Here is a 288,358-nt window from a genome sequence, read left to right as displayed (position 1 = left end):
TGTCAAATCAGTCCACGTAAGAAACTAGTATTCATATCAATAGTTCTGCCCGGGGATGAATTTGTTACTACTGATGCTAATTGATGATTGATGATGGCTGTGTGCTCCCAAACATACATTTTGGCCACCTCAGCATTTCTACAGTAAAACGTTGTAGCTAAAAAAAAAAAATGGAACACTGCTGTTTACTTGGCCGACTTGGTGCAAAATCTCTCCTCCTCAGCCCCGGAATAAAAAAACAAAAACTAATAGACGTGGATAAGGTCGCCCTGTATTTTCTCTTGCACAGGTGGTGCAGGCAGTTGCGAATTGCACCTGTCTCACTCTTGCAGTTATAGACGAACTTCATCATCAACATCATTGAAGGAAAATAATACTTTGGGGAGTGTTTAGGTTGACAAATAAACATTGGAACATGATTGAAAGCTCTAAAAGGTTGACTTTTCATGTTATGCCTGTATGTTATTAAATGTTATGCATTTAAAGGTCTTTTGTTGTCACCCCCCCCAAAAAAAAAACAAAAAAAAAAACCATACATTTAAAACGGTTAAAACATTTAACCCTGTTTTGACGCCCACGGAATAGTTTGGCTCTGTTATTGTGTCAGGTAGCGTAAACAACAACGATGCTGAGCGGCGGGCCTCGTGGTCACGTGATCTACTAGCCCAACCGACGTTACAGCGCGCTGCATTGCAAGCCGACGTAATCCCCACAAACGCCTGCAGAGTTGTAGTTTCCAATAAAAGGTCCCTTACAGCGCTCGAGCGCGTGTTTAGCAAATAGCCTTGAGGAATTCGTATTACTTTTGGAAAATTTAGTTTTGCAAGATCGTGATCCCTTCATTGATCTCAAACGGAAATGATAACTTCTAAGGAGTGATCCTGGTTCAATGGGAAGGTTTTGAAGTGTTCTCTTTGAAGTGACCATTGTTGTAATCAGGTCGGGGCTGTTATTATTTCTTCTTGCTGACCTTCTTAGTTATCCACAGCTTCGCAGCAGGAATAGAGCACGTCTAATCTGAGTGTCATGAAAGAAATGTCAAGGTAAGTTACATTAGTAAGTGTTTATCCCAGCAGTGAGCAAATTTATTGCGTTTAAGAGCAATAAAGAATAGGCTAAAAGCTAGCATTAGCATAGCTAACTGTCATAACAAGGCCTGTAGCCACCGATTGTTGGCTAGGCCGTTACGTGCTTGTTTGCCTTACTATTGTTCAAGTGTGGCCACACGGTGAAGCGATTTTACTTGAAACTGTGCTCGGACTAAATGTCAACCACGAGAGTCAATTTGAATGTAATTAACAAATCATTTCCACCGTAACAGGAAGCTAACGTTTACGGTGAAGCTAAATTAGCCCGCTCGCGTCTCCAACCTGTTAGCAAGCTCTACGCTAATGCTCGCTCGCTTCTTAAAAGCGAATGCAACATTGTAACGTTGGCGTTTTATACATCTATGGAACGCGTGATGTTGGCATGTATTGTTAAGGAAAGTACACAATCGGTTCTTGGCGTTAATAGTTGCGTCGCCGTAAATTGTTCTGCAACTTGGCGAAACTGCCAATGACCAACATGTTTTTAAAGAACGGGTAACCTGCGCGCATATCATGCTTTGCTAGTTCATGGGAGTGCTAGTAAATGTATTGATTCTGCTCACTTCTAAGTGTCATGTAGGCTTCATAAAAAGTTTTGTGATTATAGGTTCATAGCAATTCTAAATGACACATTTGTATCGGCAGGACTTGTATCAAATTTTCAAGTACGTCGGCACGTATGAAAAGTACATCTTGGAATTAAATGAGACATTCTTAACATTCGCTGTCAGTGTTTATTATTAATAGTGAAAATTAATATTCTTTGTTTCCTGATACTTTGAAGTAATATGCATGGAGGGCAGCAGCCTCAAAAACACTACGGCATTACATCTGCAATTAGCCTTGCACCCCCAAGAGACATAGACCACCAGTATACAAAGAAGCTATGCGATGCTATGAAACCATTTGGAGTTTTTGAAGATGAAGAGGAATTAAATCATAGGTAAGTGTGTTTGTGATTTATTTCCATTTCGTTTTTATTAGTGGTTGTGTTATAACTACAGCTTGTTTTTGTGGTGGTTTAATTAATTTAAGTACAGTGGGTGGGGATAATTGGATCTAAAATATTTTATACAATGTTGCTCTGTCTTAATTCTTTTTCTTCTTTTTTTCCAGACTTGCTGTTCTGGGAAAATTGAATAACTTTGTAAAAGAATGGATTGCAGAAATCAGTGAATTAAAGGTAGGTTAGATGACTAAAGAAGTGACGTGACCAGGCATAATAGATCCGTTAGTTTGTGCAATGTGTGTGGTTTTGCAACTATTTTTTTTATGACTTGCCAACGTTTTGCGGATGTTATTCGTTGTGTGATGGGGTTCTATAGCTTGATCCGACAGCACGGGCGCTTTCAGCCGATCAAAATGCCAGCACATGATCTTTCACAAGAAAAGTGGCAAAATAAATGAAAGAAACATATGATAAATTAACAGAATTATGGCATGACCAGTAGTTTTTGTTTGCTGTGTTCTCTCTTTGTTATCCACCAACAGAGAAATAAGATTACGGAGGCCAGGGCAAGCAGAATTTTTCCATGACCATGCACTATGTTTGGGGTTCAATAAAAGAATACTTGTATACTATAATAGGTGACATAACTCATTCACTCCCAAGTTTTTTTGCGGGAGCAACCCCCTTCACTCCCAGCCATTTTACTGGATATTGAATATTCTTGCAAGGCCCACAGAACATTATATTCCATTGCTATATAATCATGACACCCACCCAAAAAACATTAGACTGTCTTTTATCAGCAGAAAAAGAGTCAAAAAAGTTTTTGCTGTTTTAGCAATCGGCATTTGAAAGTATCTAAGTTTTGTCAAAATTTGCATTTCAGTTGAAACATAAAACGCAGAAAAATCTCACTTCGATTTGACTGAAATGACTTTTTTTCTGTGACATCTCATACATACAAATATTGTTTTCCTTCTACTAAATAGCATAAACAATACTACAATAGGGGTTTTTGATAGCAAAATTATTTATTTGTACGTAACACAAAACTTTTGCTCTGACTTGCAGCCACAGCCCCCTCCACATCTGAATTTTCCTCCTCCACCGAATGAGCCTGTAATTTATGGGAAAATGCGCAATTACCACAACATGTTGTTATAGTTGCTACGGTGTGGCTTTTTCCCATCACACACATTACATTTTCAACTTTGTTGTAAATGATTGGTCTTTGATTGTTCGAGCTAGCACTTAACCTCCTCGTTCGGGATCATCCGAGGACGTCTCTCAGCTGCTGTTGGTGGTATTGCTAGATTGTTCTGGTTTTCAACAATCAAACTAGTACAACAGATCAGGATCCGTCTCCCCTCTGTCATCCTCTTCGTCGGCATCAGGGTCTTTATTGCAAATTTTTTAAAACACATTTTTACACGAGCTTGGTAGTGAATGAGTGAAAATCATTTTTCTGATAAGAATATAATCTTTTTGTTGCCTCATTCGGGACCAGCTGCATGTATGTGTGGGAGGGTCAATGCACGTGTGGGATGGTCAATCACCAGCTGTAATTTCCGATGCACTTAAGTCTAGTTCATTGGCTTCGTTTGGTTTAATGGTAGGCTTAAGAAACGCCAAGAAACTCTTTGAAATTAAATCCTGTGGTTTTTCCAACAGAACCTTCCACCCTCAGCTATAAGCAGTGTCGGAGGGAAGATATTTACATTTGGTTCATACCGTCTTGGAGTGCATACAAAAGGTATGTCAAGTCACGCACATTTTAATGCGCACAGTCGTCACTTTTTTCTCTGTCTGTTTTGGAGAGTAAACATGTATGTGGTCATCATTAGCTCTTTATGAATAGACAAATGCACTACTGGTTGCTTATTTTAAGCAACACCGACAAAAGAAAATGCGTTAAAAAGCCATTGGCATTTGTAATAACCAAGTGAATAATGATTCAGCCTATATAATTGAGGATGTCAAAGATTTTTCTTAATTAAAAAAAACACTGATCACCCTACCATTTGAAATAAGTTGCAGATCAAATAATACTGCAGTTTACTGATTCATTTAAGTACTACTGGTTAACAACATTATCTTATTGTAAGGTTCAAATAAAAACTATTTTTCATCATTTACATTGCCCATCCCTTTTTAATTCACTTGTCATAATTTCTTTAAACATTTGTTGTTCTAACAATTGCTGTGTTTTATATTTTGTTTAAGAAATTGGTGTGTTTCAATGTGGGAAAATGTTTAAAATAGCCAAATATTTAACATAATTGTGTAGTTTTACTTTAAATAACATAGTCGGGCCAGGAAATTTGGTTTATCATACCATCAGAATGTGATATTGGCCCATGGCTATTACATCATATTAACACATAAATCATAACTGGCACTAATCAAAGAATGGTGCTCTTTGCAGGAGCTGATATTGATGCCTTGTGTGTGGCTCCTCGTCATGTAGAAAGGAGTGACTTTTTTCAGTCATTCTTTGAGAAATGCAAACAACATGAAGAGATCAAGGACCTGAGGGTAAGTTCTGTATCTGTAGTTCTGTATTTTCTCATCGTGTTAGAAATGTAATGTCAGTGGGCCCAAATTCCACTACTTCATAACATCATTTAGGCTAACCCTCTTGTTTGTTCGTTATATATTTCGCTGCATCATTTATCCATTCATCCATCGAGTTGCCTAGCCACTTATTGTCACAGGGGTCTATGCCAGTTGTCCTCAGGCAGTAGGCAGCCTACACCCTAAACTGGCTGCCAGCCAGTCAAAGGAGGGTTACCGGACAGGACTCGCATGGGCATGGGGAGAGCATTTAGACTCCATGCAGGAGGGCAGTAGCCTAACCACAAGACCCCTGATCATTTTTCAATATAGGACCATAATTTAGAAAGGAGGAAACTACAACCTTTGATAAACAATATGTTGTGACTGGTGTAAATTTTTCAAATTCACAGGGAAAAAACATGTCCCTGAAGTTTATATTTTAACAAAACTGTAAGAGCAGCCTCCTTTGCTGCATATAGGATATGCCTAAAGTTAATTTTAAAGTGTATCTTTAATGTTTTGTTTGTAATCTTGGCTTTCTTGTCATATTTTTGAAGGCTGTCGAGGATGCGTTTGTTCCTGTTATAAAATTCAAATTTGATGGAATAGAGGTAAGTTATTCAAAGACTAGCAAAAACCATATTAGGACAAAACTGTGTTGCTTATGGAATATTGAATGGTTTTGTGCAATGCGTGAATACCTTTTCATGTTTTTACTCTTCTCCTTTTCTTACAAGATTGACCTGCTTTTCGCCAGACTGGCGTTACAATCCATTCCCGACAACCTAGACCTCAGAGGGGATTCCATTCTAAGAAATCTAGACATCCGTTGCATTCGAAGTCTTAATGGTAAACCGTATGAATATGCATCGATGACATTTGCCTTACATACATACATACATACATACATACATACAAAGTTAACATATCACTGTATTTCTTTGCTCCTCCGTAAATCTCTCTTTATTCCTCTTTCTCTCCGTTTTCTCTCTGAATGTGATTACAGGCTGTCGAGTGACTGATGAAATTTTGTACTTAGTGCCAAACAAAGAAAACTTCAGGCTGACGTTGAGAGCCATCAAACTTTGGGCAAAGCGTAAGTATTGATTGTCTGGTTGATTGTGTCATACTTAGTTGTATGCCATTTTTTTGCCCTATGTACTCCATTGGATGCCGTATAAACATGTTAGCATAGAGTTTCTGTTTATTGTAGAGCTGACCACTTGACTGTGGTATTGTTCATAATTTTAATTTACAATTGGTACAACAGGTCGCGGGATCTATTCCAACATGTTGGGCTTTCTGGGTGGAGTGTCTTGGGCCATGCTTGTGGCAAGGACTTGCCAACTATACCCTAATGCTGTTGCTGCCACACTCGTCCACAAATTCTTCCTGGTATTCTCCAAATGGTGAGATTATTGTTGTTTACCTTTGAATACAGTTGTTTCATAAAACACAACTGAACCAAAAGTACCAGTCCTTTTCTCTCTCTCTCTCTCTCGCTCTCTCTCTGTCTCTATGTCTCTGTGTCTCTCTGTCTCTGTGTCTGTCTGTCTCTGTCCGATCTCTGTCTGTGTAGCAAACTTTACTTTCTTTGTTTGATGGCAGCATTTTACAGCTACTTATGCAGTTACTTTACTGATTTTACATATACAGCTTAATAAGTATAATGTTTCAATATGAATATACAGTATATGTTTGTTTTGTCGTTGTTGTTTTACAGGGAGTGGCCAAACCCTGTGCTTTTGAAACAACCTGAGGACAGTAATTTGAATCTACCTGTATGGGATCCTAGAGTGAGTATAATCATTGACTGGTGTTGCCACTTGTTATATTGCATTACAATGAAATATGATCTGTGTTTTAAGATTTAAACCTGGAGTATGTAATTTTGTTGGTTATTTAAAATCAAAGAAAAAACACCCAAAGCCACGACTAGAGGAGATAATTATCTGCTTCCCTGACATCTTGCTGTAGTTGTCATTTTTTTGTTTTATGTTAGCATTTGACACAAAATCATGTACATTGAAAAATATCAACAAAATTGGACTGATAAGAAAAGGAAGCATCAAATACATTTAAATTGGTCTGATTACTGGAGAAATGAGAAAATGTAATATGTTGGTTAATTATATGTGTTTTACTAAATAGTGGGTAGGTCAAATGATCGACTGAAGTTGGCTCCACTGTCATGTTCCTATTTAAATCAGATCTGCTTTCTGCCAAAAAAGATACAATTGCGCACTCTGGCCTGGAGATGGTAATATTGCGGCAGTTTTGCACTGGTGCAGGTGATGGTTTACATTTAAACTCAGGTTTTCAACTTGCTCCCAATTTCACTAATTTAGAATCGTTTTGGTTTCATAATTTGCAGTACCCAAAATAAATCAAACTTATATTTACTTTCTTTTTAAATTCATTGTATTGATAGTTTAGTAAGGATGGCTATTCCATTACCCTTCAACATGTGGATTCATTAGCGTACTGTTCTGCGCACATTAGTAAAATGAGGAACTAGATTAGCGAACTGTATACAGTATTTCTTTCTCATTCCCTGGCTACAGAAGGGTACTCTACTAATGACAACAAATATGGGTAATTCTGCAAATTATGGTCAGACATTTGTGTAAATGAAAATTTGAACTGTACTGTCTTGGGCTGTGAAATGACAGCTGTTTTGTTTTTGTCACCAGACAAACATAAAACAAATTGCATATACTATTGTGCTTGATTATAACCCCAACCAACCACCTTTCCTACCCTCCCCAATTCACTTGTTAATTACCTAATTTATTTTTTTAGGTGAACCCATCTGACAGATATCACCTGATGCCCATCATCACCCCAGCCTATCCCCAGCAAAACTCCACGTACAATGTCTCCACATCAACACGCACCATTATGAGCGAGGAGTTTAAATATGGTACGGCCAGTGGAAATTAATCCATAACAAGATGTTATTTTTATTTTGTTTTAATAGATTAGTTGTTTCATCTTGGTTTGGCATTTGTTTTCGATATGACCAGGTCTCAGCGTCACAGATGAGATCCTTCAGGGAAAAGCTGAATGGCCAAAGCTCTTTGAGCCCCCTAATTTTTTCCAGAAATACAAGTAAGTGTTGATTGAGGCCTAGGTTTCTCAATAAAATCACATTGCAGTTGCATTCAAGTAATTCTTCAATTTTCATTGTGGGGAAAATATCAAAATCTGTTTTGCTCTTTGTAATGTGTAAGCCGTTTAAACATAGCAATGAGGCATTTTTCAATTTTTTTGTTTAAACCCTACGTCTTGTAATTTTTTCTGCAGGCATTACATCGTGCTGACAGCCAGTGCATCCACAGAAGAAAATCATTTAGAATGGTGAGTGCCTTTTGAGCATGTCCATAAGTGTTACTATGACATAAAAACTCTAGTGTGCGATTTTACAAATTGAACATGGACATTCTAAGGCTTTGTTCACAATGCAACCTGAAATGGCCCGATTTATTTTTATTTTTTTTCCTCCCCGAGGGGTGCTATGGGACCTATATCTAATCTTTTAATGGCAGTGGGAACAATACGGATCTTTTTTTTTGTGTGTGTTTTGTTTTGTTTCCGTCCAATGTGACCCAGGCCGTGCAGGTATGTTCAGTGCTCTTGTTTGCCTGGGTCCCTGCGTCTTATATGTGTAATTTTTGCCAGGGATGCATACTTTCAAATCAACGTGTGTCCACCGGACGTAACTTTTTTTTTATCGGGGAGTGCTAAAAAAATTGTTTCTCATAAAAATAGGATTAAAATAAAAACATCGATACACTTCCTGTCCGCTTCTGTGTTATTTGTTGTTGTTGTTGTTGTTGTTTTTTAATTGGGGCATCTACATCGTAGACGTGCTGTGCAATGACGTCACCTCGCAGCCCAATCTGGAAAGTCATGTATGGCGGCACAGCGCACAAAAACAAACAATAGAGGAAAATTCAACTGCCCCGTCCTAATTAAAAGCAGTTCTGTTACAGTTCTGCTTTCCTACTAAATCGATCAACAACAGCAGGACCTATTCAGCAAAATAAAATAGAACACAACAAAATAAAACACAAAACAGTAAAAATCCAAATTATTATACACACACATTATTCACATTCGATATAAATAAATATGATCCAATTATGACTGATAATGCTCTTGGTATGCTCAGAGATGAACTGACAAGTTTCATGATTTGCACTTACAATTTAGTTTTTATTTAGTGTTTATTTTTATGTCTTGTTTGTCATAAATGTTCTGAGATTTTTTTTTTTCATATGGACAACGGGTTTCACTTATTTTGTATTATTTGTCTTGATATTTTACTTTTTTGTTTTATTTTATTCTTCTCTCTCCCCTGCAGGATTGGACTTGTTGAGTCAAAGATTCGAGTTTTGGTGGGAAATCTGGAGAGGAATGAGTATATTACTTTAGCACATGTCAATCCCCAGTCATTCCCTGGGTCCAAAGAGAACCGCAATGAGTGAGTTTGTTTTTTTTTTTCTTTTTTTTTTTCTTTATACCTCAGTTTCCCCAGCTCTCTTTCCCAAGTAGCAACAACCTTACAAAGTTATTTCAAGTCACTCACCTTCGTCACTGACACATCTTCAATTTGCCTATTATTCATTCTATTAGTTCCCTATGCGGTCAAATGAAAGAAGCCTCCAAATATGATCCTAGATCCTCAAAGTGCGGAGGAAAGAAGACACAAACTTCATATTCTTTAATTTGTTATTAAAAGGCCCTAATAGAATAAACCTCAGGTAAATTGAATATGTGTCAAAGGGGAGGTTCTGGGGTTTTGTGTGAATTCACATCAGTTACATAATGATCAGTTACACAATTTTGATATCAATAAAAACAACCACTTGCCTCACTAAAATGTAAAGAGTCGGTCAAATGAAGTCTTAATTGTCAACAAATGTCTTGCAGGAATGACTTTGTGTCCATGTGGTTCATTGGGATCATTTTCAAGAAAGTGGAGAATGCGGAGAGCGTAAACATTGATCTTACATATGATATCCAGTCATTCACAGACACTGGTTGGTAGTCTCAATGTATTTATTTGCTTCATCCCCTTGCACTTTTCTTTGATATCCATCACTGTTCACCGTAAATGTGCATGGCAATGACGAAACCTAAAATCACAATGGATGTTGTTATTCAAATCTCACTATAAATAAAAAAAAAAAATGCACTCCCGCGAAAGGTACTCGCCCCACTGATTTTGTCTATGTGCCTTTTTATTCCATTTAAACTCTGCCAGTTATGTCATGCAAGTTTTCTCACTGATGACTCAGACTGCCAGGGACCGAGCCGAAAGTCAAGCAACGTCACACTTGAATGTTTCTAATCATCAAACTAATTTTACCGTCTCATAATGACACCCCATGTAAATAGGACCCCCTGATCCTTTTTTTTTTTTTTTTTTATGAACAAATATGTTGGTAATTAGGTCTGTGTCTAGACAATAAAATTCAACTGTTTTCCCTAAACGCTTTCACATGTTGACTCATCATAACAAAGGGCTTAATTATTAGAAGATTGTCCCCACCCTCGACGTCATTCTGAAAAACTAAACGACTCCTGTTTTTATCACTTGGGTTTTGTGTAATATTAAAATTGGCTTGATGTCCTGAAACATTAAAGTGTGATTTAAAAAAAAAAAAAAAAATCGAACCGAGCCGAAGGGGCAAATATCTTTTCACTACTTTATATGAAACCTAGCCTTATCTGTACGCTTCCGAAAGGATTAGTTTTAAAACATTTTCACTTTCCCAAATAGTTTGAAAACATCAATTAGCCTTCACATGACCTAAATGCTGTCCCTGTTATCGCCAGTGTACAGACAAGCTAACAACATGAACACGCTAAAAGATGGGATGAAGATTGAAGCGACTCATGTGAAAAAGAAGCAGCTTCATCAATACCTTCCTGCTGAGTTAGTGCAGAAGAAGAAGAGAGTGAGCCATTTTTTTAGAGAGAGTCTATTTTTCACTTTTGCTTGCTGACTTATTGCCTCTTTCAGAGCATCGCGGAATTGAATCGCAGCTCAAATGGAGGAAGCTCGAAGAGGATCTCTTTGGACAGCAGTCACCTGGACAGCTCAAGAGACACAGATTCGGGGACTCCTTTCAGCTCCCCCACCAGCAAACCCTCAAAGCCTACCTCTGACGTTGATGACGGGTAAAAACCCTCTTTGGAGTTTATGTAAAATCTCGTTAATTTCTTGACTTCAACATAACTTGTCACTGAAACGTCACTGGTGTACTTTTTTCCTCAGTAGTGTCAGCCCTCCTAAGCAGCTTTTTCTTGAGGTTTCCCCTGCTGCAAGCTCAGCATCGACAGCTAAAGAGCAGGCCTTGTCCGTCCCTGTCTTTGGTTCTAGTGAGTCTTAAGAGTTCTCTTTAAATATACTTTACTTGCGGGTAAAAAAAAAAAAAAAAAGATCAGAGTCCCCGTGTCTAAATAAACCTGTGTGGCTGTGTTCCTCATGCAGAGCCAGCAGACAAAGCAAAGGCCCCCGTTCCTCCAGTAAGTAGCTCTGTCTCCACAGCACCTAGTGGCAGTCCGATCCCCAATGCTGCAAGCAGCCCGAAAGACGACTCGGAAATCCTGGAGGACTCTGTCAATGGAGCTGTCAAGAGACCGCACTCGCCTGTACAAGAAGATATGGCCAAGAGGCACATGGAGGTAAGACGACCTGTGAATGTGTGCTTCCTCAAGATATTTGATGTAAGGAGCTGACCCCTTTTTTTAAATGTTATTTCTTACTTCTGAAGGGAGTTGCACCCAGCGATGATTCTACCTTCAAGGAACCATTTCCACCATCGTCAGACACTCCTCGAGAAAAGGCGAATACGGTAGGGCTTTACTCATGTTTTGCCTTTTATTATTTTCACCGAGCAGACTTACATGTGGTTTTGCCATTTCCCCATTAGACTCCTCTCGCTGAACCAAAGGCTAAGCCCATTCCAACCATAGATACTCCAAGAGCACAGGTGATGCCTGCTTTCTGATGAGTTTAGTTTATAAACAGCAGAGGATTATAGGGTTTAATGTTGTTGTCCCTCCCATCAGAGGCTTCCCAGCATGGAATTGCCTGACGCATCTTCACCACTGCCAGCCAGCAACAGCTGTCGTGTCGTAAAAAATTCCATCAAACTTGCCCTCAACCGCCACAAGTAAGTTTTAGTCTGCTATCCAGGCCCGGCTGTAAAAATACGCGGTGGGTGGGTGGGTAATGTTTGGTTATCCCGCTCCCTTCCTGCTTCACTTATGTCTGCTCTGTTTGTATGATTTGCAGCATCACACCTCCCAAGGCCCCAGTATTTGAGCCCGCCTTGACCCCTGAGGTGCCTCCTGCCAGCCAAGAACGGGGCATGTTCATTCCTGTCATTGGTTCCAGTGAGTTTTTCTTTCATCACTGCTAAACATGAAGATGCAAATATTCATTAATGCCACTTTTGTAATGCCTCACTTTATGTCACCGACATGAGCCCCCTTAGCAGGTATTAGGCCATTAACTGCTTTATTTCAAGGTACCGGGTACTCATGAAGGATGTTGATACCAGCCAGTGATATTTATGGCAAGAAACGGCTTTTATTAAGTTTTCCTTTGTAGTTTGGTAGTTGGTGGTGCACTGTGGCTTTTTGACACAGGTGATACATCAGGTGTGTCGGGAAAATGAAGGGATTTGTTGATGGTTATTTATTGTTTTTTTTGTTTTTGTTTTTTTTACTTTACTTTTACTAACTTATCAAGCATAAATATTTATACTGATATTGAACATCCCAAATTATATATTTTGTTGCCAGTTAAAACATGGGAAGTATTGAAAGATTAATTTACACAGTAGCATAATTCTGTCGCTGTAGGAATAATAGTCAGTCCTTAACTGAGGTAGTTTATACTAAATTTGGCGAGCCCCGGGTAAATCTGGTACTATGCAAATCAACAAGCTTGCTTTTGTGTGTGTGTTTTCCCCCGTAGAACATGTCTCTTCCAAACACTCGAGCCACTCGGTCGGCAGCTCCATCCCCACGCTTGTGAGCCGGGGAGCAGACCCTCTGAACGGCGCGGCCACCAAGCGAGCCCTTTCGCCCTCCCTGGAGGAGCAGGCCAAGAGGCTGAAAGAAACGGAGAAGGCCAGAATCCACATAGCGTGAACTCGCCAGTAGTGTCTGGATTCATGAATGCACACAGGTGGGGGCTTTGTAGACAAGTCAGGTCCGACACACAGGTTGGCTTGACATGTTTAGAGGGGCCAGTTTTGGCTGTCACGTTGAAGGACAGAAGCCTCACCTCCAGATCTCCGGCGGTTACAGAAAAACCAGAAAATAGGCGATTTGGTCAAACGTGAGGTTGTCAGCGCTCAGCAGCCAGAGTGCTTTTTACACAACCAGTCAACTGAGATCTCACATAGCAGCAGTCCTCCCCCCGCCCCTTTTCTTTCTTTTTTTTTTTTTTTTAATGAATGTCTCCCATTTTTCTTCTTACATTTTTGAATTTTGTTTTAAAACAAAAATGCCCAGATTTGTTTATCGACCTTTGCCACACAGCTAATGTTTGGGATGAGAGAAATCAACAGAACAGAAACGTGTACAGTAAATGTTAATGTACATAAAGTCTTTGTCTTTGGGAAAAAAAAAAAGCTAAACTCACTGTCAAGTCTTCTGATGCTTCTATCATAGTTTTATCTAAAGTTGTAAAAAAAAGAAAAAGTTTGAAAAAAAATTTTTTTTTGTGGCTTAAAATTGATTTTGCCCATAATAATATTGATTTTTTTTTTTTTTTTTTTGAGCACAAACACTGTAGTTTAGATAAAGCAGCAATGATGAATTTAGGGTTTGCTTGGATTTGACAAATGCCAACCATAGTTCTTTGGACCACAAGAACCACTGAAAAGGATTCCAGGTTTGTATCTGTCTTTTATGTGTGCGATTGTTGTTTTCCAATAACAGGCCCAGCAGCGCATTTAAAAGTGCTTGTTACAGATGGGAAAATCAAGCCTTTTTTTAAGCAAGGATATTTTTTTTCTAGCTCTGTGAGTAGCCACGTTGTCATTTGCCACAAACTGAACAAAAATCATGAGGGTTTTCTTTCTTTTTTTTTTTTTAACAGTTTGCGTCAACCTGAGTTGATGGTTCACTAAACAAAGCAAAGAGACCGTGTTGCCGCCAAAGCTGCACTGCACTCAGTCAGCATCCCGGCCGGCCATTTGGGCTTTCTCGGAGGGTTACGCGCTCAAGCGCTTCAGAGCGCCCCAATCTCGAGCTACCCTTTGACTTCCCGCCAGAGAAGCAAAGGTTTGTGGTGCTAAGGTGAAAACTGGTTCAAAGCTTTGCAATTTGTTCTGCTAGTTTGAGCGTATGCATGCATGAGGTTGTGTGCGCGCGCATTGCGTACATGCATGCATATATGGTTGTTTTGGAGAAGGACAAAATTCCCTTTGTTTTGGGTAATAACCCTCTGCGCCTCCTGTGGAGGTTTTAAAAGGCATCAGGAGACTCCCCCCAACCCCCTCCATCTGTTTTACAGCCCATCTCACCATCACAATCTGATGTGTGGATTACAGCACATAAAGTGATCACGTGCTGTTGCATTTGGAACCAACAAGGAGCCTTCTTCCACAAAGCAGGTATTGCTTTGATAGGCTCTTTTTCCAACATCAGATTACCTTTCCTCAAAATGTACAGAGAAGTTAACTTTTTTTTCCCCCCAACAAAATATCACGTGCTTCATTAATGGGGGGTTTCTTATAAATTAATTTATATTTGCATATTTGTACCATTTGATCTTTTTTTTTTAATAGCATTCATACTAGGTAGGTATTTTTTGAGCAAAAAAATTACACCAATCTGTTTCAGACAATTGTTTTTGCTGTTGAGAAACATTTAACAAAAAAGGTCATTTAGATGTATGTTTCTAAAATGTATTGAAAGGGTATTTTTGTATGTGTTATGTCATTTAAATGAATCTGTACAACCATTAAACCCCTAAAATCGATACAAGCGTCTCTGTGTGTTTTTTCTTTGTATAACCGTGTTAAACGTTTTGAACATCGTTTTGAAACACAGTTTATTCATATGCAGGTTAATTTCCATCAATTTTATCTATATTTCTTTCCACTAGGAGGCGGTAATGCACACAAAAAAAAGGTTCTAGAATTGATCAAACAAGTAGGCAACTGTAGTGCGGTACTTAATTAGGTCTGATTTCTTACTGTAGTCACACGCTGGCGACATTTTTTTTTTTTAAGAGATTTTTGTTCGAGATTGGCACAGAGGCAGGCCTACAATGAAACTTTAATTGCCCCTCGGGGGAATATGGGCACCACCGTAAAAAAAAAAAAAAAAAAAACGTATTGGGTTGTCTACATTATTAGCCACAATAGGTACTTTTGAGTTTTAAAAATCATAAATGCGTTGTGTCTTCATACGAGTGTTTCTTCATTGCTTTTGGTTTGCTAACCATTAGTCATGTTTGTAAAGAGACCGTCATTGAAAGTTTGCGTTTTGGCTACCGAAATGTTCATTAACGGACATTGTCTCGTTTCAACAAAAAAAATGAGGGGGAAACAATAAGAACGGAATAAATAACAATGCAAAGCTCTTTGTACAGTAATGTTATGCACATTCATGATCGATTTTTCTTTGCGAATGGAAGCGGCATTCTGAACACGAACTTTCTTGTCGTAAAATTTGTGGAGTGACTCGCAAGCACCTGATTGGCCCTTTCTAGCAGGGGATTTCCGTCTGGGCACTTCCTTCACTGGCTCCACTATTCTAGTCCTCTGTCACTCAAACTGAGCAAGTCAGAAGTCTGTGACAAACGTCAACGGTGTGTTTGCATGTTCAGCATGGATGGTGAGTAGCTACCCCCATTTTGTTTATTGTGCAGAAACGACAGTATCAGAGTAATTTACGATGTGTTGAATGAATGCCATTAGTAACTTGTATGTTGATGGTGAATATGATTGGCTCCAGACATTTTTAGATTTTTAAGCCTATTGAACAGTGATCTTCTTTTTTGTAATATCGGGACATTGGCTCGATAATGTTATTTTTGTTTTTCCAATTGTATCGAACAGTGATCTTCTTTTTTTTTGTCCTTTTGGGAAATTGCAAAACAATCTTATTTTCAAAGAGCCAAATATTCGGTAGACCTAAATTCTACAGTACCTTATGACGTGACATTTTGTGATTCTTTTTCATCCAGTTCTTTTGCCCTCCGTGCTTGAAGACGATCCACACCTGAGTAAGTACAATTCAAGAACTAAAAAATTGCAAAAAAGCAAATTCCATCACCAAATGCAGAGAAGTGTACTTTCACTTCCCCATTTTGTGTTGAGGGAAAGAATCAAATCCTTAGTTTTGTTTCAGTGCTGCGTTTGTGATTTTGTGGGACTTGGTGTTCATCTTGAGATTACTACATTATCGCTCGTATCTGCAACATATTTCCATTTGGTACACCTTGCAATTAGGACAAAAATGCGACAGGGCTTGTTTTATACTGACGCAAGTGAGCGAGCGAGTGAGTCTACTTGGGGCACTTGTCACATTGAAGTTCTGTCCACATCAAATGAAACTTCCTGGTCCACTTCTCGTTCCTCACACATGCACAATGGGGGAAGAGTTGTTCGTTAACAAGTTTCAAAAACATTGTATTGTCTAAAAATATTGCACAAAGCAGATTACTGTTTAAATACTGCTGCCCTGCTGCAGTCCCAGAATCCCCTCAGATATGGTAAAGGAGAGCCACATCAAATGTTACTTGGATTAAGCATGCATGCCTGGAGGGTGGGTGCCAGGATGACGTGCTAAAAAAGAGACTTGTGTGGCACCCAAAACTGTTCACATGTGAGTTGAATTCAATAAACGGTCTGTTTAGTATGCATGCCGTGCCACAAAGTATTAATTGTTTTGTGCAATGAGTGTTTTTAGACATCACGCTCTCAGTGAATGAACAGTGAATAAAGGTTACTGTAATTTCAGAAAAGCTACTACTTTGTATTTTTACATCACCAAATGCTCATTTATGGCACTGCTTGAGAAACATGGCTCTAATCATGGCAGATGCGGAAAATTTAGCAAATAAAACAAGTGGAAGCAGAGCCTAAAGACTTAATGCTGAAAAGAGGAACAGTTTGTTTTTTAAGTCAAGCACAAGCCAGAAAATAGTAATCTGCAAATATGTCATTCATCAGTCAGTTATTTGTGACTCCAACACGACAACTTTTTTGTACCTCTTCAACACCATGGAGAACATTACAGACAGTGTGAAAATGCGACAAAGCGCTAACTACAGTTACAAAAAGACAAAAAAGAACAGTTCATGGCACAGAACTTTGTTAGTTATCGTTTCCTATCCCTCAACTTATGAAATACACGCAACAAAAACATTAGAAAAGAAAGAAAGCAACAAGCTATTTTAAGAAGTTTCATGTTACAACAAGCTAACAAACCTGTGATCCTGAAACGCAACCTCTGAAACCTTTTATTATATATCGGCTAATTGGTGGACAAACTTGAATGTTACTTGAAGCACTTTGCTATTGTCATTGGAAAGAGTCTGATTGCATAATAATAAACCCATAATATATAAATATTGTTTTGCAATTTATATCATCGCCACACCATCAGTATATAAAAATTGTTCCACGTTGCACAGTTCTAGTACAATGCATGGACCAGTATTTTCTATACACTTTAGACTTGCTTTATTTTTGTCTTCAAACACATTTATATTACAGTATGTTTAGAAATTGTATTTGATCAAGTTGGCAACATTGCAGGTCTGCAGACCTCCCGTTCATTCTTTTTCTGAAGCGCAAATCCAAACACAAAGTGTTTTTCGTTTCCCTTTTCTTTTTGGGGGGGTTAAAACATAAACAAAAACCATTATCTATGAAAATAGAGCAATGAAATTGTGTTGTTTTTAATATTGTGATTTGAAGAATTCAATGTCAATCCAAAATGCAAAAATGCTGGTATTTTTCAAAATTTCTCAAAAAAAGGGTGAATCTCTCGCACACGAACATTTCCACTAATTTATTACAATTGAGTCTGCAACTAGGATGTTCTGCAACATTTCCAAGAGGGGACATGTTTTCGACACAAAATTAGAAGCTGCTATCGGACCAACTAAGATTTGATTTCCATTTTTAAATGACTACAAATCAATTTGAAGTTGTTGTTTGTCTTTTATTTTGGACCCAAACTATATTGCAATTTTATTGTTCTGTATTTTGTCAGAACTAAACAAAAACACACAAATCTGCCTCTTATTACATGCATAAATAATATTTGGCACTAAAAATTTGCACTACATAATATTTGCACTATATTATTAGCACCATTGTTTCTGTTGTTGTTGTATTGCTCTTTATTGCTATTCTTATTACTATTTATTTATTGCTTGAACATGGAATGTAGTCTGCTCTCTCGGGAAGTGTACTGAATAAGAATTTCATTGTGTGGTATAATAATACTATACATATGACTATAAACCTCTTGGATCTTGAATAAGTGGTATCAGTTTCTTGATATCAGAAACTTCCATAGTTGATTCCTCAAACTAGTTTAATTCTGGAAAAAAAAATGGAATTGAAGATCCTCATTGTTTTTAATCAGACAGCCCCTATTTATCTGCACTTCTAGATAAATCTATCAAATTTTATATTAAAATCTGGAGAAGGCAGCTTATCTTTTGCAAATCTTTAATCACCAGTCATAGATCACATTTTAAACATTACAAAACACGATCCAACTAATTAATTGCTACTTACTACTTGATAAGTCCTTTATTAAGATACCTGTGGTTTGGACATTCCCTCAATAGTGGGCGAGCCAGCGATCCGCATCTTTGAGCAACCCAGAGCGAGAGGAATGCGCTTCAGGTACAAGTGCGAGGGTCGCTCGGCTGGCAGCATCCCCGGGGAAAATAGCACGGATAACAACAGGACCTACCCCAGTCTGCAGGTGACGACTGTGTTTTTGTCCCCTCAAACGCATCATTCTTCAGCTCGCTTCCTGACTTTCCATGCCTGTCATAAACTTTTCCAACCACTTCTCTCTCCACAGATTCTGAATTACTGCGGCAAGGGTAAAGTGTGTGTTTATTTGGTGACAAAGAATGAGCCTTACAGGCCACATCCTCATGATCTGGTCGGCAAGGACTGCAAAGACGGCTACTACGAGGCAGAGTTTGGGCCGGATCGCAAAGTCATTGCGTAAGTTCCATGTGACCTCTGCTAACATGTTAGCTGGGATATTATCTCCTTTGTCTCTCTCGTAGCATGTCAAATATTACAAATAAACAAACATGCATGCTCACAAACACACACACACACACACAAAACTGAAGCATGGCATCATGGGATTTCCCCGAGTGACATCACTGATAGCGCCTATACGTGTGGTAGAAAGGGAAAACTGAGGTTGCGTGTGCACTCAAGTATGTGTGATGAGTCAGAATATTTTGGTGTGTCTCATTTGCAAGTCCCATGGACCTCGAAGTATAGTAAACATTTACATAAAGCACTAGGCAACCTAAAACTAAGATGTCATTTTGATGTACTATAAATAGAAACGGGCCTTATCATGTCAGTTAGATGTGTGCCAAAAAATTGATGCACAAAAGACGCAAGATTCTCATTTACTGCGATTCAAAATCGATATCAAATTTCCCCGAATCGGTTGTGTAGTTACAAAACATAAAAGAAGTCCGTTTCCCATCGGCTTCAGGGTAACTACGCCAAACGCACCCTGTCAAGGAAGAGGCAATGCTACAAAGGCCAACTTGAAGCAAACACACTAATTAATACATGACCGTCAATGCTATGTCCATCGAATGCCATCCCCTCAAGTCTGTACCAACATTAACACACCAACACAAAAAAAAACCCATATTTGATTACATGTTTATTGTCACAGTACAGCACAAGCCCCAAGTGTTGCTAACTACATGGTGCATTCACAACAGTCAGACATTTAATTTCTGATAGAAGAAAAGTCCAGCTATGCTTTAATTGTTAATAACTGCAAATATCTAAACACTGTGGGCTTCCTATCAATCTATAAATGCGGACATAAATCAAGAAAACGTTGGAGGTGAAATTACCTTGATTTATCACTTAATTCCAAGGAATGGTACGTTAAGTTACTTTTGTTTACAATAGCCAATTGAATAATAAGGTTTTGGTCTACTGGTTGGTATGACAATTGGCAATGGTGGTCCACACAGTTTTATTGAGGAAAAAGGCACTTTTTCTTTTAAATTAAAACTGAAAAAAATGTTAAATAAAAAACAAAACAATACCGTTTAATGGCTCCATTTTTTATTCGCAAAGCAGACTGATGAGACCTGAGTCCTCGCAAATTACTTTGAATAGAAAGTAATTTTGAATCAAAGAGCAATTATGAATTGACTCCTACACCCAAAAATCTGAATTGAATGAAATTGTGAGGCAGTAAAAGATTTCCGCCCCTAATGTTAGCAGGATTACATAGAATGGAGGGTGATGAATGGCCCCAGGAAGACCCAAATCAAATTTTATAGATATTTATTTGAGTCACAGTATCAATAAATATAACATAAAAAATAATAACAAATAAACCGATATAATGTAAGTTCCAATGCAACCAACAGACTCACGATTCCACATCTAATTTTGGTTCCATGAACCAGAAAACAGGCTGCTAATTATTTGGCGTTTTTTGATGGAGTTGTGTCACAATATGTCTCTCATGCCATGTGTTATGATTTGTTTAGTTTACAGAATCTGGGTATCCGTTGTGTGAAGAAGCGGGAGGTCAAAGATGCCATTTTACAAAGGATTAAGAGAGGGATCAACCCCTTCAATGGTGAGTCCTTTGACATTTCATTTACATTGCCAACATTTTAACCTCAACGCTATGAAGCAGAAATTTAAACTATATGAAATACTTACATGACAAATACTGTTTGACTAACATTCACACAGCTGTCAGTACATTATGACAATAATTGAGACAGTGGTGGTTTTATCTCAACACAAATCAGCATGACAATGTTTTGAATGAGCATTGCAAACTGAAAATGACACTTCTCTCAGAAATTGAGCATGAATGCTTAGAAATTAGTCACAGTACAGAAACGCCAGTGTTATTCAATAACCGTCTAACATTAGGCTCTTTGCTAGTCTTCTATTCCTATATTTTAAATTCATATTCAACCTCAGTCAGAAATCATGTGCTGGTGTGAGCCACTGGGATTGGGGGGTGACTCAGAAAAGGGTACAACAATAGCACTATATTAACAGGATATGACGACAATATGTTACGTATGCGCTGAATTTTATCGATTTGTAAATACTCAAAAATTTCCGCAAGTGAATGAGGGTGTGAGCCGTACACCGGTAGCGTTTAAACTCAGTCTTATCATCAACTGCATGGAACAAGAGCTAAAGAAAATGTATGGAAAACTGCAAAGTTCACTCCTCTTCTAAATGTGTTTTATTTGTTGTTACTCAGCCAAAATACAAGGAAAAGAAGCTAAATGGGGAGTATGACCATGGTTAATGCATCACGGCGTCTCTTAATGCTTAATCAGACACAGTACCAAAATGCCCAGAAGGAATGTGATTGGATACTAAATATCTGATGAAATGGCATCTTGCATTTTATTTCAATCGGATCCAAGTAGCATAGTGTGACTGCTCTTCTCATGCAACTATTAAAATGCTCACTAACAAATTACTAATTACAATCTATTTGAGGCGTCTGGTGATTTATTTTTCTTTTGGCGCTCTTGTAATGAAATGTAATTATGTTATTAATGTATTATCTTTGCCAGAACTGAGCTGCCTTTGCTCATTATCCAGTTATCTGCTGCTGCGCTGATGCTATGTTTGAAATATTTCAAAAGAACCTGACCCATTTACTGTCACGTCAAGCCAAAAGTCTGATTTCAGATGTCTGGTGAAATGCCATTTCCCCTCTCTTTCCATTTTGCGCCTGTGCAGACAGAGAGCAGAGCTGCGGTGCAAACAAGCGATAGAGCGGGCGACTTCCCCATTCTTGGTCACAGTTGCTCAAATGAATACATGGAAAATGCCACGTGAGATTTGGGAATGTAGGATTCATTAAAAGGGGAAGGTATTCACAAAGAGGGTGGTTCTCTAGCTCTCACAGTCAAAGTTAAAAGCATGCTTGGGTGTTTTCTTCATGCCGATGTAAAACTATCAGGAGATGGTCTAATTATTAGACCATCTCCCGATAGTTTTAATTCTTAGACTCCTGCTTTTTTTTTTTTTTTTTTACCTCTGAGCTTAAATGCTATTGGGGATCCATAGGACCTCTGGTCATTGCTTTTTAATGTTTTGTCCCTCACTATGTAAAATACTCTTGAGTATTGATGTCCCTCATCTGCTCACTTCTGCTCGGAAACTTGACTTCTTCCTGTATCAGAGGTCATCACTTCCTCTCTCTTTTCATCACACTCCTGCACTCCTTATACATGCACAAACTAAACTGACGGATGCAAAATTTAGAACTTTGTTCGGATTTAGAGGTATGGCAAAAAAAAAAAAAAGATTCACAAAAAAAAAAAAACAACCCCCAAATTGATTTTAAAAATTTAAAAAATGAATAAAATAGCCCTACTTCCCATCTGTTTCCGTGTAACTACGATGGACGGGCAACAACAGCACATCACACGCCATTGGCATTCTACAAAGACTTTTTTTTAAATTGAAAAATCAACGTACTTCAATGTAAAACATAATTGAAAACATCAATTAAAATTGTTTTTCCCACAAGTGGCTGCTACTCCGTTTCGATTTCCATCCCATCACGTCTCTGCCAGAATTGCCAAACCAACATCGATAAAGTCATATTCAATCACTGATGAAGAATGTAAATAAACTGCGAGTCAGTTACGCTGTCATTGTATGACACGGCACACGTCTCAAGCAGTACTGCTAGCAGCTCGCTCAATGGTGCATTCAAAGGCAGTCGGATATTTCAAACTCAGACTGAAAAAAGGTCAGTTTATGCCTTTACAATTAGTCATTGCATGTATCTAAACAATATGCGCTTTCTGTCAATCTACAAAAGATAACAGTAACTTAAGTATATAATACCCAATGAAATAACTCGGCTTTCGTCATCCATTCTTGTAGTTGGTTTGCCAATGAATCGAAATAAAGAATATGTGAAAGAAAGGCACTTTTATTCAAAATTCAATACATGTAAAAAAAAAAAAAAATAGCTCTTTAATATCTCCATTTGTCACTGTCTTGCGAAGCATGCTGCAGTAGAGTGACAATTTATTGATTGAAGCAGAAATCATTGTCGATCAAATCGTTTTGAATAGAACATTATTTGGAATCAAATATCTATTCTGAATGGAATTGTAGACCCAAAAAAATCTGAATTTAATTGAATCGCGAGGCATTCAAAAATTGGAATTTAAATGTCTGGATTCATGAAAGAAGTGAAAATACGCCCCGACGTTTAACGGGGTAAAGACTAGTTGAGTTGTTTTTGTCAATTGGACATTGCGGCATTGCTCAAATTTCTTTGCAGTATAGTTCAACACTCAGATTGACTAAACTGTAAATTAATTACATGTGCTACACACACACACACACACAATAAAATAGGGAAAAATACAATCCATCCATTATCTATATCCACTATGGTCGCTGGCTTGCTGATGCCCATCCCAGCTGTGTAGGCAGGGAAAATACCCAACAAGCTATTTGCAATATTTATGCTTCACGTTCTAGATGAATGAGTTTCCATCTCGTGCAAAGCGGCACCCCAGTCAAAGATTCACTAACACACTTTCTTGCCCCGCTACTTTACTTTCACACACGTCACGAGCCCATTTCGGACACTTGTGCCGGGAGTCTCAGCTCTCGGTTATACACACACGCACACACACACACACACACACACACACACACACTACTTTCCACTCTGCTGTGACGTTGCTCCGCGTCACTTGTGGCGACAAATTGTAGGCGGGGATCAAAAGCGTGTTTGAAAATGTTTATTCAGGCCTTTCTCAGTCTTGCTTGCTTTCAAATGTGCAGTAAATTCTCAGGGCTCCTTTCTGTATTGTGTTAATTTGTTCTATTGACCACACCCCCACAATGCGTTCACTGCCAGACCTATAATGTTCAAAATATGCATTGTGATTGCTCTTTGATAGTAACAATAATCTTGCTGTATACGTGCGTGTGTTTTTGCATGTGTGTGACCACAGTGCCGCAGGAGCAGCTGCTGCAGACAGAAGAGTATGACCTGAACGTGGTCCGATTGTGTATACAGGTTTTCCTGCAGGATGACAAGAGCCACTACACTCGAGTACTCAAACCTGTAGTCAGCAACCCCATCTATGACAACAGTGAGTGACTTTTTATGTAGGTATTTTCAATCTCTGGTTTGAAAGTTGTAACAATCATTCTAAGAGAAATTATGGAAAAATAAATATTTAATACTAAAGTCAGAACAGCCGTCGCATAAATCTGTTTTACCCCTACTGACAATCTTTTAAGTGCAATTTTAGGTATGAGTCTAACCAGAGGTTAATATTAAATTGTTAATGACAAATTTAATCATTCTTAATGGTATACCTTTTAAAATAATCAAACCACTGTCAGCAATTAAATCGTTGTCACCAAACCACAAAAAAATCCAACTCTAAAATTATTTAAAAATAAAACTATTTTGATAAATGAGCTTGCCACACGGATCTTCTTGTGTAATTTTTATATTTCTAATATCGTTTAATTTAATGCTTCTTAAGAGTCAATTAACGGGCACATGAAGGAACATATTGCTAAATTGTGTTAGTGACTTTTCTGCAAAAATACTGTATATCTTTCTTTTGTTTCATACGGATACAAATTGAAATTCGTGATGCAATTTTTCTGCGTATAAATAAAACAGATAATTTTACAAGATCAAACTTGTGGAGTTGCTGAATAAAATACACCTAGGCCCTTATTGATATTACAATGAATATGGTTCCAAAGTTTAATAAAAACTGGCTGTAAAAGTATTTCATCATTGAAAAAACAGTTGAGAACCACTGCTATAAAATATGTATGTCCCAAAGCCTATCGAGAATCTTAGAAAGACAAATATACATTATTTGCAGCCCAGGTGTTTGAGATTCAACCCCTATGATAATCTTTGCTGTGAAAAGTAAGGTATATCCCGGCACTATTTATTGTTCACTTGTCTCTACACCTGCAAGAATTATTACAGTTTTGTGTCTCTCAAAACCGTTACAGGGGCTTTAGTCACTTGTGACCTAATTCACTGTTTATCATACACACATGCACACACACATCAAGTGAAAGGGGAAGTTGTATACTGTATCCACACTAACCCTCAAACTAGTGTTACCATGAGTACTTCCTCTTCTGAAAAACAGACATGTGACTCAACTTTATGAGGCTTCAACATAATGTTTACTGCTCAGTCAATATGATTTTGTTTTTAGCTAACTTGATGGCACGCAAAATGTGGTAACACCTGATATGCCACCTGTGATTTGACCTATTTGCTCATCTCCATATTTAAAAACAAAAGGGGCACCTAACACTGCAGAGCTGAGGATCTGTCGGGTCAACAGTAACAGCGGCTCTGTTAAGGGAGGAGATGAGATCTTCCTGCTTTGTGATAAAGTACAAAAAGGTACAGTACCATGAAAAAGTTTTTGCTACCTTATATTCATCTCGAAAAAGAAATAAAAATCAGACAACTATAAACTAAGTAAACATAAGATGCAATTCTTAAATGGACCTTTTATTTATCGAGGAAAAAAAATTAAAGCTTCATGACCCAATGTGAAAACACTGACAAAAAAGTCATTTTGCAAAATACATCTGATTGCCGAGAGTCTCGTCACATGTGTTGTAAATACAACACAGCATTTCAGGAAAAGAACATCTTACCAACAGTCAAACGCGGTTGTGGTATTGCGATGGTCTGGGGCTGCTTTGCTTCTTCGGAACCTAGATGGCTTGATAAAACCATGAATCTTGCTTTTTACCAGTCAGCCCTTTTAGAGCACATTTCGGTTCGTCTGAAACACATCGGCAACTCAACTTTAAAAAAACTACATGCATCTCTTATTGTGTAGCCAAGTGGAACTACAGACTTGAATCTATTTGAAGTACTACGATATTACCTTTGAAAGGCCATTCATGCTTGAATTCCCTCCAATGATAAGCAAATAATCTGGCAGTTGTCCAAAAAAATCTCCACAAAGATGTGAAAAACTTATAGTAAAAGCTTCATTTCGGTTGTTTCTACAGAGAATAGCCCATCCAGTTATAGGATTTAGGAGCAATCGCTTTTCACACGAAAATAAATGAAAACCCCCATTTGAAAAACTGTATCTTGTGTTTCCTTGTGTTGTCACTGACTAATATTCAAATGTGTTTGATAATGGGAAACATTTAACCTATTAATTTCTAGCGCTGATAAAATCCTAGATGGTTGGCCCGATAGTCATCATGGCAGTGAATGAGTTTTGATGCGACATACGTTTTACTATTACTTGAGTGTTTACGTGCAGAATAAGACTACTTGTACAATAAATTTGTTTTGTCACGACTCTCATTATTTCCTCTGAATACATAAGCGACTTTGTAAAAGAGGACTTTTTACTTGAGTCATGTTATTTTAAAGTAATAGTATTCTTGCTCCAGCACGATTTTCCTCAGCTGTCTCTAACTCTGTTGAGTCCTCGCCATTCATCCTTTTGCGTACTCATTCCCTTTTCCCTCTCCATCATCCGCTTTTCCTTTAGATGACATAGAAGTCATTTTCTCCACCGATGGCTGGGAGGCCAAAGGCTCATTCTCCCAAGCCGACGTTCATCGCCAAGTGGCCATCGTCTTTAAGACGCCACCTTTCTACAACACCTCTATTACAGAGTCCGTCACCGTACACATGCAGCTTCGTCGACCGTCCGATGTGGAAGTCAGCGAGCCCCTGGACTTTCGATATCTTCCAGATGACAAAGGTTAGGATGCGTGTAACCAGGTGCCTCGCAATTAAGCCTCAAAACCTTTGAAATGCAATATTTCAGTTCATATCTGTTTGTTTTTTTCTAGATCCTTATGGCTATAATAAGAAAAAACGCAGTAGAGAGAACATAATGAAGATGTCAGGATTGTCAGGTAAGATTTGCCACGAAAATGAAGCTGGTTAAACAATGGCAAATTTATGTTCTAATCCGGACTAAATTTATAAACACATGAATGTTACAAAATGTTTCTGCATTTTTCTAGCTGTCCCGTTTCCTGGCCTGGCTATGAACAGGCAAAGGGCAGTGCCACTGAATACCACAAATCGCATGCAAGGTATAGTATTAATCACAAAAACATGTCAGGAGTTTCAAACCTGTAATCACATAACAAATCACTTTCGGTAGTGGAGTTTGAGTGCCTGAGTGAGTAATCCTAGCAGGTATTGCTAATTGCACCAGTAAAGGTCTTCCAAGGAAGAATGGTCATAAAAAGGCCAACCATACACTGATTTCCATACAGAAATTTGGTGGTTGACCTAATGACCTATGCTAACCAAACAACATAACTTTTGATTGCCGGCTGGTACAACCCAGCACAAATATAATAAATCTTTTTTCTTTTATCACTAAAAGAGGTATCAGTAGACACTGTTTACAAAATCAAGCCTTGATCATGTTTTGCTCCCAATGTAAACAACAAAGTGTTGTTCTGAAATCATGTTTTTTTTTTGCCAATTCAGGGTGCTAAAAAGACAACAAAATCAAGTGAGGACTCACGTCTGACACTTCTTTTTTTAATTTCAATTGACATTCCTCTTTTCTGTTTTTTTTTTTTTCTCATGTAGTGCAATGTCATGCGGTCGACCAAGACTACCTTGGCAGTTGACTGGCTGACTGCGGTTGATGTATTGAACATAGTTGAATTAGGATTACTAGACAGTGTCAGTTTATCATATTTGAAAATAGTTCCAATGTTAACCAAACCTCTTGGTAGCAGCACATACTGTTTCACTACTAGCACCCATTCTCTATTATATCACCATTCCTAGTTTGTTTCCAACCGTTGCACGTTCTACCATATTTTTCCTGCTTTGAAGTACTGTATTTACCAGTTCCACCAATTACTTCCTGTTCCGAGCACTTGCCTGATCAAAACAGTTACCCGCTTTAGATTTATTATTCTGATAAAAGGCCAAACTGGCACATGGCAATCAGTGACATTGCCACAATTTACAGTTGCTTGATAGTGGTAAAGTGGTTCCTGCTTGATTGGACAATGATCATTTATTCAATGGACACCACTTGACACCAAAATGGCTTGGGAGCCTAAACTCAAGTCGCTTTTGTGGTAAGCCAGTACAAAGAGTAGATATCACTGTACCTTGATCAAAAGGTGCCTTTGGGACATTATTTTCTTTCTTAAGTTAGATTTACCATTCAACTCTCACATGCGCTTCCATTTTCACGTCTTTTTTTTTTTTTAACTCCTGAACATGCCCTTCCGCCCACAACAGGATCTTCTTAGATAATACCAAACACAATGACAGCTTATCCGTGTCCACTTCAGGATGTGATTGACTTTTGTATTCCAAGTCCCAACTCACGCGCAGGACATTTGATGTTTAAAAACGGATCTAATCAACATAAAGAAAGCAAAAATGAAAAATCAGATTGTGATAAAAAAAAAAAAAACGCTTTAACACGCACTGTGATCGTAATGAATCTATTGATCCGACACCCCTACTTCTGTGCTTTCCAGACTTCAACATGTACCAGAGGCAGCCTCCAGCGCCAATGCAGCAGCAACCTGTGTTCAACCAACCCTACCATGCAAATGTTCCAGTCAGCCATCCCTGGACGAACCCCAACCCAGTACTCCCAATGGATACAGTCCCTGTCAATCCTTCCACTGTCATGACCCATCCACCCCAGCCTAAGAGCAATCGGCCACAACATCAAAGCCATGCTTCTGGTTTCCCCTGTGAAAGCAATGTCCTCCCTGAGCTCTCCGTGAGGGACCTGCAGTGTTTGGACGCAGTTCCTCAGGTTCCTGTGATAGGCCAACCTGAGTCCCACACGCTCTTCCAATCGCAGCACCAGGGGGCGGGCCCAGCTTTCAATAGCCGGGTCCACAACCACCTCAGTAGTCAGAACCAGGGTTTCCAAAATATGTGGAACAATTTTCCTGCTTCCAATCAATTCCAAAACACATTTGACAACCCTGTTCCTGCTTCAGAAGAGAGTGTTCAGGGAAACAGGGCTTTTCCACTCTTGGAGGGGATGGAAAGGAATGAATTTCTGAAGGACCAAAGAAGAGGAGACCCTCAGACTGGGTTCCAACTGAAACAAGTCAAAGAAGAGGCTAACATGTCTGTGACGCCATTTCCTGGGGAACCCCGAGCAAGCACATACACCAACGTTCTTCCTCAGTCTATAAGCAACGGCACCAACATGAATCTTTTAAGGCAAGATGGTGGACAAAAACCACACCATGCTCACCCAAATTTTAAAGACCCTTACTCATCTAACCACATGACTTCTGAGACTCACTTTTCAACTTTGGCTGATTGGATTAGGTCTGAGACAAGTCATTCCTCACAGCAGTGATGACAAAACAGGACCTAACCAGAAGGTGCTCAGATCCAAAGAATTCACCATCTCATTTAGTGTTGAATTCCTGAAAAGTAAAACCTATGCTATTATTCTTGGGATGCGAATCGGTTACTTGCGTTGGCATGGAATGCATAATGGATTACATCAGTGGGTGAGCACAATAATTGACACGGGAGTTCCACACCTGCAATTAAAGTAAGGAATGATGCATTGGTAGGTGGTAACGTGAATCTTCACATGATACATAACTTCATTCTTTTCACCAGATAAACATTAGTCGTATTTTCTTTTAAGTCATTTCAGACAGAAAATACCGCAGTTCCTACACACTTCTGTTATTTAGAGCTGTAGTCCAATTTCTTACAGGTTAACCAAATCAGCACATGCGTTTGTGAAGGAGATTATGAAAGTTTGAGGAGGATAGAAGTGTGGTATAAGTGGGTCAGTGGAACTTTGTTAGAGGCATCGTGGGTTCCGTTTCCACTCCGTGACCGTGTGAATGTGCGTTTAAGTGGTCTTCTGTTTCTGTCTGTGTCCTGTGATTGACTGACCAGCAGTCCAGGGTGTAGTTTACCTGTGAACTTTGGCCCTCGCTCTCCAAAATTCATAACCGGGTAAGCAGTATCACGAATGGATACTGCAGGTACCCCCCCCATGACGTTTAATCCTTTGCCGCTTTGAATCAAGTGCAAATGTATCATAATTTCAATGGAGGTTTCATTCTTGGGAAAATGGTGGGGGATTTTCAAGTTACTGTAGCCTCTTCAATTGCTTTGTAAATATATTTTTGTCCAATATAAACAGTTTTTTACTTTTTTTTTGGTTGTTGTCATTTTAGCCATGCTTCAGTGCTTGCTGAAGAGGCTCATGAATTGACAAGGTACTAAATTTCCAATGAGGAAGTTGGAGGGAGCACACAGAGTTGTGACTTTCCTCAGTAATGACTATGTCACACCGGTGATCACATATGTATGTTATTTTCAAAGAGCCAAACAGATGTTTGACTGATAGAAATGTAAATATGTTGTTTTTTCATTCATCTCAGGCTTCTTCAATTTATTTTGGATAGAGACATGGCTGGTTAAGGACAAACCTAGCTCATTATCTTTTATACTTGTTTGACTTTAAGAAGAATTGTTGAGTATGATTTTTTTCTATGTTTTTTTTTGGAGGGTTTTGCTGCAGGATCAGATTTAATAAACATTGTCATTCAAGATCTGTTGTTGCTTGCTGCATTTAGATATACAAATAATAGGAATTCCAGATTATCAGATTAATTGCCATGAATTAATTACAGTCAAAGTGTTACTTTTTAATCATGTTAATCTAATTTTTAATCTTTAACTTTATGATTTCTGTATGAGGATTGGATTAGTTTTGAACTAACCCTTAGTTACTTTGTACTTGGTTGGGGGTTGGAAAACAAAAGTGAATCACACTCTAATGGGTTTAGCATGGCTCACTGGTAAAGTGGTCCTCTCCCAGCCGAGAATCGAAGGGTTTGATCCCATAGTGACCATGCCAAAGTGTTCTTGAGCAAAACTCTTCCATTGACCATTTGAAGTGGAGACAGATTGGCTGTCAATGTGTATGGCATAATCTGATAGTCTCTGATGTGGGTGGGAGGAAGAAGAAATGAGTTTTCTTAAAATAGAGGAGCATGTGAGAGTTGTCTGAATTAAAAAAATAGGCGCTTTAATGGCACCTTCAATGCACATGGTATGCACAGTATTCTTTCTAAGAAGGTGTTTGCTTCCAAAAGAAGCGGCTCAAATTCAGCCTACCGCATAAATGCAAAGCGCCCAGCTACAATTGCAACTATAGCTAACAGTTTGAGCAAAGACTTTAATGAACCATGCCTAAAAATTTAAAACAAGAATGAAGGTTTTTCACTGAAACTTTTAGGTAAGATGAAAACAACATTAATTGGATCAATTAATTACATATATTAATCCCTCAATTTTTCTAATCTCTTGACAGCACAAAAAATACCATTATCATTATTGTTGTATTACAAATTAAAAGCATACAAGCATGGAAGAAGTATAAACCAGCCACAAATGCCAGATTTTTGTCATTTTAAAAAATTGAGACCAAGTGAATTAAAATATACCATTCAATTGAATTATAAACTGTAGATCTCAATTGAAAAACAAAACTTTCAAGACTTAAAATAAATAAAAAATGAATCAATAACGTAATGTGAGTGCAGAATTGTGAACACACTCCTACAGATGACGGTTGTGTGGTTATAGAATAAATCACATTCAAACACAGATGAAATATTAGTCATCACTTACCTGCCACAATTAAAATTTCTCTTGATTAATTAACTAATTCTAGCCTCTTTTCTGACATTTTATTACAATTTGTACTTACATCTTACAGAACACGCCATGGTCCACAGAAAGCTCCATAGCATCAGAGGGTTTTCACTCTTTTAAAAGGTATCATCAGTCTGGTGAAGAGTACACAAAAATTTCCAAGGCGTTAAATAAAACTTGGAACACAGTGAAGATAGTCCTCAAATGAAGAGACTATAGCACAATGGTGACATGACCAAGAACTGGATATTCCTCCAAAACTGATTTAAAGAACGCAAGCAAACTGCTCAGGATGAGCACCCAGCACATGGAAAATGGGTATGAGGTGTCTGGAAGAGCATCTGCTGATAAAACTGCGCCAGGCATATCATGTGAGTAAGTGACTCGCTGGAGGAAAAAAATTGATGATAAAATCATTATTTTTAATCAGTTATAAAGACAACTTGATAAGATAAGCAGTATGGGTAGTTTATTACTCCTTGTTGGTCAAATCTTTAATCCAATGTGTTGGGTGTAAATAAGATAATATTGGCTCGATTGGTTTTTGACGGGGGTAGCAAGTTCACCCGACTCAGGATATTTATTTAAAGATATAAAGAGAGGTTCCACAGATTTAAAAAAATAAAATAAAATCACGCATTGACACATGTTTTGTTTAACTCTTGTTCAGTAGTTTGATCATTTTTGGGTTATTTTTTTCCACGTTAGTCTTGCAGTATTTAGGCCAAGGAATGTCACACTCCTGGTAGTGTGAAAACTATGAACCTCATTGACCATGTTTCTGTAATTCTCAAGATAGTACACACGTTTATATTGCACAAATGCAGCAACTCATTAACTCACACCTTTGACAATGACCGATGCAATTATATTTGGAGCCCAGGTTTTTCCATGGTGCAATATTTAAAAGCTTTGGTATTGTGTATACAGCAGAGCAGAAGGGTTAATAATGAATAAAGGTTTTTAAAAAAATCCAAATAATCAGTGGTCGCAATAATCACAGCACATAAACAAGCAATCCCTACATCAGTTAGAAGTGCTAACTCATGCTAACCGCCATGCTAGAAACTATATTGTCTAACGAAAATAAAATACAAGTTTTGCAGGTTTGTTTCTTTGCTGTGGCTATGTCATTGAGAAATACAGACACTGTTTACCTTAGCATGTATGAATATTGTTTACAATGTATCTGCTGCTAATAGACAAGTGGAAATGTGATTTAACATGATAATGTGCTGTTTTGTATTTGTTTGCTCTAATTGGATTACCACACCGATAACCATTCATTTGATTATCCAACAGTAACTTGTGAGGAGGAGTTTATTTTGTGTCATTCCACTGGCCTACTTTTTACATTATACAACACATTTGTGATTTCCTTTTTTCCATGTTTCAATGTTTATAGTTGTACCAGCAAAGAGAGATGCTAAAAGTGAGCCTCCAAAAAATACAACGCATGCTTGCACATGTGCGAAAACACATGTCCGTGTTCATGAAAATTGATATGTAACATTAAAATTTGCTTCTGAGTCTTGCTCATTGTTGTTAACAACATGATGGAAAACACAAGCTGGACCAGTTGAGCCACCCATTTCCAGTCAAGCCCTGCCTTAACTGGCACTGGTTTTGGGTCCTCACCTTTTTTTTCCTGAAGCCTGTCAGCCTCACCGCCTGTCACGCTCACAAGCCCACAATCAATGACAATCTGACAATGCAATGCACTGTACTACAAAGATGTTATCTAATCTAATTGAACGGCGGTTATTACAGGGCAGTTCTGTGATTGCTCCTTCTTAAGAAGGCAATGACAGCTGTGTTTGCACAGATCGAGTGAAATATTTATTTTGTGTACTTTTATAAACGTGTGCCATTGGATTTTAGTGTGGATTTTGTAGAATACGTTTTACTCTAAAATTTACTTTTCAAAAAAAAAAAAAAAAAAGGTCTACTTGGTCCAAGTCTCAACAGAGAACATTTTACACTTAGAGGGTTGGTAAAACATTTTGAATGTTATATTTTATATTCAGACATTTTTAGATAAGAATGCTTAATGCATTGACATAGTTCTTTTCTGTCTGATCTTGAAATACCTGACTGCATTTGAATGCACCACGTAGTTAGCGGCTAGTGCCAACGCCTGACTGGAGATATGTCTCCTCAAATCACAGGAGTTTTTAAGTCCTTAATCGGTGATTACCACTAAATATTGTTTTTAATGGCAGTATGTTGATATTTGTAGACAATTGATGTGACGGCAAGATGGAGTCTGGTGGAGGATAAAAAAAAAATAGCTGGTGGCAACCACTGCTGCAAGAGCTAACTTAAAATAAATAAATAAATAAATGGCAAACCTCTGATGCCGTGTATGATTTTTTTTTCTCCAAATATTATTATGCGTATTTATGTACAACAAAGCCATGAAACTCTAAATATTTGCATTGTTTTTAATGATGTGTAACATGGGAACCTTTTATGCAACACCTTATCCCCAGCTCAACTAGTCAGTACAAAAGCTTTAATGACATTCGGTTATGATTTAATTATTCGTAATTTGAGGGATGGAAGGATGCCCAGTCCGCATAGTATCATCTTTTCCGTCACTACACTGACCTAGATAATATAAAATCTCAGCGATAGAATGTTTTACAAACTTTCTACAGAACATTTTAATTATAGCAATTATAGCAACAGTCATACACTTGCTTATCATACAGAGCAGGGAAAATCCCAAATTTTCGTCCGCAGCGGGAACCATGATTCTCCAGTTCCAAAGCAAGTATTTTTGCCTAAAATCTTTTACTGCCATTGGATTATTTCTATTTTCTATTTTTAATGTGTGGACATTAATGTTTTGACTTTGTTTATTATCATATTGGCCACCTTTTCACATAATCTATCAGGTTGTAGATATGTTAGATGCTTAAGTGTTTAAATGTATTAAAGCCACATTTAGTACACATCTGTTGTTTGGTACATTTTTGTTTAAGATTAATGCACAATGATTACTGGTGCAAATCAGACTGATAAAAAAAAACTAAAGAAATGTTAACTGGCTTCTGAAAACTTACCATTGAAAGATTACTATATTAAAAAAAAAAAAAAAAGACAATAGAACTGGTCTTTACAAATATGGTGTCAACGTCTTAATGCTAGTTTGTATGGAACAGCAATAATGTCCCTCGGTCACTTTGACCCGGGGTGTATTTAGTGTATTTTGTTTGAACTATTTTTATGATCATTTCTCATGAACACCAATAATGTCTGTGGCTCAATATGACCCAGATGTGTGTTTAACTATCCAACATTGTCCATTTTTTCTTGTGGAAACCCAATCACATAGTAACAAAGGCAATAATTAATTTATAGCTGTGGGTAATGTTTATTTCTCTGTATTAGTAATAACATTCTGGGTCAATTTGTTTGTTAATTGTTGTTTCTTTCGCAAACTGTTTGGAGTCAGGGACCACTTTTAGAAAGCAAATTTTCCAAGGACCTCCCATGCAAACGTTTGCAGAAACAAAAAAATATAAGCATTATAGTCTAACCTTTTTATTCATTGACAGATTCAATTTGACAACAAGCATACATGTTATTTTTCAGCTATACTGAAGTTTAGAAAATAAAAATTGCAAATTGCATGACTTCTTATAACAAACTGGGTCAATTTCCCCCAAAGTAGTTGCTGCCAATTATTTAGCCAAAAACAGCATGATAAAAAAATGCTGTTAGCAAGCAATTGTAAACACAAAATTCATTTTGACCAATTTCAAAATGATTACTTTTAAAAAAATTTATTAAACGGGATGATTTGATTGTTTTATTGACAAGTCATGAATACTTTCACAATTTAACATAAAATAAAATTAACACAATATATATATATATATATATATATATATATATATATATATATATATATATATATATATATATATATATATATATATATATATATATATATATATACATATAGTAACCCAAATTATTTAACGGACCCCTGGGGTCTGCTGACGCCACTTTGAGAATGACTACTCTAAAAGTTTTCGAAAACTGAGCAAGCCATACGATGCACTGGTTCTGCTAAAATGACTTTGATCTGAATAAATCACGAAAATGCAAAAGGTCACTGGCTCGTAGTATGAACCCCAAATACCAAGTCCGCAATCAACCCAAGCATCTTCCCACACATTGTGACATCACAAGCCAATACTTTCAATTGCCAGGATAACGACAGCATAATTTCACAAATGGCAGCCAAATTATCACACACCTACGCTAGTAATACCACATAGACATTTTATGCAGGCCGCCCTACGGCGCACACGCCTGCTCCACAGCATTGACATCACTCTGCTTGTTTGGTCAAACCACAATACGCGCCGTTGTGCTCTAAGCTTGTGTTTAGGAGAATCTATCCGCACACTGACACAGCAGCCGCCTCCTCACACACCTCAATTGGGTGTCAGTGTCATTGTCATTTTACTTTACTATTCACCACATTGGGGGATTTTTGCTGTGATGTCACAATATTTCATAGCTAATTGCAATATACATGTATCTTGCAGAGGTACAGAGGGTTTTTGTCATCGTTTTTCCTTTTACGCGGTAGAGCAATCATGCATATAAATTACACATATTAACAGTTATCAAACATCATATGTATTGTTGTTCAATTTGTCATTATATCATTATATAATCATTGCCAATGATAAACAGTACAATACTTTATTATCTAGCACTGTCACTGGCTTACCCAAATGATATACTTCCCAGTCACAATAAGTTCAGTGCTCTGAGAATTAAATGACCTGCATGAATGAGAACATTCACAGCCACTTCACACTTTGTCATAATTGCACATACAGTATATTACTGTTGCATAATTAGACTAATTTATTACTTATCAATTACGAATACATCACATTTAAATCCTCTGTGTTTTCCCATTTCTTGTTGAGTAAGGCCTCTGTGTCACTTTGTATTAGCTCTTAACAGACATCCACAGAGCCCATGCCGCAACAGTTGCATATGATGAGGTCCTTGAGTTCAGGGTGCAGGCCCAATCAATTGCACTGAAGAAGAGCTACTGTGCATGTCGAATTTCTACGCAAGATTTAAAGAGGAGAACATCAGGATTCTTATATCCCAGCGCAGCGCATGTCACTAAAGCAGCAGTGATGAATGACAATTTAGCTCAATAATTAAATGTAGCACATCCTAAATTTAGGGCTACATCCTAAATTCGTTGCCAGCCAATCACGGTGCACACAGAGATTAAGACCGCTCACATTAAGTAATTTTGAGCGTCCAATAAACCTACCATGCATGTTTTTGGAAATGTAGGAGGATCTTTGTGTACGGCAATGAGTCTTAGGTTTTTGAGTAGCCAATTCATATACAGTGTGTGTTGTGTGTGTTTGGGTTTGAATTTGTCTTGGCTTTTGAATATATTTCTACACAATAGCTCTCCCTGCTGGGAGTAATGTTACGATGCATTTCAAATTCAGGGAAATTCAGTTTTAAGCGTTACTGTTTACATTTTGTACTAATATTAAATTCTGTAACAAAGAAGAAACCCGAGAATTGAAAATAGACACTTATATTGTACCTGACAGTCATGGGCCGTTAAATTTCGCATCCTCCCTCGAACTAACTCACAAAATAACTCAGACAAGTGTAACGTAACAATTTAGACTAAAATTACGGACTATTGTTCTACAACTACTAAAAAATAATACAATCAAACAAAGTTATTTTAAAACAAGTACTCTTAATGTGCCCTCTCAACCCTGGCAGACACGGTCCAAAAGACGAGATTTAGAAATTTACGAGGAGCCCGGAATGCATCGTGAGGCGTTTCAAAACATTCAGTCCAAAACGGTTCTCATTATTTTAACACTGTCGGTCTATTTTGTGCGATGGATTCGCAACCGCCACTAAAACCTTGGGAACGACGGATTCCCGGGACAATTGCTACACCTATAAATTACAGGTAAAGTCATGGGTCAGTTTTCTGATTTTAATATTTGGTTTGTTAGCAACATTTGGTAGAATAATCGTAGTACATAGGTCGCGTGTATGCTAACTATGCTAAAATTCAAGTTCGATGGACTGTAAGTAAAAACTGTGAAAGCTTGGGTGTGGTAAAGAACTATGACGTATCTCACTCTATGCTTAACTTGTAACCATTGTTACCACCTGAAGAAGTTACAAAGTAACATTGTGGTCCTGTTTTGCTAACTCAGTAGCATGGACTCATGTCGTGGCCTTCCAATGTTTTCGTCGTATGAAAATACTGCATTACTCAATACTGTTGTGTCGTTGACCTTATCGATATTTAACAGCAATATTCGACAATACGATGCAAGTGTTTTTCAAAGTCGAATGTGTAGCTGTTCAGCTGTTTTTGTCTGTTTAATGCGTTTAATGCGTTTAATGCAGTGTTCTCAATTATTTTTTGAAAAGCCCCCACAAGAAAGCGAAAACATTTCGCTTCCCAACACTGTGACTATAAATAAGAACTATATTTGAAAAACAATCAATATATAAGCACTTTATACATAAAATTATATCTTTTTATTACAAACAAAATAAGGCAATATAAATCACCTTTTAACAAACTTGTGTTTACATATTGTAATGCCCCGGAAGCGAGTAAAGATGCACTCAGTCGTCTGCGTGGCTCTAACACTTTATTTCAACAGAACAATGTCATAACGAATGCCTAGAACGAGCTGCTGTTGGCCACAACTCACGCCGACTCTAACTAACTCGTCAACCCGCGAGTTCTTCCTTCCGTCCTCGTCCCTTGTCCCTCCTACCTCACGTGACCTCCCCAGCAACGGCAACAATACATGGACATTACACTGCCCTCCCCGTTATGGAACCCCTCGCCCCGAGGGGTGAACAAAAAAATCGTCTAATCGCCGGGGTTGACGCCTCTGTCTCTGAGGCCGGCTGAGGCCAGGCCTGAGTCCATCCGCGAGTAGCTGAACAGGAGCGCTGGTAGGATGCTGGGGCCACGAGTCCACCCCATGATTCACGCTGTCACTCACCGCCGACTGCGTCTCGAACACAGGGACTCCGCTGCCCTGATAAGGAGCTAACCTGTCCCGGTGTAGAGCAACCCTTCTACCTCTAGGGGGAACCGCGACTCGATAAACCACCTCCCCCACCCGCTCAAGCACCCTACATGGCCCATCCCAGTGATAGTCCAACTTGGGACAGCGTCCCTTTTTCCGTTTAGGCGTATATACCCAAACTAGGTCACCCGGCTGGAAATCCCGCCCCTTGCTCCGCACATCATAGTTCCTCTTTTGACGCACACCAGCCTTCTCCAGCTGGTCTCTGGCGAACGCATGTGCTGTCTCTAGTCGATCCTGGAGCTTCCTGGCGTACTCCAGCCCCGGCCGGTCTGCTGCGCTGTCTGGTGGTTTCCCAAACGCCAACTCCGCCGGTGTCCGGATTTCCCGACCCAGCATCAACAGGGCAGGAGTGCAACATGTGGAACTCTGCACAGCCGACCGATAAGCCATCAGTACCAGCGGGAGGTGCTGGTCCCAGTCCCGCTGGTGATCGGCAGTCAGAATGGCTAGTTGTTGCTGTAAGGTGCGATTAAAACGTTCCACCAGACCATCGCTTTGCGGATGCAAAGGGGTAGTGCGGGTCTTTTGTATGCCCAAGCGCTCACACAAAGCTGCAAAAACTTTAGACTCGAAATTCCTGCCCTGATCGCTGTGGAGAATATCTGCGGCTCCAAACCGGCTGAACATGCCATCCAACAGAGCATCAGCCACTGTCTCTGCTTCTTGGTCCGGCAGTGCGTATGCCTCCGGCCACTTTGTAAAATAGTCCATTGCACAGAGCACATACCGGTTCCCTCTGTCCGTCACAGGGAAAGGACCAATGATGTCCACAGCCACCCTTTCCATGGGCGCTCCCACCCCCTGTTGCTGTAACGGGGCATGGGACTGGTCTTGGGGTCCTTTGTACGCCGCACATTCGTCACACCGCCTGCAGAAGTCCTCCACATCCCGTCGATGCTGGCCCCAGTAGAACCCTTGTCGCAGCCTTCGAAGAGTCTTTGTGCTGCCAAAATGCCCTGAGCCAGCGCCGCCATGGCAAGCTTCTAGCACTGCCGCTCTCAGTGTTCTGGGGACCACTATCTGCCATCTCTCCTCCCCCGTAGCCGGCTCTATCCACGCCCGCTGCAACACGCCATCTTGCAAGCGCAATACAGCAAACTTGCTCCATAATCCCTTGGTGCCCACAGAGAGGCCCAACACGGCTTCCCAGGGTGGCCTCTTGCCGTCCAGGAGCCACTGTCGCACTGGGTTAAGATCGCGGTCTTCTTCTTGCTTGGCTGCCCAGTCGGTGATGTTCGTGGCCTCCAAGGTGCAGCAAGAAGGCCCATCAGCAGTGTCCTCTCCCCGCAGCTCCAACTCTCTAGCATCCCGGCGGTCACAGTAGCTACAGCCATCAGCAGCACATGGTCGCCGCGAAAGGGCATCAGCATTAGCATGCTGAGCCCCGGCCCGATGCACCACTGTGAAATGGAATGCCTGTAGTTCCTCCAGCCAGCGCGCCACTTGGCCCTCTGGCTCCTTGAATGACATCAACCACTGCAGGGCTGCGTGGTCCGTCCTTATGGTGAAGGGCACTCCACACAGATAGTATTTGAAATGCCGAGCAGCCAGAACAACTGCTAGCAGCTCACGCCTTGTCACACAGTAGCGCCTTTCGCTTTTATTGAAGATGCGGCTGAAGTAGGCCACCACTCGCTCACCCTCCGGGCCCGCCTGCGACAACACTGCCCCCATACCAGTGTTGCTAGCGTCCGTGTCCAGCACAAAAGGCAAAGCCGGGTCAGGCGGGGCGAGGACAGGAGCATTCATGAGAGACTTCTTGAGGCGGGAGAATGCCTCCTGGCAAGCCGGCGTCCAAGTGAAGGTTTGATTGTTCTGGAGGAGATGGAACAGAGGTGCCCCAATGCAAGAAAACCCCTTCACAAACCGCCTGTAGTAGGAGGCCAGCCCCAGGAAGCTCTTCAACTGCTTCTGATCTCGTGGTACTGGCCAATCCTTAATGGCTCTGATCTTCTCCTCCAGTGTGCTGATGCCAGCCCAATTCACTCGATGACCCAAGAACTCCACCTCCCGACGCATGAAGTGGCACTTCTCGGGGTGCAGCTTCAATCCAGCAGCCGCTATCCTCCCTAGAACCAGTCTCAATGACTCCAGCACAGCCTGGAAGGATCTTCCATGGACAAGGACATCATCCAAATACACCAGGCACTCTTGCCTTGGAATGTCAGCCAGTACAGTGTCCATCAGCCGCTCAAAAGTCCCGGGGGCATTGCACAGCCCAAAACTCATGACTCTGAACTGCCAGTGTCCTCTGGCGGTACAAAAAGCCGTTTTAGGTCTTGACTCAGCAGTGAGGGGGACCTGCCAGTATCCACTGCGCAGGTCGAGTGATGAGAACCAAGCAGATCCGGTCACCAAGTCCAGCGTTTCATCAATCCGGGGAAGAGGGTAACAGTCCTTTCTAGTCACCTTATTCAAAGGCCTGTAGTCCACACAAAACCGTGGTCTGGAACTTTTCTTCCTGGGCACCATGACCACGGCGGATGCCCACGGACTGTCAGAAGGCTCGATGACTCCCGCCTCGAGCATGGCCCTGACCTCCTGGTCTGCGGCTTCCTGCTGGACCAGGGGCAGCCGTCTGGGGCGTACCTTGACGGGCCGTGCATCTCCCGTGTCAATGTGGTGCTCCACCAGGTGAGTGAGACCCACTTCATTCTCACTGAGAGCAAATATGCCCTCAAAGTCCAACAGCAATTGCCACAGCTGTTCTTGCTGTCCACCATCCAGGCCGCCGCAATTCCTCTCCCAGATGGACCGAATTGCCTCCATTCGGTCTCCACCTAGCCAGCTGGGGTTCGGCACCGCTCCCACTCGTGGTGAGCCATTTATTGCTGGGCAAGCGAACTCTACTTGCTCTACCGTTGACTGTCGTGGGGTCGAGCGTGGTTGTTCAAACTGGGAACCAGCCTCTTCAGGGCGAGCGGACTCTACCCGCTCTTCTGTTGACTGCTGTGGGTCAGCCGTGTTTGTGGCGACCCACTCATCGCCTTCCTGGAAGGCTGTGATCAGCTTCACCTGCTGACCACTCGGAAGGATGAGTACCCCAGCCCCCATGTCCAACACACAGCTAGCAGCCTTCAAAAAGTCTCTCCCTAGTATGCAGGGGTCACTTACATCGGCCACCCATGCGGAGTGAGTAGTTGATAAATTCCCCAAGGCAAATACAAATGTCCCCCTGCCCCTCATCTGGGCTGTTTCCCCAGTCACTGTCTTCAGTTTTGTGACCGTTGATCTCAAGACGGTCCCTGCTGGAACGACGTCAGGTCTCACAATTGTAGCAGAAGACCCAGTGTCCACCAGGGCTGTGCAGGAAATGTCCCCGATCCGGATCAAGACATGACTGGGATCCCCCACATCAGTCCAGCCCACCATTACAGGTGGCCCACTCGGGATGTGCATGTCCCCGCGCACAGCTCCGCTGCCTGCAGGCTGCATCCCCCGGAAAATAGCTGGAGGGATCCGTGTTCCCCGGGCTACACGGACCCTTCCCCATTTCCCTGCTGGTCCAACATCTTTGGGCAGCGCCGACGCAGATGCCCTGGCATTCCGCACGCCCAGCAGACAACAGGACGTGCTCGTCGCTCACTCTTTTCCTCGCGATGATCTGAGCGAGTCCGAATAGCACACACCAGCTCCTCGACCCAAGCAGGCCTTCGCTCTTCCTCCTCCGACACTGACGCTGTCGCAACGGGGAAGGTTGAAGCCTGTGGTGTCCCCTTGGCCGCAATCTCCCACTCTCTGGCGAGGGCAAGCGCCTCTACGAGGTCTGATGGGTGTGCAAGCTGCACGTGTACGCGCAGATCATTTGGTCTGAGGGCCTGAATAAACTGGTCGCGTATCAGCTCATTTTGGACCTCTTTTGCCATTCCTGCATATGCACGCCGACCCAGGCCCTCAATCTCTTGGGCGAGGCAGCGAAGTGGCTCACCCGGCTGCCGATCACGCTGCTTAAACTCACAGCGCAGGGAGTCTTTCAGGTTGAACTCTCCAAAACGCCTCTGCAGCGCCCCCACCAGCGCCTCGTAATCGAGTCTCTCCTCCGGCGACAGCAGCAGCAGACAGGACGTAGCGTCCTCCGTTAGTGACAGCGCCAAGTGCACGGCTTTCGCCCTCTCCGACCAGGAAGCCGCCACCGCTGCCAACTCAAACTGAGCTTTATAAGCCTCCCAACTCTCCTTCCCTGAAAACTTGAGCGTCTTCATAGCGGCCAACGCGAGTCCCTGGGCGCCGCCATTACTGTTTACATCGTGCCGGGAAGCCGCCATCACGTCACAGCTTTTGGCGGACTCACAGACGTCTTTGCTCGCGCAGCCCGCTCCATGACATCCGCGTCCGAAGCAACTTGCCTCCGGCATGTCAATCGCACACTCCTCCGCCTCCTTCTTTACTCCCCGCCGAGAGCCGACGCCACCGAACATCCTTACACGCAACGATACGGGTGGCGAAATATCCCACTTCTGACACCAATGTAATGCCCCGGAAGCGAGTAAAGATGCACTCAGTCGTCTGCGTGGCTCTAACACTTTATTTCAACAGAACAATGTCATAACGAATGCCTAGAACGAGCTGCTGTTGGCCACAACTCACGCCGACTCTAACTAACTCGTCAACCCGCGAGTTCTTCCTTCCGTCCTCGTCCCTTGTCCCTCCTACCTCACGTGACCTCCCCAGCAACGGCAACAATACATGGACATTACACTATGTTTTACAAATGTTTACACGTTAGTCTGAAAAAATATCACTTGAAATGCGTCAAAATTTAAACGAGCAACATTTCGGACCAACTACCGTTTTATGCAGATTTTTTTTTATCAATAAATAATAAAAATGTAAATTGATCTGGAACATTAACAGAGGAGCAACATTATCTTAAAATGTTTAACCTGAATAAACATGTTTAAATCATGTGTTTCTCATGTACAGTAATTTTAATAAATAACTTTAGCCTTTTAAAAAGAATTAATATACAGTATATATGTTGACAGCAACTTTATAAAAAATAACTTTGTCAATGTTGCAAAGCCTGATCCTCCTATGCAGAGGAGTCCAACACATTGCATTGAATTGCATGCACATGTACCTGTTTGGGGAGGCGGGGGATATTTTCAAAACTGGAAGAAAATATTTTATCAAGAGAAGATTAAAAAAGTTAACACAGAAACGCAGTTAAGTGCAAAGGGAAAAAAAAATCCCAGTAGCTTGGCTCAATGACAAACAAAGACAACCGTACATAAAGGGGTTTCTCTTGCTTATTTGCCCTAAGACTTGTCCTGTTTCATCATTGTAAAATGATGAAAACCTAAACAACTAGCTACTGATTACCAAAGTATAAATCTTGGCTTTGATTTGACATATTAAGAGAATATGTAAAATAAAGGCAGATACTTGTTTTTACATGTTGGACATAAAGGTAAAAAGTATTAAGAGAAATAAGTATTCAGGTACCTGAAAACTCTACTACAAGAATACAAGAATGTATGTTTCGTTACATCCCTCCACCAAATGTTTTTAACTCACTTCTTATCACCAAACAGGTCTACGGACTTTGGAGCTCCTGCAGGCCCGTCTATTGGCCCTCCCGTCATGACCAGAGTTGCACCTCCGCTGCCCCCGCGTCCCGTGCAGCAGTCCTACCGTCCACCTTACAGCTCCTTCACCTCCTCTTACAGCCCCTATGGGAGCTCCATCTACGGGGGTTACAGCCCTTACAGCCCCTACAGTGGTGGCTACGGCCTCGGAGGCTACAGTCGCTTCTCACACACGGAGGAGGCCGTCCCCAGTCGCTTCGTGCAACAGGCGGAGGAAAGCAGCCGCGGTGCTTTCCAGTCCATCGAAAGCATCGTCCAAGCCTTTTCCTCAGTTAGCATGATGCTAGACGCTACCTTTTCGGCCGTCTATAACAGCTTTCGTGCCGTGCTGGACGTAGCCAACCACTTGACGCGGTTACGTGCGCATCTCACCAGGGTTTTCTCGGCATTTGCCTTGGTGCGCACTTTGAGATACCTCTACCGACGTTTACAACGACTGCTGGGTCGGGGGTCCGCCGCTGAGGTTGAGGATTTGTGGGCAGACAGTGCAAGTGATACCCTGGCAGCCGCCAGAGGCTCCGCAGCAGGAATGGACGACCAGACTGTTAAGTCGTGGCCAATCTTTCTGTTTTTTGCCGTGGTGCTGGGTGGACCTTACCTTATTTGGAAACTTCTAAGCTCTGCCACTGGCTCTGAAGATAGAGGTGAGATTTTATAGTAGAGATAGTTGATTTTGAAACTATCGTTTTGGAAAAATAGTCAGTGCCTCGAAGCATTTTAAATAGACACACTTGTTACATAGTAGTTACAATCTTCAAATTGATTCACTTAATTTGGGTTTGTATTCCATAACTCCAATACATTCGATCTAACATGTCCGTGTAACCTGTCTGGCCAAGGTTACTGACAAGTAGACAGCTTGTCTGTGATTCTTAACCTTTTCACGGTGGTTGTATAATGGTCTTTTTGTGCTATTGGAAAATAAAAACAAACATGGAAAAAAGCAATTTATTATAAATAAACATTTGTTCACAAAATTGCTATGAGAGGGTGACCATTTTGAATTGCATCACAAATCCAAATTACATTACAGTTGCTCAGGGTCACTCCTGTTTTCTATGTTTGGTCATGTGACATTCTCAGGATGACCCCTGTGATGGCCACTGTGATGTCGTTTTCAGCCGTCAGCAAACGGCAAAATGGCCGCCCCAAGATGGTTAAAAACAGGTGGATTTTGCTGCTGACATAATAATTACATAAAACACAAGCTCAACATTAATCAGAATTCTGTTTTTTTAGACTAGTGGGTCTGCATAGAACAAATTATTGTTAAGAAAGATTTTGACTTGACCTCCCCTTTAAAGAAAAGGTTGCCTATTACATTGTGTGCACTTATGCATTCTCACGAGGCAATTTTTGCAATGCTTGGGTACACTTGATCAAAGTTCAATTAGTTTTACCCCAGCAATATTGCTGAAGTGCGTAGTTGCAGGGCCAAGCCTGAACAGCTTGGAGAATCCAATGTGTTTAAAACCCTATTTGAACATTAATTTGATATTCTCTATTGATTGAGGTATGCTTTTTGACCATAATGCACAATAAGGAAAAAAAAAGTAGCACGGCTAATGGTTAAAATTGTGTTTTTGGCAGCCACTAACTGGGCCAGCGGAGAGGATGACCACGTTGTGGCGAGAGCAGAGTACGACTTTTCAGCTTCATCCGAGGAGGAGATTTCGTTCCGGGCTGGCGACATGCTCAACCTTGCCCCGAAAGGTGATCAATCATATAAACTGGCAGGCTTAACTTTACTGTTTGAATGAGGCAAATCTGTTTCATGTAAAACAGCAGGATCTGTATCTTGATAGAAATAATCCATTTGCAAGTTTTTTTCCTCCGTACAGTTGTCAGTTACCCTTTAATATGATTGTCTTTTTGTTGTTGTTTTTTAAATCAAGGTCTTCCCTGTATTTATTGAACTCAAAGCAATAAATTAATCTTTATTTCACGTAACAAAGTCAGATTTATTTTACATGATTGTTTTGGTCTCATGTTAGGCTTACACTAAAATAAAGTTAAATGAACCCTGAATTAATTATATGAAATAGTAAAGACAATTTCAATTAGAGTTGTTCGACTTGGCATTTTTTTTTTACAAAAATCTGGCTAAAAACATTGTACTGATACAAAGTCTTAGACCCATAGTGGAAAAAATGTCGTGTTTTATAATTGCACATGATTAAAATTGTGTAACCTGTAGTAATTTCCACTTTTTCTAAAAAAAAATGTATGTTCAAATTACTTGATTTTTTTTTTTTTATCTCAGTCCAGCCTTGCCTGACGTTACTTCATTTTGTCAATCTTTTACATGTTCCTCACTGTAAAAAAAAATTGAATGTTAGTTTAACACAATCATTTCATTTTATATTTTTTTTTTACTGAATCCACCCTTGACTGTTGCTGGATTTTGACAAGTTCAGTCGTGTTCTTCACCGATTCTCTTGTCGTGTGCAGAGCAACAGCCCCGTGTGCGCGGCTGGCTACTGGCCACCCAGGACGGCCAGACGACGGGCCTCGTTCCGGCCAATTACGTCAAAGTCCTCGGCAAGCGGAGAGGCCGCAAGCAGGCAGAGATGGAGAAGCTAGATAAGGTGCAGCAAGGGAATGCTCAGGACACTGCCGCCCTCGCCACAAATGTCAATGCTTCCGCCGACGACTTGTTGGAGTCTGTGTACAAAGAAATGCCAACTTCTACCAGTGTGACACTTCTGAATTCCAGTTCCGATGCAATGGTTAACATCCCGGAAAAAAATGACCTCTGAATCTTGTGCTAGTTTCATCATTACAATATGCTAGACCGTTTTTAATGACCCACTTTCAGCCTTCAAATGTAAATTACAAGTAAAAGTAATTTAAAAGTGTTTAGAGGAATACGTTTTCATGAAATATCTCATTAAGGGTCAATACACATTGTTTTGTTTATTTTTTTAGAGCCAGTAAACAAATTCCTAATTTATCTTAAAATAATTTAAATCTAACCAAAATGTTGTTTAATCATGTTTGACATGTTTCATTAAAAAAAAGAGTTTATATTTTTGTGTCCATAATTAAAAGCAAATGATTTTGACTGCTGACCGAAATACAAAATGTAAATACGAGAAAACAATATTTTGTCAAATAAATCCATTGAAAAAAATCTGTATTGTATTTTTCTTTGTCTTTTAAACTGTTTTATTCTTTACTCACATCACTAAAACCCAGTGGCTTTAAAGAAGGCAAACGTAAGTTCGAGTACTTTTTTCTATTAGGGTAATGGACCGGTAAATCAACTTATCTTAACTTTACCATGGAATTGCCTTGGCGTCGTCTCTTAGCGACGGGACGCTAGGCTTCCACTTCGGGTTTACAGCTGCGGCGAATAAGTCAAATGAAGCGCGTTTAACATTTGGATGAAGCTTTTTTTTTTTTTTAAAAAACGACGGTACTCCAATCAACTCGTTTTCTCTCTGCAAATTCGGTAAATGTGTTTAATGTTTTACTCTTTACTAATTCCTAACTACGTGAAGCGATACCTGATGGAGCGTTCAAAAACAATTTGAGAGAAACTGATCGGTGATACTTTAAGTAGAATGCTGCTTTGTCAGGATTGACAAGAACATCAAACCTCTTATATATGTTTTGCTTTACAGATATTTGTATGCAGATCCTTAATTTGCAATAGTCGCGTGGAAAAACATTACAATGATCTCCGCGACTCAACTTCCAAATGTGACTCAACTTCCAATAGAGAAAATTACAAGAGTCCTTGAAGGCACCAAGTTGTATCCGTCAAAGTTAGCTAGCATTAGCAGTGCCGTTAGCCGCCGATAGGACGTCTCAGCATCAGCACCACCCGATTCTCAATGTCAAAAGACACGTCGACATACTTTTCTGAGTGAAGCTGCAAGCAAATATCTCTTTGACAGCAGATAAGTATGTAACTGATGCTGTTTGTGTCTGCATTTTTCTGTTCGGATTCATTTAGCGAATATTGTCAGCTTGTCACGGCATCATACAGTAGAGGCTCGGCCTGTGTTAGCATCATCTCGATGGTATCAATGAGACTAAATAGTTGTTCTAAGCATGTCTTGTCTAAAAGCCCTAGTCGTGAATGCGATTGGCGCAAAAAAAAAACAACAACAACAACAATGGAACAGCTAAAATGTGATGACTAACGATGCGCTTCCTCTTATTAACAATGATAATAATATTACAGTACATTAATAATAATGTAGAATTGATAATAATGTAGTATGGTGCTTTTGTCCTGGCCATGTTTGGATGCAGGTGCCAGAATAAATTGATAAAAGTAGAAAATATGTTTCAATGACTTTATTACAACAAAGTGATCAAATAATTCGGTTGAGATTGTGCAAAGTGCACTCTGGAATTGGCTGCACAACACAAAACACACACACGCCAACAACAACACTACAAATTGTTGAAATAAAACAAACCATAACACTAAATTACACTAAATCATTGCATAGCCAGTATTTAGATTAGTCAAAGTCACGGCATATTTTTGATTATTGCAATAGTGGGACGACATGTTTCTTTGTCAGAGATGAGCCGATGCTCCCTGGACAACAACAACTTTCCCTATGACAACAATGTCTTCGTTCTGGACATGGTGCTGAGCTCCCTCTGGGGACTGGCCCAGCCAATAGACTGGGATAGTGTGGCAAAGCTTGTTCCAAGCTTTACTCCCAAAGAAGTACGTAAATGAACGTCCCATTTGCCAATTTCTGCCTGTCACCCGCATCCAGTTTGTAATTTTGAGCTACTGACTGGATGTTATAGTGCGCACTTCGCTTTGAGGAGTTGAAAAGTTCAGGAGGTCTTACCCATCTGGACGATCAGTGTAACGCAGTCACAACAGGAGAGTCCTTGGATGACGTGTCAACCATACTGGACACTGGTCAAGCTCAAGGGACTGCAAGTGCCTGCAGCAGTAAAGGTAATGTAGTTTATTCAAAGTATCTATTTAAAAAAATGTCATGTTAAAAATAAATGTCAAGGATGGCTCTATAAATTCATAGTCATATTTCCATTGGACTTGTTAGTCTAAAGAACAGACATGCAAAAGGACGTATGCTAACACATACTAAAAATAATTTCTGGGGGATCCAGAGTAAACATCTTTGCATTTTGTTTCTTTGCAGGCTGCAAATCATCACACTCAGGAAGTGTTTGCACTTTAGAGAAAAAAGACAAAAGGCCCTTGACTGAGGATGCTGACAAACCTCAAAAGCTAAGAGAGTAAGTTTTCATCTTCATTGTTTCCACGGTGCTGACCAAACCACAAGGCACACGCTCGCTTTTGTCTGTCTTTGTGTGACATACAGTGCCAGTCAAAATTCTGAAAACACCCTGAAGTATAAAATACTGATGAAAATATTAAGATTGTTAAAATTAGGCACTTTTTGCACATCTAAATTGTTACTCAGCTTTATTAGGTGAATGATGCTCGATGAACTGGAATGAATAGCGTGATGGAGTTGCCAAGGTGTTTCCAAACTTTTGATTGATACCATACAGTATCAGCTCAATGATGCAAAATTGTCCCGACACAGTCCCAACATGGTCATCCACGTGTGTGACGAGACCAAGAACCTGAAGCAGGATTTCACGTGTCCCAGAGATCTTCTGGTCAAGGAGATGCGCTACTTTGCTGAATATTTGTCTGTGGACTCGCAGAGATGGGAAGAAGTGGACATCTCGGTTCACTGCGACGTTCAAATCTTCGACTGGCTCATGAACTACGTCCGGAGGAACTCATCCAAGGACAAACCTCGGCTCGGTAAAATCCTGAAAGGATCTCTGACCGTTAACACATTCCACTCGGGAGGTGTCACTGTGAGCTGGCTTGACTTATTGTTGTATGTGGTGGATCACTGTGCTGTGTGTGTCGTGGGTTGTTGGTTGGTTATATGGTGTTTGTTGCTTACAGAGCCCAGCAATGTGATCTCAATCCTGATCTCCTCCGAGTTCTTGAAGATGGACACGTTAGTAAGTGTGGTGATGTGCAACACTGCTTTATTGGTGTTGATTTAAGGGCACCTTGTTATGCTGATATCATTCTTAACTAGATAAGTCTCTCACCGAATGTTTGGAAGAAGTCTTCTTTCCGTGCCAGCACTTACTGGAAGTAAACAATGGCGTAGTTAGCATAGCAATGGTCTGCATGGATTAGCGCCTCTTCCCCTCGCCAATGTCATCGTTCTCTAGATCAAAAACAAATGTCCACTTTTTTTAGTTTCGGGCACTTTGATGCACTTTGTTATTTTTTTCTGTTTTAGACTAAGCTGTAACCTGTATAAACCTGTAAAACATAATTGTTGATTTTTATTACTTCTTTCTTTTGTTAATATTAAAAAGGGTACAGGTTTAGGTATACATAGGTACCATTTTTTATAGTCAGTGCGTTAGTTGGGGGTTGCGAAAAATGTTGTCTTTCCGAGAGGGGGCTTGGCAAAATATAAATGAGAAGAACTGCCTTAGACAAATTTTTAGGTTAAGTCAGTGCTTCTCAAATTTTTTTTGCAAAGCCCGTCCTAGGAAAGAATACAAAATTGTTCCCCCCTCCAGTCAATAAGAACATCATTTAGTATTTAGTATTTAGTAAACGTGTCGAATTGAATAATTATTGAATTAGAGATTTTGTCCCTAAAAATGACTAAATTGAAACTCAATGTTCTACATACATTTCCCACATTCTTGTGTCGTTTGCAACCGGCAGATGCCCTTTCATCTTCACCGAATGCACTAAAACTGAAAATTTGGTCATGATGCCATTACAGTAAGTGTACTATATCCTCCCACCAAGCCTACTCATTGTGTCCAATGTTGTATTTATTTTGTCTCAGCAAGATAGCAAAGTTAATTACATCCATCCCAAACAAGAAATATCACTGGAAAGCTCTGATGTCCTCCACTGAGCACACTAGGACTTAGTAGGGTTGCTCAAATGAGTCAATGGATCTAGATCAAATACCAAAGTCCACTGCGGTGGACATAAATGAATATGCTAGGTCTCTAGAGGTTATATAAGGAAGAATTTCCTGAGAACCCTCTTTCCTCTTTCTATGCACAGGTGGAGGAGTGTGTTCAGTACTGTCACAAACACATGAGCGCCATCGTGGCCACGCCCTGCAACATGAACTGCATCAACAGTAACTTGGTGTCACGTATCGCCGAGCACTTTAACCACAATGAGGCAGATGACATCAGGGACAAAAAAGATAAGTTTAAGAGGTAAGAAGTTCTGTCAATTTACATTTCTACACGCTGATACAAAAGTGCCACTCAACTAAGAATGCGACTTGTTTCCTCACTTTTACAAAGTAAACTGTTCCAGAAGAAGATCGAGCTCCTCTTTGACCCAAACTACCACAACAGAGATTCCCCAAGAAACGCTTCAACTCTTTACAGGTGAAGTGAGGATTTTTTTTTTCATTTTTTTCTATTCATTGTTGTATTAGCGCGTTCCATTTTTTTTTTTTTTTTGTAATTGGTTGTGGAGTTTAACTCTGGGCTATATATAAGGATACAAAGTTCGATTTATGTGTCATAAAAAATGACGCCAGTAACAATAAATAGTTGAATTATATAAAGGTAAAAAGTTAAAATAATTGGCAAATATTCAGCGTTATTTTTGACTGAAGTTTGACGGGCCATAATCAGGCGAGTGAATCGACCGGCCAATCAATTGGTCAAACCTTAATGCAAACTAATTAAAAGTATATTTTTACAAAGTACGGCATGTAATGACATTAAAAGCACTCACAATGGTCGGAAGCTTAAATGTTTAAAGAGCAGTGGGAGTGCTGGCCAGCGGAGGTTTGTGTCCAGGTTTGAGGTTGGGTAGCCTTTAGCATTAACAAGCAGCGCATCCTCTTTTGTTCTCCAATTGTGATTAAAAAAAAAAAAAAGAGCCAAAACAAAATAGATCTCATGCTGTGCAAGGACAATTTCAATGCAAGAAATCTGGGGGTGCTGAACTCTCGCAAGATCTCATCATACGAGATCCATAAAAAAATACTGTCATTTACACTCTATAATATTTGCTAATGTTGCGCATTCAGGTGCGGGCTGTGCTTGAAGATGCTGACTGAAGACACACAGAGGAAGATTTCTTGTGTGCCAGGCAAAATTAACATTGACTCTCATGGAGAGATCATCTATACACACTCAAGGTATAGCAAAACATCTTTTCCGCTCAGCATGTAGATTCTGGATGCTTTATTATCTGTGTGTGTGTTTGTGCAGACAGAAAAACTGGGATGCAAATGAGTACATCAGCAGCCTGTATGAGGAGCTGAAATCATGGGTTCTGGTCTACTGGAGAATCTGGGGAACCATCAACTGTCTCACCTGCGCCCGTTGCCAACAGGTTTGCATATAAAAGGAGAAACTGCATCACATTGGGAGGATTTCTTTTCTAGTGTTCTGTGTTGTGTGCAGGAATTTATATGCGCAGAGCTGACCCATTGCCGCTACCACCCAGAGAGTGTGATGTACCCCAGTCCAGGCGTGGACAAAAGCTGGAACGGGACGGGACTCTACCCCTGCTGCAACCAGACGGTACTGCGCTTTGACCCGACAGGGATGCCCAAGGTACACGATATGAACGCTTGCGATCACACCAATAGGACAATGTTTTTTGACCGATTTATAAATTCAGGGATGTAAAACGCGAGACCACATCGTCAACGTGCCAAGCGAGGAGGACTGCGATGAGGCCACTTCGGCTCAGACCAGAGTCCTTAATGACCTCCTGTTGCACAGGGACGCCGTGTGTGTGTCTGACCCGCCACTTGCTGATGCGTAAGCGTGTTCACTATCACTATGCCGGTCAAAGAGTAAAATTTTTATTAGTGCAGTCGGTCCAAAGAAGCTTTCTTATACCTGTAATTCCGTTTCTGAGATCATATTCACCACTAAATATCTTGCCTGTGCGATGTTTTTAGTGATGGTGTGTGTGTTTGTCAGTGGTGAAGAGTGCGCAACCAATGTGGAGAAGGGCTGTGATGTCCTCTTGGAGACAGCTCTGCTTAAGAACTCGAAAGGAGAATTGAGCACTGTAAGTCTTTCTCGCTCTGTCCTTTTTTCACTCCTCCTTTTCTTTTTTCCATTTCTGACTTTTGTTTTTTTCTTTTGACCAGTTTTCTCTTTTGAAAAACTGGACTCTGCAACTGGTAGGACTGCTCCTTTTCATGTCTATAAAAATCTGTTAAACAGTTAATAAAAGTTTATTAAAATATTTGTTCATGTATAAAGTTGGCAGGAAGGTGTGGTTGAACAATTCTTATGATCATAGAAAATTGCATTGCTTCATAACCACAAGTGTGTCTAATATTTTGACTCTTGTGTCAAGTAATACAAGCATGCCTGCGAACTATAATAACTTTAATGATTATATGCTAACTCTAAATCATGGTCAAGGTTTACCTTCAATACAAATAAGACATAAATCAAGAGAACACATGCTAAAATGTCTGTCAATCATGAAAACTTACAGTCAAAACGAAATTATCCTTCCAGAGGCAACAGTCTCTTTTATCGGAGGATGAGGAGTACACTACGGGGTCAGAGGTCACGGAGGATGAAGTGGGCGATGAAGAGGAGTTGTCCAAGAAGCAAGGTGATGTTGCTGCCTTGTGACAAACTGCATTATGAAACATACATGCCACCTTCATTGAGCATGAAAGCACCCTATATACAGTATATATGTATATATGTATATATATATATATATATATATATATATATATATATATATATATATATATATATATATATATATATATATATATATATATATATATATATATATATATATATATATATACTTTGGATATCAATAGACATTAATATTTTGTATTTTAGTAACAGTGTCTTTGGATTCACTATTCTTGCAATTTCTTTTCTTGACCAGCAGATGGGGTCAGATGTCTCTGTAGGTTTCTCATCATGTTCTTGTTTGTGTGTCTGCAGCTGCCAAGAAGGTCAAAAAGAACAACAGAGTCCTGAAAAAACAAATGTCCTCGCCAAACCTCCAGCGAAAAGTCAAAGTGAGTCACAGTTTGGATACACATGAACCATTAATGCTTTATCATATCATTTAAAACCAGGAGCTGACATGTGACATTTCAAACTCGTGTTGTTTTGCAAATTACGTTGTCTTGCTACAGTCACAGTGCAGAGACAACACTCCTTTCATGTGAGTTCACCTTATTGAATACATTGTTCGGTCAATAACCACTTGTACAGAAAATATCTGTTGAGACACACATATGCTACTTGTATTCCATGCTCATTTTTAATTTGTCGGCTATAGAGTGAGCGTTCAGAAAAGCAAGTGGGACAGTTCTCGCTCCATGCGGTACAACCAGGATGCTCAGAGAGAAGAAGGTAACTACATTTTTACCGAGGTACCCAGCGCTTGCGGTCAAGAACGTTTACAACAACCAGCTCGTTGATTTCCCAACAGACCAGCGCCGCATGGCCGAGATCATCGACTACCTCACTAAGATGCGCTTTGGAGACCAAGAGCAGAACAAATCCAAAGAGACAAAAGAGGTGTGTAGACTGCTGCCATCTATACAACATATAAATTGGATTTATTTGGGGTGATGTGTGTGTATTATTGCAGCCTGCGGGGGGAATCTACTCCAGGCTGGAGGCACAATTCAAGAGCGCCACTCAAAGTAGACACCCCTTTGACAAGACACCGAGGTGAGGCTGTGAGACAACAGGGTAGGCGGTACTCCGTATTTTTAACATTATTTTCAAGCATTCTTCTCATTTTCTTTTTTAGATTCGGTCGTGGGACAAGTAAATTTAATTAGAAAATGCATGATAATTTGATGGGCGGGATGGAAATAGTCCACCAATTATGGAATGCCCCATATATATATATATATATATATATATATATATATATATATATATCTATATCTATACAGTACACGAGTTATCTATTTTGTTTCTCCGTGTCCCCTTGCAGACCCAAAATACGCTACGCTCAGATCCGGACAAACATAGAGAAGTGACGGCTGAGACTGTACAGTAAGACCCAATGTGCTTGCTCCAGACATGTTTGCTCGCTCTGTGGCCGTTCACCACCCCCCATCCTTCATTCACGTCGAGCAGTGGAAATCGAGCGGCCTCTTCCACAAAACTCAGGTGACCGTGTAGGGATCAGCATGTTCCGCCGTTTGTTTGTGCAGCTGCGCTCAGTCCTGGAAAAACAAGGAGCTCCCTGGCTCAGCTCGGAGGAAGCGCCGCTCGGACTGCTCGTACTACTAGAGTGTTTCTAGAGGATTTATTTTTGGACCACAGACAAGTAGGTGCAAGGGAGGAGCTTCGAAGTGGAACGTACGGTAGTTAGTGCATGCAGTTACTGGTGCGGAGGAAACAGGGGTTGTTTAGCGTGTGATTGTTTTCTCTTGGCTAATCTCGACATTCACTATATTACACTGCTTTAACAGAAATAAAACCACAACTAAATAATACTTCGTTTGATTGTTTTTTTTTTCATCTACATGGAGCCCAACTGATTATGGTTCTTCAAACATTGGCTATAAATACCAAATGGCAAAAATACTTTCCCATTTACAACAGTTGTATACAAGTAACACTAGTCATTAGTTATTACACTGGCTTGTGAATCCATACCATAGCCTTGCATCCTTAAAAATACAACATTACATTTGTTATGAGGTCATACTACAGAGCTGTCATTCAAAACAAAGCAACTCTTATTTTTGACATTAGGTGAGCTAGCCAAGGAAGTTGTGCAAAAAATCAACCTGGATGTCACTACTTTACTGACAAACATACTCATAACCAAATCACGATGTATAAAATAGTTATTTATATAGTCTTTTTCAGCCGAATCGCGTGTTTGTATCACTATGTATAAATAGGAAACAAATGCTATTTTATGAATCGTGATTGGCCAATTAACCAGACTTTTTTGTGGCAAAAATCGGCATTGACTATAGAAAGAGAAAGACAGACGGCGAGAATCCCTTTGGACCCAAGAAAGCAATGACGCTTGTAAAACTCTAAACTTTTTAATCAGTTCAAAAAATTCACAACAAATGTAACACCTTTGAAGGGATATTTACCATTAGAGACTGGGTACTTAGGAATTTATACATTCGTGAGCCTAATTGTTTATTTGGACAGAACTCAACAGTATGAATGGAAAAATGCAAAAATACAAAATCAAATGTAAACCCGATTTATGATGTCATTTTGCTCTATAGGTAGTGTCTTGAAGCACTACTGCATGGTAAACAATCTAAATGAGTACAATGGAACACGTTGAAAGCCGTCAACCAAGAAGCCATAAATACCTCTGCCACTTCTTCAAAACGTCCCATTCATGGAGGCTCACAAATGAGCAACAATCCTCTTAGAGGAAAACAAAAACCTGATGTCGACTACTCGACAGTACCCACACACGCACGCACACACACACCAAAAGAACAATAGAACAAAAAGGAAAAAAAAAATGTTCCCACGGTATTAAAGATGCTATACAATTGGGATGATATGCACATTGTTGCGTTCCTTAGAAAAGCGTTCAACTTAATCGGGTGCCGCACAACCGGCGAAGAAAAGGTGCCGACATCTTTTAAGCCTTCAATCATTAGCCGTTCCATTCATTCTCCCACCAAGAGGTGTATGTGCCTGAAAAACACCTTCCAACTTGACAAGCCCTGCAGCCCATCAACAACTAAAACCTCACTCACTGTACATAAATATATATATATATAAAACCGTCACATAAATATATATATATATTTATATATCAACAAATATATCGGGGGTAAGGAGTGACATGAGGACATGGAAGAAATAACAAAAACAAGATGTTTGACTTGTTCATGCAGTTCAGCGGCGGGCCGGACTGAGAGGGGGGGGGGGGGGGGGGGGGGGGGGGGGGGGGAGAAAAAAAAAACCCTTGCTGTGGAAAGAGATTTTGCCTCCATACAAAACGCAGATCATGTAAAAAGGGCCACGTTCATTTACATGTTATTGGCATTGCTTCGCACGACCGGCATCCGCTCCGCGACGTGGGGGTGGGGTGGGGTGTGGGGGCGGAGTCTCCCATCATCACGCTGAAGTGCCGCGCTTGGCTTTTGTTGTCTTTGCTGCGGTTAGTTGAGTTAGTGGGACAGTTTGAGGAAGCCGGCCGCGCCGGCGGGGCTCAGTCGCACATCTCCTCTGGGATCTCGTGCGGGTTGAGGATGCCCGGGACCGACATTTGGATTTTGTGTTTCTCTTCCTGAGCCTGACGAAGCGACGCTTCCCTCTCCTCCAGGAACAGGTCCGTGGTGTCCTCGCCGGCAAATTCCTGCCGAGCGACACGCCGAACGGTTACGACAGCGGCTGGCAAATAATTACTTCCACGCGAAAGGGAGAATTCATTTTCACTTGTCGCATGTTTATGAATTTGATACTATCAGAACAATTCAAGCTGACGACGCAGTGTGGTGGTGGTGTGGGGGAGGGGGGGGGTACCCACATAAACTCATTTACTACCATTGACAGGTGTAAACGTCAAAGGCCAATTTTGACTCGGCCGCAGTGAATGCTACTTGTCATGCTGGCATATTTTGAAGAACTAAAAAAATAATTAGTTCCAGTCGATAATACTGCCATGATCAAGTAGCATTTATCAAAAGAACATTTAACTTATTCACTGCCATTGACAGTTATAATAAAAGGAAATCGCAATTAGATGTTTTTCCCACAATTGTAGAGGCGTACATAGTCCATAAAACAGTTACGTTTTTTCCATTAATCAAAGTAATGATTTTTCTGCCTGAAAGAGGATTGTCCCCTTCAACATAGACAAGTGGCCTAATGATGCGGCCAGGTGGCGCTAATGCAATATATTTGTATAAAATGCAGCCATGGGAAAAAAAAAAAAAAAGGGGAAGAGCATTTAAGAAGGGCAGGTTGGCTAATGTGCCACCATACACTTGCTGTGATTGACTGAAATCATACTTATTGACATTGCAAACAAATAAGAGAATGGTGCATCCTGATTGTCACTGCGCTGTGCAAATGAAGGGGTTGGCTTCCCCAGCCATCCAATACATGCAAAGGTTCCTCACCTTAATCTGGACAAGGAAGTCCCTAAGGTGCTCCTTGAAGGCGGGAATGTCCTGGTTGAGGCTGAACAGCCCGGTTACAAATACCTTCACCTGAGCACTACAGAAAACACGCAGTCCATGTTAGATGTGAGAAGCAGAATGGAAAGCGGGCCGCGGTTGCGTGTGGACTTACTCCTGCAGGTGAGGGAAGGCCGTTTTGAGGAGGTTGGCCACGTACTCCTGGATGAAGACCTGGTTGTTGGCAGGAGAGGCGGGGTTCAGTGCAGTGGTGATTTTGCCCTCCTCCACAAGGTTGAACATATAGGCCAAGATGGACGCGTGCATGGTCAGACCTGGAGGACACATTTTAAAATAAATAAATAAACAAACACAAAGGCAAACACAAAGGCAATCAGCAGATAACCTTCACAGATCAGAACAAAATAGGTATGACAATTACACATCACCGCATTATTGCCAATATCGCGATAAACTAAACAATTAGAATGGCCAATTAATGCTTTGACTCTGAAAATACGATCATTTGGGAGATTCAAAACAGGACCTCTCAAAATCCACTTTAAGATGCCAAAGATGAAAGGGATATATACACACACACACACACACACGCGCACACGCACACGCACACGCACACACACTAGTGGTGGGACTTTCAGTTAAGAAATACATTTGTGGCAAAATCAAAACAAATAAATAGATCATCATACTAAATTTTGAATTTACTAGGGAAAGGTAGAAACAAATCCCACAAAAGGTCAAATGAGATTGAGTCCACGAGAACGGGTCAAGACTTTCCTAAAATTTCTAATGTAAAACAATGCCTAATAAAATGTCCTTTTTATTGATCTGACTAGAACAATCTAGCGTGCACATATAAACATAAAGGGGAGAGTCAAACTCATTCATCTGCAGCTGAGCTTTCCTTTTTACTGAATAGTTTAACCAAACGCATAGAGCATTAGCTGCAGTGCATAGCCAATTTGTTTTTTCTTGCAGTGTTCACAGTGTTTGTCTTATCCACATATACCCCCCCTTTTTTTTTTTACTGTAAAACAAAAAAATAATCACCACACAGAAAAAAAGCTATCGTAGTTGTTTCATATTCCTCCGACAGGGCTGCAACTTTCATTTCAAACCTTATTTATTCCAATTTTTTGCCAATCGGATTTTTCTAAATGGTTCTCACTTGACAGCTGGCAGTGCATATATTAGCAATCTGGTGAAAAACTCAACACCATTTCACATTGATAAATAATCTATTAGGGTGAGAAAAGCAGAGATTTTTGTCACGCAAATGAGAGAAACGTTGCCCCCGAGTGGTAGGATGACAAAGTGCTTGATTTGACATGTACATAGCCGGCTTTTTAAATGGAAATATCGACGAGGATCAACTTAATTAATCATGGCAGCCAATATCGTGATTACGATTAAAATTCGATGAATTGTGCAGCTCTACTGCCTTTCAAAGCAAAAACAAGCAGCACATTTTCATGTGTACTCTGGCCCAAAAATAAACAATAAAACAAACAAACAAATCCCATGCAAGGACAAGAAATCTCATGGTGTTCTTATCTTGCAAGACCTCGGGATCCATAGTATTAACTTGAATTGAATTTTGAAAGTACTGACGGACACCCATTTGAATGATGGGAATGTCCAAAAATATTTTGTCAGTCAGTCCACTGCGAGGTTTTTGGCATACTTATAAATTAACTGTTTTGCATATTTGTCTACTATGTTGCAGCGTCTATCAGCATGAATTGTACTCAGTCTTCAGAAAATGTGACAAATACCCAACCTACAGCTACACATCAAAGTCAAGAATCATGCGTGGTTGCAAAAATCAAACAAGGAGATACAAGTTCTAAATTACTGACACTGCTACACTACCAGAGATTTCTATAGTTTATAACTACCATTTTCATTGCAAAAAAAAAAAAAAAAAAAACTCATATGGTACACAATCTCGCTGACCAACAGTTCAAAGTCATGATTAGAAATGAGTGTCAAGAGAATTTTTGTGTGCTATTTTTCTTTATAAAAATGTTTAACGTGAAGAAATATCTTGCTGGTAAAATAGGGAATTCTGGGATTTAGCTGAGCTGACAGGCTCAATGTTGACACCTAGTGGTCATGATTGAGGCGCAAAAATGTCAATCAAATGACTTTTTATACTGCAGCATTCATATTTAAATGCACAATACAATAACATAACAATAATTAGTGAAAAGATGATTCTCTTTTGTAATTTCTGTATGTAGACCGATCAAAATGCATTGCATATACCAAGCCACGATGATGATTTAAAGTATACCCGCACGTCATTCTGGAACTTTTGTGCGCTGCGAATGAATACAGCAACATTTATGGACGACGAGCAAGAAACTGTTGTTTATTTTATTTTATTAAATAACTTTAATTTTAAATAACTTTAACAACTTCAGGTGTCAACGGGTAAACGCCAACGTAAAGTCAAAGTATGGTCGAACTTATCCAAATACAACCACGGCAGGCAAAATAAACCCAAAATTATAAAGAAAAAGTCAAACGCTTTACTAATTGATGCACATCGGGTCAAGATGAACTTGATGTCCACAGGGATCGGCACCCTTATTATGCAGTACAGGTCACGTCAGGATAACGTGCCTACATCCTGACTTCTTATTTAAAGGGACTGCTCTGGTAAGCAGCACTGTTCCTATTATTTAGGTTTTCTCGAAAAACATTCAAAATGAACGCCACATAATAAAAAAAAAAACGAGCGGCAGTACCACGTAAGAAGAACTACATCTCATACAAATTGGATATCATGAAGCCGTCCAGTGGATATGAGTCATAAATGCTACTCATTTTCTGCTCTCCCTCCCGTGAAGCAGGTTAAACGGCGTTAACATCATGTGAACCTTAAATGACTGTATTGTCGTTCAATCGCAGCAAAACTAAAGAACATCAAACACAGTGATATTTGTAAACATAAAATGAGAAAAGCTGAACAGAAAAATCGATATTGACGACCACTGCTCAATAAACACACAGTCCACATAGACCGAATTTCGCCTTTTACTGTGTGTTGATGGGGTGATGGTCAAGTTTCGACGGATCATCGGGCGACGCGATAGCGTCGGGCGACGCCGCGCGGCAGCCAATCAGCTTCCGGAACGCTCAGCAAAAATCTATTAGCTGCCCACCACTGGTCATTCTTACCATTTGAAACATTGGCAAACCGCTTCAGTTCAGTTGCATACTCACCAGCAGTGTGTGACGTGTCTGTGACCACAGAGAAGATGTGTTGGAGGATATCGCAGAAATACGTCTGGTAAAAGCTCTGCGCTGCGGCTTCCTCCTGGGCCACATTTTGAAGTAATGTATAAAGAATCTGCAGACCTTATGAGCACAAAAAATAATAATAATAAAAAACATGAAGCATAAAACCTCACTAGTATCTGCATTTACAGTGAACTGCTGCGGTAGCACCTGTGGTATCATATGGCATTCTTGTTCCATGACATAACAACACAGGCTACTTACCAGTGTCAGCAACATTCCTCATGGTGTGTTTGAAGGCCCAGATGATGGAGTCCAGCACCAGTTTGAACTGGGCTGGAGGGATGGTGAGGAAGGCAGGGAAGCAGTGCGAGTTGACAGCTTGCAGCAGGTAGAAGAAGTGAGTTCGATGCTCGGGATACTCTTCGAAGTTCTGCGGGGACAAGGAGAAAACCATTCAAGAGTTCAGACAAGCTGATTGACTCGGTTCACAAAGATGTGATCTGGGCCTTCCCGCGCTCCTGAAATATCATAAATATGCTTTTAATTATGAGTCAACAATGTAAGACTGTCACAAAAAATATTTTTAGAATGAATTACTTTGGTTATCAAATAAATTCCCAATTACTGTTTATTTAGTAAGGTTTAATGCAAAAATTGAACTTAACAACCATCAGCATTGAAACACACAATGGCTTGATGTTATACTCTCCGCACTTTTTGAAACTGACTCTATAAACTATTTGTCATTGTTTTCCTCAGTAAAAGCAGATGATTGCAAAGGTCGCATTTTGATTAAATATAAAAATGAATAGGTTTGCTTTTATGATAGACTGCTTTCATGAAAGACTACAGACATCAGAGAATGATTGGAGGTGGAAATCAGAAGAAAGAGATGTTTAAGTTCATAGTTCTAAATGACTTGATTTTTTAAATGATTGTCAATTAACTGACTTGACTAACTGATTCATTTTCACAGCTCTATTTGAGTGCAAAATTTGATGTCCCTGATAAAGTAGAATTCGTGAGCTTAAGCATAGGTGTCGAACTCCAGTCCTCGAGGGCTGCTAAACATGCGGGATACCGGCTCTTGAGGACTGGAGTTTGACCCCTGAGCTTCAGTGTATCATGTGGCCCCTTCCACAATGCTTTTAAAAGTTGGCAAGAAGACTGATAAGAACATACATGAATGGCACATGTGGGGGGAACATGGGTAAACAGTATTAGTTCTTGATTTTTTACTTAGTACTTTTTATTTCATTTTTAGTCTTTTTAAATTTGTTTTTTTTTTTATGTTGACTTGTTAGTGTTAAATATTTCTTAGAGCAGGTTTGTTAGTTTTATAGTTTATCTTTTTTTCAGAATCGATACTTCTTATGTCAATATTATGAGTTTGTTTCAGAAAAAACAAAATCGGGGACGTTTGCAAAGTGAATAATGAAGAAAAACATAAAAACCCATAAAAACAAAATTGATACTAAGCCACATCACTTCTTTTGGATAGATATGGCCGGAAAATTACAAATATGAACCAAACACAAGTCCAGTCATACCTTGTTGATCATATTTAGAGTGCACTCGAAGACAGCGTCAAAGATTTGGGGTATCTCAGTGGTGATGTGTCCCCCCAGCTTGTTAACAATAGTCGCCATGGTGCTGAGAACCTCAGGCTCACGGGCAGCTGGAACGTTGCGTTGATAGTCGATGAGGACGGCGTCTAGCAGTGGGGGGACAAAATTCTCCCCGACCTGCAAAAGGACAGGACGATCAGCCCGGTGACCCGAAAACGAGAATAATGCAGGAAGAAAAATTGCAGCACAGTCAAATGAAAAGTTTAACCAAAAGTGCACGTTTTTATACAACAGTGATAAGATCTCATTGGTGTCCAAATGAATTTTCTGATAGTTTCTCACCATCTGTGGATCGTTGGATCGGCTGACCCAGCCCGAGATCAGTTTCAGGGTCTCCCGTTTCACAGTTCTCATGCTCCTGATCAGAGGCTGCTTGGTCACCATCTCACCTGAACACAAAAGACCAAATGTTAAACAGATCACGCCCAACAAATTTGGAAGGAAAATATTTTGGTGCTTGAGTATGCCTTTTGGCAGCTCCATTAAACTAGTGACCTCTAAAGTCTCTTTGTCATTACATATACGAAAACGACCTGACACTACTCCACACTACACCGGACTCTTCTCTTCTGCATCCCACACCCTCTGGTATCTGCACAAAGCTGGTACCCCCGAGCCGGAGACCACTCAGTCTCCAGGCCATGAATGGAGACCTCTCATTCAAGAGAATGGATCCTGGCGAGTAGTCGTTGCGTTGTCAGGAAAATTTGTACCATCAAATTAAATCAAGTCTGAATCTGTCAGCCAACAGATGATTTTGATTGCAGGGCAACCCTCAGCACACATTTTAGGACCACCTTGGGAGGACGCTTTGAAGAGTGGTTCCACTCTAACCACACAGTCGCAAAAAAGTATAGTACAACGTACACAGGGTGGCGTAAGGCTGTTTTGGTTAACCGGTGTAAAGGCGCCTTCAGACTCTTAAACCCCCATTATTTATAGATGTTGCTGTTGCTCATTTTTTTGATAAATATTTCTTTCCTTTTAAACTTATTATTGATTTGAAATTCCTTTTTATTTTATTACATAGCCAGTATATCTGGAAACAGTGGCGACAAGGGGGATCAACAATTAGAAAGAACCAGCAGGGGGCGTAATTACTTCAACCCAACAAGCTTGCTCTGACATGAGTCGCTATGAAAGATAAAATACATGTACTAAATTATTCTCCAAATAAAAAATTTAAGCGCAGTATCAGCTACGAGAACCTTTCCCTGGACACTTGTTCATATTCACAACTCTGTGGTTTTACTTGAATCATGTACTTGCCTGTCAAAGTACAAGGCTAAGGTGCTTTTGCATGCCAATTTTACACTTCTAACCGCCCTCCTATTTAAACCAAGCATTTTTTTTTAAAGAAATTGTTGTCTTAAGGTCCCTACAAACAGTTAAATCTGTTCACAATTTAGCTAATTGTGGATTAAATGTCATATACATATCAAAAATTGAGAACAGCATTTTTTTGCTTCTGTTGAGTCATTCTGTAAACGTTACTTTCTAAGACCTATGATGACTCGATCACCGTCAACTTTAGATAACCATGAGATATCTCCAAAGTCCAATCACATAAATGCCATAATGAACACACACCTCCCATACCATTTGTCTGAATGGCAGCAGATATGTTCTCGCTCAGGCACTTGTACACATTGAGCATGTCAAGGTAAATCCGTCCAAGTTGGATGACAAATGGGTGTCCAACGGCCTTACAGGCTCTGACATTGGTCTTTAGGATGCTGCCCAGTTGTTTCACAGTCTCTGGGTCCTTCAAAATGTCCACATTCTGAATGTAGATGGAGTGGAAAAAGAACAAAGAAATTTGATTCATCCATGTTAATTCAACACTTAACACTTAAGTTTTCAAAGTTTCAGAAAATAATTCATTGAGGCTATTCCATTTAGTATGACTAAGACTGAAACATCCTGAAGGAAACACCATGAATGTAAATACATATGAAATGTTTGTGCGCATTGGAATTCATTTGTATTTCACGCCTGCAGTACAATAAAATGTTACAGACTGTAAAACTCTTAACACGTCTACGAGTTACCTTGGTTGCCTGCTGAATGATACTGTCCCACACTTGATTGGGCAGCAACATGTATTTCTCGATAAGATGCTCCTGTACGGCCTGGTCTGTCTGAGCGCCAATCATATAACCTACCGCTTCATAGAACGTGTGCACCTTGAACACAGACAAAAAGATTGGGTGATAAGATGATCTGAAGTGTGACAAATGTCTTTCTGTTTTGTACCCTAGAAACAGAAACACATCTCTGAACTGACCTGCTGTGGCTGTAGGTCACAGATGATGGTGTTGATGTTGTTGAGGATCTCGTCAATGAAGGGCATCACCTCTCCCACCTGTACTTGGATGAAGTGGCGCCGGCACTTCTGCGCAATCTTGATGAACGTGTCACACGCCATGTCCTGAACTCCATCGTGGGTCTCTGATGACAAAGGACAATTGGCGGTGCTCAGATTATTAAGTGAAACCATAATACAGTGATAATCGAATCATCCGCTTTCAAAAATCTCACCGTGCATGAATTCAAAGAGCTTGTTGACAACTGTTTTGAGGAACTTCCAGTGGGCTCTTAGAAATCGAGGATACTGGCCGACGATATACATGATGTTGGAGGCTATAATGGCCTTGTTATCCTTTCCCCTCTTTTGTTCACACAGACCTAACAGATCCTGGGATAAACACAGGTCACATTGTCAACAATTTGACATTTTTCTTTAAGAACCTGCCTTATTCATCACTTTTACAACTTTTTAACATACCTTAATGACTGTGACCAAGAACCTCTTTTCATCCTCTTCATGCATCGCCCCACTGATGGATCCAATGGCCCAACACAATGTGTTGAGGTTTTTCCAAGACCACTCAGTACCGTTGACCTGGTTATGAAGCTTCTCTGTCATTATACGCTCTGTGTCTGCATAGTCCAAATGAGTCAGGTATACTGGAGAGGAAGTGGGGAAAACAGAACATTTATGATCAGTACTTTCCTGAAGCACATCCTTGTGTGGCTTGTTGAATAGGATACAATGAAATAGAACTGTTCAGAAAAAAAAATCCTGTTTAAAAAAAAAGGTAAGGGGAAAATCAACCGGAAAAAAAAAAAAACGGAAGAGTTTTTTTTCTCTTTTAATGGCAACAATATTTACATACACTATAACAACTGCACAAGACAAACTACTTTGTTTTGAAGTGAGCAATAAATTACAGCGAAGGAAAAAAAAAAAAACGCTTCAGAAAAGAGGGCAGAGTTTGGATTGACCCACCAAGTGTTTCTCTCATGTTCTTGTAGAGGTTTATAGAATCTGTGTCCTTCATAAACTCTCTGACCACCTCCCCTTGGTCATTCTCCACGACCAGTACTTCCTCTGGTTTGGCCATCCGGCTCACCATCAGCAGACGCACCTATTAGGTATGTCATCAGACATAAACCACTCAATATCAGGCCAGCCTTTACAATTGGTAAGAATCCAAGAATTACAAAGAGATATTCAAAGTAAAGATTTTTTGTTTGAACTTTACTAATGTGTTGGCAAACTCGAGAAGATTTGAGATGGTTTTCAACATCAGCAATACTTATTTTGAAATGAGTCATCCATCAACTCAACAAGCAAGCACATATGTTATTAATTATTAATGTCTAAATTTAAGAGATGATTTTCAATCCTAAATGTGTATGGGCACATGAACCGGTGGTTCTGGGGGTACACATATTGAGCAGGTTACTACATATAAGCACCTCAGAGTCCAGTTGGACAATACACTAATGTGGAATGTCCATGTAGACTACTTACTAAGCTGACCCAAGGTTGTACTTCCTACAATAGGCTCAGATTCTTTGGACTAAGTATGGGAGTTGTGACCACCTTTTACAATGCTGTGCTAGGTAGCATCATAAGAAATGGTATAGGAGCGTGGTTGTCAGTCCAGCTCAAAAACGAAAATAATAAATATGGTAAAAACAGCTATAAAAGTTATCTCCATCACTACAAAGGATATTTGAGAAAGCAGCGCTCAAGTCTGGAGAAAAGAATCCTAGCTGATGCTTATATTTTATACTCTGAATAAGAGATTGTACCCTCGGGCAAACGATTCAGAATGTGTCGTTGTAAATGCAACCGATTTAAATGTTCTTTTCTCCCACCTTCTATTGAACCAAAGTCACAAGGATAGAGCCCTAAAAAATATAATAATAATAATAAAAAAAAAAAAACACAAGATTCTGCACTCCTGTATTTTTTATTCTTCTTTTGTATAATTGGATTTTTTTTCTTAATCAAAACTGACTTTATGATTGTACCATACTGCTATGCTGATGTGTTTTTTTCTTTCTGTTTTATATGTATGTCTGTTTTAAATATTGCCATGGTTTAATGCACTTTGCACAAGACAAATTTCCTCCTAGGGACCATAAAGTTACTCCTATCTTAATTTGTTTGCCATCAATGACTGAAAGGGTGTAGGAATAGTGTGTATCCGAAAAACTTGAATCCAAATGAATCAATACGCGGTACCTTGGATAATACAGGCAAGTAGAGCTGCCTGCGTGGGGGAACGTCAAAGTGCTGGTTGCCAGACAGCAACGGAGATGTGGATGTGGAGAAGGGGCTCTCTCTATAAAGCTCGGCTGCTAGGTGGTTCCAATATTCCAGACAAATTTTAAAGATTTCAGTCTCTTCCACTTCTGACACCAGCAGCATGTAGTGGAGGGCCTGAAGCAGGACAATAAGATTGAATTCATGGAGCAGAAATCTCTTAGATATATTCTGATCCTAATTGGCTCCAACCAGACAACTTACCTCCATTAAAGTTTCTCTCAGGTTAAGCCGAGTTTCAATAAGCGTCCCATGCTCTTTCAGGAAAGTACAAAGGAAAAGACTGAGGTTCTGGATAAAGTTCTGCTCCTCATCCTTCCCATTGGCATAGGCCAGCCGGATATTAGTGTTGAGGGGAAGCATCTAAATAAATAGGACTTGAGTTAGAATTCTATTTTGAATTAAGCTCAAAGGACACACTTGCTTATGCTTATCAGGGTCTATCATGAAGGTCACCTGCTTGAGTTGACACATTGTCAGGGTGAAGAGTGTGACAAACTGCTCCTCGTACTGGCTGACGCTTACTCCAGCAATTTCCGTCAAACACTTCAGTGTCACATTGCGGAACATTGGGACGTTCAGGAACTAAAAGAAAATAAATAAAAAAAAGAGATACTTCGCTTTATTAAGACCCGTTTGATAATTTCAGCCTTTTGTTTTCCCTCTCTCTGCAGATGCCTACCTTATACACTAGTGTGCTGATTAATTTGGTTTCAAAAATATAGCCCAAAGGAATCCAGTTGAGGAAACGTAAAAGGGTTTCCAGAGTGGCATGAACCAAGGGGGCATTCTGGGAGTTTTCCTAAGATACAAAATGTTAAGATTAAAAAAAGTCAGTCTGCAAACAACAATAACATTGATGAGAAACTGGGCTTTACATACCATAACAAATTGGCAAAGCTGGAATATCTGTGAGAATTCATTGCACATACTGAAAGAAACACAAGGCCATATTATGGGCTTTACACACCAGATCACTCAGTGTTGTGTTTGTAAGTACAGTACTCTACTAACCTGTCTTTTAGATGTTTGGCTTTGACCTGGGTCATCTGGCCACTGGAGAAATCAAAGACCTCCTCACTAAGCAGTTTGAGAATAACCATATTGTTCTGACAGAGACTCTCACTGGTTCGACTTGCTCCTACAATGTCACTGATGAACGTTGGCCAGTGTTTGGGCCACTCCTGCTTCAAAATCTACACGCACACACACACACACACACGGATTCACACAAGATAATGATGATGAATATTTTCTACAGAAAATTGTGATTAAAATTTGACAAAAGGGTGGGTTTTTTTCATCTGTGACACATACTAAAAATAAGCAGTGCTTAAAATAACAATTCAAGAATGTGCCCTGAATTCCTGCTTGACTGAGACAAATGTATCTATTACAGCTGGATTTAAAAAATAAATAAATACAATATATAACTTTTTTTTTAATCTGTTTTCCATTTTATATCCCAATAAAGAGCTAGCCCTAATGGCTAAAAAAATGCATTTTTCTTTTCAGTAATTCTAAGCAATTATTTGCAATTAGGATTTTAATTAGTTCATTAGTAATAACAATAAAAAATTCTGTGCAAAATGTACAGACAATAATGTATACGAATTTAAAATGTTTTAACGTGAACATTCATGGCTTGAGCATAACTTGCCACATTTAAGTGAAAAGTAACTGTTGTAAACCACTCATTCAGCATTCTGGCACTTGTGCTCAATTTTACGATTTAGCTAATTTTCTATTTGTCGTTTTTAAAAAGAAAAAAAAAATAATTGGTTGGATTAATTGCAAAGCCCTAGTCTAATACTGATTCTTAAAAATATAAACTGGTCTGTAACAACATTAAATGTATGGTTGTAGTTACTAAACCTGGCCATGCCTAAGGTAATAATTAATTTCGCCAAAAGGTGGCGCATTTCTGTAATATGGTTCAAATCCATTCAGAGAGCATTTATTCTATGATTCAACAGAACATTCCCCCAGGTATGAAATACAAAGTGAAAATCATACAAAACACCGATTAACTCGCTTTTATCAATATCGAATGAATGGCTCGCTTAATTAAACAAGCGTATATTGAAGTGAGTTATTTTCCATTGAGGCCCTCAAGTTCAGCTCTAAGAAGTATGGCTGATATGTACTAACTTTTTTTTTAAATTATAGCTTGTTAAAGAAATTAGTAATAACCGATAAGAGTTCTAAAGTGCTTGATTCCATTTTGACATGCTGTATCATTTTAAGGCAGTTCTGTGCAGCGTGGTTAGCATGTCTGCCTCACGGTTCAGGGTGCCGAGTTCAAGCAAAGCAGCTTGCTCCAACCTTCCTGTGTGGAGTTTGCATGTTCTTCCCGAGCCAGCGTGGCTCTCTGGCTTCCTTCCATATTCCAAAAACATGCATGGCAGGTGTACTGAACACTCTAAATCATCCTTTGGTATGATTGGTTGCGTGAATGGTTGTGTGTCTCAGGGTGCCCTGCGATTGGCTGGCAACAAGTCCAGGGTGTCTTATTTTGTTTATTTTACTTCGGCACGTTTGGCCCTCAAGAGCTTCTGTAGTTTGCGCATTTCTCTCGATTTTTTCGCATTCACGCAAAACAAGAAGGCTTGTGCAATATGGCTACGTCTGAGTAAAGCGAGACGTTTGTTCTTAAAAAACAGAAGGTGTTTTGTAAGTGGTTTGGGAGTCATTCAGGTTTGCAGACGTGAGCAATTACCGCTGCAACGTTTGTTCACAACAAACTTATTTCGGCAACTAAATCAGAGGCACCTGAAGGAGTACGTAACATGTCAAAAGCTTTGCGAGGGGAAGAAGACCGAGTAATCCAACAAACTGCTACTAAAAGGCAACTCACCAAGGGGGAGACATTCACACTTGGAAGCACATTGGTTGTATACATAGATTGTATACATATATACAATGGAAAAGCGAGCGGGGTGGGGGGGTGGGGGGTTATAACATGCAGCGGGGCATGCCTCAAGCCAGGGGCAATGGACAGGCAGCACTTACTTGATGAAAATGTATTTAAAAAAAAAAAAAAATATATATATATATATATATATATATATATATATATATATATATATATACACTCTGTTAAATGCTACCTAAAATAAAAGTAAAACTTGTTTTGAATTTTTTTTAAAATATCAGGGGAAAAAGGAAAAAAAAAAACATTGAAAATCAAATTTTGGGGGACAAAAAGTTGCTATTTGTGTTGTCATGTCTTGTTAATGTTACCAAATTAATGTTATTTGACACTTATCTTTACAGCCTGTTGATTTCTAGTATTTGCTACAGTGCAACTGACAACTGATTGAATGTCAAAATAAAGAAACCCTATGTTCAAAAGTTCTAACCCTATGTTCAAAAGTTCGAACAACACTGGGAAAGAGAATTTCAAGCATCACAGCTTTGGAGTATGTTACAAGTCTTGCCCAACAAATAAAAGACGTTCATGGCGACCAGATTGTTAATCATTCACTAGTCAATACTGCCTAAAATGAGAGGCATCAATTTAGAGAACTTTTTTTTTTTTTTTTTTTTAACGTGAAGCAGTCAAAAAATTTTTATGCACCAAACTTTTGTGATGGTGCACTAAAGAAAAAGAAGGCAGGGTGCACCAATAAAGCAGCCTGTGATATCAAACGCTTCCATTCTCTGAGCGCTGCACCTACTACCAGCTTCAAAGACCTTGAAGAGTATCCATAGTATAGTCACAATCATTTCTTGACTATTTTGTGACTGGTTTCATGTTTACATGCAACAGCAACTTGATTATCGGCCTCCATGTATTCAATAAATTGCATAAAGGTCAAAAAAGATTTAAAAAAATTAACCCATTTAAGCATTTACATTGTAGTTATTTGCTTTTAAGACGGCCCTGCTACCCTGAACATTTCAAGCAATAATTAAAATTGTGTTAAACAATCATAGCAGTTCTAAACGTAGTTAAAAACTCGAACAAGATTTAACGTTAGCTAGCCCTCAACCTTAAGGGTTATTTAGGCATTTTAGTGGGTCATGAAATATCAAAACCAAGGCATCACTGTTCTGGATGGATTTTTAGAAGATAGGTTGACATTTTGCCAGTAGATGTGGACCAGAAAAAATAGGCAAACATTTTTTGGGCCATTATGAAAGACATCTCATTATCATTTCACACCATTTTGAGTGGAAATATTTTTTGAGACCTACCTGAACAAGAATCATGTTCAGCTTTCCAATGTACACCTTTTCTTTCTAAAGAAAAAAAAAAACAAAATAGCAAAAGCAAAACAAATGAGCAGTTGGTTTGTTTAAAAGGCAACAATAATAACTACATTTGGTATCTGGTACTAAAAAACATGGTTCGTAAATGGTTGTGGTAAGGAACAAAACCTCACATCACCACTGTGAACAATACAGTGCCTTGAGATATGAGTGATTGGATTTCTGAGCTTTGAGATTCCAGCCAACATTGAATTTTTTTAATAATTTGAAAGCACAAACCTGAGACAGGAGACTGTATGGTGACCATTAACTCAACCCACTTCAACAGGCTTCAGTTTACAAGTAATAATAAGTGACCAATTAATCAAAACCTATGTTTTAAGGTGTTTTCCCCCACTCCCAGTTGAGGCTTACTGTCAAAATAAAAATTAAACTAATCAAATTATACTTTGTGTAGTTTAACATCCGCGGATAAACCTTTCAATCCACTGGATTAACTTTCATTTTTAAGAAATCTAGGGACGCCAAATGCAGAAAGAAAAGTACTCAGAAACATACTGTTAATTTTATTTGCAAACGAGTAATTTTTGGTGGGGAGAAAAAAAGAAAAAAAAACTGACAAAAAAAAACAGATAATCTGACTGATTCACAGAGATATTGGAAAATGTCCTGGTAAGAGGCTAAACTTTGTAAAATTCTGAAATGTTTTTAGTTAATTAAAAAGTCTGTCTTCAAAATTGATTTATTATTATTTTTGATAATGATTAGTTGTTGATTAATCATTGCACTTCTAGAGATGAATGCTTTAAGTTACGTGCCTTGTCAGAGAATGAATTAAACTCAGATCTCAAGGCAAAGTTCAAGTTAGTCTGAATTCCACCTTAAAAAAATCATTACACGAGTGACATAAGAATCAGTGTTACATACCTCCACATTAGCGGCATCAGATGACGTCTTAATAATAAGACCAACAACATACTTTTTTATCCCTGGAAAATACAGACGTTACAACAATTGAGAGACACTGTTTGGCAACCTGTTGTGCTAACAATGATGTTAGCATGTAGTGCTGGGTTTTGTACAGCCACTTGTATTTGATGAGAAGGGTGCTCTTGTTTAATACAAGTAACATTTCCACAGACAATCAATGTTGTCTGTGTAAACAGAGCGTATTAAAAACTGTTTTCAGCTCTCTCATATTGCTTTTTTTTAAGCCTGCAGCAAAATCAAATCTATATCAACGTGGCTGGGTGAAGCGAATGGAGCTGAAAACAAGCCAGTAATCTTAAATTAGGTGGGGAAAAGACTGGGTTTGCTACTTGCACAAAAAGATTAAAAAAACAAAAACAAAAACACAAAGTGTGAAAATTAGGTTTCTGGATGAACTTTTTTTTTTTTTGAGAAGGTGTGGGGGGGGGGGGGGGGGGGGGGGGGGGTTAAAGTCTGATGTTATCAACAAATTAGGATATGTCTAGAGGCCCAAGAAAAAACTATAGCGTACACAGTACTACAGTGTCCAGAGATAGTGCTGGGCAATAATATCGATATATCGCGATACAAAGTGACGCAATACGTGTATTGCGATACGGCATTCAGCATCCAATATATTCTGTATCAGTTTTGAAACTTTATAATACGAAGATAACATTTCATTCGTTTCTGCCGTTGTAGTCACATCTTGGGCTTCTTTCTCCTGTTCATGTTGTTCGTAGTAAGCTCTTGTATGTGTTCCCGAGAAGCGCATTAAATATCCGACTCCTACTCCTCAACAACCAACGATATTAGCGAGCAGTAGAATATCATGGTGCGTTTAAAACAAATGGGAATTTTGATATTGAGTTTTGTTTTGTTTCTTTTATATGCTAAGAAATTTTCATAATGAGTAAAAAAAAAAAACCTGTAAAGAAGCGACCATATCTCAAGGTTTCACTGTATTTGATAAATTAAAAATTATATTTCTCCTTGGTTTTTGTTGTATTTTTTTTCCACCAACATGAGTGAACTCACAAAGATGTTTTGGTTGAAAAGCAAAAGGCAGAAAAAATGGTGGGTCATAAGAGTCACGTGTGGCAAAGTGCTACTGTGTTTCTTCGACATGATTGCCATCTGAAAGAGTATTCTCAACTGCTGGAGACATATTAACACAGTCAAGAACATGCTTGAAAAAAAAATGTGGACATGCTTTTTTTTTTTTTTTTTTTTTAAAAGAATGTTTATTGTGTGTTCATTGATGTTACCGGTGCGTGGCTTCTGAAAGAATAAATGGAATTAGTCTATTCTAATAATTTCTTTGTCTTTTTGTCACTGTTTATATGCCATCGATTTTATTTATTTATTTTTTTTTACAAACAGTGCCTAATCTATCGCGATATGTATCCGAGACATCGTATTGGAATACACCTTTGCTATATCACAATATATCGCAAGACCCAATAACCAGCACTAGTTCTACGACACTGCAACTGGCTAAGTCAAGTGGCAATGCACATTGCAATGTTACATATTCAAATCTGATAGATCAGTGAGATAGCACCACCCATGTAGTATTGACCAGCATGGTAAGAACTGCCGAGTGCGTAAAAGGAAATGTTAAAAGTAACTAAAACAAGATTTAAAGTTCTTAAAATGATTTCATTGCATCACAGATAAAGTGTAGCATAAAACGTACCTTCACATTGATTCCTGGGAAGAATTTTCCATCTTGTTTTGATAACAGTTTCCAAGATCTGAAGGGCATAGTACTGTAAAAAGCAACAAGAGGCAAATAAATGCACTGCAAACATTGGCAATTTTGTGCAAACTTTGAGAAAACATCACCATAATGCATAATCTAAGAACCAGTGCCATATTGGGGAAATTTGCATCATTTCAGCATCAGTAATGAATCCAGAAGAGTGAAAACAGCATGACAAGTCTATCAGCATTGTTATTTTTTGAGTGCTAGGTACTAATGGTTAATTTTGACATTTGAAATCAGATTAATCACACTGAACCGGCTTACTTTCTTTAGTGCTTTGCAGTGGAGAAAAAAAGACCTGGTAAACTAAGTGAAATCCAGTTGTACTTGAAGCATTTATGTTTGCACTATTTTTGCACTAGGGGAGTCATTGCTAACATTTAATTCATGGTATGCTTGATGTGCAGACTCCTTGTGAACGGCATAGAAACTACAACAAATGTAATATCTGCCTTCCACTTTTTCAATGGAACAAAAGTAAATTGCACAATTAACTCCTCAGCTGTTCCATGGCCAGGTGTATGTCATCCCACTCAAAAGATGCCTTAGAAGGCCGAGAGTTTATAAAGTGAGGCACTTCATTTGATATCTGGTGAAGTTTTCTCTCAACATGAAGTCCAAAGAGCTGTTACTTTCTGTGAATCAAGCCATCATTAGGTTGCTAACAGGGAGATAGCAAAAACATCAGCTGTGGCCAAATAAACCATTTCGTATCTTCTTAAAACGAGAGAAGGCACTGGGCAAGTTCAACACAAAAATAAGACCTGGGAGCCCACAGAAAACATATATTGTGAAAGACAGATGAATCCTTTCTCTCGTCAAGAAAAAAAAAAACCTTCAGAAAAGTTGGCCAAGTTGAAAACACTCTCCAGGAGGTGCTTATCTCTGTTCAAGTTAAAAAAAAAAATCAAGAGATAACTTTACCAAAATAAGTACAAAGGTTCCACTACAACATGTAAATGACCATTGATGAGCCTCAAAAACAGAAAGGCAAAATTAGAGTTCGCCAAGAAACATCTAAAAGAGACTGTACTGTTCTGGATTAATATTTTATGGACAGATGAGATGAAAATCAACGTGTACCAGGATGATGAAAAGAGAAAAGAAGGGAGAAGGTAAGGAATTGCTCAAGAGCCAAAGCATACAGGCTGATCAGTGAAACATGGTGTTTGTAGTCCAATGGCACTGGCATGTATGGCTGCAAGTGGAATATTACCTTTTATAGTGGAATAGGATCGTTTATTTTTATTAATGTCACTGCTGAGAAAAGCAGCAGAATGAATTATGAAGTGTTTCGGACAATATTATTTGCTGACGTTAAGCATTAATCACAATGCAGATAGACAATAACCCAAAGGAAGTGGAATGTGTGGCCAAGTCAAACACCTGACTTGAATCAGACTGAACATGTATTTCAGTTGCTGAAAGAAAAAAAAAAAAAAAAAGGAAAGACTGCTGCAGCAGAGCATCACTAGAGACAAAGTCCCAGCATCTGGCTTCAATACTTCAGGCTATCCTTGATTGAAAAGGATTTGCATCAAATATTGTATCGAAAAGTGACTCTTTGATCATTGATCTATAGTTTGCCCAATTACTTTTGTTGCCTTAAATAGTCAGAAGGCATATATAAAATGCGTGGACATTCCTTTTCCTTAAACATGATTTGGATGTAAAATTCAAGTAAAGCTAAGTCTGCATTTCAAGCACATCTTTAATGTTTAATTCAGAATGCATTGTGATTTTAGACCAAGCGGGAATGCTGAAAATTGTGTCCATAACCAAATTTCTATGGACCTGCTTTTAAGTGTGCAATAGATTGGAAATGTGCAGTGTTCAGTAAAGGGTCACTGTGACAAACAAATCAGCTCAAGTCCTACTATGTTAGTTAAGTACAAAAAATGCTTAATCTTAAGATTATTTGTCCTGGTGTCTTAATACATCAATAGTACAAGAAATTTGGCATGAAATTGAGTTGATACATTTTGTTTATTGTGAAGAGACTTACCCCCACATTCACTCGAGTGACTTGTGTCAGTTAAGCATTTCTATGAGGATAATATTGTACAATAATGTCTGAACACAACTTACTTTGGTGTTCATATTTTGGGAGAACTCTAGGATGGTGTCCACTCTCGTCCAGGCATCAGGGTGTTCTTTGAGGTGTGTCAACACTTCTTGTGCCATTCTTTGCTGCAATGGATTTTTTTCAAGACACTAAATAATGACTTACAAGATAGGGGAATAGAACTTCAGTCTGTCTTCTAAGACTAGAACATTGATATTAGCAAAATGCAATGCCATGGAAATGATCAAAAATGTCATTTGCGAGATAATTTACCTGTGGTCCCACCCCATGATATAAACAGTTCACCACATTATCCAGCAAGTTGATATCCAGTTTCTGGTTGAAGTCCAGCAGCTGCTGTGCTGCATGGTCTGCTAACATTGTCATAATTGCTGGCATAGAGCTCTGAAACAACGGCAGGAAAGACAGGAGGGGTCATGGAAGCACCGGACTCATTCAACGAGCAAAGTCATGTGAACCATGTGTTTTGAAACTATTCCAAACAGCTGACAATGAAATAACAATATCCCCTCAACCCACCAACTAACTGTCCTCAACGTGTCTGAAACCATTCAAAAGTAAAAAGACAAAAGTGTCAGGGTAAGAAAAGCTCCGGTCAAACGTTGGCCAGGACAAGGAGAAATTAAGCCAGGAATGTCCAATTTATAACAATACGGATTCAAACTGTTACTCTTGAACAAAGTTGGTATGAATTCGACATTATTGATAAGTAGTAAACCACGTGTCTGATACAAAAGTGGACGTCACTTTGTTTACATCTTGAGGGCCGAGCTAACTAGATATCCAAAGTCCAACTTAAAAGAAAAAAAAAACACAAGTGAGCAATTTACGATCGTGTTGACAATGTCGGGCAACAGTTGTAGCCATGTCAGCATTCATTCTGCACAACTTCACACGCAGCATTCGAAACATGAAATTGCCCTTAGGCCCTATTTTGTGAAGATGCGGAGTGGCTAACAGCTCCCATGTGGTCCAGCAATGGCGTGGTCCAACCCCTCCCACCACAAGGCACTCGGCGCCATCGATCGGCTCCGCGTAACGTGAAATGAGTCGGGGTGCTTTTCGGTTGCCGTTAGCTTCGAATTTACAGTTTTGTGCTTTTAAGATGGTTGGCTGCGTACGCGTGACACGTGACAAAGAGAATGCTAACAGTGGCGAGCAAGTGAGTGCCTAGCAACACCAACTTGACATCCGCTACCATCACGTACACGAGTGATGCTGGCGAGCAGGGAGAGGCGTGGATTTCAATCACACAACGTTGCTTTTCAAACAGAGTTCAAACACATCTCGGACACCACGCATGACTTGCACCTTCGCTACACAGCACACGCTAGGGACGCGCGTGGCTATTTGATTACACAAAGTATGTTATCAATGTCATTTAGGTGCCGTTTCGTGAACACAATGAAAAGCTACGCGAACACGACATAAAACAATACAATATCCGCTAGCTATCCCCTGCACATGTAGAAAACAGCCAGCTTTTACGAGCAACTTGGCGCTTTGCACTTCACTTCAGTTTACGTACCTACAGTCCGAGGCTCTGATTGAAAAGTGCGGCGTTAGCCCAAAGAACGTACAAGATAATAGTGAGCACTTAAAAATCACAGTTGATAAGAGAAGGTTTCCTTATTTCTGCAGCGTTGACTATCTCCAGCTCCAGCAGCGAGGGATGTCTGACTGGTAAGAACCACTGATTGGATCCCAAAACTACTATCAAGGCAAAGGCAGCAATCTGTCACTCCAAGACATTTTATGGAACAAAACAAACCTTGATTCACAAACCTAATAAATGCGTTACTCTTAATAAATTTCCAGCGGGGCGGTATGGAGGTTGTATGCCTGCGCCTCCTTTCCTCTCTCGAGCAACTAACTCGCAACCGGTTGAAACCGGTTCAGACTGGGAGATTCCATCTCGGTTTAGTTTTCAGCCGATGGCGCCGCGTAAAGTTTGGACTGGAGGTCCGCCCCTCGCGCAAGGTGATTGGTTGCAACGTTGGCGGACAAATCCCGGTTGCGCTCCCATTGCGCGGCGAACGCGTCAATCAATTTCAATTGGCTCAAGCGCCCACGCTACCACTCCGCCAGGAGAGAAAAAGAGGGCAGACTCCTATGTAGAATGGATTTCTTCATGAGTCCTCGTCGGAATAGCGAACGGCTAAAAGAGATCTTTAACATTTTCTCGAGCTTTAAAATAAGAACAGTCATCTACCGAGGTCTTTATTATTAACACAGACGCGACACGCAGTTAATTAAAAAAAGAGACACCCGTCTTACAAATCCTATCTGCCTAGACTCGCAATTTGAGTTATTTACAAATGTAGGAATGAAAACGATCGGCATGTGTCCACGACAGAACCGCTGCTGGTTTGGCCGACGGGATCCACTGCAAGTACCATTCATGTGCCTGTTGCTTGTAAGCTGGTAATTTTCCACCAGCCACGAGTGGGAGTGGTTACACGATCACGAACGCACGAGGTTACAAAAAACGACCTGGAGTATAATTTGCTTCCAGAAGGGGCGACGGTAGAAAATGACAGGTGGACCTTTGATACACAGATCGTAGGTAGCAGCATAAATAGATCATGAAGTGGAACATTGCAGGATTAGTCCGTCCCGAGCCATACTCGGGGCATTGCTGTCAACGAGGATGCAAACATGACAGCACCCCCCCCTCACCCCCCTCTCTTTGGTCACGTGGTCCAGCGCGCTACTTGATGGAAAAATACTGGATTTGGTGTTGAGTGGAGAGACAGTACACAACCTAGTACAAAGTCATTCACGGAGGATTTTTTTAAGGGCGTCTCGGACTTCACCCAGCAACAACGATTTAAGACTACGTGAACAACAATCGACAATGCTTACTTTTTTTAAACGGTTATTTTGAAGTTTGATACAATCTCGTTGTTATGTTAAGTCACGTTATTTCTTGTTCTCTTTTGGCAATATTCGCTTGCAAATTTGCTAAACATGCAATGCAGCATGAACATGCATTGTCAAGCGTAGCAGGTGCATTTGTAGGGTACATCATTGTAACATGTGGCCATTCACGGGCCAAATACAGCCTAATTTGATGTCAAGAGGGTTGGACGAATGAAATAATAGCCTAGCTAATACAATTAATCAGCAGGTGTTTTTCAATTTAGTATTTCATTTTGTTGACTTTTCTGGCATTGGAGGAATAAGGATTCCACCAGGCCCAAATCTTTTGTTGTAAAGCCGTTGACTATGATTTAATTGCACATTTTTAAAAGTCATTACCACAGCAATGTTTTATTTTCACAGAGCCTTGAGTAGAACTGCCTCTTTTGATATATATATATATATATATATATATATATATATATATATATATATATATATATATATATATATATATATATATATATATATATATATATATATATATATATATATATATATATATATAATGACAGTTGGCCTGAGCAGGATCTTGACAATTATGTATAGATAAATAATGAATTTGAGAACCTACATTACATATGCCATTTGTCCATAATGCTCTCAGCTTGATTTGTGTACACTTGGATTCAATACAATTTGTCAGAGAGAGAAATCTATTTGTAATAAGAAACTTTACTGACTTTTTTAAAATGAATTAAAACATGGGATGGGTGACTGTCCCATTCACAATTGCGCCACTAGTGTGGTTCTGATTTATTCACAGAATAAAAGTTAAAAAAAAAAAAAAAACCTTAAATGGCACTTTAAATGAATAGTCATTTGAAGTGCCATTTAGATACAATGTTCTCGTTCAGGATTTATACCGCAAATCAAGATGCGCTTTATAACTTAGTGCTATTGTTATTATGAGTTAAATGCTAGTTGTAATGTTTTTTAACGTTAATTTTCGGAGGTATTTTCACGTAAGGAAATAAAGTCCAGCTGGCTTTCGACTAAGTTTACAAATTGAACTCCCCTCAAAGCAAACGGGCAGGAATGTATTGTTACACATGTGCGAAGCTCGGGGGAGAGCGAGGAGAATCAGGCGAAGGCTGGTCACAGCTTGTTTAGTCTGGTTGAAGCGTGACACTTTATTTACATATAATATTACGACACTGCATGTGTTGAACACCACGTGGAAGTCGGTTAAACATGTTGTGAAACATTATGATTTTACATAAACCAAGTCAAGTAATTGCTATGTATTTAATTCAAGTCAGATTATCTTCAGTCATATGTTTTTGGCTTGACTTGTAGTTGTAGAAAAAAAGGGGGGTCGTGATCGTGACTGGTGACGCGATACTCCAGTCCATGCTTTCGAACAGGACAACTTGAAAAATATCAACAAAACGCAGCGCCATCTTCTGCTTTTTAGTGTTTCATGTTGTTGCTTTCAAATGTGAATCTTGACTGACCTCTGCTGGACAAAAAGAGTATGCCAGTTTTGAATCTGATACACCATTCTCACTACTATGCTGATTTAGATCCATGCTATTATCTCACAGTTTTCCTAATATGAAACCTACACGCTCGAGCTTTATATATTTTATTAGTTTTGAATGTGATACACCATTCACGCTACTATACTGATTTAGTTCCATGCTACTATCTCACAGTTTTCCTACATTAACTGACCATGACTTATAGTAAATTCCTGTCATATTTCTGATGTGAAATTGTGAGGGACTGACTGACAAAAACTAACTAGCATGATCGAGTACTGTTTAGAACTTCTGTCTTACAGTTGCTAATTTATCTGAGGAGTATGAACACAAATTCACATACCTTGATACTGCCACCAAATTGCTGAAATAGCATCCTACATAAGTGTAAGTCACAGGGGAGGTGCTGCAGGAGTTTTTTTAAAATGGAAGTATTTAATAATAATAATAATAATAATAATAATAATAATAATAATAATTACTATTATTATCATTAATACTAATTTCTCGTTTGTTTTCTCACTCTATTTCAAAAACTTATTCGGAATAATTCTTTTGTCCTTAGTTTTGGGTACAACAACACTACACCGTCCGTGATAAACAACACAATGTGTGACATTTGGAGAAATCCTCTTTGTGTCTCATTTTTGGGGGACAAGGGCCTGGGCATATGTCATTTACAAAAAAAACATATTAAGGAATTAAGTCGTCTGGTTATTAAAATAAATGCAAGTTATTTAGTTTGGCTCAAGACTTCTGGAATATGTCAGCATTTCTCATGTCCCTGAAATTTGACATTTGCTTGCTGCATTCTTTGTTATGCAACTTTCCACCGCAATCTTGCAATACTATTCAGTCCAAAATCCAGGATGAAAAATATAGGCAACCAAAATTAAACAGACAGGATTTCACAACATAAAAAACGAATGATTCGCACAATCCCTTTTACGTTTTTAAAGCGCCCCCCCCCCCCCACACACACACATCGGTTGTAAATAATTATCCTATATCCAGTTAATTATATTCAAATGAGAAAATTTCTCAAAGATGCATGTTATTTTTTACTTTAGTGTCTTTGAAAAGATTTTTTTCATATTGCTTCATTTGTTCGACTATGCCCCCCCCCCCCCCCCCCCACACACACACACACACACACACACACACACACATGGACAGATATTTTGCATTAGGCTAAGGAGAAAACATTGTTGTTACAAATGCTCAAACGCTCGGACATACTTCAACACGTTCAAACATATTTGCTAGTGTAACGTTATAAAACTCCTTGTATGCTACATGCTAAAAACATAGCATTTTGTCCCATCGGGCATTGATTTACGTATGCGCAAAATGCCACGGGGTATGTGCATGCGCAAGGACATAATAAAACCACAAAAATACTTTAACATTAACATAACATTATTTAAGTATTAAACACATTGGTACAATGTTGGTAAAATGCAAATAAAAAAATGATAGATATATATTTGTGCTTGCGCAAATCAATTCTCCACTGCATGGGCAAAGTGCTGTTTATAGCAGTCTACGTGGTCGTTTGAACGTATTTTCATGAACGTTCGAACGAGCTTGACACGTCAATAACATTTACTCCACATTGGCTGCTCCAACGCTCCTGTAAGTTCTCACGTCTGTTTTCTTAAACGTTGTTCAATAAAAGCTTGCAGCTTTGAAGGACGGAGAAAAAAGTTGCAGAGGTGGAAGGAAAAGCTTAAAAGGGGTGTCAGGCAGGCGGGGAGAGAGAAGGAGAGAAAGAAGGAGCAGGAAGGAGGGGGCAGTGAAAGCAGAGCTGTGATGCAGAGCGAATCACATGAGCATGGATCTGTTTACAAACTGAGAGCACAGACATGAAGTAAAGAAAGAGAGACGAGGACGGTGAGGATCGACAGGAGTGGGTGAGCAAATGGAATAACGGAATGCCGACGACATAAATTTGTTTTACCATACAAACTTCCTTTGTGTTGTGCCTCCGCAGCAAGAATGCAGGTGAAGAGATGAAGAGCTGCTTTCCACAAGAACACCGAGGTTGCTTGCTTGGCTGGCTGTGTTGCTGCCATCCATGTCCCTTCCCTTCGCATCTCCATAATTGGCCACGGCAGGTTTTCACAGCCAGAGAGGAAGAAAGCGACGTGAAAATCTAAAACAAGAGAGAAGACAGGAAAGCGGAGCAGAACGAAGGGAGGGAGAGAGCCTTGTGACAATGTTTTGAGTGGGAGACCAAGCACAACGCAGATATTGCTCACTAAAGCTGCAAAGACAGTGCTAGATGGGAACTGAATCTTTTTTTTTTTTTTTAAATCCAGATATTTTCATCGTTTTCCCACATGCCTCCGTCCTTCAAAATTTGTTGTCACTGTGACGCTGGACAAGGACATTTAAGGATTCTTGTTCCATCTCATGGGAATTAGGATGTTTGTGCTACATTTTTTGGTGAATCATCAGTGACAGAACAATTGGAGGACAAATAAGCAGCTTGTTACTCAAATGAGAACCTCTTGAGAAACTGGTTCCCTCCCGACGACAAGAATCCAACTCATTGTTACATCCCTTGTTTTGGGGAGATACATTACTGTGGCCCTAAGAAGTGGAAGCTATCAACTTAAAATTTATTCTTTGGGGAATTACAGTGGTTGACCTCTCCAAATAATTTTCAGACTTTTGACATCTGTACAATCTATAGAATTTGATGCAACCTTTCCAGTGGTGTAACGGTAAGTTTTTACATTTACAAGTTTTAAGCATTGCTCAATAGTCATTACTGTGTTACTTTTCTCACAATGCAGTTTATTTTACAAATTCTGGGACTACAAGATATCGAAGCATCCCATTGACTTAACTGTTCAAATTAAATGCAACAAATCCTTAAACTTTCAGGGATTGCATTGTTAGCATACATAAGAGATTAAATGCATGAAAATTTGAAGATTATTGTTTGAATGGGCTGGCTTTTGTCCCTTGCTATTTTTGAAAAGCTGCTCTTAAAATCTGTATAAATATCACTTAATGAATGAAAGGCAAAACCACAAAGACCAGATGAAAATATAGTCTGCGAGAGTTCTGAAAATAAATATGCAGTCATTTGACCCTTGAACCTTTCTTACCTCTCTCACCGTGTGTTGGAAATGATTAAAACGAAAGATGTTTTCTTTTGATAGTGACATAAAGTCAGATGAGAATTATGACCGTTTTCTTCAGATGAGTACCAGAGGCAGGGTGAACAAGGGTTTAAGTGGATGTCGCTGGCAATTGACAGGACATTATATGTGGCGTTTGCATGTGTGAATGGTCTTGCTCCCACATTTCAAAAACATGCATGGTATAGGCTAGTTTCAAAACTAAATTGTCCATTGGTTTGAATTTGAATGTGAGCGCTTGTTTGTCTTTATGGTCCCTGTCATTGGCTGATTACCAGTCCCTTTCCTTTGCCCAGTCAGCTGGCATAGACTCAAGCTCACCCATATCCCTGATGGATAGATGTACAGTATGTACAGTATGCATGTGCTTTTTGTATGCGTCCCAGTGATGGCCAAGAGGGGAAATATGATGATGACCATAGAACTGGAAATCAAACATATTGCACCATAGTGATGGAGTATCATCAAAAATAGTGCACATGCTTCTATTCAGTCCCTATAACTGCACAATAATAATAAAAGTTACTTGAATCCTTCTTCCCTTGCTGTGCAAGTTCATAAGATTATATTTATCAACACATGTAAGGTTGCATCATAGCAAATGTCTTGTCTCTGGACCAAAATATTTTTGAGCCTTCACTAAATAAATACCACAGAAGAATTTGTCCACACTATTACACATTGCATGCATATTATATACATTTTTAAGATGTTGTTGTCATTACTCTTTAATGCTATATATATATATATATATATATATATATATATATATATATATATATATATATATATATATATATATATATATATACATATATATATATATATATATATATATATATATATATCGCCAAATTGTCAGTTTTATATTTGTTTTTTATGGATACAATTTATCATTAGTGAAGCGATTTTGATGTATGGAATCGATCTTCTGGAGTTGCTTAATAAGATATGCCTTGCTAAACTATTACAAATATACTTTTTCTCCATCTGTTCAGGGTGTCGGTGTGACCTTGCATTGCAGAACTCTGACCCCTCTTGCAAGATGACGACTGAAGAGCTCTTCCAGTTGCCGCTCAATGTTTACATCATCATCCTGGGCATTGGTCTTTTTATTCTAATGCTCAGCCTCATTTTCTGCTGCTACCTGTTCAGGTGTGTGATAGTAGACAACAATTACAAAGAACTCACAACTGCGATTAGTCATTTTGAACCAACTGGTGAGAAACGTTTGAACTGCGTGATAGGTAGACTTAACCAACAAATACAAGTGCCAAATACAGAGCCATTCTGAATAAAAAGAACCGAGAAAAAAAAAGTTTTATTACATAACCTTTTCCACGTGGACTGTCAGTACTAGAAGACGAAAAGTTTATTTGCTCTCTGAACCCAAAAATATCTAACACCAAACATTCAATTCTAACATCTGTTCTAACAAAATTTTGGCAAATCTGAAAGATGTCACTTGGGGTGAGCTTGGATGGACAGGCCCTTACATGAATTGGCCTTTGTGTGAATTCCAAGACTTGAGGGATTATCGCTGTTGATTCATGAGGCACGACTAGACATGTTGGGATTATGACTGGTTAGCAAGTCCAGAGTGCATGCTGTGTAGTTTTCATGGGTATGGGTTACTAAATGATTACATAATAAATGTCACTGTGTTTCTACAGACTTAGGCGGCAAGGTGCAAGAGAACACTATGGCTATAATGAGGTAATACAGTAATGGAACAGTTGCACTAAATCACACTATATACGATTATAATTGTATAAAGAATGTGTTTTGATATTGCTGCTTGCCAACAGGTTGTTCTAAAAGGAGCAGGGAAGAAACTCAGCCTTCTTGGGGTAAGTTCAGTTTGGACAAAATTTAGCGCCATAATCTTCATTTCTTTTCTTTCCAGTGTATGCCTCCACCTTTCTAAACATTCCTCCACAGAATTCCTCCAACATTCCTCAATAGAAAAAAGTGTTCACTATGGTCATTTCCATCCGCTGACAAAGTCCCCCTATAACTGACCCTTCATGTCCTTTTCCTGGATACCAAATTTACCAATGACATTTTCATCACGACAGTTTCCTTCACTGACATGTTCCTTACAATTTGAACTAATCCAGAGTCTCTCCTCGCCAGAGATGCTCAAAATGACTTTGTCTAAACTCAGGGGTGTCTAAACTTGGTCCTCAAGGGCGAGTAACCTGCATCAGCTCCTCGATCACTTGAATTAGGTGTGTTGGGCAAAGAAACCTGGAAAACATGGAGGATATTATCTTTGAGGACCAGTTTTGGACACCCCCGGTCTAGCTCCTTCCAAATGTTTTCTTTCTCTTCTAGTTCACATTCTACCTGTGCGACATTAAATTTAACACCCTGAAATTCAGTTTCAACATAGTTGTGAAGTGGAAAAGATACATTTTCAGCACTATGCACAATGTGCAATGTTATTTGTGAGCATAACTTAAATTCGAGTTCTTAGGTTGTTGCAAGTTCATCAACACATTATGCTGCTTTGTCATGGCTAGCATTCTCTGGTGGTGCCATAAAGTAGGAAAACACAGTCTGAGGGCGAATCCTTTTGCTGCTCAGTGAGCTGAAGTCTTGAGAATTTCTGACATCTTGTGTGAGGTCAAGCTAGGTGACTATTCTAGCTCCATGAGTCTTAGACTTTGGAAGCATATTTTACGTCAGTTCTCCCCTGTAGCTTGACAATAATATAACCAATTGTGTGTAATGTATGCGTCACTACACATAGACTGCATAAACTTGTGATTGCGATAAAGGCCATTTGATATTGACACCAATTGTTATTCCATACAATATGTCAAATCCTTTCTCCTTTTCTACCTTGCAGCAAACATGTGCTGTGTGTTTAGAAGAGTTTCGCAGCCGGGATGAGCTTGGAGTGTGCCCATGTTCCCATGCTTTTCATAAGAAGTAAGTTCTGTTGTTGCCAAGCATCGGTATTTGACACAAACGCACAAATGAATGAGCACATCAGTTCCAAATTCAACTTCAAATGATTCCTTAAAGCACCTTTACAAACGACATGCTGAAAAATTTCACTGACCTGTTCATAGAAATAATATTTTGTTGTATAGTAGAGCAGAGAAAGGCTTGGCTATTTTGTCAGAGAGCTGGAGACAAAAATGAGCACATTCCTAACTGCGCTACTTCCTTGCATGTTTGAACAGGCATATGATTCATGTAACTACAATCATTTTGTCTGGTCATGTAGCACTGCATTGAAAATGTGACTTTTTGTTTTAGCTTAACATTTAAATTGTCATTTAGACCAGGGGTTACTAATGTTTTAGCCCCCACGGATCACATGAGTATATGTAGGCCTGTTATAAAAATAGCTCAGCAAGTGATGATGGTTGATTGTTGTTATTTCCTTGGGATGTTGTAAAACTGCTCATTTGAAACTGTGAACACCGGAAAAGTCTTATAGCACAGCTGTCAAACTCAGGGCCCTGGCCCACCACACAATTTTATGTGGAGTGCGTATGTTTGAACAAAATTTTACACACCTCCTATTTCTAAAATAATAAATCCATTCGTTGTGTTTACGGCAATTTAAATATTTTCGCCTCATATTACATACATTTTATGTAATGTGAGACGATCATACATTTATTTGGGGTCACAGTCATAACGGCCATAATTACAATGTAGCCACACCAAAAATTTGTTTGAAACCCCTGACTTCTAGAAAAAAACTTAAAAACATGTAATGTGTTTTAATATTTACAAGTTTCTTCTTTATCATGAAAAATCTTTAAGATGATCATCTGTCATTGAATTAATATTCATGAATCGCCGTTGTCAAGCAGAATCCTTATAGCTCGAAATTATAAACCGTTACTTTTATGATAAAGTAATTAAATGACTAACTTGGTGTTTAGCACATCTGCCTCACAGTTCATGGACCCAAGTTCAAATCTACCCCTTGCTCTGGCCTTCCTGATGGGACTTTGCATGTTCTCCCCGAGCCCGTGTGGCTTCTGTTTGAGCACTCGGCTTCCTCTCACACTCCAAAAACATGCATGGCAGGTGTATTGGACACACTAAATTGTCCGTAGGTGTGATTGGGTGCATGAATGGTTTTTCGTCTTTGTGTGCTCAGCAATTGGCTGGCAACCAGACGGTGTCCGCCGTCAACTACCCAATGTCAGCTGGGATAGGCACCAGCAAGCCTGTGAGCCTTGCGGGAAATGTTTTCATTAGTGCCCTTCCCATTAATCAGTATTTAAGAACTAGCTCTCATCATCAAAGGTAAGGTGATCAGTAATGGTAAAACCTGGTGGCATCTGGTCAATGAAGGGCGCTAGAGCACCATTGAAACATTCAGCTGAGTTCAGACAGAAGCTTGCTGACAGCGGTTGTACTGCCATTACAACATCTTTTTTTCGGATGGGGTTTCCGTTTTAGTTGTCTTTCAGCCAAAAACAATTAATACGTTTTCTCTCTACTTTCAGAAATGATCAGTGGCCGCAAATTTGGTGTATCCCTTCTGTCATGTCATTTGTAGTTAAAAGAGCAAGTGACAAATTTGAAACCCCCAGAGTTGGCTATAATTTAAATTAAATGAAAAGAAAAGATAAATACTTGATTTGTCATTTGTTTTTCTCAGGTGTCTACTGAAATGGTTAGAGATCCGTAGTGTATGCCCCATGTGCAACAAGCCAATATGCCGCCTCCAGCCTGGACCTTCACAAGCTGTCGAGCAGCCACAGCATCTTCTGGAAGTCCGAGAGGGACCGCAAATATGATGTGCATAGCATGGCAGATCTACACCTATTTCTTCTATCATACAGACTGTAATACAGACAGTTACATTTTTACTATACAACCCTATTAACAGAAGGACTTATTCATATGTGAATATGTTCTGTGATGAGCATTTATAAATATGAAGTAAAAGCATTATTTAGCACCGATTTCCTTCTATCTTTCAGAGAAACAGTGGGTTTTTTCTCAATTTTAGATTCCATGACGACTACAGTCCTCTAACTTACAGCCTGATATGTTTTTTGATTTTTTAAAGCTACACCACAGTCACATTCAAGTAAATGGCCACATTTCACGTGTTATTTGTCTCGTGAATTTGTGAAGCACCAAAGCCAAATAAAAAAATAAATGTACAATAACTAGCACTCCTAGGTATCTGTACTATGGTTAATGGAAAGAAAAACTGGCCTCTTTGACTTGCGTTTGGCTTGCGACCATTTCAGGATGTACCCTGCCCCTCGCCTAAAGCCAGCAGGGATAGTCTCCATCTTGCCCACAATCCAAATAAGGAAAAGTTGTGCAATAGAGGCGTGGATAGATGGATGGCCCATTATGATGAACCAAAGTTAATTTAGATTTAAAAAGTGTATTCACCTTCACATTTATTTCCTTATTTATAAAATTGATGACACTTAATTAGCCTTTCAAGTTTAATCTCCTTTTAATTAGTAGACATCTGAACAGATACGCAGTATTGAATTTTACGTGTGTATGTATGTATGTATGTATGTGTGTATGTATGTATGTATGTATGTATGTATGTATGTATGTATGTATGTATGTACTGTATGTATGTACTGTATGTATGTACTGATGGATTTTTTTTTAAATAAATCCAAGCAATGAAATCTGTGTTGCTCTCTTTTCGGTGTGGATATGGTGTTAATCTCTGCAATTAATTGATACTGTTGTCTCTAGGAGCTTGCTTTTGGGGTTTGTGGAGGAGGGCTTTACGGGGACATTTGTTCAAATCAACCCAGTGACATTGTTTTGCAGTCTGGGTGCACAAAGGTGACGCAAAACGGTGTTAAATCTAAAAAGTAAGCAGAGCTCCACTGAGTTCTCCGGTTGCACAGATCAATGTTAGAGCTGATCAAATGCACTTAATCGATGACTTGGTGAAGTTGAAAGGGCTTCGTGGGTTTTAGTTTCTTGTGGCTTGTTTCTGGCGTCATAAAGGATTAGAATCTTAAGAAATCCGTCGTCACCATAGGCTAAGGCACTGTAGTTTTAGCCATAACAAACAACAACACAAAAACCCTCTAAACGGCAAAAGCCACAACATTGATGAAACGCCGACAGACAGATGCACTTTATTGTGAAAACTGCTGACCGGAAGTACAACTATTTAATTTCTTCCTAAGTCGCCGAGAAGACCGCGAACACAAAATAGATAGAACACGTGTTGACATACTACGCGGCTTTTTTCTTGACTCCGTCACAGCATTAATATAACAAGTTAAGCGACCAAGACACATTACTCGCATGAAAATAATTTATTAACAACAGTTATCATCCACGCGTAATTTACTACGTTTGGGTGACTCTCAAGTAGCACGCTAAAGCTAACAAGTTACACTATCCTACTGCACAAAGTTGACCAAATAAAACCTAACATACTTTAAAGCTTACGCTTTACATATCGACATTTTTTGTTCTAACTTAAAAGCGCAAACCAGCGATCGTTCCTATTTTTATGCCGGCGTGGTTCGCGGATTTGGGGAATGTCAACGCTTCCATGTGGTATCATGAGACAAGGGTTATCAGGCAGCGATTCCGAAGACGAGGTAACTATTTCTTCTTAAGTAAGCGCTTACTGATTTGAGCTTTATTTTTCTTGAACAACCCCTGTCATTATTTAATTCACATGGTTGTACTTCGTAGATTCAACGTGAACATTGCTGCTATAAAGTTTCATAATGGGCATCCTGAGCAAAGTTATGCTCCCAAGTTTCTTATGTCCTTTTCAAGACAGATTAATGATATTTCAAGATTCTATCGATGATAAATGTTTATTATGCATTATTTAAGATAAATCCCGTCCGAAGTAAGATTGATGCTTATATATTACTTAACCCATTTCAACCCATCGGTCACAAAAGTGTCCATAAAGAAAATACAATTTATGAGGCTCTATAAATTATTTTTCAATCATTTTTCATAAAGTACTGAAATACTACAATGTATAGATGAAAGGTGTGCAATGTCACACGTTTAAAGAATATTGTCACCTGACCAGAGCTGTTTACTTTGTGGTTGCACTTCGAGAGAAAGATGACAGCCTCGAAGCTCCCCACCATTACGTCAACTATTTTACTTTTTATTTATTTATTTTTTAAAGTTCTTGATTATTTCAAAGGATTACCAATAGCATATGATTTGAATGTTTTCATGTCCAGGAAAAAAAAAAACGGGCTTAAATGGGTTAAGATAAATCCCATCTGCAGTAAGATGGATGCTTATTATGTATTATTTAGGATAAATGCCATCTGCAGTAAGATGTCTGTGGCGTTATTTTGTCAGAATACTCATTCGGTTAAAAAGAATGGTTAAACTAAGAAGTGCCATCCTCTTTGCATATATCCGGCAGCGGAGAAACTTCAAAGCCTTTGTTTGGTTGCAGCTGTGAGCGCAGGTGTAGAACGTCGGCTGGTTTTCTTCATGGACAAATTATTTTGGTAGGATTTTCTTTGTGACACTGGTGCCCATAGGAGCGTTTTACCTGCCGCGGCAGAAGATGCTGCAGGCAGCGTGCATGGCCCATCCTTGACGTTTGATGTCAAATGATGCCACCATTCGCACATATGGCACTAAGAATGTGGAATTGAGTTTTTGAGGCCAACGATTGGTGTGGGACTTTGTCACAGCTGATATTGCTTTCCCCTTACTTGGTGCAGATTTTTTGTTTGGTCACAAATTGCTCGTGGACCTGAAAAATAGCCGCCTGGTGGACGCTGGGACTTTTTCCTCGATTGCATATATCCATGATGCAGGGTAGTACAAGGGTCTCTCCAGCTTGCTTCTGGAGTCTCATACCGGATTCAAAGGGGTGGATGAACATAAAACGCTCCAAAATCAGGCTTGATAACGACAAGCCGAATTTTCTGATTGATTATGTAGCCTTTGATTTGATATAGTATGTTTTCATTTTGGCATCAACAGCCCAAGCTACCACTCAATCAGTTCTACCCTTACATCCGATGTGGCTTATGCTGCGGCTTCCTCATTGATGCCACCACCATCACAGAATGCTTGCACACATGTAAGTAGATCCAAAATTATAATTTATAGATTATATTTGCTGTCTTGGTCATCTTCTGATGAAAAACGCCAACAAAGTGATGTAGTACCCATTGCATAAAAGTAACATGGTAAGGATAAATATTTTGGTAACACCACTAATGTTTAATGAGGACAAAGGCTTCACAAAGGATTTTGCTCATCATGTAATACATTATCTGTACACGTGGAGAGTCTTACTAACCTGAACTCAACCTTGCATGCGCATGCATGATAATTTTCTGTGAGGTTAAATTTGTCTTAATACTTGAGCCATCATCAAGAGTCATTGCCATAGTATTGTTATCCTGCTGTTCTTTTTTTTTTCCAGCTGTATCACTGTATCAGATAGTTGAGCATTTCCAGACCCTTTCCATTAGTTTTGCTTGATACTATATCAAATTGCTGCCATAACTATTCACCTGTATTTGAAGTAAATTAATCCAAAATAAAGGTATCCCAATTAAAGTAATTGTTCTCTAACAATTAAGCAAATCTGTATTTACTACTTCACAATAATGAAAGTCTAACTTGGATTTTTGTTGTTGTTGTCTTTCCCTAGTTTGCAAAAGTTGCATTGTGAAGCATTTTTTCTCCACCAACAGGTGTCCGTCATGCACCATTATAGTGCACCAAACACAACCACTTTATAATATCAGGTATTTTTTTTTTGCATTCTAAGATTTGCCCTCATACATAAATATGCATTGAATATATATATATATATATATATATATATATATATATATATATATATATATATATATATATATATATATATATATATATATATATTTTTTTTTTTTTTTTAATATCGTCAGTGAATATTGTGTGTAATTTCTCTCTCGACAGGCCTGACAGGCAACTGCAGGATATTGTGTACAAAATGGTTCCTTTCCTGGAGGAATGTAAGTATAATATACAAGTATGATGCAAGTGTAATAACATGCCTTACATATTTTTTTTAGTTTTACATTAAGGATGCATGTACTTTCAATTTGTTTCAGTTTATTTACCAATGTGTTTTATTTTTTATGCTGCAGTTGAAAAAGAACAAATGTGTAACTTCTACAAAAAACGAGGGCTGGTGATACCTAGATCAGGTAAAGTTGTTTCATAAATGGCAGTATTACAGAATGTGAGACAACATTTTAGTAAAACCCCTATGAAAACTGTTAAGCATTTCAAACAGTTCACGTTGATTCTGTTTGTTGATGGAGTCGCCGTAATGTTGCCTGTTCTTTATTTTCCTTGTGGTAGTCTCCTCTACAGCAACTGTTGGGTTGAAAAAGCCAAAGAAGGAGACCACACCTCAATGTGTGCTCAACATTCCATCTGAGCTCGACACGTCTCTGTTGCTGGACTTTGTTGGGTGAGTTTCCTTGACTTGGGAGTATTGGAGGTGCTGTTGCTCTTTATCATGTACATACATAAAAAATCGTTTTTAACAAGTCCCCTTAAATCATAGGTCTCATACTCCAGTCTTCAATAACCACAATCCTGCATTTTTTTTTTCATTCTACTCTCTCAAACACACAGGCTTCAAATTGATTAAGATAATTTTCAAGATCTTGCAAAGCTTACTGCATTTGAATCTGTGCATGCTTGAGAGAGAAGAATCAAAAACATGCAGGATTGCGGCCCTCGGGGACTGGAGTCAACCTACTGTATGTCTCGGAGCAGATAATACTTGTTCGATCGGAAGTGCCAGCAGATGGTGCTGTTTGTCATCCTGGCAGCCACTGAACAAAACCTGTATTGATTGAAAACTTTCTTTCAGGGCTGAGGAAGGGATAAACAGCTATAAGGTAATCATTTCACATCTTCAGGGCCTGTTCAGAGACTTTGAATCAGCGTTTAAATGCAATTTGCAGATATGCAAACACAAACCAAAAGAGGGTCCTCGGCAATGACTGTCTTCACAAGTTATGAGCGGCATGAGATTTAAGCCCGTGTAATAATAAAGTATACTGTTGAAAAAGCCAGCCCCAATGGTCTCAACTGTGGAATGGCACAGCCTTGACACACTGCTTCCAAACGCGGGTTTATCTAGGTACAGCTGATTGAGCTTACAGTGCCACTAAACTTAATTTGAACTAATAATACACTGGGTTGTCTAACTTCATTAAAAAAAAAAAAAGCCCAGCTTGAAAAAATGTATCCTCCAACTGCTTGTGACTACTTTTTCTGGTGATGGTCATCTCTTGAGAGCAAGGAAAAATAACTGTTGCTATTGCTAGTCGTGTTCATCTACCCATAGGAGAGAACCAAAATGACTAACACAACTCTGAATTGGCGGACACTTCTAGGTCATTTCAGCCAGCTGTATGCGATTTAGGTACGCTGTCGTCATAGGAACCCATCAGTCGTTAACCGAGGACCCCCTGCATAACCCAATGAAACATTTTGATTTGTAGTCTTGTACCTCATTGCTGTCCAGCCACTAGAGAGGCCGTATGTGCGTGTGTCAGGGGAAGCCACCATTCGCCATGTGGAGCTGTTCATCAGGAAGAAGATGGAACTCAGCCCAACTTGCCAGGTGAGTTGGCCAAGCTTGCTAACAAGCTTAATCAGTCTGCAGAGTCACCTTGATCTTGGATGTTGCTTCAGACAAGGTCAGCGCAAAATCTACTTTACTGTCACATGGACCTTGACCAGAGCATTGTAATGCAGAGCTTTAGAGAATGGGACCATTTTTTTTCAGTCATGTGAACAATCACGTTAACAGAGGTTCTTGTTCACTGATTTGAGTTCCAGATCCAAGAATAGTTTCTTTTCTTCTGTGCATATGTATTTGTCCACAAGTGTCAAGGTTGATATATATTTATATATTTTTTTGTGTGTGCTAATACCGGTATGCCTGTAGAATGATAGCCCGAGGAATTTAAAGAGAGCCAAATGCTTGGACGATAACTATAAGTTATAGCCTGGGTACATATGACTGGGTTCTTTTACACTCATTGAGCATTGTGTGATCAGTTTTGCATTCAGATTCAGACAGTGTGTGTTTTGTCGTACTTGAACTAGGATTAGCAGCTTATCTTGATTTCTTGGCCTTAGCGCTTCCTGTTGCGACATATGTAAGGAAGGATGGAGGATTACTAACCCATGGTTAAAAGTCAATGTTACATATGATATTCCTACTAGAACCAATTTTTGTTACCTTGTAATTATCTATCTCCACTTTATCCTCCTATGTTAACATTTTTCCATTGGTTTTAGGAACTCACTCATGTCATCCATTTTAAAATGGATTTTTAAGTTAGGTAGCTCTCATTGGCACTAAGTATGAATGTACTTATTGCCAGCCCGGTAAAAATGGATCTTGTGCATCCAATGGTACTGAATGAGTTAATTTGTGACTTATAGGTAGACGTGGTTTGTGGAGATCATCTCCTGGATCACTATCAGTCACTGAAAGATGTACAGAATTCAATGGGAGCAGAGGCTTTGCAGGTAAGCGTCACCATTTTACCACTACAAACTCTTCTAAAGTGTTTTTTCTGTTATGTGTTTGCACATTTTTACATCCATTTTTGATAAATCACTGCTGGTTGCCTTGCCAAGAATAACAAAAATAAATACACCTTAATGTCACCTGTTTTTTTTTTTTTTTTAAACGAATTCTCTCATTTAGGTTTGTATACACTATGTTATAAGACAATGAGATGATTGAATTCATCTGATTTCAAAGTCATAATGGCCCAATGACGCAAGCTGTAATTGCAAAGTGGCTTGTGGCAAAAACCCTCACCTAAGCTAAAAAAGTGATCTTTTCACCTGGTCCTCACTAAGAGACGCATCACTATAACCAAGGGAAACAAGTTGACATTTAGTCTGCACAGAGAGGTCATTTACTGTATTTGTTTCAGAAGAAACACGGTTCCTTCTTATAATAAAAGACCCGTTATTTTATTGGGTTCACAGGATGGTCTGCTGGTGCTACACTTTGGTTTGGTCTGGTCCTGTCTTTCGTGAAAGGAAAGAATGGATCAATTGATAGAGTTGTACACAATACATCTTGCAAAATGAATGAATAACAAAACTGGAACAAATTACTGGTAGCAGTATTATGCTGTAATTTTATCAAGACTTACTCTTTTTGCTGGACACAACGAGTATACAGTATATTTTTTTATGCTTTGCAGTTCTCGAGCAATGACTTTTGTGCTGTATGTTGTAGCTGATTTTAACATTTGAAAATGTAAATGTCGTTGAAGGAAAACCGCTGCCAAAGATCACTAGATCTGAACTGTCTTAAGAAATAACCCCTTTGTTGCTGAGTCCCCCCCCCCCCCCCCCCCCTCAAAAAAACAAACAAAAACATAAAAAACTTTTTGTTCCAGGTGCACAATCAGCAGACCGGTGAATTATTTTTTTTTTTTTAAATACATCTCTGGGTACAATACATGATGACATTGACTAATGTGAAAAGTAATTTTTTTTATCAGGTTTGATCAAGTACTGTTTGCTCTGTATTTATGATCCCTTTGAATAAAAGAGTGTATTTTTCAATTGATGAAACTTGTATCTGTTTATTCAGGCCTCCATTTTCTGTTTTTCTCCACAGACTATAATGGGGGACATACAGTATTAAAGAAAAAATATTATTAAATTCATTTTGATGCTAAACAACCTAAGTTGTTTAGAAGTCAGCTGTGCTCCATTAAGAGGAAATTGGTCGGTAGTCGCATGAGAGAACAGACGGCACCTAGTCAATCTTTTTATTCTTTTGTGCAAATGAATCACATACACTAGTGAGCAGGTGTTGACTGAGGTGAAATAATGTCATTAAAAGTCATATTTTTTTAACACTTATTCACAACCACTACCACCAAGTATTTCCTGACATCAAGAGCGATGCTAACCAAAAATTACAGCGAAAGCTGCACACAAAATCTGGTGAGTTCTCTACAATTCATGAAAACGCTCTAATCTGAAATGTTTGAGTGACATACAAACAAAAGTATATTTTTGTTTACTAATAAGGGTTTATTTAGTAAGCCACCCCACTTGCAGCACAGAAATGACAAGAATCCTAGAGCATTACTGGTTTATTATTTAACATAAAATACCCAATATTAGTTTGACATTGCCTCATTTACATCTTGATGCAAGCTTCCATTTAAGAAATGTTTTAGAGTCCAAAAATGTTCTACATGTTTCAGACTTATGCACTATTGGAAGAAGGAAATCAGATAAGTTGTTTTGAGAATAACACGTTCCAAATTAAAGCTTCCATAACTCCATAAGCATTAAATGACATAAAGCATGATTTCTGGGGTGTTATTTTGTGCATGTACAGTATGTGATTAGAACATAGGAATTACTGTTTGTGTTATTTGTCTCCCTCCCTGCCCGCGTCCTCGTGTTCAGTTGTTGGAATTGATGTCAGCTTGGTCTTTCTCCTCCTCCTTGAGGCTTTCCTTCTTGGCTCCGTCTTTATCTCGCTGGCTGCTTCTGGGGGAGCCGGCTGGGGCTCGGGCCTGGTAGCTGTAACTGGCGGCTCCGAATGACATTCCTGAGTTAAAGTGAGTTTCTTCGCCTTCCAGCAGCTTCCTTGTAGGATGAAAGGACATATATATTAAAGTCACAGTATGAAATTGATTATATTCTTTAATTAATTTTTTTCAACGTTTTGAGTTTGTTTGCCAGCCAATCTGGGGTTTCCGTTTTTGCACATATTTAAATGCTTTTGTCATGCCCGACCAATTAATGTGCCTGCCGATTATGGCTCATCAAACATCTACAATCATGTCCTCAAGTATTTACAGCAGGTATTTGCATAACCTTGTATCATAAAATATATTTAATACAGTTTGTTGGTAAGGTCATTCTGCAATTGGTCGGGCTCTATTCACTAGGTCACGATTAAGTTTGAAATGTTTTTGATGGCTGGTTGGATATTGCATTGCAGACATTTGGAGTTGATTATTTTGTGCTTCGTTGATAATGTTGTTCATCCTCAAATACCTGAAATGTGATTCACTACGACATTATAGTCACTATAAAGACACGTCTTTATGTTTTTATGCCATTATAACGGCAGCGTTAAGAGGTGGATGAGGTCATATGTGACCACTGAAGGTCAAGGTTTTCAAACTTCAGTAGATGTTTTTACATGTATTATTACCTATTATAGACTTTTTTAATGAATAACTAAACGAATGATCTGCTGCTACTCGCCGCCTAATTTACCTGGCATCATGCTAACAGATATTCAAAATAACTATTAAAGTTACAATCCCTTTTTGCTGTTTTTGGTCATGCTTTAGCCACATTTATCGGTATTATTCTACCCTTGATCATTCATTCATAATATCATAATCATTTTGGTCATGGCAATCCTAATATGCCATCGCCATACCATTTCATGTCTGCCCACCTGTATGCAGCTATCTCAATGTCCAATGCCATCTTGACGTTGAGCAGGTCCTGATATTCTCTCAAGTGCTGGGCCATCTCTCCCTTGAGGTTCCTCAGCTCAGTATCCAGTTGACCAATAGTATCCTGGGTTAGGGTTTAGAGATTTCAAGCGTTAGGATGAAAAGACACTTTATGAAAGGTCACAAAGTTGAGGGGGTACTTTTGTCTTTCAAAAGACAAGCATGACCTTTGAGGCTTACTGACTTTGAACTTCCTTAAATAGCCAGTGAAAACAGATGGCCTTCTTGTATCCAATTTAGCAGCAGTCCGGGTTAATCTAGATACACAGGATCAGTTCACTAAGAACTTTCGCTGTCTAAGCCCGAGTGACTTCCTCACAGAAGTGGTTTTATTTGGAGTTTGTGATGTTGCCCTCGAACGCCAATGCAGCTGGACAGATCCAGATGGTATAAATTAATTCTGAAATACATTTCTGGACCATCATAAGACAATTCTCATACATCAGCTGCCATTGTAAATGGCTAATGATTTTCGTAGAGAAAATGGCCGACAACAGAATGGTCGTGAAGTGCCGACTCGCATTATGATTGGCATCCTTCTAGCTCATTATTGACTGGATATATTTCATATATGATACTTTGGTCATGTAACAAATGGGAATGGATTCTATGCTTTCAATTTAGTGCAAGACGTGAGCATTTTGAAAATGCGGAACAAATTTAGGGTGATAATCACAATGGCATGCATCGGCTATGTCGACAAGCTAATTTCTGTTCAACGTGCCCCTGACATTGACAATTTAGGGATGTTCTAAGCTACTGGAACTCAAGCTGTGACATAATTAATGAGTTTGAACTTCTCAATCCTATTAGTTGGAGACACATGGAAGCAACCTTCACTGCCAGGCTGCTGTATGGTCAGGTTCAAGTGACTGGGATTTTTTTTTTTTTTTTTTTAATATGCTTGAATCACTTAGAGTGTGCAGACAATAAAACGTGTATTTTGGAACGTTTCCATGTTTCAGTAAGTTAAAATACAGCACAAATCAAAAGTTCATAAACGTCTTTATGTTTGAGGTTTTTTTTTCATTATTTAAAAAAATCCTTAATTGTAAATTGCTAGTTAATTCATTTGACATAAAGGAATGTTGATGGAAATATTTGGGTAGCTAAAAATATTAATCAAAATGAATGCTGTCAAATGATTATTTTTTAACTAATTAATAAAAAAAATTCCAATAATGAATTGCAATGAACCACATTTTTAACAGCTGCTTTCTTTAAAGCTTGCAATATATATTTACTGAACTTATTCAATCACAGAGACATATTTTCCTTTTTAATTAAGAGTACAGATATTTATATTCATTTTTGTTTTCCCCCAAATGTTCAAGTGTTTTGCTGAAAGTGCGTTTAAAAATTGTAAATAAAAAGTAATCAATTACTTTAGGTACTAAAGTACTCCAGTAACTTAATTAGAAGGGTAGTTGATTAACTGTATGACAATTACCAAAAGTAATTGATTACTTTACACTCACACATTCATCTAGTATCAGCAAATTTTAGACCATCCCTGCACCCCTGCGTTGATTTTTTTTATTTTCCAATGAGCTGTTGAGCAACCTTTTAACATAAAACTATACGAAATTGTCCATCTTTGCCCGTCACTGTGCCCATGACTCTCTTCTATGTTTGCAAAGTTAGCAGAGTTCAACCGCTACAGGAATACATGTTTAATTTATGTAAAACTTGAGTTAATCTCCAAAGTTAACATTTTAACTGTGACAGCCCTAATCAAAACAGAAAACGTTTTCCAAGTTAGATTCTTCAAAGTGGGCACCTTTTTCTCAGATAACGGCTTTGCATTACTTGGTATTTTCTCAGTCATCTTTAAGATGTGGATGCTTTAGGACTTCTAAGGACCTTCAATTCACCGTGTGCATTTTCAAGAGCTTGAATTTCTTGAGCTTTTGATGTGTTAGTGACCATTCGGATTTGTAGAAGTTTTCCAAGCTCTTGACCGTTTAAATTGGGCGTGTCTAGGACGTGTCTCCCACAATTAGGGAGTTCACTACATTGCATACCTGCAATGCTGCGACCTCGCCATTATGAGCATCTTCCATCTCTGCGATCTGCCTCTCGAGAGACTCGTTGGCCCCCCTCAGGGTCTCGATCTCCAAAGTCTTGGCCTGCAGCTGCCTCCTAAACTCGTTCATCTCCTCCCTGCTCGCCCGCATGGCCTCGTTGCTCCTGGTGGCCTGCTCACTCAGGCTGGCAAACTTGCCCTTGTACCACTCCTCGGCCGATTGCAGATTTTTGGAGGCAATGGACTCATACTGGTTGCGGATCTCTTTCAGGGCTGAGGTGAGGTCGGGTTTGGCGAGTTCCATTTCTACGGAGACTTGTTGCGCCTCCATCAGGCTGCTCAGTTCCTGAATTTCCTCTTCGTGGACTTTGTTTAGGAAGGAGATTTCATCCATCAGCGATTCAACACGGCGCTCCAGATCCAGACGAATGGCCGCAGCGTCATCGACGTCCTTCCGGAAGGAGCGCAAGGTTTGTTCTGTCTCTTCACGGACAGTCAACTCTTCCTCATATTTTACATTGAGTTTCTAAAGGAAGCAAGAGTCACATGTGAGCAAAAAAAAAAAAACTATACAAAACATGAATGAATATGAACACTTCTTGCTTGTAATACTATATATATATATATATATATATATATATATATATATATATATATATATATATATATATATATATATATATATATATATATTTTTTTTTTAATGGTGGAAAGTATGAAAAGGGGGATTTTAGTCTTTTAGTAGTTCTTTCCAAAATTACAGTGGTGGGAATCTTCAACTGTCATGTGAGTCGATAACATTCTGGCGTGATTCTATGAGACGTTTCACGATTGATTCAAAATGATTTATAATTCAAAATGATTTGATTGGCAATGCTTCAACTTTAAGATGTGCAAAGTATCGTCACAATCCACTACTACGACTTGATTGTCTTATTCTGAGTTCGACTGTGTTAAATGCACCGTAGGCAGCAGCTCGCACTAACGCTGGAACACTGGAAATTTGTGCCGTATCATACAATGAAAGCATAATTGACTAGTTGTTTCTTAGAATCCTTAATCAGTGCTTTGATATGATTTTTTGAATGACATTGTGTTGATGTAGGTAGAGACATGATGTTATGGCAATAAAAACTAAGTTGCAAGGAGGAGTAGTCACACGGAGGTCTACAGGATTGATTGTGAATCATAGTAAATTCAAATTTTAATTCTTCTGATTTTTTGGAACACCTCGCAATATAGTTTTAATTTTCGTAATGTTAAATCTTTTTTCTATCATAATTTTTACTGCATTATCTTTATTCAGATTTTCATTCTATAGTGTATTCAGCATGGCTCGACTACTCTTTATCATTTGATGATAGTCATGGGTCATTTTGTACCTGTAGCTCATCTCCAATGTTATTCCTCTCAATCAGGATGCGGTTCTTGTCCCTGTTCAGATCCTCCAACTGGGACCGCAAGTCCCTCATCTCCTGCTGGTAGAGCTGAGCGGCCCGAGAAGGTTCGCTCTGCCTCTGTCGCAGCGTCACCAGCTCGGCCTCCAACACTTTATTCTGCTGCTCCAGGTGTCTGACTTTATCGATGAACATAGCGAAGCGATCATTCAGACCCTGTGCAACAAGACAAATGCCTCCTTGGTACCAGCTGCTCAAGTAAGTGCTTCTGCCACCTCAGTTGAGTCCACAGTAAAAAACAAAACGAAAAAAAAATTCTTATGAAATCACCTACCTGTAGCTGCTCTTTCTCGTTGGTTCTTATTACTTTGAGTTCATTATTGACCACTGCAGCTTGGGTCAAGTCAAGGGAGTCTGTGGCCACAAGAGAGAAGCACGCCGGAGGTTGGCCCAGCCGTCTGTACATGCCCATAGAAGAGGTGCTGCTCCGTGAAACAGCCATGGACCTGAGCCCCGGGGTGACCCGAGGTATGGAGGTGCTCAGACGGGAAGAGGAGGCGGAGAACCTAGAAGAATCCCCGAAAATCTTCCGGTAGGATGATGAAGTGGAGCGGTCTCTGTAGTTCATCTTTACTGTGAGTCCGAGCTCGAAGTGAGAGACTTAGAAGAGATTTGCTGCAGCTTTAAGCAACAGCTACAGGTGGAGCGAACCATTTCATATTTGGGGATAGAATGTTAACACAAAACAAAAGAAAACAAAAGGTTGACCCATGTTCTCTAGTCTTGAAAATAGCAACACCGTTTGAATAGACACATTACATACCCAAAAACATAACCTCGGACATTTCAAAACGTTATCTTATGGTCTGGTAAAAATGGAACTGTCCGTCATTGTGCAGCGCTCACATCAGTACTCTAATTTGGTGTCAAAGCAATACAGGTACAGTCTCAGTCAGTCCCAGTATTTTTTCCTCATTAAAAATTACCTGAATTGTACAATTACACGTAAATGATCAATATTCCAATGAAATACTGATTAAATTTTTTGGTAAACAAAATTGCTCATGAAACATGATGTTTTATCATTTACTTTCTTGAAAGCGGGCACCTTTTGCATATATAACAGCTTTACACAACTTGTTTTCTCAGTCAGTTTTATGATGTGAATGATGCTATATGACCTCTATCTACTTTCAGTTCACAGTTCATAGCGTGACTTTCTTGACCTCATATGCACTTGAGACCATTTGAATTCAAAGTTGTTTAAAAACCTTTGATTTATTCTGCACATATTCTGGACATAAATAAACTCATATTTAAAACTGTATATTTTGCAAAATATAAAAAAAAAATCAAGCATGTCAACTTCCACAATGCTGTCCAAAATCTGCTCAACAATTGAACAGCAGTTAGACAAACTATTCTTCACTTTGGATTTTTATAAATCACTTATTCAACTGTACCTTCAATGTGGCCCTTCCGCCTACAGATGGTGCTCAAGCACTTGCTCTTTTGCCTTGGATGGAAAGTGCCCTATTTTGTTCTCCTTCTTCATTTCATCAGTATTGAAAAATGAACTCTTATTTTCCTACTAATTTTATTTATCTATTTGATTATTTTATGTTTATTCCAAGGTATTACTCAACATCTAAGAAAAATGATTTCTTGAAAAATGCAGTCGATCACAATTTATAATGGGAAATTCGCTGACGAATAAGTTTAAAAACTGTAATCGATTGACTACTGATGTGTATTGTATATCTTTGACATAATTTTTATTTTAAATGATTTATCTTGGTCTCTTATTTGTCAGAGACGTGGCGTTTGAAAACGGTTGGGTAGACTTTATATTCACTGTAGCTTTTCTTGACCGTATTTTTCAATTGATGTGTTTTTAATTAACAGCATAATAGCAACATTACGTTGTTGCCTTATTCTGCATTATTGCAGTTTCATCTGAACGCCAATGGAGGTCAGTACAAGCAGAAGTTTTTCACCATCTGGTTTAACGAACAGCTGCTGTTTGAGCCATTAAAGGGAGCAGGTGGATTATAATGCAAATATCTGAAGAGTAGACAATATGATTGCGAGACAGAGAAGTTGCACATCAGATGAATAAAATCCATGATTTATTCTATTTCGCTTCCTGAATGTGAAATATGGAAACTTCTTGTAGTGTGCGTCGTTAAATTAAGTCTGTAACTGGAGTACTTAGTGCAATAGGTCATCCTTAATACTATAAGTATGCATACAGTAGTGTTTGTCGGGGGGGTGGGGGCACCACCGCCGTGTAGGCGGGGACACGAGGCTCTGACTCAGCTGTGAGTCACCGCGCAGCGTGCCTGCCTGCCACATACAGCCAAAAACTTCTGTGACTCCTGCTGCTTTTAGGTGCAGTTGGAAGAAAAATTGGAACCCTTTGCTCAGCATTTACTGAACAAGCTTGTGCCTTCAAAGGAAAAATGTATTATTTGATATGTTTTACATTAAGATCAACTCATTCACTGTAGTTTATGTCAATTTATGCACCCGGAACGCTTTTTGTCAGCACACCAGTAAAACGACACTTAATAGAAGGCAATCAAGTAAAATATCAAAGTTATTTCACCCCATCATTCTATCAGATTGTGTATCAGTTAAAATGTTACGTTTACAAACTTTTTTCAATTTGAGTTTGAATACTGCATTTGAATACATGACATTCATTGCATACAAACTGTACTGTAGTTAGTGGCTAAAGATAGAAACCTGTGCCATATCTTACGATGACAACTGGCATTTTTTTTGCATCCTTAATCAATGATTGAGTATGATTTTATTCATGGCATCTAGCCACTCCACTAACACTGTTATGAAGGCCAACTTCAAAATAAAACTCTCCTATGGCTACTACAGTGTCATCCATGTACAGGTATTATTTGGCGCGTTTATTTTGATATTGGCCTTTGCCACATGCCGTCGCCATCTGACGTGATGTTGTTCGGCTTCCTTGGTAAGTCTCGCTCGTAGTCACAGGAAAGGAAAAAAAAAGCCTCAATTAGCTTCTTGACAACTAAATATTAGGCAACTTAGATGCAGCAAGGCCGTTTTACACCTTGCAAATGTCATCCATAATGACATATAAAGTTAATGTTATCTTTGTAGATCTTTGAAAACAGCATTTTTTGGCATCTTTTGACTATATATGAAGCATAAGTAAGAGCAAAGACAACACATGGGCAGCTCGAACATCTCATCACCTGTCCACCCATCATGAATCCTCCACCATTAGGGTGTATGATGTCATTGCTGTGACATTGGGTGGAATCTTTCCAGTGGAACATCGGTGCCTTTATTTTGAGCTGAGTGTTCATAATCGTTCCACCCCTGGAGGCACTGACCTCCTTTTCATTATTCACAGTGCCAGCACCTCTCGCTCTTTTTTGCCCCGTTTTGCTTTCAACATGTTCGTGTTACTTCTCTGTGTTCTTCTTTGTGTGTTCCCCAAAAGTCCATAAGTGTGATTGGGTGTGTGAATGGTTGTTCGAATCCCTGAACTGGTGTTCAGGGTGTCCCCGACCTACTGCCCGAAGTCAGCTGGGATAGGTACCAGCCAGCCTGCGACCCTTGTGAGGATAAGCGACTGTCGAAAATGGATGGATACATGCTATACTGAAGAGTATTGCAGAAAAAAAAATGCTTGCAGTGATTTTTTTCCGTATCAAATGACATACTTTTACTTAATTAAACAGGATAACAAAAAATACACCTTATTGCAGTGCATGTGTACAGAAAACGTGGTAGTGCTGTGGGATTAATCCCCGACCATCGTGACAATGTCGAAGCGAGCAAGATACTTAACTCCCACTGCTCCTGATGCTGCACCATTCGTAGTTTGGGGAGTGCTTTGAGTAGCTAAGGTGAAAAGTGCTGTATAATTGAAAGATGATTTACCATAAACATTGCACAAAGGCATGCATGCATACAATGCATCGAGAAAGTCTACACACTGCTGTGCAGATGCCAGTTTTTTGAATTGAAAAAATGAGATGCACCTAAGTCGTTGCATGTGTGCGTTTGTGGTCTTGAGAGATGTGAGAATATCTCAAAAGAAGACAACTTTACGGCACATTGGTTACAACCTTGGGCTGAACCAAAGTAGAAATGTGTAGACGACAGCCTGGTTCTGTGGTGAATTTGCAAAAGATTGTCCAGTGTTTAGACCAGATGAGACGGGATTGAATTAAGATCAGTTAACTTGCTCTACAGTTCCTTCCATTGTGAAGTTAAGTGAAAATGTCACTGCTTCGTTTGTTTGAGTAGTTTTGAGGAAAAAAGCTTGGAGGCCAAGTATTTTTCTTGCAGGTTTGTTTTGGCTCTCGATCAATGCAATGAAGGAGCAAGTCAAAGTAAATATTTAGTAAGCTTAGTTGTTCTTTGCCCCTCTAGCCATTGAGACTACCCAAGATGGAACTTAGATGGTAGATTTGTTGGATTTCGCAGTTTCAATGCCTCAAGCAGGACAGAAACAATATAATGCAAAGCAAGTACATAAGTTAATATTTTGAATTGCTCACAGTAGCTTACTAAGTATTTACTTACCCCCCCTCGCCTTCAAAGTTTTAAGGGGATAATTCAGTTGTTTGCTTTAAAATAATGAAATAATCACAATGTGTGGTATTGTGTTAACCCTTAAAGATGTGTTCTTTGCTCATTTCAAATCATCTAAAATTGGACTCGACCGATCAATCAAGCCAATGATTAAATTGGTCGATTATGGCCCAAACATCAACCAAAAATAATCGTCAATGTGCCTGATAGTTTCCAATTCCTTTTTTTACTTTTTACTTTTATGTACTACTTACTTTTTTTTACAGCTGGTGTAAATAAGTCACACTGTTGTCACTATTACTTATTAATCCAGCCTGAAGAGTTGTTAATTCTTTTGGTCCAAAATGCCCTCACATAATGCCATGACTCCATTGATGTAGAATGGCGAGAAGTGATTTTGTTTTTAGTGCAAGCTAATGAAACATCTAAATGTCTTTTCTTCATATTGGCACCCATAATTAAATGTGAAATGATATCTAAAAATGCCTGAGAATATTCTCTAATCACAGGAAGTTAAGTGGAAGGAATGCCATGACAGTGCCTAAGAGCTCAGCTTTCGAAAGTCACATGACCAAACCGACAAACCAGGTGAGCTGTGATTGGTCGTGGCCTGAACCCTGAGGCACTGTGATGGTTGACAGCACAGCATTGAGTTGGACAAGAACTGGTGCATTTTGTTGTGTAACTGATATTGTACGCAATAATAATCAGAATACAGTACCATGTTTAGACTTGTGGGGACACACAAAATTTTTATTTTATTTTATTTTATTTTTTTAGTTCCTACTGAAATGCACGGAATTGTCATATGTTTTACACAAAACAAAGATTATTTTATTATTCGTCTGGTTTTGCTGTAGAGGAGTTTTACTGTAGTGATTCATTCATTTGATAAATGATTACTTCTCAATGAATTGATTAATTTTGACAGTTTTAAAGAACGTATATATTAAAATGTGTGTAGTAATGTGCAGTCACCTTCTCCTTGCATCTAATTTAGACCAACACATGTTCATTTGTTTTTTTTCCCCCAAATATTTTTGGAGCAGATTGTGGACAAAGGAGTTGGTGTCTGGAAAGGGTGCTGAAGAGGGAAGAAGGGGACGATGGGTGGGAATCCACATGGGATGGCTGATGGGCTGTTTATGGAGGTGAGTTTGAGGGGGCAAAGGTGGGGGGAGGTCGGCTGTGTGTGTGTGCGCACATTCATCTGCATAAGGACATGCATGCACTCGTCTGCCGGTGAGGCCGTGTGTGTGCGGATTGGCTGCTTGTTCATCGGCCACTGTGTGTGTGTGTGTATTCTTTTGTTTTGCTCTGGGTTGCTGGGTGATGGGACCAGCTGGGAGGGCTGAAGCCATTCACTTCCCTTCTGCTACCCTGAAGGCAGCCAGCAGGGAGAGGGAGAAAAGAGGTCGGCAGACTCAAATAACGAAAGAGAAAAGAGAGGGAAAGGGAGCGAGACTTTATGCGTTGATGTTTATATCTCCCCGCAAAAGAGAACGTGAGCGAGGGAGTGATTGCAGCCACAAAATAAAACAATAAGCTGGCGAGAGCTCATGAAGAAGGTATTCATGATGGAAAGTGATGTGATGCTGAACAGTGGGGGTGGTCTTGTGGGGGGTGAGGGAGATGAGTCGTGATGGAGCTGAGGAGCTGACTCAGGCAGTCTGCTTTGGCGTAGGAGGCAAGACGTAATAGATGACCACCTATTTAACAGGATCACAGTAATAAGGTTGTCACAAATATAGCATTCATCTAATTATGAAATCAATATGACAGATTAAACAGTCGATGATAATCAGTATTTTCTTATTAAATTACCATGTTTATTAACAGAGTCTTTTAAATGATTCGGTTTGAGATAACTATATTGATCTCAGAGCGGGTAACGTGTTTGCTGCCTCAATCAGAATTATTGATCTGAATTGGCCCACACATTATTTTGTTATGTGATTATATAACAAAGGAAGAGAAGCTGCTCAAGTTCTGATTGAAAAAGAGAAAATGGGGCATTTTAATGGCGATCGGTGCAGGTTAAGTGTAAAAATACCTCTCTCTTTTCATACAATATTGACAGGCATCCCAAAGTGTTTGAAACTACATGTAGTCTGAACTCATTTTAGCAGGTGCGGAAACTAAGCTTAACACAGAGTGATCCAGTTGAAATTGATAAAATGCACTGGGAAAGAAATAACTTGGATGAATCGGAATAGTAGTTTAAGACCTTTATTCGGTGATGTACCTCCCATACAATATTTTTTCAGCCAAGTGCTAAGCAGTGGAAAACATTTTCGAATGGAAAAAAAAAGTCACCTCTGTGATCCTTTGAAATTCAACTGCAATAAGTTGCTTAATGTTTGAATTAATTAGCTCTTAATTTGAAAAGAAAATGTGCTGTTCTTGTCACAGCATTAAAAAGCATTATAACGCATACCTGAAGAAACACAGTTAAAATCTCACATATCAACTGAAGTGCCTTTACGTCCACAAGCATCGATGCAGTTTGAACTGCTGTTGTTACAAAAGAATTTCTTGTGCTTATAGCCACACACGCAAAGACACAAAACACCACTGATCATGAAAACAAGTAATAAACAAACAGCAAACTAATAAATAAACAGTATGAAAATAAATAAAAGCTATGCACAAGGAAGAATAGTTCAGTGTCCTTGTGGTTTAGAAAGAAGAAGAGCACTGGTATCATAAAGTTGCTCGAGGATGGGAAAAAAGAGAGAAAGATGGCAAAGCAACTAAACTGTCGCTGCAGGCTCCTGAACTGCTGCGACTGCTTCCTTGTTCCTGACATGAGTCGGCACAAGATTAATGACCTTCCTGTTTTCAACTCTAGTATCTCCAACGCGACAGTTTTTGAAGTGCATTTCCAAAACTCCAAATAACAAAAGTTTTGGAGGGAAGTAAAGCAAGGGTGCAAATACACTTACTTGTATAAAAAAACACCAGCAAATGTTTTGTTTTTACTGATATTCATTCTTTCCATTGCAAAAACTAATAACAGTACCGATCTGTCCCCAGTAGTCACCTCTTACCGTAATAAAAGACTGCAATCCTCATATTGTTCTTCTAATATTCAGATAAGTTATGTGAATCCATAGCCTCATTTGCAAATTAACTGAGCCAAATCTCTATTGTGATTGTACTTACAAATGGCGTACAGTTTGTTTTTGACAATTCCAAACAATTGTCGCTTATGTGGATCTCCTAAACTGCTTCTAAACTGCTCACTACTTGTGACATTCCTGTTTATTTAAAAAAAAACAGAACACTCTTTCTATAGATAATAATTTTGTCATGATTTGTTTTTAGCAAAAAGCATAAAAGCCCCAAAAGTTGAAACTAAACTGGAGGGACAAAAAAAAAAGTTATTACCGATAAGCCGTTGCAAAAGTGAATGTGTAAGACAACCTATTTCCCGTAAGTCACGTGACTGGAGGTTGAACATTCCCTTGAGTAAACATACTCTCTCTCGCTCTCTCGCTCTCTCTCTCTCTCTCTCTCTCTCTCTCTCTCTCTCTCTCCCTCTATCTCTATTTCTCTCTTTCTCGTTTCCTGTTCATGTTGCACTAAGCAAACTGAGATCTTTATCTCGTAATTTCTGCAAAGTATTCCAATTACTCACAAGTCTCTTTATTTCAAATCTAGCAATTGGTCAAATGAATTAAGCATGAATAAATTAGTGTTGTGGACTGTTTTTAACAGCTGTTACACATGACTGCTGTATATTAGACAACTTAGACATTGATTGATATGTTTCCAACACTTCTTTGATAGCTGTGCAGCATTGTGATTGACAAATTGGGATATGTCAGGTGTGTGATAGATAGACAAAACAATTTTGAGGTTTCAGATATTTTAAGTTTGGGCCTTTTAAGGTTTTCTTCTGGTGTATTTAGTTGACACTAGGCGAAATACAGATGATTTGAAGTACTCATCATACAGTATCTTCCTTCTTTGTGTTTTCTTTTGAAGTGTATTTAACCAAGTTTCTATATATTTAAAGTGTGCTGGAATAATATTAAAAGAACCATTTTTATATGATCACTGTATTAGCCGACTGAGCAAAGGAGCGTATTTCCATGCTGCTTTGACATCTGTGCAAAACTAAACAAGATATTATATAAACTTAACACAGCCCTACTTGTGTCTGCTTTTAAAGTTGACTGCAGTTGATACATGCCTGGGGTAGCTTGGAAATCACAAGTTTCATTTGTAAATGCTGTCATAACAACTATATTCTATTTCACGATGCCTATTTAATCGGGGCTGATCTATGCTGGCATGCATGTAAATCTAAGTCATTTTGGTATGACAAAACTGTTAAAATTTATTAATTTATTAATTTTGACTGCACCTCTAGAAACACAGCCATCGCTTATTATGGGAGGGGCAAGAGGGATGTCATGGAAAGATCAGAAATGAGAAACAAGTACATGTAGTACTACAACTGTCAAGCAGTTCAACTAGGAACACATAGTGAGGTATGAGAAAAATGACCAAAAAAATGACAGAGCTATTCATCGCCCATTTGTGAATGCAGTGCAACATTACTTGCTTGTTTTCATCCAAAGACTTAAAAAAAAAAACACTCTTTTGTGTTTATTGGTTTTATTCCTAGCATTGCACAGTTATTGAAAAAAAATGTGAATCTCCATAGGCATAATGCCAACCCAATAAATGAGTGTTCATGCTATAGTGGTTGCAGGAAATTTTATAGTTTGTGGGTAGATTTGATTCAAGGGGAAACACCAAAGAAGTTTTTCTGACTTCTACTTCCTCTTTTCTGAAGTTTGTGAGTCTAGGTATTTTACTAAAAGTGAGGAAGTGTTATTTTATTTGGGAGAAGGGAGGTTATGTGGGGATAAAATGTCATATAGACATTTTATAGCTTTGTGTAACACTGACGATGAAAGCTTTGATGGGTGTTAAAGAGTCCGCCCGTCTGTTTTTTTTTTTAAATCAATCATAATGGTCGAAAGAGAAAATTTAGGGTAAAAAGATGTATTGTAGAAAGATAGAGGAAAATGAGTGATCAAGAGAGTGGGAATGAAAGCAGATGGGCGGTTTGGGGGATAACCCCGAACCCCAGCCGGACTCCCTGCCCCTCCTTCTTCTTTCCACCCCCAACATCTCCCTCAATGCTGGCTTGTGACACACCCTGTTTTATAGCATATGATTATCTGGTCCTCTTCACACATAATCTCATAATCTTGCACACAATTTTTTGGACTTGTGTCTTTGTTTTTGATGTCATGCAAAAGTGGTTCAAGAAAATTAAGAAAAAATATGCATAGTAATGACAAATGATGCTAATGCATTTCAAAAGAATGCTTTCTTTGTGTTGTATATTTCACATGGTGCCAAGTTTCCACAATAGTTGCCTACATTGCACAAATGTGGAGATATTTATAACATGAATCTCTCAAAAATCTGTTGCTGGTGGGTCGAGACGTCTAAGTAACACTGTAGTAAAATGCATTCTGTTTTTGTAGGTCATCCATCCATCCATCCAGCCATTCATCACATATTGGCGGGTCCGGTACACTAAACTCTTAGAGCACCCCCACAGGGCTTTTCTAAGTTTCCAAAGCTCCTCTCCACTGCTTAGGAAACTCCCATTCATCCTTCGTAACCCTGCTGAGGGTGTAGAGCTGGTCCACTGTTATACATTCAGGTCGCAAACCACACTGCTCCTTCTGGATCTCAGTTTCAAGTAAGTGACCTTTCTCACCTGAACCACTGTATAGACCTTACCAGGGAGGCTTAGGAGTATGGTCACCGTGTAAATAAGGGGAAGCACCACCCTGTTCTACCACTCAAGGGATAGAGTCCTTGATATTGACATGATGTTGCAGAGGCAATAATGTCACTGCTGACAGAAGTAACAAGATAAATTATTCATTGTATTGGGATATCTTCTGCTCCAATGCAAATGCACTCAGTGTGGGTGCCTAAATATCATATAAATAAACATTAAAGTGGTCATGTGAGCTAGACATGGCCAACCTTTTCTTTTTAGAGCTAAAACGATTTTAAGCATAATTTAGTTATTATTTTTGTTTTTAAAATACATTTCTTCTGCAATCTCTGGTAATTTGGCAATTATTTTATTTACACTGTGGTCTAGGCAACAGCGGTCTATTATACTGCAGTTGATTGTCCTGTTTGCATTTTGGCCCATTGTTGATAGAAGGCCACGTTCTGTACTTTTGACAAACGCCACATGACGTAAAGACTTCGTCAAGTGGTGGGCACCTGTAATGGTCGGGCCAATATTTTTACCCATCTCTGGTATTGACTGTGTTTACACGTGGTTTTAAGTTGCTATTTGAGCCGCCATGACAGCAAGATGAGAGTCGAATGCATGCAATGAGTATGGCTGCACTCTGCCGTCTCCACTTTGCCAGAGATGGACCAGTAGGTCATTTTGTTGTGCGTAACAGCACGGCACAGCAACAAATTTCAAACAATAACGCTAGGCTAAAAATTGCCTCTATACATCTTACTATTCTTCTAATCTCAATGGGGTTTGTGTGCACTCCATGTCCGGCACATTATTTTCGGTCTCGAGCATCACTTTCCGAGTCTGTGTCTGACTGACTTTGAAGACTTCCCATTCAGGTCAACCATTGTTTTCCTATTTATTTTGTTGAATATACGCACTTTCTAAAAACACTACACATAAGCACTTCGTGAATTTTTGAACGCAGACAGGCAGTGTGTTTCAGTGACAGCAGCATGATTGTACATGTGGTGCGCATGCCTGTCTCATAGGCAGTATTTTCAAAATGTAGCTTCCTATGGAGTTTGGATGTTTACCCCATAACTGTGTGTGTATTTTCCCCTAGATAATGCTTATCCCCTCATTCAAAAAATGGATGTTCATTATTGACTCTTAATGGAACATTGGTGTAAATATGAGTATGAATGTTAGTGCAGGGCGTACATCACAAGTCAGCTGGGGTATTTTAGCTCCAGCTCAGCCATTATCCCAAATAGGTAAATAATAGAAAAACCAATTGATGGAAGTCAACAGCATAATACCAACCCAATAAAGAAAGTTTTCCACTCTTTGGAGACAGACAGCCATAAAATCCAATCAAAACATACCTAGAGAGAAATATAGTGATGTCCATTGGCTGCAGCCATGGACTACAAAGGAAATGCATCAAGAAAAAAAAAGTCATATTTACAGTTAAATCAATTGTAAATTAAAAATGGAGGTATTGATGTTTATCTTTATTCCCTAAATAATATATTTGATGAAATATTTAATCTTGGTAGTTTCAGTTCAAATTTATATTCATAAAAGACAATGTATGAAAACAGCAATTGTTCAAATACATTTGGAACCTCAAATGAGAAAAAGCAAGAAAATAGGAGCAAGCGCATTTGTCACCCAGAGGAGATAAAAATTGAGCGAGAGAAATCAAGCTAAAAGGGAGGGAGGGATGTTGTGGGTACAGCGCTCCAGCTAGTGTTGCTATGGCCCTGCCCTCTCTGCTCACTGAGCCATTTCCTGTTTTTGACCTGAAATCTTTATTTAGAGCCATTTCTCCTCGCTGCTTGGGATTCGCGACTTTGCTTCAAGTCCAGAAGGATGAACTGTAAAAAAAAAAAAAAAAATGTAAAAAGATTTTAGGGGTTAGCCAATTGATACTGTGAAATTAAGGATCAGTTTTCCGTTCGCGTATTTCTGCATACTTTATTAGCGTATTTCATCCCATTTTGGAATTTGGGTTACATTCTAAGATAAGTTCAAGTTCGTCAAATGAAAAAGAAATGTTAGTAACTTCTCAGGTTTATTGTTGAAGTTGTATTATGACTTTCAAATAGGGCTTTCAAAAAAAGCACAGCTACCATTTAGTTGTAAGATTTTAAAATTTCTCTGGGCCACTGGAAAGAGTATCTTTATTAGAAAAGTAGTAATCACAAAACTACCTTAAATTTGAAGTGTCAATATTCTCAATACTATGTGTTTTACTGCCTGTGTGTACTATTCTTTTCAACTCTTTTCATCCATCGCTCACAGAGGCTGCTACTCATTGTGTTGTAAACATTGCAAAAAGACAAACAGTACAAACGTGCCATTCCAACATCTCATCTGCTGTCATTTACGGCAGTGAATGATCTATCTGTCATAAGTTTTCAAAAAAAAAAAAAGGGCGCACAAGGCCTAAAAATAAGCAATGTGGAATTTTTGGCGTTCGCCTGGTCTAACTGTGATCATCTCTCTATTCCAGCGACATTGTAATAGGCAGAACAATTCTGTTACACTAGATGGCAGACTGCAGGATTGATTTGTGCATCCTCCTGCTGTCATTCATACAAATTAATAATGGCTTCACATTCAACTAAAACTCCGACAGAATAAATTTTGAGTGTAGACAACATTCAGTATACTTTTTGACATTTTTTTTCTTTTTTTGGGAGTGATATTGTTATCAAATATCTTCTTTGGCTCAAAAGATAGGCTATTAGTTCATATTTAATTACAACAATTTTCCTTTAATGGTAAAATGCCGATATTCTCATATTTTAAATCATCTTAATTTAGATTTCTCTCATAGTATTAATACATCTTTTACTGATTACCTGTATGTGCAGCATTGTGTAATTGTGTGTTGGAAAAAAAGGAAGTTATTGATTTGTTGTTTTCTACTGAACGCTGGTAATTTACTTAACTAAATAACAGATTACGGTAGTAAATAGAGAATAAAGATGAAAAAAAACTGATTATACAGATTAGTAAACTGATTGTACAGATTATTAAATTGAGGCTGCAGATTAGAAAACCAAAGGTACATAATAAATGGAGAGTACATAGTAAATTGAGGGAACAGATGATTAAACTGGGGGTATGAATTAATAAACGGGGGGTACTGATTTGTAAATTGAGGATACAATTGAATAAACTGGGGGTACGGATCTGTCAATTTAGAGAGAATAGATTGGCATTTTTTTGGAGAGGCTCCGGAAAGTGCAGAGGAAAGAAGGGAAAAACTTTTCTTATATAGTCTAATCTAAGTGATAATTTGAGTTGCTATGCAACTTCTAAATATTTGTGGCATGGGGTTGCATGCCATTGAGGGAATTTGGATGTAGTACAACGATAATGTGACTTTGTTGTGTAACTATATTACCATTTATTTTGCCCTCTTAAGTTTGAGCTGCATAGTTCACAAAATATCAAGCATTTCTTACAAATACAAACTTCCACTTTGCACATTTCACCATTGCATGTTCATATTAGTCCTATTAGTCCTACCACGAGGTTTTTACCTCTTAACTTTATTTGTTGTATTTAGTCATAAAATGGTACTAAACATAGATGACCTGATTTAAAATGAAGAAAAACTGGTAATCCTTGTGAACGGCAGTCTTGGTCAAAGTCTGTCCTGAGAGTAGACACCCTGTCTGGACAAATATGGAGAGCAGCATTGTTTCTGTGAGTCTCACAGAACAACGGTGAGAGTGAAGTGGGGGGTAGAAAGTGCACAAACACTTTCAGTTGCCCGGCATTGTGCACCTATTGCTCCACTGCTGTTTTGCCTTGAAGACAGGCAGCTGCCTATTTGTAACTTTACTGGTCACCTGCCATCTGCTAATAGGAGACGTGATTTTTTATTTACTGGCCACATCAATAACACAAAAAACATCAACATAGTTATAGCAATATGCAGTTTCAAACGTAATCGGTGGGGGGGGGGTGGGATTGGAGGTGGAGTAAATGTAATGGCGTCACATGTCAAGGCAGCTGCTGCTGCTCTCCCGTTTAGTTCCCCTCTGTCAATCTAGGATACCAGTGACCATTGATAAAAAGTGTAGTGCAATGTAATACATATATATATATATATATATATATATATATATATATATATATATATATATATATATATATATATGCACATACACACACATAAAATTTAGGCTTCGCAAATTTCTCAAAAATATATAGCAGGTGTGTAGCGCAAAAGGAAAATGGTAATTTAGACATGTCTACAAACACATCACGTAATGATATTGTATAATAAACAAGGTAATGGTCACTAGCTTTTTTTTTTTTTTTTTTTTGCTTTATCTATCGTGTATGGTTGAAATCGATGTATATGTTTTTGCTGATCACACATTTAATGTGTATCAGGCTACGTGTTGTGCAGTTCTTTCCATTCAGGCGTCAAACGTCACGAATCTGTCTGGCCGCTTTTACGAAGTTTGTCCTACAGTCCGTGAAGGCATCAGCGTTCCTCCGAGCTAGGCAGTTTCTCTCCTATCAGCGCCATTGTGTGACAGAGTCTCCAGCATCGAGGTCGTCTTGTTTTTTTTCCTTGTCGAGTGGACTGTTTAAATACCCCCATGTTTCTCTTTCAAACTCCGGCGGACCTGAATCTGGTAGGGCACTTTATCTCACTTAAAAAAAATTCATCGATCATACACGCCAAGGTAACCGTACTGTACTGACCGCAGTGGTACATACAGTACAGTAATTGTACAGGATAATAGAAATGGCAACGCTGTCGTGTTTGTTTGAGTTGCGACGCATGGAAAAGAAAGTTATTATATTAAAATGTTTTCTGATATACCTGTTCCCTCAAGCGATACTCCAATCGTGCTTCAATTTCAATACTAACTGAAGACAGTCGGGGCATGCACCGCCGCTTTGCAGTTCATCACAGTAGAGAAAGTGTTTGAACTTTTCCAGGCAGCGTACAGTTTTGTCTTTTTGCACCAGCGACATGTAAACGATCACGACATTGGACAGATGCACCATTTTAATGCTCATTGTTGCATCATTGGTCAGTAAACTTGGCGCAACGTGCAACGTTTTAACCCGATTCCATGGGACAGCCTCGGTCTATGGAGGGGGCACTGTTTTGTAACATGCACCACAACACAGCAGCCTGCGAGAATGACTGGAGCGCCTCTTCACTGACTGGCTGATTGTCAAGCGTCATATAGGTCGTGTCAAAGGTGTTAGGGCCGTCTAGAGGAGAATCCCAGCAGACTGAGCCACATTCACTTGCCCTGTTTGGCTGATTACAACTGAAACAATTGCAAGTGCTGCAGGATAGTCGTAGAGTGCATGTCTCCATTCAGCTCACGTTCCATAAGAGAAGACATCACGTGGGGCTTTAAAATGTGCTTGTATTATCTTACATTAACTTACATGCGTGTTACCTTTATGTGAAGTACTTTAACTATAGAGTTCAAATCGTTGAAGCGTCCATATATATATATATATATATATATATATATATATATATATATATATATATATATATATATATATATATATATATATATATGTTTTGTTGTTGTTGTTTTTTTTTTTACTTTAAAGCAGTCATTCTTAGCCAGGGTAAGGGTAACGCGGGGCAATAAAACAGTAATTCATTGAGCCTTTTGCTCATTGAGGTACCCTCGTGAAATATTTTTTCCAGCCAAGTACCCCCTAACCAGCGCAAATTATTTTGGGAAGAAAATGTAGTTTTGTGCCATTAGTGTCTCATTTATTAAACTTTGGAACTACATTTGTAGTGGTAGGTCTAGGCATGTTTTATTCAACAATGGCAGAAGATAGATCATGTAACGTAATCTGTTTTATGTCTCGCTTGCTTTTTCGGAAAACAGTCTCACTACACATTCGTATGAAACTTAACAAAATAAAGGCATTCAACATTTTGCGCTAACATAATTTAGCATTCATTGCTTTATGTTCCAAATACCTTGCTCTTAATTTGAAAAGAAAATGAACTGTTCCTGTCAGGACATTACAAAGTAGATTTGCTGCTACCTGCAGAAAGTGTCAAAATACCCCCTGAAGGGCCATTTGAGAACCACTGCAGGAGAGGTGCTGTAAGACATTTTCCAGTAGCCCTAGTTTATTTGTCTGAAAATGTGTATTTATTACCTATATATTTATTCACTCATCTATCTATGGCAGTGATTGTGACAATTAAATCTTAATCCATCATATTGCATAAAATGCAATTCATCTGTTTTCACCTGTTGCCACTCATACAATAGAATGTGTCCTCCTTTCTTGTGAGTACTGTATATAAACCTATTCAATTTAACTCATTCACTACACCTGGCTGCTACAAATGCCCATGTTTTATTTTTACTATACTATATGTCAGCGAATGAGTTAATTATTCTTTTGTTACTCTATGTTGCTGGCATATATCAAAGAATAAAAATGTATTGTAAATAAATAACGCTGAATAGATGCCATTGACAGGTATAGAAGTCCAAATTCCAGTTTTACTGTGCCGTACATCTTCTATACAGTGTCATCAATGAAGTTATTTTCAAGTAGTGCTACCTGTGCATGTGTTTGAAACTGGGTGATATGGTAGTTAGACGTACGTCGTGTCTGCAATAGTAAGATAGTTATGCTGCAATAGTAGAGAGGCACGCACAGTATGCTGCAGTTCTCAATGAGTATTGCCTACCTTAGTCGTAAGTACTTAGAAGGTGAGTATACTGCAGGTACATTACATCATTTAGCCACTCTGCAGTAAATGGGAAACATACTGCTGTAATGAAATATGCATATAGCAGGTACACCCCAGTACTATGACCTTTATTCTGCAGTTGTAAGACAGGTTTAGTGACGTATTAAGATACTTCTACTTGAGTAGTAAGGCAGGTATACTGCAGTAGTGAGGCAGCCATTGAGTAGACAGATTGAGGTTGTAGATTTCAGTAGTTCCTGAGGCTGTTGCTGGAAGTGTCATGCTGTTTTTTTACTCACCAGAGGCTAGCAAGGAAGAGAGCAGTGCTTCACAGCATGCAGACACGTCTGCTGACCTAAATCTGCTCCTTTCTCTTTTTTCTTTATGCACATAATGTGTATTTAAATGAAGAAGCACTTTACTGCTTGTGGCAGCAACTATTGTGAATGGATGTTATTTTCAGTGTTAATATTCAGTCCGCATGGTGCTTGCTTGCAAATTCAAACCCTCAACCTCACAGCTAAAAGGTGGATGTGATAAATACTCTTCCCGCATACTGCCCATGTGTGGTATTTCATCCAATCCTTTGATATTTACATCAAAGGGAAAACTTTGAAAGAAGACACTAGGGAGCTGAAACTTCACCCAGATGGTGACAATTTAGTTATCACACTCCCAGGAGTGTGGCATCCCTTAGCTAAAATACTGCGAGAAAAATGTGGTGACACAAAACTGGTCAAAACACCATATAAGGGGTAAGTTAAGTTAGCAATAAGTTAAGTTAGCGATAGATTTATGTTGTTTAGTTAGAGCTGTCTAAACTAATTGACAACTAATTGATTGTCAAATTATTCGAAGACTATTGTAATAACTGAGTATCGTTTAGAGCCATTGTTCAACTTAAATCGTCCAAATCCTCCAAGTTCATCAACATTGTTTAAATGTTTTTTTGTTAAGGAACTCATAATAATTGGTAAATAAACTGTAAAAGAGAAAAAAATATTTTGTAAGATAGTCTAATGCAAAATATAATATGATTATCCAATGATTCGATTAATGTGTGGAAAAATTGACAGAATAATGGGTTCTAAAAATATAGAATAAATAAATAAATAATACAATACAAATACAAATTCTGTTGTAATTTCATTAATTTTCTATTCACTCATCTGAGCATCACTAGTATACAATACATCCACATGCAAAAGATTCGCCAGGATGTCTCGTAGAAACTGTAGTACTTTTTAACGAAGCCTTTCATTATGCAAGACACTGTAATGTTGTAAATTCGCTGTCTGATATGCAGCTGACCTCTGTCATGTGAATGATATCATGACGTGAGATAGAAACAAACATGCACGCACAGGGACTCGCAACCCAGAAACTCAAATATGATCCATGTAAAAAGGCTATCAACATAATTTTTACGGATTTTGATAAAATGGGAATATTTTTTCACCACAAGTAACATTGGTATCTCAAATTAAATGTTTTCAAGATATGACCAACTCTTGTTTGTTTTTTTGCTTTGACATGCGAGCTGATAGTTCCTGTAAGATACTATATGTGTACTTGATTGTTTGGTTGGTTTGAGCAATTTTCAATCAGTAAGCGATTACTTCAAAATTTTTACTGTCACTGTCAGTCAAAGTGTTGAGTCAACTAACCCTAAAATACAGAGAATTTGGCCTGTAATCAAACAAACACAGAACTGCCTTAGCAAAGTCGTCTAGCCTAATGCTAACAATCATTTGAAAATGCCATCAACAGCATGACAAAATGCATCAATGCTGTCCTGTTATAACTCTCTATGTGACCGATATTTTAACAAATGATGCAGCTGCACATGTAATGTAGACAGACAGTATAACGTAAAAAGCAACCTGCGAAATTGACCAATATTACGTGTAACTCTATTATACTGCCCCCTGGTGGCCACACATTGAAACGAGCCTCAAAATTCCTCGTATTTTTTATTTGTCTAATGAGAAACACATTAAAATTACAATCATACTTGGACAATATTTGGGAGGCTGGAGCAGATTTATGGCATTTCTATTCATGTCAATAGAGAAAGATTATTTGAGACAGTGTTTTGGCTTACGAGTGTTGGCATGTAATGAATTCAACTCGTAAGCCAAGGCAGCACTGTAGTATTGCATTTTTCATCGCTTATAGGTAGAGTGGGTCTGTTAAGGAGACAATGACAAGTTGCTCATCCTCTGGTTTTGTCTGGAATGTGTTTACGAGGGCCACTTTTGTGTGTCTTATTCATGCACACACACACATTCATGGAGTGTTTTCTTCATGCGTTGAGCTGCATGTCAGAGTGCAAAGGAGGGCAGTTTAACCAAAGTCTTGACTACAGTGCACTGCTGAATGAGTTGTACTGCATACACACACACACACACACACACACACGTGTGGTACTTTCGTTATCTACCTGCAGTAGTGTTGCGTGTGTGTGTATGTGTGTTTTAGTCTATCTTTACTTTGTGCATCCAGGACCTGAAATAGCCTTGTATACGCAAGGGGGAGGGGTGGATGTGTAGCACAAGCATGGAAACCAGGGTATCCGGTTTCAGGATCATAATATCACTGCAGTGTCTATCCACTTGCGCTGCACTACTGCACAACGCATTCAAACGCACTCACTTTCAATGCACACACTTGAGCATGTAAGTGTACACATGACATTCAAACACTCACGACTTTCATTTACCGTATTTATTTTTGGTTGGCGCTTTATAAATGTAAGTTAAAAGGGCCATTGCTGGTTGCTGCCAAGTGGCACAGCGCAATTCGCCTGATACTTGCTTTAAATAGTGATTTTCAGAATTCAAATTTTTTAGTTATTCCAGAAAATTAGTGTAGATCTGTCCAACTTGAACAACCATTTAGTTCACGCCTAGATAACGGTATATGCACAAAACACATGTATTTGTGTCTTTAAAGTCACTTACAGATGATGCTCCAATATTCCATGAATAAAACTTGAGAGAGAAACTGTCTGCCAGTTACAACAAGGTCAATAACTTCCTGTCCTTCTTATTCTTTTGCTGCTGCTTCTTCTTGACAAGCAAACTGGGCACGTTTTGTGCTTGACTGCCCTCTACTGGTTACGTTGTACACCTAAAACCGAGCCACCATGTTTGTAGTGACAGCTCATATTCATGAAAATACAGGCTTTGTGTTTTTTTTAGAATTTCATAGCTTTAATATTTTACCGCTGTTGCCTTCATTTAGATGAACTATTCCTCTTTGCCTTATGATGTTCAGTTTTGGACATGTTCTTCTCACTGAACTTTCATGCACATCATATCATCAAGAGCAGGCTGCATTTGTCATTTTTGTGCAGGTCCTCATCCGAAAAAAGTGATCAATTTGTCGCTAAACAAATGATATTCATCTAATGTAGTTCACAGTGACTGTAATGGCATCTCTGGTATACAGAAAACTTTTTGGGAACAAGAAGTGATTTTTTTAATTTTGAATCATAACATGGTTCAGAACCTGAAAGTGGGAGAAGAGTGAGGACGTGTGATGATGAGCCAGCCCTTGGGATGAAACAAGAATGAAAAAGAAAAGAGTAGAGAAGAGGTGTGGCAAACGGAAAAGGAAGAGGAGGACACTGAAGTGGAATGTAAGGGGTGGGGCACCTCTGGTATGTCAGCCCTGTACACTGTGTGCATAAGTGAGCTTAGTTCCAAACACTGACATGAGTTAGAGAGGCGCACGTGCGCAGCTGCTTCGACTCTCAATCACACACGCAAATCGCTTTGAAACTGTCGCTCACTCTTTAATGTTTCTTCTGAATTATGCGCTTTGCGCTTGACTTGCACTAGGCATGAAAATTGGGCCCCTCATTTTGAGGTGTCCTTTAGATTAGATGTCACAAATGAAACATAAGACACACCTACATTTCAGAGGAGGTGACTTAGCTGAAGACTTGCGAGGCAGACGGTGATGTTGCGCAATCATTTGACACAATGATTTCTAGTGTGATGTCTATCGCAGCTTGACTAGGTGTGTTACAAAAGTAAAGAAAAGTCAAGCAATCAGAATAAATCCCTTTGCTTTTCTCACCAAGGTCTTGTTAGGTGTGTCTGGAGGATTTTTACAACAGTTACAGTTTAACTTCACACACATTCACATTAGGAACAACAATTTTTTCTACAAATTTCACACAGACATTTGTCCGACTTGTATCTTTACAGAGTTTAGTTTTTCTCTGTTTTTGGTTAATTAGTGTCGAATAAATGAAAAAAAAAATCATTGCAATACCTTATAGTGTGCACATGTGTCCACTACATTGTGGATGACTCAAGCAGCATGAACTAAAGAGCATGGTTAAATGGTTATTTTGTCATTTTTCCCGCTGGACAGTTGCTCTGTGAAATGTTGCTCCTGACCCGCCTACCTTTGACTCCACCTTCTTTTCCTCCTCCTCATCCTCCACCTCCCTTCCAGCAAACCCCCACTACCATTTCATTCTTTGTCATCTCTTTGGGTGAATTCCCAGCTGACTCTGTTTGTCATGGCAACCAACCAGTCATGGTGACTGGGCCTGCAGCTCACACTTCCTGTGTGTGTGTTTGCATGTGTGTGTATGTATAGCGGCTGGCTCTATGGGCCTGTCATCCTGGATTAGAATCAAACATGCTGCAGTGATGCCTGTTTTCGCTCTTTCACTCTTGTTTGTCTCATTTTTGGATGCTCTTGTCCCACCAGACAGTAAAAGTATTTCAAACAGCTTGAATAGTCACACTTACTGTATATACTGTGGTGTGTTATTATCGTGTGTCGGTATGTCTTGCACACGGTGCGGCACAGCGCTGTATTTGCATAGCGGGAGCTTGGAAGGGGTTTGGCTTAAAATGTGGCCTATGATCTTGTGCTGCAGCAGGGAACACTGCTATTACATAACGGATGTGTGTGTGTGTTTGTGTTGGGCCCCAGTCTGTAGCAAAAAGGCTCCCATTCCATCTGCTCTTTGGTTTAAATGCATGCCTTATTTAATCTTGCTGGTGTAATAAACCTGCTGCTTCAAAGCAGCTTTGTAAAAGTGTAGTGGTGCTTTGACATGCAAGTTTAATTTGTTCCATGACTGCGTTCAGAACTCCAAACCTTGATATTGCAAATTATTTCCCCCGTTGAAATGCATGAAAGGACAAAAAACACGAAGAAATTGGCACTGTATAATATTGTACATTTTGAAAACAGTATAGTAAAATACTGTATTTGAATTGAATGAAAATTCAATCAATTTCATATGAATGAAACTCTTTGTATCTCCAAAATCATCACTTTTTGGACGACCCCAAAACGGCTCGTTTCTTCAAGCATTAGCATTAGCATTGCCTCCACAGTAAAAAGAGCAAGTCATTTTCTACACGTTAGACTGGTCAATAATTTGTAAAAAATAACAACAAAAAACACCCACATGTTAAGTGGGTCCAAACACTTTAAATGTATAATTGTTTTTAATAGAATATGGTGCTGTTTTCATTTATTAACCAAAGCATGTATTTTTCTGGGAGCACAGAATGCATTATTGAGTTTTGACTTATTTCTCTGAAGAAAATGTTTCTAAAAATAAGAGTGAATTAAGGTATCATTGGACTCAGGTTTTTAATTTGAAGCTGGATGGGTGAGCATACACTAAGGATGGGACTTGACGCAAACCCCATCTCACAAGATTGAGCCCATGAGAATGAGACGAAATGAGATTTTTTTTTTCCAAAATATGTCATATGAAATAATGCTTGACAATTTTTTTTTCTACTGTGCAGGCTGCAACAAAATTAATGATCTAGTGACAAATGCCAGTCTCATTTTTCAGCTTAAGATGAGATCTTTCCTAATACCGAATAGTTTAACAAAATGCATGTATGGCCTTTTATATTCTTATTCTTATTCTTATTCTTATTCTTATTCTTATTCTTATTCTTATTCTTATTCTTATTCTTATTCTTATTCTTATTCTTATTCTTATTCTTATTCTTATTCTTATTCTTATTCTTATTCTTATTATTATGGTCAACATCATCATATTTGCAGTGTTTAACAAGCACCTTTGTCATCTTGTTGTGTCCTCAAAATCTTTGCAAAATCTCACCCCATCCTTCACAGACACATTATTTGCATAGCAATGAAATAATATGCCCTGTTTCTCTTGGGTTGCAGATTTATGTTCAGTAAAGGTGCCAAGCGAAAACTAGACGAGGATGAAGAGGTGCTGGAAGGAAAAACGCCGGAGGCGTCGGCGGCGGGAGGAGGATTAGGCCTCGGCCACGAGGGCCTGTCCAAGGTGTCGTACACCCTTCAGAGGCAGACCATTTTCAACATCTCGCTGATGAAACTGTACAGCCAGCGGCCCCTGAGCGAGCCCAGCCTGGAGCGTCGCGTCCTCATCAACAACATGCTGCGGCGCATCCAGGACGAACTCAAACAGGAAGGCTCCTTGCGGCCGTTGCTTCTGCCGCCGTCGCCGCCGCCCGACGACCCCATGAACGAGGGCTTCCGTGAAGCCCCGCCCTCATTCGGCGTACTTACAGCCCAGGTAACCCCGCCTTCTGCTCTGCTGATGCCTGTGATCATTCCTCCGCCTTCGCCACACCCGTCGGTGCCTCCCGTCTGCCCGCCGCTGTTGGACGCCTGCCTCACTCCGGCTTCAATGCTGGAGGACGACGGGGCAGATTCCTCCTTTTGCGCGTCATCTCCGCCCACTCCTCCTCTATCGCCTCCCTCGTTACAAAGTCAGACGTCCGCCGCCGGCTCTCCGCCTACCTCAGGCGGTGGCGCGAGCAGCATGGATTTGCGTCCTCCCGCGGCCATAACTAGGACAGCAGCGGCCGAGTCTATGACTGTAACTACCTCCCTCCCTCCCACAACACTCACCCAGCCCCCCCACTTAGCGGCCTTGTCCCCTGCACCCTCGGGCCAGACAAAAGACCGAAGAACGTCAGGCTCAAAATCCGAAGCAGCTTGCGTCCCGCTCGCGGAATCCAGCTGTGCCGAGCTCCGGCCGACGGACGCCCTGTCTGCGGCGCCCCCTGTTGACATTTACCCCTCTCATTCCCACCTTTCCACGCCCTCCGGGTTTCTCACAGACCTGGCGCTGGACGACGTCCTCTTCGCCGACATCGACACGTCCATGTACGATTTTGATCCCTGCGTGTCGGCGGGGGCGGTCAGCGTGAACGCCGGGGCCGGCCTCGCCAAGATGTCGCCGATGGTGTCGGCGGATGATCTCCTCAAATCGCTGGCGTCTCCTTACGGTGGCCCCTCCCCCCAAGTTTCAGCCAATCAGCCTTTTAAAATCGATCTGACGGAACTTGATCACATCATGGAGGTTTTGGTCGGTTCATGACAAGCAGGGCGTCCCCGTTTTTTTGAAACAGACACTGCAATCCAGACAAGAGACTGAAATGAATATTTTAGACATATCTGGGATTTTTTTCTGATTTTTTTTTGTTTGTGGTTTTAAAGTTTGCAATTGTATTTCTCAGTTGTTATGTTAAGACAACTGTCATTACTACTACTACTATACTACTACTTCAAACACTGTGCATGGACTGTCATCGCTTTTCCAAACACAGGAATGAAATCTTTGGGAATCAAAGATACAAATCAGTTTACGTGTCGATACTTGTGAGGTCCTCCAGGGAATGAATTCCCTAATATGAACATAATTGTAAATTTCTAATCTGTAACACTGACCTAAGCCATAGCCCCCAAAGTGTCGCAGTTTGTTTTTTTGTTGTTGTTTTTTTTTTTTTCTTCCAATCCTAGGAGGATCCTCACTGGTACAGAAATTTACGTGAGAAACACACTCACACAAGCACGCATGCACACACACATCCGCACATGCACACTGAAATTGAGTGCCTTTCAAAAAAATCACCACTTATTCAACTCTTTTGTATTTTGATTGTTTTTTTCATTTACTCTTAAGTTGTCGCTCATAATATATATTTTTTGTAATTTATTAACTTTACTGGTCTCTTAGTTAGGAATTTCCTCATGATCAAATAATAATAATTTTCATTGTCTTCTATTGCCAGATGCTTTCATTGTTTAACCACAATAAAAAAGCCCCGCTACTCGTTAATTATTCTTTGATAATATTTCTGATGCTCTTTAAGGCGGTCATGTGATGATGATGTCTGTTCACTTGATGGTGCAAAGCGGGATGCTATTTTATACAGACTTTTTTTATATGCTGGGATTTGCAGCAGAATTCAAATTGGCTATAGAGTAGAATGTGTTGTGTTTACTTTAGGAACAGTTGCGGAATCTTTTGCTCCGGTCAGGTGGGGGAGAGCTCGAAAGTCCAACCAAAACAGACATGTGGACAAAAACTGTCTGCACATCAGCTATCACATATTGCAGACAGAGACATTGTGGCGCTATTGTAAATCAATAATTTCCTAAAAATTGTATGAAGACAAAAACATATCTTGTATCGTGTATTTCTAGATAGATGTCTTTTGTTAGTTTATTTTTGCAACCGTTAAGTAAGTTGAGTGACAAATTACAGCACAGCGTACAGTATTACACAAAGTCTATTTGCACAAACTGTCGTGTCCAGAATAGAAGCCCGTATTCACTAAATCTCAGGGTTTTACTCACGCCATTGTATTGTGCAGCAGTGTTTTGAGGTTTACCCCAAACACCCTGGATGTTTATATACACATATACGCAATTCCTGGAGGGCTAAATCTGTCCAGTAATCACTTTCAAACTGATACCCGTAATTGTTGCACTATTGTGGCTGTAAAGCAGTAGTTTTGCCTCACAAAAATAACTTGTATTAAATACAACTTTGCCAATGTCAGTGTCACGTATCCTCTCGAGACCTAACTTTTATGTCCACTTAGAAGGATGGCTTCAATGACTCAAACAATACAGACGAAAAACAAATGTCCACTTTAGTGGACACAAATGAATTGGCTGGGTCTCAGGAGGATATTGAGGCAAAATGTGCACGGAGTCTGATGTACCTTATTTCCTCAGATACCTAAATAGATTCTTCTATGCCCCCTCAGTAAGATAAGATTATATCACTTGAATATTAGTCCAATTAATTTAAAACAGTTTCTCACCCATAGTCAGCTGGGGTAAGCTTCAAGTTTCTCTTGAGGAAAAAGTGTAATAGGAAATAGGTACACCCCGACCACTATGTGAGCAAATACTGGAATTTTCTCTGTATCGTAAATATTAGCAACAGAAAATGCCAACTGTTTATTGGCTATGTTTATGCCTCTGTATTTTTTGTATTTTGCCCAGTTCACTACGCCTTCGCATTGCTGTAGTCACTAACCAAGTTAGCTATTCCACTCGAGCGTTCCACAGAATAATCAACTAGTCGATTAAATTGACAGATGATGGCCCTTCATAAATAATTGGCCAAATATTTGATATTTGTTGATCATTTTAACTTTTTACTTTTGTGCAATCTAACCATTTATAGTAGTTGTACACAGGTAACAGCGGTGTCATGGAATTAAAAAGGAATTGATTGATAAGGTCATTCTGCTAACCTGTCATTCAAAATGGAGCAAATCTTCATTTTCAGAATGATTACATGAGCAATTCAAGTTGTGAAGAATTGACCTGGTTGTCGCTAATTTACACACAACATGAAGTCAGTTTGTTAAAAACAAATTAAAAATATATTAATTGTTGATCCATGCTACTCGCAGGTATAGGTAGCAAGTTGGCCTGTTAATATAGGTTTTTTAACTAACAAAAAATCAATATTGCCCTAAAAAAAAATCTGTTCGCTCCATAGTCCACATTGTATGGTTATAGCTTTGTTCATAATGTGTTGTATGAGAAAACTCATAGTTTTCTCAAGAAAAACCCTTGGCGTACATCAAGGAGTGGTTCAAGGCCATTCACACTTGACCAAATGAAACGCATAGTTGGAGCAATTGCACCACAGTTCATTTAAACCAAGCCAAGTTACTCAACTTGCTGAGACACATTTTGTAAACAAGGCAGATAGTAAGATTTACTTTAATGCCGTTTGCTAAGCCACAGCAGAGACCCCTCCATTTGTATGCAAGCAATCCAGTTTCCATAATACGTCCACTTCAAGCTCATCATCACATGATGTCAACCGATATTGATTTAATCATCAATATCCACAATGCATACATTTGTCTTTATATTCTTCTTGTCTTTATTTTTCCCAGAAAGCTGCCAACTAGTTTCGTCGTAGCGTCCTACTGTAGCTTTAATGCCTGTAGAGAATAGCACCCAAAGAAGCGCAACATTTAGCAATTTGCGACTGGAAAGTTTCTCCTGTGAGCAGTTCAAGTCATAATTACTTGGAGCATTGCTACAAAACATAGAAGCGTTGCTTTGATATTTTAACTGTTGCGAGTTCCTCTCACACCCAAGAGTGTTTAGTGCATCAACTTATTAACAGTATGAAAAAAAAGTCAAGGGAGCTGCCGACACCTATTGTGTTCAAGGAATCATAGTGGCTGCCGGGACGCGATGTGTTCATCTTACTGCGTTAGCCAAAATCGAAAAAGGTTCAAGGGGCAGCGCGCAGCTGTCCCAGTCTGCCTTTAACCTCCTCCAGTATCAAAACCATCAGCATCATTTCTCCTTTTTATAGACAACGGCATCAGGTTTCTGTCCCTATTTTTTTAAAATCTGTTAGTGGTGTTTTTCTCTGTCAATGAAGTTATTTATTCTTTCTGCTCTGTGTAAATATATTTATTTTAATTTGAAGTGAACCTTTGGATTGTAAATAATGTGTACAGATTGTGTAGTGGGAATGTAATCTGCTCCGAATTGTATCTGAGTGAGGAATTAGCGTGGAAATTTTTTGTATATGGACATGGATCGTTTTTGTTCCTTTTTGTCTGTCTTTTATACTCTTCTGTTCTCTGTTTTCCAATTGAACTTTTTATGGAGCAATACGCAAAAAACAAAAAAAACAAAAAACAAAACAAGAACCCATCTGCAATCCTCAGATACCAAGATTCCAAAGCTTGTCATCGATGCCTCAATGCCAAAAGTTATGTACATAGTATGAACGACAAATGAGCTCCTGGGACTGCACGGATCAGTTTTCTTTACTGAATTTGTTCAGCGCTGTCCAAGCATGTGACACAGCACTACTTCCTGGGATAGACTGACCGGAGTCAAGGCTGAGTTCCTCCAAAGTCTGTATTTTTCACAGACCTTCGAGTTGTGCCTTGTTCTGTTCTGTGGAACACAAATCTGTCTCTTTTTCTCTCTCTTTCTCTTGTAAAAGAAAAAAATATATATATATGAGATGAACTGACTGCTGACTATGAATTTGAAAGTCTTACTTTTGTAGTTTTATAAATATGAATATATGCATAAATATGTATACTATACACACACATAATAAACAGTAAAAGAACATGACTTCTCTTTTTTTGAACAGAAAACAAGCTTTGCGAAATGTTTGATACTTGTAGTTGGCATTAATCAAGATTTGTACACTCACACCATGACACACTATCACCATGACCTATAAGTCATTGTTTAAAATTATCTACGACATGAAATACTCCCTAATTATATAATTTAGTCAAATCTAAAACAGAAATATTCTGCAAAGTATACAGTTTCATAACCAACTTTGTAGCAGTGTTCAGAGGCTGTTTAAAATCAAAGTGTTATTGTTTGAGCTAACACAAGGCACTTGAAAAAAATGAAGATGAGAACAAATATAAAGCAATTGTGCTCTGTTAAATTTGTTCATTTCAAGTTAAAAAAATATTTACAATATAGTCACTAAACAAAAATAAATTACAAACATGAATAAGATTATCTGTATACTTGAAAGGTTGATTGTATTTATTGGTTTATTGTGTTTATTTATGTTCTTTCTTTTTATATGCGTGTATATCATAAGAGAGCTTTTAAATCACGCTCATAACAATTATCTACTGTATGCTTGTTCAGATGATCGTGTTTTGTTTTGTTTTGGGATACTTTTTTGGTTATGAATAGCCTAGATTATTCACATGATGAATAAAATATAATAAACTAGGGGTAGTACTAGAGAGGTTTTTGTCATTCTTCCTACTCCCTTTGAACATCTAAATCATACTAAAGTAATATCCATTGATGACCATTTTCTTTTTATTTTGTTTTAATTTCTTGGTATGTTCATTCAATCAATCAATTGGAACATTCAATAAATTAATCATTAAAAACCACTCCAAGGCTTTCACGAATTATCTTGGCTAACATGAGCAACATTTAGAATTGTGAAGAATAAAGCGATCTTGGTGCCACATGCTTCTTAGATATGATTTCAATAAAAAAGCCATTAATAGGCATTATGATAAATAACGTCAACCCTCTAAGATCATTGATAACTGACTGGCTGCTTGCTAACTATTCAGTGCATGAACTACAAGTAGATTTTGAGACAAAGCCAGTGATGCTGTAAAGCGTCAGAATGGAGTTATTTTTATGACATCATGATGAATTACACTGATACAGATAAGCTTCAAATTGATGGAACCATGATAAACAAAGGAAAAAGTGTGCAATGACTTTATGAAATGACACTGAATCGCCTTTGAGAGACACCAGAGAGAAACAATTGACAAATGAAATCAAAATTTTGGTTCATAGAATGAACGTGTTATCAAAAACAACAACAACAACAACCTTAATTCTTAATAATATTGCTCCGCAAAAAATAATCAATAGGAAGTGTCAGTGTAAATATTTGTTCACGAAAAATATGAAACATAAAGCGTCCTGTTTGGGGCTTATATAAGAGATGTGTTCACAAAATTAAATCAATAACTTTATTATAAATAAATATTTTTCCATGAAAAATAATCAACATCAAGTGTCGGACCTGTATAAATAAATAATTATAAACTACTACAGTATATGTCCATAGAAAAATTATCAAATTAAAATGTCCTATTTTGTGATCATAGTAGAGATCTGTTCACAAAAAAAGAAATCATAACTTGACAGGTAACAAGAGGTGGCACTGGAAAAGTCGGGTCAAACCATTCTAGTATGAGGGAGAATCTGGCTTTTTACAGTAATGAATTTGAATAGCATATAATGTGTTTTATGAACTTATCTTTTCCAGACCTGAAACAAGTTCCACTGATCGCCACCACTATTCCACTTAGACAGTATTCGCAATGACTGCCTATTGGTCCTGCCAGCTTTAAGGTCTTGCCTCCCAGGATTCAGAGAATATGTGTGATGCCGTCGTCCAGCGATTCTTGTGGGCCACCCTTGACGAGAACACTGGTGAGTTTGTCCGCTGTTGTGGAACTGGGCCAAAGCCAGGATTGCCCTCATCCGTTCTGCCAAGCAGTATGTTAGCATTGCCAACCGCCCTTGGAACGAGGTCTCCACCAATCAACCAGGGCAGAAGGTGTGGTTGCCCACCTGGGACTTATATTGCCAAAGAATTTGGCACCTAAGGTCAACTGGCCGCCATTGCTGTTGGGACTTTTGTCAGTGATGCAGCATGTTCTTTATGCTGATGCCTGAGTAACTGTGATGTCATTTAGTAGCAAGTTGCGAAAATAGGTGGACCATGCTGCTTTGTTTGTTTTCCTCAAACACAATATTAGTCAGGATGCCATGTTTAGATTAGTGAGGAAATATTGGGGCCAAATAAATCTAAATAAATAAATAAACAAATTTATAAATAAATAAAATCGACCTGTTTTTACATTTTTCTAAAGAGCGGCTTTTTTTTTTGCTCCTTGCCGTCAACTGAAAATGACGTGATTTTACTCTTTTCTGTTTTTTTTCGTCATGTGACAGTTGCAAAGGTATGATATAATGAGTCCTGGATTTGATAGCTTACTTCATATATTACAAAATCAATATTATCAGAATGAAATTTAAAATAATCACTTTCCCCTAAGTGTGAACTGAAATAATAAAATCTCAATACCAAGCTTCCGATTAGCATTCATGCACCCACTGGGGTGCGATGGGGGGGTTGTGCCCGCCTTCGAACTGCTTGCCCCCTCAGTTGAGGAACGATCTCTAAAATGTATTTTTCTATGATTTTCAAAAGTGCTCTTATAGTAGAGAAGGCGACAAAGTCCTTTGTATGTTGATCTTTAATATGGTTAGTGTTTTTAATTTGAATAATTTGGATAATAAGCTTTCTCGCAATAAACGTGACTTGGTCATGTGACTCGGAGACAGCGCTGTCACGTTAAAAAAATACCACCTGCAACGGTGTTGTGAATTCGTTTAGCAGTGTGCGTTGATGACCAGTAAATCATATTATTCTAACTTATGTGTCTGTAAGCATATTGTTAGTACGTGCCATAGTCTGTTGCATCAAAATGTTTAGTCAGGCTTTTTGGCACAGTTTTTCCGCGTACCCACGTAAACGCTTAGTGATCGGGAAGTTGTCATCACGTGGCTGTTAAATACCGGAAAAGGCAACAACGCAGTGTCACAATAAGAGCATTAAGCGCAATGATCGCGTAAGTGCTGCTTAAATGTTTTTCTCTTCATCACGCTTTGTTTATAGCGTACAGAGCATAATTAGACGGAATTAGTGGCAAAACATAATAAGTCAGGGATTTGGTTGAACAAAGAAACAACCGGAGTTGCGTTTTCTTGTCCTTCTCAAAAATTGTGAAGAAGCAACCCAGCACATGACGTGACGTTTTTAGTGCATTGAGCAACATTGTAAATTTTGAGAGGGCCTGTCTGAAGTCAGACCTGATTATTAAGATATTGTTTGTCAAAGAATCTGTAGGAGTTGCAGTGTTACATTTGAGCCGTGCATGCATGCATGCATACAGTTCATGCGCCCACATAATAACTGAGGTCATGGTGATGGGTCCGGGAGCCTGGATTCAATTCCAAGACCTCAGAACTGTAAGGACCCTGTGATAACTCCTTGAAATGTATTTTTTTTTCAAAACTATTGTGCACTGGCTGTTTTTGGACCAAATCTGAACCTAGAATACACACTGACTGTCTGAAGAAAAAAAAATTCAGCCGTTCAGCATGTCCTCTACTGTATTTGCTTTCTCTTCTTGTTGGCAGTGGCACAGCACCAACATTTGCCACTGTTCGGCAGTCATGACTTCTGATCCGCGGGGCTGCTGGTTATTTCCAGCATTTAGGCCACGCAGCTGCGAAGGGAAGCGGGGACAGTCTGTCTCTATTGGTGAAGGGAGGGAGGGGTAGTTTAGCTCAGCTTAGCAACAGCCCAGCTAAGGTCAGCGAGGACAAGACAGAAGACAGTCAAAAAGGCGGATGAGGACACGAAGGGCGTCCTCTCAAAGGAGAGCAAACGTCCTACGTAAAACATGAACACATCCTCTGTCAGTCGTGTTTCTGCCACTTTTCTCTCAAACGTCATATAAATATTAAATGGGCGTATTTTTAAAATAATGCAGTAAAATATTAACCATCCAATACATCTCTAAAACAAATAAGAAAATCTTAGGCTAATATTATGACTATAAAGCACACAAAGGATTTCTTAAAACACACACACACACACTTACACACAGAAATGATAGATCCATGGGTTACAAAGCGCGCAGTTCACAAAAAGATTGCAATAACAGAAAGCACTTGGTTTTAAGACCAACATTGATGATGGTATATCAAGAACATAAACGAAAATTCCACGGAAGGGGTACATGACTGCCCACGTCGGCAAACGGTGCTAACCTGCAGCGTTATTTTAGCGTCATCTTGTGGCAATTGTATGGAAGCACTACTGACATGTTATGTTACATAACGGGGAAAACCGATTTAGGCCGTTATCATCATGATCGCGAGTTTTATTATACTTTATTTGATTTGTTTTCCTTATACACGAACCATATTTACATAGAGTGTCTCAATCTTGCTACTCGTTTTAGCTTTGAATACGCATGCATACAGATATATACATCTGGTATGTGTCTATTGTTTTCAAACCCGCTATTGCGCTTCTGGGGAAACTAAGCGCTAGCCATGGTACTGAGATCATGCTCTTCTCATCTTTTATTTTTATCCCATATGGATTTTTAGATTATTTTGAAGACACTTTGATTGTTTATGCTTTTATGAGAAAGTGGCGGACTTCAGCATCATGGATGATTACGATAGTGTGTATACCAATCTCGAGAGTTAATTTTCCTTCCATCAAGTCTGACGTCATTCCGCATTCAACCATGTTAAGTCAGCGACGAGTGCATTATTTGACTTTAAGAGCCCTGTGATTAAATGGCAAACAATTCAGGGAGTACTCCAATTCTGGCTCACCTTTTCTAGTCAACCTGCTTCTGTTAACCAAATAGCATTTTTTTCCTCGTTCAAGTTGTTTTGCAATCATTTAGTTCACCGTCTTCCTTTCATTCTTTTTATATGAGTCTGTTCCTGTTTTCTGCTCTGCCACTTTGTGTCTAGGTTTTTGGACTAATTTGACACGGCTTGCTTAAACTTTTGATTTTGGAAAATGAATAGATTTTATTAGTTCGTCTTGCCTTGCTTTATTGCACTTGGCTCCACCTTTTTGCTACCACCAGATTCTGCATATGAACCTCATTATTTCTCAGTGTGCCATGCAGTTCCAAAAGCATATATTAATCACAGTGGGCTGTGGTTTAACAAAACAAAAGAAAACAAAAACAAAATCACTAAACGGAACAGTTGGCCTGTTCACATGCCATCATTGCATGCATCCCACTTGCAGAATCTATAGCAATACCCTCCGCTGTTGCATCATTGCGTCGCGTCAGGGCGCGGGCAGAATCTTCCCACTAGTGCGCATGTTCCTGAAACACGATTGGTCACCCCCCTTACGCCGGCTCCAGCCCCCGCTGTTAAGTGTGCGTCCAAGCCACGCTGTTGCGAAGCACACACGAGGATCAATTGTAGCTTCCCACTCCGCTGCGCCTAAAAGGGGTAAAAAAGATGGAGAAAAAGAGCGAAATCAACGGCCACGCCATGGCCGGCTCTGCAGAGCGGCTGCGAGAGAAAGGCGCCCCGAAAAGCATGCAGGAGAAGCTGATGGAGTTTCTAAGACGGAACCTTCTGGTGATCATGACGGTGTCCGGGGTTTTGGTAGGCGTCGGTCTCGGAATGGCTGTCCGGAACATGAGCCTGACCAAGGCGCAGATGACCTACTTTGCCTTCCCGGGTGAGATGCTTCTCCGGATGCTGAAGATGATAATTCTGCCCCTGGTCGTGTGCAGCCTCGTTTCGGGAGCGGCCAGCCTGGACACCCGCTCACTGGGAAAGCTGGGGGGCATCGCGGTCGCCTACTTCCTGGTGACCACCCTCATCGCCTCGGGGATCGGCGTGGCATTGGCGTTCATCATCAAACCTGGCGTGGGCGCGGGCGCCCTCAACACCAACAGCCTGGGTCTGGAGAGCGTCAGCAGCAACAAGGAGACCACCGACTCATTTTTGGACCTGGCCAGGTAACGCTCTTAGTCCCCTCGCTCGTAGCCGCGTGCTCGCAATTCATGCTCGCACGTGCTATAAGTAAAGTTTCTAACTGTCTTCATAACGTAAAATCGATCACGATTTTATTATTTGTTCATTTTAAAACCAAATAAACAGGTTGCAAAAAGAAACTAACTGGTGTGACTCGTGTGAAGCAAGAAATTCGCTCTATTTAATTGTACTTGATTTTTGGCTTGAGAAATGGTGAGCAACATTTTTCAGTACCGTAGATTAAATTGTTATTTGACATGCATGATAAATGGTAGATTATATATAACGGTACACACTAAACACCATCTGCTAGCTCTATTTTTGTTCCCAGTGCAAGTCTGGAGTGGGACTCTGTATAAATTTGTTCACTGACCGGCTATTTTAAGTTGAGGTACTTTTGCAGACCTGTCGTGCAAGCGAGAACAGCGCGTTTAGAAAAAAATGTGTTTTGCGTTGTTGTGGGCTGTGGACAAAGCCGACTAGCTTCACAGCCAATGAGTCCTTGACAGCCAATGATTTGCCTGCTGAGACCTGACTTGAAAAGGAATTGATCAAACCCAAGTTAAGCGCTACTGGTCATAATGAAGCTAATCAATTCACTTCAACATACTATAGTTACTAATTTGGGTGCTGAAATGCCACAAGAAGGTGTTACCTGCATTGGTTTGCCCCGAATTTAAAAATATAAATAAAAGAGTGAAGAGGGTTTTTTGAAGACGATGATAAATTCCTAAGTAAATTCATCAACAGGTGGGAGGGACACTGAACTTAGCGTCATATATATATATATATATATATATATATATATATATATATATATATATATATATATATATATATATATATATATATATATATATATATACAGAAACTAGCATTGAGCTAGGTTGCTACAAAGGAAAATACTCAGTGACAAATAGAAGACTTTATAAATCTTTATTTTCAGCAACGACATTAAAAGATTTGCTGGAATGAGGTCTTGGAGAAAATCTTTCTTCTCCAAACCAAATCTATAATAAAATCAAACTGCCTGTGTTTTTTGTGCTTTGCATGACCTGACTTATCCATCCAAGATCTTAACCGCACCTGACTTTATTTCTATTTATTTACATTTTTTTGCTGTGTCATCATTTGCAAAACAAAACAAAACAAAGCAAAACAAAACAGGAACTACCACTAAACCATAACCCAATTTTGAAAAGACTGAATTTAAAAAGTTACAAGAAAAATAGTTGAGATGAATGAAAACAATATTTAAGTAGTGTAATTAGGTATTTGTCCTTCCCACGGTTGATGCCATTTCGTCGGCGATTATCTAATCTGTCTCGAAGGTTTGGGTGCAAAGTGACTCCAGTGGAGAGAGCAGGTCAGCCCAGCCTGATTTGCTTTTACATTATTTGACAAAACAATGTGCAAGAGAGGCAGCCTTATCAATAGTGAAACCTCACAGAGTGCAAACACTATTAGGAAACGATGGCAATCCCTGTATTCCCACCGCTTTGTTTACTGGATGACTTATTAATAAACTAAGATGCAGTACACAAATAGCTTGCTCATTTCTGTCACCAAACAGTTCTCAAACTGAAAATAACATGAAACTACTAATAAATTCTGGTATTGTGGTGTTCTAACAGATGTGCGTGAATAAATCAACGAAAAATAAATAAATGAACAATTTATCTTAATATTGTGATTCCCATACATTTGAAGCAAACATTGCTATCAAACTTCACAAATTTCCATGAGACCTGTGCACCTGTCAACATTTATTTTGGACCGTACATGAGGAAACTGCTTCAGCTGTCTCAGGTTTGGGGCCTGCCTCCTCCAGAGTGCTTTTTCAAAATTCAAATATCTAAAAGAATTTCAATTTGGTATCTTCAGAATTGTCACTGAGATTGTTTATAGCCATTGTTGTGTATTTTTGATGTGTTTGGACGCCTTTTCCTGCTGGTGGTCCCATGGCCGGCACCTGACCAAAGATTAAGCTTTCTGACAGATTTCTCCTTAAAGTGTGTTTATAGTGATCTCATTGTACCTGTATTTCTTGACTCTTAGAGTCTTAAAACCAACTGCTGATCTATTGGTAAAAAGACATGGAAATTCAGTAACACATTTATAATAATAATAAAAAAAAAGCTGAATTGTTATTGGGTGGAGGCAACTTTCCTGTTTTTAGATCTGTTTGGTTGAGAAGTTGCCCGATAACAAATTCTCACCATGGCAAGGTGGCAGCTGTTGTGGACGAGGTGGGTATTTTGGGGAGAAGGCTTCATCTGTTGTAGCTCTGCTCTGGTCCAATCAGTTTTTTCTAGTCAGCATTTTTCGCTTATTACCAGAATGTCGAGTTCTTAATTTCCTAAAAACAAATGTGCAACTTCAGTGATTAAATGAATCTAGATTCGGAGTCCTGCTAAGCTAATCAGCTTGTAGAGCAACACTGCGCATACCAGTTTTTCCTTTCAGACCTGACATTTTTTGTAATTGAAATTTCAAGTAAATTTAAACCCTTGTGCAGTATTTTGTCAATTTTGGGGTCATTTTCCTCCACACCATTCTTACAGTATTTTAGGCAAGGGATGGCGCAATCCTGGTAGTTGGGTGGAACTTCAGCTCCATAGAGTCAAATTTCAATGTTTTCTCTTTGATGTAAAAAGATTGAAGGATTGGACAGAATACTGTAAGGAAAAAGGGTAAACATGTCTTTAGGTTCATATTACACATAACCTATCATTGGCAATTACATGTTCAGGCAAATAAGAAACCATGTTCACCAGTAAAAATTACATTTCAAACATGATGTATCATCAATGAAACTAAATGTCTCTGAACTTTTTAAGTGAATGCCCAGTAAATACATTAAAATTTTATTCACCAGTGCATGTATATATATATATATATATATATATATATATATATATATATATATATATATATATATATATATATATATATACTGTGAATGTCAAAAACAGGGAAATAAGTCATCTTATTACAAACAAGGAAAAAAAATGATACAAGATAGACTAGCATCAACTAAATAATATGCATAATAATAATTAGGTAGCAGTTTTACATTAGATGTGCCATGTGAAACAGGTAAAGAGTTGCCCAGGTTTTATGGGCTGAATTCACCAGACATGTACTAAGTGTGGGAAAAAGTTGTATGTCTTTGGACAAAGTAGTGTGATCTCTGGGAATAAAGTAAGCCCACTCACACGAACACGTGGAAAGGGCCTACAGCTTCCAGTAATCCTCTGTATGCTTTGCTGATAACAATGAAAATAGACTCAGTGTGCTGTCTGGGAGAGAGGCCAGAATAATGCTGGACTAGAAAAACGAGATGGAAAAAGCCAAAGGGAATCATTTTAGGATTTGTGGGCGCCCAGCCAACTGCATTAAAATACCCTACATCAAGTAACCCTGGTGATGGCATTTGTATTAAATACCTGTGAATTCAAAGGCTACAACCATGCACATTTACAATCGAAAATGTGTATGTAACATGAGAAAAAAAGCACGGCTTTTTTTTAACAATTTTCGTTTCCATTGCTTGGAGCGGTTCATGGAAATATGACCTAATATGAAGCATCTTCATCTAAAGGCCACATGTGTGGACGAAGTGCGTATTTTGGGGAGATGGCTTCATCTGTTGTAGTGAAGAGTGACTTAAAAAAAGGCAGCACCAGACTATCACAAAATGTACCAGATAAAAATGTATTTACTTTCTTTTTTTTTCCCTTACAATCTGATGAGTGACATCATTGGTCGCTATTTGTTCAAAGTGCCCGAATGCTGTGGGTACATTGCTCATCCACCCATCATGTTTTTGGAATGTGGGAGGAAGCCAGAGGGCTGGGGGAGAACTCACGCAGGCAAGGGGAGAACACGCAAACCACAAAGAAGGCCGGTGTCAGCTGAAATAGAACTGGGGACTCTGAACTGCGTAGCGGACGTGTTAACCACGCGGTTAGCATGGTTCCACCATGCGGCCCTATTTGTTTAGTATGAAGCTCAATTAATGTGTAAACCTTTTAGTAACACATTATCTTTTTCAACACCAGGACAATCTATGAAATTTGCCTTGTCAGGGAATAAGATGAGGAGCAGTGGACTCATTGAACCATCAATGGAAATGGGCCAATATGGAGTTTGTGATGATAAACTCTCCATGTGCAGTTTGGATTACTCACAAAAACCCAGAGTGTGAAATTCGATTTAGCGAGAGTCACTTGTGTTGCACTTAAGTTGACACATGTTTTTAATCAGTCTGATTTATTCTGTTTTTTTTTTTTCCAGGAACTTATTCCCGTCCAATTTAGTGGCTGCTGCTTTTCGCTCTGTGAGTGTCCCACTTCGTCCAGTCTATTCTCCGTTCTCATTGGTCACACATTTTCAAGCAGCACCTGTGTCATGTTTAGATTATTTAGCAGAATTTATGTCTGTGACACCACTGATGCCACTCCAAATTCATTTACAACCACTATAAATCCTAGCTGGTGTGCTCAGTCTCATAATGCCTCTTAATGAGGACTCTTTGGCTTGTCCTCACCAGCCGTTTCCATGGCAAAATCGTTCCATTCATGCCAGCCTGGCAACCCACCTCGCCTCGTTGCTTTTGAAAGTGGACCACTTCCTAGAATTATGTCTGCTCTATCGGACTATAGAATAGGAAACCGCTATGGTTTGTAGGTGATCTAAAAAGGTGTAAAATTGAACCCCTCGACCAACAAAAGACAGCATTCATGCACATCAGCAGAAAAAGTCCCGCGAACAAACCTGCAAAAAATAGGGAAGTGAATCATAAACGGGACTCTTTGCATTGAGAGAAGAATAAGTCAAAGTGCAGGCAGGTCACTGAGTGCAGCTCCCTCAACATCATTCAAAACCCCATGCACGTCCAATTGCGGATTAAACCAATGAAGCAGAACAACAAAAATAGATCTTTAAAAAAAAAAACTTTCACAAGTCATTCAAAGGCCATTTGTTTGACCATAGCCACACCAGTCTTTGGGCTTCAAAATGCGCATGCAGAAGAAGGAAACCTACCTGCATCATGGAAATCACATGCGAGAAGATATCGGTAACTAAGAGTAGAATAAATCCTTGAGTAATGCAGGTAATTTAAAAATATATATGCAAGGATTTTTTTTCTATTTTATACTCATATAAATATGTGTAATTTTTGCGCACATGCCAAAAAACTGTGACAATATGATGTAACATGCCACCAATGCGCTATGTCGGCCAACATCAAAATAAACACACCAAATAATTTATGCACGTCTGCAACAGACTTAGTAGGCTTTTATTAAGGTGACACTGTGTAAGATTTAGACCGATTTTCATTAACCCTTGTGGCATAATGTTACAAATTATGGAAATTCCTTTGTTTTTTTCATGATATCATAAAATAATAAATTGGAAATGAAACACCAGGGAGCAGAAATTTCCAGCAGATGATTTCAAAATGCATCGATTCTGACTTTTCTATGCGATTGCAGCTGGACATGCAAGATTTTGTGTCCAAAAATATTCACTGTCTAAATTTTGGTCCATATAAAACCATTATAATTACAATTTTAGACATGCATTTGAATAAGATTTATTACACTGATTTTCCTGCAATTTTTGTAACATTCTGTTGAGCGTTGGTCAAACTATCTCAGCAGACAGAAAATTCTTTGTTGACTTTTGTTTCACCTCAAGACAGTAGGTGGCGGTAGAGTCCAGTTTATGGCTATGTCTTGAAGTGGCATTGTCACTTCACAGGCTACAAAGACAGATCATACCATTTTTAATTTTTTTCGTTTGTTTCGTCCATTAGTTTTCCCTTTCTTTATTTGAATACTTTTTGTAATTCCGTGTCCCTCAATGGTGGCTATCAGAGTGGACCACTGCCAATCTCTGTGTTTTCTTTTCTTACTATTATTACAAACAAAAAATTAAAACAATACGTTTCTTCTTTGTGATGCAGTATGCTACTGACTACAAGATGGTTGCTTCAGGAAATGACACCAATGGGACCACCATTTATCAAAAGGTATAACACTCTGCCACACATTCCTCTTGAGGACTTTTACAGACATTTACAAGGAATCACATTATAAACTAAATGCATGAAAATATATTGAATGAACATGTTTGTCCAGATATTGCTTACATCCTCAAGATATGTGGAGTTATAATACTTCATTGTATTTTTGGTAGCCATTTTTTTAAACAAATATTACTGGAGGTGCTGAATTAGATTATGAACAAACTTAGCTATTTTTGGTGGATATTGACCAAAATATGGTCCAATTGCTTGGATCTAAGGTCAACTGAAGTCCATAAGTGTGAACGTGAGTATGAACAGTCGTTTGCCTGCATGTGTTGACCAGTCCAAGCTGTGAACCCTCCTATGAGGTCAAAGAGTAAAGAAAATGGATGAGGATGGACGCCAAGAACTTTGTTTGCTTGTCACATTGTGCATCCGACTGGCCAGTCACACAATCCATGTAAACATCTTCCTTTTTTTCCACACACACGGAGACACACACACACACACACTGGGTTTTCAGTCATCTAATGCGTTGGCCCATGATATTTGCCTGTGACGGGTCACGCTGGGATGAGGCTGGTGGAGCAATGGGATCCTCAGGACAATGGGTGCAGACAGAACACAGGATTTGTCCCCGTCCTTTTTTGTTAACCATTATCCAGCTCACTGAATTCTCGGCCCTAACCATACACTCACACACTGAAAGTCCTCGACAGGAAGGTGGGGGGGGGGGGGGGGGGGGGGGGGGGGGGACCTACCCTCGCTTACAGTCTGAACAAGGTTTTGTAATCAATTTACAGTAGTTGTCTCGAACAAGAACGCCAGTATTTTTTTCACTTGAACATTACAAAATATTATGAAGTTTTTAGCAGGGTATAATGATTCTTTTTTTCATGATTTTAATTTCGTCAGGACTTTTTTAACATTCGGTTAGTTTTATTTTATTTCGGTTGTTTTTCTTTTTTGTGGTGTTGCTTTGTTTTTAGTTTAAGTATCGCAAAATTTTTGTTTAGGTTCTGTTGTTTTTTTCATTTTAGTTATTTTACAGTTGATTTCTTTTAACTTATTTAATGACAATTTGGAATTGCATCTTACACTTGGCATAATCGCTACCTTTTAGGTGCCCTTTGGGACAGAAAATGATGGCATGAACATCCTGGGTCTGGTGTTATTTGCAATGGTGTTTGGTGTGGCACTGAGGAAGCTCGGAGACGAGGGGGAGGAGCTAATCCGATTCTTCAACGCTTTCAATGAGGCAACCATGGTGTTGGTGTCCTGGATCATGTGGTGAGTGCTTACATAAGAGGGTATTAAAAAGGTGGTGGTCATTTTTTAAATTTATGTAAGTCTAGTACATTGTACATAAGGATGGTTTCAAAGCAAGAACCGTTTCTGATAAATCCTCAGGTATATTCCATTTGGCATTGTGTTCCTGGTGGGCAGTAAAATTGTGGAGATGGAGGATGTGGTTCTACTGGTCACAAGTCTGGGAAAATACATATTTGCTTCCATCCTGGGGCACATAATCCACGGTGGCATCGTCCTGCCACTCATCTATTTTGGCTTCACGCGGAAGAACCCCTTCAGTTTCCTGTCGGGACTCATTACGCCCTTCACAACTGCCTTCGCCACCTGCTCTAGGTATAACTCTCCTGTTTTACTATAAATGGAAAGAAAATTGTCAGAATAACTGTTTTTCAAAGTTTGCGTGCTTCAGGGGGAAATGCAGATGCTTGAGAATTAGGAAACAAGATATTTGAGGCCTGTTTTTCTGACTTCAACGATGTGAAAGGCAAATTTCATTGGTACTGATGGACAAAGCAGAAATTCACAGAAAATGAAATATTATCCTAACTTCAGATGGTAACTTCAGTCCGGTGTCTCCTATATATTATGTGGTCTAGAATGTCAACCTTTTCAAAGCCTACACACTATGAACCTGTTATTGATTTAAAAAAATAAAAAATCTCAACCGAGGTCTTCATTCAAAAATTCTCACAGCTCAGCGACTCTTCCCTCCATGATAAAATGCGTGGAGGAGAACAACGGCGTTGACAAGCGCATCAGCCGCTTCATTCTCCCCATCGGTGCCACAGTCAACATGGACGGCGCAGCCATATTCCAGTGCATTGCTGCTGTCTTTATTGCTCAGCTAAACAACGCTGAGCTCAACGCCGGGCAGATCTTTACTATCTTGTGAGTGGACTTTGCTGTATAGGAATGATGAAATACTACGTTTTTGTGCTACATTTGAGATTTTATTGTTGTTTCTAGGGTGACGGCCACAGCTTCCAGCGTGGGTGCTGCAGGAATCCCGGCTGGCGGCATCATCACCATTGCTATTATCCTTGAGGCCATCGGGCTACCTACCAATGATCTGTCGCTCATGCTGGCTGTTGACTGGATTGTGTGAGTGAATTTGATGAACTTAAATCAATTTTAGCACAGGTAGCCAAACTGAAGCAAAATCTAAGAGGCAATATACAAAAGCTGCTTTAAATCGATAATAGATAAAATGATCGTTTTGACCGTTTGCGTAAATGATAACAGGTTTTTATGGGGGCTGAACGGTGAAGTCAAGTCAATTTTTTTTAACAGTAATCAACATATTATATGCGGCCCCACTAATCTAAACACTATATTCTGATTGTTACTGACTTTGAGTTTCTTGCAGATGCACCAAGTGTAACAATGGTGGCATAGGATAAAGACTGACCCCCAAAACTGAGAAGTTAGAGATCATTTCCAATTTTTTTTAAAGTGTCAAAAATGAAGTAATATTCCAAAATTTCAGAGCGGAACTACACTTTAACAATGTTTTTGAGCCTATTAGTATGTAAAGACCTCCTTGTTTTAATCCACCAACTAATGGCTGTTTGCCATTTGTGTGCTTAAAAACACTTACTGATTTAAAGGTTAGTGGGCTCTCATCAACAAAAATGAAACTAGCGCATGGAGCTTCCCATAAGAAAAAAAAGAAAGTTGTGAATATCCCAAAAAGCCTGAGGGATGTATTATCTGAGAATATATCTTGCCTCTACATACAGTCTACACTCGCAGGGGTGTCAAACTCATTTCATCATGGGCCACATTGTCGTTATAGTTTCTGTCAGAGAGGCCGCTGTGACTGTGAAGTCAAATACATTTGAAAAATGATTGTCACACATGTACCCATTTTGAAATCTGATGATGCTAAAACGTGCTCAAAAAGGATATTGGGAACAAAAAAAAATGTAAAAGTTGAAGACAACTTGCAAATTTAGTATTTTAGCCAGAAACTTGAAGTTGTAATGAACACTTGGTGGGCCACATAAAATTAAGTGGCGGGCCAGATTTGACACTCCTCTCACACGTTTACTTGTGGAATATTGTTGAAGTATCATCAGTAAGTGACTTTAAGGTGGCTATTACATTTGTACCGTACATATCATGATATATTAGCTTTTGTTGATCTTAACTGGTAATCGGCTAATGTGCTAATGAGATTGCGACCACTCACAATTATAAACAATGAAAGAGGAGTTATATCCGCTCGTTTATCTAATTTTCAAGCTTAATATATTATTGAGGGCGGCTCAGTGGTGCTGTAAACGGCATGTCGTCCTCAGAGTTAAAGGGACCTAAGTTCGAATCCACCTGCCTCCGGAATTCCTGTGTGGATGTTTTAATGTTGTTGGGGAAGTTAATTACTCAATTATTTGATGTAATAGATAGAGTAATCAATTTTTAAAAGATTTAATATTGAGGGCTCTACTTGTTAATGTCACAAGACCAAACTCAGAAAACATGTTCTGTGATTAGTCATTGCTGAGCAAATGTCATTTTCAGTCGATGATGAGTGGCAAAATGAACGCATTCTGAGAGAGAAAATCAGGTGGACTTTGCTGCTTAATTCAATGTAACCCTATCTTAATATTAATTGAACTAATGTGTTAAATCAATGAGGGTGCATTGACTTCACTTCCTCTGCAAGGGACAATATGGCATATCAATTTATTGACTTGGTCCGAAATTCATCCTGATCATTGTGTTTGTATGTGTTGCAATTACAGGAAACATCTGCTAGAAATTATTGCTGCGAAAATAGTTTTAACCATTACATCATTAAACTTCTCTCTCTAATTTTTAAGACTCAGAGTAACAGAACTTCTCAAAAATTGGTCAAAACTGTCAATGTTGCATTTTTTTCCACAATCCGTGTGAACAGGAATTGTTTTGACAGTGCAAAATTGAAGACTGAATGGAAAACAGAGCGGTGTAAAAGATTTCCATTAGAATGAGCTGCAGGCCAGGAGATAAATATGCAACCTCAGCTTAGCTCAGTGTGGCGTCGCAGCAGGTTAAATCTCAACTTTGTGAAATGGATATTTGTATTATGTCACCCATGTGGTGGGAAATGGCTTTGAAAAACAATGACAATGCGTTTACTCGTATCCACCTTTGTGCAGGGATCGCACTACCACAGTGGTGAATGTGGAAGGTGACGCTCTGGGGGCTGGGATCTTGCATCACATCAACCAGCAGGAGTTGAAAAAGCAGCAGCAGCAGCAGCAGCAGCAGAACGAGATGGAGAAGGGAGGAGAGCTTTCTGAGGTACGGGTGGAGACGGTGGCCAACGTCCAGGCGCAGGAGGAAACCTCACCCCTTGTTATGCACAAAGCCAAAGCCTCAGAAGCCGTACCGGAAGCCGTCGAGTCAGTACTGTGAACTCATGCAAGTTTTTTTTTTTTTTTTAATTAATTGTCAAACCTGTTGACCTTTGTACACTGTTGATGTCTCTGCTGTTGGAGCAGTCATCTGAGTCACTGAAGAAGATAAGGCCACTTGCATGGGGAAAAACAAAGTGCCATTAGTCTGTGTTGAGCCTGTGAGTTTACACGTGCAGCAGCTAATGTTCACGAGGTTCTAAACTGTAACTTTTTCACAATTATAATTCTGACATGTCTTCAGTAATGGCAGTGTGCCAGTACGTATAATATGGTCCTCAAACATTCCCATCAATGTGATACATGTGTTTCTTTAAGTTGTTCGTCATGTGCATTTCTTCGTTTTTATCATTGGACCAATGTTACCTAAACACCCCAAACAACAACTTGACAGCCATATGCTTGCTAGATGTGTGCTTGGAATTACACCAGGGTACATGTTTGAAACAGGTACTTTTAACATGCTGCATCTAATAACAAAAGTATCAAAACACATTCTAACTCAAAATCAAGTAACACTATGAACGCAGCCGTTTTGTTGTTTGTGGTATTCACAGATGTTGACATTTGTTTTGCCTAACCACATGTTAAACATTAACCCATTATAGGAACGGGTCTGGCCCATTTTTCCACACTAACTACTCACCAAGTGTTACATTGACCCATTTAGGGAAGCTAAATATTGACACGGAGAATGAACAAAGTATTTTTCTCCAAATACTTTGAATTAACCAAATCTATACCGCCAATCACATTAACCACTCACACCAATAATGGAATTATTTTATCTGTCGTTTTCTTCAAAATTGAAAGACAAAATCATACAGTGTGCAACTTCCACATGTGAAATTGCATAAAATTGAAGTTGCTGGTTGCGTGGATTTATGGCACACACCTCATTTTGCAACCTCCATTAGCTACTGTGTTTTGATTGGCTTTTGTTAGGTGCTGCTCTGTGAATAAAACAAAATCCCAAATGAAAACTAAGTACTACAAAAACAACAACAGTTGTGGCACCCACAGCTGGATTGATATTTTTTTGTTTTAGTGACAATACTGTGAAAGACTTGTGTATACGCAATGGATTTGACGTACTGGAAGCACCTTGCTTGTTAAAGGGACAATGTGTAAGGTTTAGACCGTTTTTTTATTACTGGCATTGAGAGGTGCTGCATTTACTATTGTCCGTAAGTATAACAGACATGGCAGCCTCCGGAGGGGTGCCACCCCCCATGTCATATAATTTAATGATAACTCGACCTACTATTAGATTTAAAACACACTGTTGGTCGTTGAGAACACATTTATTTGCAAGTTTTTGAAATTGATAATAATTTCATTTATTCCTTTTTAATGAAAGACGATCTCAATCTTGCACGTTGTCCCTTTACGCCCGTTGTCAAGAAAAAAAGACGTTGTACAAGAAGTACTTTTGGTCACTTTGAAAGTTAAAAAATACTCCTCTTTTTTATCTAGCCTAAATGTGTGATTGCTTTGAAATATTTAATTGTTAAATGTAGTATTTTCAGATTGTGGAGTACTGTACTACGGCAGTACTTGCACCCATCGCTAACTGCAGGCACAATAACCCTCGTGTAATGTTTTTTTTTGTTGTTGTTGGGCAAATCGGTACAGGCTTAAAATTACCGTTATGGTGCTTAACTTTTCGTATTTGGTTTTATTTCTGGCTGAAAACACACTATGGTAGATTTTGACAAATAAGAAGGCGATTTTTTGAAAAATAATAAGCAAAAGAATTACTTGATGTCGATGCTGTCGAAAATGAATACTCATTGACTGTCCTCTAGTGGTGATTAGCGGGATTAATCACTTAATTGCATGTGAATTTTGCCGTGATACGAATGTGACTATTAACAAATACTGTTTTCTCCATTGTTATTCATGGGCAACCTTTTGGTATGAGGTCTGCCAAAAACGTCAATTTGTGTGAGCGAGCAACTTAATTTTGCTACTATCTCAAAGATGCTCAACGTGTGATGTATTCAGGTACTGAGTCATGTGTTAAAACTCTTTATTTTAAACAAGGTGTGAATCTTTTAAATTGATTGTTCTACCCTAACCACTTTTGTCTTATAAAGTTTGATTTTTCTATCGTTTTTAAATATGTAGTCATTGATGTGTCACATGTTTTTCTAGTTATGCTATTATCTACGGTACTTTCAAAAAAATAAATGCTGCGCTTGTGAACCACTGCTTTCCTTTATTTTTTATTTTTTCTTTATTTTTATTTATTTCATATTATTTCATATATATATATATATATATATATATATATATATATATATATATATATATATATATATATATATATATATATATATATATATATATATATATATATATATATATATATATATATATATATATATAACCTGTTGGCTTTGTCTTTGCTGTTTTGGACTTTGTTGTATCAGTTTTGTGATGTTATGCGAAGAGTAAAGATCTCCACTAGCACAGCAACGTGTGATTTCTTCCCCTCGCCACAATATATATATATATATATATATATATATATATATATATATATATATATATATATATATATATATATATATATATATATATATATATATATATATATATATATGTATGTATAGATTAGATAGATAGATAGATAGATAGATAGATAGATAGATAGATAGATAGATAGATAGATAGATAGATAGATAGATAGATAGATAGATAGATAGATACCATGTTATAGCGCATCGTATGCCAACCCTAAAATAGCGCCCAAATATTAACAGTCCTGTATTGTATTTCTGACACGATGCACGGTAGACAGTAATGTCTCTTCATTTGGCTTGCCCATAATATAACTGAACATACATCAGGCAACGTTAATTTGCATCTTCACATATGATCTCCTCATCTGACAGGCCGTTATATTTTAATACACGTCTGTGTTTTGATTCAGTTTTTATTTTTTATATTAGTTTTATAAAGGACGTTATCATTAAAATATCCGACAGTCTTGAATGCGGCAGTGATGCTGTAGCTCTGGATCCATATTACAGTACCTAGTTAGCAGGTTGGATGCTAGCAATACATGCACAGTGAGGCTGAGCTTCACGGGCATGACACAACCGTTTTGACATCAACCTGTTGTCTCTGTCGGATTTCTCTAGACTAACATTCACACTTGAGCAGACATGACGACGCGATCTGAAAGGGAAAAAGCCCAGAAACTGAATGAGCAGCATCAGGCCATTCTGTCGAAACTGCTGAGAGAGGATGCGAACAAATACTGTGCCGACTGTGAAGCAAAAGGTAAAGAGTGGATTTTGAAATGCCAAATGCATGTGCTAATGCTGCGTTTGGTTGCCTAATAACACTTCAGCTCACAACACTATACCGTTTCTAAGGAGGTCGGTTAAGTGTATCTTTACTGCCTCTGTTTGCTGCCCTTACGTGGTAAACGTCAACATGATAACGTCGAACTAATTTGTCCACCATCGACTCCATCATGTTATTTCATGTTACTGATACAGTAAATAACTATTGGTTAATAAATTTATTTTAAATGAGAAATTACTAAGCCGTATATGTTCACTACAACATTTAATACTTTTTTCCGCAAAGTGTTTTAAAAGTAAAAGCATTAAACTCTTGTAATGCAACTAAAACGAAATGTTGTCTCAAAACGGTTACTGTCGAGTGATTTAGAGCACAACGTATGGCTTTTTGTGACTACATAATAATTAAAGCGCAGATTTTACAGAAGCAAGCATACTTGATTGGAAATGTGTTTTAGTGTGAAATGTAAAACTTCATTACTTCCGCTTCTGTTTTGTGAAACTGCATGCTACTTGACAGTGGTGGCCAATGATGTATCGATGTCACGTCCTTGGATGCTTAATTTATGAGCAGAAACGTATTTCTGCTTTACTAACTAACTGCTTAACTAACTAACTAACTAACTAACTAACTAACTAACTAACTAACTAACTAACTAACTAACTAACTAACTAACAACTTGAAATACAGTTGTATACAAGCTAATGGACAAAAACCAAAACAAATAATTATAAAATGCTTTTTATCATATTTTTCAAAGTGGTAAAATTAATAAGGATATATTTTTTATTTATCCAGTAGTACATTTTCCAAATATTCTAATATTGTTACATGTCCATCATAAACATAAATTCTTTGAAGACTAGTGACTTTTTTTTTTCAAACTTAATTGAAGCTGAATTGAGTTAATGACTTGAAATGAATTGAAGGTCAAACAACAATGATGACCAACAATTGAGAAAATAAAGATTAGTTGATCAGTTATTTGTTGTTATTCAGTTGTAGACACATAGCAGACTAAAGCTTAAGCAACACAATACACTACAATTGTGTTTCTGCATAGAAGAGAGACACCTGTATGTGTTTTTGGATTATCTTTTTTTAATGTTGAAGTGACAATTTTGTTGATGATTTAAAGTGACTACATTACTGTTACTAATTTCTAATAGCCTTCAGTTGCAACTTATATCTTGAAACCACTTTTTCGCTCATATGTCAACATGTTAGCAACAATATTTTCTGAATTAAACACTGTACATTCAGTTAGGGCTGAATATTGTTCCTGCAAATAAGGATGTTCAGTACCATTTTTTTTTCCAGATCGATTCCAGTATGAGTAATCAATTTTTGATTTTATATATATATATATATATATATATATATATATATATATATATATATATATATATATATATATATATATATATATATATATATATATATATATATATTATATATATATATATATATATATTATATATATTATATATATATTATTAAATTATATATATAATTTGTCTTACAGAGAACAGACCAGGGAGAATAATTTCATTTTAAAATATTTATGAATGAATGTGTTTTGTTTCTTTTTTTTTTTTTTTGCCCATTTAGGCTTCTGTCACGAGTACTGATACCTTGAAAAAAAAAAAAAAACAGAGATACCTGGGTATGGTACTTGCCCTTAGAAATTTGAGAAAATCCCCCCCAAAGCCTGCCGACCTTTCTGTCGTTAAATTAGTATTATTAAAGTATTTTTTCACGAGAAAAACGTTTTCGGCATGGAGGATGTGTTTTATGACAGTAGAATCAGATATTCGATTGCGCAGATTTGATTTTTTTTTTTTTTTTACATGAAGCTCATTGGTGAAAAAAAGCACAGCAAAGAGGATTTTAGTGTTAAGTGTAAATGATAATAGACAAGAACGTGATGCTACTCGGTTAGAATTTTCAATGATGCATCTTTGTTGAGGTCTCCTCTTTGCTAGCGTCATCTATGTGCACATTTGCTTACCAGATAATGCACAAGAACGGCTAGATGAAATTTTTGTCATTGGCAAGTGCACTGCCACCATTTATGAAAACAATGGATATTATATGCAAAACATGCTATATTCTTGGTGGCATCGTGTATGGATTGTCAATCACATTGAAAAATGATCAATATGCCATCTCTGTCAGCAACGAATGCACATGAAACCAGAACATACAGAAGGGATGAGCCAGCTCACACTGAGATCATATTAAATTAAGAGACTAACACTTTGATGTTTTGAAATGAATTATATTCATTTATGTATTCAGGGAGGGTGAAGGAGGAAGTATATCAAGATAATTAAACATTACATAGTGAATGTTATAATAATGGCTCTCAAGTGAGTTCAGCTGATTGAGAAATTTTTTCAAATGTGTAATTGAAATGTGAGCAAATAATATTGAATAATTCCTTACCATTATACCTTGATAAAATATATAAATTTTTGTTGACCTAGCATTGATTTGCTGCCCGACTCTTACTGTGGTTCATCCAGTAAAATGAATTGATCCACTTCAGTTTGATTGTGTCCCACTAGTCAGCATTCAGATTTCATCCAAGGGGTGGCATCATGTTACTGAAGAAATGAGGCTGAACAGCTTTTACCACTATTGATTTTTTCCCAGTCTTTTTATGTTGTTGTTGTTGTTGTTGTTGTGCTTTTATGCACAGAAGATCTGTGAATCTAAATTCTTACTGACAAACTTAATGACTAACAAAACGTGCCAAAAAAATCTTTTGATACACCGCAATAGTGGAGATGTTAGATGTACGGTATTTGTCTGCTTTAGTCTGACCTTATAAATGTTTGCTTGTAGATAGGGATATTGAATTGCACAAAAAGACCAGTAGGGGGCAGCATAACCTTTAACAGCCATCAAGGCTGTGGCGTTTGGGTCCTTGAATTGCTCACACGTTGTGTGGCATTTTCCGTGGGTGGAAAAGTGAAGCTTATTTTTAAGGGGCACACAGCTATGTGCATATTATGTATTTCTTTGGCTACTTTTTAGAGCACAACGACAAGGAAAATGAATTAAATTAAATATTGTAAGTTATTTGTTTTACAACATCTTATGAAAAAATAACCATGCAAAAGTGTATCTCTCTATATTAGTGTATTTAAAGATGAATCATTCAGTGATTGTAAAAATTAAATAAAGAATAGGTTGTTGCTGCTTAGCAGGAGGACTACAAATTTGAGAGTTGAATTGTTTTGTTGACACTGCTCTGTTTGTAATCAGAATGACTCATCTTTCTCACTAGACACAAAGTGAGGAGTTCTAGAGACGTCTTGCTTATGAGTTATTTATTTGGCAAGTGTAAATGGATTCATGATTCGCTCCCTCTTCATGTGGAAGGTCACCAAAAGACAAGACAAGATGTGGCATAGTTAGCAAATCTGCCTCACAGTGAAAAGTTGTTTTTTTTTCTTCACTTCGACCTTTCAATGCGGAGGTTGAAATGTTCTCCCTTTGTTGTGACCTGCAGATTAAGTCAAGGGAAGATGCTAAATAAGAGGTGTTGATTATGGCATTTTCCTTTCCCTGGATATTTGCGTTTCTTTGTAGTCATTTATTTTATTTCCTCCTTTGTTCGATACGAAATATGTATTTTATGAACCAATTAAAAATAGATTCAAGAAAATGTTCACTCATTTCATGCCATTAAAGAAAAAATGCTTTGGATACAGGGGACAAAAAATGAAGTCATTTTACTTTATCTTTTTAAATTTTATTTTCAACAATATGTTTACTGTTGTGGCGTGGTGGATAGTACATCCGTCTCACATGTCAGGGACCCAAGTTCAAATCCACCTCGCTCCGGCCTTCCGGTGTGCAGTTTGCATGTTCTCATGGGTTCGCTTTGGTTTTCCTCCCACACTCCAAAAATTTGCATAGCGAGGTGTATCGAACATACCAAAATTTCCTTAGGTGTGATTGGGTGTGTGAATGGTCGGTGGTCTCTGTGTGCCTTGCAATTGGCTGGCAACCGGTTCAGGGTGTCCCCCACCCAGAAAGCTTGGATAGGCACCAGCAAGCCTGCAACCCCAGTGAGGATAAGCGGCGCTAGAAAATGGATGGATGGATGGATATTTACTATTGACCCCAGTGTTTCCTCAGGAATTGGGACCAGGCCGGCGCATAGCAAAATTTTCCTCCATGTGACCCGTTAGCTAAAACGAGATTGACACGCAAAATCAATGTCTTTGCGGGTATGAATCATCGAGTGTCTATATTTGTCCCGTGATTGACTTAAGTCAGCTGTGACAAAAACAATATTATATAAGTGGTGGGGTCAGATGGGCAACTTTGAAAAAAAACTCACCCTTTGGGGTTTTGTTTGTTAAACAGCCGAGGGTACGTTTAAATACATTTTCAGCGGTTTATTCACTTCATCACATTTAGTTTGTGATTGTTTGTGTCAGAACTGTGTCATAACTCGTTACTAACATTACTAACACACACTCTCACAAAGGGTGTCAGGGCTTTAATTTCAAGCTCTGCTGGCTGCCTCTCTCCTCCGTGTTGTAGTATTCCACTGTCCCTCATCAAGGCTCCAGGGTGTGTTTGTTTGTGGTCCTCTCAGCTCTGATGACTTGGCTTGTGATCGCTAGTATGCATTTACTCTAGGTTGAATGCCACTGCATGCATGCGTCACCGTGTCCTGTGTGTAGTTTTATTCGAGTATGAGTTGGTACACATAGTTGACAGCTTTACCGTCAGCAAGAGTGTATGGCCTCGTTTTGTCACTCTTCATGATTTGCACAAATTCACCTGCATGAAAGTGGGAGTGCACTGGCAGATTTGTGGAGAAACAGGTCAGCGTTTGACTTGTTTATGTGGATGAATATACAGCACAAGCGCAGCAGTCTTCAAATTGTGTTTTGTTTAACTGATTTTTTGTTTTTTCGGACCAATATTAAATATTGGAAGCCAAGGAGGCCCATAATCGATATTTGGAGTTGATATCCATTTCCAGTAAAAGGGAAAATATTAGTGTCAAAAAAAAAAAGCCCTTCCAAATCTTAAGTAGCAACATTTCAGATTTGCATGTCGTGTTTATTTATTTATTTACATTTTAGAGATTGTTAATCTTTGTCGTAAAATTCGAACAAAAAGTTCAGTGAGCTCCCAATTTCGTCAGTACGTCTTAAGAAGTGGAAACTTAAACAAGCTCACAGTCGTTTTCTACAAAAATTCTCAAAAAAATTTATGTTTTTTTGTTTTTGTGTGATTGGATTCATTGAACGTACAAATGCAATACAAACGAAAAACAATAAAATAAGTAATAATAAAACTAAAACATTCTAATCAAAATATTCTCAGGGTTTAAATCGAAGACAACTTGACTGCTCAGTTTGTTGCAAGGCTGGGTTAGGACTGCACCAGACACTGCACTAGACAACTACTAGTTGGAGTGTATATGTTAGATATTATGTACACTTTTTTGAAAATGTCTGCTCATATGCACATTGAGTCCAAAAAATGGAGTGACATCGTGCATGATTATTATTGTACAGAACTTCGGGTATCATAAAAGTAGTCATTTTAACAAACATTAACTACGGATAAATGCTTTGTGAAATTAATACTAATAACATGTTATTGTATTGACAGTTAGATGTGGCCCTGTTTAGTAGTTGAACGCATTTCGGATAACTGTTTCACAGGCAGAGACCAGCACGTCTCATTTTTCATTTTCTAAAATGTTCTCATGCGGCCTTTGTACTGTTGTGCCTCGTGGCCTGGTCGACTGATAGCCACTTTATAGAAGATGTCCAAGTGTCAGACCTGACAAATGAGCCCATCTTAGGAATTCTGACTTTTGGACTTCGTGCAATCATCTAAGCAGCTTTATTAAAAGTGAAAACTCTTATCTTCACTTTGCCTTGCAAATAAATGACTTATTTTATGAGACAATACCTAAAAAGCAAAAAATATAAAAGACACAAGCTCTGTGGAATGGTCTCATATATTTAATCGGTTTTCTTCTGTTGGTATTGTTTGGCAGCTCTTTTGTTCTGAGACAGTTTTAGGAGCAACATTCTATTTTTTTTTCTGACAAAGTGCTCCATCTGATTACAAAGTTAATGATTTGCTGTGTTTTGATTGGACTGTCTCACACTAGGAGGATAATTTTAAAGAGCCCTGTATGAGTGTGCTGCAGAGATAATTTCATGCATATGGCGTCATTTTTGAGAGCGCAAAATAATGTGGAGCCAGATATCCAACAGATAGAGTCCTGAACACGGGGGCTCAGCTTGTTGATTTAGGCTTAACACTCAGTCATCCCTGGTTTAATGCCCCTTTAGGCCGTCAAGCGTATTAGTGCCACTGAATTAACACTCAGATGCTCTTACCCGAGACCGGCAAGCCCACTGCTGCACAGCTGCACCAATACCACAGCTGCATTGGTTACTGCACCACTGTACCAATATTTTATATCCTGGATCTATAAAAGTCACTTCAATTTGCCGGGTTTGTAGATATAATCTGATTACGCTGCATACAGGAGTGAGGATCTTCCTGCCACCAGCCAATTGAAATAATTTGTTTCTCATTGAAATGCCTAATATTATTAGTCCTGATGATTATTTGAGCGGTGAGATTTTGCCCAATGTATTTTCAAATAAGGGAAAAGCTTCAATGGTGCCGAGGACTACTATATCCTCATGAGACCCAGCCGAGTCATTTGAGCCTACTGTTGTGTCCTTTTTGTCTCAGCTAGACAGCAAAGTTAATTGCACTCCACTCAAACGCATGCGATATCATTGGAAAGCCGTGGATGTCCTCTATAGAACACATTAGGACTTTGTAGATAGTAGTAGTAGCTACAATGAGTCAAAAGATATAGACTAAAATGAAGGTCCACTTCAGTGGACACAATTGAATAGGCTGGGTCTCAGGAGGCTATAGCAGAGTGTAGCGTGTCTCTTGTACGAGCACTCACATTTTGATCCCCAGGGGTATACATACAAGAGGAGTACTCTAAAAGCATTTTGTTGGATGACAACTTAAACGTGCCAGCTCACCCTTGAGTTGCATATTTCAAGTTTCTCATGTTTCTTCTGGCATTCATTGATCATTTAGCTTAAGTATGAATATCTGGACAACATTTGCAACTTCCTTCACGTAGTTGTGGGAAAAGAACATCAGTAGGATTCCAAATTACGGATGCGTAATGAATAGCGGACTAATAATTATTGACCTGATAGTGGTAAAAAATGACATTACTTTTATTGAATTAATATCAGGGTAGCGCAGTGGTTAGCACTTCCTCCTCACACTTCAGCCCGTTCAAATACACTTAAAGTGGTGTGTTTTCTGTCACTTTAAAAGGTCAAGCCTCTGCTGAAAAATGTTGACCGGTAATATGTTTCCGTTGCTGGACTTTGTAAACAACACGCTTTAATATTTCCCACTCAGTTTTTTTAACCAGTGTACCAGGTTGCGCTCAAATCTATTTATCGGTATCTGTATTTTATGGAGAAGCAGGAAGTTATCGGTATCAGAGGAAAACAGTTATAATGCATCCCTACTCCAAATATAAAATCATTTAAACTTGTTTGGAAAACAGCTTAAACAAGGTGAAGTGCATCTTAGAATCTCTATCCAGCTCAGTGAAGCCTTCCTTTAATGGAGTTTACTGTGTATAGTGCAAGTTGTACAAGAGCTATTAAATTAAAAACAAATGTACCTCATAATTAGGTTGATAAATTTATTCAATTTGGAACAGTAAAAAGTTATTTTCTTTACTCATGTCAAGGCAGAGGGTATATTATTTGGCTGCCACCCAAACATCGGGCTCATAATCATACATCACACCAAAATACAAAATAAAAATAGAGAAATAATTTCCTATACAGAAAAAATACACCAGGAATAATCAACTTTTGTTTCGCTAAATGTGGCTCTGGCAATGGTTAACTTATAGTTGACCATTATTTTGCGCCAAATTTCACAGCTTCCATTCCTCGTAGTCCACTACAGTGCTGTTCCTAAGATATAAAAACACATAAAGCAGTTTCATTGTCCAAGCATTAGTTGTTTTCAGCTTTTATAGGAAAGTGTTTTTATGTGCTGCATTCTTGAATACATTTTCTCTATCTACTTCTGACTTTTGGGAAGTCACTATTTCATGATGCCTTAAGGCAGAGGTCCCCAAACCTTTTCATCCGAAGGCCACATTAATCTTCTCAGTTTGTCATCACAGAGCTGTCTGAACGTGAATGTTTGTTTTCCAGAATGCCACACATAACACAAAAATTAATAGCTCTTTCTGGGATTTTGACTGGGAAAAAAATTGAAAATAACAGCAATATTATTGCCACACTCAACTAAATGTTAATACTCCTTCTGAGATGTATCATCATTGTTATTTGTGGCGAGATTCACAGTGTTGGCACAGATTGTATTATTTGAATACAGCCACCAATTCTTTGCATATAAGACAAACTGCCTTTTCTTTGCATTGTATGAAAAAATAATCGTGTGTCCACTGCAGGTTAAAAACCCTGCACTCCGAATCGACCTTTCTCTTACCTTACCTTTTCGCCATAGTTCCATTTGTTTTAGGGCTGTGTACAGGAGTTTTAATTTTATGTTTATTTTTTTTGGAGGAAGGGGGGCTGTGTGTTTCAAATGGGTCAGAAAACACAGAAGTGTGGATAGAATGTCATGTTCAATGCATGTGTAAGTCTCGATCCCGTGGTCAGAAATACTGTGCAAAAAAAAAAAAAAAATCATGCATTTCGACTATTGTTGTGGGGGGCCAGGCAAAATGTGGAAGTGGGCCGGATTCGGCCTGTGGGCTGTAGTTTGGAAACCACTGCTTCAAGGACCTGAGACTGTGTCTTACAAGAGGAGCGAGTCACCGCTGCATGTGGTCACAAGGCATCTGGGAGATATTGCAAAGGAGGATATTCTAAGCCTTGTCTATAATATCTGAGCCAAGGGAATATACACAGCCACTGCTGTTCAAAACTGCTGGCTCTGTGCTTTTTAGAAAATCTGGACAGTTTATTAAAGTGATTTCATATTCACTTCAAATTTTATTTGAAATAAATCACTGTGAATTTCTGTAATTTTAATGGTACTTAACTGAAACGGGCTAAGCATTTTTCTAATGCATGTTTAAAAAGAAACCGTATTTACAGTCACAGTTTGAAATAACTACAAATTTGTCCAATACTTTTTGCTGTTTCATGGATAGTTTTAGGCTTGACTTGCTTATGATGCAGCACCACCTCAACATAATGACACTATGGTGACACTATGAAACAATATGAATGTGTTTCATGTTTATGTAATGTTCTTCAACTTCAACATAATCTAGATGATTTAGTTTGTATATAGAAGTGCTCCAATTTGGAATTACAAAGTGTTATTTTTTTCAGAATCATCTGTGGTTGGATTGATTGAATAGGTGGGTTTTCAAGGTAGCTTTTTAAGGTAATTTTTAAAATACCGGTAGCTTAAAATGTGGGACTGATAAACTGGCTTTATACCATCTTCCAAATTCTCTACTCAAAAAATTCCCAAACTATCCGCCCACATCGTTCCTCTGGGCGTGGCTTCTTTTTGAAACAGATAAGAAGCAAAGCTCTTCCTTTGGTTCGCTCTCTTGTTCCTGACAAATTCCTTGGAGCCCGAGATCAAATGTTATTAAACTCACAACTTCAACATTGAACTCAAAACTCTCCAGACGTAGCATCTTTGTACGTAATGACTGATTTCAAGAGTTTCAAGAGTTTTTCTTGTCTGTTCTTCATTTTGAAACTCATCCTAAAACAGACATGGTGCTTCAAAAAGGCTTTGAGTTTAATGCAGGGAATTAAACACAAAATGCAATCAATTAATTAATTACATAAATAACTGACCATTTTTGCAAAAAATCTTCCCATCAGATGAATTAAAACAAGAAACACTTGGCACAGTAAAATTGAAAATACATATCCGGTAATTGTGCTGCTCAAAAACACAAACTGTTCTGCTTGATGGAAGCAGTACTTATTTAATATGCCAAAGTACTTTAGCATATTCTAGAAAAAACTTCTGTGGGATAATTTTAAGCGTCCATCCCGCCTGCATGTGACAAATGCATGTCAACTATAATAAAAATCCAGCCTTCATCTGGCTCGAGGTCCTGGACTTGCTTGAGTTGTGTGACTTGCTCGTGGCATTGTCTTCTTCTCGGCTTAGGCTGTTATGTAACTTCGTCTCGGTTGTTCAATGGGTGTTGCGGGGTGTTTTGATGTATCTAGGTTGAGCCATATGTTTGCATGAATAGGAAAATGTACTGTATAATGTATATCTATTGATTGATTCATCAATATACATTATACTTACGTATAATAATAATATATATTTGGTATTGGAAGTATACAAACGTGTATATTTACCCGCCTAGGTATATGTAGCAATGTGCCATTCATTCATTTTTAAGGTGCCTATTTCAGAAGCATTTGAAGTACTCATTCAACAAACTCACAATGATGGCTTCCGCGTGTAACGTTGCTAGTATAAGACTGGGCAAATCATTTTTTTATCTTGGAAAAAATCTCAAAACTAGCTCATTTATGTGGAAAAAAAAAAAAAATACTGAAGCAGAACAGAAAATAGAGAGCAGTGGCACCTGAGACGGAGCCAAACTGCATCTTCAAATACAAAAGTGAAATCATTCTCAGTAAAGTAACCTCATTCTACTTATTCTTCTAAAGAATTGGAAGTATTTCAACATGTTAACGTTGTCTGGTGACATTCGGCCAAGCGTTCAAAAAGCAATAAAATTTGCAACAAATACATTTTATAAATTTGACATCGGTTTATCTTCGTGTCTGTTTATTGACACTAAATGTAAAATATATATCTATGTTGGAGAAGCACAACAATCCAGTTAAATATCATGAAAATAATTAAAAATAATTTGACTCATAATTAACTCTTTGCATCTTGCATGTCTAAAGCTGGATATGCGATACCTAAAAGAATAGAGACTCCAAGAATAAAGCACACCACCCAATAGAAAGCTATTTCTGGTGCATGATACCTCAACTGGGATGAACCAGCCAGTTGTATTACCACTTACATCAGTAAAAACGGAAAAAAAAAATCATACAATTAGGTGCAGCTTTAAAGCTATCCTGTCCCTCTTCCTCATCCAGGTCCACGGTGGGCTTCATGGAACCTTGGGGTGTTCATGTGCATCCGCTGTGCTGGCATCCATCGCAACCTGGGCGTCCATATCTCCAGAGTCAAATCTGTCAATCTGGACCAGTGGACTCCAGAGCAGATGCAGGTACACACCAGCAGACACACAAAAGCACAAATTATAAAGTTGATACCTCCACTGAGCCGATGGCACGACTAGGAGAGTTCTCTGCCCATCAAAATCATTTAATAGTTAAAATATAGCAAAGACAACCCACGGGTTAATGGCGGATGTTGAGCTAATTAAACGATTTCCATCCATCCATCCATCCATCCATCCATCCATCCATCCATCCAACCAATTTTAAAGCTGCTTAGCCCCTCAAGGGTCTCAGGTTTGCTGGTGCCTATCCCAGCTGGCTTCGGGCAGTAGGCAGGGGAAACGCTGAACTGTTTGCCAGCCAATTCAGGGCAGTTAAATGATTTTCATGAAATGAAATGAAATTTATGAAAATAATTTTTGTACTGTACAGTATAACCAGCATGTCTCCATGATTTATTGACTTGTCATTCATATACATACTGTATATAGTATGTATATTAGTGCTGGGCAATATTATTGATATATTGCGATATAAAGCAACCTATTGCAATACGATGTTCAGTTTCAAATATATCACGTATCTATTTTGAAATGCCTTTTTTTTTTTCGTAATTTTTCATTAAAAAAAAACAAAAAAAACAATCCGCTTCGGTGGCTTCTGTATAATGATTTTTGTCATATTTTGAATCGTGTTTTGCATGTAAATCATTCCAAGCACTTCAAAAACACCACATTGAACCTTTCAAGTGAGGTGATGTGGCGGTGAAGGAGGAGGGCAAACAGCACAAAAAGAAAACATACAACGATAACATTTCCTTTGTTTCCACCGTTGTAGTCACATATTGGGCTTCCTTTTCCTGTTCAATTTGTAGTTTGTAGTAGTAGTAATTAATAATGATTTGTAGTAAGCTCCTTTATATGTTCCCGGGGAGAGCAATAATATCGTCCACCTCCTCAATGAGAAGCCATATTAACGAGTTGTAGAATGTCATGTTGCGTTTAAACCAAATGAGAATTTTGAGATTTCAAGTTTTGTTTTGTTTTATATGCTAAGTCATTTTCATAATTCATTCATAAAGGAAAAAAAAAAAAACAGAAGCCACCGTATCTCGATGTTTCACTGTATTTGATAAATTCTAACAATAGACAATACTGTACATAGATAGACAAAAGATTTCTACTTGGTTTTGTCGTACTTTTTTCATCAAAAGACCTCACAGATTTGTTTTGTTCCCGGTTGAAGAGCAAAAATGGCAGAAAAAGACGAGTACAAAGTTGTACGCAGTAAGGCGCTTGCTGCAAAGTGCTACCTCTGTATTCCTGCCACATCAATGCCATCTGAAAGAGTATTCTCAACTGCTAGGGATATATTAATACAATCAAGGTCATGCTTTAAATAAAAAAATGTTTTTGAAAAATAATGTTTAACGTGCGCTCATAGATATCAGCGGTGTGTGGATTCTGAAAGAGAATAAATAGAATTTGCCTGTTCGAATAATTTCCTTCTGGTTTTTTCTGTTATTGTGTGTTATTATGTGTGTGTGTAAAACAAATCAATTGTCTCCCAAGTGTGTTCTGTTTGTGCGCTCCATCCCTAACTGCTATCTGCTGGTTCAGAGGAGAACGTCACTCTGAATATTACTAACAGCTCTCAGTGACTAATTATGGACAGCTGATTAATCTGATGTGGTCTAGACCAGTTATCCTGACCATACATTTACTTGTCCCAAACTGAGATATAAGGTAAAATGTGTATTTAGCTCTATTTTGTGGCTTCTTTTCCATCTTAAGAATAATATCTCAATGTTTTCTGTTTTCAGAGTATGGTGGACATGGGTAACGGTCGGGCAAAACAGCTGTATGAAGCACACCTTCCCGAAAACTTCATTCGGCCTCAGACTGACCAGTATCCTCCTAATGCAAACCACTTGTACTTGGTGTTTTACATTTATCCATTTAAATTGAATTTTACTGCATCCCGAATCTGTCCTTTTAGCAACTTCTACACATCAGAGGGTAAAAAGTCACAACTGCTGAGGCATTAATGCGCTGCTTGCTCAGAGTCTGAATAACAGTGTAACAATTTGCTCCTTTCTGCTTTAAAAGATGAGCCATTTGTGTTGTTAACACAGTGACAAATCTTCATATTTCCATCAGCAGGCTGAAATGAATAATTACACACTTGGAAATGGTGTTCTAATTATGTAGCTTTTATCTTGTTGCATGTGTCTGTCATTCTTGACAGAACAGATACCCGAATACCGGATTTGGTTAAGTTCACAAAGTGTGTTCTATCTTACCAGTGGTGCTCTTTGTCTGAACGTCTCGGTGCTACCGAAGTGTGCAGAGAGGCCTGAGGATCTCACCTCTGCTATATGCGGATGATATGGTCCTTCTGCGACCTTCAGTTTGTGACCTATGTTGCACTGATGACTGTTTAGCCGCAGGGGTGAGAATCCACACAACCAAATCTGAGGCTAGGGTTCACGGGAAAGGGTAAGATGGAGCCCTCCGGTTTAAGAGTGAATCATGAGCGAGTCATGTTCATGAGGGGTGGAAAGTTGAAGTTTGAGATTGATGGCGTTTGCAATAAGAGTCGAGCTTAAAGGCGAAGTTCTCAATTTAATGGTAAAGCTCTGGGGTAGTGACCTAAAGGACAAGGTCATTGAAACGAGCTACAGAACAGCTTTCCTCTGCAGGGTGTCTGGGATCATCTTTGGAGATTTGATAGGGGACTTGGTCACCCAGGATGGACTGTGCATCTGCTTATGCTTGCAATTATATTTTCTGTGTGGGGCTAGGATTGGGCTTATTCTTGGTTTGAGTATTTACTATGGTTTTAAAAACTTTCATCATACTGGCACTCAAAGTGCAGGGCGAGGAGACTTCTAAACAAGACAGGATATAATTGTTTGCTTGCAAATTTGAATACGTGCTGAATCTGTGAGGTTAATTTACTCCAATTAACAATTTTGGGTGAGCCGAGAGGGGAGGGCTGAGCAGTTAGACAGGGAAGATGGAGAGAGCAAGATGAGAGCGACATTCGTCGAGTTTACATGGAGCCTTTTATTCTGATTAGAATGGAAGTGAATGGCCAAACATGATGAAAATGCTCCTTATATAAACACCTCGATTGGAATAAAAGGCGAACGGTAGTGATGTCGTAAAGTCGTCTTTTTTTGCACTTTAAAATGGCAGCCTCCTACCAGAGCATGTCTATGATGGGATAACTGTATCAAGCACTTGCTTTCATAACAATATAAAACAGTCACCACTACTGTGCAGAATAGATGAATAAACTAATTTATGATAAATTTACTTGATATTTACATCAATCTCTGCTGGCCATAAGCCTGTAAATCCATTGTTCTGATTAGTTAGGCTGCACGTGCAAACAGTAGATTGGAAAAGACCTCGTAAACAGTTGACCAGACATCTTCAGTCAAAAAAATTACAAACAAAATAACAAAAAATGCCTCCGTGTTAACTTGGCTACAGTGCACACTCAGATGCCTTTTTTACTCTGATGATTAATTTGTATTCTAGTTAAAACAAAAAAAAATGGAGGCAGCAGGTACTACTTACCACTAGGACAACATGAGTAGCTGATGGGTGTGCTCTCCTCCACGCACCAGTGACTTCTCTGGATCAAAGCAGCTAATCATACATTTGGTTGAAATTACATGATATTCACAGTGGCATTTGTTAAATGTTGACAATTGAAAACTTTTGGATAGAGTTATTGTGCAATTTGACATGACTTCGAATGTGTAATGTGAGATGAAAACCAATTGGTGCTGAGTGGCAGTGCCGGCTGCTAGGTTACACACACTTGTTTGATTTGTGTTTTGTATTGCTTTTTTTATATCAATAGATATTCTTTTTTTTTTTTTTACACACACATATAGTGCAAAACTGTAAAAAAAATAAATAATGCTGACAGGCACTTGGCTGGCACTTCTAACGCCTTTACTGACTTGTAGTTTTTAACATGCCCATGCAGCATTTATTATTTCAGTAGAACTGTGCCATATCTTTTGTAATGAACCAAAAGCGACTTCTTTATTCTTGATCAGAGGTTGTGTTGCTAAGCACCAGGTTTTGGACAGAAATATTCTTGCGTACTCATCGCACTCAGCGTAATAGCACCAGTGTTCAATTTAACGATCAAAGTGTTAGCACACCCTCAGAGCAGAGCTGCTACTCCACATCAAGAGGAGCCACTTGGAAGTATTTTAAGACACCCCCCCCAAAATTTTCGGAATGTACAGACTCTGGGTGGGGCCACTGTGGAATAAGGGCGCTCGTGGAAGGAAAGCATAATCTTGCATTTTTTGAGTCATTTCAGCTTCTCTGAGGGCTAGTGACAGTCACCGTACAATAAGCTGACTAAAGTAGCTAAAGCACCAAAGGGGGTCATATATGGCTATTGATTGCCCAACATCCTTAATGTGTCCTTACCACGTTGTGAAACTGCCGCTAATTAACCTTTTTGTCCCCTGAGAGAAGCATTTGCACATGCTTATGAGGACTTTTGGAAGCGATTCACAAATTGCTGCAGTCATCATAATTGGTGTGAACTAGCTTTTGAATCATTCATTTTTAATTTATCGATGGCGGTCGAAATCTGTTAAAGTGACTTTGAAATGAATGGTGTGGCACAGTTGTTGCTAGGTAACGGGCAATCAACACTTGCTTTTCTATTAATGCATGTGGCACTGATTCCTTCAAAGTAGCCTGTTGGAAAAGACATACACACATCTCTGGCGGCAATAGCTATTATTTCATACATTTCATTTCACTTTCAAAGTGTGACATACTGTATTTTCCTAATGGATCTTTTAGAGTTAACCAGAGAGAATGGAGACAAAGAACACAACTTGTGTCAAAACTGGTCTTTTATAAAATGAGATGGGTTTTGCCTTTTCAGACCAATCTGCTCTGAGGAAAGCCTCTCTTCTTTGGCATATATATATATATATATATATATATATATATATATATATATATATATATATATATATATATATATATATATATATATATATATATATATATATATATATATATATATATATATATATGTGAACAATTTCATACTTTTAATATCCCTGCTACGCTTTCTATGCCAACAAAGCCAAGGGCTCACTTGGCACACAATATGCTGAGGAGCACTTCAGTTTGGCATTGACACTCGAAGCTCATAATGGATACACATAGTGCCAGTGGCTCTGAAAAATAAATCAATTTCAAATCCAATCGCTCTTTTTTTAAAAAAAAAAAAAAACAATGCCTACACGCCACTGGCTTTAACCTTCAATGTCATAAACTCACTGGAGAGGATCAGAGCCAAGGAGCTTCATTTATCAGGCGCGTAGGCTGAAATTTTTCACACACATCATTTGAATTCTTATGACACCCTATATCACCCAGAAGTAATTGTTATCCACTGAAGAGAAAAAATATATGTTCTAATTTTAATATATATGACCCATGTATTCAATTGTCAGTACCATATTCTCAGCACTATATTGCACACATAAAAGCCTTTAATGTTTTCAAAAGCTTACAATGACCCTTTAATCTGGTGCGCTTTATTTAGCGCATTAACTGTGAGTTTTCATTTTTGGGTATGAAAAAATAAAATAACTTGAATGCCATGTAAATTCTTCATTTTTTACCTCTGCATTTCAGTTATGAATGTATTTTTTACACATACAATTTTAAAAACAGCCAGTTTTAAAATTTGTTATGCTATATATTCTCCAATTTTGAAGAAATTTAAATGGTGATGGGCACCAAAAACGCAAGTTTTTGTATAAGAAAGTGCAATTTTATAAAATAAATCCAAAAACTGTTTTTAAATCAACAAAACAATATATTTTAAGGTTTTTAGCTGCAATTTCATAAAAAAAGTTTAATATTTAAAAGAATCATAATTATATTTTAAACTCTTGATAAATCTTGGACTTGTCTTAACAGTCTGTTAATGTAAATCAATATTCAATCCCCCCCCCCCCATTCTTCAGAGTACTTTCCACAAATTATTATTCTTAATTTCTGATTGAAAAGTTTCACTGATTTATCTGATTGTTTTGTTGACCCTTTAGGACAGTGCCATCTAGTAGATGAATAACTGAACCCCAGCCACTCCTGTAGCTTTTATTTTATGCGCCTTATATATGAAAACAGTTTTAAAATTCATTGGAGGCGTACACGTTTGTACACACGTTACAGCGGCAATTACGTTACAGCGTCTGAAAGATTCTTTTGTATTACTTCGTAAAGGACTCATCGATTGAGAAAGACATAAAAGGCCAAATGGTGGCTTGGCGGGGGGGGGGGGGGGGGGGGGGGGGGGCTTTAGAACGGGCTATTGAAAGCAAACACCGGTTCTCATTTGCAAATAATTAGATTTTACTCAGGTTATGTTCTTGGTCTTCAGTCTCCCCTGTAGATAATTTTGATATACACAGCTAAAGTTTTATGAAATAAAATGCACTCATATACAGTACATTTTGCTCAACACACTTACAAGCAGGAATGAGTCAAAGTAAAAAAAAAAAACACGTTTTGTTGAATTAATTTAATTTTCTTTCCTGTTGCTTTCTTTTTTTTATATAATCACATCGTATACTTTTATGCACTGATTCACCAATTAACAGCCAGTTGGTGCTCAATTTTCACAGACAGCTGATGCCATTTTGCATACTCTGATGTAACACTCATTCATTCTTATAAAATCTCAAAACAACACCACAAATATCTTTAAATTCATTAAGATGCCAAACATTTTACATTGTTGAGTTCCTGCTTGTTTTATTATTGGCTTGGGCACATGTGTGCATTTCATTTCAGGTAACTAAGTAAGTGAAAGGTATGGTAAACTGACTTCTCAAAAATGGTGCTACCTTATGCTGTGAAAGTAAAATTTAGTGGTAGATCTTGATGGCAAGAATCAATAGTCTTTACGGAAGGCAGGTTCTTTTCTGGTTTGCACTCAGTATAAACTACTCAGGTTGTGGGGTTTGTTACAATATCAAGGGGTCTAAGAGTGACAAGAGGTGCCCGCAGTCACCCTTGGCCACAACATAGCTTTGACCGTGGTTTCAAGTAGTTGGGACTAATTTCCTGCAACAATTACTCATGCTCAGGTCCGTACTTAGAAAGGTCTGCTACTGATATTAATTATTGATTTTTGGAGTCTTACTTATTCACATTCATCCATCCATTTACTATTGCCGCGGTCATTGGGTTTCTGGTGCTCAACTGTCAACTGTCTATGGGTAGTAGGTAGGGAACACCCTGAACTAGTCACCAGCCAATAACACAGAGAGGAACAACGATTCACGAATCCAATCACACCCAAGACAATTTAGAGTGTGTAATACACCTGACATGCATGTTTATGGAATGTGGGAGGAAGCCACAGTGCCTGGAGTGAACCCATACAGGCACAGGGAGAACATGCAAACTCCACACAGGGAGGCCATAGCGAGCTGGAATTGAACTCGGGACTCTGAACTGTGATGCGGATGTGCTTACCACTCTTCCACCGTGCTGCCCCCCATTCACCAACATCAAATGCTACTGGGTCTTCATACTCTTATTTAAATATTACATTTCATTATATTCATATGAATTACACCCTGCATAAAATACTGATAACCTAAAGTGTTGTGCTAAATTTTCAATGTTGAATTTCATTTTCATTTGAGAAATGTTTTTTAGTCCTGAACTGAAATTGTCAGGGCTGTGGAGATATTCATCCGTGACAAATATGAGCGGAAAAAGTACTATGACAAGGAGGCTCTGGCTACAGTTCTGGTAAGTATTGAAAATCAAATGTTGTTTACAAATGAGGTGTTGTATGCAACATACTGTGCATGTTACAATATTTGCCCCAAATCCCAAACCATTAACTGCCAATAGCTTCCAAGAGGTATTGCATTTAAATAGAATACCAAACAAGCACTTTTTAGAGTAATTTCCAAGTCTTGCCCCACTTTAACAGAACACAGAAAAAGGTCATTCATCACTTGCACGTTCAATGAGGAATACAAACTCTTATATATTTTTTCATGGACTTAATGTTTGTGTTGTTTTCATATTTTGTAATGTCCTTACTGAGTATCATAATCCCATCAGTTTAATATGATCTTTGGCAGCATTTTACTTGTCAAAATGCGAGTTTTGAGTGGGGCTCTTGGTTGACTGCCAGCATCCTCTCAAAAATCTTTAAAACTTTTCCTTGTACACATATAAATTTCCCTTTTAGCATGTATGAATGATCAGAACATTGAATGTGTTGCTTTAGAACAGGCTTCCTCAATATCTTGGCAAAGAAAGGCTGACCCATCAAAATGTCCTCATCCACCATGTTGGAAAATTTGCTTTCTAAAAGGGGTCCCTGACTCGAAAATGTTTGAGAACCCCTGGTTTACACTATATTAAGAATAAATTCAGTTCAAATTAGCAGCCGCCTGATTCTCTTATCTGTCAAAGTGCTTCTAAAACCCTTCAAATGTGAATCCTACATTTATTTAAATTTCTTTAATTAGAAATAATCTTGCTATGGCTCCGTTCTCATCCGATATTTATTTGATCACTGAATGTAGTTTTCTCATCTTGTATTTTCTGTCTTGTTTCCTTCATTCCTCACTTTGATTTCTCACATTTTTCATCCCTCTCTGTTTTCTTTGGCGTTCTCTTAAGCTGTGCCAGCAGCCAGACTGTGATCTCGGATCTGTTTCTGCCTCCCACTTTTATGCTGGCTTTTATATGCAAATTAATTATTAAATCCAAGTCATTATCACTTTAAGCACTAGGGTGTAGATGCAGAATAGCAGAGGAGAGGCTGGCTGGAATAACCCCCAGCCAAGCTTTAGTGTGAGAGCTATATATTTCTTTCTTAAGTAAAACAGTTTGTGTACGCTTGCTTCTTCAGTGGCAATACGCTCATGCTTTTGATTTTGTTAGCAGTATCCAAGTTTAAATTCTTTTTTATGGAACCCTAATGAAATAATGAAAAGTGTCATTTTTCTTAGTGAACTTTGTTGATACAGAAATATAGATTGAAATGACCTTTTAGCATCATATAGTAAACTGAACTTATGATATTGTGTATTTATGTGATAGGCCTCTTGTTTTTGGTAATTTGTCAACAGCAAATGTCTTTGCCTCAAAATATACCCTTCACCACAAGTACAAGTACTGTATGTAAGCATGAAAGTACAAGTACAATGCATGCTAATCAGCATTGCCAATGTTAGCTTAGTAGGAAGGATATCTTTACAATGGACTAATCAACATAGCACAACCCAACGACTGTTACTTGACTTTTGTTGCTTTAATTATAAATGATATAGAAAGGGCAATGTAATGCTGTAGTGCTGTTGCGACAACATATTTTTTTGGACACAGTTTTTATGCCAGTTGCAGCCAACTGATGCAACCAATCAAGGTTTAATCTTATATTTGTAATCGGTTTGTGACTGGCAGTGGCTGGCGATTGTGGCAATCAAACCCTTGCTGTCCGCACAAAAGACAACTGCACTACACTAAGGAGTGAAACTTCTTTACTTTGCGGAATTTCAATTGGATTTTGTTGCCTTGCAGTGTTAGGGATAGTCAATAAAAGATATCTGCATTATTGCAGCCACAAACATGGCTTCAAGTTTAGCGTTTCCCTCACAGTTTTAATGGAATCTAGCATTGCTATCCAGATGCACTGTGGTAAGGTAGGATGTTAAAAAAAGGCCTAAATTACGTATCCAATCAAATCAGATATGAAGGCCCCTCACATTCAGTGAGTGAGCCGCTTGGTGCAGGATACTAATATTGCTCTGAAGAGGCCGGGGTCATGGGGAGGTTTGTTGGATAATTTTGTGCTTTTTAAAATTCTTATGGCAAATACATTCTTCTACGGCATACTAATGGAATGTGTGGGATTTGAACAAGCACACATATTTTAAAAGAAGCAGTCAATTATTCATTGGCAACTGCTTAAATGTTATGCTTTGGCTGTTTTTTTATTTTTATTTTTAATTCATGAAGTTAGTTATTGTATTTATAATATTATTAGTATGAACCCATTTTTTCTCATTACAGCTTTGCTTATGTCATCTATTTTTCTCTCATTTAAAAGGGTATGGAGGAGACAAACAGATTTTGCTGTCCACGATAGAGTGCACAGGCATATTAAACTGAAAGTAATTGCCCATGCATTCGGAATAGAATAAGCCATTGTTAGTTACAAAATGGGAAATCCTGGAAACTCTATAATATTAAAAGCAGCACAATAACAAAAACAATAATACTTGTACCCTGCCCATGTGTGCTAGTGAAATGCTGTCTTGGTATTATATGGCTCTTAAGAAACACAATTCTGGAACATGAAGTTGAAATTGCAACAAAAACACACATGTTGGAGGTGAGCAATAGCTCTTTTGGCCATGACCATGACCCAGACTTATTTATGACTATTGTACTCTATTGGTCGAGCCAGCATTTGTCAGGTCCATGGTGGTCTTCCACAGTGCCATATTGGTCCAAGGCCACTGGGCCACCGTTTGTCAGACACAATACTTTTCTTTTTTCAAATTTGCCCATTCCGCCAAGGTGCTCTTGACCTTGCACTGTACTGTGCTGAAATAATTATAAAGAAGCAAAAGAGTTCACGTAATAACTTCGAAATGCAATATCCCTAAACAATATAAAAACCAAAAAAAAAGTTTAAAATCTTTTTTTTTCTCATGGTTTGAAAAAAAAAAAATCAGGCTTTTTAAATTGGTGTAGCTGTCAGCGTAGGGCCTAACTTGTAATGGGCATTTGTGTTTCTTGACCTGATCCTTAACTCTGGGTGCCATGTCAATGTGGCCACAGCAAGACCGATAAGAAGGATGTCACTTGACATGACGACATTCCCCATCATTGTATGAAGGACTGATGTGCTTCTGACTTTCAGATGAGCTCAGTATTGCACAGTATAGGCAGAATTACATTTTAGTTGTCGGATGTACTAAAGTCTAATCATTATTTATGTCTCACAAATCAATTAAACAGTAAAATGTATTGTATATCCATCTATCCATCCATTTTGATAGCTGCTTATTTTCACTAGAGTTGCATGCTTGCTGGAGTCAGTCCCAACTGTCTTTGCGGGCCCTAACCTGGTTGCCAGCCAATCAGAGAGCACACAGAGATAAACAACCATGACCTGAGAGGTCTCTTAAAATCTCCAATATGCATACCTGCATGTTTTTGGGGATGTGGGAGGAGAGACATGAGGAAACCCACGCAGGCATGGGGAGAACATGCAAATGCCATACAGAATGGCCGGAGCCGGAATCAAACTTGCAACCTCTGCACTGTGAAGTGGCCGTTCCAACCACTCATCCACCGTGCTAACCACCGTGCCTCCCATAAAATGTATAGCATAGATATTTTTGTTTGGCTGTAGTTTGTGACGATCTGGTTACCCTGATGATCACAATTCTGAGCAACTAACATTCGATGGTTGTTTTTCTTGTTGACTATGGAGTTAAAACATAGAACATAGAACAACCGTACATTCAGATATTTTCAGATATTTTCAGATTTTTTTTTCTTATTATTATTCTTGCCCCCTAATACGAGACATGCTGTAGCAAAATGAGTCACAATTTGCGCAAGCAGATTCCGACATATAACACAAAATTTTTAGAATTGCAAAAATACATTTACAATTTTAAAAACTGAGATTTCATCATTAAAAAGAATGACATTTATATTATTATATTAAGATTTGTACTATTCACTGATAGGATCACTCCCTATCCTCAGTACAGTGGGGGCCCACTGTACTCACACACATCCCTTGGCGGATCATGTTATGATATAATTGAAATATAACTCTTAAAAAATATACTGCAGCACCTGTTCTGTACCGTGCACCAAACTGTCACAGTCATCATTGTAATTCAAGTCTTGCCCTCTGTCCATCTCTCCGGTCAGTAGCAGGTTAATCATGGTCATCTGTGCAGTGTGTATATATGTAGGACTCTCCTTTATTGGCTTTTCTTTTTTATAGCTGAAAAGCTGACTATAACTTTGGCTCAACAAATGAAGAGCAGCACTTGACTAGCAGTGGGAAAAAAAAACTCATTTCGTTGGATTAACATTAATCAATGAGAATTTTTCTTTTTGTCAAACCCCAATCTTGTGCTATTTCTGAAATTTTCTTGCAGAAGTCAGCTGAAGGTTCTTCTCACTCCAATTCACCGTCCTCCCAGGCTGATGGAAGCAAACAGGAGGTACGGTTCTTTGTATTAAAGTGTGGGATTCAGCTTCTGACAATCTTTTAGAATAACAGTACTGGAACACATATAGAATTGGTGTGTTATGATTACACCAGATTGCGTACTTGCATAGTAAACACATTTTTCTATCTAATGTCCAACTGCAGGCAAAAAAAATGGCCTGTTTGTAAACCCTGTATACCATAAAATCCCTTAGCACATACAATTCACATCGACAAAACATTTGCATCTCGCACAACACTTCTGCGCAAGAACATAATTCCGACAATATCAAATGTTAAACTGAACTTTTTCTTCAATTTATTGAAGGAGCAGGATCAAAGGAATCTGCCACCTGGGGGTTTTAGGAGAGTGCACATTATATCATCTTACATTGTGTACACTTTGCTGTCACTTTGCTGGAGACTCTGCTACTGGATAGCTCACTAATATGTTCAAATTGTTCAAGTAGTTATTTATTTCAGTGTTTTTGAACACTACGCATCTCATAAAGAGTGGCGGACAATGTCTAGCTGTATGAATTACAATATACCGTCTACTTACATTGTGTGGGATAATGTGCTCTGCCTCAGCAAAGATAACATTTATTGCTTGAGTAAAAATCCTAGTGTCGTTACTGCCTAATTGACCAACTAAAATGATCAAGCCTAATTGATACTAACATATATATAAACTGGATCTCCCATTATAAAAAGACATTGAAAAGCATCCGCGTACTACAGTAGAACTCCTCTACAACGAAATCATGTTTGCAGACAGAAAATTTTCACAACAGGGGACTTTTTACTGTAGCAAATCTGTCTCAGATGTAAACATTAAAAAACATGTTGTGCAATCTACAATCTGACTGAAGTTAAAAACAAAACCATCCTACTAGCACACATTGGAAAAAGAAAAAAAGAAAGAAATTGCCAAATCTACAATTAGCATTCATTTTCATACATACATCAAATCATTTAGCTGTTTTTCATGTAACATTGTCTTTGTTGCTGACAAGCTACTGTTATTATGCTTTTGATGAGGGAAAAAAAGACATCCATACAATTGCAGTTCCAAATTGTTGTTTTGTTTTGTAGACAGCCAACTCAAGTGTGTCTCTAAAGAGACTAAATTGTTATGCAATTGTTATGAAACAATACAGACAGGCTGTATTTTTCACATGACCATGTTTGATATATTTTCTTTTAAACTGGGCTACAGATTTTCTCTCTTTACTCCTGATGGTTGTAGAAGTTTTTTATTTTTTTTGGTACAATGGCACATCTATCTATCTATCTATCTATCTATCTATCTATCTATCTATCTATCTATCTATCTATCTATCTATCTATCTATCTATCTATCTATCTATCTATCTATCTATCTATCTATCTATCTATCTATCTATCTATCTATCCATCCATCCATCCATCCATCCATCCATCCATCCATCCATCCATCCATCCATCTATCTATGTGTATACAGTATGATTTATGTCGGATAAACATCTTCTGTTAAGTAGTTCTTTCCCAACATATGCTGTTCCTTTGTGTGTTCCCTAATCTTGGAAAGATTTCATAATGAGTTTCCCCAGCTGAGCCTAATTAAAAGAAAATTACTTCCACATTATTATACAAGTCACAGTTTTCATACATAACTGAGCAAAAAAGATGATGTGTAGTATGGGATATTACAGTGTCTTGAAAAACAATGAAAACAATGCGATTAAAGCAATAACGTTTTAAGCATTACATTTGAATGTGTCATGAAAATAATTGCACTGTTAAAATATCATTATTATTATTATTATTATTATTATTACTTCTATTATTGCTTTTTGATGAGGAACTAGGATTTTTTGCCTTTTTAAGTCGTGGTGGTCTTGTCCGACTTGGTTCTGTGTCCCATATTTCACATATATGCATGATACAATATGTACATACAAATTTACTTTTTTTTAAATTTTTTACTGAGCACCTGCTCTGTGACTCAGAATATAAATGACTTTGGAATATAAGTCATTCCAGTTAAAAAAATGCACAATGAAGAAAAAAAAAACATAGACCTCTCTCCGGGGTACAAGTCAGCCAACTCTTCTATTTGTTGGTGGTACAATTCATGTTGTGGAGTCATAGGAAAATTTGCTTTCTCCACAGAAGGAACGTGAAAAGAAGAAATTTGAGAAGAAAAAAGAGAAAGACTTAGAAAAAGCTGATCGACAAAACATTAAGGTACCACTTTGAAGTTGTGGATTATTTTAGTCCAATCGCAAAGTAATTGGATATTGAGTTAGAATTTTAGTCAGAGAGCATTTGAATTTGAACAGGTTGTGATTGTAATGTAGATTCTCAATTTGAATTGACCAATTTGAATTACTTCCATTTCATGTTGAAAATGTCCTTTGTCGGAGGCTTTTTTTTTTTACTGTACATTTATCTACTAATTTCTTTATGGTTATGGGTAAGGACCGTGAGTACTGATACTTAATATGGTCATTGTGCTGATACCTTATTCGAAGTAATTAGTACTCGCAATGGAAGTTGAAACTGGTATGAGACACTCTTGGAAGTGTTTTATGACCATGACCTAGAAATGAAAAATGACAAGAATAGAAAATCACCATTTATTTCATGAGAGTTTAAGGCAAATGCTACAATGGAAAATTGAGATCTTTCTTTAAAATGATCTCATTGATATTTTGGGACATTCCTTCCTTCCATCCATCCATCCATCCATCCATCCATTTTTTTTGTTGCTTATTCTTACTGGAGTTGCAGGCTGAAATGTCTCCGGGCAGTAGGCAAGTTACACACTGAACTGGTTGTCACACAATCACCCAATCGCATGGCATATTTTTGAAAGTTTTATGTGTGAAAAGTACTAGTAGTATCACTATAATCATTAAACAAAACTACTCATTAAATATCAACAGCCATACTTTGTATTGGTAATCATGAAAGAATAGGTTAGGCTTTGTTTACTATCCTACTATCCTATTGTTTAATGTTTAATAGGTTAGGCTTTGCTTACTATCCTATTGTAAACTATCCTATTGTTTAACGATAACCAATACAAAGTATGGCTGTTGATTTTGGAAAGCAAATCTATCCCTCCTTATACGAAATATAATATAATCAATCCAACGTTGACTGAGGTGAGGTTTTCTTCCCAAATTAACAGCCTGTGGACTAAGGCTGGGATATATGATATGGCCTGTACTATCAAAGTCAATGTTGAAATGAGAATTTTACCAACACAAAGAGGTCCATATTTATTTTTACATGCCACAAATTGTCTCCATGCTCTCAGAACAAGGGCAGATGTTCCCTCTATCCTTGTTTGACACTATTGTGCAAGCACACTAAATGACAGGTTTTTTTTCCCTCAAGCTGAATTTACCTTTATGTGACCCAGCTCATCATCCATGCTCTTGTGTCCTAATCCTATATGTTCTAAAATGTAGATGCAAATGTAGATAAATGCGAATGTCGATAAATTCAAAGCATTCATTCCGCATGTGACTATTATTGACTATTATGCCACAGAAAAAATATTTGCACTGAACTCGGGCAGTCCCTAATTTTTAGTGACCTACATTAAAGATTATAACCTTATCATTCAAAATAATTGTATTAGTATTAACTTACCATGTAATTCAGTTAATGAAAATTGCCACAGACAGAAAGTTCATCAAAAAGTTACAAGTAATTTAACTCTGAAACTTTCTTATGCATTGAAATTCATTATAGAGTGTAGAACCAAACACGAAGATATATAATCCTTGTGTTTCTGCATGATGTTTAGTATGTATGATGTGCGACAACTGAGGATGAAGGCCTGTGTACTCATATTTTTACTGTGCTCCAGAACTTAGATCCCCACGGGAATGGGCTCGTAAACACTGTCGCATCAAGAGGCTTTGGTTTACTTCTGTGATCATTTCTAAGTCATATGCAGAGTTTGGCTATGCAGCATTTCTGTTTTCAGAACTGAAAAGCCCTGTCAATTATAACCAAACAGTTTTTTTTCCCAAATGGTTTGCACTTTTGCACTTAATGGTTAAAACATTACTCCAAATGTTTCCACCATACAAATCTCTCCACGTTCTTCTCCCTATATATATATATATATATATATATATATATATATATATATATATATATATATATATATATATATATATATATATATTATACACTGAATCAAATGAAAGAATAGATTGTTTCCTTATGCCAGGAAAAAGTTAGATTCAGACTTTTTCATTTTTTTTTTATAATGAGCAGTAGAAAGAGGTTTCATGAAATGCAAGCTTTCTCCCAAAGGACTCGCAAACTGTGCTGATCTCATACCTAAAATGGGACATTTATGTCATCTAATGGTGGTTGTGAATTATTAGTATAAGTTTTTCCAAGTTTAATATTTACGTTGGATCAGCATCAAAAGCTCCACCCCCTATTCTCGTTGAAAAAAAAAAAATAATTAAGTATACTTGGCAATGGCAGTCAAAGAGTAAACACGGTTGTTGAAGATGTCATTTTGCCTTGCTCTATAAGGGATTGAGCAGCTGGGATATCATCACCCCGTGACATATTGTGCACCAGTAAGATGGGATACAGTCTATCAAAAATTATATTGGGAAAATATTGCTTAACTGGATATGGATCTTCATTTTAGATTTAAAATTTTTGAATTTTCACTTTAGTGTACGCTCATCTTTTTAATCAGAGATCTCATTGCCTTTGATTTACGGCCGTCTGCTTTGGCACAAGCTTGTGATATTGTTCTCATTTGATTGGCATTTTTTGTACATATGTACAGATGTAAGTAAAGAATTTTCTCAGAGTTTTGTCCTGTATATCTCGACACGGATCAATCGACGGGTCGCTGATAAGGGACTTTGTCTCTCTGTCCAGTCGGTGTAAAAAAAGCATCATATGAAAGGACTATCCAACAAATGGTCTTATCTAAACAAACTCCTACCGTCTGTCTTCTTTATTGATTTTCATTCATTATTTCTCACTGACGAAGAGAATAAGGGACAATATATTTGCGCGGCAAAGATAACAATTGTCACATGAGATCCAACCATCGTGTGAGGCATTATCTCTGCCCATATTTCCCGTTTTGGGGTCACAGGGGAAGCTGTAGAGATTCATGACTTTATCAATTTGCATATGACACTTGACAGCCACCCGTGTGACCATTTTTCATCTTGTTTTTTTCCCCTAAGAAAAGCAATTAAATTAAGTATTAAACAAGAGACAGCTAGCGATGGGATACAACATTTTTCCATGAAAATCATCTGACTGCTTTCAATCAGTCAATATCTCTAACGGTGAGAAGGGGGCCATAGCATTGTAACATGGTCGAAATTCCCCAAAACATGAACTTGCCCTTAAAAAACTGGGGATTTATGTATGCTCTCCTACATAACAGCAGTGATTGGGCCTGTCAGGGGAGGGTGCTTGTATGTATTTATGAGTGTGTCTGTGTTCTGCATGTGTGTATTTTCTTGGAAGCAGGATAGCCTATCCTACCTCAGCAGTACAAATCCATTTTATTGATTAGCCTCACTGTAGCTAAGCAATCGATCGCCCTGACTGCTAGAACCTCAAAGAGCACTGCTGTGGGGGGCGGTGTGATGTTAGGAGTCACAAATGCCGGTTGTCTGCTTGCTCTTTGTACCATCAGTCTAACGCTGACCAGTTTGTTACGAATGCATTTGTTTGGCCATTGAGCTTTGCTGCAGTAACGCAGGCTATTTTGTGGACTGCTTTAGCCATATCATGCCTTACCGCCTGAAAAAACACTCCCGCCATATTCTTGTTTAGAATGAACAAGGATACACAAACTCATCCACAATCACTCTCATTTGTACGTCTAACAAAGACAAGTGTCTTCCATGAAGTGGAGCAGCATCTTGTTCCCTTTGATAATTTATTCATGATCTCAAAGAAAAAGACAACAAATGCCAGCAGCCTAATGGGGCGACAGTGATTTAGAGTCTGTCGAGATCTACAGACAAGAGGAGAGCAAGAAAGGGAGATAATAAGAGAGATAGGTGAGACAAATGAAAGGATGAAAGATGGTGGTGAATCAAAGCAAGGGAGTGTCTTAACAGCATGATTGATATTTTACCATGAGACTATTTTCCCAACATTTTTTAAGAGACACCTTTGAGTTTGCTAATTAGGTTTGATTCACCGTTTTTCAGCAAGTATTTTAGGTTCTATGATAATTTTTCCTCCTATGGCTCCTATTTGCCCCTACCACTGTTTCACACAAAAATGAAATCTTTCATCACTTAGGAGCAACATGGTGGAGCATGTGGTGAGAACAGCTGCCGCTCATCAAGGTGGTTCTAAGTTTGATTTTTGGTCTTTTTTGTGTAACAGGTCATAACGAACGGTGCAGTAATCCAGCACTCATTTTTCCACGTCCTGATTTCATCAGCATTGCTTTTATGTCGTTTTTTCCTTTCACCCCACCCTTCCCTCCGTTGTCATCTCCACCTGCTATCGATCTTCTTTCATTTTTTTCTTGCTTGTCATCCCCATTATTTATATCCTCATCCTTGCCACGCTCAATGCCCATTTCTCACTCTCTCCATCTCTCGTCAGTTACTTCATAAGCAACATTCTTCTATAACCTTGCATTACCTTTGTCTTTACTTCTTATTCCTTCCCGATCACCTAAAATGACTTCTTTTACTTTCCCTTTTTTCCTCACCATTTTATTTTAGCACACTGTCCACTAGAACTGTCTGCCTTTTGTATTATTGACTCATCTAGGCAGTAACAGTTTTATTATTAGCACTGAAGTTGTCAGAAAACAAGGTGATCCATTCTCTGCAGCCTTTAAATGCACCACTCCTGATCATAACACTGTATCTATGTTGTCAACACCGCAACCCCTATAAATACGCTTAAAAGTCCATTTTGAAGCACCAAATCTCAATGAAGTCAGTTTACATACACATCATTGAAATTATGCCATGGCTTTGGACTCTTTGAATACTTGCACAATCTAATTGAGATACGTAACCAGTTTCAGAAATCCCACCTTTCCAAAAAAAAAAAAAAAAAAAAAGGAGACTGCAAACTTTTGATTTTGTCAGACAGGTACTTATGCATTTTATACACAGTGGTAAATGCAGAACACAGGATTTGCTTTCAAATGATCACTTAAAGAAAAGGAGCATTGTTCTCTAACAGTTCAAACTGATCCCAAAGGGAGTGTTTTAGCAGGGCGATAATAGCAAAATGAGCACAATATATAAGGAGGTACCAGCACTAAATCTGACTTTGACTTTTGAAAGTCACACAGCTCTGCTGATCATCATCAAATCATATCCATCAATTTAACAATATTTGCCTTTTCCCTCTACAAAAAATGACTTGCTGCATCTCAGCCACGTACAGTGGCAGTAGAAGATGAAGTCAGGTCTTCACGTCTGCATTAGTGCACAGTATTTTACCAAGCCTGGTAGCCAAAATACCCGAATTAGCAAATCTTAAATCATGATGCACAAACTGTTTCATTTTATATATCGTCTGTAATTTTTAGAGATGGGCCGAGATACATATCCCACGAGACGAGATATGTTACAAGATTGAGTCTACAACTTGTGAACTTCCCAATCAGAACTAGGGCTTTATTTTCTAAGAATATAACCTGTCACTGCAAAGAATCTTTAGTGGCTCGGCTTTAGATGTTCAAATTAGAGCGGGCAGTCAAGCCCGAAACGTGCCCAGCCTGCAACTTTGCTCATCAAGGAGAAAAAGAAGAGGATGTTGTTGACCTTGTTTTAGTTGACAGGCAGCTTCACTCTCAGGTTCACTCATGGAAATATTGTTGAAACATTGCCTGTAAGTATTACTTATTGATTCATACACTATTAAATGTGCCTATAACATCATGTAGGTGGGAATGAAATGGTAGTGTTTGTTGACTTTAAACATAATCATTAGCATGCTAACCGTTCAGCATAGACACATTTAATTGGTGTCTGAAAATTCCTATGTAATGAAGATAATCAATATTGAGCATTTATAATGACATTTCAACTCATGTTCAAACATAAACAACCCCCTTGCACAGATATTGAGTGCACAATATTGTTGTTAATGGACTGCAGTGGCAGTGCAATGTCAAGAGCATGCTACCTTAAGTGATGGTACAATATGCTCTCTACAACTGTGTAAAAAGGGGACTATTCACTCAGTTGCATGCACTAAGAGAATATCTAATGGGGACAGTACCCACTTACTCATTTGCTGCTCTCTCTGTTTTATGTTCCTCGAATGCCCTCATTTTTTTCTCTCTCACTCTCTTATTTGTCCTCTATTTCCTGCCCCTTTTGTATTCATCCCCTCTTGGCCACTCACTCTCCCTGCTAGCCAACTGGCAACCCTCATCTCCCTCTCCCTTGATTTTGTTATTTGTTTTTCTCCCCACGCTCATTGTTGTTTGCTCTTCCCTGAGTCATTGTTTTCCTCCAACAATCAGACCTTTGTTTTATATTCTTGTACTGTACACGCGAAGGACAACGTTACTCATAGGAGATGTGGTTCAATATTGTGTTGTTGTTTTTTTCATACCTCATCTATTTCAAATATTTGACTAAAAGCAATTAAATATTAGCTGGTTCTGAGCTTATACTGTTAGTTAACACTTATTTGTACATTCAACAAAACCCAATGCAGCTCTTCTTACCGTTTGCAATGCCGACCTTAAAATCATATTTGAATTTCCCACGACATGTCCACTTCAATTTGAAATTTAGCTACATATAGATGAGACATTAGTCAGCAAATTAATAATTATAGGTAACAATTTGAATACCTGATAATGTCTTTCAATAGCTGGAGAAAACCTTGTTTTTAGATATGCATATCCCAGATAACATCTGTTCATTCACTGATTTCACAGGGGAAAAAAGATTAAGCCTTGGTGAATTTTCTGCTCTCTCTAAGAGCTCATGTCGTATAAAAGCACCATCTCATACTTTGATGAAATTGGGATGCCACAGGAACCCTATGGATCTCAGGTCCAGTTTCATGTGCTTTATAAATATTTATGAACCCTATTACCATTTCTGGAAGGCGTCCCCTTATCCTAATTATTCGAGGCAATCTCTGGGCATTTCAATGTTGGCTGGAGATGAAACGAAACAACAACAAAAAATAGAATTATAAAAATACGATATTCAAAATTGTCTGTTGAAGCTCCTGCCTAGTACGTCAAGCATAAAAACAGCCTACCCTGTTAAGTGTGACAGATGTGTGAACATGTTTGTCTGGTGTGGATTTTACAACAATCAGATGTGACAGACGGTATTTCGGGGATTGCTTTCCCTTCTAAAGCCAGCATGCAGCGACTCGCCATCAAGTGAGACTCTATTCACGCGTTCAGGTGAAGCGCTATCGATTTCTCGCCACCCTTCCAATTCCTCTTTTACCACTTCGATGAGGAATGATTCTGACAGCCTCTCGAAGTCCCTTGCTGACGTTCTCCTGGCAACATCACTCAGTGTCACCCCAGATAACTAATTACAAGAGGTTTGCTCCTCAGAAACTCTTTCTGGGGCAGGAAAACTCAACATGTCTCACTAACGAGACAGCGGGGTCTTGTCAAATATAGGCAGATTTGCAAATTTCCCTGCTTTTACAGCAGGAAATTGAACTCTGTATGTAGATATAGACTGTGGATTCTCTTGGTTCTGTCTTGTTTCAGCCTCACAAAAACCACAGTTAGTGTTCTTGTTTTCTTTTAAATTGTAGTTTCTTTTGTGCCTGTATGCATGTTTACTTGGGAAGTAATATGAATTGAAGCTTCGTGGTGCATTTTTTTCCTTATTTTATTTTTGATGTTTTTGCAAAAACAACAACAAAAAAAGAAGAGTTAACATAAAGTGAAGCTTGTATCATGTAACAATGAATATGTCTGTAATATATTTTAATGTGGGAAGGGGAGAAAGTGCAGTGGCTACTTGCAATATGTGCGAATTGAGCATTTCACTGGGCAGAAAGAGTAGCGCTGCATATACCTGTTTTAATACTTAACCTGAAAAAAATATAACCAGGACATCCCTAATTAGGAACCAGAAGTTAAGACAAGTCAGAAAATGATGTTTGCTTCACTGTTGTAATTATAGTTTGATTAGAATTTTTAACATATTTAAATTTGACTTAAGATCCCAAATCAAATGCTGACTGAATACATTGCTAATGTGCAGTACTTGCCAAGCCAAATGAATGAAGACTGCACCGTTAATGTTGACTTAAAAGCTTGGCTTACATCCTCTCAGAGGCTGTTTTTCCACAAGAACTTCTTAATCAATATTGATGAGGTTATAATTATTAATCTATCTTACATTTAATAGTTATATGGCAATTTAACAATTTTATAGTCTTAAACCTTTCCATATACCGTGACTTAACAGATAACAACCAATCAAAACTGTTGAAAATTGCTTCTTGGGTATTCAGTCACTGTTATGAAAGTGATAATAAAGAATTCAATTTGGGCCAGGCTACTTCAGTTAATTATCAACTCATTTGAGCTTACAAAACAACCATTTTGTGCACTTAGCTAGGTGGCTTCCCTGTGTGATTCAGGCCATCAATGTTCGTGTGCTTCTGCAGTGCCTGCACACAATTCACAGCCAATGCATTACTGATTAGGCGCAGGCACTGTAATTGTTTTCATTGCCTGGAATTGGAAAGGTATTGAGTTTAATGCGACCCATCGATCTTTAGTTGGTGAGGAAATTGGGTTTGTTAGCAGCACTGTAGATATCTTAAATCCCATGCAGTCACCCTTGTTATGCTCGTTACACACTCCCACATCAGTTTTCTCTCTGATAGCTGCATCAAGTAGTTCTTATTCTCGCTCTCTTGTTCCAGTTTTTTTTTTAATGTGCATTTAATCTGTTTTTCTCTTTTTCTGTCTATAGAGTGTTTTTCCTTTCAATTTAAATATTGACAATGTGCAATCAACACTGGTGGGCATTTTTTAAGAAGCAGTTTGGTGTTGTTGTTTCTGTTCTTCACAGTTGGATTCTAAGGCCAGTCCCAAGAAAAATCAAGAGGCAGCTGTGGACCTTTTGGGCCTAGGTAAGGAATTAGACACATTCTACTGCTTTCACAAGAACGTTTTCATAATATAGGTAATATTGTGACAAAGCGTGCTGAGTTTTTTCCTAATGTGTCAGATATGCAAATTGAAACCCAGTATGTCAAAAGAAGTAATTACAGTCCGAGATTAATATTGCTGTCATTTCTAGTTGATTAATGTCACCATTAGTGACACTTTGAATGCAGTCAGGATGCATGAGTCATTTAGAAAGCCATTACAGTTACAGTTACATTCATGACTTATGATCTATGAAGACGGAAAATGTGCAGTTTTGCATTGCTGTGCCTTGTATAGGTTTGAAAAGGCCTTCCAAACACGCCCACTACAGCTACATCAATAGCATCCAAATCAAAAAGTTCCAAATCAATCTCATATCAATTAGTGGTTTAGTCACTGACCAGGCAAGTGGCTGATTATAATTCTCCATGGGGGGTGTCAAAAATATTTTGGTCACGGGCCTCATGGTAGTTACGGTTTTATTTAGGGGGCCGTTTAGACTAAGAAATGAAATACATGTTTAATCACTTCCTTATGTTATTACACATAAAATATGTAACAAATTAATGGATTTAGAAATTAGAAATTAAAAAATAGTGGTTTGTTAAACAATTTTTTAAAGTTCTTGTTATAAGTGGTTTGATAAGAAAATGTTTGCAAATCTACATTTTATCATTTTTTTACATATAAAAATATGAAATTTTAACACATTCGCATTTTCTTACATGATGCTAAAGCCTGGCAGAGATAACATTTTAAAAATATCTTACACAAAATATTCTTTACTCTCTCTAATGAAATCAATTCAGTCTGTTAGAAACAACAAATATTTTAATTTCAGTACCAGGCTACAGTATACGTGACAAAATTACAAGGAACTATGATATAGTAATTGTTTGGTAATTGTTTAGTCAATTGTGAAAATATGTGCCGTAATGTTTTATGCACAAATTGAAAAGCATTATTGATTTTAGAAATAGTCATATTTTGTGGTGCGTGTGAAAATACAACACTTGCGTTCCCAGAATAGTTGTACCACAACAACACTCAGAGAATATGACATTCAATCTAGGTCACATGCTCTACTCAAACCTGTGACATTTTGAGCCCACATTTGAGTGTCACCAGAGTAAAACTGTGTTTCGCTTTATGCTTGTTGACCTTAAAGCCAAACAAAAAAATATATCCATACCACAGTGGTTTTCGAATGAGGATATGAGCTCCACTGGGGGTATATGCAAGCATTTTTCAAATTAATAGCAAATTTATTAGAACATCAAACAATTTAATTGCAACACGCAAAATGTTGTATGCCTAAGTTTTATGCAGATGCACATGTTTCATGGGTGATGCAATTTTATGGCAGACAATCCAGAAATTATGGAGATGTTCAACAATCTGTCTTGTGGAGTTGAGGAATTAAATGTACCTATAGTCTGAACTGTAATAAGTCAGACATGGCTGGCACAACAATATACTTTTTTATTTTATTATTTCTTTTTTTTTTTATTTGGTGCGGATTACATTAAAAATTTGAGAACCACTGATGTACTAGATTTTTTTTTAACGATACATACTTTTCTTATTGTTAGAGATATTAAATAATGAAACCTAAGGTCTTATTTGATTGAGCAGCAAAGAAATGTGATTGTTTTTGATGGCACCAAATGTTACCATCTGGTCAGAATCCATTCAAGGTCTCAAATGTTTGCCAAATGGTCATCAGACATTCACCTTTATTTTGCGTATCGCGAGAGAATTTTGAACAATTTCCAAATTTCCTTGCAAACAGAAAAGTCATGGCGAACATCTCTGATGAACGTTTGACAAATGTATTGCGAAAATTTGCGACCTTGAAGAAAGCCTGATGAACACTGACGTATATGTGTATTCTGTTACCTCTGCCAACAGATGAAAATGTCCACCACTCAGTAGGATAGGGGTTTTAGTATTTCACCACCCTTTTGAGAGTATGAGATTTCACATACGGTGTAATCAATGAGTCAAACAATCAGTATTTTGATCCCTGATCCACCATCTACACACACAGCATAGCTGCGACCTTGCGGCTGTAACCCTTTAGTCACTTGAGTGGGTGTGCAAAGTTGTATGACTGCAGCAGCATGAATTTAAAGCTGCGTTTATTCCAGACAAGTCAACTAATGATGACGAAAATACATAAAAATGAATCCTAGAGTAACACATTATTGCAACATATATAAATGAGACCACAATAATTTGTTGGCATTTTAATTTTTTTCCCCCCACCATTAATCTGGACTATAACTTGTTCAACTCAATCCCAGAAGGAAAGTAAAAATAAACAATGGCGATAATGTGTGCAGTTTGTACAAATGTGCACACCCACATATGTGGGATGCCTGCTATGTTGAAAAGGAATCCATCCATCCCTTATCTGTGGCCGCTTATCCTCACTAGGATCGCTGGCTAGCTGGTGCCTATCCCAGCAGATTTTGGGCAGTAGGCAGGGACACCCTGGACTGGTTTCCAGCCAATCGCAGGGCACGCAGTGAAAAACAACCATTCCTGCACACAGACACAGTTAAGGACAATTTTAGAGTTGCATGCATGTTTTTGGAGTGTGAGAGGAAGTCTGGACTGCTTGGAGGTGAGCCACTTGGGCTCGGGGAGAACATGCAAACTCCACACAGGAAGGCCAGAGCCAGCTGGAATTGAACTCGGGACTCTGAACTGTGAGGCGGACATGCAAACTACTCCCCCACCGAGGCTCTCTGAAAAGGAACCCATTACATTCAAAATCATGAGCATACATTTGCCCCTATTGCATTTGAAATGCCTCTGATTAACCGCAAACACAGTTCAAATGTTGTAGTGGCCTTTTCCTGACATTTTTTTACTCTTGCTAGCAGAAGTCATGGTCTTGCATTTCTCCACCTTGACTAAGGCTCCTTTTCTAGCTGAAGAAAAACACTCCAAATGTGTAATATGTGCTTTACTGCAATTATAACATTATTTTGGTCATGATCAATGTTGTATTTGTGCTAATATTTGGAATTACAGCCAAAAAATACAACCTTGGTTTCATCAGCCTACATGTTTAAACATTTTTACGTGGACGTTTTAAGTGTTTTGTTTTTTTGGTTTTGTTTTTTCTTTCTGAGATTCCGCTAAAATTTTGCTAATGTAGAGGATGGGAGAATGTTGTCAGATGGACTAAACAGCCAGTAATAGCCAGAAATTCCTGCAACTCCTTCAGTGGTCAGTTGACGATTTTTTTCTTTTTTAGAAGAATGTCCTTGTTATGTCACATATTGACATTTTTTCTGCACTTTTTGAGTTCCTAGTTGTAAAAGGGCATGCCCACTTATGTCAGATTTTTTTCAGTCACTCTTTATAGTATTTTTTTTTTCTTTTTTCTTAAATTTGATTCTACAGGTTAAACTTAGGTTATTTATATTTGGTCATGTTAAAATATTTTATCTTGGTGTAATTAAAAATATGCATGTGAACAGGGGCCCGAAGACTATTAATGTCCACTGTATATGAGATTTTGCCATTATCATTTAACAAAATACAATGTTTCTTTGAAATGCACTGTGACGACTACAAAAAAGTGGTGTTTTAAAGAACTAAATAAATGTGACCAAAACAATAAGAATGTAGCAGGCCTCTGACCATTACAGGTATCAGCAAAACCATTTGAACCGTTTCACATAGACTCATGTGAGTGAATTTCTATATGTGGGGTAAATTGTTACTGGATCATTCCAAAAAGCACCCACATCTCGTACAGTTAGTCTGTTTCCATGGAGAAATTGTGAGTGCTCATAGAGACGGCCCTGTCTCATTGCAAATGTGGCAGAGATGGTGATGATGACAATGATGATGATGATAATAGTGATGGTAAGCCTTGTTGCTTATAAATGTGCAAAAAAATTGATATGAATTGAATATCTGTCCTTAGCTGCAGCATTAACACAGGAGGAATATATGTATACCTGAATACCTTGGTGAAATAAATAAAAACAACTGTTATCTTATCAGCTAATTTGATTTACAATTTAAAAATAGCACATTGCTTTTTAAAAAATTCTAACCTAAATTACTGATATAATTAACAAATTTCATATACAAATATCAACGCATAATGTGGAGATATAACAATTAAAATGAACATCGTCATTGTAAAGAACTGTCTTTTTGTCACGTCTAATCAGATGAAATGATTCTTGGGTTCTCATCAGATGCAGTCCTTGTTACATGACCCATAAAGGGAAAAAAAAAAGAAACAATGTTCATTGTAATGCATTGTCTCATACATTTTTTTCCTGTGCCTTTTACAGGCAGTTTGAACACGTTCTTTTCTACAAGCCCAGCAGTCATGTTAGTTTAGGTAACCGCTTTCAGTTTTAAAGGCATTTTCAAACACTTCTTTCACAATAAGGTGTGATGATATATCAGAAAAAAAAAACGACAATTCACTGCTGCCTATTACAAGTTTCTTCTGCCAAGGACATATCCTTTGAAACATCTTTTTCTTTCCTAAGCCTTCACTTTAAGATGTTAGATTAATTTGAAGAAATTGTATCGTCTATTTATTGTGGGCCAGTGAGTGGAGGATAGCAAGTGTTAGCACCACGGGTTCCCATCCTACTGAAATTACACACTTCATGAGCGAGTTCCAATCTTATCGCCATGCTGTGAGGAAGACAATTACAATAAATTAATTCAACACCGACTAAATACACAAAACAAAACATCTGTATACCACCGTGAGTTAGTTGATCGAACTCAGTGGTTTTAATATTCCACTCAAGCGTCACATAAATCCCCTCTTCCGAGAAAATGAAGTGAACTCCTGCCTTTAATATGCCTTTGGATTTGAGGCGAAAAGGGGATGAGGCTAAAATAAACTCTGAATTTGGATACATCTGTTTAGAAATATAAAAACAATATTCCATTCCATTCTATCGTTTGATAGTGAGTTTTCAGCTTCATTAGCAATCCTCTTCTCTTTCTCAGATACTCCGGATGGTCACGGCAAAGCCTCAACAGTTAGTGATGAACTGGACGTTTTTGGACCAATGGTCTCCAACCCGCTTCCCCCCTCCAACACAACAGCACAACAGGCGAAGGTATATACAAGTAAACACACTAACAAAATCTCACCTCTAAGATGCACGGGCTGTGGAGGTAGATGGCTTTCCACCATCTTCAGAAGCTAGAGATACGCCAAAATATTTGAGGAGTTCTCATACAAATGTATGTACAAGCATATAGAAATCCTAAATTTAGAAATTAAAATGAGATTAACACAACTAATAGGAATAACTTTTAAATATCACTATGATTGATAATTGACCTCAAATATTATCTTATTTTGACACCCATAGTCAGTCACTCTTCTGCTTGACGTGGTTGTTTGGAAAAGAAAAAAAAAAGGAAATTAATGGATTTTGTTTTTCCCTCTTTACTAGCCAGAATCAGGTGTGTTTGGTGAAAGAAAATAGACTTTCCTTTGGTGGTTTTGGTGTTTACGGTACATAGTTATAGAACACAATATTCTGTGGCTTTTGAATGCTTAGTCAAAATGCACTATAATGCCTAGCAATATGGCCATCACTACCCTGAAAATGTCTCACCAGTGAATACAAGAATTCAAAGTGGATGAAAGCACGTGTGCATGCAACAAACTAACCTTTTCCTTATACGTTTTGAGCCGCGCCAGCATTGCTTTGGGATTTTGCTTTTTGGCTGTGATTATCCAGGTGTGCGAAAAAGGGAGAAGCTGTAGCTTGCTGATTCTTGCAAGCTATTAACTGACATCTGGGAGCACTTGCTTATCTGTGAATGTCAATTACTAAATTGTGATTACAGCCTTGTGGGAGGTAGAGGATTTGTGTTTCTTCTCTCTCTCCCTTGCGAACATATTTCCTGCATGTCTTATGTTTGTGTTTAAGCCTTATCCTAATTTAAAATGGGTTTGTTCATTCGTTCATTTTCTGCAGCTTATCTTGTTGAAGGCCACGGGTGAGCTGCAGCCTATCTCGCCTGAGTTTGTCGAGTGGGTCGAGTACACCTGATTGGTTGCCAGGCAATTACAGGGCACATGTTGAGACAAATATCCTTTGCTGTTCACATTCACCTATGGTCAAACTTAAGTCTTTAATAAACCTACCATGTTGATTTAAACTGTTGGGGTGAACCCCAGTAAGTCCATTCACCAAAATAATGGATCTGTAAATAAATAAATAAATAAGTTCTCAGTTGTATAATACAGTATAGTGTAATATACTGTGCTATACTTAGCAGTACTTTGAAGCAGTAATTTTATGTGCACCCACCCAAAAAAAAGTAATATACAGTGCATATACTGTATATTTTACAACAATACTTAACCACATTTCCAGTTCACTATGTAATTGTAAATAAAGTAAGTTGATCTTTAGGTAAAAATTTTTACTGACCCTACAGATATCACTAGATCCACTCAATTAAATGAGAGTGAGTCTTGTCCTTCAATATAGCTAACATTTTGTACTTATTGTACAAAGTAGAAAAGCTGTAAAAAGCTCTAGATAGTATTAACTGGTGTCACGATATGACGTGATTTTGCAAGTCAGCATCCCTGCATCGTGTTAACATACAGCAGCTCACTGTTGCTCTCCGTTGTGTTTATAGCAAATGTTATCTTGGTATGGAAAATGCTCATCTTTCTATTACATTACTTCTGATGAGAAGACATGTGAAAGGTGTGCAACATCTGTCCTTGGTGAGGTACACGTTGAAACTTTGATTAGTGGAATCGATTGGATTTGGCAATATTAATTTCTGTTTTAAGGTAAGATGGGTTAACGCCATCATTGCTTGGTACATCTTCATCTATTTTGCTTGTTTTGTTTTTTTGTCATTTATTCCATTGACTCAAGCCAAATGTTGTGGGGTTGCATTATGATGTACTTTTGGCGTGTATTGGTTGCTCTGTGCATTGATTTTGAATGCTGTGTAATTACAATAGAGGCAAAGTGCCCAATTTGAGTGGTCTTCTGCAGTGTGTGTGAACCCTTAACCCTAACCAACTAGGAATTATACCATGCATGTTGGTGTCCACCAACGAGGCCTGGTGTCTACTTTCTGTGACCAAATTATTGGTGCATCGTCAGTATGGCAATCATATGTGTGCCAGTACACGCAGACTCGCGCAACACCACAATAAACACGGTAAACTAGACCTGCACTGGCACCAAATTGAGGTTGCGCAGTTTTTACACCAAGTGTACGGATGTCAGTCTACAAAATTAGGGCCCAAAAAACCTTAAGTTGTTTTCAGACCAAGGTGCGCTAGCTACAAACATACACTAGCATGTCAACTATAAAAATATCATTGCCTAATCAATTATTTTCATACATTTTAACTATAATTCTAACATTTAAACTGCTAGCGGAGGAAATAGAAATCTTAAAGATAATATTTGGTCTCAAATCCGAAAGTGTTATACATGCCATTTACTCAAAACTAAACTGTGTTTAGCTAGAGGAGTGTACATATAACATAGCAGTCATTTTCTTGGTTCATTCACATTCGTGGTCTCGGAACAGGTATTCCAAAGAATCTTCTTTTCACATCCATGTTCTGCCTATTGATGGAAAGCAAATGAATTAATGAAATAATAGTTACACATGAGTTGGCGGCATGGCCCAGTGGTTATCTCCCAAAAGTTGGTATCTATGATCTATTTTTGCTTTTGTCTAACCTTCCCAGAGACCCAGCCATTTGCCATGCGATGGGATGGTGAGAGCAATGCACAATTGCTCATACACACAGCCTAGATGGAACATTGCACAGATGCAACCATCCCACTAAAAACATCCTCTGGGAAATGGTGTCATTTTTTTTTACTCTGAGGTTGTTAGTTATCTTGACAGTTGTACAGTAATTATAGAGAATATTTTCCAACTCTTGCTGACGGTTTAATTTTGTTTTCAATTCACATTTGGAGGTGTCGATTAAGAATTAATTATTTACAGAAATGAAATCTGAAAGCAGCAGAGCATAAAATCAGCAAAATGTCAAACAATTTCCTCCAAACAAGGCAATTTGTGATGGATTCAGCTATTATTATTACATTTCTACTGCTGTTAAAAATGTCCTTGGGAAGGCTACACTAATTAAAACCATGAAAGCGTAAAACCCACTTTGCAGCTGCAATAAATTGTAAGTGGAGCATTTTGCCTGCAACTGTCATTGTTTTCTCAAGGAGAGTAATGACAAACCATTCAAATCCATCCAACAGCTGATGTTGAGGCCCGAGATCATACTGTAAATGTAAAAATGGACTGTTCACTTTTGTGAGCAAAATGAACAAGAATTGCTAGTTCAATTATTCAGGTGCTCAATTTCAATGCTAAACAGGATTAAAAGTGTGATGAAAAATGGAGAAGCAGTGGGGTGAAAAGGAGTCCCTCCAATTAATTGCTAAAGAGGGACTCACATGGACGAGTGCAGACAAGTGATGTAATGAACTGGTGAGTGGTGACTAGTGATTGATTTTCTTCTCCTCTTCTCTGTCCTTTTCTGGTATAGGCTTCTCTTTATTCGGGTTTATTTCGTTTTTACACACGCACACAAACGATCTTATTGTGGCTTTAAAATCACAGATGGCCTAACAGAGGGGAGTATATGGCTGTTTCCAGCAGTGATGGAAAACCAGGGAGAAAAAAAAAAGGTTGGCGTATGTGTGTATACGTGTATCCGTGCGTGCGTGTGAATAGCGACAGCGAGGACAATGTTGTGAGAGATGGTAATTCACCATACCGCACAGCATTGGTTGCAAAGAATGGAGCCTTGTTGTAGAGGCTTTCTATCGCACAATGTGGTGCTAGGAGCCCCCAACATATCACACGCTATGTGGGTGTCCGTGTGCGTGCGTGAACATGTGCGTGTTGAAGAATGTTAAATCAAAGTGAGTTTCCTGTTTAGTGAAGTAAGAGGTCTGATTAGCACATATACAGTGCATTTCCTGTATAGTCTTGATTAATAAAAGTAAGTTTGTTTAACCTAATAAGATTTGTATTTATTGATTTTTTTTTTAAATTGTGACTGAACACACTCAAATTGTTACAGATCAAATGGTCGGATGGCAGGATTTTTCATTTGCCCCAACAGTTCTCTGAAAGGGGAAATATGGAGGTTTCAATTGTAGGGGATTCAGCACAGTTTGTCTTAAAGTGATAGTACACTTATTTAGCCATTTTAGGCAGTCCTAACAAAATATGATTTTTGTATCTAATTAATTCGATAACATTATTTTTCATGTACAATTGATATTTTTAAAAACACATTTTGCCACTTGTGGTCGACTGAAGTTGACAGCACATGTACTGAAGGCTTTGGTTAACAGCCAATCACAGCTTAGCTTGTGACCGTCGGGTGAGCTGTGTTTGGTTTTTTATCAAGGCCTTGAATATTGTTGTTTTCAGTTGATAGCAAGTGAAAAAGTATTTTGTTGTTTTTGTAAGTATTAATTGTTCATGAAAAATATTTGGTTATCAAATTATTTCAATTTAATTCAACAACAACAAAAGTTGCATTGAAAAAATCATATTCAGCAGTGCAGGGTTCATTTGAAAAATTGCACATCGTTGAAAGTAAATGTTCATTGAACTTTAAAAAAAAACAAAAAAAAAAACAGGAAAATAAATCATCTGATTCAAAAGTGCTTTTGATCCTATTAAAACAAAACTTATTCACTGAGATTTTTATATTACACTTTAAACCGGCAGACGCCTTACACACACGGAAAATAACGCTAGCACCCCCGTGGAACTACAAATTCTATTCAACTCATTTTATTCTATCCTTCTATTTTATTCATTTTATTCATTTATTCATTATTCATTATATTAATATGCACCAATAGGAATAGCGCCTCCAATTTCAACATGTACAAATTCGATAAAGGACTTCATTTCTATTCTATTCTATTCTATTCTATTCTATTCTATCCAAGTAGGTTGAAGCATATCCATAGTCCACTGTAATCGAGGTATTTTTCCTATGAAATGTTGCTCTGAATAGAACAGACAAAACATGTGTAAAGGTGAACGAATCAAGAAATGACACAAACATGAATTAACACTATTTCATTTGAGCCTTCAGTCCCACCGGTCCAAGGTCCATTTTCATACGTCATCATCAAGGGTCCATCAATTTAACCTAACCCGTGGTAGGTCATCGATGCTCAATTCTCGATGCTTGTTTAAGGCGATTGGGAATCTCTTTCATATAGTGGCATGAAATCAATTTTCTGATCTCGTTCAATGTTTCTGGAACAAGGAGCTTGGAATTAAGACACATGAGCTAAGTTTTGGCTCTGGACAGTGCTGCTGCCCTCTTGTGGGCAAAGGTGAAATTGTAATTAGCCTGTATTTTGCATCCTGGTCAACAGGGATACAAGCCAGAGATGATTAGTTTTATGACAGAGGCTGCGGGCCGAGTAAAATTTGTTACTGCGAACTGCATTTGTCCCCCAGGCTGGACATGTCCGCTTTAGTGCGATGGATAATTTGTTGAAATTGTAGATGGCAGAGCCTCAGTATTAGTAGGTACAGCTCATCTTGACGGCACATATTGGCTTGGTATCTGGGCTGGCAAATGTCAGGTGTTTTTTTTTTTCCTTTCTCCAAAGTTTAATTTAACTGTTATAATCCAAACTATCCGCGGCAAACAGTTAGCTGCCGTATCTTGATGCAAACTTAATTAAACATGTCATTCCGCCAAGCATTTCTCATTGCTGAACGTGTTCCATCAGGCATCAACTGAAACCGGCGACATCACAGAATTTCAGAGTAAGATTCACAAGTCATGGCCTCCATTCTAAAAATATTGTTTCCAAGAAAGAATGGAGCATCTTTTTTGTCTGTCACTGAGGATTTGAAGTCTGCTAAATGTGTATTTCCAATGTGTGAATTATCTTTGGAACAAATGGCCTTTTCTACGTGGGTGGCTCATGTTCTACAAGCTGACTAAGTTGATCAGTTCAAGATATTTTTCCTTTTCTTGAAATTAGAGCGAGGATGCTGATTATGTGCTGCATCTATATATAGCATCATGCTTTGGTGAATACTTGACTCACCATTACTGGCATCTCTTCTAAGATGTGTCTCTCTTTCTAGAGGAGAACTTATTCTTATCCATGTTTTTATCCTTCCCATCCATGTTCTGTTTAAACACCGACCCATCTTGTCCTCCTTTTTCTTCAAATGTTTTTCTCCATCCTTCTCTACCTCTACACTTTTTTTCCCTCATCACTCTCGTGATCCTCTAACCATTGCCCTACTTGTCCAATCCCATCATCCTCCCCCTTGCCCCCTGCCTTATTTCCCCTCTCCCCTCTGCCCTCTCTTAATATTGTGTGCTTCCTCCACCAACTCCACATCTTCTCCCGAGCAAGTTTTATCCCTGTCCCAAATTTGCTTTCTCAGTATTCCTTTTTACCCTCATCCTTTCAACTCTCGGTTTGCCCGTCTTGCCATCATCTAGTCAAAGAGTGTCAGCTGAGTGAGGCAGATGAGTGTAGCACTGCCTGCTAAGTAGTTGAGCACACCATACTTTCAAAGTGCTGTGTGTGCGTGTGTGTGAGTGTGTGTTTCTCAGTGGCCACTATTTCTCACAGCCTCCTATCGTATCCACAAACTCGCTCCTGCTCGCCCTTTTACTTCACAATTCACTCATGCATGCACACACATGCACACACACGCACGTAAATCAGAGTAAAACCTTCATGTATTTTTGGCAGCAGATAATTACTACAGAAAATGTCTCATCTTTTTTTCACAGTGTTTAATACAGTTTATAAATTGACAATGACAGTTTTTTAAAATATGACTAAATGATCAAATAATGTATCTTGCACACAATTACAATGATTGTTCTTAGCACAGACATAGCTACCAATTAGGCATGGGTTGATAACTGTGTTGATAGTTTTCTGTGATGTTTAAATTCTAGTTTTTAACCAGCGCTAATACTGTGTATAACTGGTAATGAGCGCTTTTCTTTTTTGCTTAATCTAACAAAGGGGGCGGTTAAACAGAGCAGAGTATGATTGGCCGCTTGCAGAGTTGACTGAACAAGCCACCTCTTTGTAAATAATTGGATGACAATCGCTGTTTTATTTAACCTTCTTGGCATGCATGGGGTATAAGGGGGAGGTCTTTGTCGTAACCCCTCGGGACCTAAGCAGCATGCTGGAGAACATGACACGTGTGCATGTCTTAACCAATAAATATGCTCAATTTTGATGTCGCACACTTCTAGGAGATGATTGGACAAAGTTTTACCTATCAAAGTCAAGTTATGACACTTAGCATGCCCCCTTTTTATTTTTTGGATCTGGCAAAATAGCTCTTAAAACACGACTTCAAAAAGGTAAATGTAAGTGTGTCCCGTTTTATTTAATCAAAAACACATATTTATGCTCATGCTAGTCAAAATAACTAGCTTTCTGAATAATTCTAAGGGTTGTCAGCAATAACATTCAAAGTTATTTTGAAAATATATCTATATATTTGTTTACATGTGTGTATATATGTGTGTATGTGTATGTATATATACTGTATATGTATGCGGTCTGGTGATACGGTATCACTAGTGTCTCCAAAGTTGACTCAACAAGCTGCCTCTGAAAATAATTAGATGGCAATCGCTGTTTTTTTTTTTTTTAACCTTCTAGGCAAGCACGGAGGATAAGGAGGAGCTATTTGTTTTAAAAATAGCTTACCAGCGACGGCACACTGTGACCTGCTCATATTTATCATTCCGTCAGAATCTAAAATCAGTTGATGCTTACTCCCAATACACTAGCCAATCAGTCTGGTTTTCATTGGAATTGAATGAAAACGTGCAAGCCATATAAATGTTTTAATGGAAATTCCATCAATTTCTCTTCACCCCAACAGCCAGGATCCAGGAGAGCAACTCAGACATCAGATCCCGCCACCTCTTCATCTTCCTCTTCTACTTCCACCTGTACCACTACAAGGGCAGAGGAGAAAAAGCTCTTATCTAAAGACTCCATCCTGTCGCTGTATGCCACAAGCTCAGTGGGCAGTCAGCCACAGAGCCAGCAACAGCCGGCCACTGGGCAAGGTAATATGTAGAACATATTCACACACATGCATACAGTGCTCCAACCAGTTTCATGCAGTTTCATGCTTTGCAGAAGTAATCATTACATTAGACAGGCAGATATATTCATTGTTTTGTCACCGGGTGTCATTCAGAAAGACATTTTCAGAGGATGATCATCAATATTAACTCTTGTGCATTCGCGCATAACATTGAGCAGCTAGCAGCTACCCATTAACTGAAGATCAGCTGTTCACTTACACCACAGCTGATAGTAATCTTGACCTTTCTCTGCATCATCTTGAGATGTCTACCCACTTGTTTTTTTGAGAGCCAACTCAACAAGGAGCCTCATCTGCTAATCAGGCCTCCACTGTAATCTTCCATTATGCTGATGTTAGTTGACAGCTGGTAGCTAATGCTAGTGGTGCATGGGTTATTTTTAAGCGTCCTAAGGAGGACTCTTGCATCATCATCATCATCATCATCACCATCATCACCATTATTATTATTATTATTATTACTATGATTGTTGTTGTTGTTGCTGTTGTTGTTGTTATTGTTATCATTATTGTTATTATTATTATTATTGCTGTCAAGAGATTAAAGATTAGATTAATTATGATCTATAATCGATGTAATTATTTCTTTAATTCTACCTAAAAATTGCTGAGAAAAAAGCTCAACATATTTTTTAATTCAGATACATTGCATTATTGCAGATCAAAATATTGCTATACAACAACAAAGCAGTAACTTCAGTCAATTAACGTCTTCAACAGACTTTAACAGATGCGGTTATAATGATTTACCTTGTCTTGTATGTGAGACAAGTCCCAAATGCTAGCTGCAACCTTAACTTTTAGGCTTTTAAGAGATGCAATTGTGCTGTTTTCCTTTGTCAATTGCCAAATAATTAGAAAATACCAATACCAATACCATTACCAAAATAAAACATCCATCCTGTCTGTTGCAGACAAACACTGGGTGCTCTCGACTTTAGTTTGGCAAAGAGCTTTGCAATGGCTCACTAGAGATGTGTCTTTGCTGATAGTTAGCTGTAACTGCAATCATGGCTAAATGCTTTGCATTGATGTGATAGGCTACACTCGAGCTATTTCATTGGTAAGCAAGCACTTTCTTACATAGAATGCATATCACTCTAATTTTATCAAAGTGACTGAGGGATTTTTTTTAAACTTAAATTTAGAATTCACTGGGCCAACAACTCATGTGAGAGCTCTTCCATTTTCGCATATTCTTTCTGCCTCTGAACCTGCCTCTTACCCACAACGTGAGTCTATCAGTTTATGCCAAACATAATGACAGTCACTGACTGATTTTTGTTTTCCAACTCTCTACAACTCAAGCACAAAAAGCCTGATGCAGAAAAACGTATCTAAACAATGTACAGAAAGCATAACATTAGAGATTAATAATTGGATTGAATGTCATAAAAAACACTAACTATGTATATACATGATTGCATATTTTGACACCCCAAATTATTATTATTATTATTATTATTATTATTATTATTATTATTATTATTATTATTATGCACCTTATATGTAGTGTAAATAATTTAGTGAGGGCTGCACACAAATTGTAATGTCACGTGCATGAAAGATTAATGCCTACCTTGTTAGCCCAGTACACACACTTAAATAAACACATCACACATGCACAAGCATCATCATAGTGGATTAGATCGAAGACAGATGACAGGTTAGTGTGATGAAAAGCAGTCACATCTATTTTCTGTCGTCCAACTTAATCAGAGAAATGATAGCAGACTTGTGCTCTTGCCCCATTTTTAAAATTTGAAATATACTATAGCGTTGCTTGTATGGGTGTGCATACAGTGTGTGTGTGTGTGTGTGTGTGTGTGTGTGCATAATAAGCATGAGAGTTTTCACAGCGTATGTGTCAAAAGTGGGAAACCACTTTGACATTTGTTAGTTGCGAGGCACAAGCAATAGTTTTTCCATAGAATTTACATGTACACATTGATTATGTTGCTCTGTGATTTGTGAACCCTGACACAGGAATGAAAATAAGGATAAAAGGCATTCAGTTACAGTACCTTCGCTGTCCATTTGGAATGTGCTGTGAATAAAGTTAAAATGGGCTAATGTTCAGAATCATTGGGCTGTTATGTGTTGTGCTGTAGGAATAAACATGGGCCAGCCTCAAGTCGCACAGCAGGGCTTCAACAGCACCATAATGGGAGGAGGAACCATGATGTCAGGCATGACTCTACCTAACGGCAGCTACATTGATATGCAGCAGAACATGCACGGCATTCAGCAAGGACAATGGAGTGTGGGCCAGGTAATAGAGAACAATTACAATATGAAATTTAAACTCGTCTCTCAAAGGAGATAAATTCAGCTATATAGCTAATAGCGAATTCTGCTTTACACACCGAATGGGCAAACACGACCTTAACCACCCCCTTACTGATGACTTTGTATTTTTGAGATTATGAGCGGATCTTTTCTTTGCCGCAGTTTTAGCTTTTCATTCAAGATTAATTATGTTCTTTCTTAATAGTTCTCAGTGTTTTTCTTGTCAACCTCTACTGTTTTATTCTCTCTTTTTCTCTCTGTCTCTCTCTCTAATATATGTTAGAGATATATATACACACAATTCCACTGTTTGTTTTTGTTGTGTGTGTGTATATATATATATATATATATATATATATATATATATATATATATATATATATATATATATATATATATATATATATATATATATATAGTCAACCAATAGAGGCATAGAGACATGTCTTGGCTTTTGGAAAATGTTTATATAGAGCTACAGTACCCTTATTTTAGATGCATGAAGGCCTTGAACACCAGCATTAGAACATCATTCCACGTGTGTCTATCTTATTGTGTGTGAGTGTGATAGAGTGGGGAGCCAAGGTACATTGACTGAAAGCCGGTGCGCATTTGAGCTCGCTTTGACTCTTTGTGTGCGCGTGTGGGTGCATACACACATACCTGCACAAAGCTCTCAGATGACCAGATAAGAGAGTGGTGCAGCACCAAGGCACATTCATAATAGATAAGACAAAATGGAAGACTGAGGGCAAGCAGAGAGAGAGGCAGATGAGGTGCTGAATATGGGAGCTTGAGGGGAAGTGTCATGGGGTGACTTGGAGAGTGATGGGAAGATCAGTAATCAAGTCTTTTTCTGTAGTATTTCGGGGTAAAACGTATGCTTTTACTTGTTTGTATTCAAATATTCCTGTCTCTCTTCCTTCCGAAGCTATCCCAGCAAATGTCAGGCATGGCCACAAATGGAGGTGCACCACCTTCAGGCGCCACTGCAGCCAGTTGGCCCGCGGCGCCGACAGCATCCGGACAGACCCTCAGCACCCAGCTGTGGAAGTGACGAGTGGGGAGCCCAGAAATTTCGTCGTGTGATATCTGTGCAACCAACTGAACAACCTTTCCAATATACCCAAGGTTTCCTTCATAAAGACAATACATTGGTTTGGGGAGGGGCAAGGAGGTTGCCCTGAGAGCCGTCATGTTTTGTCTTAATTGGATCTCAATTTGATTTCCTGTTGGTGTTGTGTAAAGAGTAGGTAAAATTACAGCACAAAAAAATCAAAACAAAGCTACAGGACACTGCTGGGCAGAGTATCCACTCTATCGTAGTAATGTTATAGTTCTATAATATCATCATAAAAATGAAAGGTCAATAGTTATTGACGTACATACAGTAGATATAGTTCCCTTGTAGTGTTTGATCACTCTCTCTGCGGTGTTGATAACCCTCCTCTCATGTCGGCCCTCACCTCTTTTTGATCCAGCAGAGCCACGTGGACAGGTGATAGTCTGACCAGTACTGTATTTGTGAGATAATGACGTGTGAACCCCAGAGCCATAGATGACGATCAGCTCATTTATTCATCTCCCAGACACTTGTGCATAATAATTTGTCAATCATGTAGAAAATTGGAGAACAGAAGCATTAAACGTTAAAAATTGTACAGTGATGGATATGAATGCTCAGAGAGTACATCCAAAACATGTCACCACAGGAAAAGTTCTTGTTTCTTTTAAAGGGCCTATATCATAGTTTCCATGGTTAAATATATGCATACATTCATATGCATGGAATCCTACCTTTGGCACAATTCAATTTCTTATGAAATATGAGGCTTTTTTTTTTTTTTTTAATTGGCTGGATTTGTAACCAAGGAAGTGAAACGTCTTCACTGAAACACACACCCTTTCTCACAAATGGCTGCGTCGCCCCCTTTATGATATCAATCGAAAGCTGCCACAATAAAACAATAACAAAAAAGCTAACGTTCTAACTATAAGTCATGGGAGTCAGAGGCGAAGTGAATAAAGTAGCCAAAAACAGGTGTTTTACCAATATAAATTAACGGGAGTTGCCAGAAAAGCAAAAGACGCGTCAAAAGAACACACACAGAAACAAGCCATTCCTTCAATTAAATCGATCCCATTGGGAAACCACTACTCATAACAGTAGTTCCACTCGTGAGTGAATTATTTTCTACAAATGTTGATTTTCACCACTTGGACATTTTCTCCACTAAAAGCTGTTATCTAATAAAAACGTTGCTATTTACTTGGCCAACTCGGTGCAAAATGTCAGGAAAAGACATGGATAAGGTCGCCGTGTGTTTACTTTTGTTCAGGTGTTAAGGGTAGTATAGATGCACTAAAAGCGCCTGTTATCGTCACTTTACCTCTTATTGTTTATCTGCTTGGGCAGTGCTAAAAGCGCAGAATGAGCAAAGAATACTCCCAAAATGTGTCAATGAAGGAAAATAATACTTTGGGGGTATTTAAGGTAAAAAAATAACATAATTAACATGAAAAAGTTAAAAAAGTTGAATTTCCATGTTGCGGACCCTTTAATGTCATTTAGGTTTTATCATGCTGGAAATTTTTAGAAGAACATTATTCATTCATTTTCCATTACTTCAGATTTTGACACACTGTATCTTGGAACCGGCAACTACTGAGCCAGCTGTGCGATGTGAAAATGATTGCATTTATGAATTGATATGGTAAAACATTAGTGGGTGTTTAATGAATTCAGTTCACTTCAATGTTTAACGGCATAAACATTTCATACATTTTTGTTGTTGTTTTGTGATTTTGGAAAAGCAGGTACAACTTGCACAGTTGTTTCGGCATTTGGCATTTCTCTCTCTTTTTAATATATACAGTATATGGGATCTTAGTGAATTAGGTGCTTACAGTGTACAACCGTTTCACTGTTGGAGGGTCCCAATCAAAGGTCTCCTAGGAGATTTATGCAGCCAGATTGCACGTTTCCTTTAGGAAGTAAAAAAAAGCAAGTCCAGCTACTGGGATGCGAGCCAGTAAAGTCATTCTTTTTGTTAGGAGAACTCTCCTGCATTCCTAAAGGCAAATTAAACCACCGCAGAATCACAGCGATTCATCACGGTGCACTTTAAATACCGCAGACAGCACTGCATCTCAGTGTATTGTGGTTCGGTCCCTATGATTGTCATCAGGGAACAGATGAGTAAAATGTGTATTTACAGCTGTAGGACATCCACCAAATGTCATCCCATCCATATCAATACAATGTCTAAAACATAGTTGAGTTTTAACCCAGCGTTCTGCCTTTTTTATTGTGTGTTGTTACGTGCCGTACAAAAGAGCACAATTGGTATGACGCAAATAAACCTGGATGACCAATCAGATGATGGCGACCTGTATGAAAATGTTGGATCGGTCCCATTATTACAATCGAGTTCATCTAGAGAGTAAAAGCAACAGTACAAATGCACGCACCGGGGGAAAAAACATCCCTGCTATGCCGATGCAGAGAAACAGGGTCCCTCTGCCACGCAATAAATATTCACCGTTAAGCATAAAATAAATGTTTTTGGTGCGGATGACAACACATGACATGTCGTCCAGGTTTATTTACATTTGTGTTTACATTTTATGGTGCTTAAAACAAAACGTGTCTTTATATTAATTACCATCAATGTATCCATGTTCATCGCCATCCAAAGAATAGATTTCCTTTGTGTGAGTACCGTTCGTTGTTGTTTGGGGGTTCCATTCTATTTGTATTGGTCCCAGCATATACCAGCAGAACATTTGGAATAAAATGTGATGTATCCAACATGTGACCTCATTATTAAGTACGGTTTTATCCTGTGTTATGCAAGAGTATAGTGCTGCGTTTACTGTACAAATGGAGAACTTTTACATGTAGTACTTCATTAACCGAATGTCTCCGAAAACTGAGTTTGGACCTGATGTTAACCCGAATATGCCTGTATTTTCAGTGGATCCGGAAAGTATTCACAGCGCTTCACTTTTTCCACATTTCAGCCTCATTTCAAACTGTAATCACTTACCTTAACATTCTACACACATAACCCACTGTGACGATTTTTTTAAAACTTTTTTTTTAATTTATTAAAAAGAGAAAACTGAGAAACATTTACATAAGTATTCACAGCCTTTGCTTAATACTTTGATACACCTTTGGGAGCGATTACAGCGTTTTTTAATATGAGGCCATGCGCTTAGCACCACAATCTCTAGGCATTTCTTCCCATTCTTCTTTGCTGTACTTCTCAAGCGCCATCATCTTGGATGAGAAATGTCTGTGTACAGCCATTTTCAGATCTCTCCAGAGATGCTCAAGTCTGGGCTCTGGCTGTGCCACTCCAGCTGTCCTGCAGAAAATAAAACCTTCGCCCCAATCTGAGTTCAAGAGCACTCTGAAGCATGTTTTCATCTAGGATATCTCTGTATATAGCTGCATTATTTTTTCGTTCTATTCTGACAAGTCTGCCAGTTACTGCTGCTGAAACACATCCCAATCGCATGATTCTGCCACCACCATGTTTCACTGCAGGGATAGTCTTGGCCTGGTGATGAGCGGTGCCCGGTTTTCTCCAAAAATGATGCTTGGCATTCACACCAATGATTTCAAGCTTGGTTTCACAATTTTGAATATATATATATATATATATATATATATATATATATATATATATATATATATATATATATGTATATGTGTGTGTGTGTGTGTGTGTGTTTGTGTATATAAATATATATATATATATATATATATATATATATATATATATATATATATATATATATATATATATATATATATATATATATATATATATATATATATATGTCATAGGAGTGTGGAAAAAGTTTTGAGGGGAACAATGCAATTACTGCAATTTAAGTATCACTACGTTGTTACCACATAAACATTTTATTCATGGATACTGTAAAGACATTACATAGTCAGAAAGTCAGGTGAAAATCACACCAGCCTACTAGAATACACACAATTCTTGCTGAGACCCTTCAGACGATTTGTTTTGTGTTTTATGTACCGAGCAGCGGCTCGGTGGAAAAGCGGTTAGCACGTCCACCCCACAGTTCAGAGCCTGAGTCAAATCCACCTCGCTCCGGTCTTCCTGCGTGGAGTTTCATGTTCCCCCCGAGTCTGTGTGGATTCTCTCCAGGCGCTTCCTCCCACACTCCAAAAACATGCATGACAGGTTTAATGGACACTCTAAATGCTCCTTAGTTGTAGGGTTAGGGTTGTTCACCCCTCTGTGTCCTGTGATTGGCTGACAACCTGTTCAGGGTGTCCCCCATCTACTGCCTGTAGACAGCTGGGATAGGCACCAGCAAGCCTGCACCCCGAGTGAGGAGAAGCGGCTCTATAAAATGGATGGATGGAAGCATGGATGGACTGAGCATTCTCACTTAGCATAAAGCTCCAAAACAATCAGTTTCGTTTTGATTTACATTCATATATTGAAATATAAAAGATCACAGCTTGTGTGTAGTTGTGACCGTATTCTGGTGAACGTCAGCAGCCAACATGAATGTAATTGTGTCAAATGCAAGTTTTCGATTTAATACCGCCCTTCAGCCTGCTTCATCAGGCATTCATACGTATGAACGTTTGTATTTTGTATTTTATTTTATTGATATTTCTCGAACACACATTCAGGTCTCCCTTCTTGATTAAGAAAGGACATATGACATTTGAGGATCTCTTTCATAATGTCCTGACTCCGACCTACATTCCAATGTTGCATTCAGCATCATTGGTTGGTGGCACTTTATGACTGCAAACTAAATGACGCCGATTCAGTGGTCCAATCACATGTTGTGATTCAATTAATTACCAATTGTTTGATGGCAATCTCTGGTCTTGTTGATCTTCCCAAACTTGTTTTGTCTCTCTGTTGATACACATAAAGCAACACACCAATTTCAGAAAATTAAAGTGCATCCCTGCATAACCCAATTTCTCACTATCACTAACTGAAAAAGTTACAGTAATCATGACAGACAGTGTTGGCAAGTACTTTTAAACAGACCGCGTTTTGTTTAGTGTTACATCACAGTATTACACACCAACAGTAATCCTTAAATGCTTTAAGAAAATCACCTTTAAAACAAACAAAAAAAAACAGTTACTGCCCCTCCCCCCCCCCAAAAAAAAACAATCCAAACAAACAAAAACAACAACGTTTGAAAGAATTTTCATTGTATTGTTTAGTCTGGGACCAGGATTTGCTGGGAACGTCTATAGTCTCTTTGTGAGCCCTAAAGCATCCTTCAGGTGCTGAAAATAGATGGAGAGACAATGTTCAGTGCCATCCAGGTGTCACTATTCATGTTGACAGGTCTTCTTGACTGATGCACCTCCTCCTTGTGTTGACGTTCATTGAGGAGAGGGAACTGTACGTGACCAGAAACTTCCAGCTAAGTTGAGGATCCCGAATCCCCTTTTTGTTGGAAAATGCACTTCCGTTCAGAGCTCACACCTCAACGAGCACCGTATCTTTTGGAGGTTTAGACTCATTTCCAAGGTATGGTTTCTCCGTGCGTGTGTGCCAAACCAGCACCTGGGGGGAAAACAGCAAGAAGACGGCGATTCAGTTACAACGACTAACACAAAACATTTATGCGGATACAGGTGACAGTCGTACGTTTTTTAAACATATTTCAAAATGGTGTTTTAAAAAAATCCCCTCAGAATTCTCAACACCAGAAATTGTAAATGAACAAGAAAATAAATCTATTTCTTAAAAAAAAAGTGACGACTCATCACACGGACTTTGTTGAGGTGCAGTGGCAGTAATTCCTGCCCAAAATATTTTGAAATATGTCACAAGCATGTATCTTTGGGCAGTTTCTTGGTTAAAATTATTTAAAAAAAACAACAATAAAACAAAATTAGACAATGGCAACAATTTGAACGAAAAAAATAAAACATCCAAGCATAATATAGTCTCATAAGGTTACAGATAAGAAAAGTAGATAGGTCTGTATCCCCTCAGTACTATGCAAGTTGATTACTTTTTGCCTGAAATGTTATGTTGCCCACGCCCCAGCCATTACAGTAAAAATCAGATATAAACTATATAGCGTTATGGACCAAATAACACATATTTGCTTGGTTATGAATGACTAGTTTTTTTTATACATTTATACCTTAAATTTAAAAGTCCTTAGCACAGCCCTACTTTCCTCTGTAGAGACATTAGATTTTAGACATCTCTCTCCATAAATCTTTGTCTATGTGACAAGGTGCTGATTGAAAAAGCACATTTGAGTCAGCATGGTTTGTTAAAAACTCATCAGTAGCAACAGCAATTGTGTCAGGCACTCAGAATCAAAGTGTGCAGAGTCATTTCCATTTATCACGCCGGCCTATAGGAAGAACTCAAGTGCTGCTAGTTCGCCGCTTGCGACAGCTATAATGTAGCCTGAGCCACTAGGAAACACAGGTAACCGGTGTCATATGTTAATGTCAGCATAATAAGTCATTTGTTAACACTTTGAAATGGCAATCGAAAGGGATTTCAGAATAATGTCTTAGTTGTCTTGGCTAGACTAGTCCAGCTGCTAGGAACTTCACGATAAAAGCATAACAAGGCATTTTTGTCCATAAATGATTTGGTAAACTAAGGTTAATTTTGAAGTTGGGTTTCTCATCGCGTTTCGCCATTTTAACGGTCACGCGGAGCATTAACAATGGTTGCTGTGATTGGCTTGACATTTTTTTCCACTAATAAACAGGTATCCAAAATTCCTCCAGCATTTTTAGAAAGGAGCTTTCTGAATTACTCGAGGAGTCGTTTCAGCCCTAATGTCTACATACACCCAAATAACACCAAAATAGCAACAGTAAACAATGGAAACAAGTAAAAAAAAAAACTGACCCAGTATCTCCACTAAAACTGAATTTGGTATGAACCCAGCCACACTGAGCACGCCGGGTTTCTCTTTGGACCACATTACTTTCATCAATACGGCCAAATCATGTAGGAAACCTATCTAAGAAACCATCGCTGTTGATAGCATTATTTGATGTTGGAAGCATCGGTCACAAAAGAGAAAAAGACACTGTCCTTCAAAACCCGCAGACCTCATAGCTGGCGAAGACCAACTTCTAAATGGCTTTCAGATGCATAATTAGGAGAGTGAATGAATAAGGAAAGGGAGTCGGTCTGCACCGTGCTGCTGTGAAATTTGCCCATTACTAGTACTACTACTATCTGTTTTCCTTTCCCGCAGCTTTTTATACACTTTGCAATCAGTGTCACAGCATTTGCCAAGAGTGACTCCACTAGTTCTTGCTCTTTTTATAATTATCCTTTGCCTGAAGCTTATTAGCTTATAATTCAGATATGTGTGACATTTGTGGCTCCAAAGCAACATTTTGCACTCTGAGATTCACAAGGGTTTGATTTATAGCAGGCTGAAAATACCACAAGTGCGTGTGGGCTTATTCACTTGGAATATGTCACTTCCTGCCCACTGTGCCACTAATTGCTCCACTTTGCATACTTAACGAGACTAATGCTGCATCTAAGAACTATGCCGGAGCTGTGGGGACTGAGCGTACGTACGCTATGCATATGTGTGTGCGCGCACCTGTCCTAGCCACGTACTAGGAGAAGCCTTTGTGTTGACCTGAATTATTCCGTCCTTTTTATCACATTTGGCATGTCTGAATGTTCTTTGATGGTTTTGTGTGTGTGTGTGTGTGTTTTAACTCTCACTGTTCCTTCTTCCCTGAGGCGACTTGGAGACAAAAAGCTTTAGCTGGGTGTTTTATTCCCCTTAATGGTATACAGATGAGACGGGGCTACTCCCCGTCAGAAACGCACGTTTGAGCATGAAAAGGAAATTTCCCCAAATATAAAACAACCAATGCATTGTCCTCCTATTTTTTGCCATCACCAGTGTTGGAAGTAATGCATTACAAAAGTAATGTAATGTAAGGAATGTAATAACTGTAATGCTACTTTCGGTTCGTCAGAGATAAAGAAAAGACTATAATAATTAGGTGCACTTAAAGTGCAGCACCTAAAGTGGATTCACCAGCATTTGGAAACGCTGTCAGCAAGATCCCTGTAGCAACTAGCAGTAAGGACAAGGTAAGCTAACGCTAATTTTCACTGGTTTCTACTGACGTTAATACCGATTTCTAATTGGTATTAATTATAGACTATAAATAGTTCTCGTCAATTAAGATGAAGCATAAAAAATTCATGTTAGCCAGTATGTTAAACACCTTCACAATAATGTACGTAGGCTAGCTGCTAACGGTAGCCCCACCGAAACCATCTATTTTTCAAACATATTTCTGTAACCTAGCCAAGTGATTTTGAATTTGAATACTAATACAGTATTTAAATTGTGGAATGCACTAACGTTTTTTTTTATAAAGCATAAACAATGCATTATTCTGTGAAGCTAAGTAATAAAAGGGACTAAAATACATACAGGAAAGAGGTGGCCTGGTGTCACAGCAACAATGTCCACCTCAACACAGACAAAACCAAAAAACTGATCATAGACTCAAGGCGGCAGTTGGAGCTGCACAAAACGGCATTAGAGCATGTCTGCGCTCCGGTACCAGTCCATGGATCAACTGGTACCGGGCCGCAGGGGCGGCACCCAAAATAATGATGTTTTGGAACTGGTGTAATTTATCCTTTAACAGTTCATTCATTTGTGCTTTGTTTGGCTTGATCTTGGTGTTTTTGTGTTTTTGTGTACATTTTGTTGTGAGGAAGGAGGGTGTCACTGTCAATGACACACGTGTGGCTCTGTCTCTTTGTGAAATCTGGCCCATGATTGTCTGTAAGATGTACTTTCTTTGTAAGACGGTTGTCATTTATGCCCAAAATTAGTTTTTTTATTGATCCACAACTTGTGACTGTGGCTATCATGCTAGCTAATGTTTGTTATTATCTTCAGCATATTGCCGCCTTGTATGCATTTAGCTCGTTAGAATTTCCGTTTGTGCCAGGTTTTCCCTTTGGTATATGTTAGCTTATGCAAAGGTTTTGCTTTGATAAGTTCTCGTTTGCATCTAATTATCCTTTAGTATTGAAATGAATCGTTTTTGTAATGGAGTTATATACTTGATTTAATCAATGTAACTTGTGTACATTTTTGTTCATTTTGAGGCAGCAGCCTCAAAAGGTTTTTCAAGACTCAAGCAAGCCGAGGGTTCCCATTAGTTTGTCGTTAATGGCGAGCTCATATTTTATATGCACTTTATATATTTGCCATTCGCCCTCCTCCTACACAATAAAAAGCGTTGACTGGTCCGCGGAGATAAAAAGGTTGGGGACCCTTGATGTAAAGCTTTAGGAATAAAAGCTCAGCACTGCAGCTAAAAAGCTTGCTTTCACAACAAGTACTATGGATCTGCAGCCATGTTTGGTTCAATGAAACTAGCCTTAGAGGATGGAAGCAAACCATGATTACTGCGCTCCCTAATAAAGAAGATCTTTCCAACAGCAACAACTAAAGGGGGATTACACATATATCACTATCAATTCCCTGCAAAGCATTTATTTATGCCACGACTGAACTGAAATTTTGAAATTTTGGATCAAAACAGGTTTAACTACAGTTCTTCCCTGCTCAAATTAAGACTACAATTAGAAATGCCTTACAATACTATGTTTTTTTTTTAAATATCTTACAACACTGTGTATATTACCATACATTGTCTTTTTTAAAAAAGCACTTTACCATACATTGTCATTTGAATAAAAAAAGTGGTTTAGTGTTTAAAAATGGCCTAAAAACGACTGTTTCCTTATTAAAAAAAAAACTTAAAACAATATGTAAAATGCTTACTGTACATGGTTGTTGTTGTTTTTTTAATTGCCTTAATATACACTGACTTTTTTATTCAAAGAAAATACCTTACCATATATAGTGTTTTTATCATAAAAGATTAAAGACTACTTTAAGGGAAAAATAAAAACACAGCTATGATAGATCCAAGAAAATATTGCCTTTTATGGTCATTTTGTCAACAAAAAAGACACCTCACTATACATGGTCATCCCCCTCCTCAAAATAAAAACACACTAGTTGAACGTTAAAAGTCTGACTACTTGTTTTCTTTAAAATCAAAAATGTAGAATGAACTGCCAACTATACATTCATCCACCCATTTTCTATAGCCACTTAAGCTCAAAAGGGTCGCAGGTTTACTGGTACCTATCCCAGCTAACTTCGGGCAGTAGGCAGGAGACACCCTGAACTGGTTGCTAGCCAATTGCAGGGCACGCAGACGAACAACCCTTCACGCACCAAGTTACACTTAAAGACAATTTGGTATGTCCAATACACCTGCCGTGCATGTTTTTAGAATGTGGGAGGAAGTGAAGGGAACCCGCGTGGGCACGGGGAGAACACGCAAACTCCACGCCGGAAGGCCGGAGCGAGGTGGATTTGACCTCGGGTCTCTCAACTGTGAGGCGGACATGCAACCACTGTGCCACTGAGCTGCCCGCTAACTAAACATGGTCACTTTAAAAAAAAATGGCTATTATGATGCAGCCTTTATTTTTCTTTTGTTGTTTTTCCATACGTCTATTAAAAAAAGCCTTACTCCAAATAGTAATCTCTTTTGGAACAAATCTCCACATTATTATAGATAAAAACAAAAGTCAGCATATAATGTCAACCCTTACACTTTTTCAATTTTTTAACAACTAAATCAAAAAGGCTTCCAGACATTCACACTAGCATGACATAACTAGCTGACACATCACAGAAAAAAACAAAAAAAAACATTCCTACTGTTGTGCCCAAAGCTTCAACAATCTGCAGCTGAACCCCGCTACCAAATTACACTGAGTAACACGACCCATTTGACAAGAACAAGCAGGATATGTCCGACTGAACACAAGCTAAGGCTAATTATTGAACTGAGCGGTGTCATATTGTGACTGGATAAAACCTTTACTAAGTAATCATGTCACTTGGTGACATACATTTTCATTCTCAAATTAATCTCATAACTTCAGCTCTGCCATTGAAATGACTGATGATGTCACAGCCTGTTAAAGGCCAGCATTCATATCAGCCCCATTAAAGGTAATGGGGCTGATAATCGTAGCGATAGTTTCAACACAGAGCTGTCAGCAGCAGCTGCAGCAGCACTCGGCTGTAAATGATGAGCCAGCAGGTCTGAATATTTATCCTCTTCCCTACAGGAGACATTAACCAAGAATCCTCCAGGGACATACTGCAGTGCCACACGCGCAAACAATCATTCGCCGTATAACAAAAAGTACTTTGTGATCTTTTCGTCACTGCATGAAATAAAACGAATGTTGCGTTATTTTTTTTTTTACGTCGGACAGAAAATGGCCAGAGGGTTTAAATGTTTCAACATTCTTGAAAGCACTCGTATACGGTATTATTCAATGCCTATCATGACTTCACCGGAAGCAACATGAAATTGGTGCTTCTTTGACCTTCGCTTCTCAGCAATTCTATAGTCCATGCACACATTAATGCAAAAGCAGATCACAAAGAATTCCATTATGTTTCAATCGGCACAAAATGCACGGAGAAAAGCGGAAATGTAAATTATGCAAACAGAATGTGGGAATGAGAGGCCAGCGTCGAGAAGATGATATCATCACATGGTTAGGAATGTAGTCAAAGCCAGAAATAAAAATGCATTTCTACTTTCTGGTAGCTGCAACATTTTACAACAATGTATCAATTATGAGTATGGCCTCTAAAACTCAAGCTGTTTCCCCCTTTTTTTTTAAATAATTTAATAACTAAGTTGAGCGATGTGAACTTGAATGTTCATTTTAAATGCCACCATAATCAAAACATAAATTGAATTCTGAATAAGTTTGTCACTATAATGTCTTTTGAAGGCCCAAAATACTGTGTAAAAGTACCGTAATACAAGACAGTACAATAATCAAAAATGCTCATTTTCTTTTTTTTCTTTTATTATTATTGTTATTTTATCATTAGTTGCTTTTTTTTTTCGATCCTGCATGACAACATACAGTACATGTCATCTTGATTCCTTTTTTCTGAAAATCCTCTGTTAACGTGACTGCTAAAACTTTAAAGGCTAAATGAAAAAATAAATACATAAATACACAACAAAATACCACATGAGTATTTAATTTTGATTTATTTTTTTAATTTTTAGTTTAATATTTTAATAATGATTGATTTAAGAATAATTACTGTTTATTAAATACAAGGAATGCAAATTCATACGAAAAATGAAGTGAGGAGTAGTTGCAAACATGCAAGGAAATTGGATTTTTTAACTGAAAGTCATTTTCTGCTCAGTAATAAATATCAGGAATGCCAAAACAATACGAGATAGACAAATAAATACAACCCGTTTAGTCTGGAAACAGCGGACTGCAATACTTTTAGTTGATGATTCCCTTGAAAGCAGGTAATAGAATCCATTTCTCAGCGGGTCTTTGAAGGCACCACAGTGATGGTTGTCAAGAGGATGAGTGGCTTCATAAAACCAAGTGCCAAAAGGGGCTGTGGTGATTTAAGATGAGCAGCATCGATCTAAGCTGTCTAAGCAGAGAACTACAATTGACTGCGTCACATAAAACCGTTTCTAGTCTATTCAAGCTATGTACGTCTGGGTTTAGAGCAAGCCACCGGCTTTAACTATGACTCATGCTGTCAATACAGTTGTGGGGAGAGAATAGCCATTGCGAGTTAATGCCATTCCTTTTTCACTCATGCACACAAACACACACAAACCTCAGGCATTGTGATGTTTTGTTTCAGACGGCCAGCTAAGTAGCTATAAGTCCTCCTTATTCTTGCGTCGGTTTTCTCCCGGTATTATAGCTTCCTCCCACATTCCAACAAAAGTTGATTGGGTTTAGATAGCTAGCAAGTCAGACAGCCAGGTAGGTAGGTAGATGTCGGGTTGGGTGGACGGACAGACGAACGGACCAGCGGACAAGCAGGTAGACAGATAGACCAGACCGACAGACAGACAGATAGCTAGCTAGCTAGCTAGATGAGGAGCGTGACAGACATAGACCGACCAACAAAAGACAGGCAGGCAGGCAGACAGAATGACAGACAGACAGACAGACAGACAGACAGACAGACAGACAGACAGACAGACAGACAGACAGACAGACAGACAGATAGATAGATAGATAGATAGATAGATAGATAGATAGATAGATAGAGTCCCGAATGTCTCAACACTGAGTATAATTGAATGTGCTGTGTAACTATTTGTCTTCTAAACTAAATAGAACTTTAGTTTCAACAAGAAGATATAAGAAGGAAGCTAAAATTAAATCATTCCTGGGGTTGTACTAATGAGTGTGTGCAAAATCACCTCAGCCTCACCTGAGTGAAGGGCGAAGGGGACTCTGTCATAGCCACAATGGGAGCAAATTTTACAATGTATTTTTTTTTTACAATGTCTGTGCAGCTGTGCTCAGGCATAAAAACGGGCATACCCGGATTTCCGTGGCAACGCAAGGCTGAATGTTCCTGTTTGGAAATTCGGTCCTTACCAAGCTGGGCCTTCTTTCTTTGACACGCACTTGGCACACCTAGCAATTTGCTGTCTGAAGCTAGACTAAATTTTGCACCTGTTGGAACCACGTCTAACTATTGGTGCAAAGTAGTGTCACAGGATTTGGATGAATCCTCAGTGAGGCTCTCACCTGGTCCCACAACACTCGACAGATCGTCAAGAAATCCTAACAAGAGACTGTACTTTCTGTGGAGACAAGAAATTTGGCGTGCCAGAAAAGATTCTCAACAACAACAGATGTACAATCCAAAGTATCCTCTCCACCTCCATCACAGTCTGGTACGGCAACTGTAAGCACAAGACAGGAAGGCTTTCCAGCGTGTGATCAAGACCTCACAGCGCATCTGTGGAGAAGCCTTCCCCTCACCGCAGGACATTTACCACACCAGAGTTCTGCGGAGGACACTCAACATCATCAAGGACAAGACACACCCACAAAACGATCTGTTTGAACTGCTGCCATCAGGTTGATGCTACAGAAGCCCGAGGGCCAGGACTGCCAGGCTAGCAAACAGCTTCTACCCGCAGGTCATTCGGATTCTCAATAAATCCCTCATGCACTTATCTGCCTCTTACCACAAGAACACATGCACTTTACAACCCTGTACAGTGCAGGAAATCTGCTAAATACATTGTATTTTGCTTCCTCATATGTATACACTTTCTTCCACTCAATCTACTCCGTCATTTTCTCAGAATGTAAGTATTTTCATTTAATAGTGCTTCAGTATTATTGCCCTTATTGCTCTATTTATGTTGTTGCTGTTTTATTTTATTGCTTATCTTGTTATTTGCTCGATTGTGGAATGCAGTTCGCTTGGGGAAGTGAACAGAGTAAGAATTTCATTGTGCGGTATTGCTATGCATATGACAATAAAACTCTTGAATCTCGAATCTCACCGAGGTGCAGGCAAGCAGATTATACCAGCACATGTCAAGATGGCATTGCATTACGGCTGTGTGCATTTCCATTCACTCTCCCTTCATACTAACCCGAGTGCAGTTGTTGGCCTTTGGCTCCAACTCAGTCACCTTGGTGATCTGCTTGAGGAAGTCAGTCTCCTGCATTCCTGGTTGGGCGCCTCGCCTCTTGAACTGTGCCCTGGGATTCGCTAGAATCACTTGGAGGTTCACAGCGAAACCTGTGGGAAAGAGAAAGGGGAGAGTGGGAGACAAGGTGCAATAAGGACAGAGGGAGGTGTGAAGGGGTTAGCCAGCATGCATTAAAAGCCTATTATGAGGCTATTATAATCTCACCAGGTAATGATGATAGCACGCATTCATGTATCTAATGACTATGATATGGCTGATAAGAAATTAATTTAGCACAGGGGTGTGCAATTCCACTGCAGTAATTGCATTATGGAGATGGAACGCGTTGGGAAGCTTCAGAAGACTGGTGACAATGCAGAAGGGAGCTTTAATAGAGATTTATAACGGACTGTCTGCAACATAATTTAATCAGTCTGGTTAAAAGTTTATTAAAATGCATGTGTGTGTGGGGGGGCTCTGATGATGATTTGCTTTTTCAAGTCTGGAACTATAAAGTACTCTGATACAAAAATGTCGCGAAGGAATGTTCACCAAAAACACATTTACTTCTGTTAGAAAAACACGTCATTAAATAAGCTGCAGCAAATTTGATCATTGATATTTGATCATTGTTAAATTACGTTAAATTAGGGCCTGACTTGTTAATCGTCCGTCATTTTTACTTGCCACTGAAGTTAGAGAGTCACGTAATTTCAATTCTCTGTCTGTCCTTGCACATGTGGTAGAATTGACAATAAAGCAAACTTTGACTTTGACTTTGACAAAAAAAGTCAAAAACAAAAGCTAATCTTAATTTTTGTAATCAGTGATTAAGTGAGCAATGCAAGTCCAATGCAAAGAGTTGACCTGGATGTCACATTATTTTATAAAATTCAACTGACAGGCCCAAGACCTGTGACTCCAAATCCATATATTGTGTGAAAATCATTGATGTAAATTATAAATAGGTAAGGGATTAACTGCCACATAACCACAGCAATAAATAAGTGAATAAAAAAAATATATCCTTATTTGTAATCAATGAATCTTTGTTTCGTAATAGGATTCCACTTCAGCGTTCAAATCAACTGCAGTGCTTAGTTCTGCCAGCAGAGGTCATCAGCTGTTACAGAAGCTTCATGAAATTACCATATTATACAAAAAAGTGCCCTAAATGGCCACAAATGGCCCAAAAACCTTCATTTTACCATGAATAAAATGTGCATACATTAACCGTAAGATTGAAGCCTGAAGAGCCATTGAAAGCTTCTGTTAGGCGTTCAGTTCGCGTTCAATTCGGCCATTTTTTCTGCTCTACGCATGCGCGGCGCGACAGACTCACAGATCGACTGACTTTGCCTATGGGAGCTTGGCGAAACGTCATCTCAATTTGCATATTCAATTCAAACCCAAAGGCTCAGATCCATCCATGCAAGGGATCAGACTCATGAATCCAAAGGAGAGATTCACGCAAAGCCGTGAAGTCGTGTCTCGCGAGGGTCGTACTCATACAAGTGGTTAAACACGCATGTCTCGCGAGAGTCGTACTCAAACACGGATGCGAATGGTGAAACACACATACGTCTTTTGACGACGATCTTACGCTGCAGCCCTCTAGAGGTTTCTATCTCCAATAACGCTTCGCACTGAAAGCGTTAGGAATGGACATCATTGAGGAGCACAGTTACCTTCTGCTTGGACGATGATAATATTCTCTCTACCTCAGCCTGTAGTTAGTCTGTGTTTGCCAGGAGTTTTATGAGCATATTAAGTCATTTTTATTGACACAAGCTCTTAAAATTCAAGGCTCAGGCCTCTGGATATCTGACTGCCTCTAGTTGTTTTTAACTTATAAAAATCTGTGATCATCAGACCTCAATGAAAGCTGACTAATGCAGCTAATTGGCCCACAGCTCAGTGAGTTCAACTTGTTTATTGCTTGTTTCGCATTTGGGGAGTTGACGCTACTCCAGAGAGTTGTCATCCGTGGCTGCACATCAAGCTTATCTTGCACTTAATTTACTACTGCTGTTTTTTTTTGTTTTGTTTTGCTCAAACTGTGTTCATTATATCTCTGAATATTGAATTAAATGCTGCATGATGGCAGAATTACCATGTCTTTCTCATTATTCTGTCTTTGGTTTGAATCCTGGCTCTCTTTGGGACCACCATTGGTTGGTTGCCATCCATCCATCCATCCATCCATCCATCCATCCATCCTTATCCAGATGATTGTGACATTGTAGTGCAGTACATTGTTTTGAGGTACGGGAACATTAATGTTGATGCTTGACTCAGCAGAAACAGTTTTCATGCAGGCACAAAATTTGTAGCTTTTTTTGACAGGCACTGAAATATACAAGCATTTACTCTGGCTTCTGTTGGAATCAAATTCAATATCCAAGCAACTAGCATACAAACCTTGAACTCTCTTAATGCTTAGAATTGAAACAAAAAAGACCTTCAGTGGCAGTCACTTTGGTTAGTTAGTGTAGCGACTTTGCATAGCCCACACATTTTGAGCATGTTACATTTTGTTGTCATGGATACATGCCATCATACCTGTCTGTCTTTTCATATTTCCACAAATTCTACTCAATTTGAAACCAGCAAACCAGTAAAATTAAAACTATTCTAAAAAAAAAAAAAAAAAATCAGACTTGTGGATTTTTTGGAAAACACAGAATGATGGCCTGTCTCATGACATGAGTGCCTCCTTACAAAGAGGCAAAGAGCCGCAACAAGAATGCGATGAGCAATGAAAAAAAAATCACAATGTTCAAAATTCTCTTTTGATTTCACCTCATCAGTAACCTCTGTGTTATTTGAAGGCCATGGTGTCTGACATCAGTTACTAATTACCAGTAAAGGATGAAGGGCATGTATTAATTAATTAATGTTAATGAAAATAACATTTTCATAAAGGTGATAATGACATGGACACAAATGCCAACGTGACAAATGAACATGCGGATGCTCTCCGTCGAAAAGAATGGCTAACAGGGATCAGATCTTTTTCAGAACCCTCTGCAGTCTTCATGCAAGGTCTATCCATATTGTCTGAATATTTGTTTATGCAAATTGTTAGCGGATAGCACACCTTGGCAATCAAGGCTTTAGTAGGGGAATTCACCTTGAGTAATTTAGCATCCTGACCAGCTCTCATTTCCCTCTCCTCCTGTCTGAGCGGAATGTTGTTGACTGCAGCGATGTTGAATTAATGAAACGCAGGGCTCACAGACAGCAGTCCTCTGAGATATGTGTCAGCATGCATCTCACAGAGAGAAACTGTGGCCATGCAAATACTTTTAGTTTGCTATCCCCCCATGGGGTACGTTTTCTCAGTTAGAAGCCAGGTCAGCGGTCTGTCCCCACACTGTACATTTGGTTGTTGCCTACGCATTCACATTGTGAAAAGTCTGACAGCAATTTACAGAAAGCCATTTTGCAACGACTGTTTGAGGCCTTGTAATGGCGTGGAACACTTTTTAGGAATCATTATGCTCTCATGATGTGAACATGTGAAAAGCATAATGAACAGTGTTGGGAGTAATGCATCACAAAAGAATTGTAATCAACATCACTTTTTACTGTAACGTGGTAATGTAATATATTTCACACACAAAAATAGTACCGTATATTCCGCGCTATAAAGTGCACCGGATTATAAGGCGCACGCCCAATTAATGACATTTTTTTAAACCTTTATTTATATAAGGTGCACCCTCAATTAATGACATATTTTAAAACTTTTTCAATCACAATATAGTAATACTTAAAGTAATAACATTAATAACTCAAATAATAACTCTAAACTTTCAATAGCATAATAACTCAATGTCAATATGAGCAATCTTGTTCAACTGTAAACACACAAAAGAAATAGGTAAAGCTTACTTTATCACTTCAGTGTCCATCTACGAATCTCAATATTGATTCATATATAAGGTGCACCTGATTATAAGGTATACATCACCTTTTTAAAAAAAATAAGGCTTTTAGGTGTGCCTTATAGTGCGGAAAATACGGTAATAGTAGCCTGAAAGTGGAGTTTTTTTCCCCCTCAAATTCGCCAAAAACACAGCGAGATCTGAGGAGAAAATTCCAGAGCAAAATGTTTACTTGCTGATTTACTACAGTACAGCTGAGGTGAAATGGCAGGTTGAATGTGGACAATATGTACCCAAAATGGACATACGACCATTACTTTCAGTTCGTCAGAGATGCAAAGGCAAGAAAAATATAATTGCTAGGTTAAGTATACTTTGTGCGCGACACCTAAAAAGCTCTCCACTTCGCGAAATAGGACCACAAACCATTTAGAGTGGGGCCATAGTAACGTAAAAGTTAGCGAAAAGAAAAGAATGTTCCTGGGTGGAACAACAAAATTGTTTTTTATCTGTTTATCTGCTTGTATTTCTTTTTTTTCTTTTGTGAGGTGAAGAAATTTGCATTCGTGTATTCTGGCAAATTTAAGGTAAATAAAGGGTAAACAAATCCATATTATTTGGGTTACTCTGGTTGAAGCTTATCGACTAAAAACAAATGAAATGAAAAATGAAATGAAATGGAAACAAAAGGTTGAATAAGTTCACTTGTGAATGTCATTTTATTTAAATCCTGATATTAGAACCAAAACTCAGACATCCCAAACTTTAAGTGAGTAATGTATGTTGCTGTGCTCCGTTTCCAATAATGGAGAATGTATTCACCTTTGAAATTGCTTTGGAAAGTTTAATTAAATAGTGGTCATGGAAAGTCAATACTAGTAAAACTGGCCGAGCGCAGAGGACAGGCCTTTCACTGTCACTGTACTGCAACACTGCATATACAATCTCAAGGGAAGTCATGCAGGATGATCTATGTTATTTCTTTTGTTGGCTCTATTTTTTGTGGGCCTCAGCAGTGGACCTATTGGAACAATCACTGTTTGACAAAACACTATTGAAGATCAACACGTATGCAGCATGGAAGTGGAGATTATTATTATTATTATTATCATTGTTGTTGTGATGATGATTATATAAGCTATTGTGCACTGTGTGCAGTGTAAGATATTTGTAGGACAGGGGAGTACCCAGAATTTTTCTATGGGGTAACCAGGATGGGATGCACATTGTGTTTCATCAAATATGTTATGTAAATATGCAGGTAGTATAAATAACTGTCAGGTATTAATGAGTCTAAGAATTTTGCATGCACGTACAAATGGCAGCAAAATCACAAAACAGGTGGGCCAGGGGGTGTGGCCAGAGAGTAACAATGGGTGGCTACTATATACCTCCGCCTCCGGTGCAGAGTATACCATGTGAAACATGAAATCGCCATGGATATAAATTGTAATCTGCAGCACTAAAACAAGATTTATCGCTCATCTTTAAAGGTATTGTATTCTAAAAAGTTTTTGTTTCATTTCAAGAAAATATTACTTAGAAACGACATTTTAAATATGAACAAATTGAGTCTTTGAGTCAATCATGTTTTATATTTATATTTGTTGCATTAAAGTCCTAGCTTTATTCACTGATGACTTAATTAAATGTTTTATAGGGGTGGAATAGATTAATCGCATTTCAATTCATTTCAATGGGGAATATTGATTTGTGAAACAGGAAGAATCTAGGTCAATTGTCTTTTATCACAAAATATTCTCCAAATTGATCAAGTCTAGATTAATAGTCAGCGAGTCTCTAGAATTCCAACATCTTTTCACTTTAGACTTTTTGAAATAAATATACTGTCATTCCTCCTTTAATATGAGGCAAGAATTTATGACGTTTGTAGACAATTGCTTTCGGCTTATATCTTAAGCAGTGACAAAAAAGGTGAGAAGGACACAAAAGTAGGCGTGTTTTACTACACCCCACATAAACTAAGCTTCAGTAGTGTATCCCATATCTTGGCTATACTAGTGCTTTTATGTGTGAGAGGATGTTGTAACTTCTGCTGAAAGTCTCCATCTTCCTCGCATCTGACTGCCTCGGGAGCAGCAGCATCTAACCGCCAAGGTCACTGCGGGTTAAACGCTTTCATGTCGCCCTTCTCAGCAGCGAGCGTCACTTCAGCAAAAGCGCCCCCATCTCTGCGCCAGCATTTTGTGTTTGTATGTGTTTTGCTGTATACCCTTGTGCGCACAGGTGCCCCGCTACCCCGATTTGCAGAGATGCCGCTCCGATGCGCGCTTAGACAATCGCACGCCTGTCGGTTCTTTGGAACATGTACACAAGTCTGCACGCATCAATTCATGCTCTGAAAGGCGTGTCTTTCTGAAAAGCTCCATGATGAAATTGAGTGTGCAGGCGTGTGTGCATATGCATTATATATACACATGCATGAACACACATGGTCCAGGCTCCTTTGTGCACATCTCAAAGAGGTCACATTGTTGATGTGCAGCTTTAGTGTTGTGATAACAATGCTGCACTGTGCAGCAGAAAACAATTAGGACGAGCACTGGCACCCACTCAGGGGTCTACAGTCACCCCTTTGTAAATCTTATGAATAACCATTTAAAAGTGAATAAAGTTTGGTCCACTGGTTCAGCTTTCCTTTGTTGTTCTTACACAATTTTATGCAAAAAAATGGCCTCTAATGCTGCTACAGTAGTGAATATCGTACTAAAGATGATAATTAGATTGTGTGTGTTTGCACAGTGCTGCGAAAACCCTAACGCTAACCCTTTGAGATTAAAAGAAGATACATCCGACAAAGATAACCCAAGCAAACACAATATGTCATTTTCAAATGAGGATTTTTTTTTTTTCCTAATCAGAAACATAACACAGCCTGCTTTAATTGAGGGGGGGAGGGGGGTGTATTAGTGCTGGTACTTCCCTTGTTGGCAGGTAAACTCACCATTACCTAACAGCGGAATTAAGTTAATTAATTAATTAATACGTTTATAATAGATAATACATGTATTCTATTCCAATAAGATCGATTCTAGTCTTCTTGAGTTTGAAATGCCTGAATGCATTTGAATGCACCTCATGTCTCATACGTATCACTAGATGTCAACATTCTCGTTAGCAGGTATAGCTGCCAACGGCTGGCATCTATCAGTCTAGAAAGCATTAAAAAGACATTCCTGAAGCTTTAGGACTCAAATGAACTGTGATATATGCTCCTACAGGACCTGGATGACTTGCTGAAGAATTGAGGGGAAGAAGTGGGGAAATTGTGAGAATTTGAGAGAGGGGATTATTTTTTAACAACGCTGTATGCGAGAGTCTGAGAGGAGATTAGGCAAAAGAAACAAGCACACTAGCATTGAAGGTTGTGGATGAGAAAGGAAGTGGAATAAAAAAAGAGATGCTCGCTCCTGTTATGAAGGTTTAATTAACACTAATCCCGGGGGCAGGCGTGCGCATTTGACATAATGTGAGTGTATGTGTGGTCGGCCTCAATGCAGTCAATTCTGCGGACACATGTGTTTTGAAAGCATTCATGCAATCAACACTAATTACGCTTTTGTTCTTTACCGACAAAGTAAACGTGTGGGTGAAATGTTGCTTTTTATGGTGAGGTACAGTACAAGCTGTAAATGGAATGTGATTTATTCACAGACTTATTCTACTTCTACTCTGATTTTAAAGCATTTCTTCCATAGGAATCAATATAACTATTTTTGTTATATTATTAGTATTGCACGGTGGAAGGTTAATTAGTACATCCGCCTAACAATTCAGAGGTCCCGCGTTCAATTTCAGATGTGGCCTTTCTGTGCGGAGTTTTTATGTTATACCTGTACCCGTGTGGATTTTCTCAGAGTACTCTGGTTTCCTCCAACAACTCCAAAAACATGCACAGTAGATGAAAACAGCTTCTCCCCACAGGCCATCGGGATTCTGAACAAATCCCTCACGCATTTACAAACCCTGCACAGTGCAGGATAGCTAATAAATACATATTATTTTGCACTACATGATATTTTGCACATATCATCATGTGTATGCAGTTTCTTCCACTTCATCTACACCATAATATTCTCAGAACGTAAATTTATTCATTTATTAGTGGTTCATTATTACTGCCCTTATTGCTCTATTAATGTTTTTTCGTTTTGTTTTGTTTTTGTTTTATAGCCTACTTTATTATTTGCTCGATTATGGAATGTAGTCTGCTCGGGAGAGTGAACAGAATAAGAATTTTATTGTGTGGTATTACTATGCATATGACAATAAAACTCTTGAATCCTTAAATTGGGCTCTCCAAATTGCCCTTAGGTGTGTTTCTGAATGTGAGTCTCGGTATGCCCTATGATTGTCTGGCAACCAGATCGCCCACTGCCTGATGATTGCTACGATAGGCGCCAGCAAGCCAGCAACCCTAGCGAGGATAATCGACTCATGAAAATAGATGGATAAAGTCAATACAGATTGACTGCAGTAATCATAACAAGCTGATTGAGATTAAATTAGTTAGAAATACGATGCATTGAAGAAAAACTTCACTTTGATTAATGGTTTCAAAATGATGTTGTGGCAGAAGACAAACAGACTGAATAATTTTTTTTGCATCAAGTATTAGTTTTCACTCACTGATGATTGAGTCATCAGCGCATGTCTGTTAGGCACCCACTTCAATTCATTCAATTATTATAATTTCAAGCTAAACAAGTCCAGCAAATTAACAGTATGTAAATAGAAATCTTGTTTATTTTAGTGTGTGCGAGCACTATACACAACTCTGAAAGGTAACAGATGGTTGTGCTATGCTAATATAACATGGATTGCATTGGTCCACCCATATTACAGGTGACTATAAATCCAAATGCTTTCAGTCAAGAATGCTTTTAGTCACGAAGCTTTCAATTTGGGGCAAAGTACAATTAACACCACAAATATTGTTTAATAACCATAAATAGCATGTTTTGGATCAATTGTGTCTTACCTGCCATGTCGATGGCAAAGGTACGGTCTGGTCTCCAGCCAGTATACCAGCCCACAACTTTGCCTGCTGAGACTAGCGGGCGCTCATATGCTTTGCCACCCACAAACCCTACTGGCCACACAGACACAACTCGAGTGTCCCGCATCTGTAAGAAAAAAAAAAAAAAAAGAGTTTTAGCATTACAAGTCAGAGTACAGTACGTGTTTGTGAATATTGTGTTCAACTAGCAAGGTAAGGTTTTTTAAACACATATGTGTGACTTTGAGTGTCAATGGTTGTTTGTTTATGCCCTGTGATTGGCTGGCAACCAGTCCAGGGTGTCCCCCCTCGCCACCATTCTGGAGACGCCGACCCAAGTGAGGATAAGCGCAAATGGATGGATGGACATATACAGTGTATATGTAAATATAGGCAGTCCATACAAAGCTCAGGCTACCTTCATCTAACACACTCACAGCTTGTACCCTATCCTACTGTGAATGTGTGTGTGTTTGTGCATGTGTCTTATTCTATTTTCCAACCCAGACCACCTACAGCTTCTTGCTCACGCAAACAGCTACCAGCCAGTTGCGCATGACAACACAGTGTGCACGCACAATACGCACACACACGCGCACACACTCACACACAAAACAAAAACAGCATCACATTATTGCACTCAAATGTTGTTCTACCTGAAAGCTACCTGAAATATGTCCAACCTGGCCACTGGGAAAAAGGATAATAGTCATGCAAGGTATAAAGACACTTGTTCTAGTGTGATTGCAAATTTATCAGTAAGAAGCAGCAATCTTGGTCATTTTTAGAAGAGGATAATATACAGTACGTGTTTGTGAATATTGTGTTCAACTAGCCATTGGTAAGGTTTTTTAAACCCATAGTGTTCATATGTTTGTATGTTAGCATTAAGTTATGTTCAGTCTGGAGTGACTAACAGCTTGAAATTGTGCTTTTTAAACGTTCACAATTTGCTGCTTTTCTATCTATCTATCTATCTATCTATCTATCTATCTATCTATCTATCTATCTATCTATCTATCTATCTATCTATCTATCTATCTATCTATCTATCTATCTATCTATCTATCTATCTATCTATCTATCTATCTATCTATCTATCTATCTATCTATCTATCTATCTATCTATCTATCTATCTACCTACCTACCTACCTACCTACCTACCTACCTACCTACCTACCTACCTACCTACCTACCTACCTACCTACCTACCTACCTACCTACCTACCTACCTACCTACCTACCTACCTACCTACCTACCTACCTATCTATCTATCTATCTATCTATCTATCTATCTATCTATCTATCTATCTATCTATCTATCTATCTATCTATCTATCTATCTATCTATCTATCTATCTATCTATCTATCTATCTATCTATCTATCTATCCATCCATCCATCCATCCATCCATCCATCCATCCGTCCAGCCACAAACAGAACCCCACTTCATGCACTTGGCTCGTGTAATCATGAAGCTCCACTTCACTTTACCACTTCCTTCTCCTTAATTTGTATTTGGTCTTCTCTGCCATTTCCCTCTGCACCATAACACCCGTGTCCTGTCCAGGCCCTCAGGTCCGCTGCCTCCAAGCCCTCATTGACGGCAAAAGCTTTGAAGCTCTTTCCCTCATCTGACTGGGGCCTCCTTGAGTTCAACCTTATCAGGCTTACATCTCTTTCCCCGGTTCCTCTGTAGCTGCTCCCTGGCCTGCCGCTCTCAGGTCATTCTCAAAAGACTTGAGCTCTACCACCTTGCGGAATCAATGATGAAAAGAAGGCTTGGAAGCAGAAGAGAGGCTGACACTCATTCAGTGATCATCCTGGGGCATGGTTGTTATTTGGCTTAGTGGTGAAATCCTGGTATGACTGCTGATGAGCTCCGACTTCAAATCCATTACCTCAAAGCGCAGTCTTGTTGGGCAGTTATTGCATTTGCACTGAAGTTCAACATTGTGCATACTCGCGAGTGGTTCTAAGTTAAGACTAAGTTCTCTGCATAGAATACAGCAGTTTGATTTCAGCTGTCTCAGACAAAATAAAGCTGTACTGCATGAGGAATAAAACGCATGTAATTATCCTGTATAGCTGCCTCTGTATGTGAAAGCTTTCTTCTCTGTCTTCAGAGATTTTTTTTTTTACCAACTGTTTTCTCAAGGAATATTCAATGCATTACCTTTCACTTTGGTGTTGTTCAAAGAACGATGCAACATTTTTAATGTTATGCTCTAAAGACAGTATGCGCAACAAAAACTCCCAACTGTCTTTATCTGAAATATACATTGTTGTTCTTGGAAGCTGCAGTCTCTGTTAAATGAAACTGTCAAAAAACAAACAAACGGACACTCTCTCGGTCATTTGGGTCATTATCCAGTCTGACATTCGTTCATTTTCCATTCTACTTGTCCTTATTAGCGTTGCTCTTGAACTGGCATCTATCCAAGCTGATGAGGCTGGGTAGTGTGCACCCACGGAACTGATTGCCATTCAGCTGCGGGGCACAACCATTCACGCTCACGTTTACACTTATGGACAAATTATTATTGGTTAAATATATTCATACGGCAGTATCAAGCTTGTTTGACAAACTAGCGGTCACGTTTTAAGTCTTTAAGAATTAAAAACATGGGAAAAAAGGTTTTCAAAAAGCAATGCGATTTAGTTCAATTGAACAAACAACAATAAACAAGATTTGTTCCATCCTTGAAATGTGTCAAACTAATCCATATTGAACCAGTCGGACACCCTCATTTTTCGCTATGTCAAACATAGATATTTGAGGGGAGGTGCTACAAACACTGCTGATATAAAAAAATGGTCACTGCAACAGCTCTTGGGAATAGAAAGCTCAGAACACACACTTTCTTGGACAAAGCTCCTTTTTTTTTTTACACTCAACAGTCAAATGTCAAGAAGAAAACATGAAACATTAATGTCAAAAATCTCCCCTGCTACTGTATCTTTTGTTTACGCTGCTCTATTTGGAATTTAATGATATGCTACGAGGTCACACTATTTACTATCCATGGAATCCAATGATATCCTATGAGATTGTACTCTTTACTACCTTGTTGCAGATCACACTTCTTGTAGTTCATGAAAAGAGTGCCTCGGCGAGCGGGCCTGACTTGAACCACTAATAGGAAGCAAACATCCAGTTACTTAGTTCTCTGCGATGAGAACAATGTCATACCACATACATGCTTTACACGTCTCCACAGTCTTGTACAGGTAACATTATTTAGCAAACGGGTGGATAGCTGTGAGCTGAGAGTACTTCAACAGATGGCACATTATTTTTTCCTGAGACGACACCTTTACACGCATGACCATCTGCACATTACCGCTGTCACAGGGATATTTTACAACACAAACTTCAAGTCAAGCCTGTATTTATACAACTAGAGTTAGCTGAATATATATGTCATGCTGTTATCCAGCCTGCCTCTTTCATAGGATATTCATCAAGAAAAACAAAACCATGGTGATAATGGAGAAGTAGTAAGATGCTGACAAAACTTAACAGCAAAGCACAAAAGACAGAAGAATATAATGAACATAACATATGCATACATGTGAGCTGTGAAGCACAGTCATTCCAACAGGGCAGGCATTTTTTTTCAAACAATACTTGGATATAAATATGTTTTGTTTAAATACATACATGATATGTTTATATGTCACAATGATATGCATGTATTAGTGCTCTCAATCTATTACATTTTTTAAACTAAAAAATCCACCCCAAAATCTATAATTATTGCTATTCATTTTCAACTTTTTTTCAACTGTCTTTCATGAAGCTTGTAAGTCTTGACTAAAATCATGGAATGAAGGTAAAAATCATCAAATAAAAAATATTATGTTTTGAGTGTTGTATTAGATTTCTGTGGTCCTTTAAATATGATTCCTTTTGTATAAAATAAAGCTATTGAAAGAAGCATAAATTTGACTGATCATTATCGGCTTCTTTTCTTAGTTTTTTCAAACAGACAATTCTTGAACTGAGCTTTGCCAAATGCACAAATTTCTTTTTTCTTCCAATGAGCCAGCAAGCAACTTTTTAGAGCAAAACAACATAAACGGCTTTCTTTTTTCTGTCTTTTTGCTGGTGACTCTACACTGATTGAAATGCTAGCAGAGCATAGGAGGTAAATACAACTGTGTTTTTTATATATATATATATATATATATATATATATTTTTTTTTTATATATATATATATATATATATATATATATATATATATATATATATATATGTATATATATATATATATATATATATATATATATATATATATATATATATATATATATATATATATATATATATATATAACACACACACACACACACACACACATATACACTAAACCACGGACAAATCCACAGTAACTACGACTACAAAATAGTAACTACTTTCTGTTTTGAAACCAAGCACAAGCATGGTGATGAATTGAATCTATAACTGCATGTATGCAGTTCTAATAATGTTTGAGTAGCCAGTTTGCTTTTACTGTGCCATAAATGCCGCTGACAGTGAAAATTGAAATATTGCAGAGAGCATTCATTTCTGTAGCTATGTTTCTGCGCATGAGCCTAAAAACTCACACGGGAGATTAAATTGCGGCAGTGCATCCCCTAATCGATAATCATTTCAGACCTCTGACAGGCACAAAAATGGCCAATTATAAATGCACAACCTTCTCTCTACTTATATAAACACAAAAATTGCAGTGTCCTGTAATTTATTTTTAAAAGACTCCGAATTTTTTAATATGCTTTCAAAATCATAGATTATAAATCGAAAGCAAATGTCTACTGCTGGTAACAAATTCTAATGTTCACTTGTCCGTAGTCCAAGTAGAACCTTTTTTTAGCCCCTTGTGCAGTATTGTTACAGTTTCAGACTTTTTCTTCTTCTACATCATTCTTGCAGAATGTCATGATGAACTTTAACATGATGTCAACATCTGGGTGAAATGTCAGCTCTCTAGTGCCTTCTTCATGCTTTCGTTTTAATGTAAAATGCTTTTGGATCACAACTATGAACAAAATACTACACAAAGGTTAAATCAACACCATATAATGAATTAATATTTGATTTATTTATGATGTCTGAGCATGTTTTTTTTTTTGGGGGGGGGGGGGCAGTAAATCCTGACTCAAGCTGAGAAGAGAAACATCTCTGAGGAAACGAGAAAGTAGAAGGTCTTTTATCACGTTTGTCATCAATAACAAACGCGCAGACTTCAAGGATGGCAACAGAGAAGTAGTTTTTGTTGAGCTCAGGAATGCGCTCAACCGAACCAAACGCTATTTCGATATGAAAACTCAGGTCTATATATAGCGGGTATACTTGTCATCGACTATAACTTGTTATCATTAGTGTGATTTACCTGTGGTAAGCAACATATTTTCTGTCAATTGCTTATGTAACACTTACATCTAGTGATGCCAATCAACGCTATTTTCCTTTGTCAATCGCCAAATAATTAGAAATTAACATTAAAATAAAGCTTTATCCATCATGCCCTTTACGCAGTGTTCAAGTGTAATTTAGCAAAGAGCTTTGCTATAGCTCGCTACATCGGTGTCTTTGTTGTTATTGTTAGCTATGGCTGCAGTCTTGCCTGTGTGCTTTGCATTTATGTGGTAGGCTAAACCCGGGGTGTTTTTGTGAGAAGCGAGGTTCTTCTTACAAAGAATGCACATTACTTTACCATGCTATTAAGGCATTTTTTAACCTCAAATGTATGTTCATCAACCACTTTCACATGCCCCCCCCCCCCCCCCAAAGTCTTCATACTATACATATTTAAGACAAATATTACTGCAGTACATTAATTCTTAAATCATTAAACCTTATAACTGCTGTCATCCCTCCCCATCCATTTTGCTGTAGTCTCAGCTGTGGCCATGTTAGCGCCGCCAGGAAGTCTAATTAAAGTGAACGCTGAAGAAAGCATGATAAAAGTCACAGTTTACACTTGAAATTACAATTTATTACAAAAGAAATCTAGGTAAGAGATTTCCAATTGCACTGTGAAGCCGCTTTCCTCCTCCCGACCAGCGTGAGTGTTTTCTGATTGACACCGGCGCTGCCTTGCTTGGGGCACATAAAGTGGTCATATTAGCGCCGCACGGAAGTCTAATTGAAGTGACGGCTGAAGCAAACATGATAAGAATCGCAGTTTACATTTGAAATTCCAATTTATTACAAAAGAAATCGTGGTATGCGATTTCCAACTCCTCCTCAGAACCTGAATGTTTTCTGACTGAGATCGGCGCTGGTCTCTTGGACAACCAATGAGCAGAAGTTGAGGCGAGAGTAGATTACACTCCTGCCCTCATTGGTCGATAGTCGCACCGGGAGCCAATCGCGTGTATTATAGAAGTGCCAATCTTCCTCCTGAAATCACTTTTAAGTGCCCTGCAAAACATGCGATTGGCTCTCGGGGAAAATTGCAATCTACTCCTGCCCGAACTTCCGCTACTTGGGTTGTCAGCGCGAGTGTCAGCATTTAAAAAAAAAAAAAAATCTGCGATACACTGAGGGCGCAATAGGCGAGGCGTGAAGTAGCGAGGAATCACTGTAATAACAATACGATGTCACTCTGATCAAGGTTTTAATAAAAGCAATTAAATAAAATAGAAACTTTTCTTTTCACCTCCATTCATACTAGTCTTTTTGTCAGACTCAGAATTTTATCCGGTCGAGTTTGGAGTTAGCACTCTTCCTTTTCAAAAACCTCTCCGTCACTGTCAATGACAGAGTACTGTATTGTACTTTGAGACAAGCTGGTTGCAGCCATAAGTCGCGATTAGCAAGACTGTCTGCCATTCCCACTTGACCATCACCACTTACGAGCTTGTCTCAAAGTACTGTTCTTCCGCCTATTAGCAAAGAGTATTTATTATATGATTACTCTGCAACACACCTCTCTCAAAGCCGACAATGCCACATTGTTTCCAAAATGTAAAAACAAAAAAAAGTTAAATTGGATCATTTCCCATGGCACACCTGATTATATCTTAAAGAAGAACACTGTGCCGCGACAGAGTGATTGACCTTTGCTTTCCATCCACCACCAACTCAAGCACAAGAATCCTGATGTGTAGAAACAGATCTAATCAGCATAGAGAAAACAGAAAATTGGGGATAAAAAATGTGATTAATGCGGTTCAAAATGTTTTCACATTGACTGCAAAAAATGAATCACAGTTAATCTGTTATTTTGACAGCTCTGACTCATACTTTATTTTTGAATGACCTAAACGTACCTAGAAGTTTTTCATTGTTACTACAACATTTTCCGTCCCCAGCATGGGAGTGGAAATCATTTGTGAGCCCCACGGTTACCTATTTCCACATATATGGCATATTAGTCTTTGTGGAAATAAAATCCAGTCCACTTAATGTACTATTATCACTTTGTGATATGTGTACTTGAAATATACCATCATTAAATACAGCATGGATAATTATGTCCGTAAATATACTGTATATGATGGAACTAAACCTGTTATTCGAAAAGATCAGAATTTCCGTCATTGTTGAAAATAGTTGGCTAGTTTAATTAATCTCACTATATTTACAGAATTGACTAAAACAAATCAGTGAATGGAATGACTCATACTTAACAAGCACTCGGTCTGCATGCACTTTTGAGAGCTGACCATAGCCCGGCCTTTCTTAGTTATATTTTCACATCGATGATGAATCTGTAAAGGCTTCTGCTACACATCAATTTAGCTTTTCCAGCTGGGAGCCGAAGGCAGACAATGGCGTGTATTAGAAATTCTCAGGAGCGCCCATCTCATTATCACTTCACCTGAGGGCAAACACTGCCCGGCAATAACAAATCATTCATCTTTCCTGCACGTTAAATGACAAGCGGGGAGTCGTGACAAATGACACACCAGCTCAGTCAGTAAACACATGTGGCTCAAAGGGAGACAAAAGAGGGTGCGGAATAACATTCAGTGGAGCCACATCTGCAATATTTTAGGATACTTCCGGCCCGTCAAATAATCTCATCTGACTTCTTGTTAGCAAACAAATACCGTAGGTGAGAAATGGATTGTGTACGCACTTCGCAATGTATTCTATGGAATTAAATCCATCAATTCCTACCTAATGCCCTGCGGGAAGCGCCTCCGTTGTGTTTGTGTACCTCATTGAGGGTTCGTGTGATTTTAATCATGTGCATTTTTATCTTTGTGTTATTAACATGTATGGTAGAGGCAGTCAAAGGAGTGAGAGGGGGAAGAACCGAGCGAGGGGAAAATGAATGAATCAAATTAAGTGGGGCTGAGGATGAGCTATGAAACTAGGATGCAATGGTGCATTATATGTGTGAAGGTTGAATGCTTCATGGGTTTATGAGTTGAAACAAAATAGATGGAGGTGATTTCATACTGTGTGCGCCTGCTGTGCATGCTTCATGAAGTGCAGGCTCTGTTTAAATTTTCATTTTGTAAGATCGGCATTTTTGTTTTCTGAAAGGAGATCAGAAATACTTTGAGCTTTTAAATGAATAAGTTTGTTGTTTAAAATAATGCACTTCAATGACACTAATAACCTTGATAAATAGAGTGGTAATGAGCAGTGCTTCGTATAACTAAATGGCTGGGTGTACCAGAATTTCATTTACATGTGAAAAATGATAAATGTGCATTAATCTGCAGTTTTTAATCAGCTGTTTCTCTGCAGTATTCCTGCTGCATGTATTTCTTTTTTAAACCGTTCTGTAGAAACTACCTAGATGGAAAGTAAATGTTATGCTGATAATCCAGCAGTGGAGGTACCAGCCATGCCAAATTGATGTCGGGGACAGGCAGAACAGTTTGGCAGCTCATTCTCTGTGCCAGCCTTGTGATGCAGCGCATCTGCACAGCTCCGTTACATATTGAGAATTGCAAACTGGATCCACAATCACTGTGTCGCCATTTTTTAATTTCAGGGTAAATATTCTCAATGCAGCACGTTTATATCTTGATTTCAAGAACGTGTTTGTTATTTTCCATCCAGCCGTTCATTTTGTGGCTTGCTGGAGCCGAGCCTAGCAAATATTAATGTATTTAGAATGTATTTAGATTATCGCAGTTGTACACTGTGCTATCTAAAATTTGTGCAAAGGGAAACTGTTAAGACAACATGCATTCCGTTTCAGATTGATTTGACCCTAGTCAGTAACTTTCCATAAAGATTCAAGAGTTTTATTGTCGTATGTATAGTATCACTATAGCACACAATGAAATTCTTATTTTTTTCACTTCACAAGCAGCAGACTACATTTCATAATGAAGCAAATAAATAAATAGAAATAAAAAACAAGGTCTTTATGTTTCCCAGTTTTATCCCATAAATTGGGAAAAGTCATACACAGTATGGACATTAAACTTTGACTAGGCGTCAAACTGCCTGCATTGGTAGAAGGATTAAAACAGTCACAGATTTTCAGTCTTTTAACAATGTTTTCATTGAAATAAATAAAAAGATAATATCAATATTAGCTTCTGCTGTTCACAATGCATTTATGAGCACAAAAAGAAATTTGTAGGAGCTCATGCCGTGGACCACACAACTCGTTTAAATGTCAAATCCGAAAAAAAAAAAAAAAGCTATGGAAATGAGCATTGAGCTGATGCATAATACCTTTTTACATTTACATCGGCCCTTAAAAGCCTTCTGCCTTCCTGACACCATCTCCTCTCGTCTCCATTTTTATCCGCCTGCCTGCCTGCCTAACAACGAATGATTTCTACCAGTAAGGGTCCTCTCCTTTCCGCTTTTGCTTCTCTGACATTACAACCCTCATTTTCACTTCTCCCACTACACTATGTAATTAGGATAATTGCTCATAGGGACTTGGGAAAATTGAATTTCTCATATCCCTCCAGTTCCTTGATCCCAACCGTTTCTCTTTGTGTCTTATTTTAATCATAAGAGACCGGCCAAGGCCTGGTGCTGGATTTCTCTGCCTGTTAATATGTAGGTGTGAAACAAGCCCTCGAGTAATTCGAGTACCTAGGTTAAAAAAAAAAAAAAGCCTAAGGCACTTTTGTTTTGGCTACACATACGTGTTTATTAGTATACATGTCAGAGAAAGAACAATTTTTACTTCTCTGCGTGACAGTAAAAGTCAACAGAAACATGGGGTGAAGACCTACATCTAATCCACATCAAATAAAATCTGACTTTACCAAACAATAGTGCATGGATACAAATGACTTGTTACCGCTTTTATTTTGAAGTTGTTGGTCAAGAATACTGATACAAACAATGCTACACTGTTCACTCATCAATTGACGGCGCAAACAAATGACTTAATTACCTTGACAATTGTTCGGGCTATAGCTGCGTCTAGTGTACATTAGCAGCTAGCTAGCAGTGCTAAATTGCTCCATATACCTGCCTGATGGATGTAAATGACTTTGCACATTTTGATGCTGACAACCTAACAGCGTTGCTGTTCCTAACAATCCCATTTTAACAAACCAAGCTGACTCAAATTAGTTTTTTTCCAAAGACAAATTTGTCTCATAGACCAACATTTATGGGGAGTTTTCTTAAAGGACATTATTGTCCGGCCAAGCATGATTAAAATTTAAATTTAGAAAAATGTTGACTGTAAAAAATGTATAAAAGTTAGTCACTCATAATTAAGTCGATCTAATATTTGATCTATTATTTTTTTGTCAAGCAAAAAACTATCTGCTGAAATGTTATTTAAAAAGGGCATAGGATTGATAAACTATAGTTTCAGATGAATTGAAGGGTTGGGTTCTCCTTGTCGAGTTTAGGCCAGCAGAGTAGGCCTTGCTGCATGTGACAGCAGTGTGTTGATTAACAACGCTGATGACGACTCCAGTCATCCGTGCTTTGTAGCCACTTGCGCTTTAGCCATTTGAGTCACCATTCAAGCAGTCAGTGCAGTGAAGAAGTGGATGCTTGTGGGTCCCTCCTCCCTCCCTTTTTTCCTGAAAAGCTGACTGTGGGAATGGAGGGGCTTTCAGCTGACGGCAGCATGGCACAACCGTTTGATGCAGCTGCAGAAGCCTGTCATCTGGGCAAGACTTTCGTCAGAACTTTTTTGAATAATTTAACTCCACAAAGCCCAGACAGCTTCGGGGCACACATTGCTTATTTTAGGGTGCAGATATAGTGGTAAATATTCTAATTTTTAAGGGAAGTTGGGACACTTTTGTGTTTGGAATCATGGACTTTTTGCAGCACTCCATTGTGTCTCAAGCTTCAGACAATCTACCTTTCATTTGAGGTGAATTTGCAGATGCAATGCATTTTTATTATTCCAAATATTTTGTGCCTTGCACCGGTACCGCTCACATCAAAATAGACCCTAGGCATGATGCTACCGCCACCGCCCATGACAGTTGGTACATCATTCACACAATCTGTATCATTTGTCCTTTGTGTCCAGATAGCTCAATCCTTGTCTTGTTTGACCAGACGTATTTAGTTCATAAGGCATTTTTGGCTCATCCGTGGCCGGCTGAAAATATCAGTCAGGCTTGAGGGTGTCAACAAGGGACTTCTTTCTTGGTTAACACTCACCCAGCCCGTGGCAATCCCACTTCACATTGACCAGTAACAGTCTTCCTGTTGTTTCCAGTTCATGATACGCTTGATCACTGAACATTTTATTTTCCTTTCATCTAGAGCAACACTTTTCAGATTCGAAAGCGCCTCCTTGACCGAGTAAACTTTGTTCAGCTCTCAAACCGAAGAAATGGATACTGCAACCTATAAAAGCCAAAGATACGCTATCATGTGATAACACCTCATAGTTGTGTAGCCGATGCAATCGTCATCTTCTAAACAATTTTCAAACACAAGCAAAATAAATGAAGACAGAGCTGCTTATCAATGGCGTAGATTAACCAATCTTAACTCACAACAGACGTACGGGTAAATGTCGCGAAATCCGGACACTGGCAAATGTTTTTAATTTTATGTTAGACAAAGATGTGCATGGCAACTTCTGTAACAAAACAACTGTACAACACGCCATTTACTGTAGATGCTGAGCCGTAGCTACATACATTGGCGCTGTCTAGCAATGTCACGTCATCCCATGACGTCAGTGCCAAAATGTCATCTATGCACAAGAAAATCTCTGAGGTAGCGTTGGCAACCTGGACTCCACAATCATTTACATCAATGACAAAAATACTTACACCTACGAGCCTATGAAAAATGTAGATTCTTCACGAATCAAACAGACGTTTTCTTTTTTTACTCTTGCGGTAAATTAAGGTAAACAAAAGGCAGCCTGTTAAGACTGCGAAACTATGTACATAACCGAAAAAGGAAGAAGGGTGTGAGAAATAAAGCCGCAATCGCATATAACTTTACATTAGCAGTCTTGCATGTTTGACTTCCATTGGCTTTCCGGAAGACTTAACATATAATGAGCATAATAAAGCATGCAAAACAATGACCTTGCCAACATTTACTAACTGAAAATTACACCTCTTTACTCTTGTCCTAATGCAAATTGCCTTTCCACCTGATTTCTCTCAAGTCATAGAGTGAGGAGCCTTGTTAAACATTTGCTACGTCCCAATGTTTTTTTCATAAGAAGGAAGAAGGGCTTGTTTGTAACACATTTAGCTCATTATTCTGCTGTAGTCTCTTAAGGCATAACAGACTGGGCAGTCTCTTTCATGTGTAATCTACAACCAAGCAGAGTAGCGGTTGGGGTAGAGTCAGTGATGAGATGTATTTTGTCCCCGCTAAGGTTTCTAAATAATTGGCCAAATGCACATTCAGTCATTATAAAAGCTACATGTCAAAATTATGCTATATAATTGGCCTGTAGATAAACAACAGTAATAGATATGAACCCGTGTTCCACAGTGGGTACTGTTTCTTTTGTAACCCTAAATATAGAGAGGATGCGTTTTGGATTCTCACCATTGTTGTTTTTTTTTCACAACAGAAAGGTACCACACATTTTAGTGGATGGGTAGGTGCGTACGTGTAATTAATGCTGTCCAGAGACTTAAAAAAATGTCTTTCATTAGATCCGTAATTAATTATTCAAATAATCACATTTTAATTTCATCTAAAGGTTTCTGATCAAACCCTCAAATACATTTCATTAATTTAGATTTGTAATGTTGGGGCATATTAAAATATTGACCTACAACAACAAAAAAGTGTGTTTTTTTTCATTTGTTTTCTTTAATTGATTTCAACAGATGTAGCTGTAACCATTTAACGTCTGCAATATTTGTACTGCAACTTTTAGTTTCAACCAACAAGAAGAACGGCACTGTTTCCTTTTTCCAAAGGTTTTGCCAATTGCCAAATAATTAGATATTAAACTTATAATAAAACATCATCCACCCTGCCCATGTCAGCCTCGCTCAAATGCGAGGGGTTCTCGAGATTATTTTGGCAAAGAGCTAAACTTCGGCGTGCAACATTAGCGTCTGTGTTACCATCATTAGCTGTCGCTGCAGGTGCAGCTGCGTGCTTTGCATTTATGTGGTAAGCTAATCTTGAGCTGCTTCTGTGGCAAACAAGCTCCTTCTTAAAAAGAATGTGTTTCACTTTACCTTTACCAAAGGCATTTTTTAAAGTTAACCACTCCTACCACTCGCAAATGCTCTTCGATTTTCTTCTCATTCTGCCCATGAAATTACCCTCCCACCCATAACTGGAGCCTCTCAGGTTATGCCAGCTCAATGAAAGCCAATCAGTCCAGTAGGGTTTGATTAACTTTTGTTTTCGAGTAACTCGAGTAAAAGAGCCACAATGCACAAATATGGATCTAATCAGCATACAGAAAGCAAAACAATTGGGTTAAAAATTACGTGATTCAAAATAACACTTTATGCCTGTCAAGGATTGATGGTACTTAATCAGTGTTGAAATACGGTGGCGCAACACGTCTTGCAATCATAATTGAACAATACTAACAAGCCCCTTTTGAATGTAACTCAAATAGAATTTCATTTCTCATACATAGCTTGCTCTTTATGTTCAACTATTTTTGTCATCATCCAGATCACAGCCTGCTGTGGTGCGCTCCTGTCATGGTTTGTTGGGTTGTGGGTTTATTTTGAGGGGTTCTGTTTCTGTTTACGTTTATAGTTCCGGTTTCTGCCCCTGTCGCGTCTGCCTGCGTTAGTTTTGATTTGGTCCACCTGTCTGTTACCTGCGCCTCGTGTCCTCCAATCTGCTCCCTTTGCCTGTTGTCCCTGCCCAGCTGCCATGTGTTAGTTTGATTAGTTTGTGAATGTATTTAAGCCTTGTGTCTGTTACAGCCCGTGTCGGATCATTGTCTCTGTCGTGTCAGGTCATTGTCGTCTTGTAGTCCCGTCTCGTCTCGCCCATCAGTTTCGTGTATTCCTGCCAGCCTGCCCGTAGTGTTTGTTTTCCGTTTTTCCAGCTTGCCTGCGCCCTTAGTTTTTGCCGTCCTGTTTTTCCCGCTTTTTGTTCCCGTTCGTTGTATTAATAAACATGGATTTCATCAACCCCCTGTCCCGACGCTCCCCTGCTTTTGGGTCCTCCGCAACCACGCCGGCGTTCACACCCGCCGTGCACCCCCGTGACAGCTCCAGGTTATTCCTGCTGCATGACAGTCCATTGTCTTTCTATGACAGACCATTACTGGCACAGCAGTGCTGCTAATGAAATAGGAAGCAAGTGAGAGGGAGGACAGGCTTCTATCAGAGAGAATAAAACAGATGCTCTTTTTCAGAAGTACAGTGGCATGTTTAACACTGAGCACTCCCGACTCCAGCATGGCAAACACTGAGTGTGAATTTGTTTTTACCATCATACACTTCCAAACAGTAGGGGAAGCCTAGCAAGAACATTTCATGTAACAGTCTTCCACCCTGTGCAAGCTAAGCAGATGGATGAATGAAATCTGCATGTGAGACTGCTTTTATCCTTGCAAGCTGCTGCAGTTGAGCTAACCACAATTGTGACTTTTGATTCTGCGCTGTTACGGGGGTCTGATTTGAATGAGCAGGCAAGAACAAACAAAGCACAAGGACCAACCCTGTGTGCTCATTTCATCTTCATCGCAGCATTCAAACAACTCCTCTGTTTTCTCGATGGTGCATACCATGTCATTTAACGCCACATAGACGTGCAGATTTACGAGCATTTTACTGAGGTTTATTAAAGGCTTCACCAGTGAAATATGGTTTCATTCTCCTTGGGGAAGTCAGAGCCCCCAACATCAAAACTCATTCTCCCTGTACTGCTTTGAATTCATCCCATTTTGGGAATACTTTCAAATCTCTTTTCCCTGCAGTTACATCCTGGCACAAGTACAAGCACCTTTTTCCTCAGAGTGTTGATGCTGTAACTAAAGAGCTTAACTCCTATTGTTACTGTATCACATCATTCCCATGTTACTAGCCTTGGAATAATATCTAATGATTTGGATGTGGACATTCTCTTTTGTTCTGCTACATTATTTTTTGAGAAAAAAAAATAAAGCTACTTGACTTACATACAGTACACTTAAAGGGTGCAACTAGTTCATAATGTCTGTTAAAAAGTTTTATTTACATTGTTAATATGTCTTGTATAACATACACGCCACTTCCAGAAAGTTGCCAATCAGTGTTTGATGAAAAACTTGCTTTCAATGATGCAATCCAAGTGTTTCCTAACCCACTGGAAAAAGCATCCACCTTTGACACACTGCACAATTTCCATGTGCAACACAATATGGCAAACAGTGTTATTGAATTGAAGGCACAAGATTGTGAGGCAGGGGCCACCAGAAGTGACACTTGTAAAGCCGTAGATGTTTGAACCGATCAAGACATTTGAAATGGTCAGTGACAACAAAGACATTGAAAGTGGTGACTAAGTGACAGCGCCACGAGTGCGCCAGGAGAAGACTCAATACAATACTGTGTAAAGAGGATTAAAAATAAAGACTCATATGTTTTGTACACCTCCACAACACACTGACAATGTTGAGCTGCACGGAGGAAAAATTTAGATGTTTGTCACATGGTGATACAATTTACCTTCCTGTAAAAGGGCATCTGTCAAGAAAATCTATGCCAAAATGAAAGTAAAAATTTTTTAAAGACCAATTGAACTTTTATTTAACTGGCTATTTTTGAGATCGGAGCAAACACACAGACAAATTATAACAAGCAAAATCCATCCAGCTGTACATTTTCTATAGTGCTTGTCCCCATCAGAGTCCATTATGTTTCTTTTGGCATTAAGTTTTACCTGGGCCCGTCACCAGCCCATCATAGGGCACACAAAAACAAACTGTCCTTCAAAGTCAAGTTGACACATACCGTATGGATTCACCCATGCAACATGCAAACTCCACATGAGAAGGCCAGAACTGAGGATCAAAGTCAATGCACTAGTTTAACACTGGTTTTGCCATAAGTAAAATCAAATTAAGTAAACAGAAATGATACATCATTTTTACAGGTCTTTGCCTTGCAATTACTGGTTTTAACAACATTTTAATAACTGAGGCAATGCCGGAAGATGACTCGGTGCAATCGTTATCATACCCACATCCACCCGAATGAATGATTTTCAGTCCCCTATACACGTTAAACAAGTGTTTTTGGAATGTGGATGAAGCCAGAATGTTCATATTAAATATGTACGTTCTGGCTTCATTCACCCCTAACCAACAGAAATTGCTCCTTACTTACAAAGCGCAGAAATTGAAAGTACCATAACTTGATTCAGGGCAATTTCTACAATATGCATTTTTGTTATTTAAAGGTCCAATAGAATATGTGATGATAGCCACCTCTATTAGTCTTAGTGTCATTCATACTCACAATATATTCTCATTTGTTATGTTCCATTACATCAATAGATCATGTCAAAACAAGCAAATTATTCAACAAAAGCGTATTACCACGCACTGTCACTATTGCAAACCTTGTTCAAATGTCAGAATTAATACCCCACTGCTCAAATCTATAAAGTGTAAAACAAATCCAGTAAAGGTCTACTTCAGTGAAGGGCAACTGGTGTCCTGGGCCTGCATGCAGCCCTTGAGTATACACTGAGTGGTGCCTAGATTTTATTAATTGGTTTGTTTTAAGTTGTAAAATCACAATTGACCACTAGATGGTGGACATGACTAAGTTGTCTTATACCGGCCTGTCAATTGGAAAACAAAGGTACTCGGCTTTAGATTCAACATAATTCAAAGTGATTAACATGTGATTTTCTCCTCCTTTCCCCAGAAAATTAACTGAATAAATCAGTTTATGTAATTACAAACACATTTGAATCCAGGTCTGCATTAGGTCATCTAAACTCATTTTTTAAAAGTCAACGACAACAGGCTAAAGTAACTAAATAACACTACAAATTTAAAAGAGTTCGTTTTGTTAATTCAGTGATAAAAACGTTCAAAGGGTCACCTCTTGGAAGAGCTCCAGGCTGTATGTGTTGTCATCGTCCGCAAAGAAGACCACCCCCGCGTCTCGGCGCGTCCGGTGTTGCCTGAGCCAGCCCAGGGCCAAATTTCTCTGCTCGGTGGCACGGGGCATCCCGGCGCGCTTGAACCTGCGCGGCGTGAAGACGTGCAAGTGCGTGTAGGTCACACCGCATCGAGCCAAGAAGCGGCTCACCAGATCCGTGCGCATCGTGGAGTCCTCCACTACGATCCAGTGGAACTGGGGGACTTGGCGGAAAGTGTGCGACAGTCGGGTCAGCTCGGCTTTCTGCACGATTCGCGTGTAAGTGGGAGTTATGGCGTAGATGACCGGCAGGGCAGAGTGGTTCTTGGGGCCACCCAGTCCCGGTGCTCGGGCCGTACGCTGCCCTCTGCTGCGCGGAGCACCGATCGGAGCCCAGATCGTTCTTTTGATGTCAATATCGATCATGATGATGACTATTAAGACCCAAGGCAGCAGGATGAAAAATCGGCTGAAGAACACAGATTTCACAGATTTCATGGCGAAGTTGCGTCCACTTCCAGCTGACTCTCACGAGAAGCCCACATGTCTAGAATCCTTCGTCCGTCAATGCCATGCCTCTTAGCGGGGCAAAAATAATCCCAAGAGATCGGTCCTGACAAGGGAGAGTCTGCACCACTCGCTCCCGCGGCTGAGAAGCATCAATTGGGAGAGAACATGAGGATAATAAGGCTGGATGGCGAGGAGCAGGTGTAGTGGAGGAGGGAGGCGGCACAGAGGGGAGAACCGAGAGCGAGAGAGAGAGAGAGCGAGCGAGAGAGAGAGAGAGAGAGAGATGGGGGGGGTGCGCAACACAAGTGGAGAAACGCAAACAAAATAAAAAAATTAACGCAGAGCCACACCCCAGAACCAAACTGTCAACATTTACATATGTAAAGGACATCGTATGAACAAATGCTGCAGAAATGTCTGATTTATGCATCTTCATTATACAGAAGTTTGAATTTTTACTTTGGTATTTTTCCTATTTTTTTCCCAAGTCTTTGGCTAAAGGAGGCTATAAAACGACTGGTACTAAATGAATAAATGACTAAATTAATTACTTTAGCTAATCAAATACTGTACTGAAGTAATAGATTATATTCCGTAATTAAGTACTAAAGTCATCCAGTTGATACTAAAGTATTCATTTAGTTATAAAAGTAATTGATTACTTTATCAATTTCGTGCCAACATTTTTAGACCATCCTTTAGCCAAACACTTGAACAGTTAAAAAAAAAAAAAGAGAATTTAAATATTTACCTGAGATTGACTGTCTGGACACTTGAAAGAAATATCTGTCTTTGGGATTGAATGAGTTAATATACAGCACAAATAAGTGTTTATCTCTGAAATCTTTTAATCGTCATGACCCACCCTAATAAGTCATAACATTTTTGAAAAAAAAAACAACAATTTCAATATTTACCTGAGATAGAATGTCTGGACACTTAAAAAATAATGTCTTTGGAATTAAATAACTCATGGAAATAACATTCTGTCTCTGCTCAATCCACAGAGGAGGCAATTGGTGTACTTGAACTTGTTGACAAAAATGACATTAACAACCACTCCAGCAGCAGGACCAAGCTCAGGTGCATTTTTTATGCAGTTTTCCAGTTTGCTTGGTGTTCCCCCCTCAGGCAGAAAGCTAAACATTGATGTTTAATTACGCACACAACACTGATCAAGAGCTCAATTACTGAGCCTTTATAGTGGCTTCCAGTAGTGCTGTCCACTGTGTATCTTTTAACCAATATTGCTAATTTTGTACCTTCATAGCGATACTGTACATCCCAATCTAGTATTTTCCCTCAACTCAATGTCAGCTTCTCTTGTCTCTTGTTTATTCCAGAAATTCAATCTATAAGGCATTTTATTCGGCAGAAAGCACATTTTATCATTTGGATAACATTGTACTCTGAATTAGTGGATGGTAAACTGTCCTCAGACAGAGGGGCTTTTGCAGACTAAAATCAATCCCATGCTTAGTGATTTAGATGAAACCCATTTAATGAGTTCACCCAGGGATAAATCACTTCTGAGACTGATGGGATGACAGCAAATGGTTTAATAGGCTCCATTCCAATACTAAATTGTTAAGCTTGATCAACCTTGAAAGCGTGTTCTGCCATCTGTTCACACAATGCCTGGTTCAGAAAAAAAAACATCAAGCATAAAGTTCTCCTAAAATATTTTAAAATTTAATTTTAAAATTTGATTTTGTTAACATTAATAGCTAGCTAACATTTAACACTTTCGCCACAGAAAGTGAATTAAATATATTTTTACTACAGTATTATCATTATTGGTCTTTCACAGCAATTAATCTGAAACCAGATTCAAGATTCAAGAGTTTTATAAGTAGGATTTTATAAGTTTCATAAGTTTTAGAAGTATAGTATTATTATACTATACTTATATACTTATATATAGCAGACTACATTCCATGAGCAAATAAATAGCTATAAACTATAGCAATAAATAACAATAGCAATGAAACAACAAAGATAACCAATGGTGCCAATAATATAGTGCAAAATATCATGTAATGTAAAAAAATAGTGCAAAATTATACAAAGTATTTATGCATGCAGTAAGAGGCAGATTAGTGTATGAGGGATTTGTTGAGAATCCGAATAGCTTTAGAATCCGGATGGCTTGTGGGTAGAAGCTGGTTGCCAGGATGGCAGTCCTGGTCCTCAGGTGCAAAACAAACAAATTATTTAACAAAGTATTTGTTTCTGGTCCCTTGCTATTCAGAAGTTCAGAAAGTTCAAAGTTCAAAAATGATTCATTTTCTGAAGCCATTGGAGCCAAATGGTTCACATGGCAAAGTTTTTAGTTTATGTTGTAAAAATAAAAAACAAAGTAAAAAAAATGTCAGCATCTTAGTAAGAAGTTATTGTTGATGGCCCAATTACCAGTGATGCAAATATATAACAATCTATTCAAATAATATCTCCTCTTTTGCAATTATATGTCCATTTTGGCAGTTACAAACAATGTTTAGTGAGATCACATTAAAATAATAGTTTTAAAACACCATGTATGAAAATCCACATCTGGGCTGTGTCACTCGTGTGTTGAGAAGCATTATCAGTGAGCTACAGTCTGACTCTAGCTCAGGGGTCAACCAACCTTTTTAAAATTGAGAGCTACTTCTTTGGTACCAATACGAAATGCTACCAGTTTATGTGAAGACACCGATCATGTTAATGATTTTTCACAATAATTAACAGCTGTAGTCAATATGTAAATCAAATGTAATATGTAAAGTAAATGTAATACATGTATAATTGTGTATAAAATTCATAGAAAATATCTCCTGTAAGCCATTCGGAGAACAGGCCTGCGGGCCTGATTGCGTGAGGGGGGGTTAAATTTAAAGGATTTCACTTTTTGCAGGGACGGGGGGTCTCCATTAACAGTGAAAAACGAGGAAACACTGTATTTTTTATATGAAAACCATTCATCATACTGAATATTGTGCATCGCGTTGTCTCAATTTATTTCCCCAGAGTAAATTTATGAATTTGCACAGGCTACAAATATTCTGCTGTATTTTAAAACAACACGTCACTTTAATTTCATATGTGCCAAGGGACCAAATAGCTGTCATCAAACTACATGCGAGCAATGTCCAATTTATGCGGATTTCCGTTGCAGCGCCGCATCAGTAGATGCACAGGACTCAGTCACTCAAATGGAAGCGTCGGCCGGCAAAAATCCTTGCCAGTGAAGTTCGTCCATGTCGCATGGTGTGCCTTAGCTAAGTGCATTGGAGTGTGTCTACTCACTACCGACAACACAAGCGCAGCTTCAGGCAGTCAAAGCGCAGAGTATACTGTACACATTGGTTTGATCTACCTTCCACTCTTTTGTTTTGATGCCATCTGATGATTCGACTAGATAAATAACTAGGCTCATGTCGTGTGACCCTGCCGGTAGCATACACACACCATCAGATTAATCCCAACCCTTCTGGATCTACGATGCTTGTGGAGCATCAAAATCAAAGCACACGTTTACTTCCATAGCCAGACACAACACATGACAGCAGTGCTGTTGGTCCAATTCCAAATGTTCATACAGTTAGGACAATTTAGTCCACAGTTGGCATAGGAGAACCTTGGTCAGTTTCTTGTATTGACAGCATCATGCATGGACTGAAGCAAGTAACTCCCAGTCCAGTCAACCTAGATTACCTTTAAATGTGGGCTTGAGGGTGCAGACTGTCACCAGCAGAGAGCTGTAATTGCTGTTGATTTGGCCTCACTGGTTTGGCTATTATGTGACATCATGTCCAATGTCAGTCTGTGAGAGGGCAGCAAGGGACACAAAGGAATGATTTTGGTTACAGCGTCACAAGTGTCAAACGCCATTTTACAAATGTACAGTAGATTGTATATTTTGTAATGATGATAATAATGATGATAGTTTCATTTGGCCAGCAAGAAAATCCTTCGCATCACCTTCCACAATTTTTGCTAAAATTATAATAAAATTTTAAAATCTTCATATTTCGATGAATCACACCGTACACACCACAGATGCTAAAGCATCTGTCTGTACGCGAATTTAAACATTAACTACTGTGAAAATGCCCAAAACAAAATTTCCAGATTGGATTTCACCAGCCAGCGACGGTGTTGGTTGAAATAGCCTCATAAAGTCCAGCTTACTTGAAAAGTAAACCTTGTAAGTGATTTTTTAATCATGGTCTGATACTGCCCTGCATTGTGCATCATTTTTGATGGACTTAGAGCTCAAACAGTCAGAAGGTACACATAGACAAACCAATGAGAGGATTGTGGTATTCGAGAAAGCGGAAAAAGGCGAATCTAAAATCGGATTGGATTTTTTCACCCAGTAATTTCCCTGGTGTGTGTGAGGTCAACACCTGAATTGCACATTTTGAAGGCGTGGGGAACACATCGACCATAATAACAAATTCGACAGAAAAACAAAGGACTTATAAACAACTATACTGTCAAGGCATGCTATGAAATGAAGACAAAAGACATAAAAAAAAAGTAGATCTGTGCCTTTAATAGTGTTTGCACCTAAAGAGAAGGTTCTGAAGGCCCTTATGGCACAACACTGCTTATAAACATGCACAATATAGCGGGGGATGAATTTTACATTATTTCCTTTATAAAATATATGTGAAAATGTACCTTTAATATTTATTGGAAACAAATGCATATTTTTAAATACCATCTTGGATGAAGAGATTCTTTTACAATTCCAAACTTGTGTTTTTGACACTAATGACTTGTTGAGCAGATTAATGCTTCCTCGAATAGCCATCGTGGATGTATCCATGGATATAGCTCAATTTCTAATCGCTTTCTTTACAGCACTATTGTGGAGCAATAATGCACTTCATATAGTTTGCATTTCTTCAGGAGACAATTCAACACTGTCAATGATCTCTTAATGGATTATTATGTCCATTGTAATACAGTTGATGAAAATGAGTGCTTGTGCTTGTAGAGCTGTCACAGAATGTCTAATGAATGTCACTTTAAGGACCATATTGTCCAAAGCTTTCGGTATTGAAAAAAAAAAAAAAAAATCTGTGTATTGGGGTGGCATCTGTTTGATTTTTTCACTTTCGGACAGTAAGACAGATTTATAAAACTAATAGCAGGCTATGATGTTTTGATCATTGGAAATTGTGTACTCAGCACAAGGCTTAGATAGAAAGAGGAGTTAACTGTGGGGAACGGATCTTTGAATCAATTTTCCACTTATTCTGCTTATCAAGCGCTGAAGCTTATTTCATACAATCATTCACACCTGAATGATTCTCCACTCTTTGTGCATGCTTTCTGCACTGTGCAAGGACACACAAAATCTGCAAACTGAGTTCAGGAAGCCAGAGTCTTCAAGCTGAGACAATTGAGAGTTCTGCGCTGCTGGAAGCTCACAACATGATTGTATTTGCTCATCTGGATATGGTTTTGAATATTAAGAATTGTCACACAAGTAGAAAGGTACTTTGAGCTCACAATCTATTGACACAGGTTACTTACATCTCAAATGACTAGAAAGACACTTGAAATGGGTTCTGTAAACAATGTTGTGTATCCACAGCTGCCCTGGAGTAGGCTGATGGACCATGGATGCCATTTTGCACTTACCACCAACCACTGGAGGCAAGGTGGGGGAAGTGTCTTGTCTATAAATTGCTAAGCGCATGGCTTTCAAACATACTGTACAACTTTATGATTCAAAGTCAGTTATACTGGACGTGAAATAGCCGACAAAGATTCCTTTTCTTTAAGTATGGAAGTTTATGGCAATTTTTTTTTCAAATTATGTTTGCATGGGGCACCCAAAAAAACTCATCGACCCAGGGTTTGGAGCTTCTTTTTTTTCATCTGTGAATCATATATGTTGAAGATGAGAGAGCATTCAAGTGGGCAGCTGTGAATAACTCACTGTCACCCCTTTAAATACAGCTGCCATACAGCAGTTTAAAGATGAAGGAAAATATGAAAGTGCAAGTGCAACTGTCGCCTGCAGGAAAATGGCGATGAGGGGAGGCCAACAATAAACGAATGAATGAGGGTAAAAAGCACAAGAAGGAAGAGTGCATGAGAGTATAAAACATACGGTGTTTAAAATGCGACAAGAAATACAGCTAAGTGGGGCACCCTGACCTGATGTGCACATGAAAATGTAATTATATGATAACTCACAGTATAATGCAATTCTGTGGGACAATTTGATTGTGCTCTAAAATGGGGACCCAGTCAGACCGCATTTGTCAACACCATTAGTAACGGAATACATTTCTTTCCAGCACTTTCTTCACTTGGGTGAAGGAGAATCGACTGCTGTGTGATGACATTATGATTTTAAAGGTTAAGGAGTTTAATTTGGCAGTTCCGCTTCACGTTGCATCATTTATTTTGGTTTGATGAAGAGTGAATAGCTACAAGCAAGAGCAAGGCTAATTGATGCTGCTTTTTTTTACAGCAGACTAACAGTATTATTCTATCAGGTGCTGTAACTTCATAGTTGTGTTTTTGTTCATTTGAGCTGAGAATAAATAAAGTCCAGAATCACGACAGGTTTCTCTACATTTATAACAACTTTTTAGATTTAACACACAATAATGTGGAATACATTATTTGGAGTGATTTGCAAATGACACTGTAAATAATGTTCTGTTCACATCCACCTTTATGCGGGTGAAAATTGCGAATGCTAAAACAAAACACTAACATTGACAATAATAATAATTAATGCAGTAATTGCTAGGGGTGGAAAAAAGTCAACCAAGTTGGGTGGTCGACAATCTACTGTATAGTGGCTCGGTTTTTGTCACGTCCTGTGTTCCTAATCAGTTGTCCTATGTTGCAGATTAGGGGTTGGAACCACTGACCGCACACCTGCTCCCAATTCTAATTAGCGAACTATTTAGGTGCAACCAGAGCTGGAGGATGTCGCCGGATTATTGCGTTTGCAGCCTTCCAGTGTCCAAAGAAGACAATGCAGATGAAGAAGAAGAGGATGCTATTGACATTAATTTTTTGAAAATTTGACAGACAGCTTCAGTGATGATACATTATTTATTGCATCAATAGCATTCTTCCTTGCCAAAATTTACACTCATTATGCACTATGATTTAATGTGTATGATTTATGTTATATTAGTACCCAATATATTCCCATTAATGACTAAATTAAAACAAACCATGTGGTGTTATTACTAAATCATAATAAATAAGGCAGAAAGGCCTTGCAATATACACGTCTTTTTTTTAGGGTTTCTAAAGCAATCAAGTGTTCTATAAGGGCTTGGTTCATAAATTATGAACATGCTTCTTTGTCTTGAATTATATGGGGCAGAAAATCAGATTTGCCATAAGTTTGACATGGGGCTTAACATCTTTAAGCCTTTAAGTTGCAATTTCAAGAGCAGTGTAGGTGCCTAGGCCTCTGTCTATAAGAGGTAAACATGATGCTTTGCTGTAGTGACCAATAAAGTGTAGTTGCTAGGCTCTCCACATTGGTAACACCACACACTTTTGCAGCTTGATGTATAGATATACAATTAAATTAATGAACAAAGGGTGTTATGGAACAGATACTAAACTGAGACTTTTGTGGTGAAACCAACACAATAGCATTCATCAAGACTCTTTTCAAAGGAACACATTGCATATAGGCATAGAAACAAGCTATTCATAAAGACATCGGAAGGCAGCAAGAAATTTAGGTTCAGAAATGACACAAAACTGCAAGAGATGAGAAAAAAAACAATAAAGCATGACCGAAGAACAATCGAGGGGAAATAAAGTCTCATCACTGAAATTAGACAGTTGGCTGAACACAAAGTGGTTCATACAGCTGGACCTACAGTAGCTGATGAGTAATAATTGTACTTACAAATATAAAATGTATACAAATATTACATTTACCTAGAGACATGAGCAAACAGGATAAATTGAAATTTTGATCCTCCAATTTTGCATTTTTCTCAAGGACTATATTTTCTGTTTTGTAGGGGCTTTGTACTTTTAATGTAAGTTTGTGGTAGGGTCTCATCTTTTTATCGTAGATTATCTACAGATAATCTATAGAGAGAAAATAAGAAGTATGTTTGCAAGGCAAGGCTTTTCGATCACATTTCATGGAGACACTGATGATGCCATATTGCAACGTATAATTAATGAACTGTCTATGTGGCTTAATTACTACTATCACCACATATGTCTACTTTATGTTTCATTTTTCAAATAGGGTTGAATAAAAGTCAAATGCCAAGTCAACACAATTTCTCAAAACAACTGCAAATCCGCTGACAATTATCAGTCTGCCAAGCACTGTCATTCATCAGCGTAGAGTGCATATTGCTCTTTTGATTATGTACTCCACGGATACATGCAAACTGGCTGTTCAGATGGCAGTTGGATTGCAAAAGAATGGGAATGTATCTGATATGGGAGCAAATATGAAAGTGACACAGGTATAATTTGAAATAATAAATAAATACATTTTAAAAATCTGATTGAGCTTTCAAGGCCCCATGACAAAAACAGACACGTCATATATGGGCATTCATATATATATATATATATATATGTATATATATATATATATATATATATATATATATATATATATATATATATATATATATATATATATATATATATATATATATATATATGCAGTCAGAACCTAACTCATAACGGTGTAGGTTTATGACAACATGACAACACGCATTCGCCCTTCACAGGACTTAAGTTATAGGCCAACCGACATAAATTCCTCACAAACACACACCTATATACACACACACGCACACAAACCCACACTTTTGTCAGTGGCAATCCTCTGCTGGCTCATGGCCTGCCTTCTCACTTTGTGCATTTCACAAGACACAGACTGGGAAACAAATACTCTTATTGACATTGATGGCTGTGCCTCTGGCAGCTTGTTGAGTAGGCAAAACAGGAAGGCCATGGCTGTCCTCAACAACCAAACAACAAAGTTCAAAGTGAATCACTGGCAAGAATACGCTTGATTAGAAAGGACTCCTCTTTTATTTATTTTTTTAAATAGCACCCTTTCTGGCAACAGGTCAACCAGCCGCCAGTAAAGCACACGTCCTTGAAAGTGAGTGAAAAAAGTTTACTTTGATAATAAATGTACATTTTAAAAAAATGTAAATAAAAAAAAAACAGAATCTACAATAACTGAATTAACAAAGATAGCAAAGGTAGATGAGGACAATGCAATTTAGTGACATGTCAGTCACAAACAATTCAGTTGACTCTTGCAGTGCCATAGACAAGAATTCTTGTCTTTTATAATAATAATAACAATAATAAATGATACAATTCTTGTCAAATGTGTTTTTTATGGAGGGTAGCTGACACCCTTATCTAATGCTTGCCTCATATTAAGCCAATTGAGCACTGTAGTGATAACTGTGACCAATGGATGGCAGTGTTTTCACACATACGACACAGATTTTACCAACATGCAATTCAAAGTAAGGAATGGAAATCAATCTTTCCTATGAAAACACCCATATTTACATAGACATAGCACATGATATTCTGTCAGTCTTGAAAGATGAGTGAAAATGCTAAATATACTGGCCCTCTAGAGGGTTCCCCTTCCAATGTGTTGTTTTCTTTTCTCATCATTACTCTTTCAAAGCCACAAGTTGTGTAGTAGTGTCCATACTGTGTAGTAAATTAGTGATTTTATTTACAAAATTGTTCTAAAAAAAATACTATATCTGCAGGGCGATCCCAAGCTAATGCTTAAGCTTCAGCAGCAAGTGACAAGCGATTCAGTAAATCAGCTTGACTACAGATAAAACAAATGAAACATAATGGGATTTGTGTGACAAAGAGGAAACAAATATGTCAGATGTATATACAGATAATTCAATTCCACTGGCTATTATTTTAGTGATTGTGGATGAGTTATTCATCATAGGCACCATTCACGTCTATTGTGTTTAATGTCTGTAAACAGGTCAATGTGGACAGCAGCCTCATCAGTTACACTGACATTTATCATTAGCCAACTGTCGAGCTGAGAGATCAGCTTCTTGTGCACTGCTTATTTTCAAGCTCTGGGGAAGAGGAAAATTGAGGTGAAATTCAACAAAATATATTTGAGTTGTGACATTGACCATCAATAGAGTCTGCAGTAAATGGACTATGTAGTTCTTTTCCGGTAAAACAGAACTCAAATGATCTTTGCAAATTGAGTTTCACCTGTTGAGGACAAGTGATCCTGCGATGATTTGGCAGTCAGGCGAGGCAAGTCATTGGCGCTCCACAGCCATTAAAAACAACCTTCTGCTGCCAGCTTTTACTAAAACACAGATAATCCAACTCTTTTTTTTTTCTTTTCTTAGACTCCCATATGTAGAACTAAGAGACTAGGTAAACGTCTGAAATGTAGATCTTCTTGTGACACAAATTACACACACACGTATATATATATATATATATATATATATATATATATATATATATATATATATATATATATATATATATATATATATATATATATATATATATATATATATATATATATATATATATATATATATATATATATATATATATATATATATACGTTTGTATGTATGTGTGTGTATTCAATTATTTACTATTGTATGAGGTGCCCTAGCCAAAATACTGATACTATAGACCTTTTTCTTTTTAGAATTTTAGTGTTCCTGAAAGGCATTGTGTTCTCAATCACTTTCCCTTGAAGTACCTTCAATTATAATGCTCTTCTGATTACATGGAGCCCTGACTGCTCACATTTGCCTATTCAAAATGCAAGTCTTCAGAGTGAGATCAGCAATGATGATTTAAACCAGGAATACAGCCTACATCTCACACTGTAGTCCAGGAAATGTGAATTCTTCTGTAATCTCCTCAATTTGTTTAATCAATTGGTTTTTGTGCAAAGAACATGGTCTTTGCGACAATAACACTATGATATGGCTTACATTATTATAATGTATATAGTTGAATTATTTAGTATTTAGTTTTACAAAAACAAACGTTATTTAACTATTTTTCCTTTCACTGACGCTATCAGATCATCTACTCCACTTTTTTTCCTTTTATTTAAAAGAGTACAAAATATTTATTGTTCATACTCGAAGTACATGTGCAAAAAATAATCTTTTCACCTTTTAATTTTCTAAGAATGATTCCATAGTGCCCAGATGTTTGTTATCAAAACGTTTTCTCTCGCAGTTGTGCTCACGCGGAGTATGCCTTAGGAAATACTGCTCTCTAGTGGTTAAAAGAAACTTTGCCTCTAATGAACATTCAAAGGTGTTTGAACAACGCCTTTCGTGTCAATAATAATCAATAATAATCCTTAAACAGCTTTTTTCGCCTGCTGTCTTTCAAAAATTTACATCTAAATCAAGTCTATACCCCACCAACAACAACAACAATATAAACACAATACTTTATTTACATTTTAGGCTGTTGACGATAACTGCATCTGAAGTGGAATATGTGAAAAATGTTGTTTTCAGCATTTGAATATATATCAAATTCATATTTTTCCAAGGTTTCTACATTTTCTAGACCCAACCTGAATAGGTTTGTGCTGCAGTTTGACACTGGGTAAGATGCGGGGTACACCCTGGAGTGGTCACCAGTCCATTGCGAAACACACATATTGTTGCCATATTCAAGTTCACACCTTTGTGATTAAAAAAAAAACCCAAAACACATGCACATTTGTTTTAGTTCCTTTTTGGAAAGGTTCTGTGGTGAATGTGGATTCTCTTGTTGCCTAACTTCCCAGTTTCATTTGAGATGAAGCAATTATTCATGAATGTGTTCTAATGTGTTTTTGATTTTGTGCCATATTTAGACTAGCGTGGGCACATAGCACACATTATTGTCAAGAAAATGTTCAGTTGCACGCAGTATAAGTGTTTATTTGTGGTATAAGGGTGTACCTGCCTGCAAAATGAAAAACGATATTATTATTATTATACAGTTTTTAAAATGAAAAAAGATCATTTTGCATTTGCCTGGAGATATTTTGGAAGATCCCCAGGGCTTTTAGATAAATAGTCTGTGGACTGAGACATTTTTTTAAGTTTTTGAACGTTGGAAAATAGCATTTGGCAAAAAGAACACATGCCATCAGACATACACGGTGTTGGACGGTGTGTGATTTGTCTGAGATTGCAATGATCATTCAAAACTTGGACAACTTCCGGTGATCAATAGAACGATACATACTGTAGCATGAGAATAAAATGCAATCTGGGATATCAATTTGCTCAGTCAAGATCCAGCGGGTTTGAATTAGCAGTATAACAACCTGAAACGTACCAGTAATTGTTCAAAAAATAAAAATGAAATGGAAAAAATCTGTTGTTTCTCTGATTAATTTTTGCCTTTAATTCTTTGTGTGGTTCTGGTCTGGTGAGTTCACTGACCATCTAAGCCTATATCAATAACCTGGAATGATATGTTTTACTAAAAGAGAATGTTAATTTCTTCTGAAGAAAGTCACATAGCAATAGTCCCCATGAGTAGCAGCGTTCTGTCACTGTGCTGGCTGACTGTAGTCACGTGGTACAGTTTGGGTCCTGATGCTGCCGTTACTGGAAAGCTACTGTACAAGCAGTGATGCCACACACAACAGCAAGCAGGATGATAGAAAATAATAATTTAATCGGAAAACGGGTTGGAAATTGTATGTGGGGACAAACAAAAATGATCGCAAGGTACCAGTCGGCATCATTAATGGTAAATGAAAATATTCCGCTTTAATAGTTGAACAGTGCAAAACAATGCACATCGTGTTTATGTAAACCTAATATAACCCCCAGTTGGAAAAGCTGACTACAACGATAAAACGGCTATTTTACACACATCAAGTACACGTTGATTCACCGTAATGTAGTTCTTGGGAGTCATTTTCCTATTGGGCAATGTAGCACTTAACCATCCCTCATGCATGGACACGCATTCTCGTTGCTAGGCTTGAAATCTTTTGTCCCCGTCCTTTCACGCTGAATAGAGAAAAGGACAGGCAGGCAGGCGGAGCAAATCGGCGTCGCTCGACAGCCGCAAACAAACGCCACTTTGCAGCCTCCTCATATTAAATCATGTAATGTCAGGTGAGGGCAATAATCTAAGGGGAGCGGGCGCAAATTGTTCTTAGATGGGAAATTTGTTGGGCAACTGGCGATTCAAGGAGCCGAGCACCGTGGAGGAATGCGACTCGACGTGGGGGTCGGACTCGGAGAGCGACGAACCGGCGGCGGAGGGGGACAGCGGCATCTCCGAGAGCGTGAGCCCGGCGGATAGCGAGTGGCCGGCGGGAAACAATGGAGACTCGTCCCCAAAGGTACGCTGGTGGTGCTTTGGTGTTAAAGCGAGAGCGGGACACAATAACCGCAATTTTTTCTTTATTTTGCCTCGTTGCTATGTTATTCTAATGCATATCGTCCTTTGTGACACTAATGTACAGTGAACTTACGCCCGTTGGCTATTCGTACGTTACATATTGTTTTCACGTGAAATGAATAAACCAGCGGCACTTCGTTGTAGCGGCTGCAACATGACAGTCAGCCACACAAAGCTATTAGCTCCGAATACCGAACTGCATAAGGACAGTTGAAGACTTTCTGTGATCCGAGACAGCCTTTTGCTTTTTCATCCTTCAAGTTGTACACTAGATAGACACTAAATAACATTATGATTGCTTGCACAAAATTAAGAGATATTTGCTGTTTGACCGATTAGTTTTCTTTGCAGAAATAGCAAAGCTAAATTTTAATTAACAGTGTTAAAGGTATATCATCTATGGTAGGTACTATAATTCCAAAAGTTGAAAATTTTTCTGTGGACAAATATTTATTCATAATTATTTCTTTTTGAGAACAGGTCTGACACTTTATATTGACTATTTTTTGTGGACACATTTTTATCAATAATTAAGTTAGTGATTTAACTTTTGTGAACAGATCACTATTGTAACCCCAAAAGAGGACGCTTTGTGTTTAATATTTTTCTGTGGACAAATACTTATTATTTTTCTGTGGACCAATACTGAAAAGATATTTCACAGGGAGTACATCATTGAAAGAAGGTTGAGAACCACTGATCTACAGTATAGGAAACAATACATTTTTGTAGATCCTGGATCAATGTATCAAATTGCAACGGGATAAGATTTTTGACATTATTAAAATGTGAACCTGTTAACAGACATTTTACCTTAAATGCAAATCTGAAAAACACTCACATGCAGATATAACATTCAGTCATTATGGATACATTGACAATATTACTTCAGCTCAAAGGCTGAGTAACTGTGTTTATTGGAGCTGGCAGACATTGAGTAAAAAATAGCACCTCTTATAAATTACAGTAATATGATCTTGTTTTATATTATTCTTCGACATTTCTCTTTCTTTCTCCCACAGATGACCGACTCTCCAGAGTTTCTCCCAAAGATGAAGAGGAGTTTTTACGCTGCCAGAGACCTGTACAAATACCGCCACTGCTATCCGGTAAATGCAGACACAAACACAGGAATGAGAATATGTTGCTTTATTAGTAGTTGGTGCTGAACTATGGGGATACTTTTGCATTCAAATGTCTTACATAAATAACATAAATACAGTACATCCACAGTTGGGCGGCTCGGTGGAGCAATGGTTAGCACATCCGCCTCACAGTTCAGGGCCCCGAGTTCAAATTCACCTCGCTTTGGCCTTCCTGCCTGGAGTTTGCATGTCCTCCCTGAGCCTGCGTGGATTCATTCCGGGCACTCAGGCTACCGCCCACACTCCAATAAACATGCATAGCAGGTGTGTATTTAGTATTGGACATATTAAATTGTCCTTTGGTGTGTTTGGGTGCGTGAATGGTTGTGTGTGAATCAACTCACTCACAATGCAGATTTTGAATTCGTTCACTCCCCGCTTCATACAACTAGAATCGCTCTGAGCCAATCATCCATCTATCACTCCATTTTCTAGAGTCGCTTTTCCTCACAAGGGTCGTAGGCTTGCTGGTGCCTATCCCAGCTGACTTTGGGCACCCTGAACTGGTTGCCTGTCAATTGCAGGGCACAGAGAGACCAATAGCCATTCAAGCACCAAATCACACCTAGGGGCAATTTAGTATGTTCAATACACCTGCCATGCATGTTTTTGGTGTTGTTGGAGGAAGCTGGAGTGCCCGGAGACAACCCATGCAGACAACATGCAAACTTCACACAGGATGGTAGGATTTGAACTCGGGTCCTTGAACCGTGCGGTGGACGTGCTCGCCACTGCTCCACCGAGCTACTCTCTAAGCCAGTCAGAAGACACTACAAGTGCTGATGTCTGCCAATGCCAAAGCCTCGGAAATTGGAAACTTTAATCTTATTGGTTCAAATTCTTAAAAACAAAAAGTGGCATGTAATTTCTGCAAACCTGAATAGCTGTATTGCAACACAGAGAAGCGGAAATCTGATCGGACATAAAATAGTGAGATCCCACAAACGACTGTAGGCTGCGTAGCTGAGTTGCATGCTTTGAAACATCAATAAAAGACTGCTGGAAATGAATCTATACAATATTTTTAAATGCGGTGCGGGTCAGTGCTTTATAATGTATGTAGGCCTTCAAATAAGCCCTTGAAGGCCCTAGTGGCACATCAAAGCCTGAGGTACGCACTGGATGTGCACAGCGATAATAAACAAGTACAGCTTTTGCCTGAGACTTTTCTGTTGTTGTGTGTCAATGTTTGTGCAGAATTACAAAAAGTCCCGGCAACCCAACGAGTACCGTAACCTGCGTTTCTACCTTAACAAGATCCCACTTGTACCTGATGGTGAGCCAGCCATACCGTATAAATGCATTGAGTATATACACAAGACTTACTGCCTGTAGAGAGAGGCAATGTTGGCTCAGGGATTACTGTGTTTTATTTGGTGTAAGGTTGAGAATTGATTTACAAAGACCAGTAGCAAGTGGTGTTTCCACACATATGGATGGATGAGTAGTGTACATAGTTAAATGTCTGCTGTGTCAGCTTATAATCTGCACTGTCTTGTTAGGAATCTATATAGAAGAGATTTTGACACGGTGGAGAGGTGATTTTGACAAGCTGGAGCACAATCACACCTACATTCAGTGGTAAGGCGCTAAATTTGTAAAAGTCAGTAATTTTACACTTGTGTAGTACAGATGATGGATGACTATTCTTGGATATTTTGTTGTTTTTTCATTCCTTTTTTGGTGGAAGGCTGTTCCCATTACGAGAACAAGGGCTAAACTTCTACGCACATGAACTGACTCAGGATGAGATTAAAGTAAGTACATTAGAGTTTTGAACTACTCAAGGAATTCAGTTTCTGTTTACAAAATATCTCTCCCGTGTTAGATTATGAATGCTATCACTACAGGCAGATAATTGTTAATGACCATTGCAAACTGCCATAAATGACCCCAACAGGAATTCCAAAGCACTCGAGAAGCCAAGCGGAGGTTTTTGGCAGCTTATTCTCTAATGTTGGACTTTTACGGCATCAAACTACTTGACAAAAGCGGAAATGTTGCTCGTTCTTCCAACTGGCAAGAGCGCTTCCATCACCTAAATGAGTAAGTACACACTAAATGTTGTATTTGTGTGTGTATGCGAGTGTGTGTGTACATTGCAAAACTATTTTTAGGAACTTACAACAGTTGTAATATAGTATGTAACAGCAGTCTTTATATAAGTTATATTTAAAGCTTAATTTTTCAAGCATTCAAGATAATTTAATTCATAATTCGATGATACAAAGATCCAAGGACTCTATTATTGGGCCACTACAATTTTATAGGGATGTTTGATAACATTTTTTCAGATTGATACAAGTTTGACCGCTCAACTCTTGAGTAGTCAGCGATACCGATACCAAGTACTGATACACCTCTCCACTATGATGTTCAAAATGATTTAAAATCAAGTTATAAAACACTGCGGTGATTGTTTTTTCAAATTCATAGTAATTATTTATGTAATTTAGAACAAAATGTTGTTAACAGCAATTTAAAAACTTCCTACAAACTCGCCACTACACCACCTGGTGCCATGAATATGGAATTACACTTCACATGCCAAAAGCAGGGGAACGACTGCCCTAAATTGATGATAGTTTTGAGTAGTTGAGTTTCAGCAGTTGCATAAACACAGGATCTAACCCTGAAATCAATGAATGATCATTTTAATAGAGATGAAGTCAAGCTCATTTAAAATAATCACGATTGTTATTATTTCCATAATTGTCCAGCCCTGGTGAAAATAACGTTGTCGTGCGGCATGAACTTAACGCACGTCTTTTGTGAAGTTCACAGCACAACTACCTGCGCATCACCCGCATTCTGAAGTCGCTGGGCGAGCTCGGCTATGAGGCCTTCAAAGCTCCATTGGTCCGCTTGTTCCTGGAGGAGTCGCTACATCGCAACACGCTTCCTAACATGCAACACAGCATCCTGGAATACTTTGTATACACCGTCCGCCGGCCAGGCGAACGCAGACAGCTGCTGCGCTACGCCCGCCAGCACTACAAGCCTGCTCACGCCTTTCTGTGGGGCCCACCGCCTAAAAAAACTAAAAGTGGCGATACCGGTGCTAGTGCGGGGGCTGGCAGCAGTGGGATCCGAGCTCCGGCTCCCACACCTGAACCGCAGAGGAGAGGGGGGGAGATGAGCTTCGTCCCTGCCTCTGCCTGTGGCGGGACACTCGTGTCTTACCGTGAAGCCACAGGATGCCAGGATGTGGCGGGAAAGCAGCAGAATGGCTACGCAACATTGGGCTCCAGCGTGGATGGACTGGAGGGAACACTTCTTTTGATGCTTGAAAGGAATGACCACAGCGAGGCTGTTCCTTTGTAAGAAGCCGGTTGTCGACTTGACCTGATACTGGCTTTTAAATGTAGACATATTAAGGTGAAGAAAAATCTGCTTGTTCTTTAGATATTTAGGACACTATTCAATAGGAAAGTAAATTAAGATAGATTATTGTATTAATCACTGCTAAGTGTTGAAAAATCCTAAGGGCTTATGATCAACGTATATGCTAAAGATTCATTTATGCTTGGCTAGAATCACATATGGACATAATACCTAAGGAATATGAAAAGGTTGTGGCCCAAATCAGGGACATTTGAACACAGGACTGAAGATGGCCTTATATTTCTGATGTTTTGGGGCACTTGAGAATCAGGTGCTTGCCTTGCTGAGCCACAGTTATTCAAATCCTGAAAGTGGAGCCACACTAGCTAGCAACCAGGATGAAGCCAATACTGTACTTTGTATCAACATATGAAAGGGGATTTCAGGTAGAACCTTTCTATTTTTACTTCTAAAACACAGTAAAACAAAAAACAGGATCGGGCAGAGTAGGTTAAGAATACATAGCAACATAGCAATACTTAATTCAGGTCGTGTATATGAACACTGGTAAAATAGTAGGTATTAGTTGAAACATAAATATAAATATCCTTTTAAAGACTTTGCACACATTCTAATCTAAGACAATAATGTGAATCACTGGTATTTAATTACTTTTAAGATGGGTCACGCATCTTTGGAGACATCACAAGTGTATTTCTAAAAAAATATATAATAATAATAATAATGAAAGGTCAATGAAACCTAGACCTAGATCAGGGGTCGGCAACCTTTAAAAAAAAAAAGAGCCATTTTGACCCGGTTTCCATGGATGAGACAACACTGGGAGCCGCAAACACTTCATTACATCTGAAATGAAGATGTTTACAGTGTGTGTGTGTATATATATATATATATATATATATATATATATATATATATATATGGGTGGGAGCGGTGGAATCAGTTGTGTGTTAGCAGCCAGAGAATTTGCTGACCAGATTAATTTAATCAAAAAAAGCAAGCAGACCGAACCAACATTGGAATCCATCCGTGTTCACAAACGGGCATTAAAATGAGATTTATTCTGTTAAGAATTCTTCAAGTGTTATCTTATTTTGAAATAGCCTCTTTTAATCTGGTAGGCCACGCTGTATTTCCTGTCTACGTTCTCCGTTCATCAATTCGCTTTTAGCATTCCCTGTCACGTCGCACCGAACACGTCCTATAGATGTTGCCCTATCACTCAACCACACAAACTTCATTGACTGCAATTCAAATGCGTGGTTTGTTACACCGTCCATGTAGTCAATCTGAACCAAGCATCATTTATTTTCCCAAACCACGGAGAGTCACAACATAAGAATGAAAGAGCCGCATGCAGCTCCAGAGCCACAGGTTGCTGAACCCTGACCTAGCCTAAACTTAGTGTTTCTGCAACATCTATTTTTTTAGTGCCTGGCTTACAGGAGTGTTATTGTGTTTGAAAATATTAGGTAGGTAGATGTGTGAAAAATTACATTTATATACGTAAAAAATTAATCAAAACCCTAATTAACTAATCACCAATTATGTATTAACCATCAAATTTCTATATATAAACAATTTATATATCCTTATTGGCACTAATTTGTGAACTCATGTGCACATGATCAGTTGCGCTTGTTTTGTTTTATATATAATATACTGTATAGTGTTTTAGCCTGAATAGAAAAACCAAGTACATTCAAAATTCATAATACTTCATATGTTGTAAGTACTTGTACTAAAATTGAGTTTTAGGGATACATTGAAAACAAAATAATGACCCAAATATTCACACAGTTATGCGTAAAAATAATGTGAATAAGTCACAATATGAGTCAAATTTACAATATGAAATATTACTACGAGAGACTAAAGTTGGATAAAAATGATTAAGCATAAACGAGGAAAACTGTTGAGGGACCCCCAAAACCAGAGTTTTGTCATTGTCACAATGAAATACTTTGGAACATCAAAACTAGTGTTTGTACTCGAGTCATTTTTCAAGATATTACCCAAACAGCACTTGGCAGTATCGTTCTCTTTCTTTTTTGTGTTTTTTTTTTTCTTTTTGCAATTTTACATTTGTTTTCAGTGTGGCTTTTTTTTTTGTAAGATAGGAAACCTGTGCAATTCAAAAGCCTTCAGCACTCAATTGACTGATACTACCAGACTTCAATCGGGTGATATGTCCTCTGTTGAAGTTTTTATTTATTTTTTTGAGTTAAAACAATCTATGTCTTCCTGTTAAATCCACAGTAAAATTGCTGATGTACTGTAGAGACAGTTGTATATACAAGTTTAACCCATATTGACTAGGATTCCGATATAATTAGAGTTAATATATATATTTTAATGATGGATAGACGTAGTTAGTTTTCAGCAAGGATATATGATAAAGTGACAGTAATCAGTCCATAAATGTGAGTCTTTATACACTATAAGAAGGTGTAAACATGCACTAAGTGACAATAATTGTGTTATATCTTAGTCTTTATTGAGTATCTAAATGTAGATCTTGTATAAGTTTGGGGGTTCTATGATAAATATGAATGCGCACCACAAAAAGTGTGTCTTTCACTCTGCCAGATGGGCCTTAGCATCATACCTTTTTCAAATAAAATGTGGCAGATGCTTGTGTTTGTAATGATGAAACGCCTTCACCGACTTCCCAACTAGTGTTCTTCCTGCGGGCTGACAAGGTTGGACCACAGCCATGCATTTGATAAAATTGTGAAGCAAACGATTCAGGTCAAATATATGTTCACATGGACTAAACTATTAGACTTTATAGCGTACTGTATGCATTATACCTGTGTGTGTGTAAATGATACTATTAAGTGCCTCTTTTGTAATTTATTAGTGTCTGAAATGATAGTTGCCCAATCACTTGTGCTTTTTTTTTTTTTATTTAAACACATACCGTGTTTGTGCGAATTCAATATGAGTAAATTTGATTGAATAAAGGAATATATCATACATTTTGTGAATGACTGGAAGGAAAATCTTGGATTAGTTTGTATTGGGCTCATTTGATCAAAGTGTTTCACTATTGTTATATTAGTAAAGTAAGTTATTCCTTGACTTTACAATACTGTAAAGGGCACAACAATTCAAAATGAATGCAAATGCACACAATATGAAGTAAAAATTGGGCTTAAGGATGAAAGTTTACCTTGTGTTTATTAACAAAAATGTTGATTTTAAAATGTAAGAGGTTACACACAAATTTACACAAGGGATTTTGGTCCAATTATAATTCGGTTACTTAAATCAAAATTAAATACTTTTCCAAAATTCGTTATTTTAAGAATAACGATATCGATCAGACCTACGATTTTTACACGTGTTTAAAAGTATTGTAACTCCCATTATTATTCAAATGCTCACCTAAATATCAGATGGCATCTCCGTGTGCTTCCAGCCTTCTCGTCCTTCCATTTCCTGCCGGAGAAGCTCGTGTGCTTCACACCTTAACACTTGTTTTACAAAATTTATTTACCCAAGATATACACATTTGCTGCCACTTAGTCGCAGAAACAGAAAGAAGAAGAGGGAGAGGAATGACAGAGAGAAAGTTGGAGTCGCTACTGACACGCTGTGGTCAAAAAATAAAACTGCACACTCCTCCACACCATGTTATGCCCTATTTTTAGACACATTTCCCTGATTTTACACACACAAAAATAAAACGTAAAAGGAACAAGTCACACCTTATGCCAGTTTATCTTTGCAAAATGACGCAAAATGCACTTCCTCAGATTATAGAAACACTTTCTAATATGACTGTTAATACAATGTTTACTCATAAAACCTATACCATTTATATAAAATGTTCCATTCCAGATTATTTTTCCCCACATCTATAGGTTTTCATCAATTGTTATATATAATTAGGTGCCCCCCCCCCCAAAAAAAAATACATTCTTGTGATTCAACAGGAAATGTCTTTTTTTTCAAGGAGGTTTCATTCGTGATTAGATGACCATTTGTTTTCAATAGATCCTTCAAAATTTCTTATGTTGGGAGTAGAGCGACATACCAAGCTGATGCTCATCTCATCCTCTGCTCAAATGAGAAACCACGGTTTACTCTTAAAATCTTGCATTGTGCAGCTACCCTTGTGTGGTATTTTGACCATGTTTGGGTCATTTGGTTTCACACTATTCTCACAGTATTTTAGTCAAGGGAGGGCACACTCCTGTTTGTGTGATAACTACGTGGTTGTGCCATGTTGAACTTTGACATGCTGTCACCATGTGGAAATTTCAGCTCCTTGGTGTCTTCTTTCAATGCTTTACCTTTGATGTGAATTGCCTTTGATGTAAGACAAAATACAGCGAAAGGTTAGGGTAAAATTCAGATAAGCATTGCGAACATTGCAAGGGTTGACGATTGCGCGTGCAGGTCATGGGTTTGTTTTAAGTTCATAAACGTTTGCCAATATTTTTAAAGTTTGCTCTTGTTGCATAGAAATATTGCATGTTCAGTAACAGTTGCCTCAAATTTCTTTAAGTTATCTTACACTATCATTTGATTGAACAAATAATGTGTTCCTGTTTCTTCTAATATTCTCTTCTTTTCACTTGGTATAATAGGACTCTCTGGACTCTAGTCTGTTACTGTTAAGAGTCTGTACAGTAACAGTACGTGTGTCACTTCCTTCTCCAGCTAGACAGTCATGACCCAGGTTGTTGGGTCAGGAAAAGCAGCCAATCAGAGAAGAACCGCTCCCTGTTTCCTGTGCTGTATGGCAAGCATTCCGCAGCCCTTGCAAGGATGTCAGAGGAATTTCACAAAGCCTTTTGCTGATACAGGACTGAAACAGCTCTTTGTTGATTTAAGCCTGTACTGTACTACGTTGTATGATTCTGGCTGCTCAAGACAAAAGATGCCCTACAGTGGGAAAAATAAAAAACATCTATGGCAGCGAAAATTCAATCGTTGTACATATAGAGTTTGTTTTCGGTGGGATGGCCATGACAAAGGTAGCTTTGCCCCTGGGCAAGAGCAAACTAAGCAGCTGCTTATGGCTTCATGACCACTAGGTTGTCCTCAAGGGCAATAAACATTTTGTCACTGTGTCTTGCATACTTAATTATGGGTGATCGATAATATACTATATATAGTAAGCAGAAAATAGAACGCTGCGAAATAAAACATATATGTCCCTTGAAGGCTCGGGTCAAATTAACATGTCAGCTTTAAGATCATTACAGTGAAAAATACAGTATTCATTTACCGAAAAAGTGTTTGATATAATCACAATTGTTGAAGGAAATGAAATGAATACTCTGCAAATATTACAATCCATTTTATTTGGAAGAAAAAAAATGAAGTCAGATCAGCATTTTTTGCACATAATAAATTGAAAAAAAACAAAAACACATTTAACACATGCAGTGGCAGTATTTTCAGACCTTCCTTTCGGAGTAAAAAAACCGTAAAAGGTAAGTAAGGATTGACCGTTTTGACTTCATAGTCGTATAAATATGTCTTTGGGACTGAGTTCATTCTGTTATTAAAACAATATAGTCTTTAGCATTTATATAATTTAATTTTTATAATATTTATTTTATACAGTATGCAATTCTTGTAAAACACAACCCAGCCTTATAAATTACACAGTCATTAAACTCCTAAATCATTGTAAAGAGGTCAAACATACTATGTAAATACATTCACTGAGTTAAGTAAAAGAATGATGATGTGATTGTTTGATATGATATCAAACGTATGTAGTGTCTATTACTTGACTTGTTCTAAATATAGATATAAGCAACCACTGATTGGATATTTCTGGTCCCAACGTCTGGCTGAGTTGTTGAGCCATGCAGTGCAAACAGGCCCACTCCCGGCCACTAGGGGGTGGATGCCGAGAGTGTAGGATGTTTACACTTCCTGAAACTCAAGAGGTCATTGCAACTAGGTGAAAAGTGAAGTAATTGACTTGAAAAGAAAAAAAAAAAAGAACAAACGTCCAGGAAGTTGTGCCTAATTTAGTCCTTATTTTCAGTTACATGAAAAAAGTTTGAGGTTGCTAGCTGATACTGAATGGAGAGTAATGTCAGAACAAGCTGTTTCCTACTTTTCCCAAGATTAGAATTGTTTAAAACAAAACTTGCATGACAAGGTGTGATGGTTTTCAATAATGCCACGTCTATTCCTTCCGTCCTTTGTTCAAAATCTGTGGTCCTGTTGTGTGCTAAATACTGTGACTCATTGGTGCAGACATTAATCAATAGCCAGACTTACACCAGTGGTTTTGTTTCATTTGTGTTATTGTGTCTCAAGAGGATAAGGCTGCTCCCATCCATTGGGAAAAGATAAGTATCATTGCATGCAGTCACATGTTTACGCAGACCAGTTTGTCAAAGATTTTACTTCTGATAGTCACTTGTGCTTGCTTTGCCGGTTTGAGAACTCTAAAATAAAGCAACAAGATTCATCAGATGGGTGCATAAAAACTCATCTGAGATGCTGTATTTCAGTGCGTCGCAGTTTACTCTTAGAGGAGGAAAGTTTGTGAATGAGAGGAGACTACGTAAAGAGGGAGGGCTGCATCGCTGTGGGAGTGGTTGCAGCCGACTTCAAAAAAGAACAATCAAACCAGCTGCACCCATTGCGCTTAAATCATGTCTTGACATGGTGGAAGCACATCCGTGCTGTGACGTGGGCAAAAAATGATACTTGTCCCCAAAATAAAGCGTGGTATTGAAGTGTCCAGTGCCCACAAGATGGTACTAGCAGGTGGCTGCTGCAAACATCCGACTGAAAGCCCAAAGACCCAACACCAGCTTCCAGTCAAGGATGTTTACAGTAGCCCTGACTGCCAAACAACCTGGTGAAGTTTGGAAGACCTTCAGAAAATATGATTAACGATACAATCATTGAAACTAAGGCTGAAAAGTAAAGTAATGTGTGAGGACCGCGGATTCTATGATCCTACTGGCCCGGGCCGTTGCTCCCCTCATCTCATGGAGTACAGTAGATAGGAGGCCTGAAAGAAACAAGAGAGTTCCTGACAGTTTGTTTTGATGAGCAGAGAACAATGCACTTTAACCATTGCAATCAATTATATTTTACACCTGCTATTAATGATCACCTTGGACGTACACGATGAACAACGAGACACTTAATGACATTAAGTAGAAATCTAAAAATAAATAAAAGAGAAAAAAGGCTAGATTACTCAATTCTCTGCAACAGTTCCTTAACCTTTGTATATCACTAGATGAAGAAGCAATGAAGACCTGCTTCCTTTCAAGCTAAGAAAGGACAGCACTCTTTAAATTGAGTTCAACATCACTTTTCTTAAAGGGACACTGTGTAAGATTTAGAAATTGAATGATTATACATTAAAAAAAAACTTGCAAATAAATGTGTTCTTAACGATCAACAATATATTTTAAATATAATCGTAGGTCTAGTTACCATTAAATTATATTACATGGTGTGTGGCACTTCTTCAGGGCCTGCCATGTTTGTTATAGCTACGGACAATGGTAAATGCAGCACCAGCAGCACCTCTTGCTGTCCGTAATGAAAACTGTCTAAATCCTACATAGTGTCCCTTTATCGCTTATCATTATGTGAAACCAAGTGTTGTGTCCTGTTTGTTTTGATGTCACGGTAAACATCAACTGAGGAAAAAAAAAACAACAAAAAAACCCACGTCTTTGTTTAGATAAATGCTTGGTCGCCATGAGCCTCACATCGCGAGGTGAGGATCAAGTAGATGACAATTACCGACCTGCAAGAGAGTGAGTGAGTGAGTGAGTGTGTGTGTGTGTGTGAGAGAGAGAGAGAGAAAAAGAGAGAGAGAGAGAGAGAGAGCGAGAGAGAGCGAGACAGCATCCAAAACAATTTTTGGTTTTGCGAGTAGTATGAAAGCAAGTTCGTAATACCGTAGCTCGAGGAAACATTTGTCAACATATTTGTCGAGACAACATGTAAGCAGCCATACTTGCCAGCAGAGGGTGGAGACGTGACACACCATCGTTGACAGACTGACTTTCCTTCCATTGTCTCAATTCCAACTCGGATTTGTCCAAAAAAATGCAGCACATTGGATGGGAGACCATGAAAGGAAAGGTCAACGGTGCCGTGTCAAGTCTTAGCCCCTTGCATTAATTCAACCAGCAAAAAGAAGACCAGCATGGTTGGTTTCCACTATGGCTATTCACTTCACATTGTTCAGTAAGCAGCCTGACACCATGTGACATTCCAGAGCCTTAAGGCCCATCCCACACACAAACACATATTTACCATGCAAACACATCTCAACTTCTGTTTAGCCATCATGCACACTCCTACTGCTCAGCACACACAGGCATACACACGCACACACACACACATACATGCGGACACACACACACAAGCACACACACAAAGAAATCAAATTACATTTCACACGCAAATGATTGTGAAGAACTCCCATTGTGCCTGTTTTGACCTCCACATGAACACACACACACAAAGACACTCACAAACACAGTCCTTGCAGTTCCCATCTCGGTTTACAGTCTCCTTCACACCCCTGCACCTGAGATTTTGCATTGGAGCTATACAAACGCTGTATGCTGCAAAGACTTAATTTGGGCACTTAAAATAGGTATTCTGGTGCAGGTCACCAGTCTTTTCAATTTTCTGGTGAACGCTGTAGATATTTATGGAATCCTTAGTGCATGAACAATAATGAAATCTTAAAAAAAAGAGCACTAAATGTGATAGCTGAACTATGGTCGGCATGAGAACTACTTGGCTAATAATATAGCAGCTATTAAAGGGACAATGTGTAAGATTTAGCGACATCTAGTGGTGAACAAATAGAATGGGATGATTTTGAAGCATGCACACAACAGTGGCTCTCAGAGACCATCTTTCACATGTTTACTTCCACTATATTACATTACTGTAGTTCTTCTTTGGGTATCTGTGTGAGGCAACCTGTGTAATATAATTAACAATTACTAGAACTATGATTATACAATGAAATATGCGTTGATGTGATAGAACATGTTTTTGTATTTTAATTTAATGTATAGTGGGGTTTTAAAACAAAAGGTTTTTTGTTCACAAAATTATTGTGACAAACTATTTGTTTAGTCGTAGTAGTTTTCATTAGTTTTACCTCTACAATAGAAAAACTCAAGTCTTTAGACAACGGCTTTCCTGTCCCCTTGCCCCTTGCCTGGGAACTAAAGAGCACTTAACATTTCGTCCCTTGACAGTTTGAATTCTCTTAACTCCAAGCAGGCCTCTGTGAAAAGTAAGAATGGGTGCTTGACAATGCAGTGCAAACATAATGCCGCAGGAATGCTTGTACTTATTCAACTGGACATGTTATTTAAGGCTAATTGCATGAACAGAGCAGCATGCAAAAACCCTTGGTTTGCTTGCACTTGTCTAAGACTGGACACCATATCACACTTCAGGATAAAACTCACTCATGCTCTCACACACACGCGTGCTCACACACTAAGGTCTCTTGGGGAACAAAGCAAACTTTATCAGAACATTGGATTCCTGCATTCCTCAGATTCTTGGCAACCAGCTAATGTAGAATGGAGAGAGAGAGAGAGAGAGAGAGAGAGAGAGAGAGAGAGCAAGACAGAAAGAGCAAGGAGAAAAAGGATGGCCCAATGAAAAGAAAGCGTCAAAAAAGATCAGGTGTCCAGTATATACTAACCTCTCATTATCTCAAAGTATTTGAACATTTCAATGTGTTCCATATAGCAAGACATACTGTAAACCTGAAGTCTAAAACATCTGGTTTTCAACTTCAGGTGGAAATAAACAACCAGAGATTTGCCGAACATCACAACAAAGGGTATGGTTTTTATGTGAACAAGAGGTGCAATACTTCAATGCATTAACCTCTGAACTGATAGGAAGAATTACTGCAATATTTTGGATTTGAAGGACTGTATTTTTGACTCTAAGCTGTAGTAAGCAAGAGAGGACGACATCACACTCATGAAATTCAAAATATTGGGGGGATGATGGTTCTAACGTGCAGCGATTGGTTGTTTACTAAGTAGAGATGAGATGTTAACATGAACTTTGGTGAAGATTGGTTATTCGAGGCATGTGATGTACCATGGAGTGGGAACTAGTGGCTTTGGCTGGCTCCCAAATCTACGAAGAGCTAAATAAGACTGTGTCCAACCTCCCTGAACAAAACGCGACAAACTTTATTAGTGTGGAGGTACTGACATGCCTTAGTGCTTTTGAGATTGGGATTTGAAATGTTTTCTTTTTTAAAGGACAAGAAAATCATTTAAGTCTGTAATTGAGATTAACTGTAATTGAGACTCGCGCAAACAGGTTGTATGTAAACAATATGGTGGTTGCATCATCACAGGAACTAGTTACAAAATCCATCCAGGCTCATGGAATGTAAGAATACGGTACATATGAAAGAGGATGAATCAACTTTTGCCATTTTTTTATTCAACACAAGAACAGGAGTTATGAGAGTCATATTAGATTTTTTTAAAATATTAGTGATATAAAAAAATGTATATTATTAACTAATTCAGAAACCACAAAACTGTCACTAGTAAAAGTGCTACTTTATCTATTGTAAAGTTCAATGGCCTTCATGGATACATGCAATGACCTGTAGTATGTTTCTGTTTGTGTGGAGAAAATGTGATTTACAAAGTGCAATGCTTATCAGCCAATATCCATATTGGATCATGCATGACAAAGTAGCACTTTATAGATCACAATTTGGACGTGTACAATGTTGCGATTGTGAATTGTTGTAGTTGCAATATTGACGTTGCCCAATATTGTGATAACCGTTTCAAAATGACTGATAAGTTAGTAAATACTTTGCGTAACTCTCACAAAAACATATTGCAGGTGTCAATGCATTTTCTGACTTGCACTGTCACATTAACTTGCTGATAAACTGAATTTAGTCTTCAATTAATCAAAGATTCAATTAATATTCCGTTCATTATTCTTTTTCTTCCAAATAAAGCTAAAGGCCAATATCCATTATGTGCTTTGCATTGCTATATATAAATAAGACAAACTTGCACCTGTGTGAGGTAGGTAGGCTTTGCAAAGAAACATGCAATCAACTTTATTGCTCTATTACATTGGCTGTCACAGTCTAATTTCTGAATGTCAAATAAGACATATGACTAGGACTTTCTTTTACACACAGCTGTTACACCTCTCAGTATAAACCACACAGAGATGTAAAGAAACAGTTCAAACAAGGGGAACTGGCTAATGGTAACTGTTCCTGCATCTCTGTAAAAGAGACCACTGTCTTCTTCTGGCAAGCCTGCAGTTTGTATGACATTATTTAGGCACCATGGCTGTGTGAATTAACTTTCACTCTTGCTGTACTCTTAAAAAAATGACAAAGATATGTTTGCGTTTTCATCCATTTCTCCTACATGCACACTACGTCGACACAATGAGAGGGGCCCAGCATGCCAGTTGAATACCATTATTGGAGCAGTATATCACATGAGCTCTAGCTGTGTTATGCACCACAAAAGTACCTTTGAACTTTCACAGTTTTTCACAGACTAATGTACTAATTACACACTTGCGTTCCTGTTTACATTAAACAATGTCAACCTGTAAAACCCCTTCCGCAAATAATTTTCAATGAAAACAATGAACAATTAATAGTTGAAATGAGAAAAGGTCCTCTTAACAGGAACCATGAGTTTTACTTGATCATCAAAGTGAGCAACAAGATATTTACTGCAACAATAAATAAGAAAACCACTCAAAAAACTGTGTACAAACCCCAAATCCATTGAATTTCATCCGTCCATCCATCCGTCCCTCCGTCCATCCATCTATAGCCACTTAACCACCTTCCATAGCCACTTATTCTCACATGGGTAGCAGGCTTACTGGTTCCTATTCCAGCTGACCTCGGGCAGTAGGCGGGGGACACCCTGAACTGGTTGCCATTCAACCCCGGGACACACATAGACAAACAACCGTTCACGCACCCAATCACGCCTAAGGACAAGTTGCTGTGCCCAATACCTGCCACAGATGTTTTTAGAGTGTGGGAGGAAACCGGAGTGCCCGGAGAAAACCCACGCAGGCTCGGGAAGAACATACAAACTCCACACAGGAGGGCCAGAGCTTGGCTGGAATGGAACTCGGGTCCCTGAACTGTGAGGCATACGTTGAACACCGAGCCATCCCATTAAATTAAAACTCTCTCTCTCTCTCTCCCTCGATCTCTCATATACATAAACGAGATGGGCACTTCCTCAGAGTGACTGTCCATCAGTCCATCGCGGACGGACACCCGTTTTGCCAACAAACTATGATGGGAATGCTAAAAAAATGGCTAGTTAAAAATGTCAGTATTGCAATTTTCATCTGTCGTTGTAATCATTGGGACCGACGTTACATAAGATGTCCGACATACTGTATGTCCGTCGGCCCGCTACTCCCCTTTTTTGCTTACTGAAATATAAGTCAATTGACTTTGATGTTTATCCTCTATATTGCTGCATCTCTAAAGAACAAACTGCGATCAGCCTGCAGTGGATGCGACAATCGCAGTGTTGGCGGAAGGTTGGGCAAATACACCGACAGACTGACGAACCAACGGTTACAATTTTGTATGGCTTGAAAAAAATGCCAGACCAACAACGGCGGAAAGGGATGGGATGGCGGGTGACTTATTCCAGATCTGGCAGGGCTCTGATGATTTTTTTTTTTTTTTGGGATGAAATTTCACTCATTTTACATTAGACGCCTGTATGCTGCAGAAAAGGCCGGGTCATCTTCCCGATTAACAACACTAAATCAATAGGTGTTGGAGAAATGAGGACACTAATGAGGACACTAATTTTTGAAGGTTTGTTGAGTGAAAACCTTCCTAATCTTGCTATATGTACAATTCCGGTTGTGTAACAGTCCGAGATAGCCGCATGCACAGATTTTTGCATATTCAATGAATCTGTTGAAAAGAATAATGAACGGAATGTCGATGATTTTTATGGACTATAAATGATCAAATTTCAAAATTCTTTGCAACTGTACTATTCAGAAATGTTTTTCTTAAAATGCTGAGATATCTGCTCAGTTGTTCACAAAGTGGTGGTGAACCTTGCTCCATGCTTGCTTGTGAACCAATGAGCCGTTGAGGGATGCTCCATTTGTACCCAATGACACCTGTTTTCTATTAACCTGTTCACCTGTGGAATGTTCCGAACAGGTGGGTTTTTTTCTGTATATTATACATTCATTATTTTTCATCAGTCTTTTTTTTCCTTTGTCTCAGCTTTTAAGAAAGTTCGGGCATCAAAATCAAAATGCATGAATATTTGCAAAGTTTGAAGATTAAATATCTTTTTTTGTAATGTACTCTATTTGATATAGGTGGAAAATGATGTGCAACTAATTGTAATCTGTTTTTATTTACATTGTGCCAATTTCAGTGGAATTGGGGTTTGTACTACCAAAGTGCAAGATCCAGCTATATATTTTAACTTTACAAAAATCCTATTTTATTGCACTCAACAAAAATGGAAGGACTGCATGTAAAGCAACATTTGGGGAATACTTTAAAATGCTGGGCATTGCTTTTTGTAAAACATTTTAAAACTGCAAAAAAACTCAACAACACAGAGAACATTGACACACCGTCACCTAAGTCAGAAGCCCTGGTATCTTTCTTCTTTTATTAAAAAGTAATTGGTAACTTGGATACTTGGATTCTCATGGAGTCACGCAGAACTTCCATTCTCCTGGTTACAGCTCAGCTTAGTGGGTTTTACATTTACAAGCTTCCTGGAAAGGCCTTGATGTCAACAGCATGACTTTCCACAATTAAGCCTGTGGGTATGCAGGAGCATTATAACGCTCCATTCACTTCTACTTATCTTTAAATGTGAACACTTAAATAAACTCTGAGAAATTATAGCATGTTGTGCAATTATTATTTGTATTAGTTAAAATTATTTCCACAAATAAAATACGGTCAAATACTCCAAATAAGGACAGTGTAATAAAAACAGAGGTCAAAATCATCAATGTATAAAAAAGAAATAATGTTGGCCTTTTTAAGTTTCCTTTTTTTTTTTTTTTAAAACGGTGAGAGAATCATGCTTTCTTCCCTCACTCAGCTTTCTATCCCTGACAATTTGACCTTGTAAATCAGTCCATGTCAGCAATTTAGCAGGCCACCGGATATTCCAAACAGTTTCCTGAATACTAACAGAGCTGGTGGGCTGTGTAACCAGAACTTTTATTATTAACACTGTTAACTCTTAAAGGTATTACAAAGCAGGTTAATGTTCTTTGACGCCCTTTGCGCTGCTTGCAGAAAAAGCTTCCTTGATAGCCCTGAGCATTCCATATTATAAAGTGAGTTTAGAGTAGTACAAAGTAATCGTTTTGTGCGTTTACATATTTTAACATAGGTTTTACATTTTTTAAGCAAAGGGAAACATGTCTGTGCATTAAAAGCAAAACTGCTACTCAAAGGCAATTTTGCTTCACAAAAGTGAATACAAAAGCGTTAACCATGAGACTATAAAACGGCATCTGTCTATTTAATTTCAGTTACCCAGCACCTGTCTGAATTTTCGTCCACATGCATATTACAATTCATATCATATATTTGCTTTATCTGTGAGACTTCTTTCTTAAGATCCAGATGACCTGTAACTTAACTAAAGCATTACTGCAGACTGCTAGCAACATGAAGATAAAGTTTAACATTTTAACTATTGCAAAACATACTTTACAAACCTAAATATTATATGTAGGTACAACATGTATGTATGCATGTATATATGTATGTATGTATGTAAGTGTATGTATGTATGCACCTTCAAGATACTAAATGTGACAATCTTGGCTTTTGATATCATAAATTAGATGTCAGCTAGTATACAAATAACGATTGAAGAATCGCAAAAAACGTGTATTCATTTCTTTATTCAAAGTTTTCTTCAACTTTTGCCTACAATGTGCATTATTCTCCAGCACATTCATTACATTTTCACACTGGGAACAATGCGACTGAAATGGAATTCACCTCGCTACCGTTTTTCATTCTCTCTGGCAAATGCACTTTGGGATGGGCTAAGAATTCAGGAAGTGACTCTTGTCATCTCCATGGCAACACTGAGGTCAACTCAGCGAGGCCGGAGACCCCTCCTCAAACTAAGAGGCCCAGAGCTCTGGATCAACACAAACAACTCAGTACGCGCGCACAATCAAACAAACACACACACGCACAAGCACACACACACACATACACAGTTGAGCTATAATTGATTGCACTGGATTTAAGAAGTGCATCTGAGTAAACCACATGATGAAAGGTGATGTGACTAACGGAATTGCAGTGATGATTGTGATGAATTACGCTATTCCACTTAACAAAATCTAACTGTCCCAAGTACAAATCATTCGTTCTCTTGACTGGGCTTTAGTTTGGTCTTTTGGGAGTATACAAAACTTCCCTCACTATTTCCAAACTCTCGGCTGGGAACTAAAGCAGTCACCGTCCCAGGGGAGAAAAAAGAAAAGACATGAACAAGCAGCGCCCCTATGGTCACGTTTACTTATTTAGATCTTTAAATAAACATGCAGAAATCTTCCAGTATTCTTTTGAAGAAAGTCACAGCGGATCAATAGCTGAATAAACGAGCCGGAAGAGAACTGACATCCGTTAAAAAAAACAAATAACTGTACATCAAAGGTATTAAAAAGCGCCACATTTTTAACTTAATATTAAATAATTTAAGAGTTGCATTTTGGCACAATGGCAAATATAGTTCGTGCTATCACCCAGCTGTCATTAAATGAGAGTTGATGGAGTGAGAAAAAATATATTTACCAGACAGCAAAAGTTGAATTGAATGAATTACGTTAACTATACGTGGACAGTGCATCAAAGTTTTTTGTTTTTAACATTGAAAAAGTGCACACAAATTGTGAAGTACCAATTTTGTAAGTAACGTTAACTTACCATGACAACTATCACCACCGACAACAGTTGGGACAGAGGAGCAGCTTTGCTTCAACGGGTTGGTTGGTACGACAGTTTCCTTTCATTTCAAACACTCACTTGAAAGGAATATCAGCGTAGAATGCCATTGAGAATCAAAGGCTAACTTCAGTCTTCTGTCAAAGCTGACGGTCACTTGCCCTTCACGACTCCATCGTAGAAGGATGAACTGAATGTTATTCGTCGTCTATTTAATTTAAACTCCCCGGATGAATTTAAAACGAGTTTTAAATCACGATTTACTCTAAGTACCCTAAGCCAACTTCTTATAAGAAATCGTGTCGTCTAATCTGCCAAAGGTTTTTGTTGGCGCAAGAGCTGACAAAAGTCCTGCCCCTTCTTCTTTCCTACCGGTGTCTAGTTAGCGTTCTTTACACATTAGCATGTTAGCATCAAAGCTATTTAGTTTCCGGTTGAGTTGATTGTCGTCAAAATAATACAAGTATTTTTTATACATTATAGGGAAAAAACACAAAAAAATCATAGGAACTTGATTCAACTATTGTGATTATTTTATTCTAATAAAAGGATATAGAAATATATCTCAGTAAGCGCAAATATAGTTAAACTTTGCATGCTTGTCTTTTTATTTTTTAAACTAATCTGCTGTTAAGCGTCAGTGACGAGTTTTATTAAACTTGACGCGACTTCCTGCATTTCTATCTCACGAAACAAACGGATCTTTTTGGCACAAAATGACGCCAAAATACTATCTACAGAATAATAACGGAGATGCTGCAGTTTCATGAAGACTGACATTTAAATAAAGACAAACCTGGATTTATAGCAAACAGAATATTGTTGTTTTTAAAACTGAGTGTTTTTAAAACAATTTTCAATTTCAAAGATATACATTTTACATATCATCCAACACCAAAAGCGATATAATTTCTTTGGCATTATTCATAAATCAAGTAAGCCTAAGCAAATTCGCAATGCCTTATGATTAGCTCATTATATGTTAAGGGTTTGTTCAGAGGCTTTCAAATGTAAACATTACCCTTTATTCGAATTATTGTGTCTTATTGTCATGCTGTTTCTGTTCATGACATTGGACTAATAAAGTGTGTCATTTTTGCCCTTTTCCATATGACAATTGATATTGGGATATTCTCTGTAGGTCACCGGTGCTGTGAGTGTCAACAAATCCCCACATCTTAATGATGCTTTCAGTATAAACACTTAAGTTGTCCAACCAGTGGTTTACTGTATTTTTCTGCTTTTAGTTCACAAAACATGCAGTTTTTAAGTTATTACTCAAAACAAAAAATAAATAATAGAGGAGGGCAGTGGAAAAATCCCATTACAGCATGTGGGCCTATTGACATGTCTATTGAATTAATGTTGACAAGTGCAGAAACACTGAGCTTCCCCATTTTATGTCTCGTTGTATTGTCATTGTCCGGCAGTAAATTTGGTCTTTTTTTTTTTTTTTTGCACAAATCTCTACCCTACATAGTTCTGTTTTGTATTTTTAAACAGATTAACGAACAAAATACAGCAGGGAAATGGATAGATTGATTGTAGTCACTTTAGCTTCATTTGCAGAGGCTCAAAAAGTTTCAGCAATGGACTTAACTAGAAGTATTGACAAACTAATGCAAACATTAAAAACCTTTGAGACCACTATAACAGTAAAGAGGAGGAGGAGAAATTGAAAAGTAATTACACTGGAACACTAGCCAGTTCCATAATCAAATACTGTATGTTCTCTCGGGGTTTGCAGGTCAGCAGTCAGCACTGTGTGTCAATTATAGTCTTTCTTTTGGAGTTTTCATGTTCGTGTGCTTGTGTCGATTTTATTCAAGGTGCTCTGGGTTCCTCCCACAATATAGCTTTAATTGAAGACTGAATTGTCCGTGTGTGAATGTGAATGTGGATGGTTGTTCGTTGTAGGCCTATACTGTAGTTGTGCCCTGCAAGTGGACTCATCCAGGGTGCACCCTTATTCTCACTCAATATACGTTTGCATAGGTTCCTGCTTACCGGGGACGCAAATGAAGAGAAGCTGTCACTAAAATGAATGAAGATCCTGACTCACAGGTCGAGTTTAATCTGGGATGCAAAATTAGTCGACAAGACAAATCGTAATTAATTCCTTGGTGTTCAAACTGGTATTCAGTTTGGATAGGTTCCTGCCACCCATGACACCTAACGAGATGGAAATTAGGAAAGGAAAAACTGCTTTTCTCCCAATCAATCTATAACCAGCAGCATCAAAACAATTACAACAGAAATCCCATAGAAAACAAAAATCCTCTCAATACTTTATTTTTATAATCTGGTGTATTAACATATTTCAAGTCATCAATATAGAAAGGAATATGCAGTACATCTAAAGAAATTATGTAGTATTGCATTGTAAACCAACCTTTTAGTTTGCAGTTTTGTTTACAACAGCGTCCTCCTGTGGCTTTAAACTGTAAATACAATCCATGTAATAAACTGCAAATTGATTATAAATTGTCATTTCATATCTATATCAACCACATATAATAAGAATGACCAAACAAAACGTAAAATCACATACAAGTTGAATATAATATAAACACAATTATTGCAGATTGTGATATTAATTCAAACCTTGCTAATTCATATTGTATGTTCTTTGATAGCCCTTAATGCAACTTCTGGGTAGAGAAAGATAGATCATATTTATGTGAATTATAATTTTAAACTATGAAATGAAGATGGCCCTGAGTGTTGTGTTTTCCCTCATTATGGTTCATCAATGCCTTGGGTAAAGTGTTCCCCTACATACAAGCCGTGGTGTAGGGTGTCCTTTTGCACTGCAGCCCAGGCCATTTGAAGAGTGTTAAAGCGAGCAGCCCATTGACCCCGAGGATCTACTGTCACCACTCCAGCCAATCCTTGCACTCTGGACTTCATGTAGGCCAAGCCCAAGTCAGAGGCTGCTTCTGCTGACTGACCTGGTGACGGAATGTTTCATCATCACAGACAACAAGTGGTGAATGAGAACTCTACAGGTTTTACCCTGGTTGACTAAGTTAGCAAGGAAACCGTTGTCAAAAAAATGAAGAATGAAAAAAAAGGAAAACAAAAAATTCTGAAATTTCTGTGATTGAGATGATGCGACAGGGTGCACAAATCCACCCATCTGAGGCATTTAATATAGACAAACTGGATGAGGTGCAAATTTGGCTTTCAATTCTCTTAGTGTGGGGTACTCAAAAGTTGCTATTAAAACTGGCAGTGCTGACCTACATATTGATGGTCTAAATATTAACATTTTTCAATATTTAAAATGCAAATTCTGTTTAATATATTTATGTTATGACATAAATGGATTTTAAAACGTATATTTAAGAAAATACCTTGATTTTTGGTTAAAGGGCCATCTTGCCCCACAAGTCCAGAACCTCATTTTGAGAGTCAAGACTTAGTTTTATAGCTTAGGTTTGAATTGGATTTTGATTGGTCTTAGGTTTAAGCAATCTGTTGTGATGGTTAAACTTTGAGTTAGGGGCTAGGAAATGCATGATGTCAATGGTGTGGCCCCACTAAGATAGGAAGACAAATCTGTGGATGCATATGTGTGAGTCAGTACCTTGCTCCATGTGAAACAGGATGAGTCTGGCCAGAGTAACCTTCATAATGGCCTCTCCATGGCCGGTGGTTGACACAGCTCCCACCAGATTATCAGCATAGCCTCCACATCCTGGCACACATATAAACATTACAAAAGTCACTCTTCTGATACTATTTGGCCAAAGACAGCTTGGAGTGGATCCAGCATGCTCATGACCCAATTGTGGATAAGCAGTTCATAAAATGGATGGATCAACATCTCTAATGACAGCACATAAAGTATGTATCCCATAACTCAGGATTAAATTAATTCATCTCAAGATCCCTTGACTTTAACATGAAGTTTTAGTATTTTGAAAGGAAATAGACTACTAACATCACAATTAGGCAAGTTGGATTTAGCTAATTCACACACACACACACACACACACACACACACACACACATATATATATATATATATATATATATATATATATATATATATATATATATATATATATATATACAAACCGTAAATTCCAGACTATAAGCCGCTACTTTTTTCAAAAACTTTCAACCCTGCGGCTTATTCAGTGATGCGGCCAATTTATGTAATTTTTCTAATGGCCGCTAGGGGCGCTCGAGTAGAAAAGGTAAGATTAAGACCGGTGGAATATATGCGTCGAAGAAGACTGCAACTTCCTGTCTTGTGCATAAATTAAATTAGCGTGAACATACCCTCATCATGGAAAATGCAAAAAGAAAGGCATATGACGCAGGACAAACTCCATTCCAGCTGTGAATCCTGGGGGCACAATGAAGTATTTGCAGCCGCTTGACATTATTGTGAATCGTGCATTTAAAGTGGCGCTCCGTGTTGAATGGGAGAATTGGATGACTAGCGGCGAGAAATCTTTCACTAAAACTGGCCGCATGCGAAAGGCAACTTTTTCACAAGTCTGCCAGTGGATCCTGACAGCGTGGGGTAGCGTCACAAAAATCACCATCACCAACGGGTTCCGAAAAGCCGGTCTGCTGCGTGAAGGAGAAGAGGGCACAGTGACAGCGAGAGAGAGGCTGAGGGAGTGTGAGACGACGTCTATGACACTGTTTCATTCCGACACTGAGGAAGATGACTTCGATGGCTTCAGTTCAAAGGAGGAAGATGAAGACGGCTTACCGTGATTTTTACCAGTATGTTCTTTTACCAGACCTGTTTTACCAGACCTGTTATACTGTGTTGCTAGCGTGTTGCTACCATGTTGCTACCGTTTTACTGCCCTGTCACAGGCACCGTTTGGGAAGAAAGTTATATTATTATTGTTAAGTTATATTATTAAAACTTTGAAAACTCTCTCTGTGTACCGTCTTTCTTTGTAAATATGTTTACATGTTTTAATGTGGGCACATGCGGCTTGTATGCAGGTGCGGCTTGTGTATGTACAAAATCGGTTTTCCTCTAAAATGTAGTGGGTTGCGGCTTATAATCAGGTGCGCTCTATAGTCTGGAAATTACGGTATATATATATATATATATATATATATATATATATATATATATATATATATATATATATATATATATATATATATATATATATATTTATTTATTTATTTATTTATTTATTTATTTATAGAATAACCCCACCCACCCACACACACACACAGTACATTACATTAACTCCCGTCAGCTCAACCTTCTTAAAGAAAACATACAGGTTACACTTGTTACTCCTCATTAGAAAAAGAGGATTAAAGGACCAACCTATGATGGGTGTGTCACCCACACGTCCTTCCATCTTGTTCAAAATTCCACCAGTGGAAGTAGCACATGCTACATTGCCTTCAATGTCGACTGCCACAGCTCCAACTGTGCCCATCTTTCCCCTACACAACAAAATATGATATCAGGCTGCTTCATGTGCATATAGCACTCTTTATAGGGAGTGCAAAAGAAGGTATAACGTGTCATGGTTAGACTGACAGTTAAACTACAAAGGATTTAAAAAAAAAATGTTACTTCACCCCATCCATTCATCCAACCATCAATTTTTTTAGCCTATTCCAGCTGACCTTGGGCAGCAGGCGGAGTACACATTGAACTGGTTTCCAGCCAATTGAATAGGCTATTTTTCTTTTTTTTTTTAATTGCATGGGAACATTTCATTCAATTTATTTAACAAATCCGCATTTGAAATAATTCTCTACTGACATCTATCTTTGTAGAACTTTGCATTCGTATGAAACAACTATTGTTTTCAATTCAGGCAATATATAAACACAAATGTCTCTAATAGGTAAAGCTACCAGAAAGAAAACAAGTTAACCCTGTTTAACTATACTGTATATCGTATCTATTTGGAAAAAAAAATGTTGAAGGCTTACAACTGGGATCATATTACTTACATTTGGCACTCCACAGGGTTGGCATCAGGTTCCAGGTTTTTTTTCCAACGCATTCTGGCGTATTCAGTGATGAGAGATTCTTGGGGCACCTCAGGGACACCCAAAGCCCGGGCAAACTGATTAGCACCATGTGCTGTCAGACAGGTATGAGTGGTCTAGATACAAATGAAAGTTTGTAAGAGAGTACACGTTGAATTTTTATCATCATTAAAATCTATTCATTTTATTTCTGATTTTGTATGTGAGACCACATTGAGACACCAATTCTGACCTACAATATGCCTATTGAACCAAGCACAGGAATGGGAAAATAAGAAACGAATTGACAAAAAAAATACATCTGTAATATCAACATTTGTTCATTATTCAATTAAATGTTGATATACTGTCAGTTTGTTAAAATAATCATATTTCAAAATAACAAAAACCTTAGAAATCTCATCATGATGCTCCCCATCTTTGTTAAACTCCTCTAGTTAGAGAGATCCGTTAATTCTAAACCAGAAATAAAATTATTGATAAATATGACACGCATAACATGTTGGATATTTAGTTGTTTTACATGTTCTCTCAAAATGACTTAATACATTATTTTAAAGGAAGGCGACTGTTGAGTGGCTGTAGTCATTTCTTTCTGAACCAATGTATACATTTGATGGTGTTTTAATTATACTGTAATGATTTTTTACATCAATGAAAAGCCTGTGAAATGGAACGTACTGTATGTAAAGTATAAAAAGTGAATATATCACCCTACTACTACTACTACTACTACTTTTCTGATTGGTTAATACTATCTGAGCGCCAAGCCCGAACACTGTACCCTGTAACCACTGGTAGAAACATTTTGTTGTTTTTTGCAATCATATTTCTTGGCAAGGACCCGGAATACTTAAAGCCCATCTTTATACTTTTGATAAAAAGTAGTATTATAATATCACTGATCCTCACACACTGTACAGTATATTTACCTTGTCCATTACAAGTCTTGCTAGCTGCACAGGGTTGGCTATATTGCGTACAGCAGAGACAGCACCACTCGCCAGTGTTTTCCCATCCATCACAATGGCATCCATCTCCACATTCCCATCTGTGGTTAGCACTGACCCACACCCTAAAAAACAACTTCAGATGAATATAGACAATCTAGTAGATTCACAATATTGCGGAAACAAGGCTTGGGTTATTAAAAAAATGCCTGACAGCTATGCATAATCTAAAGACATTAAGCTTGCAGACCTCTGGGCCAAATTTCAGTAAGCTTATGAGTAGAACAGTGAAAATGAGAGGGATGGATATTTATTCTGGAAGTCATTTAACAGTGCTTGCCCCAAATTGTCCAACTTCCCCTAAAAGTTTATGCTTGTGTACAAAGTGCTAATGTTAGTTAGTTCTGCATTGTAAGTTTGTCAGCCGTAACCCATTTATTTCCGGTTTCTGAGTGTGTGCTAATTTTGCTGTTGTAATATTTTTTTCTCTTGATACTTATTAATTGTAATTCCAATTTGCTATTCACAGATTGTAGGTCTCATGTCATGTCATGTATAGCCAGACCTCAGTGAAAAGTGCGTTGTAAACCTAAGCACTTATTCTGGACTTTCGCACTCTGCATTTTATATTAGTTTAGCATTAACTTCTCTAACTTCCTCAGTGTGTTGCATTCTTAGGCTACATCTAGTTCACCTTTCAGTGATAGTGCTATTTTTTTTTGTTTTAACTAGCTCAGAGTTTATTGGTTACTGGGCCCTGTTAGTTTAAGCAGAAACGATCCATTGAGGTTTACATTTCTTTTGCAAAGATGAACTTTTTACAGGTAGTCTGTTACTTTTGATTGTGAACTTGGGGATGGGGTTAATAGGAAAGAAATCTTTCAACTTTCAACAATGAGAATTAGCTTCTCAGATTAAACTAGCGATTATCCCAGTGCTCCAGATTGGCCACTCCATGCCTGCCTGTATCCCTCATTCTGCTTGGATACAGTGCAAAGTGGGATTAATCTGAAAGGGTGTACGGTTTGTTTGGTTGTTTTTTTTCTGTTTCTTTGTGACACATTTTTTTAACATTTCTATTACTGTATTCTGGAGATGCCATACTGCAATTTTCAGACTTTTATTGGAGTACTGGTTGCCGTACGGATCACATTTATAAGCAGGGACTAAACATAATAAACAGGGGCGGGTTACAAAATGGAATGCGCCACAAACAGATCTTAAGCAGCAGATGCTGAAGGTACAACTGCCTTATAAATGCACAACGCACTCCTTATAGTCCTGTGCTCAGTCCACACTATTGAAATAACGGCTCAGATGACTCACACAACGTCAAGCATGATGCAAGTTTCACCTCTCATGTTTTGCCATTGTTTTTATCAAACATTTTGGCCAAATTATTTGCATTGCATTCAACTTTTGTGTCAGAGGAAAACAAAAACAAAAAACTGATTTCACCTGCATTGAAGCTGGGGTTATTCTCCAACTTGCTCACAGCCTCAACCACAGCATCCATGCTGCTCCCGCCATTCTGGAGGACAACATACCCCGAGCGAACCGCTGCGCAGACCCCAGCCCTGGACTCTTTTGATTTCTCAGTTGGCACAGTGCCAGCCCCACCTTGGACTACCACAACAGGAAGCATGTCAATCACTTTTGCACAAGCTGGGGAGAGAACAAGTACAACATGAGGCACTGATATGATTTGGTCCCAGATACTGTACATAGACATCAAAGATGAGAAATGACTTGTCAGTTTTTTCTATCATTTGTGTTGATTTTGTAGAAATCATGCTGATGCTTGTAAATCTTTAATTTGGTAATTTTCCAGATTAGCCTGAGATTCTGAATAACTCTTTTCCTGAGTTTAGGCTGTAATCTTCATGACTTCTTGATGACTTGATTATACAGTTATGCTCAAAATAACATTTTAATAATATTGTATTTATGAGAAACGCGGCTTTGTGCCGAAGTGTCAGCCTCACAGTTAAGGAACCCGAGTTTGAATCCACTTGGCTCCGGCCTTCCTGTGTGGAGTTTGAATGTGCACACATGGGTTCTCCCCGGGCACTCCAGCTTCCTCCCACACCCCAAAAAGATGCATGGTAGGTTTATAGGACACCAATTGTCCTTAGGTGTAATTGGAAGCGTGGTGGTTCGTCTTTGTGTGCACTGCAATTTGTTGGCAACCAGTTCAGGGTGCCTCCACGTACCGCCCAAAATCGGCTTGGATAGGCACCAGCAGGTGTGCCTGTCTTTTCCTTATAGTACCTTGCCCAGGTATCAAATCAGGTCGATATCGCCAAATGTGACGATACTGAGCATGGATCGATGCAAGGCTTTCAAAAACAATCGTTGGGAGACATTGCTGTTATTCTTGTTTGGAAAAAGTCAAATGCTGACATGCGTCTTATAAATAACAGAATAATACCCTTACCTACCCTTAAAAGAGACTACAACTACTGTAATTTTAATGTAGAAATGCCGTAGCTGTGTGTGAATATAATAAAGTATATAATAACAGGTTGCAGGGAGAGGCTACTTCTACTACGGATTAAAAAGTCTCGTGAATACATTTTCACACTCTAAAATATAACACAAATTTAGAAAATGGAAAACATTACAACTGTAACACTATATAACACTGTTATTATACCAAACGTCCAAATTATTAACAGAATCAAGCAACAGTATAAGTTTGTGCATATTGACGGTGAAAAATACGTATTGCTTTTCAGGCAGTGAAGGCATCCACTGGGAGTCGCACACTGACAGAAAGACATTTGGCATGAATACGAATTGTATCAAAATGGTCATGTGACCAGGTCTTTTTTAGAAATGTATTACGCTATAACATAATAAAACGCAACAGTACATACCAACGAATATCCTGATGCTACGTGGATACTATTGTAACATAACGTGAACAGTTTCTTGTTCTTGAGGTTATGTGTTGCTCCGCCTTATCTGTTTGCTCAGCAAATCGAAAAAAAACAACCTCAAACGTATACCCTCAGCCATCAGCATTACCGTCAGTGCAATATCAACCAACATAGAAGGTGCATTGCGCCCCCTAAAGGACAACAGATTGTATCCTCCAGAGGCTGTACAGTTACTTTAGTTGATGCCAATGGAATAATGGTGTTTTTTTACCTACATTTTTTTTCTTTCAACTTCACTTTTTAGATGTCAAATCGAGGCTTGCCTCATTGAACGTAAGGCTGATTCAAAACTGGAGTGCGTGCCAAAGGTCAAGCCAACATGCTAACCTCATCTTTGTCTGGATTATTAAATCGATTTTCTTTGGCTCTATTCCCTTCATCAGGAAATCCTAATTTTACCAACATTAGACCAATGTTGTCATTTCTGCGTGTTTTGGGGAAAAATAGGTGCTGGAGTGGCTAAGTTGGAAAGACAAGTACATGCTTGCTACTTGATGTGTGCTACTTGATGGATTTACACATAAAATAAAAGCACCGCTTTCAGAAAAAAATAACGTTATACTTATTTTCTCTTCACGGTCTCTGTGAGAATGTGGGTGGCGGGGATGTGAACCCCAGGCTGCACTATACCCAAGGCTGTTTTGTCATGTTTTTGATGCAAATACAATACTGAATGTGAGATGATGAAATAAGTTTGTTTGTTTGTAGTAAAACATGTATTTGTTTATTGTAAACAGTCGGGAATCTGTACATTACATTTTTGTCTTGTCCACTGTTCTAGCTCACTCTTTCATTATTTTAGTTTTTAGAATGATTGAAAACGTGTTTTGGA

The 288,358-nt window shown here is 38.5% G+C and overlaps 14 protein-coding genes and 2 long non-coding RNA genes across 28 annotated transcripts; 11 read left to right on the top strand and 5 right to left on the bottom strand.

Annotated features, from left to right (window-relative positions):
* The first annotated feature begins 685 nt into the window (after window positions 1-685).
* Window positions 686-14,610, top strand: papolg (poly(A) polymerase gamma). 3 transcript variants are annotated; one of them, XM_088421019.1, is made up of 24 exons: window positions 686-1,043; window positions 1,873-2,031; window positions 2,205-2,271; window positions 3,709-3,790; window positions 4,463-4,572; window positions 5,151-5,204; window positions 5,331-5,442; window positions 5,600-5,689; window positions 5,864-6,002; window positions 6,317-6,389; window positions 7,396-7,516; window positions 7,620-7,704; window positions 7,900-7,953; window positions 8,960-9,079; window positions 9,529-9,638; window positions 10,438-10,559; window positions 10,625-10,782; window positions 10,883-10,983; window positions 11,096-11,289; window positions 11,379-11,459; window positions 11,538-11,597; window positions 11,677-11,780; window positions 11,903-12,003; window positions 12,590-14,610. In XM_088421019.1, exons 1-24 carry the CDS (start codon window positions 1,027-1,029, stop codon window positions 12,763-12,765), a joined length of 2,490 nt encoding a protein of 829 aa, XP_088277145.1. In that variant the 5' UTR covers window positions 686-1,026; the 3' UTR covers window positions 12,766-14,610. The 3 variants fall into 3 exon arrangements, with proteins under 3 accessions (XP_088277145.1, XP_088277146.1, XP_088277143.1); XM_088421020.1 differs by having other exon boundaries at window positions 10,880-10,983; window positions 11,153-11,289; XM_088421017.1 differs by having other exon boundaries at window positions 687-1,043; window positions 10,880-10,983.
* LOC148420113 (uncharacterized) lies at window positions 9,706-43,923 on the bottom strand. 3 transcript variants are annotated; one of them, XR_015866365.1, is made up of 3 exons: window positions 43,795-43,923; window positions 31,625-31,703; window positions 9,706-9,734 (listed from the first exon to the last, which is right to left on the bottom strand). It is a non-coding gene; the product is annotated as an uncharacterized LOC148420113 (long non-coding RNA). The 3 variants fall into 3 exon arrangements; XR_015866364.1 differs by lacking the exon at window positions 9,706-9,734 and adding an exon at window positions 15,791-15,852; XR_015866366.1 differs by lacking the exons at window positions 9,706-9,734; window positions 43,795-43,923 and adding exons at window positions 15,802-15,852; window positions 33,208-33,351.
* Window positions 15,408-30,461, top strand: rel (REL proto-oncogene, NF-kB subunit). Its single transcript, XM_088421021.1, has 11 exons — window positions 15,408-15,465; window positions 15,818-15,856; window positions 18,440-18,579; window positions 18,682-18,830; window positions 20,372-20,463; window positions 23,852-23,992; window positions 25,186-25,290; window positions 26,411-26,626; window positions 26,718-26,783; window positions 26,895-26,966; window positions 28,392-30,461. Exons 1-11 carry the CDS (start codon window positions 15,450-15,452, stop codon window positions 29,237-29,239), a joined length of 1,884 nt encoding a protein of 627 aa, XP_088277147.1. The 5' UTR covers window positions 15,408-15,449; the 3' UTR covers window positions 29,240-30,461.
* On the top strand, window positions 37,437-47,429 carry pex13 (peroxisomal biogenesis factor 13). The gene is made up of 4 exons (XM_088421022.1): window positions 37,437-37,561; window positions 44,249-44,946; window positions 45,893-46,015; window positions 46,754-47,429. The coding sequence occupies exons 1-4, from the start codon at window positions 37,488-37,490 to the stop codon at window positions 47,059-47,061; spliced, it is 1,203 nt and encodes a 400-aa protein (XP_088277148.1). The 5' UTR covers window positions 37,437-37,487; the 3' UTR covers window positions 47,062-47,429.
* Window positions 47,430-48,074: 645 nt separating this feature from the next.
* Window positions 48,075-55,797, top strand: sanbr (SANT and BTB domain regulator of CSR). Its single transcript, XM_088422310.1, has 21 exons — window positions 48,075-48,211; window positions 48,844-48,995; window positions 49,082-49,238; window positions 49,444-49,540; window positions 49,855-50,081; window positions 50,232-50,290; window positions 51,375-51,535; window positions 51,626-51,712; window positions 52,366-52,476; window positions 52,550-52,673; window positions 52,745-52,897; window positions 52,965-53,107; window positions 53,273-53,363; window positions 53,446-53,478; window positions 53,825-53,924; window positions 54,278-54,354; window positions 54,475-54,503; window positions 54,621-54,694; window positions 54,774-54,862; window positions 54,936-55,018; window positions 55,290-55,797. The coding sequence occupies exons 2-21, from the start codon at window positions 48,846-48,848 to the stop codon at window positions 55,333-55,335; spliced, it is 2,091 nt and encodes a 696-aa protein (XP_088278436.1). The 5' UTR covers window positions 48,075-48,211; window positions 48,844-48,845; the 3' UTR covers window positions 55,336-55,797.
* A 1,429-nt stretch (window positions 55,798-57,226) lies between these two features.
* On the bottom strand, window positions 57,227-78,886 carry xpo1b (exportin 1 (CRM1 homolog, yeast) b). Of its 5 annotated transcripts, XM_088421088.1 has the most exons (26): window positions 78,756-78,841; window positions 78,499-78,683; window positions 77,223-77,354; window positions 76,973-77,074; window positions 74,816-74,888; window positions 73,075-73,136; window positions 72,133-72,177; window positions 68,947-69,128; window positions 68,815-68,863; window positions 68,615-68,734; window positions 68,389-68,517; window positions 68,137-68,295; window positions 67,852-68,049; window positions 66,604-66,742; window positions 66,100-66,281; window positions 65,853-66,009; window positions 65,599-65,762; window positions 65,363-65,497; window positions 64,902-65,094; window positions 63,594-63,700; window positions 63,234-63,428; window positions 61,945-62,113; window positions 61,666-61,800; window positions 58,589-58,748; window positions 58,417-58,513; window positions 57,227-57,650 (listed from the first exon to the last, which is right to left on the bottom strand). In XM_088421088.1, the coding sequence occupies exons 3-26, from the start codon at window positions 77,346-77,348 to the stop codon at window positions 57,504-57,506; spliced, it is 3,225 nt and encodes a 1,074-aa protein (XP_088277214.1). In that variant the 5' UTR covers window positions 77,349-77,354; window positions 78,499-78,683; window positions 78,756-78,841; the 3' UTR covers window positions 57,227-57,503. The 5 variants fall into 5 exon arrangements, with proteins under 5 accessions (XP_088277214.1, XP_088277215.1, XP_088277213.1 ...); XM_088421089.1 differs by lacking the exon at window positions 78,499-78,683 and having other exon boundaries at window positions 78,756-78,886; XM_088421087.1 differs by having other exon boundaries at window positions 78,499-78,860.
* Window positions 78,887-83,132: 4,246 nt separating this feature from the next.
* Window positions 83,133-90,170, top strand: LOC148420109 (RING finger protein 122-like). The gene is made up of 7 exons (XM_088421090.1): window positions 83,133-83,289; window positions 83,370-84,105; window positions 85,527-85,683; window positions 86,202-86,244; window positions 86,337-86,378; window positions 87,383-87,465; window positions 89,165-90,170. Exons 2-7 carry the CDS (start codon window positions 84,081-84,083, stop codon window positions 89,301-89,303), a joined length of 489 nt encoding a protein of 162 aa, XP_088277216.1. The 5' UTR covers window positions 83,133-83,289; window positions 83,370-84,080; the 3' UTR covers window positions 89,304-90,170.
* Window positions 90,171-90,587: 417 nt separating this feature from the next.
* pcgf6 (polycomb group ring finger 6) lies at window positions 90,588-97,008 on the top strand. The gene is made up of 10 exons (XM_088421617.1): window positions 90,588-91,109; window positions 92,485-92,584; window positions 93,164-93,260; window positions 93,454-93,509; window positions 93,645-93,704; window positions 93,862-93,973; window positions 94,382-94,409; window positions 95,042-95,140; window positions 95,971-96,057; window positions 96,529-97,008. The coding sequence occupies exons 1-10, from the start codon at window positions 91,047-91,049 to the stop codon at window positions 96,577-96,579; spliced, it is 753 nt and encodes a 250-aa protein (XP_088277743.1). The 5' UTR covers window positions 90,588-91,046; the 3' UTR covers window positions 96,580-97,008.
* Window positions 97,009-97,311: 303 nt separating this feature from the next.
* Window positions 97,312-103,142, bottom strand: LOC148420107 (alpha-internexin-like). Its single transcript, XM_088422108.1, has 5 exons — window positions 102,805-103,142; window positions 102,456-102,686; window positions 101,072-101,599; window positions 98,987-99,111; window positions 97,312-98,160 (listed from the first exon to the last, which is right to left on the bottom strand). The coding sequence occupies exons 1-5, from the start codon at window positions 103,096-103,098 to the stop codon at window positions 97,974-97,976; spliced, it is 1,365 nt and encodes a 454-aa protein (XP_088278234.1). The 5' UTR covers window positions 103,099-103,142; the 3' UTR covers window positions 97,312-97,973.
* A 9,242-nt stretch (window positions 103,143-112,384) lies between these two features.
* sertad2b (SERTA domain containing 2b) lies at window positions 112,385-130,840 on the top strand. Of its 2 annotated transcripts, none has more exons than XM_088422168.1 (2): window positions 112,385-112,791; window positions 125,723-130,840. In XM_088422168.1, the coding sequence occupies exon 2, from the start codon at window positions 125,727-125,729 to the stop codon at window positions 126,906-126,908; it is 1,182 nt and encodes a 393-aa protein (XP_088278294.1). In that variant the 5' UTR covers window positions 112,385-112,791; window positions 125,723-125,726; the 3' UTR covers window positions 126,909-130,840. The 2 variants fall into 2 exon arrangements, with proteins under 2 accessions (XP_088278294.1, XP_088278293.1); XM_088422167.1 differs by lacking the exon at window positions 112,385-112,791 and adding an exon at window positions 117,278-117,470.
* A 5,526-nt stretch (window positions 130,841-136,366) lies between these two features.
* On the top strand, window positions 136,367-149,944 carry slc1a4 (solute carrier family 1 member 4). The gene is made up of 8 exons (XM_088421267.1): window positions 136,367-136,971; window positions 141,287-141,329; window positions 142,965-143,030; window positions 144,151-144,317; window positions 144,438-144,671; window positions 145,032-145,226; window positions 145,305-145,439; window positions 147,479-149,944. The coding sequence occupies exons 1-8, from the start codon at window positions 136,463-136,465 to the stop codon at window positions 147,735-147,737; spliced, it is 1,608 nt and encodes a 535-aa protein (XP_088277393.1). The 5' UTR covers window positions 136,367-136,462; the 3' UTR covers window positions 147,738-149,944.
* An 835-nt stretch (window positions 149,945-150,779) lies between these two features.
* LOC148420104 (stromal membrane-associated protein 1-like) lies at window positions 150,780-205,026 on the top strand. Of its 3 annotated transcripts, XM_088421907.1 has the most exons (11): window positions 150,780-151,027; window positions 162,250-162,383; window positions 164,159-164,244; window positions 170,090-170,165; window positions 174,566-174,631; window positions 176,774-176,848; window positions 185,674-185,734; window positions 190,758-190,870; window positions 198,696-198,885; window positions 201,038-201,198; window positions 202,147-205,026. In XM_088421907.1, exons 1-11 carry the CDS (start codon window positions 150,910-150,912, stop codon window positions 202,270-202,272), a joined length of 1,206 nt encoding a protein of 401 aa, XP_088278033.1. In that variant the 5' UTR covers window positions 150,780-150,909; the 3' UTR covers window positions 202,273-205,026. The 3 variants fall into 3 exon arrangements, with proteins under 3 accessions (XP_088278033.1, XP_088278034.1, XP_088278035.1); XM_088421908.1 differs by lacking the exon at window positions 176,774-176,848; XM_088421909.1 differs by lacking the exons at window positions 174,566-174,631; window positions 176,774-176,848.
* Window positions 205,027-206,132: 1,106 nt separating this feature from the next.
* Window positions 206,133-243,924, bottom strand: b3gat2 (beta-1,3-glucuronyltransferase 2 (glucuronosyltransferase S)). The gene is made up of 4 exons (XM_088422063.1): window positions 243,159-243,924; window positions 225,718-225,862; window positions 216,787-216,935; window positions 206,133-207,808 (listed from the first exon to the last, which is right to left on the bottom strand). Exons 1-4 carry the CDS (start codon window positions 243,693-243,695, stop codon window positions 207,722-207,724), a joined length of 918 nt encoding a protein of 305 aa, XP_088278189.1. The 5' UTR covers window positions 243,696-243,924; the 3' UTR covers window positions 206,133-207,721.
* On the top strand, window positions 209,986-250,896 carry LOC148420102 (uncharacterized). The gene is made up of 3 exons (XR_015866459.1): window positions 209,986-210,349; window positions 249,298-249,364; window positions 250,573-250,896. It is a non-coding gene; the product is annotated as an uncharacterized LOC148420102 (long non-coding RNA).
* Window positions 250,897-256,752: 5,856 nt separating this feature from the next.
* Window positions 256,753-264,604, top strand: LOC148420101 (opioid growth factor receptor-like protein 1). Its single transcript, XM_088420631.1, has 7 exons — window positions 256,753-257,085; window positions 258,167-258,253; window positions 259,487-259,565; window positions 259,792-259,870; window positions 259,980-260,046; window positions 260,190-260,335; window positions 261,067-264,604. The coding sequence occupies exons 1-7, from the start codon at window positions 256,900-256,902 to the stop codon at window positions 261,611-261,613; spliced, it is 1,191 nt and encodes a 396-aa protein (XP_088276757.1). The 5' UTR covers window positions 256,753-256,899; the 3' UTR covers window positions 261,614-264,604.
* A 15,074-nt stretch (window positions 264,605-279,678) lies between these two features.
* On the bottom strand, window positions 279,679-287,642 carry asrgl1 (asparaginase and isoaspartyl peptidase 1). 2 transcript variants are annotated; one of them, XM_088421628.1, is made up of 7 exons: window positions 287,464-287,642; window positions 286,043-286,249; window positions 284,567-284,709; window positions 283,596-283,750; window positions 282,955-283,076; window positions 281,227-281,337; window positions 279,679-280,588 (listed from the first exon to the last, which is right to left on the bottom strand). In XM_088421628.1, exons 2-7 carry the CDS (start codon window positions 286,227-286,229, stop codon window positions 280,377-280,379), a joined length of 930 nt encoding a protein of 309 aa, XP_088277754.1. In that variant the 5' UTR covers window positions 286,230-286,249; window positions 287,464-287,642; the 3' UTR covers window positions 279,679-280,376. The 2 variants fall into 2 exon arrangements, with proteins under 2 accessions (XP_088277754.1, XP_088277756.1); XM_088421630.1 differs by having other exon boundaries at window positions 286,043-286,210.
* Between the last annotated feature and the right edge of the window lie 716 nt (window positions 287,643-288,358).

The sequence above is a fragment of the Hippichthys cyanospilos genome, chromosome 8 (assembly GCF_059441005.1).
Source record: "Hippichthys cyanospilos isolate Australia breed blue-spotted pipefish chromosome 8, RoL_Hcya_1.0, whole genome shotgun sequence".
In the NCBI taxonomy this organism is placed as follows: Eukaryota; Metazoa; Chordata; class Actinopteri; order Syngnathiformes; family Syngnathidae; genus Hippichthys; species Hippichthys cyanospilos.
The sequence above is the reverse complement of the archived record's forward strand: the minus strand, read 5'-3'. Positions and strand labels throughout refer to the sequence as shown.

Bases quoted from the DNA above. Each gene is read 5' to 3' on its own strand.
- slc1a4 (XM_088421267.1), top strand. From the start codon at position 136,463: ATGGAGAAAAAGAGCGAAATCAACGGCCACGCCATGGCCGGCTCTGCA. The intron at 141,330-142,964 runs GTGAGTGTCCCA...TTTGTGATGCAG, and splicing joins TGGCTGCTGCTTTTCGCTCT to TATGCTACTGACTACAAGAT. The intron at 143,031-144,150 runs GTATAACACTCT...GCTACCTTTTAG, and splicing joins GGACCACCATTTATCAAAAG to GTGCCCTTTGGGACAGAAAA.
- rel (XM_088421021.1), top strand. The intron at 23,993-25,185 runs GTGAGTGACTTT...TAAAAACAAAAG, and splicing joins CAACCCCATCTATGACAACA to GGGCACCTAACACTGCAGAG. The intron at 25,291-26,410 runs GTACAGTACCAT...CTTTTCCTTTAG, and splicing joins TTGTGATAAAGTACAAAAAG to ATGACATAGAAGTCATTTTC.
- pcgf6 (XM_088421617.1), top strand. From the start codon at position 91,047: ATGTCAACGCTTCCATGTGGTATCATGAGACAAGGGTTATCAGGCAGC. The intron at 92,585-93,163 runs GTAAGTAGATCC...GTCTTTCCCTAG, and splicing joins CACAGAATGCTTGCACACAT to TTTGCAAAAGTTGCATTGTG. The intron at 93,261-93,453 runs GTATTTTTTTTT...CTCTCTCGACAG, and splicing joins CAACCACTTTATAATATCAG to GCCTGACAGGCAACTGCAGG.
- LOC148420107 (XM_088422108.1), bottom strand. From the start codon at position 103,098: ATGAACTACAGAGACCGCTCCACTTCATCATCCTACCGGAAGATTTTC. The intron at 101,600-102,455 runs GTACAAAATGAC...TGCTTCCTTTAG, and splicing joins ACATTGGAGATGAGCTACAG to AAACTCAATGTAAAATATGA. The intron at 99,112-101,071 runs GTATGCAATGTA...ACCCTAACCCAG, and splicing joins GCGAGGTCGCAGCATTGCAG to GATACTATTGGTCAACTGGA.
- sanbr (XM_088422310.1), top strand. From the start codon at position 48,846: ATGAGCCGATGCTCCCTGGACAACAACAACTTTCCCTATGACAACAAT. The intron at 51,536-51,625 runs GTAAGAAGTTCT...ACTTTTACAAAG, and splicing joins AAAAAAGATAAGTTTAAGAG to TAAACTGTTCCAGAAGAAGA. The intron at 53,925-54,277 runs GTGATGTTGCTG...GTGTGTCTGCAG, and splicing joins GGAGTTGTCCAAGAAGCAAG to CTGCCAAGAAGGTCAAAAAG.
- LOC148420104 (XM_088421907.1), top strand. From the start codon at position 150,910: ATGACGACGCGATCTGAAAGGGAAAAAGCCCAGAAACTGAATGAGCAG. The intron at 151,028-162,249 runs GTAAAGAGTGGA...TTCCTCATCCAG, and splicing joins TGCCGACTGTGAAGCAAAAG to GTCCACGGTGGGCTTCATGG. The intron at 174,632-176,773 runs GTACGGTTCTTT...CTTTCTCCACAG, and splicing joins CTGATGGAAGCAAACAGGAG to AAGGAACGTGAAAAGAAGAA.
- asrgl1 (XM_088421628.1), bottom strand. From the start codon at position 286,229: ATGCTTCCTGTTGTGGTAGTCCAAGGTGGGGCTGGCACTGTGCCAACT. The intron at 283,751-284,566 runs GTAAATATACTG...ATTTGTATCTAG, and splicing joins CAAGACTTGTAATGGACAAG to ACCACTCATACCTGTCTGAC. The intron at 283,077-283,595 runs GTAAGTAATATG...TTTGTTGTGTAG, and splicing joins AACCCTGTGGAGTGCCAAAT to GGGAAAGATGGGCACAGTTG.
- xpo1b (XM_088421085.1), bottom strand. From the start codon at position 77,845: ATGCTGACATGGCTACAACTGTTGCCCGACATTGTCAACACGATC. The intron at 65,763-65,852 runs GTGAGATTTTTG...CTTTGTCATCAG, and splicing joins GCTCTTTGAATTCATGCACG to AGACCCACGATGGAGTTCAG. The intron at 63,429-63,593 runs GTGAGAAACTAT...GTCCTTTTGCAG, and splicing joins GATCCAACGATCCACAGATG to GTCGGGGAGAATTTTGTCCC.
- papolg (XM_088421017.1), top strand. The intron at 2,032-2,204 runs GTAAGTGTGTTT...CTTTTTTTCCAG, and splicing joins GAAGAGGAATTAAATCATAG to ACTTGCTGTTCTGGGAAAAT. The intron at 6,003-6,316 runs GTGAGATTATTG...GTTGTTTTACAG, and splicing joins TTCCTGGTATTCTCCAAATG to GGAGTGGCCAAACCCTGTGC.
- pex13 (XM_088421022.1), top strand. From the start codon at position 37,488: ATGGATTCGCAACCGCCACTAAAACCTTGGGAACGACGGATTCCCGGG. The intron at 44,947-45,892 runs GTGAGATTTTAT...TGTTTTTGGCAG, and splicing joins CACTGGCTCTGAAGATAGAG to CCACTAACTGGGCCAGCGGA. The intron at 46,016-46,753 runs GTGATCAATCAT...TGTCGTGTGCAG, and splicing joins GCTCAACCTTGCCCCGAAAG to AGCAACAGCCCCGTGTGCGC.
- LOC148420101 (XM_088420631.1), top strand. From the start codon at position 256,900: ATGGGAAATTTGTTGGGCAACTGGCGATTCAAGGAGCCGAGCACCGTG. The intron at 259,566-259,791 runs GTGAGCCAGCCA...CTGTCTTGTTAG, and splicing joins GATCCCACTTGTACCTGATG to GAATCTATATAGAAGAGATT. The intron at 259,871-259,979 runs GTAAGGCGCTAA...TTTTGGTGGAAG, and splicing joins AATCACACCTACATTCAGTG to GCTGTTCCCATTACGAGAAC.
- b3gat2 (XM_088422063.1), bottom strand. From the start codon at position 243,695: ATGAAATCTGTGAAATCTGTGTTCTTCAGCCGATTTTTCATCCTGCTG. The intron at 225,863-243,158 runs GTGACCCTTTGA...TTTTTCTTACAG, and splicing joins GCCTGGAGCTCTTCCAAGAG to ATGCGGGACACTCGAGTTGT. The intron at 216,936-225,717 runs GTAAGACACAAT...TCTTTCCCACAG, and splicing joins CTTTGCCATCGACATGGCAG to GTTTCGCTGTGAACCTCCAA.
- sertad2b (XM_088422168.1), top strand. From the start codon at position 125,727: ATGTTCAGTAAAGGTGCCAAGCGAAAACTAGACGAGGATGAAGAGGTG.
- LOC148420109 (XM_088421090.1), top strand. From the start codon at position 84,081: ATGCAACCTTTCCAGTGGTGTAACG. The intron at 86,379-87,382 runs GTAAGTTCAGTT...TCTACCTTGCAG, and splicing joins AGAAACTCAGCCTTCTTGGG to CAAACATGTGCTGTGTGTTT. The intron at 87,466-89,164 runs GTAAGTTCTGTT...TGTTTTTCTCAG, and splicing joins TCCCATGCTTTTCATAAGAA to GTGTCTACTGAAATGGTTAG.